Source organism: Tenrec ecaudatus, chromosome 4, assembly GCF_050624435.1.
Source record: "Tenrec ecaudatus isolate mTenEca1 chromosome 4, mTenEca1.hap1, whole genome shotgun sequence".
In the NCBI taxonomy this organism is placed as follows: Eukaryota; Metazoa; Chordata; class Mammalia; order Afrosoricida; family Tenrecidae; genus Tenrec; species Tenrec ecaudatus.
Genome location: NC_134533.1, coordinates 203,542,219 through 203,775,336, shown reverse-complemented (window position 1 = coordinate 203,775,336; position 233,118 = coordinate 203,542,219). Strand labels below are relative to the sequence as shown.

At 41.6% G+C, this 233,118-nt stretch overlaps 1 protein-coding gene, 1 long non-coding RNA gene, 2 other non-coding genes and 2 pseudogenes across 4 annotated transcripts in view; 3 read left to right on the top strand and 3 right to left on the bottom strand.

The window, feature by feature from the left end:
- DOCK3 (dedicator of cytokinesis 3) overlaps window positions 1-43,685 on the bottom strand; it is a 158,007-nt gene extending 114,322 nt beyond the window's left edge. The window contains exons 1-5 of the mRNA XM_075547434.1: window positions 43,649-43,685; window positions 42,988-43,142; window positions 17,112-17,193; window positions 6,079-6,139; window positions 4,650-4,797 (exon numbers count right to left, since the gene is read on the bottom strand). Coding sequence (XP_075403549.1) covers window positions 4,650-4,797; window positions 6,079-6,139; window positions 17,112-17,193; window positions 42,988-43,133 — 437 coding nt within the window. The 5' untranslated portion in view covers window positions 43,134-43,142; window positions 43,649-43,685. The remainder of the gene's footprint in view (window positions 1-4,649; window positions 4,798-6,078; window positions 6,140-17,111; window positions 17,194-42,987; window positions 43,143-43,648) is intronic.
- A 7,399-nt stretch (window positions 43,686-51,084) lies between these two features.
- LOC142446178 (farnesyl pyrophosphate synthase pseudogene) lies at window positions 51,085-61,015 on the bottom strand (annotated as a pseudogene).
- A 423-nt stretch (window positions 61,016-61,438) lies between these two features.
- Window positions 61,439-224,346, bottom strand: LOC142445523 (uncharacterized). Its single transcript, XR_012784031.1, has 5 exons — window positions 224,261-224,346; window positions 168,454-168,494; window positions 158,579-158,634; window positions 138,727-138,823; window positions 61,439-61,581 (listed from the first exon to the last, which is right to left on the bottom strand). It is a non-coding gene; the product is annotated as an uncharacterized LOC142445523 (long non-coding RNA).
- LOC142447521 (U6 spliceosomal RNA) lies at window positions 120,593-120,701 on the top strand. The gene has a single exon (XR_012784218.1). It is a non-coding gene; the product is annotated as a U6 spliceosomal RNA (small nuclear RNA).
- Window positions 156,784-156,974, top strand: LOC142447374 (U2 spliceosomal RNA). The gene has a single exon (XR_012784102.1). It is a non-coding gene; the product is annotated as a U2 spliceosomal RNA (small nuclear RNA).
- Window positions 224,347-226,106: 1,760 nt separating the features above from the next.
- LOC142446177 (zinc finger CCCH domain-containing protein 15 pseudogene) lies at window positions 226,107-227,368 on the top strand (annotated as a pseudogene).
- Window positions 227,369-233,118: the final 5,750 nt, after the last annotated feature.

Below are 233,118 nucleotides of genomic sequence, written 5' to 3'. Positions count from 1 at the left end.
ATAAACATATTTACATATGTACATGTCTGTATTTAGATCTCTATAAGTGCCCTTTGCCTCCTAGTTCTTTCCTCTGTTTCCTTTTACTTTCTTCTAGTTCCACTATCATGTTCAGCCTTCATTCGGGTTTCAGTAATTCCTCTCAGTTGCATTGCCCTTGATCATTCCCTACCAGGCCTCTTACACCCTCCTTACCACTGATTTTGGATCCCTTGTTGTTCCCTTGTCCCTGTGTTTGTTAACACCACTTCCTTTCCCCCCACCTCCCCCTCTCTCATGCCCCCTAGAACTGTCGATCCCATTGTTTTCTCCTCCAGATTGTTCATCCAGCCTATCCTATCTAGACAGACCTTAATACATGAACACTTTAATGATGCTGAAAAGGCGTATTGCAAAATCCATCACCTGTTCATGACAGTGACACGGAACAAATGAGTCATAGAAAGGGATAGTCTCAACATGGTACAAGACATTTAGGGGAAAACCTACAAATAACATCAAGCTCAATGAAGAGAGGCTGAAAATTCCCTCTCAAACTGGGACTAAGATAAGGAAGCCCACTTTCACCACTGTATTGGAGATTTAGAAAAAGAAATAAAAATGTATCCAAATTGGAAAAGAAGTGAAATTCTTCTTATTAATAGATGGCATGATCCTAAATGTAGATAGAAAACCCCAAAAATCCCCACAAGGAAGCTACTAGAACTAATGAAAAAAATCCTACAGTTGCAGGATGGAAGGTCAACTAAGAGAACTGTGAGTTTGCATGCATCAGTAATGAACTTCCTGAAAGGAAGTTAAAGAAACCATTCCACTTACAATAGCATCTGCAATAACAAAATATTTAGGAATAAATTTAGTCGGGGAGGTGAAAGTGTGGTACACTGAAAATTTTAAAACATCGCTGAAGGAAATCAAAGAAAATGTAAATAAATGGAAAGAAAATCCTATGTTATGGATTATATAAAACAGCACTACTGTTTAGGTATCAATAGAACCCAGTACAATCTGTATATTCTATGACTGCAGACCAAAATTCCAACAGTCATTTTTGTTGAAATGGAAAAGCTGATCCTTAAAATCATATGGAATTACAAGGGGCCCCACCACCCAAAGCCATAATGAAGAGATCTAGAGAGGAGACCTAACATCTCCTGATTTCTAAGCTTACTGCTGAGCTGCAGCAATCCAGACAGTGTGGGCTGCTGTAAGGACAACGGCTGACGACGGGTACGACTGGAAGTCGAGACATAAACCCACGTATCCATGATAAATTCCTGTTGAGGAGGGTGCCGAGCCCATTCCCAAGGGGGAAAGAACACACTCCATGGAATGGTGCTCAGACAGCTGGATTTCCCCGTGCAGGAGAGTGAAGCTAACTCCAAATGGGCTACATGGCCTAAATCTAAGAGCGGAAAGGAAACTCTGACAAGAAACATAAAAACAAATCCCCAGGTTTTGTACTTGACAATCAGTTTTTAGCTATGACACCAAAGGCATGAGGAACAAAAGAAAAAATTAAATAACTTTATCAATACTTAAAACTTTTATGCATCAAAGAATCTCCTCAATAAAGTGGAAAGACTACCTTTAGAAAGGGAAAAATCGGCAACTATTTATCTGTTCAGGGTACAATATTCAGAGTATATAAATGAGTATATATTCCAACAACTGAACAACCAAGGGACAAACGACCCAATCCAAACAGTGGGCAAGAGAGCAAGGACATAAAGAGATACTTGTCCACAATGTTCCCTGGAGCTTTCTGTACCATAGTCAATGTGAATGCACACAGAGAGCACCATGGGGTAGTCTTCACCATACAGAGAAATGAACTTCTGATATACACTACTACTTGGGTGAACTTTGAAAACATTTTGCTGGGTTAAGGAAATCAGACTCAAAAGGACAAATATTATATGATCCCACATATCTGAAACACTTACATAAGTGAATGTATAGAAACAGAGTAAACGATGAGAAAATGAACAAATAATGAGATCCCTTATCAATCATGAATTAAACTGTCTGAGATCTTTTTTTTTTAAACAATTTATTGGGGCTCATACAACTCTCATCACAGTTCATACATATACATACATCAATTGTATAAAGCACATCTGCACAGTCCCTGCCCTAATCATTTTTTTTCTCCTCTTTTCTTTTTTTACATTTTATTAGGGACTCACACAACTCTTATCACAATCCATACATATACATACATCAATTGTATAAAGCACATCCATACATTCCCCACCCCAATCATTCTCAAAGCATTTGCTCTCCACTTAAGCCCCTTGCATCAGGTCCTCTTTTTTTCCCCTCCCTCTTCACCCTCTCCCTCATGTGCCCTTGGTAATCTATACATCGTTATTTTGTCACATCTTGCCCCATCCGGAGTCTCCCCTCCCCCCCTTCTCTGCTGTCCCTCTCCCAGGGAAGAGGTCACATGTGGATCCCTGCAATCAGTTCCCCCCTTCCAACCCACTCACCCTCCACTCTCCCAGCATTGCCCCTCACACCCCTGGCCCCGAAGGTACCATCCACCCTGGATTCCCTGTACCTCCAGCCCTCATATGCACCAGTGTACAGCCTCTGCCCTATCCAGCCCTGCAAGGTAGAATTCGGATCATGGCAGTTGGGGGGAGGTCTGAGATCTTATTATTGCAAAATCCTGTCCTCAGCAAAGGCTAAAGTATTACCAGTTGCAATTAGTAAACTTCTAATTCCATTCACCACAAACACATCAAACATATCTCATGAGACTCCCTGGAAAATACTGCCATCTCCTGAGGGCTGAATTCACTTGGCTGATATAGATTTAAATTACTGATCCTGGAGGGATTCTGGACTGCATATAAAATCAACATCACAAAAATGCAATTGGAGGTCTGAAAGTCTCTTAATATTTTCAAGTGGAAAATTATAAGAACTCCAGAAATCCTTTAAAAGAAAAAAACCTACCTTTTCAATAAAAACCCATTTTAGAACGGATATATTAGACACAACCAGTAGGAAGAAGCTGTATTGAAATCTACTCCTGGGACAGTGACATGTTGGTGCTGGGAAATGTTGGTTTGGAAGCAATTAGGCCAAGGAAGCCTAGCAGCAAGGTCTCCAAGGACGATTCCATGCACACCCAGTTCTGCACTGAGCATGCGCAGTAAGGCGAGGCACACGCGGGCACGAGCCGAGAGGTGCCCACACTCCTTGGAAGAGGGGCAGTTGAACATGATGACTTTGGCTTTCTGTTTAGTGTTTTTAAAGGGAAGAAGGTATCCCTCAATGAAGATGTTTGGTACAGCCAGAGAAAGCCTATGGCTGTGGATGGAATGAACAGAAAACCCGCTAAAATCTTTGTAAGCGGCTGTTCCTGAGGAAGATCTTAGGGAGACACACTCTGAATAAAACAGAGCTTTAAGGCAAAATGGGTAACGTGAAGATCTAGGCTTCTATTCTGCATTTAATCAAATGAGAATGATTATGGAAAGGCCAAAATCAAGTGTAAATGTGAACTGCAATGACTTCCGGTCAGAGTGAGAGGATGGACAGCAGCACAGGAAGCTCCGTACAATACTCTAGCTACATTCACAGAGTGAGAGGCTCTTTTATGTGCTACTGGAAGAAAAACTAAAAGAGCTGCACAAAGACAGTGGTGTTTTAATTATCAGTTACAAACACATTTGATCTTAAAACTCACAAACTGAGCTCCCTCCCCACGCACTCCAGCACTATCTGTCTCAAGTTCCCAGAAACAGACACACTATCTATCTGGACTCCATGCTTATTTTATTTATTCGATTTGTTTTTCTATTGCTTAACAAGAGACAGGAGGTGATATATCACTTCTGAAAGGTAGACACCTCTCCCCGCCTTCCCCACCCCCCAACCCCCGGGCTTGGGCTGAGGGGCAGTAAAAATAATGCCATGCTTATCAGATGTGGCTTTCTGATTTTTGATAGCAGAAATAAAGAATGAGACCACAGCTCCTCAGATAACCTGACTTTTCTTAAAAACATAACAGGGAAATCTGATTTATGCCCCTTCTTTGCAGCAATCTCAGTCAGTTCTAAGAAGTGAAGGGAAATGATTCCCTCCATATAGAAGCCTCTCTCATACCTCAGACACACATGCCAATTACATGACTAGCTTGGCTGTAGCCATGTAAGGAGGCTGGCTAACCCTGAAGAGAAACTACAATGCTTCCTTGCAGAGTTTCATAGCGTGTCCCACCGCAGTGGGGCCCGACTCCTAAGGACAGAGTCCAACTGCCCCACAGGACTTCGAAGGTGGTGAGTCTTTACAGCGCCACTGTCAGTCTTTCTCCTGTGGAGCTGCTCGTGGTTCTGAAGTGTTGACCTACTGGGTTCTGTTCTGTCACCACGGAGCCACCTGGGCTCTGTAAGATAGAGGCCTTTTAATTTTTTTCTTTCAGAATTTTCTGTAAGCTTATTACAAATACTGCTGCCTAGACCTTAAGTCAGATCTTAGGGCTAAAGCTTGGTATTTAAAGAACAAAATAAAAGAACAAAACATCTTATCTTATGTCCTAGTGTTTCTGTAGGCCACACGGATTGACAACTGCTTTGGGGTCATGCTAGGATGTCTTGTGCTGTGAATGATAAGCATTCCCAATATCCATTACTCACGTGTACACCTTAAGCACAAAATCCTTCTCTTCCTTTACTTCTGTGAGGGACTGCAGAACGTCCAGGATGCTCAGCACCGCACAGCCATAGGGTCGCCGGTAATGCAGGTGCGCAGGCCCCTTCTTAGAGTCATTCAGGAGCATCCGGCCTGGGACACACAGAAACACCAGTCAGGTTCCTCTACAGCCTCACCTGGACTGTCACCTGAGAATGCTGCAGCAACAGGCAGCTGAGTCAGCCTTACACTGGAAGACCCAGGCAAGAAGAGTGACCTCCAAGGGTGCAAAGATATGTATGTGGGGGAACTCAAAACACTCAACCACTCTCATCACGGACTCCTGACCACGAGAGAATGAATCACGATGCTTCATGAATTTCTTAGAAAAACTAGTGTGCTAATAATTTCCCCGGCATAACAAGGACCTATAGTTTAGTATTCTGGTTGCCAGGTATAAGCTATGTGTGCACAGATAAGGAAGACCGTGTGTTGCTCTTCCAATCAAGTGCTGCTGCCAAGCTGCTGTGGGCCACTGGCAGTCAGAGCACCTCAGGAGGCAGATGGGAGTTTGAGTTTCCTGCCTACCAAAGGCTGTGCAAGCACAACAAATACTTTCTTAGGTAGAGCAAAACCGTTTGTCCTGTTGGCCAGGGATTAAAAAGTATTCATTGACAAAAATGTACAAAATATGCAAGAATCCAAGTCTATGAAGGAAAACTTGGCTATTCCTAACCCTCAAAAGTAGGTCCTAAACCAACCCCAGGACACTAATTTGCCTAAATCACTTTCTTCATCTTGGGTGGGGCAGAGGCGAAATGCCACCATGCACTGGAGTGATGGGAGTGATGGAGTAACTCTCATTTTGTAGAAAACAGCAGCGAGATGGACGCCTATCAAGAGCAAGGCCTATTTCCTCCCCACCCCTAGCCCTGGCAAGCTGCTAGACCAGCGGTTCTCTACCTTCCCAATGCTGCCTCCCTTTCATACAGTTGTGGTAACCGCCCAACCATAAAATTATTTTTGTTGCTACTTCATCACTGTAATTTTGCTACTGTTGTAAATCGGGCGACCCCTGTGAAAGGCTCATTCAACCTCTAAAGGGGTAGCAGCCCACAGGTTGAGAACCGCTGTGCTATACGCTCTCTGAGGGACAGGGTCGGTACAGGTGAAGAACAATGTGATGTGTTGGAGAGAATGTCAAAGCATTTAAATGAAAACTTTGGGTGCAAAACCAAGAAGGAGCTCAAGGTCTCAAGTGAAGGAAAATGGATCTATTTATATCAAAGTCAGCAACCACACAATTCAAGCCAGACTAATCCTCCAACCTGAAATAGCACTTAAGGCTGGGGGAGAGACACCGTTCATGAATGAGAGATACTTATTCCAAGTTGGGCTGGTCTTAATCATGTGAGTGGATAAGATGGGCAGTACCTATTCGGATCACATGGGCAACTATATATAAATCCCTCTTCATATCTTTGCTGCTCAGATCCTAAAAGAAGAGAAAATACAAGTAAATGAAGGCCATGGGTACACAGAAATCTATTAACATTTAATTTTGAACATCTTAAGAATTTGCTTTTGCTGCTTGAGCCCAGTATAAGTGAGGGAGGAGAGCTAAAGGTGTAGCAATTGAGTGTTTATGAGGCTCCTGTACTGAAAAGTTAGACATCATAAATAGTTTGGGAAGTTTTTTCTGAATATTCCTCTACCTCTTATTTAGGCCACCTGGGAAATCACGTATCTATAAGAGTGCTCACATTAGAAATCTTCGTGATATTACCTCATCTCATGCTTATTCATTAGCACATAAAACATTCTAATACAAAAAGGATAAATATTCAATACAGGAAAAAATAGAAGATCTCATTAGTGATTAAAATTATAAAAATTTATTCTATACTAATTTCACGTTTGTTTTTTAATTTTCACAAACCATTATTACACACTGGGACTACTCCCTTGAAGAGAAATTAATCTGATCCCGGTGAAATCTCAGCAATTTGATTTCCATTTCTAAATTTAGATATGTATAATTTACACTAAAATTAAAGTTGAAAATAATTTCATTTGGAGAATTTTAAGACTTTGCTTTTAACCCAATATCACTGAGTTGATTCCAACTCATAGTCAGAAACTTTCAAACACCATACATTAAATTCTTATATAGTAAACATTTCTGTATAGAACACATTTTGGGAAATTGTTTGCTGATGCATATGTATTTAAATATGTTAAAGGAATTATACTTGGAATGAAACCCTTCATTACATCTGCATTGTTTCAGACTTTTCACCATATTGTTAGTAAGTCCCCTCTGGAAGCCATTGTTGTGAATTAGTGACAGTTGATGGAGTGGCCTTTGTCTTAAATGGAAAACATTCCCATGATTCCCTTTTTTTTCTAGACAAGGCTGCTTAGTGCCATCCCTTCACACCTTTTCATCTTCTGATTGGCCCTGAATGCCTGTCTCTTTTCAGTAATGAGATCAAAAGGACAATCAAGAGGAGAATGGGCAGGGCTGGAGCAGGCGAGCACCTGTGCCGGGTGCTAAGTTTAAGGAGGCACCCCCTGACAGGGGCACGTGTCTCGCTTACCTCACCCTGCTCCCAGCCCGCCCTGCTACCGCTTTCTGAACACAGTCTTCCCAGGGGAGGGGGCATTAAAAAGTCTTATGTAAACAATGCTGCCAGAACACTGGTGCACAATACTGTTTCAATGCTTACTTTCAAGTCCTTTGGACACATGCCTGGTGTGAAGTCTAAGTCACATGATAGTCCCATTTTCAGTTTTCTGAGGGACTGCCACCCTGTTCTCCGCAATGGCTGTACCATTTTGCATTTCCACCAGTAAGAAAGAGATAAAGGGTCTCAAGAGTGCTTACTGAAACTCTATTCACCATAGCCAGAAGATGCGAACAACCTACCTGGCTATCAGCAGAGGAACAGATAAGCGGAAGGTAAAATAAAGAAGTCTTAATATGTGCTACAATTTAGATGGAGCTTCAAAACATCATGCTGAGTAAAATCAATCTTAAAAGGACAAGTATTTTGTGACATTACTTGCATAAAAAGACAAGACAAATATATAGAGAACAGTTTATTAGTGGTAGGAAGGAAGGAAGGAAGGAAGTTAATGGTAATAGAAAAACCACATTGATTAAGGGTAGGACCACACTGCCAATAATAATTGTAAAGTGTGGTTAGTATGTTGTACAGTTATAAAAAGTTAACTGACAACAGTTGTGTAAGTGATGTACTTTCAATGAGGACAACAAAATAGAGTAGTTTCTGAGACAGCTTATGTACAATCAAGACAGAAACCAAAAAGCCTCAGGATTTGTTCCTTGATCTGAATTTCAAGGCCATGATTCCACAGGACATCCTAGCTAACCGGCCTGAAAAATGTGCTTCCTCCAGTTCTATGTCCTAGTTCCTTCTGTGGTACCCTGGAGCCACTGGCGCAGCAGAGAGAGAGAGAGAGAGAGAGAGGAACAGGAGGAGGTGGAATGTGTGGCCCAGTCCCACCAGGAACATCTGCTTCTCTACTGTGAGACCAGGAGGACTAGATGGTGCCTGGCTCCTGTTACTGGACATTTTGATCAGAGATTCTATAGAACAATCCAGATAAAAAAAGGGGAAAGGCAGAATAGAATTTCAAATTCTCCTGATTTTCTGGCGCCATGGGGCCCAGATAACACCTTAAAACAATTGCCACGAGATAGCTAAGCCTTACACCAAAAGTATGCCCTAAAGTCTTATTAACATCAAACAATCGTTTAGTTAAACTAGTAAAGGATCTTCCTTGAGCATTGACTCTTTAAAGATCTCTCTCTATGGGGAGAATGACAACAGCAACTGGAAACATGAACCTCGGGGGGCAGTAAGTTTATGTCAGTGGGCTGGGGGGCAGGGAGACCCCAGAGAGGGAGGATGATAACGACTGCCCTCAGAGACACTGGATGGTCCATGCAGAAAGGGTGGATTGTGCCCACTCTGCTGTGCGTGCTCTCAACACGATGATAAAATAAAATCTGTTACATTAAAAGTGAAAAACCCCAATAAGTAAAAGCAGGTATGCTTTAAAAAGAAAGTAACATGTAATGGTGAGACTGAAGCTTGTAAGGCCTGGATGGTTTTATTATTCTTTCAAATTCTCAGTCCCAACCAAACCCAATGGCATCTAGTTGATTCCAGCTCACGGTGACTCCGTAGAGCAAAGCAGAATGGCCTCTCTGGACTTCTTAGGCATACATCTTCATGGGGGCAGAAAGCCTCTTTCAATAGATGACAAATAATAGAGTAATAAAACAGACATACTGAAATAGGTTACAAAATTATATAAATGGATTTCTCAGGACCCACAAAGACATATGTTCATAAGAGAGTTGTCTTTCTTGTAGTAATGGGAGAAAATGTTTTGGTCTCTATTTCACTAATTTCTCCAATTTCAAAATGGACTTGAAAAGGATTTCACAAAGGAGCACTGTATTTGGACACTTCGTAAAATGGCTACTGAATAAAAATGGAAGTTAAAAAGTCCACTTATGTACTTTTGGGAACTAAAACATGAATGTTACAGAAGACTATACAAGTAACCAACACATTTCAAGGTGGAATGTCTCCTTGTACATAGCTTGGATTACGTTAATCTAAACTATCAAATGACCAGGAGCATTATTAGCTCCAGTACACCTAAAGAATTAGAAACCCATCACCAAAGACAATCGGACAGAGCCAGATGGGCTTTATATAAAGCACTGGACTTTCCCCTCGGCTCTGGCTGAATAAAAGAAGGTATACCTGACCCAAGCCAGAGTATCTTCAATAGGCTCACTTGCATGTGGAAGCTGGACACTGAATAAGGAAGATCGAAGACAAACCGATGGATCTGAACTGTGGTGCGGAGGAAGAATCTTGACAGTACCACGGACTGCCAGAAGACCAACACACATGTCCTGGAAGAAGTACAGCCAGAATGCTCCTGAGAGGCAAGGATGGCGAGACCTCCTCTCAGGTACTTTGGACATCTTTTCAGGAGAGGCCAGTCCCTGGAAAAGGACATCATGCTGGTAAAGGGGAGGGGCAGTGAAAAAGGAGGAAGACCCTCGATGAGATGGACTGAGACAGTGGCTGCAAGAACAGGCTCCAACATAGGAATGGTTGTGAGGCCGGCACAGGACTGGGCAGGGTTCCACTCTGTTCTATGTAGGGTTGCTATGAGTAGGAACAGACGCACGGCCCCTCACAACAACAACATGGTATTTTGGAAGTAGCTAGGGAGGGATTCTTTCTGACCATGTTGTACATGGTACCCAAAACTCTCAGTTGGTATTCATTTGTTATCAATAATAATAATTAGTACAAGAATATATACATTTTTATTAATAATTTTATTGGGAGCTCTTACAGATATTATAACAATCCAGAATTCAATTAGATCAAGCATAATTGTCCAATTGCTGCCACCATCAGTTTCAACACATTTTCTTTCTTCATGAGCTCCATGATATCAGCTCCCCTTTATCCCCTTCCTCCCCCAAGCTACCCACCCAGAACCCTTAATATCATATATATATATATATATACATATATATACATATCTTACACCATCTAATGGGATGGTGCACCTACACTTCTGTTATTCATTCCCCTCCAGTGGAGTTAGGCAGTCATCCTTGCTGTCAGCTTCTCCTTCCACTCTCCCCCTTCCCATACCCTCAAGGAATCATTGCTCTCATCACTGTTTCTGAAGAGTTATCTATCTTGGCTTTCAAACGATCTTAATTATACAAATGAGCACATGCAGGTCTAACAAGACTAATGAGGTAAAACAAAGACCATAACAGTGAGGGGAGGAAATATTAAAGATCTAGAGGAGAGTCATGCATTTCATCTGTGCTATACTGCACCCTGGATGCATGATGACTTCCGTGTGCCACTACTGTGTGGGGCTGTCCAATTATCTTCCAGGTGGGTTTTGGGTCTCCACTTTGTCCACACTCCTTCATGCCAATTTGCTTGCTTGCTTTTGAACTTCTGATATCTATACCCATTGACACCTTATGATCACACAGGCTGGTGTGTTTCTTCCACATGGGTTTTGTTGTTTCCCTGCTTGATGGCTGCTTGTTTAACATCAAGTCTTTAAGACCCCAGATGCTGTCTCTTTTAATAGCTGGCCACCATCAGCTTTCTTTACCACATTTGCTTATGTACTCATTTTATCTTTAGCAATTGTGTCAGGAAGGTAAGTATTATACAGTGCCACATTACTAGAACAAACCGTTCTTGCACTGACGTGAGATTTACGTAGCGGCCCAAAGTCCACCTGTTTCATTGTATTTTTATAGATACATAATTTACATATATACACACATATCTTTACATATTCATATGATTATACACATGTATATTTATATCTATATATAATTTTTACTTTCTTATTGTTTCCTTTTTTTCTTTCCTCCTGTCCCACTATCATGCTGACCCATCATTCACCTCTCAGTAATTCCTCTTGGATACATTTCAATTGATCAAACATGATCAGAACGCTACAACCTACTGTCAGTTTTAGAGCCCTTGCTATATTCCCCTGTCCCTGTCACCCCCCCCCCAACCTCCTCCTTTTCCATGGGTCCCATCACTGTCTCCCTTAGGATTGCTTATCTTGCCTATCTTATAACAACAGAAAGAAAGACCATATAAATCGTTCCAAATCTCACTGTTACCCTGACCCAAAGTGGACGAGTTCCTCTCAGTCAGGTGGCAGGCAGGCCCTGTTATCATCCAGCCCCTTTCCTTTCAGGGCTCCGTGTCCTGGGACCTGCTTCCCTGACAGCACTTGTATCTTTTAGTCCTTGGTATTCTCATGACCAGGAGGTGAGCCTCCTACAAGTCCCCATTGTTCTCCCTGCAGTCAGGGATGGAGCAGTCTAGTACCACCCCCCACCCCGTTACACCTTTGGACTTTCAGGGTGGCCCTTTGTGAATAATCCCCATCCATTTCAGATAAGGTGCCAAACACTGCCCCCCACCCCATCCCCTGAGTCAGAAGTCTACAATCAGGGTTCCTCAGGGACTTGATGGCTTCGCTCCCATTGTTGGTCGGTTGCTCTCCCCTCTTGGTTTGTCCCCAGGTGGGCGGGTCAGACCGGCCACTCTCCCCAAACTGTATCTTCAGTGCTCTCCCCTGTAGCGCTGTCATCTAGGGAGGGGGCATCATGTCTCCGGCTGAGTCTGGACCTGCAGTCTTCTCTGTGAATGAGCTGCTCCAAGCAGGAACATCACCTTTAAGATTTGGCACACCACAATGAGGTCTACTCTCTCTCTCCCTTTCCTGTGGAGACATAAACAATACCCTTCCCTTGGGTAGATTAGTGCCCTGGTGCCCATTGCCATCTTTTTCTTCCCCCACCACATTGTGGGCCATAAAGGCATATGGGGGTGGGTGGGCTATGTCTTTCAGCAGGTGCTGTCTTTTCTTTCTTTCTCTCTCTCTCTCTTTGATGACATATGCATCATTGGGCTTGGTCTGGCTCTTGCATATCTTATCTGTGTATTTCCCATATGCCCATCCTGCTGTTCAAACTTACCTCAGTGGTCTCACGTTATACTTGCCCTTTTGCACTTTTCTAACTTTACTCAGCATAATATCCTCCAACTCCTTCCACGAGATGAGGTGCTTCATCTTTTCATCACCTTTTTAAAGGCTGTGTAATACTCCATTGTGTGTACACACTAGAGCTTTTTAATCCATTCATCTACTGATGGCAATTTAGGTTGTTTCCAATTCTTTGCGATCGTGAACTGTGCAGAGATGCACACTGGCGTGCAGACGTCTGGTTGTGGTCTGTTTCTTATTTCTCCTTGGTTTATATATGCCCAGTAGTGGAATTGCTGGGTCATAAGGTAACTCAATTTCCATCTGTTTTAGGAATTGCCAAATTGCTTTCCACAGTGGCTGTACAGATCTACAAGACCTTCAACAGTGGAATAGAGTTCCTACCTCACCACACCCACTCCAACATCTGTTACTTTTTGAACTGGGCTATCTTTGTGGGTGTTGGATGGTATCTCATACTTGTTTTAATTTGTATTTTCCAGATGGCTAATGATCAGGAACGTTTTCTCACGTGCTGATTGGCCATTTTTGGTCAGGTTTCCTTCCTTGTGAATCTTCTGTTCAGGTCTTTCACCCCTCCATCCTCAGTGGGCAGTTCATTTTTTTTCTTATTGTAAGCTTGCAGGATTTTGTAGATTTTAGTAATAAGCCTTTTGTCAGATGTGTCATTGCTAAATATCCTTTTCCAGTCTGTGGGCTCTTTTTGATGAAGTCTTTTGATGTACATAAGTGTTTTATCTTTACTATTTCCATGTCCTCTTGTCTATTTTATCTTTCTCTGAATATGTAGCCTTCATTATTTCTGATAGCCCATGTATTCCCTGCACTAAGGTTCTTCTTCACCCCAATTTTCTCATTGATGATCTTGAGAGTTTGGGGTTTTACCTTGAGGTCTGGGATCCACCTTGAATTTGTTCTTGTGTGTGGGGTGAAGTAAGGATCTCCTTTCATTCTTCTGCAGGTTGATAGCCAGCTTTTCCAGCACCATCTGTTAAACAGGGCATTTGCTTGACATTTTTTGGGCCCTTACCAAAGATCAATTGTCTCTATGCTGCTCTATTTATTTCTGGACTTTCTGTTCGTATCCATTGGTCCGAGTATCTCTGATTATACCAGTACCATCCTATTTGGACAACTGTGGCTGTATAACAAGTTTTATAATGAGGTAATGCAAGCTCTCCCACTTTATTCTTCTTCTTGAGGAGTTCTCTGCCAATTCTGGGCTTCTTCCCTTTCCATATGAAGTTGGTGGTCAGTTTTTCCATTTCTTTAAAAAGATGCTGGTATTTGTATTGGGATTACATTGAATTTATATGGTGTACAAGAATATTTTTAAGTAAAATTATTTGTTAGTTCCATATAATTTCTGATGTAAAAGTCAATGTCAGTGCCACCTTATTAAATTTAAGTATCTGGTTAATGCAGTTAACATGGTGTTATTAAAAATATGCTCTTCAGGGCTAAGTATCAAGTGTAGCCATCCATGTAAAAATAGGTACAAGCCCTATAAAACTGAAGTAGAGAGAGAGAGATGACCACCCCCACCTCCCCACACACACCCCAATCTTGTGAGCAGGTTTTAAATTCTGAGAGCATGACAGAATTGGGTTTACTCTGTGGACCAAATCCTCCATATGAAGAAAGATGGTCCTCATCTATGCAGCGGAGGCAACTGAGTCTGAATTTCAGGTTCTGTTTATTGATGGTCCATCTGACTCCAGGAAAAGACAACTTCTGTGTTACTGGTCTATTGTTTTTGTATATGAATAATAGGATTTACAAATACAAAATAAAGCCAACTTACTCAAATGTAAGCTGTCAAAATCAGGCAATACTGGGCACATGATGCTACTGTAATAATAATCAATTTCAATTCTTAATGCCAAGAAATTGGTAGCTCAAATCCTATGTTGGAATTTGAAATGCCATACATGTATATGGAAAATAAAACTCCAATGACTGCTAGTAAAACAGCACAGGTTCTTCAAGTTAGTCACTTAACTATAATAGCAAATAGCATTTATTCATTTATATAATGAAGGATTTCCGATATTAGTATTTTCTGGGCACTGTGTGAGGCTCTGGGGAATCTAGTAACAAACAAGATGCATGTAATGCCATCCACCACACACGCCTACACACCAAAAGCGAAACCAGACTCGCTGCTACTGAGTCAATGGTGACCCATATTGACCCCTTTGTGGAGTCCCAGGACTGTAACTGTTTATGGGAGTAGAAAGCCCAGTCTTTCTCCCGAGGAGCTTTGGTGGTTTTGAAGTGCCGACCATTGGGACCGCAGTCCAAGGCACAAACACTACACCACCAGGGCTCCTGTCACAACTGTACACAGTAGCTGTTTCCTACGAACGTCAACAAAAACTTCACTGTATTGAGACTCATGCAAGTATAAAACAATTTCTTCTTAGATATAATTCTTCACTCACAAATTAACAAAAACAAAACAGACGCACTGCCACAGAGACAATTCTGACTCATAGCAACCCTGCTAAAAACAAAACAAACAACTCTCTGCCATCGAGATGTTTTCAACTCAGGGTGACCCTGTAGGTCAGGGTAGAGCTGCGTCTCTGAGCTTCTGGGGTTGTCACTCTTTACAGGAGAAGAAAGCCTCATCTTCCTCCTGAGGAGAGGCTGCTGGTCTCCAGCTGTTGACCTTGTGGTTAGAGTCCAAGGAATAACCGCTGCTCCCCCAGGGATCCCTCTAACAAGCCTGTAGAGCAAGTGATATGTGTCGCTGCGGGTTTCCCAGGCTGGACATGGATACAGAGCAGAAAGCCTCCTGTCTCTGAAGGGCTGGACCGACCCGACTTGCAGTGAGCAGCCCCTCATGCAATCTGCTCGGGCACCTGGGGTCCTCGAGGAAGGGCTGACGTCTAACACGGCTGAAAGACAGGCTCTCAGACGTCTGTGGGTAAGAGTCCTACAAACTGCTGGGCCTGCACGGTCTCCATGTACAGAGTGAAAGTGAGCAGACATGTCGGCCTGGGCCACGGCTGTGGCTGCATCCTTCGGATTTACCTTGAGACTCTGTAACTCTTCAGCCAACCTGGGTAATGTCTGCAGCTGACAGAAGAAGCTCAAAGTTTTATGATTATAAAAAAAACCCAACAGATTTCACCAAAATTATCTTCTACAGCTCAAAGTAAAATAAGAAAAATCTGGCACTCGTTAAAATAGCTCTTGTGTTTTTGGAAAAATGCCTCAAATCATGTTGGGGCCCTCTGGACGCAGTCCAGGGCAGTCCTTGCTCAAAGAAAAAGGATGGAAGCGGGGTGCTCAGTAGCCCCGTACCGCCCCACAGGGCAGGACAAGAGCACAGAGTGAGTGGCATGTGCAGCTTGGGTTTATGAAATTGGGGCTACACTGACTTAAGCCTGGGGGGGGGTCCATAGAGGTAATTAGCATACTACTAACTGAAAGTTTTGATTCACTGTAAATTAAGTTCATTTTCATAGGGCCAGGGCTATGCTCATCCTAGTCCACAACAGCACATGCACACAACTCTGATGCCAACATGCCACAGAGCACGGCATCAACGATCTCTCTCTGCGTCACCAGATGATATCAGAGGCTCGGAACCGAGGGTCCCCTCCTGGGGTCACTGTGCTTGTTCGTCTTTCTGAGCAGATGCAAGTATCAGCTCTAACTGCAACAACAGGCAGTCCACTGGAAAGGAAGAGCCTTGCTCAGCTGCCTCTCAACCTGATTCACCCTCCTTTACTATTTCTCATGGTCAATGTCCCTCGCTGTCTTCTTGTGTCATCTCCGACACACACCAGCACCATCTTACTGAAGCTAGACTTACAAGTCAATCTTTCTGTATATCTGAGATGTTGTACTAAAGCCTAGCCCTGTGAAGGTAATTTCTCACTCTCCAGTTATATCCGTTGACATTTTGAAAGATAAAAGGTGGGGTATTAAGAATTGAAAAGCCAGGTGAACAAATACAGTCTTATCTTTTGGATAAGGTCACATATTAGATCCCCAGATAGATCCCAGTTCTATTACAGAGTCAGGCACACTGCCAGCTTCAAGGTATCCTGCTAGCAGCATCTGCCATGTGGCGCACACAGCGCCCTGCACTGAATGGGGAGGATGCAGCTCAGTGTCGCTGAAGCAGTCACGAAGTCAGGCACAAGAGTCAACACTGGTTTAGGATTGCACCACATTCTTGCTTCCTTCTTCAAAAAATACATTAATGCAAATCAATACAGTCAGATCATTTTCTAACTGGGTAAAAAAACCCGAGTCCACGTGAACTTGAAGACACAGCACGATGTTTCTTGTGAAGTTTAGAACTTTCCAATAAGCGAAACACCAAACCTCCTCTGAGAGCTACGATAAAACTCCAGTATCACAGACAGCAGCAGGGGAAGCCCTCCGTTTGTATTGGGAGAAGGACTATTTAGTTTGTCCCACTGTATCTGCACTAAACAAACTGCAAACCTCTACATTTGGCAGATGTTTTGAGAGAGACTATATTTACACATAAAAGAAATTCCCAGGGGCCTTGGGTTAAGAATAGTAAGAAACCTTTTTAGAGATTCTAAGTATCTACTGCGTGCAACAGCTTATAATATCAACATCAGCAAGGGGCACTTGATTGCATCTTTTTAATAAAAAGTTTAATTAGAACCCGCAGCTGATTTCAGTTTTCTTTAAATATTTCATTGAAACCCGAGAGGTACATAAATCAAGTCCTACTCTCTCCAGCATGTGGAGAAATAAGAATAAACAGTCATTTCCAGGGTGGTCCTACCCACATAGCAGGCCCTCGGTCAGAGTCAACAGCAGAGAAGGGAAAGAGAATTTGCACATACTGTAAAAAGGGCACACATTCGTTCTATCTTCTCTGGGTTCCTTGGCCCACCATTCTTGTTCAGTCTCACCAGAAACCGCTCACTGAAACGTAGGAGAGAGAGAGAGAGACAGAGAAATGTAAAGGACACACACTCCACCACCTATAAACAGGGCATCTGCAGAGAAGCCCTGAACACCTACAGAATGGCGTGCAGTGCCAGGAAGACCGAAGGCACACATTTGACGGGAAGCTCCTCTCTCTTCCTTGCTCAGTGACACCAAGTGGACACTCCTGGCTGGCTGACAGGTGCTGCTGGGCACTGGCTGGAGGGGCGTGCCTAATCTTCCAGAAGGCGTGCACTCCTGAGGGCAGCAACGAGGACTGCATCTGTATTTCTCTCCAATGCCCCCAAAGGGACACGCTTGTAACACACGTACACACGAGGGAGCTTCAAAAAGTTGATGGGAAAATGGAATGGAAAGGCAGTGGATTTTCCCGCTACCCCCCCCCACCGCCCCCACAAACTTTTTCAGCCTCCTCGTACATCCTTTGATGTGGACACTCAGGGGATTCTAAGATACGCATCAAACTGTAGATGAGGGAATCGGCATTACAAAATTCACGTCTTCTTGTTAAATGAACCACGTAAGGGCGAAGAAGAAAAATGTTATAAAAACTTGAGTGAACAAAGAGAAAAAAATACAATATTTCAAACATGAACTCCAAAGGTGGAATTCAGAGTCTGATAGAGCCTGAGAAGTATTTTGTCTCCCAAAATATAGATAACTCTTGAAGGAAACTAATGGACTAAACAAACAAACACAACGATAACAAAAATAGTTTGTCTTGTTGCTGTTGTTGTTTTCATAAAAACAGTTTATAGCATGTGGAGAAGGTTTTATTTGGACAAATGCCTCCATGCTCTCTCATGGCCTTCCTGCCCCTGCCCAGGATCTCAACCCTATTTTTTTCATCTCAAGCTTTTCTACCAAGTATAATTTTAAAAAGGAGCCCTGGAAGAAACAAAGTGTCCCCTGTGCCCTCAACAAAGTACTCACGTAATACCGGTACTTCTACTATTAAAACACTATATTTGAACAATAAGTTACGCTATAATAGCAACTACATAAGTTGAGTAATTTGTCCCAGCAGTAATTTGTTCAGTCATTCAAGAAATAGTTATTGAGCTCTGATTTTGTGCAAAACATGAGAAGGCAAATGTGAACAAGATACAGAAAGTATTTGTCTTCACAGAACTTAAGGCCTTGGTGGATAGTGACATATATAGAAAGAAAACTTGGAAAAGACTGGAGTTTGATATAATTTTGAGATTCTTCAGTCTGGGTAATAGATGGGAATAAGGAGAGAATGTACCTAGAATGAGAACAAAAAGGACTTTGGTCAAAATTCTGAGAGGTATCAATATTTAAGAAAAGGGCAAAAAGAATGAGCAAAGTAGATATACTGGGACAAACAGAAAGATCCCTGAGGGTGATGGGATACTGCATTAATGAAGAGAAGAGCGTGTCTGAAAGAGGAGAGTGAGATCAACAAGGTCCAGGGCTACTGAGACAGGGATGGAAGTGTCCACTGGATCTTGGAACATGGATTCTGGGAAAAGCTGTTTCAATGGAATGGTAGTTTAAAATGTACTGGATCGTGGACCTCAAACTTATGTGTCAGCTTGGCTGGCCGTGGCTCTCAGAGGTTTGGCAGTTCTGCGGTGAGGCAGTCATCTCCAATGAGGTGTTCACTGACAGTAAGAGGACTAGGAGGGACCACACCCTGATCTGACACAGGAAGCGTTTCCAAGAGATAAAGGCAAGAGACACGAGCAGAGAGGAGAAGGATCTCCTATCACCAAGAAAGAAGATTCAGGTGCGGAGCTAGTCTTCTGGACCCAGGGTACCTGTGCTGTGAGAATGATGAAAAGATCCTTCCTCTAGAGCTGACAGAGCCAGCACGCCCCCAAAGGCAGTGCTCTGAACTTGGACTTGGAATTGTCAGAGAAACAAGTGCACTTGTTGGCTAAAACCAGCCACTTGCAGTATTTCTGCTACAGAAGTACTGGATAACTAAGGGGTCAATGTGAGGAGCAAGAAATGAAGAAGCAGAAAATGTGAGTTTAAGCTACAATGTACTAAATGGCTGTGAAGAGGTGCAGGAGCATGGTTTTTATTAACTGGGATTTTAAGGTTTGGGTGCCTTTGTTTAAAAAATTGAGTACTCTAAACGTTTATAGTCACTGATATCAACAATGTTATCAAGGTAATCCAATGAAGAAGGCATAGTAATTTCAGTAAATGGTACTGAATAATCTCTTATGCAAAAAAGGCCTTGATGTTTATTTACAAAATAGTAACTTGAAAGAAAATGTTTTGGAAAGGATGATGGCAACATCTGTACAAATATACTTGATACAACTGATATATGGAATGTTATAAGAGCTTTAAGAGTCCCCAATAAAATGACTTTAAAAAAAAAGTAATTTGAATGGATCATAAACCTAACTTACAAACTAAAAAAAGAAAAAAAATTCAAAAGGAAAATACATGCTCACATTTATAATTCTATGTTTAGCATGCAGCTAAAATTTTTTTGTGTGACTTTGGATTATTAAGCAGATATCATGTACCAAAAAGTAGTAAGTTGAACTGTAACAAAATTTAAACCATCTATTTCTTGCAATGTAATGCTAAGAGGAGAGAAGTAAGTCCCAGATAAGGAGATGTTTACAAAACATTCCTCTAAGACAAAACTTATCTCCAGAATATATAAAGTACTTTCAGAACCCAACAATTAACAAAAGAGACAACTCAATTTGAAAATAGGTAAAATATTTTACAAGACCTCATCAAGGAATACACAAGGGGTACCCAAAAATAAAATAACAGATTTTCTTTAAAAAAATCATTTTATTGGGGGTTCTTATCACAATCCATACATGCTAGATACATACTAGATGTATAGATAGATAATCCATACATACTAGGTGTATTACAAACATCCATTGTGTCAAGCACATTTGTACAAATGTTGCCATCATTTTCAAAACATTTTTTTTCTACTGGAGCCCTTGGTATCAGCTCCTCATTTTCCCCCTCCCTTCCCCACCCACCCTCCCTCCCTCATGAACTCTTGATAGTTTATAAATTATTGTTATTTTTTCATGTCTTACACTGACTGATCTCTCCCTTCATCCAGTTTTCTGTTGTCTGTCCCCCTGGAGGGGGGTGGTTATATGTTGTTCATTGTGATCGGTTCCCCCTTTTGCCTCCCACTTCCACCTTCCCCTTCCCCTCCTGGTATGCTACTCTCATTGCTGGTCCTCAGGGGTTTCTCTGTCCTGGATTCCCTGTGTTGTGAGCTCTTGTCTGTACCAGTGTACAAGCTCTGATCTAGCCGGATTTGTAAGATAGAATTGGGGTCATGACAGTGCAGGGGGTGGGAGTAGGGAGGAAGCATTAAAGAACTAGAGGAAAGTTGTATGTTTCATTGTTGCTACACTGCACCCTGACTGGCTCATTTCTTCCTTGTATCCCTTCTGTAAGGGGATGTTCAATTGTCTACAGATGGGCTTTGGGTCTCCATTCCATACCCCCCCCTCATTTCACATCGACATGATTTTTTGTTCTGGGTCTTTGATGCTTTATACCTAATCCCTTCAACACCTCATGATCACACAGGCTGGTGTGCTTCTTCCATGTGGGCTTGGTTGCATCTCAGTTAGATGGCCACTTGTTTATCTTCAAGCCTTTAAGACCCCAGACACTATATCTTTTGATAGCTGGGCATCCTTATGCACCCATTTTGTCTTCAGCGATTGTGTCAGGGAAGATGAGCATCCCAGAATGCCGGGTTATTAAAACAAAGTGTTCTTTCCTTGAGGGAATATTTGAGTGGAGGCCCAACGTCCGTCTGCTTCCTTAACTCTTAACAAATAAATATATGTACATAAATCTGTTTCCCTTTCATTATATATAAATGTATTTACATATGTACATTCCTGTATTTAGACCTCTATAAATATCCTTTGCCTCCAAGTTTTTTGATCTATTTCCTTTTACTTTTCTTTTGTCCGACTATCATGTTTGGCCTTCATTTAGGTTTCAGTAATTCCTCTTGGCTACATTGCCCTTGATCAAGCCCTCCCAGGCACCCTATGCCCTCCTTGCCATTGATTTTAGATTCCTTGCTGTTCCCTTGTCCCTGGGTTTGTTGGGCCCCCTCCTACTTTCCCCCCACCTTCACCTCTCCCGTGTCCCACCCTGGAACCATCAGTCCTGTTGTTTTCTCCTCCAGATTATTTATCCTGCCTATCTTATCTAGATAGACATGAAGTGACAATAATGAGCACAAAAAAAACCAATACAAAACATAACAAAAGAAAACAAAACAGCTACAATAACAACAACAACAAACCAACAGCAAAGAAAGAAAAGCTTATAAATAGTTAGTTCCAGGGATGTCTGTTGACCTTTATGAGTGTGTTCCAGTCGAGTCTAAAGGGGTGCCATATCCTGGCCCTAAAGTCTATTTTTGGTATTCCTCAGGGACTTTTCACTTTGCTCCCCTTGCTGCTCTGTTGCCCACCTTTAGTGTTTTGCCCCGGTGTGGTGGGGTCAGATCGGGCACAATTCCCACCCAGTGTCTCCAGTATTGTTCCCCGTAGCGCTATGGGTCAGTGCAGAATATTTTTTTCAGAGCTACCGTATATACTCCAGTATAAGCCAATCCGAAAATCCACCGAGGCACCTAATTTTACCACAAAAACGGCATAAAAATGTGCTGAAAACTCAATTATACTAAAGTATATAGGCATGTATTTTAAATTATTTTTACAAAACAACCTTATCTCCTTCAAAGGACTCTCCATTACACTTAATACATTTGCCAAATTTGCTCTTCCAGTCTTGGAAACATTTTTCAAACTCCTCTGTTTGGATGGCTGACAGCACCTCCCTCGTTTTGCTCTTCACCTCCTTTTTCTCTGTTTATTGGTGCCCCCTCATATAAGGTTACACAGGAACACAAGAAGTTATTAATTACTACAGAAACACAAATTTAAAACACCTAAAAGATGTGGAACCTACTTGATACTTGCCCTTATGAAGAGACCACTGAAGATATATGGGTGCTATAGCAAAGTGTGGTGAAGAAATAAGGTGGTGGCTGATTATTAGAAAGAATAACATCTGGGGTCTCAAAGGCTTGTTTTAAAATTAGCAGACATCTTGGGGGTGGGGGTGGTCTGTCTCAGTGAGAGATGAACAATAATGCCAACAAACCGACGTGTGGCTGGAAAAAAAAAAGCAGACATCTAAGTGAGGTGTCAGCACAATCCACACAGAGAAGCATACTAACTTGTGTGATTCAGGGATTGCAAATAATAAAACCCAAGCCAGGAGGAGGGAAATGCTCCAGAGTACATGACCTCTTTAAAGTGTGGAAAAACAAGGACTTACTACTTTGAGGACTAAGGTGTGCATGACCCAAGCCAGGAAGTATTCAGTCACCTCATATGCACGTGAAAGTTGGACAATGACTAAGGAAGACCAAAGAGGAAACTGATGCCTTTGAATTGTGCTGCTGGCGAGGAGTATTGAGATGTACCCAAACTGCTACAAGGACAAGCATGTCTGTCTTGGGAGTAGTACAACCATAACGTTCCTTAGATGGAAGGATGGCAAGACTTGGTCTCACATACTTTGGACATGCCATCAGGAGAGGCCAGTCCCTGGAACAGGCTATCTTGCTTGGTTCAGTACAGGGGCAGCGAAAAAGAGGAACAAGATGGATCGACACAGTGGCTGCAAAAGTGAACTCAAAAACAAGAGCAAGTGTGAGAGCGGTGCAGGAGCAGGGGTCCTCTGAGTCACAGTAGATTTGATGGCACCTAACAACAACAACATCACCAACAACATTCATCACCTACTAGCCTGTGATCTTCCTGCATTCAGCATCATTGCTTGTGCTGTGTGAGTCTAAAGAGGAATTTATACACTAGTATCAGACATTTGGGCTAGCATTGGATTTATGGGCTTGATCTAGACTGGGCTGGGGTGTTTTCTCAATATACAACTAGTCTTTGATCTAAACCTCTTTCTTATACAATATGATTGTCTCTGGGTTTGTTTCTCTAGTCAAAATCCAGACTAACACACTGTACCAAAAAGAACTGTTCAATGTTCAACCATTTCAAATGGTAGCACGGGATCAAGAACCAATGGCACCGAAGGAAGACGTTCAAGGGGCAAGAAAGAAGGCACTGGCAAGAAAGAAGGTGCTAGGAATAGATAGAAGACCAATAGGAATGTGTCAGCAAACAGATACAGCGTTGAAAGTCCTCACCTGTCTATGCCAACGGAGACAGGTAGCTAGTTACCTGACTGACTGACTGACTGACTGACTGGGAGAGATCCATATTTATGTCCATCCCCCCAAAAAGGTGACCCAACAGAATGTAGAAATTATTTAACAGTATCATTAACATCACATTTGAATGAAATTTTGTTGAAATAAAAATTGGTTACACGAAGACAGGAAGCTGCCAGAAATTCAATCTGAATGCAGAAGAGAATATGAAATTAGGGTCATTAATACTGATGTCAGATGGATCTTGACTGAAAGCACACAGAATCAGAGTGATGTTTACTTGTGCTTTATGGATGATGCAAAGGCATTCAACTGTGTGAATCACAAACTGTGGATGGATAACATTGCAAAGAATGGAATTACAGAACACGGAATTGTGCTCATGTGCGAACTGCCCATAAACCAAGAAGCAGCTGATCAGATGGAACAAAGGGATTGATTTAGTTTATTGTGCTAATCTGGCTGATAAACAGATGTGGGATTAATTAAAGGGCAGAGGGATAAATGGCTTGGTGAGCCTCACCTTTCTAGTTCTTGGGTCTCTTGTTTTGTGATGGTCACACCAGGGCACAGCTGCCTTAGAAGTTCCCTGCTTCAGCTGGCAAGGCTGACTTCCTGTAGGACATCCCCAAGGAGAAGCCACATGGAACTACCCTGATGCAGCCCTGGGTGCTGGAGCAGCCCTGTGGAGACCCCTTCCAGCGCTGAGATGCTTACATGTTCACTGACTCGGTTTTCCTCCTGCAGTCGGCATCATTGCGTCCATTTTATGAGATGGAGGACTTTGTGGATTGGTGTTGGACATATGGGTTAATGTTGGACTTGTGGGTTTGGGCAGCACTGGGTTGGGATGTTTTCTTGATGTGCACTTAACCTTCATATAAAACTCTCTCTAATACATGAGTTTCTGTGGGTTGTTTCTCTAAAGTGCGCAGACTAGCACAGGGATCCTACATGGTTTCGTCAGGAAAAGCGTGCATCAGGATTGCACTCTGTCACCATACTGAATCAATTTGTATGCTAAACAAATCATCCAAGATGCAGAACAGGCTATCAAGACTGGAGGAAGGCTTATTAGCAGCCTGCAATATTTGGATGGCACAATCTTGTTTGGTGAGAGGGACAGGATTTGAAACACTTAATGATGAAAATAAAAGAATGCACCCTTCAGTACGAGTTAGAGCTCCATGTAAAGATAACAAAAATCGTCACCAAAAGATCAGTAAACAAGATCCTATATAAAAGGAGAAATGATTCAAATTGTTAAGGATTTCATTTTCCTTGGCTCCACAAGCGATGTGCATAGAAACAGCAGTCAAGAATTCACATAGTGTACTTACTGCACTGGGAAGGTCAGCTGTGAAAAGCTCATTAAGGTGTTAGAGAGCAGATGTCCCTTGGGGGAGTAAGGTGGGCCCAAACCAGGCCTAGGTATTTCTAATTGCCCCATATTTTTGTGAAATGTGCAACGAATAAGGAAGACTACAGAAGACAGTGATGCATTCGAATTACTGTGCTGGAGATGACTGACTATTCCTCGGACTTCCAAAAGAAAAACAAATCGATCTTGGAAGAAGTGCAGCCAGAATTCTCCTAAGAAGCAAGGGTCAGTGAGACTTTCTGTCTCCCATAATTTGGACGTGGTATCAGGAGGGACGAGTCCCTCGAGAAGGCTATCACGTTTGGAAAAGTAGAAGGACCACAAAAGTGAGGAGCACTCCCCACGAGACAGAATGACATAGTGGTGATGGGGAGGGTAGCCCAGCACTGGGCAAGGGCTCTCTTCTCTTGGACACAGGATCACTAGGAGTTGGGAAAATACGACGGTACTTAACAACAACAACAGGCCCAGCAATTGTACTTTTAAGTATCTATCTAAGAGAAAAGAAAGCATGCGTACCCACACACGCTTTTACATGAATGGAAATAGCAGTCTCACTCATGACAATCAAAGGTAATAACAACTCAAAGGTCATCAACTGATGGCCAAATAAAAGGTAGTGGACGTACCATGCAATGGAACACTAGGAAGCAATAAAAGGAACAGACTATTGAAACACGCTGTAATGTAGTGAATCTTGAAAACATTACGCTAAGTGAGAGAAGTCAGTCTGATAAGACCTAACATTGTATGAATCTAGGTATTTGAAGTGTCTGCAGTGGGCAAATCTGTCGAGAGAGTGCATTAGTAGTTGCCAAAGCTGGAGGTGTGTGGAAAATTCAGCGACCACTAAAGGAGATGTGGCGATAGGAACATTCTTAAATTGTCTGTAGTAATCATTGCCCAACACTGTTAATATTGTAAAGATGACCGAATTGTACACTTTAATTAGCAAATTTCATACTTGAATCGTATCTCAACAAAGCTGTTCTCAAAATTTTTTTTTAAAACAACCAAAACTTCCTTATGGCTTATTTTATTCTCAGATAAAATTTTATTTATTTTTAAAGATCCTTTTATTGAGGGCTTGTACAACTCTTATCACAAGCCATCCATCCATCCATTGTGTCAGCACATTTTGTACATTTGTTGCCCTCATCATTCTCAAAACATTTGCTTTCGACTTGAGCCCTTGATATCAACTCATTTTCCCTTCCCTCTCTCACCCATCCTCCCTCTTTATCTCCTGAAAATTTATAAATCATTATTTTTCATGTCTTACACTGACCAATGTCTCCTCTCACCCACTTTTCTGTTGACTATTTCCCAGGGAGGGGGTTATATGTAGATCCCTGTAATCAGTTCCCCCTTTTTACCCCACCTTCCCTCCACCCTCCAGGTATCGCCACTCTCACCACTGGTCCTAAAGGGTTCATCTGTCCTGGATCCCCTGTGTTTCCAGTCCCTATCTACACCAGTGTACATCCTCTGGTCTAGCCGGATTTGTAACGTAGAATTGGGATCATGATAGCGTGTGTGTGGGGGATGCATTTAAGAACTAGAGGAACGTTGTAGGTTTCATTGTTGCTATGCTTTACCCTGACTGGCTCATCTCCTCCCTGAGACCTTTCTGTAAGGGGATGTCCAGTTGCCCACAGATGGGCTTTGGGTCCCCAATCTGCACACCCCCTCATTCACAATGATATGATTTTTTGTTCTTTGATGCCGATACCTAATCCCTTTGACACCTCGTGATCACACAGGCTGGTGTGCTTTTTCCATGTGGGCTTTGCTGCTTCTCAGCTAGATGGTTGCTTGTTTATCTTCAATCCTTTAAGATTTCAGACGCTATATCTTTTGATAGCCGGGGACCATCAGCTTTCTCTACCACATTTGCTTATATACCCATTTGATATGATTTTTTTTCTTCTTTGATGAAACATTCTTCTTCTTAAGTTTTATTGACATGTAACTAACATATACAATTCAATGGTTCAATCCAAATGAATCCTTTTGTTTACTTACTTATTTGCTGTCTTTCTCTTGTACAAGAGAATGAATGCTCTAAGAGCAGAGACCTTTCTAGAGTGTCCAAGAGCCTTACCTATAATTGATGTGCAAAAATGTTGAGCAGATGAAACTGGAATATTCTGTGAAGCACAACTGTGTGGAAGTCTGCTGATGAAGTCACTCTAAAAGGGGTTGGTGGACCCACTGTCTTACCATGCAGAACATCCATGAGTTCACAGGGAGCAAACAAGATGGTTGGAGTAAACAAAGATGCTGAAGTGTTGGTGGTGAAAACTTGGAAGCATCGAGCCTGCTGTGGCAGTAAGAAACTCTCGACTGCTCTCAAGATCCATGCTCTGGGTTCCGTCTGAAAGCTCAGCTGGATCTGTGTGTCTACAGAACTGCATTCTAGACTACTTCACTGCCTTGGCACGAAAACCTCCTTCATCTGGTCCGTCATGGTCTTCCTCCCTCTCAGATGCTTGGTGTGGATGTCACCCCCCCAACCCCTTTGCCACCTTGGAGCCATGTGTCGTGGATGGAAGAATGCTCATCATCTGGGTCCCTGAGTGGGTGGGTGAATGCGGTCTTCCCTACGACAAATTCACCCATCTGGTGTCACTTGTGTAGACAAGACAAAAACTTCCATTGTGTTTGAACCACAATACAATTTTTCTATTTGTTACACTGACTGATCTCCCCTAGCTAATGCTATACAATTAACTGCTAACCTGATAACAATCATCATGGATATATAAATATGAAAGCAATTAGGGAGTGTGTGTCTTTTCAAGAATGCCTACCATTATTTTCCTATTCTTCTTTAAAGAAAGAGAGCCCATCGCTCTCGCCATCATGTGACTATTCTCTGTGAATCTCTGCTTTTGGGGTCTGCCAGATACCCACAAAGCAGGCTGCTGTTTAGAAGCATTATATCAGCCTCTTGTCCAAAGATGAAGGAGTAGCGGGGGTGGGCATTTGAGTTCTTAGGTGGGCAGGATATCTGATCCTATCAAACCCCAAGAATGTCTCTCTTTCTCGTCAGTTATGAGAGGAGGCTTGTCATGGTCAGTGTCAAGGAGCTTCACATTGCCTAGTCCTTCGAGCTTCTGTTCTTACCGGACCTTCTTCACAAATTGTAGCACCCAGGGTGATTCTTTTGCATTTAAAAGGGCTCTGGGTGTACATCTAAGTGTTTCCTTCAATGGCTGTGATAAAGAAACACTGCTTTTCTGACAAAATTCAAGCCATTTGAAGGCGATTCTCTATCTAATCCACGTTCCATGATTTAGCAGTCATTGCTCTGCCAAAGAACGGTGCAAACTATGTTGGTTTTCACCCAGTGCAACTTTTCAGAGCCTTTAACGTGTTGACTGGGGCCGGTTATACGTCACAGATCTCTTCGATTCCATAACCTGACATTGTGAAAGGTAATAATACATTCTGCACGAGCAGTTTGATACTGGCTGATCCAATGTATTTCCAACTCGTGTTCAGTGACTGCTTATATTCTCCAAAGGTCCCAAAGGATCTGTGGCCAAAAGAGTACTATTTATTCACCAGACTGTAGAAATACCCACACCTTCACATGAGAGCAATAGGTCAATTTTCCCTTTAAATCACCTGGGTAAGCAGTTCTTCTTCCTAATTGGCTGTAACGTGTCCTTCGAGAGAAGGAACCATACAGAGCACTTCAGTAGGCAATGGTACAGGGGACGGTCTACATTCGCTTGTTTTGAAAATGATGAGCTATGAATGAACAGTATGTGACGTTACATTAATTTCACACCATCGTGCAAAGTTCTCAAAAATGAATCCCATGCTTTGAATCTGTGAGCAATATAACAGTGTCTTAAGGTGAAGGTCATTTGATCTGAACTGAACCAGAATTCCTGGTCAATATTAACTATCCCATGCTGAGCCACAGATGAGAAGTCACACATCTTTTCAGAAAAGATGTGGTAGCTGTCAATGAACACTGGCCTGTTTCAGATTCGGAGGCAGAGAGAGAGTCTCTGATCCTCTGAGTATAAAATTCCTAACGACTGTCGTGGAAATAGCAGTATCCTCTTCAAGTAACTCAAAGAAATTCCCCCAGTGTTTTTGATTAATCTCTACAACTTTCACCTGGAACTCCATGACATGAATGCCAACCGTTTAGCCTCGCCCTCGTGATAACCTGCCTGATGCTGGAAACCAGGCAAAGAGTTCCCACACCAGACTTCCCTGTTGACACCAATCTCTCACAGGTCTCTTTACAGATTCACCTTACAAGTTACTGGTACATCCTTCAGCTGTATTGCTCAAGTTCTTCATGTTTTCCTCCTTGATTGAAGGCACAGAGAGCAAATATGCACACCGAGGTTCACAAAGATGAACTGGGACTACTGCTGAGGTCTCCAAATTTATTTTTTAAACCAGCTTTCCCTTCTTCCAACAAAACTTGACACTCTTCACCAGCGTGTCACTATGAGGCGCTGGAGGCAGGTCACCAGGCCTGGCTTCCTAAGCACCTCTGGGTGGGTGCAACCTACTCACCTTTCAGCCAGTGGCCACGCACTCAGCAAGGGCTGCTGCTGCGGCCCAGACCCCAGCCCAGAACCCCCCTGGTGCAATTCCACTCTGAATATAACACATGGGCGGCACTGGACATCAGAATCTGTTTCAATGCAATGTTTGTATTGCTTTTGTTTTTTACCGCTGTCCTTAGAAATCATGCTCTTCTCGTGAAAATTAACTGACCGCTACAACTGGGTTTCTAATGTAATGATTCCTGCATATGAAGAACAAAACCAGGGCTGCTGAGGTTGAGGCAAAGGAGGCTCAGGGGCCTTCTGCCTTAATGACCACTTTCCATAAGAACTGCAGTGCTGGCAGGCAGGCTCCCAAGTCTAACCATTACAACCATGCAACACTGAGAAGCACACGGGTGGATAAATGGGGGAAATGAGGTGAGGCCCTGCTGAGAGACAGGGCAGCACCGTGGTCAGTCACTCCAACTGTGCCATTCCCACTATTTGGGTCACAATGCTTCTGTGAAAGCATTTCCCTGTGTGTGGGAAGCTCGGAGGAAAAGAGGAGTTATCCCACAGTTTGAGACTCAGCTGAAGGCCAAACCTACTGAAGCACTGCAGAGATTCAATCATGCTGGCCTCAGAGACCAGACACAGTGGTGCGGGAACAGCAGTTCTTCCTCTGGATCGAGGGGCAGCTTTGTCATCAGGCACAGCTCTTTCGCTAGATATAGACAACGGAACCTTCCTAGCTGGGTCCTTTCCGACTTCCCACGAGTAGACCAGACCTAGCAGTGCTGAACGAAATGCTAAGCAAAGGAATGGGCCAATACATAGGTGAAGGCCGAAAAGCACAATTTAGCCGAGAACTTGTTCAACAAGGATACAGACTGTGGCCACACAATGTATCTGACGTAGGTAAGTACACAACTGAGGTTCAGTATATAGCTGAGCATTACGACAGGAAAATAAAATTGTCAGGGAGAAAAATCACAGATTACCCCACTGACTGCTTTCCAACTTACTCACTGTGCAAACTGGGAGAATGCTTCAACCAAGTGTGTCTGAGCTCTAAATTCTCATGTAACACCATTCTCTTAGCACGAATTAAAGTAATAATGTCTTTAATGAAATACCTTGATTTCATGCCCAAAGTCATCTAGCAATTAGAAAAAGATAAAACCCAGAGAACCCACTCTTGCACCAGTAGAAGTTGACGGCATGTGCAACAGACTGCAGGAAGAAACCATCTCGCTAGGAGCTCCGAGCCCAGGACATTCCGAGTCTTCCTGCTGAGGCACGGGACTTCAACAAGCAGACCGGGGACGAAGCTAATGCAACAGCCCTTGGATTAGGACACCGCAATCGCCGACGTGCACACGGCACCATCAGGACACTACCGTCTGCTAAGGAGGAGCGGCAAGGGTACTTGCCACGTGCTGCATCGAGCAGCATGTCTTCCAGGCCTGCTCCCCTCCCTTCACGACCCACAGCTGATCCTTTCGTTCCCTGTGTTCATTCTTTATTTGAATGTTAGCATCTTGCTTGTTCCACATCATCACTCACTACACAATTTCTTCCTTTTCATTGGGCATAAAACAAGGTAAGAGGAATATTTCTGAGAGAAGAATGAAAAATCACAGAATTGTTGCAGGTTCTTCCTCCGGTACCCCCCCCCCCCCACAACGAGCGCCTGCTATATACACACATGCACATTCCTATAGGCCCAGTTGTAAAACTAGCCCTCGGGCTAAAGCTGCTAGAATTTATATTATTTCTATTTGGTAACTTCCTGTCACTTCCTGCTGCTTGTGAAGGCACCGTCTTGCCGTTTACTCTGGTATGTATCTTACTTCAATCTGAGAGCATCCGAGGAGTGTATCAGAGCTTGTAGGAACAAAACAACACAGCCAACCACATTCAGAGGGAATAGAAAATTTTCTATTACCTCCTGAACGGAAAATTCACTCAACCTGAAAGCTAAATTAAGTCTTTAAATCTGTCAGACACTAGATTAAATATTGTCTATGCTTCTAAACTGTAGTCTGGGGAGCGGAGGAAGGATGAAGAGGAAACAACAGCACAGGAAGATTTCCTAAAGATCTTCCTATCATTGGCATGTGAGAATTTTAAAATGATGTTGAAAAATATTAACTTTAAAGTGACAGATGGGATCATTAGCTGGTGGGAATCTGGAGTCCGTGGTCTGAAGGGGGTGGGAGTACAGGACGGCCATCTCCTTGAACTGCCCTCCCTGCGGCGTTGGGCACCCAGCAGAGGGACAGACGAAGGAAAGAAGAGACGCTTTGAACTTGAGTTCAGCCGGAATCTAGACAAAGCCATTCTTGCAAGTATTGGCTTAAAAGTGGGATTCCATCTTAAGCACTTATAAAAAGTCTTTTATTCATTTGAAAATGTTGCCTGCTCATTGCAGGCTCTGTGACATTTTTGCACACACATATAATACTCTAAGGGAGAAATGAAGGCGAAATTAGTGTGTGAATATTATGACAATTTTCTAGCTTTCAACATAAGTTGAAAAACTTATTCAATTTTATTGCTAATTTAGTTATAAAGAGTTATCCACAAATTACCTGTTTTCTTCTCCAGTATCTATGATTTTGACCCCTGCCACCCAGCAATTTTCTAAGAAAGTCTGATTCATGTCGGTCGCTGCTTCATGGAGGCAACTCATTTCTTTTCAATGATATTTAAAATAATACTCAACACGAGCTTGGCTCTGACAGACCCCATGAACAGTACTTCAGAATGTGAGTAAAGCGAACCACAAACACACAAACAGCTCCACGAATATAGCCTGGAATTCCTCTTTAAGTTCCTGATTGACCTTTAGCTTTACCTCTTTGCATTATTTTACACATGCTTCATTTTTCAGCTAATAGATTCTAACTTCAGAAAAATGTTGCAACCTTGTATCTATAGACAAAATTACCTTCACACCATCTTCTAGGCCAGCGGTTCTCAACCTTCCTCATGCCGCGACCCTTTCACACAGCTCCTCATGTGGTGGTGACCCTCAACCATGACATTATTTTCGTTGCTACTTCATCACTGTACCTTTGATGCAGTTACGAATCGTCATGTAAACATCTGATATGCAGGATGTATTTTCATTGTTACAAACTGAACATACTCAAACATAATTAAAGGACAGTGATTTATCACGAAACAAAATGTAATTATATATTGTGAAATATTTATGTGTTTTCCTATGTTCTTAGGTGACTCCTGTGAAAGGGTCATTCAGATCCCCAAAGGGGTCGCGACCCACACGTTGAAGACCGCTGTTTTAGGCCAATTGTTCTATGCATTATATGCACTTACATCGTAACATCTTTAAGATAATATTTTACTTTATATAATCATATATATTTTTAGAAATTATGAGCACACCTAGCCCTTCATAGTTACCCCTTTGCCATTTCCAATTAATTCTGGAAGATCTCTCCTTTATTTCCCTCCAATATTCCTGAAGAGCTTCCTTTAGCATCTCTTGAAATGCTAATTCTTGAAAAGCAGCCTAAAATTCAAGCTCCCCCCCCTCCCGGATCTCTCTCATCTGGGTGACTACAAAGGTCTCCTCTGAGCAAGGATGGCAAGACTGCTTGTGATGTCATTTCTTGGCTCCACTTCAGTAGCCCAGAAGTCAGTCTGAGATCCAGGGATGAGAACAGGAGAAACTACGTATACCGATGGGAAGTAGTCCCACCATGGTCTGTCGTAAGATATACTCTGACTTCCTCATTTAACATTGTAAACTCCACAGATCAATAGTTAATTCTGCCTCAGACTGTACTTTTTCTATTCCCTACTACCCATCCCTTTGAATATCTGATGTAATCTATTTGTTCTATTTATTGACTGTCCCTCTACCACTGGAACGTAAGGTTCTGAGGGCACAAGTTTCCTGTGTTTTATTTGTTGCCATACCAAGGATGTAGAACAGGACACACACGCGTGGTTGCTATCAAGTGCTGTCCGTTGGTTCCCACTCACAGTGAATGACTTTGGGGACCACACAACGGAAACTGCCCACTCCCGCGTCAGCCTCCCGGCCCCAGCTTGCTGTGGCCTGTCTCTTGCTGCCGGTCTTCCTCATTTTCACTGGCCCTCTACTAAGCAGGATGCTCTTTTCTAGGGCCTTGCCTCTCCTGATGAGGGGAAACAAAGTCTCACTCTTGCCTCTAAGGAACAAGTGGGCTACACTTCTTTCAAACTGGCAGTTCATGGAGCTTCCAATACCTTCACCAACACCCCCACTCAAATGTACAGTCCTCCTCCTGCCTTCCTCGTGCCCTTGGAACTCTCACGTGCACACGAGGTGGGTGGTGGAAACACCAAGGCTTGCGCCAGTACACCTCACTCCTTAGGTCACTTCTTTCTCATTCACTCTTTAAGCCCTATTTGCACTCATTCTATCTACATAAAGATGAAAAAACTTACCAAGAAAACAGAACCGAACAAAACAAACAAAAACCCTACTGCAATTGAGTCCGTTTTGATTCAGCCACCCTACCTGGGCTTTTGGATACTATAAGTCTACAACTTTCTGAGACTATAAATCTCCATGGCAGAAAAAACAGCCTCATCTTTCTTTTGCAGAGCAACTGATGGGTTTGAACCACTGACCTTGCAGTTAGCAGCCTAATGCCCACCCTATAGCAGCAACAGCGGATCCTGAAAAGGGAAGAGGACTAGAAAAAGTTTCACTTAAATATCTAGTGCTTGGTTTCCTCATCACACAGACCACAGATCTCTGGCTTCCTTTGTGGGAGAGAGAACTAGCTGATTTTTAATCTCCTAAAATCCTTGTGATTTTCAAGGAGGATACATATGCTGGTAGTGACAGACAGAGAGCAGGGTATAAAAAGAAACTGTTATTGGCAGTCATCCTAACTAGGGTACCAGCCCCTCTCTCATTTCTTTCAATCTCACAGAAAATTTGGGCAGGTTGGGGAGGGGTGAGGGAGGCTTTTGACCAGTGGGTTGGAATCTACATGCCAGGTCAAGTATCAAGAAAGGCTAGATCCTACTCACAGGATCTTGGTCCAGATATCGTGACTGAATTGGATAACTATTATTGACTGCCTCAGGTTCTGTGGATAAGCTCCAGCTACATTGAGGATATGACCTCTTCTACAGGGAGAAACAAAATTGTATGTTAAACAAAGTGCCAACTTATCATTTTTAAAAGAGAATTTCTCTCAAGGGGCTCCTGAGATTTTCAAAGGCGCAGATGATCTCATCTGAATAGACTGACTGATTGACTGAGACCAAGCCCTTTATTGGCAATTGCAGAGTACGGATGAGTTCCACTCCCAAATCTGTCTGTAAATGCTATTTGTACATAGTTGGGACAGTGAGGTGTGTTTGCATCTAATGTTAGTCAAGTGTCTGTTTTAGTCTATAGCAGAGTGCATCTTTTTATGACTAAAAAGCACTAAAGAAACATTTCCAGGTACACTGAAACATAATTACCACATTTTTATATGTGTCGCCAAGTGGTACCCATTTGTTATAATAAACGATTGTAATAGACTTTACCAGGGTTGGTTTGTAACTACAGGTTATAGATGAGCCAGATGTTCGTATCTGGTGCTGCAATTTGAATTTCCAGATATGACTCTTTTTGCATTAAAACAAAAACCAAACTCATTGCCACCGAGTCAATGTCCACTCACAGTGACCCTACAGGGCAGGGTGGAACTGTCCCTGTGAGTTTCTGAGACTGAGACTCTCTACAGATGAGTAGAAAACCTCATCTTTCTCCCATGGAGCAGCTGATAGTTCCAAACTGCAGACCTTGTGGTTACCAGCCCAACTCCCATCCACTATGACACCAGGGCTTCTATGCACAGTCTCTGTAATTCCCACTAAATGACTGGATATAAATATGCAAATATTGTTTTTTGGACTCTGATGAGAGAATTGGCCTGTTTTCCCATCCCACTAGGTATAAAAGGAGTCACCTCACGATTAAAAAGAAGACTCATGAAAGAAACACATCTGAGATCCTTGTAAAAAGAACGAGGCAGCAGAACGAGCAGCGTGAAGACCATGAGGCTTCCCGGCCTACAGAACAAGTCAAGCTGTGTTGTGTGGTGGGCAGGAGGCTGGCAGAGTGGCATCCCTTTTGGGCATTATCAGCACTGAAGGAGCTTTGTAACACTTGTCAAGTAAGTCAGAGACCAAGGGGCTGCAAGGTTGAGGCTGAGGTTGAAAGCAAGGTGCCTTGAGGTACAGGTGGGAAGACGTGCTCCAGCTACACTGGGAGAACTGTATCTTTAACTTTTTGATCCTGACTTGTAACCTAACGTCACTGCACTGTCTGGATTTTGTGTGGCCACTGCAACAAGTTATCAAACCCACCAGAGAAGTAGGGTGCCCTAGGGAGAGGCAGTGGGTGTTAGAGTAGGATCAAACAGGTTAGAGCGTGGAGCCATGTCTGACCTCTACTTCCCATCACCCTTGGGTGGACGTGAAATTGGGTTCTCCTTTTCCCTACTGGTCAGAGGTGGTCAGATGTAGCTCCCAAGATATTTCCTTACCTACTGCCTATACTTTAATTATAGAAGTCGCTGATTTTCAAGAAAAATTTAATTCAACATAAGGATATTTTGAATGCTGACTAAACTCTAGGAGGGTAAGAAGGCAGGCCTTTTAGCTTGCTTTGCATAGTATCCATGCAAAAGTTGCTAACATTGGTGTTTTCACATGGTAATTAAAATAAGTAAGTTTTTTTAGGGCAATTTTATATTCCAAAGGCCTAGCAGAAGAGCCTGACATACAGAGGCTCTACAGAAAAAGCCGGCTAAGGGACAGAATCAATCGTTGGGGCCCTGAGGCTTCCTGGCACTCAGCTCAGTGTAGGGCCCAGTGAGAGAACCAGGCAACTAACTGGTACAGCAGCGCTCCAGAGGAGACAAAATGGGCACACAATACTAGTGCTCTTATAAGGAAATCCATGTAATAGTAAAGACAGGTGCTTTTGAGTCCAATCAAATAGAGGTCAATTGACAAACACTAGTCTAAAAGAGAATTTGTTTTACTCTTTGTGGGGAGGTGATTGAGAGGTAATTATGAATCAAATTTCAAAAATGGTTTAAAATCATAAAAATGTATATAATTTTTTTTCAATAAAAGCAATGAGTTTCATATAGAAGGAAGAGGACACAAAATCAGGGAAATAGAACGACTATTTTAAATTCTGACTACTCCTCTCCTACTTCTTTATCATTCCACTGTCTAGCTGGATGGATGAAGAAAGACAAGAGATATGAATTAAAATATATTTTGCTATAGTTTTCTGCACATAGAGAAAAGTCGATGTTTGTGATATTTTCATGTAGTTGTCTTTCCTTAAGATTCCTGCCAGTTACTTTAAATCACAAAGTATTACCCCAAACTTGAAAACTCGGGCAGTTCCAGGAGTCTTTAACTTTTGTAGCACTTGAACAGTGCCCGTTTTCCAACTGGATCCAAAATGAGCTCACAGTGGATCGAAGACCTGATGCACACCAGGGGCAATCTTAGGGGCCCAGTACACGGCCTGTGTATGTGATCAAACAGAACTAGAACTACAGATTACATGACTGGAGCCTCATAAAAACTTGGTGTTTATGCACATCACAAGAGTTCCCCAAGGGAGTCAAAAGGGGACCCACAGACTGGGGCAAGGAAACATTTGGGGCAATGACCAACCAAACAAAGGACACGTCTCTAAAACTTATAGAAAATGCTAACACCTGGACAGCATAAAGACAAACATTGCAACTTAAAAATTAGCAAAGGACACGAACACTTCACCAGAGAAGACACTCAGAGCCAACAAGGCCAGGAACCACGTGTGTGGCCATCGCCAGTAAACTCAAATCGACGAGACGGCAGCGAGGCTGATGGCTGATGGGCACAGGCATTTCTTTTCTTTTTTAAAGCATTTCTGCATGTGTTTGTTGGCCACCTAAGTGTCTTCTTTGGTGAAGTGTCTGTTGATATCCTTTGCTAATTTTTAAGTTGCCTTATTGTCTTTATGTTGTCTAGGAGTTAATAGTTTTCTATTAAAACTTTTTAATAGAAGTTTTATAAATTTTAAAGATCTGTGCAAATCAAAATAACAATGTAAAGTCATCGCACCCTGGCATTAATGACAAAATGTTTTAAAATTACAAAGAGCAAATAACAAATGTTGGTGAAGGTGTGGAGAGTGGCATGTTCCCACACTGCTGGCAGAACTGTAAAACGGTACAGCCACTGAGGAAAGCAGCATGGGACGGAAATAAAAACTGTGTGATCCAGCAATCTCAGTTCCTGGTCTATATCCTAGAGGAAGGTGAGCCATGGCAGGACAGCAATGTGCCAACTCTTGTTCGTCACAACACCCTTCACGTAGCAGAAAGATGAAAACAACTTACATGTGTAGCTACGAATGAATGAACAGAGAAATAAACTCTGGCACATACAATGAAGCACTGGAAATAATGAAGAATCTGTAAAACGCCGCATACACAGATGAACCTGGAGGCCTTTATGCTGAGTGGAATGAGTCAGTCGTAAGGAAATGAGTACTGTGTGAGGACCACTATTATAGTGAGCTAAGAAAAAGTTCCAACATAAAAAGAAACATTCTCTGAAGGTGATCAGGAGTGGGAGGTTGAATCACTAAATGGAGTACAGGCTCCCAAACTTACTTGGCCTACCAAGACCTTTTCAGAGAGACACTTATGCAGCACCCTGACAATGAAACACACATGTGCTGTAATCCCATCATCCAGGATAAAGTGTTGGCCCCTGCTTTTGCAGCCCTCCTGGGTCACTCCAAAGTCTCTCAGGGCACAGTGTTTGTTACCCACTTCGGGGCACACTGAACTACAAGGTACAAGAAACCAAATTCACTGCTACTGATTCCAACTCACACATTAACTAGGGCGAAGGGGAAAGCAATAAACAATAAAGGGGAGGGGTAGGGGTGGGGTCAGGAAAAAGGATCAAGGCAAAGGAAGCCACTAGGAAGACTCAGAAACAGAGGTAAATGCTATCTTCACCCAAGAAAACATTCAGGGCCAAGAAACATGAAGAAATGCTTGTGACTGTTTCACGATACGACAATAACAGTACTAACAATATCCAATGAGCCAGACAGGGGTGAAATGGAGAATGAGACTGTACCCTCAAATAAACACCAGTTTGACAGAGAATATTTCTACACATGTATTCATATATGTTGCAAATGTATCCTGAATAAGGTAGAGCACACAGGGAGCAAAGCTATAGAAACTTCTTAGCTATAAGCAAGCATCTGGAGGGAACAAGTCATACCTGTGGGCTGAGGACCAGAGTCTTGGGGCACAAAGTCGGTTGGCACAACATAGTCCACAGAGAAAGTGGTGTACATCTACGTGGGTGAGCAACAACTGGGGGAGTGAAAGCTTGTGAGCAATCCTCTAAGGCGGCCTCTATCCATTCAGAACAAAGAAGAGTGAAGACAATTACAAGCACAGGGTCCAATTGGTCCAGAGGACTATAAGCCGCAGGCCCCCCCCAACCCCCATGAACCTGAGACTAGAAGAACTAGATGATGCAGAGGCTGAGCTATTTCAGGGAGAAGCTTGCTGGGCAAGTAGGGTTCCTGTGGGCACATACTGGTAGAGCTGAAGAGCTTACTAAACTATTAAATGATCTTTTGTTGGTACAACACGGTTAATTGACACTTATGCGATAGCTACATCTATTTGTTCATAAGTTCAGTAAGTATTTATTGGATGCTAATGATATTCCAAATGCTGTACTGAGCACTGAAGAGAGACACTAGGAAGTCCCACCGCAGTGGGAGGAAGGTGCACACACAATCACACCATGATGTGCAGTGATGGGGTGCAGCTCGGGAAGGCTCACTACCACTGAGGTGACACGGACTCATCATCACCCTACAAACACAGTGGAATTGCTCCAAAGCTGGGTTTTTGCTTTGAGGGTGCACTGAGTTTATGTTAGTGGTGGTGGAATAATTTGGAAAAGGAGATCAATACTGGCTGTACAGCATGAAAAGTAAAATCAATGGCATTGAATTAGACTTGTAGAAGTTGTTGAATTGGAGAATGCTTTATTGTGTATATTTTTGTCACAATTTTAAAAATTACATGACTAATATTCAGTACAAAGAAGAAGAAAATGTTCTAAAATTGATTTTACAACTTTTCTCGAAATGATTGAATTACTGAAATGTGTGATGTGGATGAAGTGTCAATAAAACTGTTAATTTTTTTAAAAGAAAAAATTGCTCTGTAGGGCTTCTGAGATTGTAGATATTTATGAGGCTGCCTTTTCTTTCTCTCGTGGGGCAATGGATGAGACTGAATTTCCAGTCCTGGACTAGTGGCCCAATGCTTAATTCACAGCACTGGCAGGGATCCTTTAAAGCTAGGTCTAGGCTAGGTGGAGTCCTGGGAATGGAGGAAGCACGCACATATTGAGAACACTTTCAGAAAGCAGAGTTTTAAAAGGGTGGACGTGCTCCCGGAGTCCACAGAGCAGAGAGGCTTAAAGGAGCACTGGACGCCTCCAGAAAGCCGCGTAAGTCGTCAGGAGTGAAGGAAGATCCATCGCACACAATGGATTAGAGAGCCAGGCAGAATCCTGTCACACTGTGTCTTTCGGGCTACAAGCATCGTGGGGTTTTGGGGTCAGTAGCGGCTGACACGGACAGATGTCCGCTTTAAAAAGAGATGTGTGGTGAAAATGACTTAGGGCAGGAGACTGTGGGGTCAGAAAGCGTCCGCTCGAGGAGAAATGTGAGGGATCTGTGCAGGGAGCCCATGAGGATGGAGGGAGGGGTGGTATTGTTTGATCGATGTCCCCTCGGTAGAAGTTCACAGGACACTGTGATCAGTGAGAAGAAGCAGCCCGGGAGGGCCTGGATGGCTCAGCAACAATGATGTCTTTCAGCTGATTTAAAAGGACAGGCAGAGAGGAGGGAGCCATGTCAGACACGTGGAGGCAGAAGTGTCTGAGGGCACCCAAAGACTGACGCCCAGAGGAAGGGCATGAGGACTCAGAGGAGGCCTCGCTGCCAAGATTTAGACACCAGAGCTTCAGGCTGTTTTGAGCTGTGAAAAGTCACCAACGCTAGACAGAGCTACCGGGGATCGCCCAGCGGCTGCTCCTCAACCCCAGTACATCCCCCAGTGCTTAGCGATCGATGTATGCCAGGATGCACTCCGCGGCCAGGTGTGTCTGTGGACCAGGAGTGACGCCTGCAGTGAAGGAGTATCTGCTCCGTTCTTGACCGGCTTCCCCTGCCCCCCGGGTTAGCTGGCACGCACAGAGGGCTGTCATGGCAAAACCGAGCACCAGAGGAGGATCCTTTGATTGGAGACCAGATCACCAACACTGGACAGAAAAGACAGTCGCTCAAGGAGCTCCCCTGACGAAAAGCAATAATTCAGCCAATTGCTCTGGGTCAATACTCTCCCCCTGACGGGGCACACCAACCCATCAGGGACTTCTGAGAACTGCTGTGAGAAACAGAAGGCCAGTGTAGTAGCTAACCATAATAAAAGCTGGACTCTGGTCACAGGGGCTCAAGGCTCTACTTTTTTTTTCCCTTTCAGTTTATGCAGCTACACAAATCCTACTGGAAAGACCCCAAAAAATTACCAATTTTATATCTGTATCTAAAATTCTGCGGACTGTTACATAATGAGCAGCGTTTCAGCTCTAGCTCTTAACTGCGCAAACTGGGTGATATTTTCAACCAAGGACCCCAGAAAGGTGTTACAATTCTCCTACGTTCACGGATTGCTAAATGACTTTTTTGACAAACACTGGAGAATTTGGTCTTTAACTTTTCTTCTTATTTGTAAATTTTATTATTTTAAAACTATTTTATTAGAACATAATCCAGACATCATACAATTCAATAGTTTAGTCAGAAACCTTTCTTCTTTAAAAATGGTTTCTAGTATCTTAGGGCTAAATTATAAAGCATAAGCTGAGAGCTCTAACAATGGACGGTGGCAGAGGCCCCCTGTGGACCGTGACCCAAAAGCAGTAGGGTGGTTCTGATGGGCTTGGATCTTGTCAGTCAAACATGGCCTGGGCACAGGTGCGAGAGTTAGCAGCAGAGCAAGATGACGCAGTCCTTCAGATGGGAGGCTCTAGCTTTTCAACTACAACCCAGGGTCCCACAGGGTCCAAGTGGGCCTTCGAAGGGCCTGGTGAGAGCCCTGTGACCTCCTCTCCCATGTTAACAGTGGAGGAGTTCTGTTCTCCCTGTTTCATGATCCAGACTTTCTTAGAAAATTGAACTTAACAAAAGGATCCTACACATACACACAATAAATAGGTTCACCAATCATTGGTCTAATAGAAAAACAAGGGCAGTCAGAGCCTACACATCCACACAGCCCTGACCCGGAGCCTTGTCTGCATGCAGCTGCAGCTGCTGCCACCACCTCTGCTGCTTTCTCTACCACAGCTTCCAGGGACCACGCTGACAGCCCTGGATGGCAAGGTGGATGGGCCCTGACCAGCAGACTATCATTTTACCTCCATTCCAGTGTGAAGCATGGTGCTGTAACGGTTTCTCTGTTTCATTTTACCTGCAGGGTTTGTTTGTTTTGGGTCATGATCAGAGGCATTGTGGAGCACGCACTGGTTTTCTTTTGGACTCTGTTATACCTTCCCATCTTAATTTTCTCACATTTAACATACAAGTGTAAAAAGTGGAACCATGTTTCTCAAATTTGAAGTACAAGAAAAACAAACTTAAAACACCAACAAACCCAGGGAGAGCCGAAGCAACATAAAAACAACTCAAGATTTATTTTGCACCGCCCCACGGAGAAGACAACCCACGAGTAGTGGATGGACCCTCCACACTGCACCTTGGGTGTGAGGGCCATTTCATCCCCATCGAAGCTTGCTGGCCTTTACAGATAGGGAAGCTCAACTATATGCTGGGTTTCTAAATGCCAAGAGGGAGAGCAGTGCCCTAACTGCGGTTGCCCAGGGGCTCATCGCTCGACCGAGAGCCGTGATCTACGGCCCCCTTCCTTGGCCTCTGCTCCACCCCAAGAGCAAGGTCAGAGGCAGGTCAGTTTCCCCTCTGTGCAGAAGGTGTCAGTCCATCACGGGGATGGATTGGCCTTGAGTACCCATGCCCTCTGAGAGGAGGCGGGGCCATCTGTTGACTTCCCTGTGCAGCCTCTCTCCCCCATTGGCCCAGGGCTTCCTGTGCTCTGGGGCTGGCTCCTGACGCTGCATTTGCTTTTCTCTGCTTCTCATGTGCTTTTCCCCCTGGCACTGAATGCCAGCCCATCGTTTCTCCCTGATGGGGTACTTGCTAAGCCTTTGATTTTAGCTCCCATGTGGAAATGGGCATAGGAAAGAAATGAAGAAGTAGCCACCACCATCTGGTAGGGCTCTGAGGATTGCAGGCGACACCGGGAACTTGGTGCCCAACTGCTAGCTCATGAGAGGTGACTGTCTTGTTTTGACTCCTCTGGGCAGCGCTCTCCTTGGAGGACCAGGGCGCTATGACCCAGTCTGTACCATCCTAACACAGTCTTGACTGCACCAGGACCTGCAGCCACGCTTACCTGATCTGCTTGCCTTCTCTCATATCATACAAGGAAAAGAAGACGTCCGTGTCCTCCCCAATGGTGTTGTAGGTGAAGCTTTTCAGGCTCAGGAAGAAGTGATGCGGCACCGGCATCCGACAGGTTTCCCCATGACGTGGCCGCATTGTATCCACCTAATGAGGAAGGCAAAGAGCATCAGTGCCCTTTCAGGGAGTCAGGCCATCCACCATGAGGACGATGAAGGTGAAGCGACTCCTCCTCCTCATGCTGCCGACAGGCGTTGTGTTCTCTGCCAGGGGGTGCTGGACGGGGCGGGCTTGGGTCAAGGTGGACAAGCATGTGGCCGGAATCACAAGTGCCCCCACCGTCTCCAGGGAACCACTCTCAAAGGCATTTCCTGGAGGCGCTGTCATGACACTAATGCAATTGATTTATACCGCTAGATGAGCTATACTGCTACTGTCTCAAATAACAGTCTCCATTTCTCCTAGGTGGATTGATTTCCATCTCGGTCCACTCTCTTTTGACCGCGCTTATGTAAATTGGCACAGGGGCGTGCCGACTGGCCAGGCTCCTTAGATGAAAGGCACTATACCAGTGGTGCCTGTCATTTCCTGGAGCAGCCGCACACGGTGCGACTTCTTCAAAGGAGGGAAGGGCAGAGGGACAGGCTGCTTACCTGGGAGGTACTCTGCTGAACACTCTGCCGGCTAGATAGGTGCTATGGAAAGAAAAAAAAAACATTGTATGTCACATGGACATTATCTATCTGTCTCTCACTCAGTTGGGGAGAATATTAACACAGATTAAACATCTGTTATACTACCAGGCAGCTGCAGTCATTTCATTTAGAAGTCATTCACATTTTCTGGAGGCAACCAAGGCTTAGAGCAGCGGTTCTCAACCTGTGGTCCACCCGATTCATAACAGTAGCAAAATGACAGTTATAAAGTAGCAATGAAAATAGTTTTATGGTTGGGGGTTCACCACCACATGAGAACCTGAACTAAAGGATTGTGGCATTAGGAAGGTTGAGAACCACTGGTTTAGAATGGAATGGAGCGACCTGCTGAAAGTCACACAGAAGGAAAGGGGTGGGGTCAGAATTCCAGCCGAAGCTCCCCAGACCTGAGGATCAGCCAAGGCACAGGTGGTGCCTTATGCTACAGGATTCTTGTTCTGGCAGGCTTCCCGACTAGCTTCTTCAGGCTTTCGCTTCCAGAGGAAGCATAACCTTTAATGGAAAGAGACTCTCGCTCATGTCTCTCTCTCTCTCTCGGCGCTGTTCCTGCTGCTGGCAGAGAGTTTGAAGCAGACCCCTCCCAGCGACACCACTCCTGAGCTGTGAACCCGCAGACAAGTTGCTGAATCTCGCCAAGAGGGTTTTGAGATGAAAGTCTGCCTTCTATTTCTCGCACAGCTATGGTTGAGTTTCAAATTAAAATTGGGGAGCAGATTGACTTAATTGGTAGGGATGTGTGCACTGCAGTCAGGACACCTGGTTTTGAACTTGACTCAGACCTACCACCTGTGTGCCTCAGTTGCCTCACTTGTCAACTGGGCATTCAATACTGGACCTCTATTTCAACCTCACTGAGTTTTATTATAAGGTGTTGATACCTGTTCTTTTTAATTGGTGTTATTTACAGAAGGTTATTATAAGCCTGTCGTCACACTTAGAGAGGAAGCTCACCAGGAAGAATGGTGGGTGCACACACACACTGAGTCTCAGCACACAGAGCAATGAGAGGCCTCTCCTGTTTCCCATGGGGCTGATCTACCTCACGGGATTAGGAAGAATGGCTACTACAGGGAATAGTTCCATCCCTTTTCCAAATAAATATCTATCTTTAACCCCAAATACAACTGAAAGAAAATTAAACATTAAATGTGCACCAACGGTATTTGCAAATTATTCAATGTTTGTGTGCATCCTGGCCACATTATCTAATCATCTTAAGTTTAAACGCATATTTATGGGACTGTATGTTCCCAGGATACAAAGTAAACATAATAAAATCAAGTCTCCACTAACTGGGAGAATTCATCACATGAAAGATAGATGCACGAAAGAAAACTTTACATAAAACATATATTTTATATATCTAATAGGTAAAAATAAAACTTTAAAAAGCATCATACTTCCAAAGGAAAAAAAAACTCATATTTTCTGAGGTTTACTGACCCACACCCCAGTGGGAAGGCTACTGGCCTAAAATGGGCTTTACTTGTTTGTCTTGTTCTACTTTTATATCCAATAACTGCACTGAAAGTCATTCTTCTCAAGTAGAATTACTAACTCTTACAAATAACTACTGTTCTAAGTGCAACATTTTCAACTATGTACAGAGAGAGGAGTCCACAAAATACAGCCAATTTCAATTAAAAAACAACTCCAAATACATCAAATTTGGGGAAAACTTTTGAATTCAGCCTGAAAGCATACCACACAGGTGCCAGCAAAGGGAGCAGACCAGGCAGCGGAGGCCTCTTTCCAGCACCGTGCAGAAATGCCACCACGCTGGAAGCAGGCCGCACGCAGCGGCCCAGAGACCGAGCCACCATCACCTGTTTGAGGACTATAACGTAGCATGTTTCTCGGTCTGCTGCCTAACTCTTGACTTTGTGCTCTCAGGAAACAAATTGCCTGTCTTCTTCAACGTAATATCTCTGGCACCTAGCAAAAAGCTCCATTATTATGCATGGCCTACATTACTGCTTCTGCCTTTTTTTGTATGTGAGTGTGTTATTTTTATTCCCCAGTAGAGAAGTAGTTTTCAACCCTTTGAAGTCTCTAGTTCATTTAATTTGTAAAAGTCTAACAAGACGGGGGATGGGGGGATTATGCAGCTTTTGGCATGTTACTCAATTGAATTACAAAATTAATTTCCTGCTCTATAGTGACCCTAGAGGACAGGGTAAAACTGCTGCCCCCAACAGTTTCAAAGGCTGTATGTAATATTTATGGAAGCAGGCTGCCAGCTCTTTCTCCTTTGGAGTGGCTGGTGGGCATGAAACGCTGATCTGTCATTAGAAGATGCCCCCCCCCCACACACACACACTGGGATGACCTTCATAAGGTACTGTGGATTTTACAAAGGAAGTGCCAAACACATCTATTCAACATTAGCGGTGCAATGATGCTTGATTCTAATAAATGGTCTAATTAATTGATGTATTCAAGAAATAGAATTAAAACACGGAGCTGCTGGAAACATTAATCAGCACAATTACCTAGTTGGAGGAATTCCCCCCGATCATATTATATTACCTATCGTTCAGACCAACATCCACAGGTTTCTGAGACAGAGCTCTCACTACAAGGCCTGCTCCTTGGAGAACTGTCTCCATGGGCAGGGTGAGAGCAGCTATTGGCATCCCTCAAAGTGGAAGAATAGCAACGACGCAGGAGATGAGAACGTGGGCATTCTGTAAAACCTTGCACAATTTAGAAGTGCTCACATTATGTAATTTCTGAATTTTCTACATTTCAAAAGAAGATTCTGCTAATTAGCACAAATATTTTGCAGTTCCTTTTCAAATGCTTCTTATTGGGGGCAGTGCCAATGCTCTACTTCTAAAAGTGGGTTTAGTCATTATTATGCAGAAGCAAGAACTGAGGTCCACTAAAGCTTCCTTTAGTTTTAGGCATATAGAAGTCAAAAAATGCAATTGTTTACTTTAAGAGATCTTTTTCAGTGATCCTTGCCAAAATTTTAAATGCTGATAAAGTTCTCCATTATTTATTGATCTTTCTTTCTTGTGTTCCTCAGAGGAGCCCTGGTGGTGGAGTGGTTACATGTTGGACTGCAGTCTGCATGGTGGGCAGTTTGAAACCACCAGCAGCTATGCAGAACGAAGACTGGGCTTTCTAGTCTCCTAAACAGTTACCCTCTCAGCAACCCACTGGGCACACACTGAGTCAGCATCGACTCAGTGGCAGTGAGTCGTCATTATCATTCCACTCTGGCACAGGAGCTTAACTCTATGAAAAATACAATGTCCTTGGGCCTCCACTCAAGTACTCCCTCAATACAAAAACACTTTGTGCTATTAAACTGGCATTCCATGATGCTTCCCGACACATTCACCTAAGACAAAATGGGTGCATAAGGAAATGTGGTGAAGAAAACTGATGGTGCCCCGCTAGAAAAAGATACAGCGTCTGGGGTCTTAAAGGCTTGAAGATAAACAAGCGGCCACAAAGCTGAAAAGCAACAAAGCCCACACGGAAGAAGCACACCAGCCTGTGTGATCACGAGGTGTCGAAGGGACCAGGTATCAAGCATCAAAAAAAAAAATCATATCATTATGAATGAGGGGGAGCACAGAGTGGAGACCCAAAGCCCATCTGTAGGCAAGGACATCCTCTTACAAAAGGGTCGCAGGGAGATGAGCCAGTAAAGGTGCAGTGTAGCAACGATGAAACATACAACTTTCCTCTAGTTCTTTATGCTTCTTTCCCCACTATCATGATCCCAATTCTACCTTACAAATCCGGCTAGACCAGAGGATGTACACTGGTACAGATAGGAACTGGAAACACAGGGAGTCCAGGACAGATGATCCCTTCAGGACCAGTGGTGAAAGTGGTGATACCAGGAGGGTGACAGGAAGGTGGGGTAGAAAGGGGGAACCAATCACAGGATCTACATATAATACCCTCCCTAGGGGATGGCCAACAGAAAAGTGGGTAAATGGAGACATCGGACAGTGTGAGACAAGACAAAATAATAATTTATAAATTATCAAGGGTTCATGAGAGAGGGGCATGGGGAGGGAAGGGAAGGGAAGAATGAGGAGCTGACACCCAGGGCTCAAGCAGAAGGCAAGTGTTCTGAGAATGAGGATGGCAACAAATGTACTTGACACAATGGATGCATGCATGGATTGTGATAAGAACTGTATGAGTGCCCAATAAAATGATTTAGAAAATAAAAAAAGAAAAAGAACATGTTCAAAATGGACATTTAAATTCTTAAAAATGTTTGACAAGGAGTATATTAAAATTAGAAATTTTTATACTGAATTTATATGATAGTCAGTGACAGGCTTAAAAGTTAATTCAAAGACGTTCCAATGGTTATTTTGGGGGATTTTGTTGATAACATTAAGATTCAAATGAAACATTTACTGTAAGGAATTTAATGTAAAAATCCTAGGTGGTTTCCAATAAATCAATGAATTCTCAGAACTGCTTTTGTCCATCACCTTTAATTCTTTCCATTCAAAAGCAAATACGTGGGATTAAAAGGACAGAAGATGTAGCAGTAAAGGAAATAAAATAAAAACAACTTGACCTTCAGGAATTTTCCTAAGAATGTAAAAGCACTCAAAGTAAGACAATTGTCGAAGTTGGTTGTTACTGTTGGTTGCCACTGAGTTGACTTGTGGACACCAGAAACGCTGTCAGTCCTGTGCCAGGTTCACGATCGCCAGGGTGCTCTAACCATGTTCTAACCAGCGTCTTCTACATGCCTTCCATCAAAAGAGTTCATTTCTAGCACTACATCAGAGACGACTGAATCTGTTGTGATCCGTTGTGTTTTCATTGGCCTTCCTAGACTCTGTTACTCTAGAAATTCTACTAAAGCCTGTCCACTAAGTGCGACGCCTTGGTATTTAAAATCCCAGTGGCAGAGCATCCAGCCTCAAGCCACCAGAGTACACCAAGTCAGTCTCTGGTCACTGTTTCCCAAAGATAATGATGCTGAGTGATTGATGGTGTTTCTTCTATCCTCACTGCCATGAAGTCGAATTCTAACTCATAGTAACCCTATAGGACAGTGTGTTAGTCTGGGTAGACAGAGAAACAAATCCAGGAGACTCAGATGTGCAAATGAAAGAGCTTTATATACAACAACAATTGAATACTGAGACAACATCCCAGTCTAGCCCAGCCCAGATCAAGTCCATAAATCCGATATTAGCCCCTATGTTAGATACCAATCTATAAAGTCCTCTTCAGACTCATAAAACGCATGCAATAATGTTATATGCAGGAAGATCACACAGACCAGTGGGTGGGAAGTTTTGTGGATCCTGTGGCTTTGTAAGCATCTCAGTACTGGCAGGGGTCTCCACATGGCTCCTTCAACTCCAAGGCGCTGACTGCCATCAGCCTCTATGTGTTTTCTCTACAAGGATGTCTCACAGGAAGTGAGCCCAGAGAGAGAGGGTCTCCCACCTCCAAGGAGGAAATAATGGAGTTCCCAGAATCCTCAGGAGAAGGCCATGCCCACATGGAGGTCTCACTGGCCTGATTGACAGGCTAGACTCCATCCCTAAACTCTTAATCCTCAAATTGACATCAGATTATGTAACTCCACAGACAGGGTAGAATTGTCGCTGTGAGTTTCCAGGACTGTAAGTCTTTTCAGGAGCAGAAAACCCTATCTTTCTCTGGAAGAGTGGCTGGTGGTTTTCCAACTGCTGACCTCATAGATCACCATCTGTGTTAGTCCGGGTAGACTAGCGAAACAAATTCATGGACACTCATATGTGTGTAAGAGTTTTATATAAAAGAGTATATTAAGAAAGCATCTGAGCCCAGTCCAGTTCAAGTCCATAAGTCCATATGTCCAACACCAATCTATAAAGACCTCTCCAGACTCATGAAACACATGCAATGACACCGAATGCAGGAAGATCCCAGGCCAGTGGGTGGAAAGTCTTGTGGATCCAGTGTCGGTGGAAACATCTCAATGTTGGCAGGGGTCGTCTCCAAGTGGCTCCTCCAACTCCAGGGCTCTAGTGTAGCTCCATGTGTCTTGTCAGAAAGAATGTCTCACAGGGAGTGAGCATGTGTCTGGCCTCCAATGAGCTATGTATCTCCTTAGTACCTCCAAATGAAGTCATCCAGCTGCGACCTGATGGACAGGCTAGACTCCACCCCTGCGTTCTTAAGTTCCAAACTGACAACAGACTACGCGAGTACCACACCGTCCAATGCATCCACAATGCCACCGGGCTTGGTCAAGCATTCCTACATTGCATACTTACAGTTCTTTGCCTTTGCCTACACCTAGTATTACTGACTGATTTCTTATCATGCTTATACTGATTTCAGCTTTTGTTTATATCCCATCCCCTTCTTTTCATGTATCAATCCATCTTTCTAATAGATAAGGTTTTGGTCAGAACTACTGTTCATACTACTGTAACTTTTAAGTATTGTTACATTGCTGAGTCAAGTAGTATACTACAGTTAGATTTCCTTTCTGCTTTTTCACCTTGGAGCCACTTACTTTTAAATAATAGGGTTTCTTTCCATATACTTTAATAACTATAAAATACCTCTTAATAGTATTTTCCACTTGGTAACGCTGTCAGAAAGGACATGAAGCCCATCTTTTCTCCTAGAGCATCCCGCCTGGTGCACCTGGTCCTTGTGCTAGAATGTAAAAGGATGGCTCCCTAGGCCTGTCGCCCAGCTCTCATCCTGGGACTTCCTCTGAGTAACCCCGAGAACTCTTGGCGCCTATCACTGTATCACAGACCTTTCCCTGAACAGCATGTACTAATATTTTAGAAAATCATTTATTCTTCAGCAATTTCCTGAAAAGGGTTTCATGATAGAGATTTTATGTTTTAGACTCTGAGTAACCTGTTTTTGCTTTTTTTAGGCAACTCTCCCACTTGATTAATGAGGAGGCGGAACATATGTAGAATTCTAGGTGAAAATTTATTTTCCTTCAGGATTTTGAAAGCACTGCTCCATTGCTTGCTTGCTTGCTTGTTTCCACGGTTGTTGCCAGGAAGTAAATTACTATTCTTAAACGAAACTGTGGATGGGACCTGTTTTCCTTTCTGAAAGCTTTTAGTCTCCCTTCTCTATGAGGCTGAAATTTTACAAGTACTTGACAAATACTTGTGGGCCTTTTCAATTTCAATTCATGTTCTGGGGAGGATCTTACTGAATTTCTTCAACAATTTTCTTCTTTGGTTTTTCTGTTCTCTTCTGAACCCCCAGGCTCTGGTTGCTGCTCCCTCTCATTTGTGTAGCTTTCTTTCTCCTCTGGGTAATGCATTTTGTTTTGGCATCCTGCTGTCAGCTTGATTGTCGCTATTCAATCTTTTAACCTTTATTCCAGTTATCTCTTTTTTTTGGGAGGTTTAACAGTAATTTATTGATCCCTGTTCTCCTAGGAAGATGGAGGGCGGTCGTGGTGCGGCACACTGCTTGGTGAGGCTCACAGGCTGCAGCAGCTGGCTTCCTTGTACTGCCGGAACACGGCTGGCAGCTCCATCTCTTCATCCATGACCTTCACCCGTGCCACCTTCCCTGCCTCCTTCTGCCCATCATTCTCCTGCAGGACCTGGTGCTGCTCCGGGAGGCCCGCTGAAGGCATTGAACCACCAACCAGGTGCATTTGTTGTCCTGAATGTCAGTGCCAACCTTACCCATCATACAGAGGTCACCAAAGAGAGCCGGGTAATCATCCTGGATCTGAAAGTACTTGCCCATCTCCAGCAGAATCCACTTGGCATCGGTATGCTCCATCTCCTATCAATGCCTGCCATATACATGGCAGCAGCGATGGGGTGGCAAAAGGAGTAGAATGTAATCTTGTACTTGACAATGGATTTTTACCTCTTTGGAGCAAACCTGCTGAGATCCACGTTGCCCTGGGGGTTGGTGATGAGGTCCAGGGTCTGTCCCATCTCAGTCTGATAGGAACCCTCCGGGAAGAGCTCGAGCAGGTTCAGGTAACAGGACTGCCCTGGGCAGTGGACCTTCAACAGGTGGTAGACACTGGATTCCAGCAGCCTGGCATCATTGATGGCATCCAGACCTATGCCTGGCTTCTGGTACCAGCAGGGCTGCCCCCGGCAGGTGAGGGATGAATCCATTCTGTCATCCAGTGTCAGGAGGAAATCTTGGAGCAACTCGACATACCAGTCCACGGTCAGGGCCCGCTGCAGACTGTCAGCATCCTGCTTCCTGGGCTCCACCAGCTTCCAGAACACAGCCACCACCGTCAAAGCTTGGTGTACTTGCCTCCAAGGACATTGTACTCCAGGACCTTCCTGAGTTGGGCAACGGTGTGCCCCAGCTCATCCTCGGTCAGCACCCTGAGCACATGGGAGAAGTGCTGGATGGAATTCTCCTTTTCTTGGGCATGAGGGTCTGCTTTCTGGTCTCCAATCCTTCTGAGAGAGGAGCAGCGTGCTCTGTTCCAAGACGCTAGTTTTGATGTGGTCTGGTCCAGTTATTGCTCATGTGACCCCCAAGGCTCCTCTTGTTTCCTAGTTGCAGCTTCCTTTTTCTTGTATCACCATTTTCTTCTTTGGAGTTTCTGGCTTCTTTCACACTCTGCTCACAGGCTGTTTGTCTGGGTCTCTAGCTCTCATTTGAGTGGTTTCCTCAAGTTTCTCTCTATGTGTGGCTACTTGTTCCTATTTCAGAGCGACGCACGGAAAGTGTGCTAGGAGACGCTCACACTGTTTTCATTGTACAGAGGCTTGCTTGTGCAGAGGGTGGAGGTGTGAGGCCATTTCATCCAGTCCTATGGCTTTGAATTTATGTATGACTACTAATAGTTAACTCTAAAATTGTTGTCCTTGAACTTTACTGCTAAATTCAAAACTTTCCAACATCTCTATTCAAATATTTGAAATGTAAAGCCAGAACTATAGATCTCCCAAACCTGCCCCACCCACAATGTTCGGCATTCTACTTTTACCCAAGTGGGAAGGAAAAAAAAATACAGGACTGGAGTAATTTTTTCTGATCTCTCTCTTTCTTGCCTAAGTACAATTCAATCTATCAGTAATTTTGGATCTGACTTCGAGAAAATCCAGAAATTCATCACTATTCCCATTCTCATGTAAATTATTAAAATGAAGAGTTCTTGCTCAACGGATTGCTCCGGCTTCCATCGTTGCCCACCTCCAGATTTCCTCTACAGAGCAGCAGCTCACGGGATGCTTAAAGCATGCAAGACAGAGCATCTGGGCCCTGGTTCCATCTAAAGCCCCTCCCTACCCACCCCACCATTCTGACAGGGATTCTTAGCCTCAAACATTCTTTCTCCCTCCGCTTCCTACAAGTAATTAATTATCACAATTAATTTTACTTGAAACCTTCTAAAGTTCTTCATTGTATTTCTTGTCCATTTCCATCATTGCTTAGGCAGAGTACTGTTATCTCTTGTCAGAATCACTGCTGTGGTTCCCTTCCTCTTGGATTTTAATCTTTCTGCACGCTACAGTCTCTACGGACAGAGTGTGCAAACCTCATGTCTGGTCCTCTCACGCCGAAGGTTCTCCTAGACTGCTGTAAAGAATCTCATTTTTGGTATGTGAAGTTTTGTAATCTGTTCCGTCCCTCCTGCTGGTCTCATCTTCCACTCACACACACACATACCTATATGCCAAAATCACCATAGGGCATATAGTTTCCTGGAAATGTGACACTACTTTACACTACCACTGCCTTATGTTGTGGACAATTTTGAAATGTCTATTCTTTTTGTTTTTCTGTCTGGTGCCCCTGCTCACCCTTCAAGACTCACATTAAACATAGCTGCTTCTGGAAGCTTTTGCTAATTTTCCTACTCCACTACTTTTAATTGTGTCAGTATGTATCTTAAGTATGATATGCAGCACATACATGACAAGGATTTATTTGTGGCCTATTATTCCTCTGGAGATTCAAAATGTGGGTTTTTTCATGCATCAGCACCAGGAGCAACCATGCCCATCAGTTCCCTAAAATTGGTTGTGAAACATTATATGCAAAATCATAGTTGCTTTGTCCTGAGGTGGAAGAGGGGAGGGTTCGGAACCGTTACCCTTTATGGCCAGTCTTCAGGTGAGGGATAAATCTTGTTTAGCTGTAACCTCTATATGGCATATTTAAAGCAATTGTACACAAATTCTCATATATACTAGTAAGTATACACATGCAAACATACAGATGCAATTGATCATTTTTATATATCGTTAAGGCAATTTCCTAGGGCCCTCAACCATGCAACATCCTAGGTATCATCTATGATTCTTAAAATATATGAGGGGGTAACCCCCCAAAAAACCAACCAAACAAACAAATAGAAAAAAAGCTCTGCTTGGCAGGGCTTTCTTAGTATGCATTTTTTCCCGCTAGGCAAGCACTGAGCAACTTGCTCTGAGTTAGTACACCCAGTAGCATCACCTGGGAAGGTTCTCTCTGGTTACAGTACATTTTTTTGTAAAAGCCGTTTCACTGAAACCTCATTTTTTGTGATGGTCGATTTAAGAGAACAGCATGGGCTGTGAAACTTTGTTTCCTGCTTGGGAAAAATGCCACAGAAACTGTTGTGATGTTGAACATAGCTTACAAGGACAGCACTATGGGAAAAACTCAGGTGTACGAGTAGTTTTCTCATTTCCAAAAAGGTGAAATGTTGATTGATGATAAACCTTATTCTGGACGCCTGTCAATTTCCTGAACAGAAGAAAATGTCTACAAAATCTGTGCAATTTTGCTTGAAGACGGATAACAGACCATTGAAGAAAGGGGGAAGTTATCTGGACTCTTTTGGAGCTCATTTCAGAGAATTTTAATGGAAGATTTGGGAATGAGAAGGACGGCTGTGAAATCTGTGCTTTGGGATCTGACTGACCAGGAAAAAGAACTTCAAGTGGAAGGAAACATGCCGTGCTTCAAAAAGACAGCTCCAACGCGACCCAGCCTTTTCCCAAGGTCATTCCTGGTGATGAGACGTGGCGCTGTTCTTATGGCCCAAGACCAAACATCAGTCAAGCCACTGGAAGACACCATCGTCATCTCATGTAAAAAAGCTCGTCGTCGTCAAGTAAAATCAAAGATCAAGACTATGCTCATTTGTTGTTTTGATGTGAGGGCGCCAGTGCATTTGGAGTTTATTCCACCAGGCCAGACTTAATCAAGCTTTCTATTTAGAGGTTCTGAAAAGACTGTGTAACAGTGTGTGACAAAGAGGCCTGATTTGTGGCAGGTGGTGGACTGGCTTTGCCACAATGCACTTTCTCACACAGCCATCTCAGTGCACCAGTTTTGGCAAAACCAGCATGCCTCTTTGTCCCACACACCTTACTCACCTGACCTCTCTCTATGTGACTTCTTTTTGTTTCTCTGAATGAAAAGGGGCATGAAAGGACATCAATTTGATGACATAGAAGAGTTGAAGAAAAAAAACGAGGGAGATGCTGTCAGCTATCCAAAGAGATGAGTTTTAAATATATTTCCAAGAATGGAATTGCAGATTTGACAAATGTATTAAGTGTAGTGGAGTGTACTTTGAAGGTGATTAGGTTGTTTTGTAGAAAAATTTAAATACATAGCTTTGTGGGGGAGGGGTTCTGTTTTGGGGGGGTACCCCCTCGTATTCTCTAAAAATATTTTTTCTTAAAGGAATTATAAAAATTTCAATAATCAGAAATATATATTATTCAAATATACACACTCCCCAAAGAAGTTTTGTCTAGTCCTGTGGTCTAAGCTTAACAGTAACCATAAGTGTCTACTGTTAGTTGTTTTACTTTATGATTTTTACATCTTTCTTTTGCTTATTTCTCATCTATAAAATGTAATCCTGAAGCAATCAACACAATACACTTTAATAGTAACAAACAGACAGCTAACAATCTACCAGGCTCTGGCTCCCTAAAAAGACTGGTACCTAAAGTCTAAGGTCGATCACTAAATTAATCAATAATTGGCTCTCCAGTTTCAACTACCTTTTCTTCTTAAGAGGTAGGGAGAAAGAAGCATAACTTTAGTAACTGCTATAGGCGGAAAGAGCTCTGTTTTCCAGCAGAGTTCAGAGGGAAGTGACCCCTTTATAGGACATGCTAGGAACCTCAGCAGCCCCACAGAGCAACTGCATTGAAAAAGTAAATGTGGTGTGTGCGATCAAAACGTGTGCTCCATAAATACACTGGGACAAAGGCAGAGAACACTTTTCTATGCTGTTCCATATGTCATTAAGGAAATTAGACAGAGAAGAAAAAGTGAGGAACAAGCCACCTTCATGTTAGGTTTCTTACCATTTTATAGAGATCCGAGACACTAATCTGATCCGAATCCACTACTTCAAAGTCCTTTCGAGGTACCAGGTCCAGGCCCAAATGTCTAGTAAGGAGACAGACCACACTCAGAATGAAACAGCCTTTCTCTCTGTCCCTCTCCACATACACACACTTAGGAGTCTAGACCTACCTTGGTCTTGTGAAGAGAGGTCAACTGTGATGGCAAAAATGATCCAGCTAAAACCATGTTTAAAACAGACTGCTTTCATTCACTAAAGATGAGTTTTGCATAGATCATTAGAAAAAGAGTTATTTTTTGTTGTTTCCCCCCCTCCTACAAGTATGCTCAAGGTTTTAATTCCTTTAATTAGAATTGGAAACTATTCAGGGAGCAAGTTAATTTGTTGCTAAACAGTCATACAAATATAGAAAACCTCATGATATTAAACCAAAGAAAGGTATATTTTACTTGTGTTTTAACATAGTTAACACTGACATTGGGTCAAATTAAGACCTGGACACACACCAGCATCCGAATAAATTCTTGGTGGAAATTTAACAAAGGAGTAATGCAACAAAGAGAAAAGTCCCTTGGTGAGGAACGCGAACAAAGTGGGCAGAGAGGGGTGTGTCTGGGTCAGGATGTGTGAGAATCTGTGGGAAAAGGTACAGAGAGAGAGAGGGAAAGGGATAAACTGGGCAGAGGGGTGAAGAGAGGGAGAGAAAAAAAACGAAAACGACAGCTGAACTGCAGTAAACTAAGATTCCACAATAAGAAGATACCAACTGCTTCATTCAAGACTTTTAATCGATAGAAATATTCCAATTTAATAAAAACATAATAAACATCTCTATTCAAGCGCACAGCACCTAAGAAAGAACCACAGACATTCTATAACTGTAAGAATAAAGTATTTTTTACTTAGGAATGTTTGTGAGGCAGAGATCAACCGCAACCAAACCAAAGCCACTGCCATGGGGTTGTTTCCAATTAACGTTACAGCCCTGAGCTACGGAATTGGTTACTTGGTAATGCGGTGTGGAAAGAGCCTTGGTGCATGAGTAGCTTAAGCACTGGCCTGCTAATGGCAAGACTGGTGGTTTCATTGATGCAGGGAAGTGGAAGGGTGAGCCTGCTGATAATCAATGTAGTGTCCATGCAGCGGTTCTCAATCTTCCTCATGCTGTTCCTCATGTGGTGGGGACCCCCAACCATGACATGATTTTCGTTGCTACTTCATCACTGTCATTTTGCTACTGTGATGAATCATCATGTAAACATCTGATATGCAGCATGTAGTTTCATTGTTACAAATTGAATACAATGAAAGCATAATGACTCATCACAAAAACAATATGTTGTTATATATTGTGAAATATTTATTTCTAACGACAGATAAATGAAATGTTGTCTTGAAGCATGGTGTAGCATGGGTAACTGTCTTCACACTGATACTCATAAGCGAACGTATCTGCATGTGGGCAGACCCGCCTGGAGACAGAGGAGCGGTGTCTTGGTTCCTAAGACCACCGGAAATATGTTTTCCCACGGTTTTAGGCGACCCCTGTGAAAGGGTCGTTCAACCCCCAAAAGGGTCGCAACCATGGGTTGAGAACTGCTGGGCTATAAGGTCACTGACAGTCAGCATGGGCTCCATGACAGTGAGTTTGGGTTTGTTTGAAATCAATTCTGGAAATGTAACAGTGTGCTGCGATTCAGTTTGTTAAAAGGGACGCAGCATATAACATCCCCCTCCCCTCCCCGAGAGTAAATTCCTTTTAAACCTGTTAATTGTTCGCCTGTCCTGTTACCAAAAAAAACAAACAAACCTTGTTATTTTTTCAGGATGCTCCTAATTAAGGAAAGGAAAACAGGGCCATTTAAACGAGCATGGCAGCTAAAACCCTAGGGCAGCGGTTTTCAAACCTGTGAGTCATGACCCCTTTAGGGGTCAAACGAGCCTTTCACAGGGGTCACCTAAGACCATCAGAAAACATCTGATGGTTGAGGGTCAGCACAACATGAGGAACTGTATTAAAGGGTCCCGGCATTGGAAAGGTTGAGAACCACGGCCCCTGGAGTAATGAAGCTATCAAGTGATGGTCTGATGGTCCCTGGGGGAAATGTCAACTGTTTCCTGTCACCCTTGCTCCCTTTCTGAAACACCTGCAACACCTAATTCAAGTCACTTGTGAAGGTCTAGATTTTAAGTTATTACATACATACAACCAAACTGTCAAATTGAACTATTTCATTAAGTTATTAAATAACTTAATCTACAAGCACACATAAACTATTTAAAAGCCTGCACATAAAGAATTTCACTCGTCTGATAGTCTGCAGAACAACTGGAAGTATAAAACAGTTAATAATAATTTTATGAGCCATTGAGGGCCCATGTCCCTCCAGAGTCCAAATTATACAAAGGCTAAGCATGGTTGCAGTAAAACATATTTCCCTTAGTCATAGGTTTGTAAGTCTAAGAAGAGCAGCTAGACAGAATGCACCCTCACGGGCTTTTCTCCCAGACAGACAGTCTGGAACAATTCTAACTCACAGACGAGAGAACTCTCTCAGGCACAGTCACAGACAGTTGGGAAGGACGGCCAGACGGAATGCCAGAAACAACCGACCTCACTGATGTGAGAACACTCACCCACGGTTACAGATTTTGGAGCCCAACAGGGCAACCAAGACTACAGACTAGAGACGAGATCTCACAGACAGAGACAGCTGTCAATTTTAGAGACTTTGTGTTACAGGGTGCGCTTCATTGATATGGGCAAAGCAGATTTAGAAATTTTGAATCCAGAAGTAAAGGCAACAAGGAGCTTGGAGTGCTCAAAGGAAAGGACGTTTGGCGATTGCTAAGAGGTCTCCAGCCTTCTACTCATGGCCCCCAGTCCAGGCGATCCATCGGGGCTTGCAGAAAAGTTTCCCTAAACAAGGTTTCTCGGGTTACTGGCAGGTCTCCATAAGGTCCCAGTTCTTGGTCACTGTGGCAGGTGCCCTGAGCTGGAGAAGCCACGTGGAGACCCTTGCCAGCACTGCGATGTTTACAAAGCCAATGGATCCCCAAGACTTTCCGCGCTCTGGTCTGTGATCTTCCTGCATTTGGCGTCATTGTATGCGTTTCATGAGTCTGAAGAGGGCTTTATAGATTGGTGTTGGACACATGGGCTATTACTGGACTTATGGACTTGATCTGGACTGGGATGGGATGTTTTCTTAACGTACAATTACTCTTTATATAAAGCTCTTCTTATACACATCTGCATGCTTACGAATTTGTGTCTTGAGTCCACCTGGACAAACACAGTCGCCAAACTGCTGTTAGACAGCAAGGGGTTCAGGAGCCCAAATCAGAGACCAGGTTGATTCAAGAAATTCCAAGCTTGTTCCTACCAGTGTACCAGTGTTTACACAGGACACAGACAGGCTTCTCCTTCCAGACTGTTTCAAAAAACACAGTGAGAATCAAACAGGTTATATACCCCAAACTTTATGGCAGGCTGGGGAGGGGGAGACCATTAACAAGTTTTACAAAGATCAGAGAACTTTCAAGCAAAGATTCACAGGCTACAGTTGACATTTCCCCCAGGGACTACCAGCCCATTACTTGATATCTTCATTACTCCAGGGACCGTCCCTGGGCTGTTCTCCTAGGGTTTCAGCCTCCATGCTCATAGAAATGGCCCTGCATCCCCTTTCATGAATTGGGAGCATCCTAAATAATGAGCAGGTTTAAAAGGAATTTACTATAAGGGAGGGGGCTCTTATATCCTGGATCCCTTTCAACAAATGAAATCCCAACCAACTATGCTCCATTTCTCGTACTGATTTAAAACATAAAACACAAAACCCAGACTTGCTGTCATGGGTCCGTGTTGCTCCATAGCTACCCTATGTTGATTAACAACTGGCAAGCTCTTCCACTTCCTGGGGAGAACAATGACGTGGTCTGCTTCCAAAAAAGATTTAATTTTTAGGGGTGGTGGTGGAATGATGGGTTAAACTTTGGGCTAAGCTGCAAGGCTGGGAGTTCAAACCCACCAGCTGCTCTGCCGGAGGAAGATGTTGTACTTTGCTTCCATAAGGCAGGCAGCCTCAGGCACATGGAGTCCTAGTGCAGTGGTTCAGGGCTCAGTAACTAACCGAAAGGTCAGTGGTTGGAATCCAATAGCCACTTCATGGAGGGAAGATGTGGTCAGATGCTTCCATGCAGATTACAGCCTTGGGAACCCTGTAGGGCAGTTCTACACTGTCCTCTAGGGTCACTATGAGTAGAAATCACCTTGATCAGTGACATCAGTCATGTTTACTGTATTGTTAATATCAACAGAGTCCACTGTCTTAAGTCTCTTCCAACTCACAGTGGCCCTGTCAATCAGGGTAGAGCCACCCTTCAGGGTTTCCAAGGCAGCAGTACATCTTTCGGGAAGCAGACTGCCACATCTTTCTCCCCATGAAGCAGCTGGCAGGTTCAAAGTACTAGCAGCCACGCCCTTAACCACAGCATTGCCATGATTCCTCTCACTTCAACTAATCCTCACGAGGAAGAGAAACTGAAGTCACAGACTTCAAAAGACTTAAGATACGTGTGTATCTTAAATAGGAAGCTTCCTGTCGCTTCAAATTGCCAGAGTCTTGGTTTTAAGAAAATTAGACAAAAGCACTCGAGAATTATATATAAATAAATCATTAATATGGGAAGAAGTAAAATCTGATTATTATTAACTAATTTACATGGCTGTGCCAAAGTCTTAGATTTTTACTTGCTTGACAATAGCAATTGATAAAAGGACTACTTTTTGAATAACAATGTAGCGATGGAGACTGGTCCCATTTTTATTGTATTGCATCCATTGTGTGCCAGTTAAATGTGGAGGCCATCAACTTACAGCAGCCCTGTGTACACCAGAAAGAAAGGATGTCTGGCGCTGTGCCCTCATCACAGCCATGGCTGTACTGGAGCCTCTGCTGTGGGCCCACCCAGCTCTGTTCCTCTTTACTTTACAGGTGCTTCAGGTAGGGGTTGGCGAAGACCATGGCTGTCAGAAGAATGAGCACATCTGCCCGGGAAGGACTACAGCCAGGACGTCCACCCTTAGAAGCAGGGATGGGGAGACTGCTGTCTCATCTACTTTGGACACATACTGAAGTTGAGCGGTTCCTGCAGAAGGGCATCTTGTGTGCAAAGAAGAGTGGGGTGTCAGGAATCAAGGAGTTTGAGCAAGAAAATATCTCGAGCAGCATCTAGTCCAACTCTTCAACTTTCCAGAAGAGAGTTTCTGGGACTAGAATCCGTGTCCTTTGGTCACTGGAGGAAACCACTATTCCTAGTAAAAATGATCAGAGCTTAGTGGAGACCATGACACTGCCTTTTAATGGTTAAGATGAGATTCAGCTCCACGAATACTGAATTATCTTAGAACTGAGAGATGCCCACATAATACCCATACTTACTCATTACCCCAGTCTAGACGCACGGTGATATGTCTTTTAACTTCCCGCACCTGATCTTGAGTCAGGTGACCCGATAGTAGCTGCCTTCGCAGATCAATAAGCTCATTCATCACATGGCGCAGTTTGTAGAAAAGATCTACTTTGTGTTTCTGTAAAAAATGGTTTTGGAGTTGGGTAAAATAAAAAAGGAATATGGGAAGGGAATGAAAGAGAAAGAAAAAGAATTAAATTTGAAAAGTATTCATTTCTTCAAAACTCTAAAACAGGCCATGTAAAGAGGATCTTATTTTAAAATCGTAAAGTCCTAAGTTCCTACTGTCTAACGATCTCTGATTATGCCTAACAAGCAACATAATTGATTTGGATCCAGCAGAGTACCATTTGTTTATGCACGCTTCAATCCATTCTGGACGATTACACAGAAAGTTACATGGGAACCGAGAGCTGCCTATTCCAGCAGTGGTCACTAGGGGTGCAGCAACTGAGATGTCAGACACCTTGTGAGGGGCTCTGGCTTTCCAAGGAGAACTAGTCAAAGTAGGGGCGGAATGGGGGGAATCATCTGTTCCAATTTAGAGGAACGAACTGAGGTTTCAATATAAAGCTACATTCTTGGGAAAGATTCACTCCTGGTTTCCAGGCCCCCTTCAGCTTGCCAATTAGCTTTTCTAAATGATGTGTGTCTTTAGTGTCATAGAATTCTACCCTTTTCAGTTTAATAAAAGGTGCCACCTTTATAAAAATTAAATATAAACATAACGAACTTAATTATGGACAAAATAGTGGTTTTAGTCTTACAAGTATACAATGTAAATGCCACAAGAGACACTGCTTGAGCAAAATGATGTATTTGAAAGTACAGATTTAAAAAGCAAAGTCCTATCTGCTAAAAGGGAACTCCGGATGTCAAGCTCTTTCTGGCTCTATTTGTGCTACAGACAAGCATAATTTTGTATGGTAATTAAAATTCCTGGAATGTAGCCTATCTATAAAGGATGCTTTTAAAGACCAATCAGATCTGTACAGCAATTTTAGTACAATCTCTATATGGGATTTCCCTTTGAAAGATACTTATAAACTTGCTTCAAGTAGCTACAAATAAAATCATTTATAAAACAAATTAAAAGCCAGTAGAACCAGTTAATGTTTATAGATGGCAGTGATCTTATGATTAAATGTTAAGAACTTTTAATCGAAGTAGACTATCAGTTCCACTTAGAAATTTAAATCTAGTACTTCAAAACACTTTTGAAAAGACCATTTAAAAGGAAAATATGTGTATTTTAAACTGGAAAGCCTTACGATTTCATGTACTCAGATGATACCACTTTCAAATGGTTTGCTGTTATTTCTTTAGTCGATGAACAGATGAGGAGAGTTAAGACCGTGCTGACACAGAAACTGGTCCTGCCAGCTGAGGCGGAAGCAACACCAAAGGCGAGTGAGCTCCTGAGGACAGTCCACAGGGGCCAGTGGCATGTGCTCCCACTACCAGACACGGATTGGTTATGGGCAAAACAAGACCGGTGTCAAGTTTAAAGTAGAAAGTCACAGGTAATTATGATTTGCCTCACTGAGACACACACAGGAATTCCCCTGCGCGCGCGCGCACACACACACACACACACACACACACATACACACACACACACAAGCACCCCCTCAATTGACAAATGCTAGAGCAGACCTTTTCTCTGCTACGGTGCTTCTACTGTAGGTGGCATAGACAGCTTCCAAGCACATAGTAATGGTGTGAAACATCTAGGAAGAAAAATTGAATCACCGCAACGGAACAGTCAGTGGCCAAGAATGGGCTGGGGGGTGGGGCAGAAGGGTCTGGAAAAGGCTTTTTTGGAAGCCAAACTATGAAGACATGTGGGGAAATCGGGAAAGTTACCGAAAAGAAACACAAGTGTATGGATTGTGATGAGCTGTAGGAACCCCAACAGAATGATTAAAAAAAGAGAGACAGAAAGAAACACAGGTGTAAAGGCCTTGAGGTGGTAGTGGATCTGGCATGTTCAGGAAGACCAGGGAGGTGAGTGTACCAGAAGCAAAGGGGTGAACAGGACAATGCAGTCAGCGCGGTAGCAAGAACCTGGTTTCTGCAGAGCCTTTCTAGGTCGTGCTGAGGGCTCTGGCTTCTATTCTGAGCAAGACGGTAATCACTGGAGGGCTTGGAGCCAAGAATGACATGCTGTGACAGACCTTCAAGGCCCACTCTGGTGCTCTGTGAAGAATAAGTCGTGAATGGTACAGAGTAGTCCAGAACTGCTTCCAGGTGATGACTAGTGCCCAGTGCAGTGCAGGGACGCAGGGGCTTGGACAAGGCAGAGGATGGTGGAAGGAGGGCGCGCTTGGAGTCTTGACATGTGCGGTACATAGAGCTGCCGCCATCTGCTTGTGCATTATGTGTGAAGTAGGGACAAAGTCAAGTCACTAAGTTGCCCTTATTTTTCTAGCCTGAGGAGCAGGGCTGGAAGAGGAACGACTTTTGGAAATCCCCTGTTTGAGGCTAAGTCCCACCACGTGGAGGCAAGAAAGATGAGGAGAAAAACAACAGCAGAGCGCGCCATGAAGCAGAGGAGTGCGGTGTCATGAAGTCAGAGGGAAAGAGGTGTGCTGCGTGAGCACTTAGCTCACTGGGAACATGCAATGGGAGATTAAGGACACTATGGATAATGACAGAGTCCGGACTGGTTTTTCTTCAGACAGCTTTATTCCCAGCAAGGTCATTATGAAAGCAAGGTCATTAGCTGGGAGTGAAAGCGGTGGGAGGAGGCACTGAGAACTACAGCCCTGCCAACCTCCAATAGCAACCAAATGAGAAATCCTCAGTGAAAACCACCCAACTGACCCTCCTTTCTACAGAGAGGCGTGAAAGAGAAGAAATCCTTGTTTTCAGTCACCAAGTTTGGGGTTGGTTTGTTGCAGATAACTGAAACAATGGCACCGTCCTTTTCCCCACCGGAGAATGATGTACTGTTTCTAACTATATGTAATAGGAAATACTTCCTCTAGACACATAGTATAAGGCTGTACTAAGAATGAAATGGACCACAGATAAGAGCCACACAGTCTCACGATGGTTACCCCCATGTGGTGCCCATTCTCCTTCCAGGGCAACCTAAGGACTCTTAGACCAGAGCCCCTGGAACCCGGGCTCCACCCGCAACCCTAGGCAAGCCTGCTCTTGGGTTTGTTCACGGAGAGCAACACACACCACTCCATGTGAGCCATCTGGTCGACAGGCCCCAGACACATGTTTTATCTACAACTGTCTGATGCCAGGGGCTAGATGAATATCCCACTCAAGGGAATACATGACTTTCTATTGAGAGGTCTGCTCTTCAGTGGATTAAACTAACCATATAACTCTCTTGGTGCTGCAAATTCAACTTTCCGGTACCATCTTCCCTATTTCCTGCCATGGCTAAAATAAAAACATGAAAATTACAGGGGACAGAGAGAGAGAGAGAGATGAGAGGGAGGACAGGAAGGTGCAAGGGAGGCAGGCAGAGATCAGGAGGGAGGGAGATGGAGGCAAAGAAACCCATAGCCCATCTTGAAAACACACTCCGTCTGTCTCCCCATAGCTCTCAAGTCTTGGTCAAGAGCAGCCACAGACCATTTGGACAGCACACTGAAGACTCAGAAACAACCAACCATTAAAAAGTATTAAACCCCACACCAAATGCCAAGTAGAATTTGCCTCATCACTGTTAACGAATCAGAGTGTTTCTTCAGAAGGAACTCTGTAGAAGACATTTGAGACATGACCTACTAAGTGTGCGTGGCATGGAATAGACCCTACAGAACAAAGGCACCCAGCATGCGTGGTAATATGCACCCCATGTCCACTGCCCACTGGTGGGAGAATGGGTGACTAACAAATGGTCCATACACACAATGGGGTGCTCCACATCACTAAAGAACCATGGTGAGAAGTGGATTTGGAGGACAGTATGCTAAGTGAAGTCAGCTTATCACACGAGGGAAAATATTGTGTGAGAACACTGGTAGGAAAAAATGAGGAGAAGGTTTTCATGTCCAAGAAACAGACTTTAGTGGCTACCACGTGCGGGAGGGGAAGCGGGGAGGAGGAATCAATAAGCTAGAGAGGGTGAGCAGGTGTTAACTTGGATGACCAAAGCCAAAACTCATAGCCACTGAGAAGATTCCAACTCAGAGCAACTCTATAGGATAAAGGAAAGCTACTTCTCTGGGTTTCCAAGGCTGTAGGTCTTGGTGCAAGGAAAGATATTACCCTAAAAGAAGGAGGTGAAGGGGAGAGGAGGAGGTGGGGAGGAAGAGGACAAGCCATGGGAGGGTTGATAAGTTATTTTAATTGTTGTTGGAGGAAAAAATGATTATATGTAAAATCTCATCTAATTCACAATAAAACATTTTTAAAATTTGAGATGTAATGATTCTGATTGTAACTGTACATGGAAAGGTTGTGCTATCATGAGGACTATGAGTTACTAAAGGAATAAAGTGGTGGAGTATCCATTATAAAGTATGTTACCTTATTTTAGGGTGCAGATGCGTAAGGATTGATTCATATGGGCTAATACAATAAGGCCTGGTGGCACTGTTGGGTAAACACTGGGCCTCTAACCACCAGGTTGGCAGTTCAAATCCACCAGTCACTCTGTGAGGGGAATAGAAGGCCGTCTGCTCCCACAAAGATCCCGTTTCAGAAATCCTACAAAGTCAGAATCAATCAATGGCAGTGGGTTTGATTTTGTAGTGTCAAATGGAATTGAAAGAACATGGTATTACAAGGACTGCTCTTCTCAAAGAGGAAAAAAACCCGCCATGGACACGGAAAACTTTAGGTGAAGATCAATTTCAAGGAAGTTAAGCATTGCATCAGGACTCCCAGCTTTCTTCCATTTTCCCTCTTAATTTTAAACTTTCTCTTACTCATACATGGGCAGACAGTTTATTTTCACAGTGCATTTTTTCCTAATATGTCAACCGCTAACAATTTGAGCTTGTTCAAGCTTCTTTAGCGTTCTTTTTTATCGCCACTTATATCTAAGACTCTTGCCATGAAGTAACCGCTAAACCTATTTAAAATGTCTATGTTATACCCCACTGCCCCACAATCCTCCTAGGAGAGTCTAAAAATCTCTAAAGGAAAACAGCACTTGCAACTCTAATCATGAATTATGCCACAAACCCCTGTAAGCCCAAGAATGCAAAGTTTCATCTCAGATTCTTATATGGCATAGTTAGCAAGCCTTGAAATTGAGTACAAAAGCCCAGAGAGATATTTTTGTGAAACAAAATGATATCTAAATCCAAGTTATTTCATACAGATTTTTTTTTTGAATAGAACTCTGTGCTTTATAGGGATTTCAATGGCTGTGATCTTTTAGAAGAAGGCTAACAGGCATTTCTTCCAAGATGACTCTGAGTGGACTTGAACCTCCAACTTTTTGGTAACCATGTAAGCAAGATGTTGACCATGTGCACCATCACCATTTGCCACCATTAAGGGACAGCGAAGTCCACCTGGTGAGAGGATAGAATCCTGACGCACTCCTTTCCAGATTTTAAACCATGCAGTGTTCTCTGCTTCCATTTGCAGACCTGCCTCTTGATCCATACACAGGTCCCACATGAGCACAATCCTCTCATACAGAGTTTTAAGCAGCATTTACAGAGAAATGTAGAAGCTCATTTTCTGTTCTTACCATCTTTCCTTTGCAGACACACCCACCCTTCCACCGAGGCCTTTCTCACTCCATGTGTCCAACAGATCCGTTCTCAAAGGCCTGTGGATGGCCAAATATCACCATTCTAGCTTCAGCTATCTTTTTATAATACAGATCTTGGTATGTGAGACATGATTTTGAAACTTTTCCTGAAATTTATCATAAGACGCACTTTTCTGTGGGTGGTGGAGAGATGAGGCATTCTCAGACTCACAGTAGATACCACGACACAACAAATTCCTAACTAAAGAGAGTCCTTAATTGGTCTCTGACAGGTATTCGTTCTTAGAAAGATGTATAAGAAAACAGCTCCAGTTCTCCCCAGAAATGGAAACTGAGAGAACCTCAAACTAACTGTCCCCTCCTCAGTCAAAGCAAGCCCATTAGCTCTGCAGAAAGGATCAAGGTACTTCTAAGGGTGAGTATGGATTTGTGTGTGTGTGTGTGTGTGTGTGTGTGTGTGTGTGTGAGAGATGAGTCAGGAGGATGTCTGTGGGGAACTGAAGTGGGGGTGGGGCTCATTTTACATCTTTTTAAAGACAGCATGACCTTCAGATCACCCCCTCTACTTCTTCCTGCCAGGCAATTAGTTTTCTTCACCTGATTGAGGAACGAGGACTTAATTGACTCTCTGTACAGGTTAAAACAGAGAGTCTGATTGGGCCTCCACTCAAGTACTCCCTCAATGCAAGAACACTTTGTTCTATTAAACTGGCATTCCATGATGCTCACGTTCCAGACATGATTGTTGAAGACAAAGTGGGTACATAAGCAAATATGGTGAAGAAAGCTGATGGTGCCCAGCTATCAAAAGATATTGCATCTGGGGTCTTAAAGGCTTGAAGATTAACAAGCGGCCATCTAGTTGAGAAGCAACAATGCCCACATGGAAGAAGCACACCAGTCTGCGTGATCACGAGGTGCTGAAGGGATCAGTTATCAGGTATCAAAGAACAAAATATCATACCATTGTGTGCTCACCTCCCTGATATAATTGTTGAAGGCAAATGGGAGTACAAGCAAATGTGGTGAAGAAAGCTGATGGTGCCTGGCTATCAAAAGATATAGTGTCTGGTGTCTTAAAAGCTTGAAGGTAAACAAGTGGCCATCTAGCTCCGAAGCAACAAAGCCCACATGGAAGAAGCACACTAGCCTGTGTGATCACGAGGTGTAGAAGGGATCAGGTATGAGATATCATCAGAACAAAAAATCATATTATTATGAATGAGGGGGAATGCAGAGTGAGGACCCAAAGCCCATCTGTAAGCAACTGGACTGGACATCCCCTTATGGAAGGGTTGTGGGGAGGAGAAGAACCAGTCAGGGTGCAGTGTAGCAATGATGAAACATGCAACTTTCCTCTAGTTCCTAAATGGTTCCTGCCTGCCCCGCCCCCCTATCATGATCCCAATTCTACCTTGCAAGTCTGGCTAGACCAGAAGATATACACTGGTACAGACAGAAACTGGAAACACAGGGAATCCAGGACGGATGATCCCTTCAGGACCAGTGGTGAGAGTGGCAATACCGGGAGGGTGAGTAGGGTAGAGAGGGGGAACCTATTATAAGGATCTACATAAAACCTCCTCCCTGGGGGACGTACAACAGAAAAGTGGGTGAAGGGAGACGTCGGACAGTGTAAGATATGACAAAATAATAATAATGTATAAATTACCAAGGGTTTATGAGGGAGGGGGGAATGGAGAGGGAAGGGGTGAAAATGAGGAGCTGATGTCAGGGGCTTAGGTGGAGAGCAAATGTTTTGAGAATGATGAGCGTAATGAATGTACAAATGTGCTTTATACAATTGATGTATGTATGGATTATGATAAGAGTTGTATGAGCCTCCAATAAAATGATTAAAACAACAACAAACAAATGGAGAGTCTGTCAAAGGGCAACAACAGAAGGCCTGAGCACCATGATACCCACCAGGTCCATCCAGTCAAAAGCTATATAAGTAGAGTGGCATCCTGGGGCACTTCCCCTCCTGACGCCCTGAAACGTTGGTTGGCAGAGGATTCCACACTGGGAAAACTGAGCTTAGGCACAGTAAAATAAAACAAAACAAGACAGAAGTATTGCTCAGTGAAAAGCCAAGTCCTCTATAGCAATGTCCACATGTTAATAGAAGAGAGTTGCAAATGTCTGTGGGAAATTCCATTGCCTTTTAATTCTGTTTGTCACAAATTTGTTGAAGGCTCCTCATAGTCCCTGTCAACATCTTATTATCACCTTATTACTAAATATAAATAGATAAGGAATACCATGTAAGGAAGCAAACATCCAAGACGAGGACAGTGATCAAAGAAAGCAAAAAAAATGGAAATTCAAGGAAATCACTAATGTCGGGGACCGGCCCCAATCCCAACTACTAAGTGGACACCTGCCCCCAGAAGATTTAGTTCAAAGGATGGCATTGAATCTGCAGCTCTGGGAGAGGGGCATATCTGATCGGAGCACAGAGGAGCAGATGAAGAGGGAGGAGGAGAGAGTGGAGCACATCATGGCCCACCAGGCCTTGAGGACGATGACCCCAATTAGAGCAGCCAGTCCACAGAGAGGACCACATGGCGGCCCTACTATGAGACATGACGCCCCTCACTGACCCATAGTCCTACAGGGGACAACACCAGAGACACAGTGTGGGAATTGCAACTGGTCTAATTCCGCCTCACCAAGGCAAAACACTAAGGGGGTGCAACAGAACAGCAAGGGAATGGAGTGGCGAGGTCCCCAGGGAATGCTGAAGATGGACTTTAGGGCCAGGGCGTGGTGCCCCAACAGACTGGACTGGAAATCCTAAAAATCAACATGAGGGAGTGGGGGCTGGAGAGGGAGGGGAAAAAAAAAAAGAGGACCGGATGCAAAGGGCTTAAGTGGAGAGCAAATGCTTTGAAAATGATTAGGGCAAAGAATGTACAGATGTACTTTATACAGTTGATGTATGTATATGTATGGATTGTGATAAGAGTTGTATGAGCCCCTAATAAAATGTAAAAAAAACCAACCCTCCCCCCAAAATCAACAAACAATACTTGAACAAACTACAAGCTTTTCTTTCTTGTTGAGTTTTGTTTTTTTATTGCTGTTTTTTTGTCATTGGTTTGTTGTTGATGTTGTTTGTTATATATTGTTGCTTGGTTTTGCTCTGTCTTGTTTTTGTGCATGTTATTATCTCTACAGGTCTGTCTAAATAAGATAGGCTGGATGAACAATCTGGAGGAGAAAACAACGGGATGACAGTTCTGGGGGGACATAGGAGAGGAGGTGGGGGGAAAGGTAGTGGTGCTAACAAACTCAGGGACAAGGGAACAGCAAGTGATCCGGATCGGTGGTGAGCGGTGTGTGGAAGGCCTGGTGGGGCATGATCAAGGGTAATATAATCAAGAAGAACTGCTGAAACCTTGGTGGGGACTGAGCATGATGGTGGGACAGGAGGAGAGTCAAAGGAAATAGAGGAAAGAGCTGAGAGGAGAAGGGCATTTATGGAGGTCTAGATAGAGACATGTGTATCTGCGGATATGTTTATGTATGAGGATGGGGAAATAGATCTATGTACATATATTTATAGGTTTAGTATTAAGGTGGCAGAAGGACATTGGACCTACACTCAAGTACTCCCTCAATGCAAGAATACTTTCTTATATTAAATTGGCATTCTATGATGCTCACCTTCCTGACACAACCGCTGAAGACAAAGCAAGTGAACAACCAAATGTGGCGAAGAAAGCTGATGTTGCCCGGCTATCAAAAGGTATAGCATCTGGGGTCTTAAAGGCTTGAAGCTAAACAAGCGGCCATCTAGCTCAGAAGCAACAATGCCCACGTGGAAGAAGCACACCAGCCTGTGCGATCATGAGGTGTAGAAGGGATCAGGTATCAGGCATCATCAGAACAAAAAATCATATCATTGTGAATGAGCGGGAGGTGTGGAGTGGATATCCAAAGCTCATTTGTAGGCCACTGGACATCCACTTACAGAGGGGTCTTGGGGAGGAGACGAGCCAGTCAGGGTGTGATGTAGCAATGATGAAAAATACATCTTTCCTCTAGTTATCTCCCGCTCCCCTATCATGATCCCAATGGTACCTTGCAAGTCTGGCTAGATGAGAGGATATACACTGGTACAGATGGAAGCCGACTACAAGGATCTACATGTGACCTCCTCCCTGGGGGACAGACAGCAGTAGGTTGGGTGAAGGGAGACGCTGGATAGGGTAAGATATGACAAAAATAATAATTTATAAATTATCAAGGGTTCATGAGGGAGGTGGGGAGCGGGGAGGGAAGAGAAAAATGAGGACCTGATGCTGGGGGCTTAGGTGGAGAGCAAATGTTTTGAGAATGATGAGCTTAACAAATATACAAATGTGCTTTACACAACTGATGTATGTATGGATTGTGCTAAGAGTTGTATGACCCTTAAAAATGATTTAAAAAAAGAAATCACTAATGTCAGAGGTAAAATAAAACTTTAATGAGGCAAACCAAGACTTGAAGTGGCTGGCGTGAGAGCTCAAAGATGGTTTCAGACAGACACGAGGCAGAGAAGATTCTCAGGCCACAGGGGCACAGGGGAGGGTGCTTTACGTGTTTGGTGCCTGCTTAGGAGAAAAGAACCTAACAGATGAAGTACCTACAGTGCTTAAACCTACTCAAAGGAGACTTTGGTTTCTGCCAGCAGGTTTGGCCATAAAAAACAGAGGAAACAAAACACATGGTGGATAAAAATACTATAGGAGATAAGCAATCGTGATAAAGAATACACCCTGAGCTCATTATCTTGCTCAGATGGAAACGTAGTTACCTATGCATACCCAAAATAAAACCTCAAATTCACTGCTGTAGAGGCAGTCCTGACCCTCAGCGATCTCAAAGGTAGGGTAGAACTGCCTTTTGGGTTTCCAAAACTGTGCATCTTTATGGGAACAGAAAGCCTCATCTTTCTCCTGATGTTATAGCAGCCCAACTTGAAACCCCTATGAGGGACGCAACCAAGCCCACATGGAGGAAGTACACCAGCCTGTGTGATCACGAGGTGCCGAAGGCATCGGGTATCAGGCATCAGAAGACCCAAAACAAACAATCATATCGATGCAAACAAGGGGGCTCAGAGTGGTCACGCCATGCCAAGCCCATCTGTAGACATTTGGACATCCCCTCACAGAAGGGTCACTAGGAAGGGACCAAGAGTCAGCCAGAGTGGAGTATAGCACCGACAAAACACACAACATGCCTCTAGTTCTTTAATGCTTCCCCTTCTGCCCGTCCCCATCCCCCCTTACTATCATGTACACTGGTACAGATAAGAGCTCTTGACACAGAATGCAGGACAGATAAAACCCTCAGGAGCAGTAAATGGAAGTAGCAATACCATGAGGGTAGGGGGAAGATAGAAGAAAGGGGGAATCAATAACAATGATTGATGTATAACACACCCCCACTCACACAAGGGAGATGAACCACAGAAACGTGGGTGAACGGAGACAACGGATAGTGTAAGATATAATAATAATAATTCATAATTAAAAAACATTTTATTAGGGACTCATACAACTCCTATCACAATCCATACATACATCAATTGTATAAAGCACATCTGTACATTCTTTGCCCTCATCATTTTCAAAGCATTTGCTCTCTACTTAAGCCCTTTGCATCAAGTCCTCTTTTTTAAAATAATTCATAATTTATCAAGGGTTCATGAGGATGGGGGTGGGGTGGGAAAAAAAGAGTTGATACCAAGGGGTCAAGTAGAAAGAAAATGTTTTGAAAATGATGATGACAACATATGTACAAATGTGCTTGACACAACAGATGTTTGGATTGTTATAAGAGTTGTAAGAGCCCGCAGTAAAATGATTTATAAGGGAAAAAAAGAAAGAAAACACCTAAGCTACCAGTGATCCACTCATACAGTGTGACTAAAAAGCAATTTAACAAAATATAGTGATGCAGCTATCGTAGAAGTGCTCCAATCCTTTATTGTAAGATGTAAAAGAAACCAAATATAACAGCTTGACTAAAATACTTGCAGGGGGAAGGGGAGACACCACAGGGAAACCAGAGAGAGAGCATGCATCATTTCTGTAAAACCACAGCATGTGTTACTTAGACTTTTTAAAAGATTAAATTAAATAATCACGATCATGAGTCACAACTCAGTCTCAATCTAGCCTCCGCTGCTGTGGAAGACTTTAAAAGCTATGAAATGAAACCAGGCAGAGCTGCACGGGGACAATGAGCCCACACCAGAGTACACGCAAAAGCACTGGTACATCTCAGCCTCACATTCCACAGCAGATGAATGCCCAGGAGATGGCATGGATGTGCTTGACTACAGGGCAGCATCTGCCCTTCTACAGTTTCACCCTCTGGTGACACTACACACAAGGCAGAAATGTTAGCAGCCACCTGTAAGCTTTGGCATCTGCAGGAGGTGCATCGAGCACAAAAGCAGTCCTGAGGAGAACCAGGGGACAGCATGAAGAGCCCGAACACACGGGGTTGTCAATACAAGGGCATCCAGGAGTTTCCTATAGAAGGAGGCTGCTCGGTCACAGCTCACCTCTAGTCTGCTCTAATGATTCTGCCTTGTGTTCTTCACGGGAGAAATGGCTGAGAACTCTACGTGAAACCACACATAAGCTCACAGAAACATACACACTTACCCCTCACAGCCGTTCAATCTGTGAGATGGATCCATCCCATAGAAATCCTCACTCTGGAACTGCACAATTCCTTCATGTGTACAACGGTGACTGGCTCTGGGGTCAGAATGTTGAGCTTCTATCTCATCTCTGTTATTCAGGGGCCCCTGGGCAAATTTACCAATCGGTGTGCCTGTTTCTTCATCTTTTTAATGAGAAAAGTCAAAGCACCTCTCTAGGGTGATTACAGGGGTTAACTGAGCAGAGCATTCTAGAAGGTTCTCAGGAAGTATGGCTACTTACACGGTACATCCCTTCCCTCACTCCAACAGACACTACTCTGGACTCAGCTCCCAAACTTCTCCAAACGACCTCCTCAGACTCCTGCCAGGGCATGATGTCTGGCCGTTGCTCCAGGGCCTCATCAGTTCTACGTCCATAATGTCTTCCTTTACAACCTCCTTCAGGGTTTGATTTGTTACATGAATTGCCTTTTGTTTCTTTGATTCCCTATATATGTGTCCCTAAACAAGATGGTTTTGTCTGTTTTTAAACATTATGCGAGAACATAATCTTTTTGAAGAAATAAACCTTCACTCTAGAAGAATGTGCCTTTCCCCCATGCAATAGGAGGTGTCACTCTGAATAAGATAGATCGGAACTATTTAAATCTCCTGTTCTAGTAACAGAAGAGAAGAAAGTTAAGCATTATTGATACTAAGTCCTGGGGCTAATGACAATAGGCATCCTTCAGACTGCTGCATCAACAAATAGTAAACCAATAATTTAATAAAACTAGAGCACATTCAATCAAGTTATTTTAACTATGTAGTTATATGTAACCACATAATTTATAGTTTTATAATTCTCATATATCAATGATGATATTGTTAGTGACATTTATTGATCCAAATGTGAATTGTAAACAAAAATGGTATTTAATCTTTCTGATCTTGAAAATGTTATTGTGTGGATGTATGTATGGATTGTGATAAGAGTTCTACGAGCCCCCAATAAAATGATTTTAAAAAGAAAAAAATGTTATTGTGGGGGTTAATGGGGAGCTGATATCAAGGAGTTCAAGAAGAAAGAAAATGTTTTGAAACTAACTGGTAGCAATTGTACAATAGTGCTTGATGTGACTTAACTATGGAATGTTAGGATATCAGTAAGACCTCCCAATAAAATTATAAAGTAAATAAGCAAAATATTATTGTATATACATGCATATAATATAAATCACATATGAATACACACCAACATGCATATAATTTATAAATATGTATACATGTCTGTGTGTTACCAAAAAAAAAACTCCTTAAAGTTATGCTGCACAACTGAAAGAAAGTTTGAAGACCACTGCTCAGTCTAAACCAACTCGAATATATGCAGGTATTGTTCAATGCAGGGAAGCTGAACTCCCAGGATTTTTGTTTCTTTTAATTTCTTGGCAGGCAGTGAGGATAGATGGGTAATTTTATCTTCCCACATGAGCACATGTCCTTTTATGACTGGAGCGTGACTCGTATGAAGGAGTGCTGTGGGGGACGCTATCTGATGGACTAGGATGCTCCTGGCAGAAGATAATCATGTGGTAAATTGACTACTGCCCAGGGTCTGGCCCTTTAGAATTGGGGGTAAAAAAAAATACTGTTTTGACCATATGACAGAGCTAAATGAACTGCAGAATGATGACCCACTGTCCTGAAACCTCATGAGGAATGTATCTATAAAAGCAGAATTTAAGTAAATGTAAGAACAAATATGCTGTGAAAGCTATGGGCTGATAACTTTGAAAACAAATAAGAAGGATAGATTTATGGGGAAAACAAAGTGTTTAAACTGGCACAAATATAAAAAGAGAAATGGAATGAAATTCAGAGATTCCCTCCCTACTCATGACAAGATCAGAGTCCTACAAAAAATGCAACAGTTAATTACTGCTTCATCTGCTTTCCCAGAAGACAGAAAAATAAGAAGAGATGAACAAATTTTATAAAGGCAGTATAGCATTATAGTCAAAGATGACCTGATAGTTAAGAAGAATTCACATACGTATGTTCATGAACAGACACAAAACTTCAAAATATTAGCTAACAAAAAAATTAAATGAACTCGATAAATGTGTACACACACACACACACACACACACACACACACACACGACGGGGCTTCAAAAAGGACACGGGAAAACTCCATTACCTTCTAATTCCATTTTCCATGGACTTTTTGAAGCCATCTGGAATACGTGTATATAAACGGAACAAGCACGTACCTGTGTGCACACATGCATATGAAGGCATCACTGGAATGCAAGCATGGTTTAGGATGTTTTACAACTGTCAAATTAATTTACCACATAAGTAAGAGAAAATCATTTGATCATTTCAATGGTTATGAAAATTTTAAAAAGTACAGTACCTATTTGTAAGGGTAAAAGTCTTTCTGAAAACTAAAAATAAGAATGTATTTTCTTAATTTACTAAAAAAGTCTGTAAAAACCTTAGAGCAAACCTATCATTTAAAAGAGAAAGTTCTGCTGTCTTCCCCTCAGGATTAATGTGCAGGGTCCTGAAGACCACTGTCAGGTAGTGGGATTGGTTAGGAGGACTGACTCACAGTATTCAGCCAATATGCATTCTCTGGCTAAAATTTATTACAGAAAAAGGGTATCATGACAATTGGGATTTGTGTCAATTTGGCTGGGTGACAATCCTCACTGGCTTAGCAGATGATGCCTAGAAATGACCTAACATAATGTAACCAGCTCTATCATGGGATTGGCTTTGTGTCACCAAGTAGTTACAAGAAGATTAGGATGGAGTGTAACCCCCCTTACTCCGGTTACAGCCTGGATGCAACGTAGAGGCAGTTTCCTTAGGAGGATGACCTATTTCCTCTGCGACACTGTGAAAAAGCCTACTTGATTTTTCCTAGGTCTGGATCCGGCATCTGGCTCAAGGACCTTCGGCTCTTTGGATTTGAGTCAACCACCTTCCAAACTGCCTGTCTGGAGGCCCGAGCAATGAATGAGCAGTCTGCCTCTGTCCCATCGCCCTTGGGTTCCCTCAACTCTCTACTCAGAGCCTGCCCTGCAGACCTTGGAGCCCTCCGCCTCTGCAGCCTGCAGTGTTCTGACTGATCCTGGGCTCATCAATGGCGACATTTTGAGAGAGAGAAATCCCCGGCCTAACATCTGACCCACGGATTTGGGATCTGCTCAAATTTGGACTTCTAAAACCATGTAAGTCATTTTCTTGATACAAATTCCTTCATGTGTGTGTACACACACATATACACACATCACTGGTTTTTCTTCTCTACAGAATCCAGTTGAACACAGATAATTGCAAAATCATCAAAAGGAAAAGGGGGGGTGGGAAACCAGAGGAAATCAGACAGATGTGTAAGAGCCATCTCCCCATGGAGCCAGTATCTAATTGTTACAACATGTGACTCGGTGAACTGGGTACTGGCACCCTCTGCTCAGGATGGACCGGAATACCACGCTCCAAGAAAGAAAGCAGGTATTCAGCATAAGTCATATTTACTCTCAGTTAGGTGTGTGTGCCACTATCAACGAGGATAGGGTGGGAGGACTTTCAAAGCCAACTTCCCACATGCCAGGCTAGGGATCAACGTTAAAAGAAGTCCTTTCTTAGGGTAGCCTCAAGCTTGTGATGCTTCTTCCTGTACAATTACAAACAATACGTACACTCATAGCCACAGCTCAGTAAAATCCTAGCCAATAAAATTAAGAAAGACAAAGAAATCATGTATAAGGATTTGAAAGGAGAAAATGAAAGACAGTACAAAGTTGATGGATATAGGCTTATAAAAATAAATATAGTCATATGAATTGAAATTGGCTAGAAAATATACTTTAAAAGGCAAAACAAATAATAAAGCAAAGTTCCTTATGACAATAATAAAAAATAAACAAACAAACTAATTAGTTGCCCTAAAAAAAAGATACGAATAGACACTCCCCTAACAAAGATACAAAATTGGCAAAAAAAATATGAGGGGGAAAGTTCACCTTTATTACCCATGAGGGCAAGCAAATTAAAAATACAGTGAATCCCATCACATACTTATCTAAGTTGCTAAAATAAAATGTGCAAATATATAACCCAGTTATTGAATACAGGTGATTATCCCAGAGAAATTGCCATTTATGTTCACACAAAAATCTGTGCATAAATGCAAACATATGGAAACAACCCCGGTGTCATTTAAGGAGTGAATGAATGGTCAAATAAAGCCCAAGACATTTGTCCCACAGAAAGCTACACAGCCAAAAAACAAGCTGTAAATGCACACAACTAGATGAATCTCCCAGATTATGCTGAGAATGGAAATCCCAAAGAATTACATACTGTTTGGTGTTTTAAGAACACACACATATATTCTTGAAAAGATAAAAATTAGTGAATGAAGGGGGAAGTGCAGAGTGGAGACCCAAAGCCCATTTGTCGGCCACTGGAGACTCCCTCACAGAGGGGTCTAGGGGAGGAGATGAGTCAGTCAGGGTGCGATGCAGCATCGATGAAGAATACAGCTTTTCCCCAGATCCTGGATGCTTCCTCCCCCCCCAATTACCATGATCCGAATTATACCTTGCAAGTCTGGATAGAGCAGAGGTGTACACTGGTGCAGATAGGAGCTGGAGGCACAGGGAATCCAGGGTGGATGATACCTTCAGGACCAGGGGTGTGAGGGGCGATACTGGGAGAGTAGAGGGTGAGTGGGTTGGAAAGAGGGAACTGATTACAAGGATCTACATGTGACCTACTCCCTGGAGGATGGACAACAGAGAAGGGGATGAAGGGAGACGCCAAATAGGGAAAGATATGACAAAATAATAATCTATAAATTATCCAGGGCTCATGAGGGAGCGGGGAGTGGGGAGGGAGGGGGGAAAAAAAAGACCTGATGCAGAGGGCTTAAGTGGAGAGCAAATGCTTTGAAAATGATTAGGGCAAAGAATGTACAGATGTGCTTTACACAATTGATATATGTATATGTATGGATTATGATAAGAGTTGTATGAGCCCCTAATAAAATGTTTAAAAAAAATTTTTTTAATTAAAAAAAGAAAAGATAAAAATTAATAGAAATTGAGAACAAATAAGTGATACTGGGAGAGGCCTGCACGAAAGTGGGTGCAATTCTAGAAGAGCCACAGAGAGACTGTCTGTGGTGATGGGACTGTTCTGTACCTGGACTGTGGTGGAGGATGCATGACCACACACATGCTGACAATGGATCCAACTAAATTCACATGGACATATGAGTTCAAGTAAAAGTGGAGGAATCTGGACAAGATGGCTCGAGGTTATCATGGCAAATTTCCTGCTTATAACAGAGCAGCATGGTTTTGCAAGATTTTATCACTGAGGGAAACTGGTTGAAGAGTACATGAAGTCTCTCTGCACTAATTCATATTACTGCAACTTATAATTCTCCCCAAATACAAAGTTTAATTTACAAACAAGGAGACCCTAAAATAAAAAACCTGTGGCTCAAATAACTTGACATTGAAAAAAAATTAAACATTTTCAATTAATCTCTAAATCCGGTTTTATTCCACAATAAAATCAAGAATATATTTACAAATTGTATAAGCTCAAGTATAAAAAATACATTTATATAAATGAATTATGGTCTAAGGTTGTAAAACTTCTTAACATCTTTTTTTTTAAACGTTTTATTAGGGGCTCATACAACTCTTATCACAATCCATACTTAACATCTTTTAAATTTCATTTGTCTACAAATGGTTTGGAACCCCCATGTATCAACTTTAGAAAAAAAGATGATATAGAATCCGCCCTCCTAAATATGATGACTTGCCGTATATGAAGACATACCACAAAGCCATTTTGACAAAAACTGGCATATTTCACACGGTATGGAGGAGAGCCCAGAAACAAGCTTCAGTATATATATAGTGTGTGTGTATGTGTGTCTACACACACACACACACACACACACACACACACACACACACAGTATCTGGGAGAGGTGGTCTGACAGATCAATGGGGAACAAGCAGGTTGATCAGTGAGTGAGATAGGCAAGCTGGCTTTGCCATATTAAAAAAAGAAAAGAAAAAAGTCTGGGGCCGCTCTGCATGGGCGCTATTCAGTGGCCTTGGGTTGGTTTGGGAGACCAGTGCCGGAGAAGGGCAGCATGCTCAGAAAAGCAGACTGCAGTGGAAAACAGGAGGACCTCAGCGGGATGGGCCCTCAACGAGACGGACTGGCATGAGATGGACGGGCGCGGCGGCTCCCACGGTGGCTCCGACATGGTAGCAGGAGACCCACAGGGGCCCAGAGCGCGGAGACAAAGCTCACTTGGGCACCAGCCTCCGTTTTACCACAGCTCACCAGGGCGCAGGCGGCTGTAATCCACACCCTCCGACCCGCGAGTCCACTGCGCCACGGTTACCGGACCACCTCGCTGTCGTGCTGCCTTACCCCGAGGCAGGCTCGGACGGGCGGGCCTGTGGGTACCGAGCCACGCTGGGACCCACAGAAGCCGTGAGGTCAGAAGCTCCACAAGCCCTAAGCCAGTGTGTTCAGGAGAGTGGTCCTCAACCTTCCTCATGCCGCCACCTTTTCATTCAGTTCCTCATGTGGTGGTGATCCCAACCATAAACTTATTTTCATTGCTACTTCTTCACTGTCATTTTGCTACCGTTATGCATCTCATATAAATATCTGATGTATTTGTTACAAATTGAACATAATTAAAGTGATTAATCATACACACAAAAAATTTCCATCTGGAGAGTTCAGGAATATAAAAAGTAAAACTACAGTGCTAATAAAATAAAAAGTTGTAGAAATATCTTTGAGATGGGAAAACCAAATACCCAAATCGACTGCTAGACAGTTGATCTAGAAGGGACCCTATTAAGAACACTGCAAGTTGACGCAGAGTGACCTATGAAACAAAGCAGAATGGCTCCGTAGGGTTTTCCCAATTACAAATCTCTAGAAAGCTGGCAGTTACATGTAGTGGCTGGTAGGCTTCAACAACCAAGTCCAGGGCTAGCAGCTCAGTGGTTCATCCATGGTGCCTCTAGGGTTCTTTTGAGATGGTAAAAGGGTTATTTATTTTTTAAAAACATTTTATTAGGGGCTCATAGAACTCTTATCACAATCCATACATATACATACATCAATTGTATAAAGCACATCTGTACATTCTTTGCCCTAATCATTTGCTTTTTTTTCTCTTTTCTTTTTTTACATTTTATTAGGGGCTCATACAACTCTTACCACAATTCATACCTATACATACATCAATTGTATAAAGCACATCTGCACATTCCCTGCCCCAATCATTCTCGTAGCATTTGCTCTCCACTTAAGCCCTTTGCATCAGGTCCTCTTTTTTTTCCCCCTCCCTCCCCACTCCCCCCTACCTCATGTGCCCTTGGTAATTTATTATTTTGTCATATCTTTCTCTATCCGGAGTCTCCCTTCCCCCCCTTCTCTGCCGTCCATCTCCCAGGGAGGAGGTCACATGTGGATCCTTGTAATCGGTTCCCCCTTTCCAACCCACTCACCCTCCACTCTCCCAGCATCGCCCCTCACACCCTTGGTCCTGAAGGTATCATCCACCCTGGATTCCCTGTGCCTCCAGGCCCCATATGCACCAGTGTACAACCTCTGCCCTATCCAGTCCTGCAAGGTAGAATTCGGATCATGGTAGTTGGGGGGAGGAAGCATCCAGGATCTGGGGGAAAGCTGTGTTCTTCATCGGTACTACCTCGCCCCCTAATTAACCCATCTCCTCTCCTAAACGCCTCTATGAGGGGATCTCCAGTGGCCGACACTTGGGCCTTGGGTCTCCACTCTGCACTTCCCCCTTCATTCAATATGGTATATATATGCACATATATACATACACATATATATATATATATATATATATTGCATGATGCCTTGTACCTGGTCCCTTTGGTACCTCGTGATCACACTGGCTGGTGTGCTTCATCTATGTGGGCGTTTTTGCTTCTGAGCTAGATGGCCGCTTGTTCACCTTCAAGCCTTTAAGACCCCAGACACTATCTCTTTTGATAGCCGGGCACCATCAGCTTTGTTCACATTTGCTTATGCACCCATTTGTCTTCAGCGATCCTATCATGGAGGTGTGCAGTCAATGATATGATTTTTTGTTCTTTGATGCCTGATAACTGATCCCTTCGGGACCACTTGATCACCCAGGCTGGTGTGTTCTTCCATGTGGGCTTTGTTGCTTCTGAGCTAGATGGCCGCTTGTTTATCTTCAAGCCTTTAAGACCCCAGTCACTATCTCTTTTGATAGCCGGGCACCATCAGCTTCCTTCACCACAGTTACTTATTCACCCACTTTGGCTTCAGCAGTTGTTTCAGGAGAGTGAGCATCATAGATTTCCAATTTAATAAAAGAAAGTATTCATGCATTGAGGGAGTGCTTGAGTAGAGGCCCAAGGTCCTTCCACCCCCTTAATACTTAATCTATAAATATAGACACATAGATCTATTTCCCCATCCTCATATATATATATATATATATATATTTGCATGTACATGTCTTTGTCCAGACCTCCATAAATGTCCGGTAAAAGGGTTATTAAACGAGATTCTAAACCACAAGTCATAAGTCAGAAACTGAGGAGATTTAATTATATGATTATTTACAATTTTTGCACAATGGAGGAATCACATGAAAGACTGGGAGAATAGGGGTGAATATATACAACAGCCAAAATCAACAATAAGAGATCTCAAAACTACTGGGAATCAGTCAGTCACAGCCTTGACAGTGTGCCAGTCCATTTCCCATCTCCCTTTCTCGTGGATGCATATGCCAAATAAAGTTTTGTTTTCCTTCCATCCCCCTACACAAGAGAGATCTCAAAATTATAAAGAATTGCTATAAATAAACTATAAAACTCAAAATAGACACAGGATATGAATAAATTCATAAAACAGGAAATTTTAACAACAAATATATGAAATAATGGTCAACAATATACTAATAAGATCAACTCAAGGAGAGGACATAATATAACCACTCCTTACTCATCAGAATTATTACAATAACAAAAACAAAAACCTGGTAATAAGTTTTAGTAACATAGACCAGTCATCTGGTAAAATGAAATTAGTATACACGTGACACTCCATCCTCCAAGTTCACTCCCAGTGATATTCCAGAGAAAGTCATATAATTTCTTCAGGAAGCATCTATAACAGTAGTTCTCAACCTTCCTAATGTCATAACCCTTTCATACAGTTCCTCATGCTGTTGTGACCCCCAACAATAAAATTATTTTCATTTGTTACTTCAAAACTATAATTTTGCTACTGCTATGAACTGCAATGTAACTATCTGATGTGCAGGATATATTTTCATTGTTAAAAATTGCACATGGTAGACAACTGGGCAGGAGGTGGGGAAAGGAAAATAAAAGGAAGAAAAGGGGAGCGGGGGCATGGGGCACTAACCCACCCAAGGGGAGGTTATTGTTTATATCTCTGCAGGGTAAGAAGGACCAGACTTCAACCCAGTGCCGCAAGGTGTGAATGCAACATTCCAGCGTGGAGTAGGGAACCAGTGGAGAGGTCTGGGAGGCTGGCCCCAGTACCAAAAAATTAAGTGGATTCCAGCCCCTACCCCCAGAAGAATGTGTTACAAAGGATGACATTGATTCTGCAGCTCTGGGAGAGATACATATCTGATCAGAGCACAAGGGAGCAGATGAAGGGGGAGGAGAGAGTGGAGCACAACCTGGCCCACCAGGCCCTAAGGATGATGTTCCTGATTACAGCAGCCAGTCCACAGAGAGGACAACATGGCTGGCCGCACTATGAGGCACGATGCCCCTCACTGACCCACAGCGCTACAGGGGACAGCACCGGAAACACAGTGTGGGAATTGCACCTGACCTGATCTCACCACACCGAGGCAAAGCATTGGGGGAGTGCAGTGGAACAGCAAGGGAATGGAGCGGCAAGGTCCCCAGGGAATACTGAAAGTGAACTTTGGGGCCAGGGCGTGGTGTCCCAACAGACTGGACTGGAAAACACTCCTAATTAGAGCCAACAAATGATCCCTGAACTAACTACAAGCTTTTCTTTCTTGATGTGTTTTGTTTTTGTCAGTGGTTTGTTGTTGTTTTGTTGTATACTGTCGCTTTGTTTTCCTCTGTCTTGTTTTTGTGCATGTTATTATCTCCACAGGTCTGTCTAAATAAGATAAGCTGGATGAACTATCTGGAGGAAAAAACAACGGGACCGACAGGTCAGGAGGACTTGGGATGGGGGGGTGGGGGGTAAGGAAGTGGTGTTAACTAATCCAGGGACAAGGGAAAAACATGGGATCCAAATTGGTGGTGAGGGGGTTGTGGCAGGCCTGGTAGGGAATGATCAAGGGTAAGGTAACGTAAAGAAGAGGTATAGCTATAACCCAGGTGGGGACGGAGCATGGTAGTGGGGCAGGAGGAAAGTCAAGGGAAATAGAGGAAAGAGCTAGGAGGCAAAGGGCATTTATGGAGGTCTAGACAAAGACATGTACATGCAAATATATATATGAGGATGGGGAAATAGATCTATGTGTCTATATTTATAGGTTTAGTATTAAGGTGGGGAAGGACCTCGGGCCTCTACTCAAGCATCCCCTCAATGCATGAATACTTTCTTGTATTAAATTGGCATTCTCTGATGCTCACCTTCCCCACACAACTGCTGAAGCCAAAGCGGGTGAATAAGTAAATGTGGTGAAGAAAGCTGATGGTGCCCGGCTATCAAAAGAGATAGCATCTGGGGTCTTAAAGGCTTGAAGATAAACAAGCGGGCATCTATCTCAGAAGCAACAAAGCCCACATAGAAGAACACACCAGTCTGTGTGATCGAGTGGTCCCGAAGGGATCAGTTATCAGGCATCAAAGAACAAAAATTCATATGCATACCTCCATAATACGATCACCGAGGACAAACGGGTGCATACGCAAATGTGGCAAAGAAAACTGATGGTACCCGGCTATCAAAAGAGGTAGTGTCTGGGGTCTTAAAGGCTTGAAGGTGAACAAGCGGCCATCTAGCTCAGAAGCAACAAAGCCCACATGGAAGAAACACACTAGCCTGTGCGATCATGAGGTGTCAACGGGATCAGGTATAAGGCATCATAAAAACACACACACACACACACAAAAACACCTTATCATAGTGAATGAAAGGGGAAGTGCAGAGTGGAGACCCAAAGCCCATTTGTCAGCCACTGGAGATCCCCTCACAGAGGGGTCTAGGGGAGGAGATGAGTCAGTCAGGGTACAACGTAGCACCGAAGAAGAATACAGCTTTCCTCCAGTTCCTAAATGCTCCCCCCCTACCCTACTACCATGATCCGAATTATACCTTGCAAGTCTGGATAGAGCAGAGATTGTAAACTGGTGCATATAGGAGCTGGAGGCACAGGGAATCCAGGGTGGATGATACCTTCAGGACCAGGGGTGTGAGGGGCGATACTGGGAGAGTAGAGGGTGAGTGGGTTGTAAAGGGGGAACCGATTACAAGGATCTACATGTGACCTCCTCCCTGCGGGACAGACAACAGAAAAAGGGGTGAAGGGAGACTCCGAATAGGGCAAGAAATGACAAAATAATAATTTATAAATTATCCAGGGCTCATAAGGGAGGGGGGAGCGGGGAGGGAGGGGGAACAAAAGAGGACCTGATGCAAAGGGCTTAAGTGAAGAGCAAATGCTTCGAAAATGATTAGGGCAAAGAATGTACAGATGTGCTTTATACAATTGATGTATGTATATGTATGGATTGTGATAAGAATTGTATGAGCCCCTAATAAAAAATTTTTAAAAGATTAAAAATTGTACATAATTAAAGCATAGTGATTAATAAAAAATATATTGTGAAATATTTATTTAATTTAAAATAGACAAAATATTGTCTTGAAGTATGGTGTTGCATTGGTAACAGTCTTCACGCTGGGTACTCGTAGGTGAGTGTATCTGCATGTGGGTGGACCCGCCTGGAGACGGGTCTATCTTGGTTCCTACGACCATTGGAAATATGTGTTTTCCGATGGTCTTAGGCGACCCCTGTGAAAGGGTCGTTAGACACCCAAAGGAGTCGTGATCCACAGGTTGAGACCTGCTGCTGATCTACAGAGCTGTTGGTCACAGCACAGTTTATAGTAGGCAGGGTATTAGAAGTAAACTTGGAGTAGCAGTGAGAAAGCTATGTGCAGAGCAATACTATATTGCTTAAGGAAATAAGCATAAAAATGAAATGACTTTACATAATTAAATATATAAATAGGTCCTGGGGTAAGAATTACATATCCAGCATCAAACCTATCAAATTTATTAGAGTCCACAGAAATTGTGGTGGTGGGATTAGAAGGACAGGAAAAATATATACATAAATAAGCAAGATAAGCAAAGAGCTTTGAATGGGCTGCTAAGTGCAGGGTGCCATGATCCAGGGAGTCTGAATACCCTAACACGCACATGTCGTCCAAAAGAAAATAGGTGCATGAACAAGCCCACACCGTGAGAAAGAGTAGGAAAGTCTGTAGGAGTTGACACGTTGTTGACTGCAAAAGTGATTATCTGATTTGCAAACACCCCCAACCCCCTCCAACTCCCCCAAACTTTTTTTTTCTTTTTAAGCTGGATGTTGGCACTGTCCTGATCACCCTGTGCTGAGAAAGCCAGATCCTCAGAAGTTGCGCTCTGGGAGTGGACTCTCGCGCAGGGGACTGGGTACTTTTTTAGAGTGTCTATAGGAGTCTGAAGTCATACCTATGTCTCTCCACACATGAGGTAATGAAAAAACCTCTCTCCGTGTCATATACATGTTTGTACTTCTGTAGACTGGAGCTCAGGAAATCGACATTGGCTCTGCTGATTCTGAGTAACGGACTCCGACAGCAGTTTCTGGCTTTTACTTCTTTATGTCGTAACAGACCCAGTTCTCTCCTGCCTCTTCCTGGAAACCCACCTTGCTCACTGCCCAGTACCACGGACGTTTCCAGTTTACCAGGAAGATGTGCCCTCAAGTGGAAGTAAAGGTTAGCCTCATAGGGCTCTTTTCCTATTAACCTAACGCAGTACTAAGGGTAGACTCGTTTATTCTTTTTTGTTCTGTGTTTCGATTATTTTTAAATCACTCTTTTGGCTGGCAACCCCCTCCTCCCCCCATACACACACACACCACCTTTAGGCCAATTCAAACCAGTTCCTAAACAGTCTTGTAGGCTGCATTCTATTTTTAAGGTAATTGCAAGTATGCTGTGAACAATTATATATTGCTTTTGTAATTAACTTCCAATGTTATTTCCTTATTTTAAGAGTTCTTGGGAGTGGAACTTTGGTTTTGCCTCTTTTACGGCCCATGAGAAGATGAGACCTAGTAGCTAAATTAGACATGACTTTGAATTGCCTCTTACTGACATTCCCTGGAGTCAATGACTTACTTGGGGAAAGAATTTCTCGTTAGTCCAAGCCTTTTTGCTTAATCCCCAACACACATCTCTGATGGGGCCCCTGGCTTAAATCAGCATCGGTTCACCTTATGGCACTTCACGCCAAGTATCAAAGGGCAAGGGCCAAGCATCAGAACCTGCTTTTGCTGAAAGTGCAATAGCCCTTAGGAATAGGAATTTGGTAAGATGGAAAGCATTATATGACCTTGTAATTAATTACTGAAGGGGAAAAATTGTCGTATAGAAAGCACTATTGTTGGGCAAGAAGCAATGTAAGCAGTAATATAATGTGAATTATTATGAGCAACATTGGTCCTAATTTTAATGACAGAATCAATCTACTTGCATCTTAGAGAAAAGAAACTATGTTATGTTATGGTTTTTCATATAAAGTAACTTCAATTCATCAGCAGTGCCACTTCCAAATGCAAAGGGGAATAAACAATCATCTATTTTGGAATTATACCCAGTAAAGCTATTTCTAGGCTCAATTCCAAGGAAATGGCATATGAAAAGGAGTGGTACTGCAAACGCTCTTAATTTTCTGAAAGAGAAAATAGCCTTTCTTCCTGCATTAAGAGCTATTGTCAGAGACTAGCAGAACAGTGACTACTACCCAAACCTGTTATCAGTCTACTCTGTAATTAGCAATGAATCAACATAGGCCCAACTTCTCATCTCCCCTCAGCGATTTAGTACAAGAAACAAAAGTCCAAGAGCTCTGGCTAAGTGGCACTGGGATTCTCATGGTTGTTGCACTGAATTTATAGATTGCTTTAGGGAGTAGTGACAGCTTGACAATATCAAGTCTTCTGATTCCTTTTACTTATTTTCATCTTATTTTCTTTCAGTAATGTTTTATAGATTTTCCTGTATACGTCTTTCATGTCTCTATTTAAATTTATTTCATGGTATTTTATTCTTCAGAGGTAAATGGAATTGATTTCAAAATTCCCTTTGCATACTGCTTGTTGCTGGTGTATTCAAATGCTATTGATTTTTCTGTTTGGGTGTTTGTTTGTTTTTTGTATCCTATCATTTTATAGCCTAATTTAAAATCCCTAATAGCTTTTTTTTGTAGATTGAGACATTCTAAATAAGAGGGTAATTATATGCATGGGTTTAGGGCAAACAAAACATGTTTAAACATGACGATTGCCCAAAAATAGGCTTCTGACTTGGGGGGCAGGGCTTGGCACCTCATCAGACCTGATAGGAAAACATTCATAAGAGTCAGCAGACAGACTTGGAACTATTTATAGACTTTTATATTTCCTTCCCCAATGTCTGTCTATATAATATAGGCAGGGTTGTTTACAATCCTGGGGAGAAAACAATGGGACCAAGGGTTCTGGGTAAGACATGGGAAAGGAGGAGGTGGGAGAAAGGGAGGGGGAGCCAACAAACCTAGGGAGAAGGGAACAGCAAGTGATCTAAAAGCAATGGCGAGGAGGGTGTAGAATGCCTGGTGGGGTTTGATCAAGAGTAATGTAGCTGAGAGGAATTACTGATAGCCAAACAAAAGTTGAACACGATAATGGGACAGGAAGAAAGTAAAAGAAAATAGAGGAAAGAATTAGGAGGCAAAAGACATTTATAGAGGTATAAATATAGGTATGTATATAAGTAGATTAATATATAATGATAGGGACACAGGTCTATGTACATATATTTATATGTCAAGTATTAAGGTAACAGATGGATATTGGGCTTCTACTGAAGTCCTCCCTCAATATAAGAACACTTTGTTCGAATAACCTGGCATTCTGTGATGCTCACTTTCTCAACCCAATCACTGAAGGCAAAATGGGTACACCAGCCTGTGTGATCATAAGGTGTTGACAGGATCAAGTATCAGGCATCAGAAGACCCAAAACAATCATATAGATACAAACAAAGGGGTCAGAGTGGAGACCCAAACCCCATCTGTAGACAATTGGACATCCCCTCACAGAAGGGTCACAGGAAGGAGTAAGTCCTCCAGGGTGCAGTGTACACCACCTAAGCACACAACATTCCTATAGTTCTTTAATGCTTCCTCCCTCCCACTATCATGACCCCAGTTCTACTTTACAAATCTGACTAGACCAGAGCATGTTCACTCATACAGATAAGAGCTCTCAACACATGGAATATAGGACAGATAAACCCCCCCCCCACCAGGAACAGTACTGGGAGTTAAGATACCACGAGGATAGGGGAAAGGTGGGGGAGTAGGGGAAGCTGATTGCAAGGATAGACATATTTAACCCACCCCAGGGAGAAAAACAACATAAACATGGGTGAAGGGAAACAGTGGATGGTGTAAGATATGAAAATAATAATCATTTATCAAGGGCTCATGAGGGTGGGAGGGAAGGGAAGGAAGGGAAAAGAGAAGAGCTGATATTAAGGGCTCAAGTACAAAGATGACATGTTTTGAAAATGATGGTGGCAACGTATGTACAAATGTGCTTGATACAATTGATGTCTGTATTGCTATAAGAGCTGTAAGAGTCCCCAATAAAATGATTTACTTAAAAAAATAAACATGATGAACAGCTGACAGATGTAGACAAATTCTCTCAGCAATATATTTGTCTTAGTTTTACTAAGTGTAAAGAAATAATTTAAAAAACAACAGCACCAGACCACTCCATCCTTGACTGCAGGATAAGCAAAGGGGTTCTTCTCGTAGAAGGTGCTCCCCTCGGACACCAATACCATTAGGTAAGTGAGACCCCTGAAAGAAAAGGGGAGTGGACTGATGGATTGTAACAGGGCTGATTCACTATTGAACGGGGGATACTCATCTACTCTGGGTCAGTACCACAGACTTGGAACTCTCAAAGAGTTCAGAAAGAAAGACAATGTTTTGAACATGTTGATGGGAGCAATTGTATGATTATGCTTGATCTAACTGAACTATGTATTGTTATAATATCTGTAAGAGCGCCCGATAAAATGGGGGAAAAAACAAACCCAACTCATTGCAATCAAGTTGATTCCAACTCACAGTGACCAATAAACCAAAATCAAACAAGCTCACTACCACCAAGTCAATGATGACTCATAGAAACCACCTGAAACTCATCATGAGACGAACTGTTTGCAAGAGTAGAAAGCCCAGTCTTTCTTCCCCAGAGCAGCTGGTGGTTTTGAACTGCCAACCATGCACTCTCAACATCACCAAGGTTCCTAAGGATCACCACACCATCAATGCTCCTTAATGACCCTGTAGGACGGGTGGAACTGGCCGGGTGGGTTTCCAAGACTAACTCTCTGAAGTCTCGTCTTTCTCCCATGGACTGGCTAGTAGTTTTGAGCGGCTCACCTTGTGGTCCACAGCTCAATGCATAAAACTACGCTACAAAAGTCCTTAAACAAAAGTCCAGTCAAAGCAGAGTCTGAGGGACTCCCGTAGGCCAGGTACTTTCACGGCAGAGAGAAAGTGGGCAATCTCAGGTTCTGCTGTCCGGTGCTATGTAATCAGTCCTGACTCACAGGGACCCTACGCACACACAATAGTCACACAGCTGTGTGGGGGCCTGCGCCATGCTCACGCCCCTTGTTATGCATGAGTCCACTGTGGAAGCCCCTGTGTGTATCCATGCCCTTGACTGTCTTCCTCTTTTCCAAAAGCCCCTTTACTTCACTAAGCATTACGTTTGGGGTGCCCCAAAGCAGTAACCCTGAGAGATTTTCTCAGTATACAGCACAAGCTCAGGGGCTTGTGGAAAAGTTTTTAGGAAATTTAAAACTGCACAGGTGAGCTTCTCTACCTCACAGCCAAGACATTGCTTCTTCAGACTTTATTTTTGTTTCCCAACTCAAAGGACATTAAAAAGGGACACCATTTGAGCCCCCGAGGAGGAGAAGACTGCAATGTTGACATGGTACCAATCAGAGTGCAGAATTCTCTGAGCAGAGTTAGAGCCAGGGAGACACCACCTTCAGAAGGATGTAGATCTAGATGGAGGACAAGCCGAGAAATCACAGCTTCATGTTGTTTCTGCTTAATAAATGGCTGTATGACTTCTGTAGCAATAATTCTGACTTACATTGTGTATTTAAAACAATTAGAAATGCAAAGACAATAGAGCTCTATGCGTTGTTACTTTTCTTTCTGCATTAGAAGAATACTGCTTCTCTTAAGCATTCTTATGGCTTCCTTTTCACTCACTTAAACCAAGTCATTTTCTAAAAAGCATTTTATAAGGGGTCCATACAACTCTTATCACAATCCATACGTACATCGTGTAAAGCACATTTTTACATCCAATGCCCTCATCATTGCCAAAATATTTGCTCTCCACATAAACCCCTGGCATCAGCTCATTTTTCTCCCTCCCTCCCTCCCCACTCCCCCATCCTTCATGAACCCTTGATAATTTATAAATTATTGTTTTGTCATATCTTACACTGTCCAACATTTCCCTTCACCCACTTTTCTGTTGTCCGCCCCCCAGGGAGGAGGTTATATATAGATTCTTATAATCAGTTCCCCGTTTCACCCCACCTTCCCTTGACCCTCCCAATACTGCCACTCTCATTACTGGTCCTGAAGGGATCATCCACCCTGGATTCCCCGTGTTTCCAGGTCCTATCGCTATCAGTGTACATTCTCTGGTCTAGATTTGTAAGGTAGAATTGGGATTATGATTGGGAGGGGGGGGGGACGCATTTAGGAACTAGAGGAAAGTGGTATGTTTCATTGTTGCTACTCTGCACCCTGACTGGTTCGTCTCCTCCAAGTGACCCTTCTGTAAAGAATGTCCAGTTGCCCACAGATGTGTCTTGTGTCCCCACTCTGCACTCCCCCTTAATCACAATGATATGATTTTTTTGTTCTGATGATGCCTGATACTTGATCCCTTCGACACCTCATGATCGCAAAGGCTGGTGTGCTTCTTCCATGTGGGCTTTGTTGCTCTGAGCTAGATGACTGCTTGTTTACCTTCAAGCCTTTAAGACCCCAGACGCTGTATCTTTTGATAGCCGGGCACCATCAGCTTTCTTCACATTTGCTTATTCACCTGCTTTGTCTTCAGCAGTTGTGTTGGGAAGGTGAGCATCATAGAATGCCAATTTAATAGAAGAAAGTATTCTTGCATTGAGGGAGTACTTGAGTGGAGGCCTCATGTCCTTCTGCTACCTTAATACTAAACCTATAAATATATGCACATAGATCTACTTCCCCATCTTCATATATAAATATATTTGCATATGTACATGCCTTTATTTAGACTTCTATATATGCCCTTTGCCTCCTAGTTCTTTCGTCTATTTTCTTTGACTTTCCTCTTGTCCCACTATCATGCTAAGCCTTCATTTGGGTTTCAGTAATTCCTCTCGGTTACATTACTCTTGGTCACACTCTACCAGGCCTACTACACCCTCCTCACCACTGATTTGGATCACTTGTTGTTCCCTCGTCCCTGGATTTGTTAACACCACTTCTTTTCCCCCTACCTCCCCCTCACCCGTGTCCCCCTGGAAATGTCAGTCCTGTTGTTTTCTCCTCCAGATTGTTCATCCAGCCTATCTTATTTAGACAGACCTGCAGCGATAATAACATGTACAAAAATAAGACAGAACAAAACCAAGCAACAAAATAAAACAAAATAACAAGCCAATGACAACAAAACAAAACACAACACAACAAGAAGAAAGAAAAGCTTATAGTTAGTTCAAGCACTGTTTGTTGGCCTTTAGGAGTTTAAACCAAGTCTTACACCTATTCAATCTTGAGTCTTGTCGGTAGGTGCCGGCCATCAAGCTGACTGATGGACGGCAAGCCTGTGGACAGCAGAACAAAACACTGCGCAGTCCTGCCACTCTCACCAACATTCCTATGTTTGAGCCCACTGGTACACATACTATCAATCCAACTTGTCCAGTGCCTTCCTCTTTTGTGCTGTCCCGCTGCTTTCCCAAGCATGGTATCTTTCTCCAGGGACTGCTCTCTTCTGATACCATATCCAACAACCTGAGACTGAAAAGACCATGGCTTAGGTCAGGTGCACCTTAATTCTCAAAGTAACATCCTTGCTTGCCAACGCTCTCAAGAGGGCTTCTGCAGCAGGTGCACCCTATGCAATGCATCTTCCATGAGCACAGATGGCAGACCCAAACAAGAAGTCATTCTTGGAAGCTTGAGCCTTTTCTCCATTTATCATGATGTTACCTATCAGTCCAGTTAGGAAGGTTCTTGTTTTCTTTAGATGAGGTGTAATCCATGCTCATCATCAGCAAGTGCTTCACATCCTCACTTTCAGCAAGCAAAGTCATCTCATCTGCATATCGCAGGTTAATAAGACTGCCTCCAATCCTGATGCCACATTCTTCTTCATTTAATGCAGTTTCCTGCCTCACACCTTTCTCGATTTAAACTCTGCAGTATTCCCTTGATCTGTTCGTTCAAGGCCTCTTGATCCATGCCTGAGTGCCACATGGGCACAACGAAGTGCTCTAGGACTCCCATTCTTCTCAAGGCCATCCACAGTGTATCATGATCTGCACAGGTGAATGCCTTCGCATAGTCAATGAAACAAAAGTAAACATCGTTGGGAATGCTCTGCTTTCAGTCAAGATGTATCTTACACCAGCAATGCTATCTCTTACTCCACATCCTCTTCTGAATCTGCCTTGAACCTCTGGCAGCTCTTGGTCACTGTACTGCTGCGACTGTTGTCAGATAATTCCTAGCAAAAGTTTACTTGCACGTGACATTAATGATGTTTCTCTGTAATTTGAGCATTCTGTTGAATCACCTTTCCCCCCCACCCCTATGTTTGAAGCACAAAATGGACAGATGTGTGGAGACAATACTTGGTGTAATGGCTTATTGGGGATGGGGTGGTGGTGAGGTGGAACAAAATGGGGAGCAAATAAAGAATACAGGAGGAAGGAGGATTTTCTAGTACTGACTGTGGTGATGTACGTAGAACTCTTTAAATATGGCTGGTGTACAGAAGTGTATGATAGGAGTTATATATCTCAATAAAACTATTGAGGGGGGAAAGGAAAGGAGATTCACTGGAGCCTCCCCACCAGCTCCTGAGGAAAAGAGTAAATTCCACATGAATGGAACTTAAAGGAATTGTTTCCCAACAGTTTTATTAGCACATAATTTACATATCATACTTTCGAGTAGTTCAATCATATGAAGGGGAATTGTATAATCACATCTACCGCGCCCCCTGCCCATGGTTAAATTCTCTTCAATATGAGTTGTGCAGTCACGATCAGTTCTAGTGCTTCCATCCTGCTACTGTCCTTATGATCCACTCCCCAAATCCCCTTTCCATCCCTGGTGCCCACCCCGCACACTGCACTCCCCTACAACACAGTGTATCATTTATCATCATTACAAAGCCACTCCTCTGTGCTTCACTGCAAGGAAACCCAACAGCAAACAAATGAGAAACAAATCACAATGTTTGACCATTTCTTCATGCATTGCTCATTTATCGCATGAAACAAGAGGGCAAAGATTGGACCAAGGAAATTCCCTGATTATCTAGCAACCTCAAAAAAGAAAGATCAAAGAAGAATGATACATTTTAATTATGGTGCTGGCAAAGACTATCAAAGTGCTATTGACTGCCTAAAGACCAAATGTATCTTGGTAGAAGTACGGTCAGAAAGCCCCTTAGAAGTGAGGATGGCAAGATGTGGTCTTAGGACATGCTCTCAGGAGAGGCCAGTCTCTGGAAAAGGACATCGTCTTGGTAAAGTAGAGGGCAGTGAAAAGAAGACCCTAGATGGGATGGATTGACACAGTGGCTGCAGTGGGCTAGAGTGCACCCCCAACTGTGTGGGTGATGCCGTGTTCACTCACTCTGTTGTTCGCAGGGTCCTATGAGTCAGAGGAGACTCAGCTGCACCCAACAACAGCCCCATAATTGTACCAGCTATTTCCTTGAAGCAAATATATAAAGGTTTACATATGGTCCACTGGTTTTTCTTCTATAGATAACTCAGAATAAGACAACTACTTCAAATATTATAAAGCTATAAACAAAAACTATAATAATTACACATAAGCTCCAACTAATTGCCTGGCTTAACGAATTAGTCTACTTTTAAACTAAAAGTCCCAAGTTTGGGGGGCAGTCTTATACTGTCCTACCATTCAACAATAGAACATGTCTATTGAGAAACCAGCTTATAACAGGTATTCCTCTGTGTTTGGGGAGATATAGGAATGAATAAATCATTGAAAAACATATGTACTATACATTCAGCGGGGTAAGGGAGAATAAAGAAATAAAATTTAAATATCCCAAAGATAATTCTGTTGGGAAGAAATAAAAGTAGGAGTGAGGGACGTGGAGTGATGGAAATGGGGCATACTTGTAAGAAGGGGGATCTCTAAAGGCCTCCCTGCTGTATGGTCAGGGTGTGGGGAGTGAGAGCACCTGTGGGAAGAGCCAGTTCACTGCCTTTAAGTGAGAGTGCTGTGAAGTAAACTGTCCAGGAAGATCAAGGAGACCACCGGGTGGAAGTACAAGAGCTAAAAGAGAAAATAGGAGTTGAGCTCAGAGATGTCATCAGGAAATTTATCACCTAGGATTTGTGAGTATTGTTAAGGATTCTGGCTTCCCCTCTCAGTGAGACAAGAGGCCCTTCGTTGACTTTAAATAGAAATGACACAGTATTAGATCTGAAAAAGCTCACTCTGGCTGCTGCAGGAACCCAGTACTGCAGGAACCCAGGTGCATGGCGATGGTGAAGTCTGGATGTGTTCGGAAGGTAGAACTGACAGGATTTACTTGATGGACTGAGTGAGTGTAGGGGGTGAGAGGGAAAAGCGAAGAGAATTTCACGTTTGGGGCCTGAGCTACTCAAGAGGACTAACTGGCTTCCATTGAGACAATTCCGACTCGTGGTGGTCCTCTGGGACAGAGAACGGCTCCTGTGGGTTTCTGAGACTACAACTCTTCATGGGAGCTGAAAACCGCCTCTTTCTCCCACAGAGTGGCTTGGTTTTTGTGAAGAGAATTGGTGTTTACCAAGGTGGGGAAGATCAAGGCAGAGGGAGGGGCTAAAGTTCATTTGTAGATGTTGGGTTGAGATTTCTTATTGGATGCCCAAGTGAAGATGTTGGATAGATCATTGGCTATCTACGTCTAGAACAGCGGTTATCAACCTGGGGATTGTGACCCCTTTGGGGGTTGAATGACCCTTTCACAGGGGTTGCCCAATTCATCACAGTAGCAAAATGACAGTGATGAAGTAGCAACGAAAATAATGTTATGGTTGGTGGGGGGGGGGGGGGTCACCACCACATGAGGAACTGTATGAGAGGGTCGTGGCAGTCGGAAGGTTGAGAACCACTGCTCTAGAGTATCTGAAAGCTCTGGCCGGAGATGCATGAGTCACCAGCCCGAGATGGCATTTAAATCCACGAAATTCTGTAACATGCAGAAAGTAAGGAGAAGCCTGAGGGCTGAGCTTGGAGTACTTCTGATTTTAGAAGTCAGGGGTGTCTTCTGCATGGTACTTTAACTGGGTTCGTATGTAGAGAAATCCCTAATATAAGTACTTGACTGAGGGCAAAAACCTGGTGCTGCCTCCATTAGATGTTCACCATACCCAGTCAACATGTCTAGCCCAGGAGTGAGTGAATAAGGAAATTGTGATGGAAAACCACCATAGATCTCAACTTCCATAGCTGTGTCACAAACAGAAGATTCCCTGACTCCTACTGGAAAATTGCAAATCTAGCTGAAAAGCTGACAGTGAACTGACCAAAATGGTTATTTGGACTTACATTTGAACAAGACTGGGCACAGATTTTGCTTTCTGGTTGTCATTTTTCTGCTAAATATGAGTTGAGTGCATGACCTCTACAGGGTTTTTGCTTTAGCAGAAAATTGCTTTCAACATATTTGCTCAACTGATAGCAATACTTGCTATGTTACAATAAGCTGTAATTTTAATTTCTATTTTTAATTCGTACAGAAAGCATGTTGTTGTTATAGTTGCTGTTCAATGGGCCCCTGACTCATAGCACACAGCACCATGGAACAAACATTGCTTGTCCTGTGCCATCTCATAATCAGTTGTAGGTTGGACCACTGTAATTGATAAGATTTTCACTGGTTGATTTTCAGACATACAAAAGCCTTTCGGCCTAATCTACAATAGACACATATTAGATCCAACAGATAGGATGAAAGTGAAATTGTGGGAAAGATATATTTTCTGCAAATAATAACCACAGAGAGAGTGAACTGGGATGGCTGTACTGACAGCAGATGGAATAAATCTCAAGTCAAATCTGTTATAAGCAATAAAGAAGGGCATCATACAATAAGGAAAACATCAGTTCATCAAGAAGATACAACTATTATAAATGGATTGCACATAACATCAGAGTCTCCTAACTGCTGAGAGACAAGTCTAAACTCTTAAAATTTCCTCAGTCACTGAGGTGGCTTGGTTGTGTATAGGCCTCTACACCACATATGAGAGTTTCTGTTGCTGAAGTCACTCTGAAGTAGGGGCTGTCAGTGGCTGGGCTGGCCAGCCTAACTCATGGAGTAATAGCACTGGCCTCCCGGTGGGGACACATGAGTCAACCTCGTCACCCTTTTCAATGAGGCCCCAGTAACAGTTCTGTATGGAGCGCTCCATGGAGAAAGATATTTATGCCCAGGGTAGGATACCACATTCCTCTTTAGAAATGGAAGCACTGCCCCTGGAATCCTCCCTGACTTCAGATGAAACTGTACCATTGAGTTCTAGGAGTCACTCCAGTGAACCATTAAACCCAAAGGAGCCCTGGTGCTGTAGTGGTTATGTCTTGGACTGCTAACTGCAAGGTCAGCAGTTCCAAACCACCAGTCTCTCTGAGGGAGAGAGATGAAGATTTCTACTCCTGCAGAGAGTTGGTCTCAGAAGCCCACAGGAGCAGTTCTACCCTGTCCTGCAGGGTCGCTGTGAGTCAGGACAGGTCAGAGTGAGTGGGTGGGTGAGTGGGTGGGTGAGTGAGTGAGTGAGTGAGTGAGTGAGTGAGTGAGTGAGTGGAAGCAGTATCGGTGGCCAACAGGACAGAAATGTGTGATTGGTTAGGATTGTGAGGGGGAGAGGGAACACTAAATTTGTAATTTGTCTGATATAAGGGACCCTGGCAACATCCAAGCTTATGGCTGGTGCCAAGAGGGTACTGGGAGACGGAAATTTTATCCAATGAGCCAGAAGTGAGGGTGTTGTGAGAACTCCCTATCTTGCAGCTGGCATAATTATTAATGTATTCAAATACATTTAAACATATTAACTATATATTATATATTAGGTACTTTAAAATTTATTAAAATAAGTTAAACTTTGGAAGGTCAGATGTTAACTTCTAGAATGTATTTTTTATTTTTAGCAATAGAATCTCTATTTTTCCTCTATTATATCATGAAAGGTTATGTAACTTTTTATAATAAATGAATGCAGCTAAATTCAGAATGGAGAATCCCTAATTATTAGTCAATGTGAAAGGAAACACTTGTTTTGGTTCAACATATCAATCCCACCAATATATTTCTCAAGAGCACAAAATTCCTAATTGTAAGAGATGATGGCACTGGGAGAGCAGGGCTCTAATCCACCCCTGGGGAGGGTTATTGTTTATATCTCCCCAGGAAAGAGAGGGAGAGACCAGACCTCATTCTGGTGTGCCAAGTCTTGAGAGCAACATACTTGCACAGAGCAGCTCATTAACAGAGAGAACTGTCGGGCTGGCCCCAATCCAAGCTATGTGGACCTCCCCCCTTCCCCTAGAAGAGGGTGCTACAGAGGACAACACTGAAGATGTAGACTGAGGAGAGTGACAGGTCTGTCCTGTCCATATGAGAACATACCAAGAGGGAAACAGAGAGAGAGAGAGGACCTCATCTTGGTCCACCAATCCTCAAGGGTGATGCTCCTTCTCGGAGCAGCCAATGCACAGAGAGGACCGTAAGGCCGGCCCCGGTCCTGGACTTGTCATTCCCTCACTGGCCCACAGTGCGACAGAGGACAACACGAGAGGCATAGTGTGGGAAATGTGTCTGGTCTGATCCCCTACAGTGGGATGAATCACACATGGACCATAACAGATCAGCAATGGGAGCAAAATCACGCAGTCCCTGAGGAATCCTGAAAACAGATTTCTGACTCAGGAGGCAGTACTTGGCAGCTCACCTGACCTGGTTGGGGGACAATCATAAAGGTCAGCAGATAGACCTGGAACTATGTACAGGTTTTTAAAAAAAATCATAGGCCTATCTGTATAAGATAGGCCGGAAAAACAATTCTGAGGAGAAAACAACAGGACTGAACATTCCAGGAGGTCGGGGGTGGGGGTGGGGGCATGGGAGAGGAGGAGGCAGGAGGGATCGGTAAGCCAACAAATTCAGGGACAGGGGAACATCGAGTGATCTAAAATCAAAGGCGAGGAGGGTGTAGAATGCCTGGTGGTGTTTGATTAATTGTAATGTAGCCAAGAGGAAGTACCGAGAGTTGAATGAAGGGTGAACAACTGATGGAGCAGGAGAAAAGTAAAAGAAAATAGAGGAAAGAACTAGGAGGTAAAAGCTATATAGAGAGGTATAAATATAGACATGTATCTATGTAAATATATTAATATATGAAAATAGGGGTATTGGGTTATGTATATATATTTATAGGGTAAAGCACTAAAGTAGCAGACGGACTTTGGGCAACACAAGAACACTTTGCTCTAATAATGTGGCACTATGTGATGCTCACCTTCCTGACATAATTGCTGAGGACAAAATGAGTGCATAAGCAAATGTGGTGAAGAAAGCTAATGATGGCTGGCTATCAAAACATATAGCATCTGGGGTCTTAAAGGCTTGAAGTTAAACAAGCGGTCATCTAGCTCAGAAGCAACAATGCCCATGTGGAAGAGGCACACCAGCCTATGTGATCATGAGGTGTCAAAGGGATCAGGTTATCAGAAGATCAAAAACAAATATCAGAAGATCAAAAACATATAATTGTGAAGGATAGGGGTCAGAGTGGAGACCCAAAGCCCATCTGTTGACAATCAGAAATTTTCTCACAGAAGAAAGATTCATCCAGGGCGCAGTACACATTCCTCTAGTTCTTTAATGCTAACCCCCCCCTCAACACCCCCCCCCACACTATCATGGTCCCAGTTTGACCACACAAATCCTGCTAGACTGGTGTATGGACATTAGTACAGATAAGAGCTTTCAACATGTGGAATCCAGGATAGATAAACCCCTCAGAAACAGTAATGGAAGTAATGATTCCATGTCGGTATGGAAATCGGGGGAAGGGAAGAAAAGGGGAACTGATAGCAATGATGGATGTAAAACCTCCCTTGGGGGGGGTGAATAACAGAACTGTGGGTGAAGGGATACATTGGATGGTGTCAGATATTATATATATATAATTGATTAAGGGTTCATGAGGGTGGTAGAGTAGGATGAGAGGGAATAAAGAGGAGCTGATATCAAAGGGCTTAAGTAGAAAGAAAATGTTTTGAAAATGATGAGGGCAGCATCTGTACAAGTTCACCTGATGTAACTGATTTATGGACTGTTATGAAATCTTTAAGAGCTCCCAATAAAGGGATCAATAAAAAAATTCTAATCATCATGACCCCAATCCTACCTTGCCTTGCGGACCTGGTTATACCAGAGGATGTACAGTGGTGCAGTGGGGATCTGGAGGCACAAGGAATCTAGGACAGACGAACCCCTCAACACCAGCGGTGGGAGTGGCGACACCAGGAGGGAAGGGCGTGTAGAAAGGGAGAACCGATCTCGGAGATCTATGTGTAACCTCCTCTCTGGGAGATTGGCAAGGGGGAGGTGGGTGAGGGGAGACGCCGGGGAGTGTAAGATAAGATATAATAATTATTTATAAACTATCAAGGGACCAGGGGTGGGATCGGGGAGGGAGGGGGATGGGGGGAAAAAAAGGGAAACCGAGCTGATTCCAGGAACCCAAGTGGAAGGTGAATTATGAGAGTGATGAGTGCAACGAATGTATAAGGGTGCTTTGCTCAATTGATGTATGTACAGATTGTGATAAGAGCCTTATGAGCCCCAATAAAAAGATTTTTAAAAATTCTAATTGTGATAAAGAGAGAATAAAACAAAACTAATTAAAAATATCCACAACTCTTATCATCTTGCCCTTACAGGAGATAAGCACAAGATAAGAAATAATCCTTACTAAAAATATTAAAACTTCTATGGTTTAAAAAGATGAAATATCAAGAAAATACAGAGAATGGACTGGAAATGTTGCCCCCCAAATGGACAGAGGCTTGATGTGGTTGCTTAATAATGGGTTTCCAAGCTGCAGGCCCTTAGGATCAGAGCAGTGTACAGCTCCCATAAATTGTACTTTCCTCCCAAATCAAAGCTCTATGCTTGGATAACCTCAGGATCCTTTTATACAACGTTTTCCTCGTAAGTTAGAAGCTTGAGAGTTTAGACTGATGAAGCATGAAGTTTTCTGCATTTCATTTTAACCTACTTTTCATAAGTATTGATACACTAAACAAATGTAAATATATATAAGAAATATGCAGGTTGTAAGAAAGAACAGAACTACAGTATCATCAAGAAAGAAAAATGGAAAGCATATGATTATTCAAAACATTTGGCAAGGTGATGCAAACTGTAATAAGGCTTACTTTGAAATATCAGAAGATATTCCAGTAAGGATAGGAACCAGTCAGAGGTTATACCAAAATCACATTATCGTGCAATTAGTTGGAGATAGTGTAATATGTACATTTATGTGTAATATCTGTGCACGAGACAAAATATTTACGGTGGCCAAACTCCTCTGCATAGCTGAGGATATGACCATCACTGGGATTGTCCTTCTTGGAGACATATGTCGTAGAAGAACGCAGACAAATTTAAAATATAGCACAGAAGTGTGCGAAGCACTAATACATATATTATACAGTTCTAAATACATTAAGGAGGCAGGAATGGGAAAAATAGGTTTGATTTTAACTTTAAATTATAATTCCAATCATGTATTATTTTTTAAATCAGTTTATTCCTGTGTCTCTTCTACCACTCTTTAAATTTTCCAGGATCAGGTTCATATGTCAATTATCATTCCCAGGTCCTAATGTTGGGAGAGCTTGTGCAGATAGTAGGTTCTTGGTAAATGTTGATTGAACATGATAGCAACTGAGTAAGTTATTGGAGGTAGTTAAGCAAAGGATAATAGTTTAAATACCTGGGCGCTAGGAAATGGCAACCTGTAGATAGATATTTCATAAAGGTAAATACCTGACAGCCTGCACAAGGAACAAAATCACACTATACTGGCAGAAAACAAACAAGACAGCATTAAGGAAAGACTGGCCAAACAACATCAGAGGTGAGCCACGTGGGTATGCTATGGGGACAATACAATCCTGGCTTTCCAAATGAATTCAACTTTAAAATATTGTTGTCAGAAGATATGCTGACTTCAGGTATGATAGAGGTTTCTTAATGAAGTAATCTGCCTGGATAATCATTTCTACATGTTCTGGAACCCAAACGCATTGCCTGGCACATCACGTTGAGTAGGTGCTCGGACAGTTTCTATTACCATGACTCCAAATCCACTCATCTTTGCTTCTGCCATCTACTGCTAGTCCTAGCTAGTGTAGATTTCATTCCAGATGTTGTAGCTTTCATCTCCAGACATTCAATTTGGGCACTTAAAATTCCCCCCCCCCCATCTTTAATGTTCTTAACGTATGGAAGACAGTTGTAACAACCAATTTAATGCCTTGGATAATTCTACTATCTGTGCCAGTTTATGGTCATCACTTTGATTTATTATTCTCCTATGGATCATGTTGGAGTGGTCTTTCTACATTTCTACTAATATTCTTGGACTTCTAATCCAAGAATAGTGGCTCAAATCCACCACCCGCTCCATAGGAGACAGATGAGGCTGTCTCCTCTTGTACAGATTTATAACTTCCCAAATCCTACAAAGGATTGCTTGAGTTGGAATTGACTTGATGGTAATGGGTCTTCGGGTTTGAAACAAATATTCTCGAGTTTCATCTGAATTTCAGCTCAGCTATTTTCAAACAGTTTGACACTCTTCAGTCTTGAGTTTATAATTTGCAATGGTGAACTTCAGGATAATAATTCCTCACTATGGATGCAAGATTTTTTCTCAGTAATATACCTAATGCCCTGTAAGTTGTAAGGTATTTTTATTCTCAGTGTGGTTGATGGGAGTGTATTATTGCTAGCCCCAGGTAAGTTCCAGACATTATATTAAAGATCTTTCTAATACTCTCCCCGCCCTTGGTCTTGGGCAGTTTCATCACACAGGTGCACTGGTCAGTACTCTGTTGAATACTGATAGAACCCTCTGCAAACCTCTATTCAGTCTTCTCCTCTTTGGTACGCTGTCCTGTCAACATCAGTTACCTCTTCTTGCCAGGATTTAAGTTCTCTCTCCTCAATTTACAGAGCTTACTGACATTCACTCGGATTCCACCTACCTGTGATGAGCTCGGGAAGGGAACCAACAGAACCAGAAGGCTCCTTTCATTTGTCTACCTACCATCTCTCAGGGATCACGATCCTTTTTGGGGCCTGATGTTTATTTTCCTAGAAACTATTGTTTGTTTCTAGTTTGCTGTTTTGTTCCATACAGGATACACACTGTCCTAGTTACTCAACTTGTGCAGAAACATACACTGATTTTTAAGTATTAAACCAACTTTGGATTCTTGGTGCAATGGGTACTTGGTCATGATGAGTTATTCTTTTTCTATAAATAGGTTCAATTTGCTAGTATTTTGTATTATGTCTAAGTTCATGAAACAAAATGGATATAAATGCCGACCACAAGGGTAGGAATGAGGAACACTGCCACCCCACCACAGTCAGTGTTCGTAATCAGAATCCAGGACGCTCAGAGACAATCATAGAAGTACAGAGTTCAAGCAAAACTTAAGATTGACTTTGAGGGGTTGTACACTGGTACATATGAGGGCTGGAGGCACAGGGAATGCAGGGTGGATTATACCTTCAGGACCAAGGGTGTGAGGGGTAATGCTGGGAGCGTGGAGGGTGAGTGGGTTGGAAAGGGAGAACTGATTACAAGGATCCACATGTGACCTCCTCCCTGGGAGAGAGACGGCAGAGAAGCGGGGGGAGGAGGGAGACTCCGGATAGGGCAAGATATGACAAAATAACGATGTATAAATTACCAAGGGCACATGAGGGAGGGTGGAGCGGGGAGGGAGGGGAAAAAAAAGAGGACCTGATGCAAAGGGCTTAAGTGGAGAGCAAATGCTTTGAGAATGATTGGGGCAGCGAATGTATGGATGTGCTTTATACAATTGATGTATGTATATGTATGGATTATGATAAGAGTTGTATGAGTCCCTAATAAAATGTAAAAAAAGAAAAGAGGAGAAAAAAATAAGAAAATGATTAGGGCAAAGAATGTACAGATGTGCTTTATACAATTGATGTATGTATATGTATGGACTGTGATAAGAGTTGTATGAGCCCCTAATAAATTGTTTAAAAAAAAAGAATTTGGGATGAGAGGACATTTAAAGACCCTAGTTTCTTACTATTAAAATTTCACACACTCCATACTGATCTGTGCAGTGGGGTCATGAGATCCAAGGATGAACTCAAAGGAGTAAGCACATAATACTTTCACTGTCTTTGGAAGAAAAGAACTGTATTCTCCACATATAAAGACTTGGTGAATTCCATTTACCTTCAGAAGAAATAAGATACTTATGGTCTAGTTAGAGAAACTCTTATTTCATTCACCATTCTCTGCTGTCATTTCCCTCAACCACACACATTATGATCTCATCTTTGCTCCTGGAAAAGTTCAATGTGCTCTTAACTTGAAGCCATTGAAGCAGTTCTTCCTCTGCCTTGGTCACTCCCCAAATATCACCATGGTTCAGTTCTTCATGTTCTCTGTTCAACTGGCACCTGATCTATCAGGAAGGCCTTCCGAGATGACCTTATGTAGAGCAGGGCATGCAGCATCAAATCTTGGACTTCTTATTCCTCTCACTGCATTCTTTAGCTCCTTAACGTGCATCTTCACTTGCTTTGTCACCAGTTTCTCTGAATCTCTTTCATTCAGGGTAAGTAGCATCATTATTGTGAGTGTATACCTTTATCTCATGCTGTACATAAAAGTTGGGACACTAAAAGTATGATCCATAAAATTTGATAAATTAGACTTCATCTATTAAAAATGTTTTCACCTCAAAAGAGAAATTAATAAAGCAAAAAGAGAAACCATTCCTTGGAAGAAAGTATTTGCAGATTATATATATATATACTTAACTATGTAACCATATATAGTAAAATTATATATATATATATAATTTTTTCAGTTAAGCACAAAGACAAATAGTCCAATACAAAATGGATAAAAGACTTGAATAGACATTTCACCAAAGACAGATGAATGACCAAGAAACAATGGGAAAAGTGTTTTGACATCATGCGACATAAAGAAAATGCAAATTAAGACCACAATGAAATGCAATTCACACTCACTGAAACAGTTATACTGAAAAAGGCAGTAACAGTGTTAAGGAGGATTTGGAGTAAACAGAACCCTTGTGCATTTCCTGGTAGGAATAGGAAATGGTAGAACCAAAACCAAAAAGCAGTAAATAGTTCTTTTTAAATGTTAAATGTAAATTTATCATTAAAAAACCCCAACTGCCATTTAGCTGATCCTGGCCCATCGTGAACTTGTAGAGTGGGTTTCTGAGGCTTGGTACGTCTTTACGGCCGGCATCCATCTCCTGTGCAGTTGCTGGTGGGTTCAAATGGTATCGACCCACCAAAATGAAAGCATTTGCCTCATGTCCACCAAAAACTTGCATATAAATTCATAATAATAAAAAACTGGGAATAATCCAATTGCCCATTAACCATGAGTCAATAAAATATACATCTACAGAATGAAATATAGTTTAGTAATAAAAAGGAACAAACTACTGATGGAAACTACAGCACAGATAATCCTCCAAAACCTTATGCTAACTAAAAGAAGTCAGATGGAAGAGACTACACACAGTACAATTCTAATTAAATGAAATGCCCAGGAAAGGTAAATCTAGAGAGACTGAGAACAGACTCATGGTTGCCTGGGAGAGAGCGCAAAGCAAAGCAGACTGCGAATGGGCACAAAAGATCTTTTGCCGGGGAGAATGTAGTGTTCTAAAACTTGATGTGATGATGTTTACACTACATGGTACGTTTACTAAGATCATTTAACTGTCTACTTAAAATGGATGATCGGTAAGGTATGTTAATTATAAAGCTGGTTTATAAAGTTGCTTCTCGATTTCTGACCTAAGATCAGAGAGCTGAAATGTTTTTCTTATTTGTTGATTATCTGAGTCCCCTGCAGTTGGATGTGAGCTCCTATGTGGGCTGAGGCATTCTCTGCTCTGCTTACTGCTATATCCCCAGTGGTGCTGCAAGGAGCCTCGCAGTGCACTGATCACTGAAAGACCCCTATTTGGCGAATGCATGATTGAATGAATGGGTAAGTCCCTGTCTAACTCTGATGAGAATATAAGTTTGTCTCGTTTCATGCTCAGTACTACATACCGTTAGGCATACATGTGCCCACTTGTACGCCCTAGGTAATGATCATGCACGACTCGCATTTATGTTTTGACAGTTGATCTTCACTGGATTCCAGTGGCAGGAATAAGAGGAGAGAGCACCAGGCTGGAATGTACATGTTGGCTGTGAGCTCCGTGTGGTGAATCCTGGCAGAAATGAAAAACAGGCCACTCTGCAGTGGGAGATAGGGGGTTCAATTTGAAATTTGGCTCATCACACTTTATGAATCATTATTCTTATGAAACCATGAGGTTAAATAAGTGCACGAAGGCAGTAAATACAAAATAAATGAGATGTAGCGACATATTCCTACAGAATATAGTCAAGTCAAAGGTGGTTATGTGAACAGAAAAATATCATTAAGAAAAACTGATATGAATGGAATTGGAGAAATGGAAAAGAAATCTAAACCGTATCAGAGGAAATAGATTTATAGATGACAGCAGAGGGAAGGGACTCTGAAGAACATTTCAAAGGAGAATTACCTAGGGATGAGAAAACACACAATGCCTGAAAAGAAGGGGGGGGGCGTGGGAGGGTCACGAAAAGAGGAACCCACAAAGGGAACCCAGCTGAGAGGCAGTATACCAAAAAGAGAAGGAAAAGAGGCACAAAGAATTACAAATAACCTTTCAGATAGATGGAAACAGAATAAAATGCGAAGTTACGGAGTGGAAAAGGTAATTTGCATGTAGGTAATTTAAGTCACTTAGTAAACCCTGTTTCTAAATTAACCTGCTGAAGTCAATGAGCAAATGAAGAGAACCAGAATTATTGCAATGCTTGTTGTTCAGCTGGATGTTTTAATACAAATATTGGAAACTGAATATGACATTTAGAGAATAATACAATCTGTCATGTACTTGTTTCTGGATGAAACTCAGTCTGGTGCATTCTGGCTGGTGATCAACAATGAAAGCATTCCTTAAAATATTTACTTAAGTATCACAGACTTTGGAAGCTGAAATGTTATTTTTCTGGAATAAAAACCCAAACCAAAACACTATCCCTTCCTGAGAGGTCTGGTTGGTTCTACTTTCCATCACTGTGCTGAGTGCTGAGGACGAGGAGACAAAAAGCTAATACTTTATGGATCTGGTAGGAATACCCAATGGAAAACTCTCCCAGTGTGGGGTCTTGATACATGAGTAGAATAATTTTCAGAGCAAAACAGACCTAAGAACATCTAAGATTTGGAATGGCAATTGGGTAATTCTATATTAAGGAGGCCACGGGGGTAATTATAAATAAACTTGAATGCTTACTGAATGTCAGTGTTTAAAAGCAAGCCATTTTCAGGGAGTCCACCTTAAATATCAGTTAGAAAACAAACTAACATCAATATCAACAGTTAGCTGTAAATGTTTCCCTTTTGATCGGTAAAAAGGTTTTGTTTTGTTGTTTTTCAATCGTAACTATTTATTTGCAATATTATGGAACAAAATTTTAAGTAAAATTTTAAATGTTTCAAACATGTATATATGCTTGTTACCAAATATTTAAGCTGTAATTTATCATGTACCACAGCAAAATCCAGATAATCAATAAAAAATTAATATAAAATACTAATCAACATTATCATTTTACAATATTTATAATCAGTGCTTAATGAGCACTGTGAATTTGTTTACTTATTTTGGTGAAAATACATTAATCAAAACAAGAACACAGGTTCCCAATTTCTATGCATATTGTTCAGTGACATTGGTTATGTTATTTACATTTTAACAGCATTCTTGTTGTTGCTTGTTTGAAATGATCTTGTTACTAAAGACTCTTACTCTACTTCAGTGTTACTTTTATGCTCTTGTATTTGTTTTAGTTGCTTCTCTTCCATTAATTGAGACTCACTGCCCACTCAACTTCTCATCGAGGCTTTACAGGTACTGGGGCCCCTTTGGCCATGCTTAGAATTTTTTAAGGGAGCGCCACACTTAACAGCAAAATAATTTACTTTTGAAATCAACTGTTTCTTTGTGCAAACATGACTTTCATTTCAAGGTTTGAAGGGCAATAGTCCAAAGAACTCTGCAGCCTTAATGGATCCAGTAAATCTGGATTCTTTGGGAAACCGAAGTTCTGGTCCACAGCTTTCCCTTTTGTGTCACCGACTGAACCGCGGGATAATAGTTGGGGGGGACCATGGAGGTCTTGTGGTCTCATGGCAGGAGAAGCAGTGGTCTGCGGGTCTATCCTAATCGTATGTCCTGTTGTTTAACTGCCTCCCTGCTCTTCCATCTCCTCCCTCTGTGGCTCTAGGGTAACAGAGATCAATTGTCTTGGATGGCTGTTCACAAACTTTTAAGACCCTAGATACTATTCACCTAGCAGGAGGCAGACAGAATCTGTAAAAACACCGTTGTGTGAATCAACTGGATTATACCATGGAAATATTAGCTTCATCCTTTAAAGCAAGAAAACGTGTTCTGTAAGGTGTTCGGTTATGTCCAAGTAGGTTGTTGTCGTTGTTCCAAAGTTACATATAACATATTACATTAGCCACGCTGTGTGATCTTCATCTACACTTGGTACCCCCACCATTCCCATCATCATAATCACTCCCCCCTAGAGAATGACTCCTGGCTTCCTTTAATGAACACTGATCTCTGTTTCTTGACCTATTCTCGACATTTCATGAAAGTGAAGTCCTAATATTTGTCTCTTGTGATTGACTTATTTCACTCAGCATAATACTATCAAGGTTAATGCGTGTTGTGGGGTATCCATCAGACCTCTTTTTTTCCCTTTACATGCAGGAATAGGACTGCTTGGTCATACGGTAGCTCTAGTTTTAATCTTTCAAGAATCGCCACATTGCTTTCCACCACACTTGTACTTGTTTTCGTCACCACCAGCAATGAGTACGAGACCCACCTCACCAACTTTGCTTTTTAAAAATCACCGCCATTCTGGAAAGGGGTGAAGTACTCACTCATTGTGAATTTTTCCACTTTATTTGGGGGCCTAAATTTCTCTGAAGGGACAGCATGGCGTCAAAAAAAGGACATTTAGAATTCAATTCCATTTTATCTACGAGCAGTCTCCTTCAGCATGGCCATCATACTTGAATTCTTTGTAACTGTGTTACGTGCAAACCAAGCAGGAAAGAACAGAAATATTCCCTGCTCACTTTATTTTCCCAGGATGCCTCATTGCTGATTCAGTTCCAGCTCACGGCAATGGTGGATGACAGAACAGAGCTGCCCCCCACCTTTCCAAAGCTGTAACTCTTCAGGGAAGCAGACTGTTCCATCTTTCTCCCTTTGAGTGGCTAGTGGGTTTGGACAGCCGACCGGTCAGCTGGCAGCCAAATGATTAATCATGGCACCATCGGGGCTCCTGTTTGACAATGTGCTGGTGATCAAATAGAAGAACAGATCAAGCAGCAACACACCAACCACATACTTAGTGACGTAAACATGACTAAAACTCAATGTGTCTTTTACAAAGTTACATATTAGACTGCTTACTTTTGTTCAATCTTTTATTATAAATGACCAAAATGAATTAAGCCCAACTCTGTGACTCACACAGACAAGACAAAGAGCTTAATTATATAAGAAGTTGCAGTTTCACAATCTAAAGTTCTTAAGTATTTGTCTCACCAATTCAATCTTCTAACATGTAGTCCATGGGTACTTACTTTCTACCAGAGCTGCTTTCCAATTGTGGACTTTTCCTTATTCTCTCAGACTTCCCAGGAACATCTTTTATAAGAAGTAATTTGACATTCAGATATATTTGGCATAGCATCAGAATACTAAGAAGTCAGTTTAAATTATCCAATTTTGAACTGAATGCAAATGAATAGTAGGCCAATGGGTTGACTAACTTAAAACTCTGCATAGGGAACAAGAAGCCGCTAACCACAGTAAAACTTAGAATCTAGTCAAGGTGAATGATGGAAAAGTGACAAAAATACCTAAACACAGATTTGAAATGATAAACTGGAGCACAAGAGTCAACGTTCTCAGAGGACATGGTGAAACTAACAGGAGAAACCCACAGGAGCCGCCATTTAAAGTAGATGGCAGTATTAAAAACTGTAGCATAGTCATAACACACACACACACACACACACAATCTACATCTCCACAAAGCCTACCCAATAAAAAACGGTCAATTCGAAGCAATGTGCTACAATCACCACCCAAATCCCAATGTCATTCTCTATACTAAGAAGGTATGGACAACTTAGAATAGCCACCCATTTGAGAACATAGGGCAGGGTTTATCCAAGGACAAGCTGAAAAGGTGTGGTAGTTACATCATTTCATGTCAACTTGATAAATAAGTATAGGGGTGGAATCTAGCCTGTCCATCAGGTCACAGCCTGATGATGCCTCCTTGTGGGTGTGGCTTTCTCGTAAGAATTCTAGCAACTTTCTCTCTTTCTCCATGGAGGTGTACCACTCTCTCTCTCTCTTTCTCTCTCTCTCTCTGTTTCACCTTCTTGTTCACAAGCCAGGTGGAGTTACACTGAGACCTGAGCAAGTCATACGGTGGAGACCTGTACCAGCCCTGTGATTCTTGATCCACCACCACTTTTCACCCACTGACTTGTGATCTTCCTGCATTCTGCATCATTGCATGCGGCTGTATGAGTCTGAGGAGAGATTGATGGACTAATATCAGACTTATGGGCTAATATCAGACTTATGGACTTGATCTAGACTGAGCTGGGACGTTTTCTCAATATAAAATTGCTCTTTGACATACAGCTCTTTCTGACACACGTGTGTCCCTGGATTTGTTTCTCTAGTCCACCCTGCCTAACACATAAGGGCGAGGAAGGAAGGGAGCATGGGAAGAGGAAACAGGGAGGAGGGGGATAAGCGGTGCCACATCAAAGGGGTTGCAATGAATAAGATGAAGCAAAATGTGTATGAGTCTTTGTGTGAGGTTAGAGTCTGTATCTATTCTATTCTCTACCTCCCCTAAACACAGCACAGAATAACATTCACTAAATGATCAACTATTTATTATAATTCTATTATAATCAATTCTGAGAAATCAAGCTGTTAGCAGGCATGTTTAATCAGTGACTGCGTTTAGCCAATGACTATAGAAGAGTATGATTAATCATAACACAGTCATTACAACATTTTGCAAGCATAATGGGTGGATCTGAGTTTTATTCAGATCAAAGGCCACTGGCAGTCACATGCTGTCTGGTACTATTTATACTATCAGAATTACTTACCTGGTATGCCCAAACAAGTGGTGCAATTGTACACAGGAAAATTAGCAAGCTTGAGTTATATTTTCTAAACTCTCTACACGTTTCCTAACTACTCATCAGTAAAAATATCTCTCTATATATAAATGCTCCATAAGGAGACAATGTGGCAACTAGGATGATGTCAACTGGATGGGTCCCAGCCTGTTGACACCTACTTAATGTCAGAGCCTTTTGGATAAGAGTGAGAGATAAGAAGAACTTCCTTCTCTCTCTCTCTCTGCCCCTCTGCCTTTCTTCCTGCTGAGACCCTGCCCACCTTGAGGGGCAACCCTCATGTGGGCCACCAGACCCTGAGAGCTGTCAGTGCCTAGCCATGTTTGCACCATGCTTGGATCTAGGATCTCTGCACCCCAGGCCTGTGATCTCATTGAATTCTGCATCATCTTTCTGCGTCCCCAGCCTGCAGCTACGTGAGCCTGAAGAGAACCCTGGCTTCCACTGGACTGTGTGCTCGAGTGGGGCTGGGCTGGGCTGGCTTCTTGATGTCAAGTCTGTCTAATACATACATGAGTATCACTAGATTTGATGCTTAGACAACTCAGCCTACCACAGATGAGAATAATTTTTTTAACTATGCAAAAACTTGGTCTCATTGATTGAAGGTAAGTTACTTCTGCACTAAATTCAACCATAAAAATCTATAAATAAAATAGTTTACATAGTAACATTTACTCTTGTGGAGCTATATAAAAGAATGGTTTGGAACTTGTTCATGCTAGGAGAATTTCAGAATTCAGGTCATAGGGATTAAATATTCTCTAGAGACAGATCTAGGTATTGCATTAGAATACAACAAGCATCTCGAAAATGCAGGCAGGCTGGTCTTTATCGTACACGATGAGTCATAAAATAAAATTATATTTCTACCTCTGCAAATGACCACGGACAACTAATTTTACTTCTCAGCATGTCAGCTCCCTTGCCACTATGATAGAAATTGGTCACCTCTCTTAGGGGAAGTGTGAGGAATTAATGAATTCATTCCTACAAAGTCAGCTTCCTTAAAGAATGAACAAGAAATATTGACCCTAATAAAGATCATTTACATGTACACACATTTACAGCTATGTGACCTTTCTCATAAGGCAGTGACATGAGTTTTGAGGTAACCAAAATCAATAAATAAGATTTTTCTTTCAAATCAATAGACTATCGAACATATATAGGCAACCTACAAAAATAGAAAACACTTGAAACAAAAATTAGAACTAAAACCACAACTAATTTCCATTAAAATATTTTGCTTAATATATATATATATATATATCTTTCTCAGAGGTTTACATTAACATTTTCTTCCATTTATAATGCAAATTCCTCTCTGTTAGTTTCACTGCTCCATGCCAGTGTAATGGCGTCAAGTCTTGGTGTTCTGGGATGGGGTCTGGTCCCTCTCTCCCTTTCCTGGCTGAATGATGACCCCCTCAGCAGAAGAAGACAATACAGAGGCCAACACTGAAGATATATCCCAGGGAGAGAGGCAGGTCTGTCCAGACCACACAGGAGCAAACCAAGAAGAAGAAGAAGAAGAAGAAGAAGAGAGAGAGAGAGAGAGAGAGAGAGAGAGAGAGAGAGAGAGAGAGAGAGAGAGAGAGAGAGAGAGAGAGAGAGAGAGAGGAGATAAAGATGAGAGAGAGAGAGAACCTCATCATGGCCCACCAAGTCCCAGGGATAACATCCCTGCTCAGAACAGCCAATGTACAGAGAAGACATAGGCCCAGCCCCACAACAAGACATGACATTCCCTCACTGAACCATAGTTCTACAGGGACAGCACTGGAGACACTCTGAAGAAAATGTGCCCAGTCTGCCCTAGGCACAGCAGGGTGAAATGCAAAGGGAGTGCAACAGGGCAGCAAGGGGAGCAACATAACTAAGTCCCCAAGGGATCCTGAAAATAGACTTCTGACTCAGGGAACAAGGCATGGCACCTCATCAGACTTGATTGGAAAACATACATAAGGGTCAGTAGACAGACCTAGAAATATCTATTGGTTTTTTTTCTTGTTTTGTTTTTGTGTTGTTGTTGTTTGTTTGGTTTTTTTTGCCCTATGTCTACCTATAGAAGATAGACAGGATGAACAATCCCAAGGAGAAAACTGGTGGTTCTAGGGGGACATGGGAGCAGGTAGGGGCAGTGGGAAGCCAACAAACCCAGGGATAAGGGAACAAGAAGAGAGCTAAAACTGATGGTGAGGAAGGCATATAATGCCTGGTGGGGTTTAATCAAGAGAAATGTACCCGAGAGGAATTACTGAGAGTAAATGGAGGGTGAGCATGCTAGTGGGACAGGAGGAAGGTGAAAGGAACTAGAGGAAAGAACTAGGAGGCAAAACCTATTTACAGAGGTATAGTTATAGGCATGTATATATGTAAATATACTAATTTATAATGAAAGGGATAGAGGCTAATGTACAGCTATCAAAAGATATAGTGTCTGGAGTCTTAAGGCTTCAATTTAAACAAGAGGCCATCTTGCAAGGAAGCAAATAAGCCCACATGGAAGAAGCACACCAGCCTGTGTGATCATGAGGTGTCCATGGGATCAGGTATCAGGTATCAAAAAATCCAAAACAAACAGTTATATTGATGCAAATGAGTAGAGACCCGAAGCCCATTGGCAATTAGATATCCCCCCACAGAAGGGTGATAAGGAAGGGATGATTCAAGCACTGTAGTCAGTGTCGCACTGACAAAACACACATCATTCTCTAGTTCCTAAATGCTTCCTCCCTCCGCCCTACCCCCCTACTACCATGACCCACCTCTACCTTAAAAAATCTGGCTAGACCAGAGAACACACATTGGTATAGATAAGAGCTCTTGACACATGGAATTCAGGAAATATAAATCGCTCAGGAACAGTTATGGGAATAGCGATATCCTGAGGGTAGGTGGATGGTCAAGGAGGGGAAGGAGGAGAAAGGGGGAACCCATCACAAGGTTGGATATAAAGCCTCTCCCCAGCCCCCAAAGGGGATGAATAGCAGAAATGTGGGTGAAGGGAGGCAAAGGACAGTGTAAGGTATGAAATAATACTAACAAAATATAATTGATCAGGGATTCACAGGGTGGGAGGGAAGAGGAGGGAGGCGATAAAAGGGAGCTTATACCGAGGGCTCAAGCAGAAAATGTTTTGGAAATTATGATGGCAATATATGTATAAATATGCTTGATACAATGGATGTATGGAATGTTATAAGAGCGGTAAGAGCCCCAATAAAGTTATTTTAAACATAGATAAATAAAAACAAAAACCTTGATCCAGCTACAAATAAATAAAAAGATAGATAAATAAATAAATAGATAGAGAGATGCTAATTCCTGAAGGACAGGGGGGAAAAGGCCAATTAAAAGCCCCACGAACATTGACTCAATTTCAGATCAAGGCAACTCACATGAGACATGGCAAAACTGCTCCACAGGGTTTTCTTGGATGTGATCCTCACAGATCACTAGACCTTTCGGCCACAGAACTCCTGCGTGGGTTTGAACCACCAGCCTTTAGGTTAGCGATCCGGAGAAAGCCATTTGCACTGCCCAAGGACAGGAGCTTTATCATAAACTTTGGTGCACCATTCCACTTTCCATGAAAAATTCAAGGCTACCTAAGGAAGGGAATTTCACTTTCAGTGATATGTAAAAATATTCTCATACGGTTTTATGAAATATACATTAAGCCATGTGTAGCAGGTTCTTATTTGTTAAACTTGCAGTTCTGATAAGAACAACACAGTAAGAATGGATAATATTCTATATTCTAGTATTAACTCTTAATAAGCATCTGCGAAGCCTCTCTTCCTGTTGGTGGGGTACAAAATGAAACGGCTACAAATTAGAGCACGTGATCTCTCTGGCCACACCTTTAAACTTTAGTTTGGAGTCAGGAAAGAATGTGTTTGCGCAATCCTGCATGTAGAAACAGGAGAGAAAAGGGAGTTGTGGTTGGCAGAATTCTACAGATGTCCCCACAGGATTCCCTGGTTATTCAATCAAGCACGGCTACGAAGGCACTTTGCAGATGTAATTAAAGTTACTAATCAGCTAATCTTAAAATAGGGAAATGATCCTGGATTATTCAGGTGGGCCCAATGTCATCACATAAGCCTTTACAATCAAAAGGGCACATCAGAAGAGTCAGCCAGAGAGAGCTGATGAAAAGCAAGAGCAGAGAGGAGTGAGCCATGGAAGTCAGAGATAATACGAAACACAAGCAGAACTCTACCCAATGTTGCTGGATCCTTGAGGTGCAATGGTATTAAAGCTTGGCTGCTAACCAAAAGGTAAGTGTTTCAAACCCACCAGCTGCTCCATGGGAAAAAGATATGCCAGTTGGCTTCCACAGAAATAAAAACCATTGCCATCTAGAGATGCCCACAGGTGGTAATCTTTACTGAGGCAGGGCGTCTTATCTTTCTCCTGTGGAGTGGCTGGTGAGTCTGAACCACAGACCTTTTGGTGAGCACAACAAGACTCCTCCAGAAAGCTGCAGCCTAGCTAATGCTACAGGTAGTGCCACTTCATTTATGTGGCCAGTATGAGTCAAAACTGGCTCAACAACAATGAGTTTGGGGTAAGGTTCTTTGGTATCATGAAAAAGTTAACATGCACATCTGCTAACCAAAAGGTTGCAACAATCAAAAGTTAGGAAATAAAAAGAGAAACTTTCAGCATTTCTCAAGGAAAAGGAACCCTCAAGCCTCAAGTTTCATTGTTGACGGATTCTCTGGAGAAAATAATGAATGCAGTAGGAAGAATCAAAAGAAGGTAAAGGAATACACAGAGTCACTGTACTCAAAAGTGTGTTGGTGTAGAAGTATTTCAGGAAATAGCATTTGGTCAAGAACCAGTGGTATAAAAAGAAGAAGGCAAGGCAGCACTGAAGGCAATGGCAAAAAATAAAGCTCTAGAAACCAATGGGGTATCAACTGAAATCCCTCTGGACTGTGGGCATGTGAAAGTAAAGAGTCGTCTCTAGAGAAGGGCATCACGCTTGACAAAGTCGAGGATCAGTGAAAAAGAGGAAGGCCCTCAGCGAGGTGGACGACACCGCGGCTGCAACCACCGGCTCCAACAGGAACAACAGTGCAGATGGCGCAGGGCCGGGCGGCAACCTGCGCTCTTACCCACAGGGTTACTGTGAGTTTGAACTATCTCCATAGCACCTAACAAGGGAACCACCACGTGTCCACAAAATGAGGTTGTTTCTACACAATGGGGGGTGCTTAAAAAGTTTATGAAAAAAATGGGACTCAAAGATCACAAACATTTTCCATGAACTTGATGGGAAATGATAGCAACTTAAAAAAATAAAGGGTAATTAAGATCACAAACCCGTCAAGAATGAAGGTTTAAATCACTCCACCAAGTAAAGAACCCTTAGCAGCTCAGGATCTGAGGCAGGACCAGAGGAATGCAGATCAGATAGTGCAAGATAGAAGTAATAGAGACGATGGTGTCAGGATTATTTATAGAAATGAGGGCTACGGCAGGTTTGCACATTTCCCATTTAGTTGTCATACATGCCTATAAGTGTAACCTGTTTTCTTTTCCCCTTCTCATATAAGCTACTGAAAGTTAACTGTACAATTTAGTCTTTAATTAACAGAATATTCAGTAGGCTGTATTCTGAACTTGAGGAATCGGGACAGTCAGCCATGGATGAAACAGCTCTCAGTGCTGCCCATCAGTTTCTAGGAGGGGCTCCTCCCTTGTAAGAAACATGGTTGTCTGCATGGTCTGGGAGCACCAACAATGTAAGCTGCTGTCGCTGTCAGGTGCCTAGCAGGCCCTGACTCACTGCAGCTCTGTGTACAACAGAATGAAACAAATGTGTACAGCAAGGTGCATAGAAAAGTGTAGAGTGAGGTGTGCTAATTACAAATTTTCTGTCTCTCAGCTCCAAATTCACTATTTTTGCCTGCACTGAAAATGAAATTTGGTCCTGTGTTTCCTTTCCCACCTGGATGATGTTACTGACATTTCTCAGTAGTGGGCACTAAAGAGAGATGTTTTAGGAAGAAAAGTTTTGTTGGGGTGGTGGTGTTTCCACTGTGCTTACTTAGCAAATTCCTGCAGACTGTCTACCTCAGGAGATTCCTGAAGTTCACACAGCTTCTCCATCAACCAGCACCTGAGCATGCAGTGGCCCAGAGCACTTTGTAGCGAGCAGCTATCTCTGGCAGGGCACTCTATGGCCCCACCCAAGAGGCTTTTTACTAGAAATCCTACCACAAAGAATTTCCTTATGAACAGCTTTTCCAGGGACCCTAGAGCAAGGATTGGGGAACTTCTTCAAAGGCTGTTGTTGTTGCTGTTAGGTAACAGTGCCTGTTCTGGGCCATCTTCACAATGGTTCCTATGTGTGAGCCCACTGATGCAGTCACTGTGTCCCTCCATCTCCTTGTGGGCCTTCCTCTTTTTCTCTGCTCTTCTACTTTACCAAACAGTCCTTCCTCCAGGGACTGGTCTCTTCTGACAACGTGTTCAAAGTATATGCAAGAAAGTCTCACCATCCTAGTCTCTAAGGAACCTTCTGGTTGTACTTCTTCCAAGACTGATCGATTGTCCTTTCAGCAGTCCATGGTACTTTCAATAGTTTTTTCCAGCACCATAATTCATTTGCATTGATTTTCCTTTTGTCTTCTTTATTCAGTGTCCATGTTTAATATGCGTATGAGATAATTTAAAATGTAAGTTCTACAGCTTGGGTCAAGTGCACCTTAACCCTCAAAGTAACACCTTGCTCTTCAATACTCTACAAAGATCTTGTGTAGCTGGTCTACCTAATGCCATGAGTCTTTGGCTCTCTTGACTGCTGCTTCCATAACCATTTATTTGGTGTGGATTCAAGCAAGATGAAATCCTTGACAACTTAAAGGTCTAGATCGTAAATATTTAAGGTTTGTGGGGAAAGATGGAGCTATCTAAGCCCGTAAAGATTTACAGTCTCAGGAACACACAGGGGCAGTTCTACCCTGTCCTATAGCATTAATATGCGATGGCAGTGAGTTATGGTTTGTCAAGACTACTCAACTCTGGGAGTCATTATAGGGAGAAAATATTTGTGATCCGTTCATAAACAATTGGGTGTGGCTGTGTTCCAACAAACCTTTATTTACAAAAACAGGTGGCCAGCCATGAGTTATAGTTTTCTCTGGAATAGATTCCAGTCAAATTCCCAAGGGCAAACGTCCTGCAAGTCCAGTCAGCTCAGCCCACAGTAACCTCTCTGCCATCCAGTGAACCATGGTGGCCATGCCCTCTATATACGGTCTGGGCCTCTGCCCCAGAGGGGTCCTCTTCCTTGGACTTTCTATCTCAGACATGGGGTAGTAGTTGATCACCTATCAATTACTGTTATATTCTTTAGAGAACATAACACTACTCCAATCCTGTTTTAGTTAACATTTCTTTATATAACACTTTGTTTCAATTATTTGTAGGTTCTCTGTCCTGATTGGAATCTGTCTGATACCCAGGCACAATGTTAAGTGGCGAGTATTAAGATTAAACAAGTCATCAAAAGACCCAGCGTCTGGGGGTCTTAAAGGCTTGAAGGTAAACAAGCGGCCATCTAGCTCAGAAGCAATAAAGCCCACATGGAAGAAATACACCACCTGTGTGGTCACGAGGTGCCAAAGGGATCAGGTATATCAGGCATCAATGAAAAAAAACAACATATCGTTGTGAATGAGGGGGAGTGAAGATTGGGGACCCAAAGCCCATCTGTGGACAACTAGACATCCCCTTACAGAAGGGTTACCAAAAGGAGATGAGCCAGTCAGGGTGTAGCATAACAACGATGAAATATACAATTTTCTTTTAGTTCTTAAATGCTTCCCGCCCCTGCTCCCCACCCCTACTATCCTGATCCCAATTGTACCTTACAAGTCAAGCTAGACCAGAGGATGTACACTGGTACAGACAGGAACTGGAAATACAGGGAATCCAGGACAGATAAAAAAGGGGAGAGTGGTGATACCGGGAGGGTGTAGCAAAGGTGGAGTAGAAAGGGGGAACCGTTTACAAGGATCTACATATAACCCCCTCCCTGGGGGATGGACAACAGAAAAGTGGGGGAAGGGAGACGTTGGACAGTGTAAGACATGGCAAAATAATAATAATTTATAAATGATTAAGGGTTAATAAGGGAGGGAGGCGGGGAGGAAGGGGAAAAATGAGGAACTAATACCAAGGGCTCTAATAGAAAGAAAATGTTTTGAGAATAATGATGGCAACAAATGTGCACATTTGCTGGACACAATGGATGTATGTATGAATTATGAGAAGTGTTGTACGAGCCTCCAATAAAATTATTTTTAAAAAAAGATTAAACAAGTCAATCTCAGTTCCCTTACTTCAATGAACCTGAAAGACTATGGAAAGGTAGAAAATAAAAAAACAAATGTTGTTCACTTTGGCAGCAGGTGTACTAAATAATAAAATTGTAACAATACAAAGATTAGCATGGCCCATGCACAAGGATGATATGCAAATTCATGAGGCATTCCATATTTAAAAAAATAAACATATAATGGCATAGTGTGGTAAATGCTAACAGGAATAAACAAAGGAGAAGTCAAGGGTATTTTTCAGAGTATTCAAAGCAAGCTTCTTTACAGAGGTAAAATTTAAGCTAACATCAAAAAATGAAGACAGCCAAATGAACTTTAGCACATTATCTCTTTCATTCTCCCTAAAGTATTGTAGGAAAAATCCTATCTATATATGTGCTTATATATTTATGTTTACTATATTTCTTTAAGAAACATATACTTCACCTGGGAGTTTCTCTCATATACTTTGCATTAAATGTACTATATTTTTCAGAGGTTTCCAGTCATTCAAGAAATTATCTTTGAAAAAGCACTTAACAACACTTATATGTAACCCAAGAGGAGAATATGCTTGAAATTATTATCCTAACTGGGCACATTAGAACTAGTTTCTATTGCGCCCCTGGCACCCCAGGCCATGTGCTACAGACTAATGGGACTTTAGGCCCTGTGCTTTCCAGGTGCGCAACATCCTCCACACCAGAAGGACTTCATGTGGAAAGCCCACTAGTGAATTGGGCTGTACCTCAAACTCACCTGTCGCCCTCGGACTTAGGGCTGAAACTACACGGAATGAGAAGAAACAGAATATAGCTATACCAAGAGTAAAAAGCTGTCAGTTGTTGGACTACCATGTAAGTAGTATATTACCATAACACCAAATATTATCATAATTAATAAGTATTAATATGGTAAGTCTGGTTCTGCCACTGTTAATGAATATTATTTAAAGTTTTGCTTTACTGCCAAACCCCGTTGTTTATGTAGTGTCCAGTCACTTAAGGATTTAATGCTTCAGTTTTCTCACTTATTTGGAAAACAATTTTGCTGGAAATATGATTCCTGGTTGGCAATTCTTTGAGGATTTTAAACATCTCATTCCATTGCCTTCTTGCCTTCATAGTTTCTGCTGCAAAATCATTTGTGTGAGCTGCTCTAAATACTTTGTCTTTGCTTTGGAAAGTTTGTGTTTTAGTGAGTTTCTTTTGAGAGTCTCTCCTATACAGGGTTTAATAAACTTTTTGGATGAAACCTCTCTTGTCTTCCATGATATTTGGATGAAACCCCTCTTGTCTTCATGATATTTAAGAAGTTATCTGTCAACATGTTTCAAAGATTTTCTTTGTACTTTTCCCCCTGTTCCTCATGTATAATTCCTGTTACATGTCAATTATTCATATTGATGATGTCCCATATAAAGCTTAAACTTTCATAATTTCTCCTCCTTTTTTCTGGTTGTTCTTAAAATATATTAGCATACAAGAATCTGCCTGCTGTTTCATCAAGTCTTTATTCTATTGATTCAATTATATTTTCAAGTCCTTCCATTGAATTATTAACTTCTTATATTTTATTATTGCTTTAAAATGCTTTTTAAATTATTGTGTTCATCATTTTGAATTATTCTAGGATTTGTATCTGTGTTTTTCTTGATCCCTTTGAGAAATCGATATGTTACTCTTTTAAATTCCTAATCTGGTAGTTATCTTTCTTCCTCAGAAGTGTTTTCTGTCCTTTTATTTTGCTCATTAGTTTGAGCCAAATTCTCTTGAGTTTTCATATGATTTGTTATTGTGTTGCCTCCAAAGTATTAATAATTTATTTATACATTCCTTTATTGAGTGTATGTTTATTGAATCCTGGTTGTTCCCTCTTGATATATTAGGAGCTTAATTTATTCTGTTTGAGATGTCTTTCCTCCTTTGTATTATTCCGGTTGTTGTTTTGTGGTTCTGGTCCATGTAGGACTTTGGTAGTGTCAGTTGCTAGGATGCAATATTCTCTCATTAGTGGACAAGGTGGCACAATGGTTACATGTTAGGCTGCTACCTACAAGGTCAGCGGTTTGAAATCACTAGCTGCTCTGTGGGTGAAAGACAACACCTCCTCTATAGACACCTACTTCTCAGACACCCACAGAAGCAGTCCTACCCTGTCCTACTGGGCTGCTACAAGTTGGAATTGACTTGATGGCATTGAGTGGGCTGGTTGCAGCGGGGACGGTGAGCCACATTCACACGACAGTCCTCTGTGGTGAGGGTCAACTGACTTTCCTCACCGAACTGAGTGGATGTAGGAGAGCAGGTGATTTCCTTCATAGTGGATGTCAAGTACTGCATGGTCAGGGTTCCTTCACAAGTCTTGTGGACTGTGGAGTTATCCTGGATTAGTACCACCAGTGAGTGTATCCTCTAGAAGTCAAGGCAGGATGTCCTAATAGTGAGTTAGTTAAAGTTTATTGCACCAACCTGGCTGATAACCACATGTGGGGTTAATTGAAGGGCCAAGAAATAAATGGCGCAGTGATCCTCGCCTTTTTAAGGTCTCGGGTCTCTTGCTTTCTGATGGTCGGACCAGGGTGCAGCTGCCTTAGCCAGTTACCTGCTTCAGCGGGCAAGGCTCACTTCCTGCAAGACATCCCTGAGGAGAAGCCGCATGGACCTACCCCGATGCAGCCCTGGGTGCTGGAGCAGTTGTGTGGAGACCCCTGCCAGCGCTGAGATGCATACACGCTAACTGATTCGGCTTTCCTCCTGTGGTCGATGTCATTGTGTGTGTTTTGTGAGATGGAGGACTTTGTGGATTGGTGTTGGACATATGTCATTGTGTGTGTTTTGTGAGATGGAGGACTTTGTGGATTGGTGTTGGACATATGGGCTGATGCTGAACTTGTGGGCTTGGGCAGCTCTGGGTTGGGATGCTTTCTTGATGTGCACTTAACCTTTATATAAAATTCTCTCTTATACATGGCTTTCTGGGGATTTGTTTCTCTAAAGTACCCAGACTACACAGCAGACATTGATAAAGTGCGACCCAAATGAACAGAAGAGGCTCCATATACATAGCTGAACTGCTACCTTAGTAGGTGGTGAGGGATCAAAGAGCTGCAGCACTTGTACAGTCGGAGTGTATGGCACAGCAGCAGGGAAGACAGTGCAGGGAAGAGCAAAGGTGCAGATGGCACTTGTAGGGATGTAAGAGACATTGCTGATGAGGTGACGCGCCTGTCCAGCAGGTCACTAAGCATGAGTTCATGGAGAATTCCCACCAATTCCTGGATGATGAGCACTATGCTTATCACCAGATGTCAGGTGGTCGTGGCAGGGGTGCATGGATCACTTGTCTCCAGGGCTCAGGCCAGTGCCACCAGAGGAGCAGCACAGCAGTGGGCAGAAATGCACTGCCAATCACAAGTGTTTATATATATTTTGGAGGCATAGGGTGGTGGGTGATGCACATGTGCTATCAGTCTTTGGTGTAGTGGCATGGGTATATGCACCACTGGGAAAGCAGTAACAAGAGCAGGGATGGGTAGGTAGAATGGGCATGCAGCACAGATTTATGAGAACAGTGACACAATGCATCACAAGTGGGCATGTATTACTGAACACTGGCAGGGTGGATTGTGCTGCCAGTCACTGGATGGGTGAGGCAAAGGTCACTGAGAGGGAAAGGGAGAACATGTCCTTCTGGTCATCAGCATAGGCACCAGGCACTCCTTAGTGAGAACACTCTGTTGATCAAGACTCAGTCCCAACCAAATGTGAGGGGCTGTCTGGAGCCTGGTATCTCCAGGTCCCACTCTGCAGATCCTTCTTTTGTAGGTATCATCAGTGAAAAACAACCCAAGACTGGTTCTGATAAGGAGCTCTTTCCATTTTCTGGTTCCCTTCCTATTCTGTAGTTGCTTGGATTCCTGGAGTTCTCATCCACCTTCCTGCACGTTCCCTCCTTAGATCTGGTTCATGTTCTGCTTACCTTTCGTCACTCTGCATTCTGTCTCCTACTGGGAACTGAATGAAGGTGGCTTTCTTGTTCCTCAATTGGAAATGTTGCTTGCTTTGTATCAAGATGACCATGATGTGCAAGGTCAGTTGGCAGGGTACCTATAATCTGTAAATGGTCTTGTTTACTGCTTTCATCCAGATTCTCATCACAGTCAGTGTTCAATCTAATTCTTCATCCTTCTGTTTTTGCTGCTTAGGGTTCCAAGACTGTCAGCTGAACTTGTTTCACTTGTTTTTTCATGTTTTTGCTGATGGAGGGTAGTATAGGAGCCATCGCAACTATCTCCCACCACCCACCGCCCACCCCCACTCCCATCTAGCCCCGTCACTAGAGGGCTTCCCATGCTGTCATCTATACAGGAGCAGAGTGGCAGGTCTTTCCCCCCATGAAGGTGCCGCATGGGCCCCAGCCACCAGCCTTTCTGCCAGTAGTCAAGCATTTGACCATTGGGTCACAAGGGCTCCACTATCACATGCAATTGCATTGTGATTGGACCTGAGGATTAGGGCTGCCATGGAACCCAAAGAGGTTGTCTCTCCTCCATGGAGGTTGTAACTTGGGAGTATAAGGACACTGGTCATTTTGGACAGCAAGTCCTTTGCATACAAATAAATTCATAAGGAGAATGAAGTGAAGCCTTATTAAGAAAATACACACTGTTTCTAAAAAGAAAATAAATATTTAAGAGAATTTTGAGGAAATCAGAAATCTATTTTTATGGAAACCTATTTTCTTCAAAAAAGAAAAGGAAAGGGAAGATAATAGCATTTCTTAGCTCCTGGTTTGGTCTTTTGAGGAAGAAACAGAAATATTTACACCTTTTGAAACGATAAACACTGCTGTGTTGCTGCATGCCTTTGATCCATAGCCTTAGAACATTTCATACCTGAAACTGCCACTTTCAGTTCCTGTTAGGGAAATGCATTTCACAAGAACTAGAAAAGTAAGCTAAAAGCTTTCAAGCTAGCTAAATATTCTGCTGCCGTAACTCAGAAAGCAAGCCTCAGAGCCGGGTATGCCTCTCTGAAAGAATGTCCTTGAGTATAATTTGATATCCCAACTGCTCTTCACAAAAACTTCAGAGGACTTGCAACTCTACTTGGACTACCTCTGAGAGACCTCGAGCTCCCATGCTAACCCATTACTGTCTTCATAAAAGAGCAAGTGAATTTTTATTGAAAATATGCTTACAATAAGTCTAATAACTCGACTCAAAATATATAAACAGAAAGATGCTCTTTCTCACTGCTACTTCTTTGTTACAGGATGTTGAAAATGAACACTGAATATGCTTGTCACTGGTGACAGTGATATGAAAGGATCGATAAGGTGGATGGTAATGTGTTATAGTGTCATGGTGATATTGAGGCTTTTAGTGTCATTTGCTCAGTCATATTTTAGCAATGTATAATTTCCTCCTTTAGATTTCAGGAAGAGTGTACTCAAGATTGTTTAAAACCAGGAAAATAAGCTAAAACACACTTTCTAAATTACGGACAATGACTAGAGAACTATGACACACCTCAAAACAGTGTAGTCTTAAAATCCCTAAATCAAAGTAGGAGACTCATTATCCTTAAATGATCTTTTATGTCCACTGTCCTATTGATGAAGGTTATGGCCAGATGCTTGCCAATGGACAATGACTTTGATTTTTATAATGATAGTGCCTGTAAATGAATTTAACAAAAACCCACATTATAATCCATATATAGTTCATTAGAGAAGATACTTGTTTCTGATTTGTAAACTCATAAGAAGGTAAATATGATTAAGTTAGAAGTATTACTCAACTGAGCAATATATACATATATATTCTGGGTTTTTGTTGGAAAAGGGTTTTCAGGCAAAAAGAACAGATAATTGGAAATCTAAGCCAGAGCTATTAGAGAACAAAAATAAATCAATGGCATCTAAGTCAGCAAAAAAGATGTAAAATTCCATTTGCCAATGGTATGGCTCTATACACAGAAAATCCCCAAGACTCAACAAGGAAACTGTTGAAAATAATTGAAAGATTCGGTAATGTGGCATGGTATAAGATCAACATACAAAAATCAACTAGATTCCTATATACTAAGGAAGAGATTCCTAAAAAGGAAATCAAGAAAACAATTACATTAACAATAACTACCCAGAAGATGTAATCAAAACCCAAACCAAACTTGCTGCCATCACGTTGAGTCATGCACAGAACCCTAGATGAAAGAGTAGACTCCCCTGTGGGTTTCCAAGACTATAAATCTTTACAAGTGTAGACAGCCTCATCTTTTCCTGTGGAGTGACCTGTGGATTCAAACTGCCGACCTTGTGTTAGCAGTCCAACTCGTAGCCCACTATAAACCTAAACAGAGAAACAAAAGACTTGGGGAAAAAAAACTGCAAAAACACTACTTTATAAGAAACCAAGAGACCTACATACATGGAAGAATGTTCCATGCTCATAGATAGGAAGACATACATTGTGAAAATGTTAATCTCACACAACCAAAAAAAAAAAAAAAAAACAAAGCAAAATCATGCCATCAAGACAATTCTGACTTTTAGTGAGTCGAAAGTACATTTCTCCTGTGGAGCTGCTGGTGGATTTGGACTGTTGACCTTGTGGTTAGCAGCCCAACACAAAATACACTATGCCACCAGGGCTCCTTCAATACTACCCAAAGTTATCTATCTGTGTATCTATCTATCTATCTACTCACTCGTATAATGCGATTCCAATTCCAGCACCAGTCTTTAAAGAGAGCCAAAAACTAATCACTAATTTTATATGGAAAGGAAAAAAAAACTAGGATAAGCAAAATACTACTAAAGAAGAACACAGCAAGAGGCCTCTCACTTTCCAGCCTCAAAATCGACTACACAGCCACAGTATGTGGCTTGGTCCTGGTAGAAGTATATATATATCGAACAATGGAACAGAATGGAAGAGCCAGAAATAAATCTTTCCACCCACAGACAATTGATTTTTGACAAAGGGTTAAAATAAATAAAATGAGGGAGTCTCTTCAAAAATGGCATTGGCAAAATTAGATGTCTATTTATAGAAGAATGAAGCAGGACACATGCCTCACTCCAAATATGAAAACCAACTCCCAGTGTATTAAAGGCAGTATGGCACTTCCTCAAATAACAGAAAATGGAAATAGGACATGACCCAGAGATCTCATACTTGGTATGTACTCTAAAGAAACAAGAACAAAGAACCTGCACATCACATCCATGTTCATCATAACATTATCCACAACAGTAAAAAGATAAAAAACAACCTAAGTACCTTTCAGTGGAGGAATGGATGTCAACTCTGGTTTATAAACACAATGGAATACTATTCATTGCTAAAAGAATATTGATGAAACTGTGAAGCGCCTCATGAGACGGATGGAGTTGGAAGACACTGTATTGAGTGAACTTAGTCCAAAAAAAGATAAATTGTATGAGACCACTGTTATAAAAAAAAGATAAAGGTCATCATACTAAAAGAAATCGGCTTTGATGGGTGACAGGGATGGGAAGAGAAGGGAGGGCAGAAGGTAAATTGGTGCTAACCTGGGGAAGGGGAAGATAACATGCAATAAAGGAGACAGAAAAGGGGAGAGGGCAGGATGAGATCATGGAATGGGGGGTTGTTACATTGTTACAGTTGTAGGATATAAAAATGGTGATCTGATATGTAAACCCCTGTCTAATTCACAATAAAAGCTTTTAAAACAGAATAGCGGATTGATTTATCCATTAGCTTCTATTCCTTAAGATTCGGTCTAGGGGAGAGGTAGAAAGGAGGTACTCAGTCACCTTAGTCACGTCCGAACTATAGCATTCACTAGATTTGTAGTAAAGATGCCAATATTTATCTCCAAAGGCTGTTGTGAGAATATAAAGGTTTATAAATTGCTGATCCTATAAAGTACCATAAATATACAAGGACCACTTATTTATGGAGAAAAACGGCCTCTTGAAAAGAGATGCTTTTTTAAACATTTTTATTAGGGGTTCATACAACTCTTATCACAATCCATATATAAATCAATTGTGTAAAGCACATCTGTACATTCATTGCCCTCATCATTTTCAAAGCATTTGCTCTGCACTTAAGCCCTTGGCATCAGGTCCTCTTTTTTCCCCCCTCCCTCCCCGCTCCCCCCTCCCTCCTCCTTCATGAGCCCTTGATAATTAATAAATTATTTTGTCATATCTTGCCCTGTCCGATGTCTCCCTTCTCCCCCTTTTCTGTTGTCCGTCCCCAGGGAGGAGGTCACATATAGATCCTTATAATCGGTTCCCTCTTTCCAACCCCTCCCAGTATCGTCACTCACACCACTGGACCTGGAGGTATCATTCACCCTGGATTCCCTGTGCCTCCAGCTCCTATATGCACCAGTGTACATCCTCTGGTCTAGCCAAACTTGCAAGGTAGAATTCGGATCATGATAGTGGGGGGTAGGAGGAGCATTTAGGAACTAGAGGAAAGCTGTATTCATCATCGGTGCTACATCGCACCCTGACTGACTCATTTCCTCCCCTAGACCCCTCTGCAAGGGGATCTCCAGTGGCCGACAAATGGGCTTTGGGTCTCCACTGTGCACTCCCCCCCTCATTCACTATGGTAAGATTTTGTGTTCTGATGCTGCCTGATACCTGATCCCTTCAACACCTCGTGATCACACAGGCTGGTGTGCTTCCTCCATGTGGGCTTTGTTGCTTCTGAGCTAGATGACTGCTTAAGACCCCAGATGCTATACCTTTTGATAGCTGGGAACCATCAGCTTTCTTGGCCACATTTGTTTATGCACCCATTTGTCCTCAGCGATCGTATCATGGAAGTGTGCACCCAATGATATGATTTTTTGTTCTTTGATGCCTGATAACTGATCCCTTCAGAATCTTGTGATCACACAGGCTGGTGTGTTCTTCCATGTGGGTTTTGTTGCTTCTCAGCTAGATGGCTGCTTGTTTACCTTCAAGCCTTTAAGACCCCAAACACTCTATCTTTGATAGCCAGGCACCATCAGCTTTCTTCACCACATTTGCTTATTCACCTGCTTTGTCTTCAGCGGTTGTGTCGGGAGGGTGAGCATCATAGAATGCCAATTTAATAGAAGAAAGTTTTCTTGCACTGAAGGAGTACTTGAGTGGAGGACCAATGTCCTTCTGCTACCTTAATACTAAACCTATAAATATAGGCACATAGGTCTATTTCCCCATCCTCATATATATATTTGCATATGTTCATGTCTTTGTCTAGCCCTCTATAAATTCCCTTTGTCTCCCAACTGAAAAGAGATGCTTTTAAAAGGAAGTGCACTTTCAAGAGCCCATAACACTTATTCTAAATTGAGGGATATTACAGAGAAGTTTGGAAGAGAAACGCCTACAGATAAAATACACCTGTAAATTCTGAATAGCATCAAAACAAAAACATATTATTTAATAATCTTAGTTAATATATGGCCAAGTAGGTAGGAAAGGAAGGCCAGAATTGCAATAAGGAGAAGTAATCAGGTATGCTTCTGCACTTGCCCTGTGGACAACTGACAACACCTGAATTGTAACAAAACAAACTAAGAGGTCAAGTCTTAGGCTACATTGGGAGGGAGGGAGGATCAAAGGCTAAAGGATTAAGATTCCTGACCGCATAGATCTTCTTTGGATGAATTTAATAATAATAACAATAATTTTAAACATCCCATTAAGAGAGAGAAATTCAGAATAGGTATTTGATCTTTCAGTTATCAACCTAACACTTAACCAATGAGCCATCAGAGATGCTTTTAAAGAAAGAATATCAGTATTAAGGTAGCAAATGGACAATGCAAGAATACTTTGTTCTATTAAACTGGCATTCCATGATACTCACATTCCTGACATGATTGCTGAAGACAAAGTGTGTGCATAAGCAAATGTGGTGAAGAAAGCTGATAGTGCCCAGCTATCAAAAGATATAGAGTCTGGGGTCTTAAAGACTTGAAGGTAAGCAAGTAGCCATCTAGCTCAGAAGCAACAAAGCCCACATGGAAGAAGCACACCAGCCTGCGTGATCACAAGGCACCAAAGGGATCAATTATCAGGCATCAAAGAACAAAAAAATCATATCACTGTGAATGAGGGGGAGTGCGGGGTGGGGACCCAAAGCCCATCTGTAGGCAACTGGACATCCCCTTACAGAAGGGTTGTGGCGAGGAGACAAGTCAGTCGGGGTGCAGTGTAGCAACAATGAAACATATAACTTTCCTCTAGTTCCTAAATGCTTCCTCCCCATCCACTATCATGGTCCCAATTCTACCTTACAAATCTGGCTGGACCGGAGGGTATACACTGGTACAGATAGGAACTGGAAACACAGGGAATCCAGGGCAGATGAACCCTTCAGGACCAGTGGTGAAAGTGGCGATCCCGGGAGGGTGGAGGAAGAGTGGGGTAGAGAGGGGGAACCTATTGTAAACATCTACATATAACCTCCCTGGGGAACAAACAACAGAAAAGTGGGTAAGGGACATGTCAGAAGATAAATTATCAAGGGTTCATGAGGGAGGGTATAGGGGGTAGGGAGAGGATAAATGAGGAGCTGATGCCAGGGGCTTATGTGGAAAGCAAATGTTTTGAGAGCGATGAGGATAACAACTGTACAAATGTGCTTTATACAATTGATATATGTATGGATTGTGACAAGAGTTGTATGAGCCCCCAATAAAATGATTAAAAAATAATAAATAAAATCAAGAAAAAAAATAATACCAAAAAAAAATCAAATCATGGAATCAAGTCTGGCTCATAATAACCCTATAGGACGGAGTAGAACTCCTCTTTTAAGGTTTGCATGACTGTAAATCTTTACAAGAGCAGACAGCCTTGCTTTTCTCCTGCAGAGCAACTGGTGGGTTGGAACTGTGGCCCTTGCTGTTAGGAGCCCAATGCTTAGCCTACTATGTCACTAGGGCTCCTATATCAAGAAATAACGCATGGTAATTAATGAAAAATTCAGAAGTTATTAACTCTACAGGGACAAAGAAAAGATGTGACAGATCATAAACCACATAGCAAACACATGGCCATGTGATCCAGTTCCAACTCACAGGGATCCCATAGGACAGAGTAAATTTCCCCATGAAGTTTCCAGGGATGTGCATCTGTATGGGAGCTGACTACAGGAGGGCTGGAACCAACACTGGTCTTTCAGTTGTCAGCAGAGGGCTTAACCCCTTACATCCACCACAGGGGCTCCTTGAGATGTGATGAAAGCCAAACCACTCACTGCAATCAAATTGATTGCTACACACAGAGACCCATTAGGACAGTTAAACTGCCCCACGGGGTTTCCAAGGCTGTAAGTCTTCACAAAAGCAGATGGACACATCTTTCTTTCTTTTTATAAAAATATTCATTTGTTGATATTTTATTAAATATGACATCTAATCATGATTCTACAATTTCTTCATACATTGAAATAAAATAATTATTTTTTTGTTTTTTTAATCCTTTTATTAGGGGCTCATACACCTCTTATCACAATCCATACATACATCAATTGTATAAAGCACATTTGTACATTCATTGCCCTCATCATTTTTAAAACGTTTGCTCTCCACTTAAGCCCCTGGCATCAGCTCCTCATTATTTTCCCTCCCTCCCCGCTCCCCCCTCCCTCATGAACCCTTGATAATATATAAATTATTATTTTGTCATATCTTTCCCTGTCCAATGTCTCCCTTCACCCACTTTTCTGTTGTCTGCCCCCAGGGAAGAGATCACATGTAGATCCTTGTAATCGGTTCCCCATTTCCAACCTACCCTCCCAGTATCGCCACTCACACCACTGGTCCTGAGGATTTAATCTGTCCCGAATTCCCTGTGTTTCCAGTTCCTATCTGTACCAGTGTACATCCTCTGGTCTAGCCCGACTTGAAGGTAGAATTGGAATCATGATAGTTTGGGGGAGGAGGGGAGCACTTAGGAACTAGAACAAAGTTCTATTTTTCATCATTGCTACATTGCAGCCTGATCGGCTCATCTCCTCCCGGAGACCCTTCTGTAAGGGGATGTCCAGTGGCTTAAAAATGGGCTTTGGGTCTCCACTCCGCACTCCCTTCCCATTCACTATGGTAAGATTTTGTGTTCTGACGCTGCCTGATACCTGATCCCTTTGACACCTCGTGATCACACAGGCTGGTGTGCTTCTTCCATGTGGGCTGTGTTGTTTCTGAGCTAGATGGCTGCTTGTTTACCTTCAAGTTTTTAATACCCCAGATACTATATCTTTTGATAGCCGGGCACCACATTTGCTTATTCACCCGCTTTGTCTTTAGCGGTTGGGACACATCTTTCTTGACTCCTGCTGCTGACCTCAACAGCCATGCACTGTAACCACTGCAGCATCACGGCTCCCTTGACAAGGTCACCGAGGAGAGCAGTGTAAGCGACTTGAAAGATTTGAGCTGATTCTGTTCTTGAAGGTGAGTAGGTTCATTGTATTATGGTTCTCTCTATGAGCTGGAATGGACTCGCTGGAAGTAGCCATGGTATAGACTGTGTGTGTACATGTATGCTGAATTACGAATGTAAAACAACAGAACAGATGTTCACTCAATGAAAGACACCAATAGGTTCCTGCTTTTGACCCTTATAGGTAATATGACTCATGAAATAGAGATAATAGGATTAATTCCCAAAATTTCTAACAGTAAAAGGAGTATTTAACATTTGCGGTATGATAAGTACATTTATCACAAAGAAAAAGGTTCCTTAGCCCAAACTGTATTGAGCTGTATCCTACCAGATAATGTTATCATAATTAAGTTGAGATGTTACTTAGGAGAGCCAACCAACTCAAATATCTATGGTTTTAGCTTGAACATTGTATTTCGCATAATGCCCAAACAGGCCAACTGCCATCAAGTCAATTCCACCTGCGAGCAATTCTATGTGCAGTTTCCAAGGCTGTCGGTCTTTAGAGGTGCTGTCTAGCCTCGTGGCTAGTGAGTTTGAACTACTGATCTTGCATTCAGTGAGCCAACACTTACCTGAGAGCACCACAAGGAAATAGAAATTTCTTGTAATAAACTATTTTCGATGGGAAATAATGCTCTTTTCTATTTACACTGAAAATTGACCTCAATTACCTAGGTAAAAGAGGACACTTTCTGAATGTGATTCTAATGTGCTGTCACCCTTCCAAGCTGGAACGTGCGTGTGGTGGAAGCCTGGGGGCAAAAGAAAACCCAAATCTTCCTAATGGGTAGAGACAGAAACGGGGTGAGACCCCCTCTTCTCAAAGGGGGAAAGTAGTGAAGCATGGGACCAATAGGCCCTCAGGCTCACAGATTTTACCACAGCATGTGAAGCTTAAAAATAGATTTAAAGTTTGACATGTGTGGGGATTTTTTTTTTACAGGAATGCATAGTAACATCACTATTTTCTACAATTATGGTTCTTAGATAACGTATTTCATATCAAAGAACTACTAAATGGGGAGATTATGGTTTTAACAGTCTCAGAGGGGTGGTGCTGTTTTGTATTTGGTCTCACATGCATGCATGTACACTTTTGCTCAAATATCCCATTATACAAATGAAACTCATTCCATTGTGCTCACTAATCTCTATATATAGACAGAGAAGCTTCTTATGTGGTGAAGCCGCTACCACTCTAGATATCTGTACTTCATATAACTCATATGCCAAAGTAGAATAATGTATATAACATTTATTAAGTGGCTTATAATCGTTGAGAGCATAAGAAACTAAAGCACAATAACAAGTCTAACCTAGAAAATGGTAGAGCCAGATATAAGTCCAGGTCCATAGCCCCTTTCCCACAGAACCACTTTTAGAATTGAATAAATAACTACTCATGCTCTTAAAAAAAAACCAAACAGCCAATTAAGCAGTCAAAATCTCATTTACATATCTTAATGATTTAGTATTATTTGTTATTATTTCACAGAACTGTTTGTTTTTAAAAAGTTTTTTCTGCTATCAATTAAAACAGTAGATATTCACAAAAAATTTAAAAGCTTCAGAAAAAAAAACATAACATGTTAGGCCCTCAATTCTGATGAATATTTTAGTGTTATTTTCATCTCTTTTTAAATATGCTTTCAGAATGCAGCATTCTGAATACTTTACATATAATTTATACAGATTTTCACTTTAATAATATAATATGCTTTTGAATTTCTTCTAATGGTTCTTTAAACACAAGAACTAATTTATTTTATTTTAATTAAGCCATAATTAGAATACATAGGAAAGAAAAATTATATTTATTTTTGTTATTGCAAATAATGCTTCTATGGATATATCTGTGAAATAGAAATTCACCCCACCCATATTCAAAACTATCATAAAATAAATACCCAGAGGTAGAATTACTAGAGTCTAAAATAATTTTAAAGCTTTCCTACATTATTTTTTTCCTAAATTATTTTTTAAAGGTTTTATGTCTACCAGCAAAATATGGAGCTATCCATTTTAGTGGAAACTCAAAGAATAATTTCTACTTTCTTATTTAATTTGAAAGAAAAATTTATATCACTGGTTCAATTTTCGTCTCCTTGATTTTTAGTAAGACTGAACATTTTCCTTCATGCGTTGTCTTGTACAGGGTTTGTTCCTATATTCTGTCAATTACCAATGGGGTCATAGCTAGTTTGATTCAGTTTTAGGCACTCCTTGTGTAAGAAGACCTGCATCTTCATAGTTAGATATCTGTTAATATTTGTTTTCCAGTTTACTGTTTGTCTTTTACTTAAGTTGTTTTCCGCTTGTTTTCTAAATCAGATGAATTATTCTTTAGAAACTGTCATCTGGACTCATCCTGGTGCTAAAATGCACTTCTTCTCAGAGGACGGCCAGGTAACTAAGTGCCTGCTAGTAGCGTGAGGCAGGAGGAGAAGGGTGACATCTAGGATGAAGTAGGAACAACAAAGGAGTCAATGTTTCTCTGACAGCAGAAATAGAAGAGATTTTTGTTCTTTCTCAATAGAATGAGTACTTCAGAGGTTGCTTGTATTCATTCAAATCACGTCTTACACTAGATTTGTCTGTTTAAACTGTGCCTACGTGACCATTTGGGGGTATTCCACCCATTTAAGTTTTCCTTAATACACTAAAAAATATTTGCTTACAGTTCACTTTTAAATGTAACTCAACAGAAAAATGTCTATATTTTGTGTTCTGGATTTAACTGGCTGCATTTCTGATTTCACCCATGCACAACAGAATACTCATCATTTGCTACTTGCCATCATCAGTAGGTCATGAAGAATCAACCAGAAATGCTGTTGTTAAAATAACAAAGGAAGGCGACATAATTCTGTTCATCCAAAGGAGAATCTAAAAGCACAATAGCATTTTCAAACTTCAGGAAGATGGTATAAAAATGACTATTTGCAATAGTACTCTTTTCAATATAGCCAGTCACTTGTAATTTTTCACTTTTTCTTCTATCGATTTTTCACAAGTGGCTATGTCTAAGAACCCTTCACCTAACTCTAAGTATGTTCTCCTCCATCTCTTCTAAAATGTCTATCGTTTTAAATTTCACATTTAGATATGGAGTCTATTTTAATTTTTTATATTATAAAGTGATATTCAGGTCGTTTTCATTTTATTTTCAGCTGTTCCAACACTATTTGTTAAAAATATTTTTAACCCAGTGAATTGCTTTTGCCCCTTTGTCTAAGAACAGTTGCCTGCATTGTGTGGATCCAGTCCACCAATCAACCCCACTCTGTCATCATTACTGCAGCTACGTGTTGTTGTCAGGTGTCGTTGGGCCAGTCCCACCTCATGGCAACCTTGTGTAGAACAGAACCACAGTGCCTGCCCAGTTCTGCACATCCATCCACGCAATTGTAATGTTTGAACCCGTGGTTGCAGTCCATCTCATCAAAGGGCATCTTCTTTCCACTGTCCTACTTTACCAAGCAGGCTGTCCTTTTCTGGGGATGAGTCTCTCTTCAAAACATGTCCAAGGTAAATAAGACAAAGTTTCACCATCCCTGCTTCTAAGGAGCATTCTGACTGTACTTCTTCCAAGACAGATTTGTTCAACCTTCGGCAGTCGATGGTATTTTCACTATTCTTTGCCAGCACCATAATCAAATGTATTGACTTTTTCTTCAGTCTTCCTTATTCAATGTCTAACCTTCATATGCAGATGAGGTCATTGAAAATACCATGGCTTGGATCAGGCATGCCTTAGTTCCCAAAGAAATGTCTCTGCTCTGCAATGTTTAATGAGGTCCTGTACAGCAGATTTTCCGAACACAATGTATCATTTGATCTCTTGACTACTGCTTCCATGAGGTGAGCTGACTTTTATCCATTTGTTTTTATTATTCAGACTGGATAATCTCTGTTGATCTATCTTCAAGTTCACTAATGCTTTGTCATTTCCATTCTAATGAACCCATCCAGTGACTTTTAAATTTTTACTTACTATATTTTCCAATTTAAAATTTTTCATTTGATTCTATGTCTTATACCTCTTGGTTGAGATTTTCGATGCTTCATTCATTCCATGAGTATTTGTGAATACTTGATGGAACATTTTTACAACAGTTGTTTCAAATCTGTGATCATCCCAACATCTATGTCATATTTCAGTGCCTGCAACTGTTAAGATTGCCTTTTCTTATTAAAGTTGAGACTTTACTGAATTTGCATACGACAAGTGATTTGGAGTTCTATCTTGAATCGTTTACATACTATATGAAAGGGCTTGCAAAACTCATGGGAAACTTCCATTATCTTATAATTCAGTGTTTCCATGAATTTTTTGGAAGTCCCTCTCATACTATGAGGCTGTGGTCACACTGAAACACTTCAGGAGGTGGTCGGCCTTTCTGATCTTAGTCCCAGGCTCATTTTACAAGTTGTGGTTGACAAGTCCATTAATTTATAAAACCTCTGCAGTAACTTTCTGGTTTTCCCAACTTGTATGCGAGCTAGATGAGAGAACCCTGCCAGCTCCTCAGAAAAGGTCTTAAAATGAGAAGTCCTTGCTAGATTTAGAAGATATTGTTTTATCCACAAGCTTTACCTGGGAGGGGCAATGGCTCATGAATGCAGGAGAAGGAAGTCAGAATCGTAGCTGGGGAGAGTCCCATGCTGTCAGTTGAAGTAATTAGCGGAAGGCAAAGTTTTGCCCACAAAACTCTTCGTGGTAAGGTTGTTGCCTTGTTAATGTTGGGTGGTTGTGAAAAACAGTCTTATCTACAGATTCGGTTGGAAAGTGGGGCCATCTTTCAGTGGTGGTCAGAGTACCACTTACAGGCTCCACTTGAGAGTGACATCTCTTTGTTACTGAGGAATGAAGGGATAAAAGACATAGCTCTCGCCATGAACCCCACTGATGTACTGCCCACTTCTTGTGGTGTTCACCTCAAGAACAGAACATTACTGCTAAAAGATTTCTGCCCTGGTGGGCCATGTTCCAGCTTTCTGGGGGCTATTTGTTCCTCTGAACTCATAGGCATTTTCAGGTTTCAGGCAAGCATCCAAACCAGGATACATGGAAGGACAGAAAAAAAAAAACTCCAAGGAACGCCTCCTATAGGTCAGTCCCTAAGTCTCAAGGTCACGAGTCATTCCATCTCCTTGTCTGCGTCTTTCAGAGTTTTCTGGTGGGTGATTGTGTATTTTGTCCAGGACTTGTTGTTGTTGTGGTTGGTGGAGAGTAAACTGGAATAAGCTCACTCCGTCTTATTTGGAACTAAAATCCTGACACTTGTTTTTAGTCCACACATTAGAATTATTTGTGTGCCTTTTTGTGCTCTACTAAATTCCCCGACAAGAGTAGTTTTTACGAAGCTTTCTACTAATTGTTGTTCTAGCAAAAGGCCATATCTTAATACATTAAGTCATTCTCAGGTTTGTTCATTCACCGGTGAATAGATATTTGGCAAAAGTATCTGGGAAGGCAGCAATAAGGAGGGCCATGAAGATCTTGGATGTCACAGAACTGAGGACAATGGGGAAGCTGCAAACACATGAACAGTGTATTTTCTTTAGTCAGACAAAACTCGGGCTTTCATAGTTCAGTTAACATTAGAACTATACCTTTGATAAATACACATATTTAGAAACTTTAAGTATAGACTTGGCCGGAATAGGCTGTAGAATAGGATATGGAATAAAGTGTTCTTCACTTGGGACGATGAAACTTTAATGACTCAGTAAGTGCATCACCCTACTTACCACGTACAGTTGTTTCCACAGACTGGACCATTCTTGGAGAGTAGCTGTAACTTCAGTCACAATAGAATCTTCCAGTGGAACCACAGTTTCATATTGCCTACAACCAAACACAATAGACAATCATGTTATTTTTGATAAAATCTCGGAATACTCTGCTGTCTTTGTCAATGTATTTAAAATTTTTGATTTGCACAAATGTAAAGAAAGGCACATTTCAGTGACTGAAGAGCCCGATGGTACAGTGGTTATGCATTGGGCTGCTCATCGCAGCCACCAGCTGTTCCTCAGGAGAAGGACGGGGCTTTCTGTAAAGAGTCAGCATCTTGGATACCCACAGGAGCAAGTCTACCCTGTCCTACAGGTTTGCTATGAGTCAGAATTGATGCTACGGTTTGTTTTGCGCTATTACAATTTAACTTTTAGAAATATCACCTTGGACCTTTTTGCTTTAAGGAAAGACCATAATACTGTCTAGTTCTTGCTTAGATTAACTGAGAAAACATATTTTTAAAGTCAAGACCTCAGCCCATATACTTGGTATGAAAATTGTGGTCGAATCAGAAAAAGAAAAGAAAAGTTTCCTAAAGCCTTCTTTAGATTGGTGTTCCACTGACTTAGAAAGTGGCCTCGCACAGGCACTCAGCCTGGTGGAGGCATCCAGAACCTGGGGCAGAATGGGTTCTCTTAGCCCGCCTCAGGAGCAGCATCCATAACTTGTGCTACCAAAGATTGATCAGAAAACAGAAATGAACAGGGAACTTATCTTCAAGGAGTGCGGGTTCTGCACAGGGTATCAGATTGACAATCCCAACAAAAAGATACAGTGTAACTCTAAGAAGAGTAGGGAAGGTTGCCACGAGGGATGTTAGCTGAGGGACATGATGTCAGAGAGAATCCGGGAAGATTTCTCTGAACAGGGAACCCTGAAACAAACACTGAAAAGGAGCAAAAGTAACACGATGGAAAAAATGTAAGGGGCAGGAGAGAATCAGTGATCACCTTACAGAGGAAACTATCCCAGCAGTCACGGAGATGACAATGAACTGAAAGAAGGGCTGGGCCAGGTCTTAGAGAGCCTAGATAGTAATGATTCTGGATCTTAACATGCATACAAGAAATTAGGAAGTTGTTCAAAGGTTGTTGCTTCAAAGTAAAGGTGTGAGTTGATAATATTTTTTATACTTTATACCAATTTTGAGAGGTAATGACATATTTCCTGGGCTAAAGGGTTTTTTTATATTGATATGCTAAGGTATCTAAAATCCATATTCTATTTTTTTTTTTACATTTTGGATTTTCTCTTTATTTCTGCCTTCAAGGTTTAGATTACATTTCCCCTTTACTGTATGAACTGTAATGACTTCATGAATATTATTGAAAAAGGTAGGGGATATTTTAAGAGCATAACTTAAAAATATTACAATCCCACCATGTAAAGAAAGCTTTTATATAAATTGAGCATTTTTTTAAACAATTTATTGGGGCTCATACAACTCTTATCACAGTTCATACATTTACATACATCAATTGTATAAAGCACATCTGCACAGTCCCTGCCCTAATCATTTTTTTTCTCCTTTTCTTTTTTTTACATTTTATTAGGGGCTCATACAACTCTTATCACAATCCATACATATACATACATCAATTGTATAAAGCACATCCACACATTCCCTGCCCCAATCATTCTCAAAGCATTTGCTCTCCACTTAAGCCCTTTGCATCAGGTCCTCTTTTTTCCCCTCCCTCCCCTTTCCCCCTCCCTCATGTGCCCTTGGTAATTTATACATCGTTATAAAATCCATATTCTAAACTGTGGTTTTTGTTTTTTAGTAAAAGAGAACATCACCCACTTGGAAATAGGAAAATATATTTCACAAGATTAGCATTAAGCATCATTTCTTTCCATAGGAAAATAGCTGACAGTGTGCCACTATATTCAAGATGACTCAGCCATTAATAATGAATACTAACAAATATACAAGTTATATGATTACATTTTGTGATTTTATTATATTTTATTCTCACTCTTCTATCCGATTTTTTGTTAGAGTATTACCCAAATTCATTAAATCTACAGTAGATTAGAATAAAATATTAAAACTAAAACAGGAAGCATTTCTTCCTTGTGTCATCAATATCACAAGTCATGATTCTAAGATTCAATGCTACCAATCATTTCAAACATTATTATAATAGCTTTGAAAAAATACAGTTGAATTTCAAGTTTTGAAATTAGTAAATCATATTGAACTTTTTCTGAGATGCAAAAGAGCAAGCTAATGATAAATGCTAGCTCTCAGGAAAAAGGAGGCAATAAATGATTTATTATATAAAACTAGATTAAATGAGAAGACACCTTTTATTTCTTCATGATATAGGGCATAAGCAACAATTTCTGAAGTTATTACTATATAGGATGTTTTAAGAGTGCTGCAGAAACAATTTTTTTTATTTTAAATCATTTTATTGGGGGCTCGTACAACTCATCACAATCCATACATACATCCATGTATGTCGAGCACATTTGTACATTTGTTGCCCTCATCATTCTCAAAACATTTGCTTTCTATTTAAGCCCTTGGTATCAGCTCCTCATTTCCCCCCAGAAACAATTTTATTTATAGAAATAATCAAGTAGATTATAATCTTAATAACAATATATCAATATAAAGAACAATTAACTGCTTAGTAAAATTAACTATAAACTCTAGTGTTCTCTGACCCATAGCCCTACAGGGGACAATACCAGAGACACAGTGTGGGAATTGCACTGAATCTGATCCCGCCACACTGAGGCAAAACACTAAGGGGGTGCAACAGAAAAGCAAGGGAATGGAGCGGCGAGGTTCCTAGGGAATGCTGAAGGTGGACTTTGGGGCCAGGGTGTGGTGTCCCAACAGACTCAACTGGAAAACACTCCTAAAGGCCAACAAATTGTAACTGTTACAGGAGTAGAAAGTCCGTCTTTCTCTTGCGGAACTGCTGGTGGTTTTGAACTGCTGACCATGTGGCTCACAGCCAAACACATAATTACTACACCATCAGTGCACCCCATATGAAACCCTAGCCTAGAGAAATACTAATTTCTCCATACAGTCAAATATAATGAAATTCCCTAAAATTAAGGAATACTATTATTTACAAGCATATTGTTTCATAGTAAAAGCAGAGTCAGAACATGAAAATAGCCAAGTAAAATAGATTAATAAATTCATTTCCAAAAGACTCTTGGGTTCATATATGGGAAAGAGTTTTTATAAGGCACATTTGGCATAGAGGTGAGGGAACCTTTCAAATCAATAAATATTGTACGACAATATATCTAAGAGCTAGTATTACAGGATAAAATTCCTAGTTGGACTCAATTCCTAGTTCCTCTACTTTCTAGTCACACTATTTTGGTAAAGGATCTTGAACTCTCACAGATTTGCCTTCTTCGTCTGAAAATTGGATAATTCCACCTACCAATCTGAGGTTCCAAAGTATTAAGTGTAAAATACAATTCTTATAATAAACAAACCTGTTGCCATTGAGTTGATTCTGACTCTTGTGACCTATACTACAAATAAAACCAACCCCACCACCATCAAGTCAATTCTGACTCATAGGCCCCTCTATATAAGGTTTCTAAGGCTGTAAACCTTTATGGAAGCAGACTACTGGCTACTGGGTTGGCTGCTCTGATCTTGCAGTTAGTAGCCCAACACCTACAGTCATAAGCTGACGGAGGCCCAAGGTGTGCCTTACCCACGGCATGGTAGTTTCAAATGTCTCCTATGCATGTGAGAGTTGGACAATAAATAAGAAAGAACAGGGAAGAACTGATGCATGGTGAATCATGGTGTTGGTGAAGAACACTGAAAGTACCATAACTATCAAAACAAAAATTTCTCTTCTTGGAAGGAGTGCAGCGAGAATACTCTGTAGAAGCAAGGGTGGCCTCGGAAATCCTGTGTGGGATCGCTGAGAGTCAGAATCAACTCAAGAGCAATGGATTGAGTTTTTGACACACTAGCAATGTGGCATAGGAGTTACCCATTGGACCGCGATCCTGCTCCATGGGAGAAAGATAGGGTTTTCTACTCCTATAAAACAGTTCCAGTCTTAGAAACTCACAGGGCCAGTTCTACCCTGGACTCCAGGGTTGCCGTGAGTCGGCATTAACTTGATGGTGGTGATTGGATTTTATTTTGTTTGAAGAAGAATGCTTTGGTGGTGCTTTTGGTGGAAAGTGGGTTCCATGTGGGGCTACTAACCACAGGGCCAGCAGTTCAGAACCACCAACCCCTCTGAGGGAGAAAGGTGAGGCTTTCTACTCCCATAATGATTTGCAGTCTCAGAAATCCATATCTATATGTTCCAATCAATCTAATGGCAGCAAGAAAAGAGAAAAAAAGCTAAAAGTCTGGTGAAGTGCTTTACATGTAAGGCCCAGTTTATTGTGATGTTCAGGTACACTTACTGAACGAATCCAAAACCTTCCAGGCCTTTTTCCTTTTTTTCCCCAACTGGAAAGAGAAGACGTTCCACAAAATCACACAAGTAGTTAATATCTGGTCCTGATGGCCCAGCAGATCCAATATTCTACAGTGTTTAGCAGATTAGGGCACCGTTTAGGGTAGGAAACATTAACGAGAAAGAGGAGATCCCTATTTCTTGGGAACGAAGTCATGTTCTTTCCAACTATTCTTCTTTGACAACTAGCTCCTGAAACATGCCTGAGTCTTAGTAGGCAATGAATACTAACCAGAGTTCACCAGGTAATCATGCAAACTCAACCACTTGTCACATGTCACGAAATAGATGTTATCGAATCCATCATCTGTGAAGTTAGGGATACTCAGCAGCACTCCACCTTAGACACGGTCTGTGGAAGTGGGGGGGAAGCAAGTCTTGAAAGTACACGGAAGTCTTACAGAAAGTGGTGCTTTCTCCAAGCTTTCTGAGCCCTTTCAAACTGCCTCAACCATCTCAACTCATGCCTATGAGGAAGTTTCTGATGAAAACGACTAGGGAAGGACTTGTTGGAGCTGGTTTACAGATGGCCCTGCACAATAAGCTGGCACCAGCCAGAAAAGTGCTGTGAAAATAAAGGTGACTCTGAAGGGCAGTGGCAAAGAACCAATCTCCTGCAGGGGCTGGGAATGGTATTTTGCAGAAATTTGAACTACACATCTCATTTTCTATTTTGTGAATTTCTATGGCATTCAAAATTTTTTAACTCTAAAATATGCCTGGACAATGGAAATTATCTATTGAGAAAGAAGAAGAAACAACAGCAACCTTAATTTAGACGCCAACATGCATCCAGTGCCTACAATAATACTGTTATAAATTAAAACAAGAGCCTTGAAGCAAGTGATAATAAATGGCTTTGCCAACTGTGATTACTCCCTATAACCAGAGAAGATGCTATAAGCTGTGTAGGGTAGCGGGGTGCAAGTAGTGTGATCTGTAGCTGCGTACAAGGCTGTACATATTGAGATGCTACAGAATCTATTTGTTTACAAAAGCATCACTTTTAACTAGTGATTGTCATCTGTCAGGCTCAATAGCACTTTAAAATATAATATTTGACAATACCACTTTTACTTTATTGCAATAGAATTAACAGATAATAGGTCCTATTTAGAATCCCTGGTAATGACCACAAAGTCAGCAGTTTGAACCTACCTAGTTGCTCCATGGGAGAAAGCTGAGGCTTTCTACTCCTGTAAAAATTTACAGCATCAGAAACCCACGGGGTAGTTCTACCCTGTCCAATAAGGCAGCTATGAATCATGATCGACTTGATGGCAGTGAGTTTGTTTTCTGAGGGATTCTGTTGTTGCTATATACCCTATTTAAATACTGGAAATTTCAGTTTTGTGATTCAAAATTCAAGAACTAGCTTATAACTTCTAAATCAGTAAATAATTTCTCAGGTTTAGCAGATTAATCTCCTTAAGAGATTCAATAATTCTTTGTATTAATATGTTCTAAAGCTTGATTCATCAGAGATATAAACCATCACCTGCTTAAGGAATAATTTTATTCATCAAAAACTTTCCAGGTTAGCTTTTTTATGATATGGTTATTACTTATTTGTCTTCATATAACTCAAAGGCTAAGAAACTTCTTTAGATGCTCTAGAATGCCCTTAAAATAAAGAATTAATTTAACAATAAAAAAACTTTTTCTGAAACAGAAGCATCGGTCTAAGACTATAGATAGACATGAGGCTATTGACAAGAAGCCAGGAGAGCTGGGGTGGCTGCAACAAGTCAAAGAAAACAGATGGGGCTCAAAAGACACAGCTAACACCAGGCAGTAGTTAGGCTGTAAAATCCTACCATGGTCAGACATGGAAATATGTGCAAAAATAACCTTCAGGCAGGTCAGTTGTGATAGACAGGCTTATTGTGCCAACTAGGCCAATTGGAACATGTGGGCAGACTTTGACCAGGTCACAGCTTGATTGGCGGGCGGCCAAGTTAAATGAAGACGGCCGGCACCCCAAAGCTCTTTCTTGATCCCAGGTGATCAGACCAGCATGCTGCTGCTTCAGCTAGTTCTCTGCCTCAACCTGTGTGCTGCACCACCTGTGGGCCAAGACAATCCGTGGACCCTGTTGCTAGAGCTTGAGCCTCCTTCGAGACCCGCTTTGCCATTCTGTTGGTGCGTACATTGTTTGAGCTTGAGATTGGTGAATCCTGTCTCTGTGCTTGAATTCAAGATCACCTAGTGCTTTGTTTTGCTAAGCAGCCAAGCTACTGACTGTTGCTGACCCACCTGCTGTCTGCTGCCTTCGGCCAGACTCTGCCTGCCTTGTCTGAGGAAGGATTCCCACTGTTTGCTTCCTTGACTTTGGACTCCCCGCAGCCCACATGAGTTGAAGGACTTCCAGAATATTAATTGTCCCATGAAGGTGAGTTGAATTGAGCCCTCTGTACTGCTTTACAGAGGTTGTAATGGGCTAATTAGCTGCTATATGCCTTCGTGCTGTATAAAACTATCCATATACAATCATGTGTCCTGGTTTTGTTTCTCTCGAGAACCCTAACACACCAGTTAATTGAAAATAGTCAAAGATGCCTTCAAAGCCAGGAAATACTGAATTATAAGTAGGGAGGATTATAAAGGATAAACTAAACACAGGTATACTATCCTACACTGTTGTGTTGCATGTCATTTTATCACAATCCGCAGCTGCTACGTTCTTTACAAACCCTAGGCTTGCAGCAGCCCTGCATCTAGCAAGCTTGCTGTTGACATTTTTGCTACAGCATGTGCTCACTTCAACGTCTGTGTGTCACAATTTGGCAATTCTCACATTGTTTTAAATTTTTTCATAGTTTTTCATAAAGATTGGAATATGGTGTCAAAAGAAGTTTTCTATATTCTGAGAAACCAAAAACTTCACGTGACTTGAACTGTCTGGTGGCGGGAAGCGACCAGTGCTATCACTGAGACATACCTCTGTACAAGTGAACACTATACGGCTGTAGAATTCTGAACCAAAGTTGTAACCAGTCCCCTGAAGCCACACATAATCTCCACAGCAATCAGAGTACAAGTCAGCACGTGGCAATGACTACCAGTTTCCCTATCTCTGGCCAAAACTTCTAACTCAAAACCAACTAGGGAAAGCCAAATACGTTCTCCGAACCAATCACCTTAGATTCTCCACTTGAACATAAATCGACAGCAGCATCTCTAAGTCACCCATCTCTGGTCAGCATGTATCAGAAAGCCCATCATCATTTAAAGCTTTCCACCCTCTACCTTCCTTTGACTCTGACAAACATAAGTGATAGCAGGTGATTCCTTTGCTATTGTAAAACTCAAAATCCAAATTCATTGTCATCGAGTTGCCTCCAACCCACAGAGACCCTGTAGGACAGGCTAGAGCGCGCCTTCTGAGTTCCGAGACTTTAGCTCTTTACGGGAGTAGAAAGCTCCTTCTTCCTCCAGAGGAGTGGCTGCTGGTGGTTTTGAGCTGATGTCTAGATGGTTAGCAGCCCCATGAGTAGCCACTGCACCACTAGGGCTCCTATCAGACATTGACAATAAATGACTGGTGGCACTATACGGCATGCACTGGACTCCAAACCCCAAGGACAGCAGTTCACATGAACCAGTCACTCCATGGGAAAGAAATGAGGCGGTCTATTCTTGTAAAGATCTGCTGTCTCAGAAGCCCCGGGGAGCAGCTTTATTCTGGCCTGCATGGTCATTTTGGGTCTGAATCAATTTGATGGCAGTCGGGTTTGGACTGGGTGATGCAGCAGTTAAGCACCTGGCTGCTAGCAGAGGGACCCACGAGCAGCTCCATGGGAGGAAGGTGCGGCAATCTGCTCCCATACAGCTGTGAGGTCTCAGAATCCTGCAGGGCAGGCTCTACTCCACTCTGCAGGGTTGCCATGAGTTGGAACAGAATCTCCTGCAGTGGATGTGGTTCTGTTTCCCTCCAGGAGAACAGAATCTGAGAATAGCTCTGACAGTCATAAGGAATCTATTCGTGGCCACTACTTTGGCAGCACTTACATAACCTTTAGAGAGGAGCCCTGGTGGAGTAGTGGGTTACACACTGGGCTACTAACCACAAGGTCAGCAGTTGAAAACCACGAGCCACTCTAAGAAAGAAAGATGAGGATTTCTGTTCCTGTAAGGAGCTACAGCTTCGGAAACCAACAGGGGCAATTCCACTCTGTCCAATGGGGTTACCGTGAGTTGGCAGTGAGTTTGTGTTTTGAAAATCACTTTTGCTTGGCTAATTTTATTCATGGCTCAAGAGCAATGTGAGCATCCTTCTAGCTGGAAAACTTGCAAGAGAATAGAGCATGACAGTATCATCCTACACTTGCTCACAGAATATTTTTAAGGCAAAAAAAAAAGTCAGTGTTTTTAATCTGCTCTGCATCTATGCCCACATTATAGGCTTTGTTTTAGAATCAGAACTCTCACCCATCATTAACATTTTGAATTTAAATTGTACTATCTATATTAGCTCCTCTCCTCTCTAATTTGGGGTTAGAATTAATAGAATTAAAGAGACAGCCTTCTGTGTCTTTTTAAAAATTCAGCTTGGGCATGGCTAAGAATCACAATCCTCCTATGTCTTATCCATCATAAATCTCCTCTATTTATCCAAACAATTAAAGATAGACCCAGCTATCATAAGCTTTCTGAGTACCCCCTATGTGTCAGGCTTTACACTAAAGATAAGACTCATACAGGACAGAAGTATTGACACAAAGGAAGAAGTGACAAACATCCTGATAGACAATCTATCAACTATAAATACACTTGACCTCATTAGCATTTGTCTATATATCCATGTGGACATGTAATGAGACACTTTGTCATATGCTCTTCGGACCCAAGACAGCACTACATCTACTGCGTCTATCTGAAATGCGGGTTGGCATAACTTGGTAATGGTGAATGCATGCTGATTTTTATCAAGTATCCCATCTGCTCTTTCCTAGATGTTCAAATTGAAGCACTTTTCAAATATTAAGCTAACTTTGATCCTCCTAAATCAGTGTTTCTCAACTGCAGGTCGTGACCCCTTTGGGGGTCAAACAACCCTTTCACAGGGGTTACCGATTTATAACAGTAGCAAAGTTACAGTTATGAAGTAGCAATGAAAATAATTTTATGGTTGGGGGTCACCACCACATCAGGAACTGTATTTAAGGGTTGCGGCACTAGGAAGGTTGAGAAGCACTGTCCTAAATCATTTTTAAGGTGATATGCTATAGAACACAATGCACTAAGATAGAGAATTAATTTGGTTATCTTAAACAAAGGGAATGTAAAATTTAATTGAAATGTTAATAGAGTACTACCTTTTAATCTGTAATACCGTGTTGAATCTTGACTCGAAGTGACCCTATAGAGCAGGTAGCACTACCCCTGTGCATCTTTACAGTAGAAAGCCTTGCCTTTCTCTCAGAGAGGCTGGTAGGTTTCAACTGCTAACTTTGTGATAAGCAGCCCAACACACAGTCCACCACGCCACAGGGCTCCTGGTGACCTGACCATTGTTGTTAGGTGCCATCAAGTCAGCTCCGACCCACGGTGACCCCACCCACAGCGGAATGAGGCAGTGTGTGGTCCTGAACCACCTTTACAGTTGTCCCAACGCCCGAGCCCATTCTTGCAGCCACGGTGTTAGCCCAGTCCCTTGAGGGTCCTCCTCTTTGGTCGCTGCCCCTCCTCTTGACCAAGCAAGAGGTCCTTCTCCAGGGACTGGTCTCTCCTGACAATATGCCCAAAGTGCATACAATGAAGTCTCCCCATCCATCCTTGCCTCCAAGGAGCACTCGGCCATACTTCTTCTAAGACAGATCAGTTTGTCCTTTCAGCAGCCCATGGTATTTTCAACATTCTTCTCCAGCACCAAACTTCAACTTGACTAGAGGTCAGTCAAAAGGACAACTCTTGAATCTATAAAAATTAGTTATTCCTAATCAAATCCTATCATTCAAACAAACAAACAAACAAACTAATTGCTATCGTGTTGATGCTGACTCATAGCTAACCTTTTGGATTGCAGCCTAACTTGTAATCACTACATCACCAGGACTCCTTAGTTTCCTACCAATTAAAATGACATACTTTGTCTCATCATGCAATACCCTCCCACCCCCACCCCAATTTTTTTTCAAAGGTATGCATTTATTTTTTTTAACAAAACAACTTTATCACCTTCAAAGTCCTATCCTTTACACTTAATATGTTTGTCAAATCTGTGATTCCATTCTCAGAAACAAATTTCCAGACTCATCTGTTTGGATGGCTGAAAGCACCTCCCTCATTTTTTCTTCAACTCTTTTACTTTGTCAAATCGCTGTCCTTTCATGTCCCTCTTCATTTCAGGAAACAAAAAGAAGTCACATGGAGAGAGATCAGGTGAGGCAGGTGCCATGAGGCAAGAGAGGCATGCTGTTTTTTTGGCAAAAACTGGTGCACTGAGATGGTTGTGTGCGCAGGTGCATTGTCGTGGTGGCAAAACCAGACCCTGTCTGCCACAAATCAGACGTTTTTTGTTGTACACTGTTACACAATCTTTTGGGCACTTCTAAATAGAAAGCTTGATTAACAGTCTGACATGATGGAATGAACTCCAAATTTACTATACCCCTCACATTAAAAACACAAATGAGAGTTGTCTTGATCTTTGATTTCACTTGACGAACATTTTGGGGGGCAAGATGATGATGGCGTCTTCCACTGGCTTGATTGACGCTTGCTTTTGAGTCATAAGAATAGCAGCACCATATCTCATCATCAGCAATGACCTTGGGGGGAAAAGTCTGGGTAGCTTCAGAGTTGTGCTTTCAAAGCACGGCATGTTTCCACTTGCCAGTCTTTTTCCTGGTCAGTCAGAATCCGAGGCACAAATTTCGCAGAGGTCCTTCTCATTCCGAAATTTTCCATTAAAATTTGCTGAAGTGAGTTCCAAGATAGTCCAGATAACTTCCTCAACTCCTCAGTGGTTCATTGTTGGTCATCAACCATAATTGCACCAATTTTGTCAACATTTTCCTCTGTTCGTCCAGGACATCCAGAATGAGGTTTGTCATCAATCAACATTTCACCTTTTTTGAAACAAGAAAACTATTAGTACACTTGAGTTATTCCCATAGTGTTGTCCTTTAAGCTGTATTCAACATCACAATAGTTTCTGTGGCATTTTTCCTGAGCAGGAAACAAAATTTTATAACCACATGCTTTTCTTTTAAATCAGTCATCACAAAAAGTGAGGTTCAAGCAAAACTGGTTTCATGAAAAAATTCAATGTGACCAGAGAGAACCTTCCCAGATGATGCCACTGGGTGCACTAACTCAGAGCAAGTTGACTAATGCTTGCCTAGCAGGAAAAATGTGTACTACAAAAGCTCTGCCCAATGGAACTTGTTTCTTTTTTTGGGGGGTTGAGGGGGAGGAATATGTTCTCGTATATAATTTCCTCACTAGAACCATACTAAAAGTAGAAACTAAAATCATTTCAGAAGTGATAAAATCAGACACCAAGACATACTTTAACAAGTAATTGAAAGTATGACAATAAATTTCCCACAGGAAAACATCGGCATATATAATCTACTTGAGCAATTTTACACCCTGACAACCAAAACCAAAACAACAAACTACAAGCATTTCCACACACATGGTGATCTACCCTAAGGGACGATGAGTACTCAGGGTCAAGTTCTTTCCCAGGGTGACCGGATGTCACCAGGAAGGAACAAGACAGAAGCACAATAAACCATCTTGAACTGGGAGGTCCTCGCTCTTGGCCGGAAGCTGCTGAAGTAGAGTCCCAAGTTCTGCTGCTCGAATCAAAGTGAAAAGCCATCCAGGAGAAACATGGCCATTTTAACCCAGAGCACCCCCATTCAGTATCCCTGCTCAAAATTCTGAACTTGAATTCAATCATGAGAAATCTATTAGACAGATACAGATTCTGACCCCTGTCTGTTACAAAACTGGGCCAACAATGTCAATGTCGTCAAAAGACCCAAAAGAAAAGGCTGTGGAACTGTTGTAAAAATTTTAAAGGATTATAAATTGTATAACTAACAAATAACATAATTTTTTATTAGTTCCTGAATCTTCCTTTAAAAAAAGGCTACAAAAAACGTTCTTAAGACAATTAAGCATATTTGAATATGAACTGTGATAAATTTGTGCTGTAAGCCCAAAGCCCTATACCTGGCATGACAGAGTCCTGCAGGTGCTGCAGGACAAGCTGGGGCTGCTCACTGCAAGGACAGCTGTGGAAACCCACAACCACAATTCCTCAGGAGAAAGATGAGCTGTCTGCTCCATGAAGATGCCTAGTCTGGGACACCGTGAGGTCCTGCTCTATCCTACACCCATGGCCATCCACATCCCTAATGAACATCAAAGTAAAAATCCACAACAAAATACTGACCAATCTGTGGAGGAGCGGACGAACCAACTCTGGAAACACAATATTACTCAGCTGTCAAACACTTCATGATAGAGGCAAAGTTAAGAGGGCAGTATGCTTGGCAAAGTTACTCAATCTCACAAAGATACATATTTCATGACACCATTTAGTACACCTCTAGTAACCATCAAAATCTGTGTGTTTGGGTATGAAAGTCTTGTCTTGATTTTTTTTAAAACAATGGTCTCATAAAATACCCAACCTTTTGTATTTGACTAACTTCACTTAATATAATGTCTTTGAAATCCATTCATGTCATGAGATGTATTACGGTTTTACCATTTTTCATTAAGGATGCATGGTACTCTATTGTTTGAACATACCAAAATTTATCCATTCTTCCACTGATGGGCAATGATGGCCTCTTGCTATTGTAAACAGTGCTGCGATGAACAAGGGTGTGGATATTTTTGCTTTTATTGTGCTCTTTATTTCTGGAAGGTATTGCTGGACCACTATATTAATTTTTTTAACAAAAGAGACTAATTTTGCTCATCTTGGGAACTTAATGAAATTATCCTTTATGTGCTCCTTCAGGTCTAATTTCTTATATTCTTTGTAGTTACCACAAGGATTGCATTTAACATCTTACATTTATAACAACTGGTCTTAAGATTGATAAAAACTTAATTTCAGTAACATATAAAAACTCTGTGCCTATAACACTTCCTCTGTTTATGTAATAGTTGTAATCAATTACTTTATACTGCATATACCCTGTAACATAAATTTATACTTATGTTTATGCCTTTGTTATTATAAAGCAAGGATAAAATTGTGTGTAACCACCAAAATTACCTTAAATATGGTCATTATACTTCCCCAAGTCACCTTTAATGTTTGTTTTTTTTCTATGCATAATATCAAGTCAATGTCTAGTGTACTCTTTGCCATCTGAAAAATTCCCTTTAACATTTCTTGTAGGGAAGGTATAATGGTAACAGTCCATCAATTTTTGTTTGAGACTTTCTTAATTTTACTTTTTCATAGAAAGTAATTTTGCAGGATGTAGTAGTCTGTTGACAGTTTTTTTTCTTTTACCATCTTAAAAACATGTTGTACCACTGACTTCTTGTCTCCACCCTCTATCATAAACAAAATGGAATTAAGTCTTATTGAATATGTGTGTATGTGAAGATTTCTCTCTTCCTGCTTTAAAAATGATCTGAATCTATGATTTTCAAGAGTGATTATAATGTGCCCCAATGTCTCTTTCTTTGGGTTTATCCTATTTGGAGGTCATGGAGTACCCATGGTACTGAATGTGCAGATTCACATATTTCATAAGATTTGAAAAGTTGTCCATAATTTTCCTCCAAATATTCTTGCTGGGCCTTTTTTCTCTGTCTTCTCTGTGCAATACTCGCTTGGTGGTGTCCCACGGATTAATTAGGTTCAGTTCACTATTACTAATTCTTTTCTCTTTGTCCTCCTCAGAATCAATGATCTCAAAATGGCAAGATGGAGACATTGATCTTCATCTAATTTAATAAGTGGGAAATATTTATTATCTGCATCAACATCCCAGTTAATTCCTTCACGCATAAGTCACATGCACCTCCACCTTCCAACCTTTCCCCTAATTCTGACAACTGTCCCTCCCATGGGTCTCTCGACTTCTAGTAGCAAAACTCTATCGGGTGGATGATGAGAGTCACAGGCTACAATTCAGGTCCAGAAATCATTGGTTCTTCATTCAGGGCAGCCTTGTCTCACTTGCCTTAAAGGCAGGTCCCTCTCTGACTCTCAGCCTCTTGGCTTGGCTTCTGCCATGCTTATGTAGGTGTTAAAAGTAGCTCTTTTACTTCTGCCAATAACTGTCCAAAGTACCTCACTCACCAGTAAGCCTTGGTCAGAAATACTAATCTCTAGTTCTGTGACCGGACAAGCCTAACTCCATCAAATGCCCAGAGACAACCTACTTCTCCAGCAGGCCTCTTGCCTGGAGGCACCCAATTAGTTAGTTCTCTTGCTCCATGGATGGGGAAGCCCGCCATGCTGCTTCTTGCTTCTCTCCTGCCACTCTCTTGGTTCTGCAACTGCAACTTCTATGTTGCTGCTTCTCAACATCTTTTGTCATCCCTTGTGGCTGCTACATCATCTGTTGTCAATTTGAGAGGATTCAGAGTGAAGGGGTGAAGTTTTGCCTGTCAATCAGGTCTCCGCTTGATGAACTCATTGGGAGGTGCTATGGAGAAGAATAGCTTGCTGGAGGCGGAACACATGCTCAGTACCAGCGAGACATTCTTGTTGACAAGCAACATGGAGACAGGCTGATGGCAGTCTGAGCCTTGGAGTTGGAGAAGCCACGTAGAAACCCTGTCTGCACTGAGATACTTACACTGCCACTGGATCCACAAGACTTTCCACCCACTGGCCTGTGATTGTCCTGTATTCAGAGTTACTGCATGTGTTTTGTGAGTCTGAAGAAGACTTTATAAATTGGTATTGGACATATAAGCTAATACCAGACTTATGGATTTGATCTGGACTGGGCTGGGATTTTTTTCAATATTCAATTACTCTTGTATATAAAATTCTTTCTTACACATATATGTGTCTCTCTGGATTTGTTTCTCTAGTCAACCCAGACTAACAGATCCCTGGTATTATCGCTTTCTCTTTCTTTCTCCTAAGTCAAACAGGTTCTCAGCACTGGGCCCAGGGTCCAAACGATGGAGTCCACTATCATCTTTTCTCCCTGGTGGTCATGAAATCTGTTCGATGATTTTATGTAAACTTGGGTGGAGTCCAACGTGTCTAGCCTAAAGGCACTTCCTTGGGCGGGGGGGTGGCCTTCTTATAAGCAGTGAACCTGTGATCTTCTTTTCTCTGGGACTTTGCCTTCCTGCTGTCTAGGACTCTGCCACTGACCCTAAGATCTGTTGGTGCCCTGCCATGTTTCCACTCAGTGGATCCATGAAACTCTGTACCCCAAGCCTGTGATCTTTCTACATTCTGCATCAACTTTCTGCATCATCAACTTGCAGCTACGTGAGTCTGGACAGAACCTTGGCTTGCATCGCACTTGCGGACTTGAGTTGGGCTGGGCTGGGATGCCTTCTTGATATAAAGTTGCACGAGTGTCCCTGGATTTGCTCCTCTTGACAACCAGCCTAACACAACCTGGCCTCCAATCTCATTTTAAGTCTAGCAGGATAGACAACTGCTCTTGTTAGAGTTCCATACACCTTATTTGCATAGTCCCATCCCACTAAGAGTGTCATGTCCTTATTTATATTATTATCAAGCTACCCAGCCCCCTTGGTGGGTCATGAATACTTCACTTGCAAATCAGTCCTCAGTCCTTCCGTGAGAGGTGCAAAGACTACGGCTATAAGTGCTGTTACTCATTCATTGAGCCACAACTGACTTTTTTCCTTTGGCTACTTCAATCTGCTATAGAACCTCTCCAGTTCTTTCAAAAAAGTTCCGTCATGTTATTTTCAGCTCTGTACTTCTGTTCAGTTATTTTTAAATTTCTATCATTTTATTGAAATTCTTGTCTTCTCTTAGACCAGTGGTTCTCAACCTTCCTAATGCCGTGACCCTTTAATACAGTTCCTCATATTGTGGTGACCCCCCCAACCATAAAATCATTTTCGTTGTCTTCATCACTGTAATTTTGTTACTGTTATGAATCATCATGTAAATATCTGATATGCAGGATGTATTAGGTGACCCCTGTGAAAGGGTCATTTGGGCCCCCAAAGGGGTCGTGACCCACAGGTTGAGAACTGCTGCCTTAGACTATTTCACTCATTTTCTTGATTTCTTTGTCTGTGCTTTCCTTTAGCTCAGTCTTTTTTTTTTTTTTCCTTTAGCTCAGTCTTAACGCCCACTCAGAGGACAATGGAACAATCTTAGGGGGAGGCCATCGCTGAAAAAGCAGGTACTTAGACTTTATTCTGAATTATAGTGTATAGTATGATGTTTTTAATTGCAAGGGGAAGTGATCAATATTTTTCTTTCATATTTTTGAAAGGAAGGTGGTAAGCCAAGTACGTGCAAACCTACACTTTAGCTCTTTGAGTATCTTTAGTACTGCTGCTTTAAAGTCTCTGTTCTTCAGTGATTGTTCCTGTCATTTTACTTTTATCTGTGTATGGGCCATGGGCCATCTTTCCAGTTTCTTCATATGCCCTTCTACATTTGGTTGAAGATATTTTGGTATGAAATGGAAATTAGCTTTATCCCTTTCCCTAGAAGTTGCTCTTCTTCTTTATTGCTGTTGTTAAAAATTATTGGAGGTGGATATGCTGCCCTGGAACACCCAACTCCCATCTTGTTGATCTGCTGTGGCTGCTTTACCATTGGCCTCACTGCGTGGGGGTGCTGGCTGCTACTATTTCATTCTAGGCTCCCTGAGCAAAGGTGCTGGTTGTGTGTTCCAGGGCCAGACTCTGCCTCAGGTGCTGGCTGTGATACTCCAACAACAGACTCCCTGCCCAGGATACCTGCTCTCACCAACCACCACCCTGACTCTCACCTGGGGGCAGTGGCTTTCGCAGAGTGCCAGGAGAATCCCACACGAGCACATCAGCTGTGCTGTTCCAGCACCAAACACTTCACCTGGGCACACTGGCTGTGGGATCCTGAACCGGGTTTTTTTTCTCTGGGGAGCAAAACCTGCCACAGATGCATCCTAAGACTCCCTGTGTGGGAGTGCCAGCTTTGGATCTTGAGCACCTTTAACAACAGCTGTCTCAGACTTACCATGGGGCTTCTAGCCAGGAAGCCTGCATTACGGAGCTCCAGGCCCGGACTGCCTATCTGGGAGCCACAGCAATTGTAGACTTAACATGAAACTCCCAACCCAGGAGTCCAGTTGTGGAATCCAATCCCAGGTTCCCCAGCTGTAAGCTTACAGTACAACAGACTCACTTCCAGCCTCCCTGCCTGGCAACACCAGCTATGGCTATCTCACTAACAGCTGGGCTAACAGGGTGCACTGGTCATGATGTTTCTATGAACAATTTCCCACTCATGGGAACTGGTTCCAGTTTCTGACTTTTTGGCATTCCTAGAAATAGCATTACTGCTTTTTCCTGTATATACCAACAGCAACTATACAAGGGGGTACCCTCATCGCTTCTCGGCCTTTTGGCTAAGATCAAGTGTAGTATCTGTTCTTATCAGTTTAATATCTGATACGTCCTCTATCCGAGGACAATATATTAAATGGATTTTTGGAGCAGGGAGTTGGAATAGGAGCTTGCTCCGTCCACTCCACGCATCGACCTGGTATTGCAGTACTTCCGGGAACGGTGCACCAGAAAAAAAAAAAAAAAAAACAAGGGGGTACCCTCAAAAATCCAAAACCCCCCTCAGCTATATATTTAATTTGTTTTTACAAAACACATTTATCACCTTCAAAGTCCTCTCCATTACACTTAATACATTTGTCAGATCTGTGATTCCATTCTTGGAAACATTTTTCAAACTCATCTCTTTAGATAGCTGACAGCACCTCCCTCATTTTTTTCTTCAACTCCTCTATGTCATCAAATTGATGTCCTTTCATGTCCCTCTTCATTAAGGGAAACAAAAAAAAAGTCACATGGAGAGAGGTCAGGTGAGTAAGGTGTGTGGGGCAAGAGAGGCATGCTGATATTTGCTAAAAACTGGCACACTGACATGGCTGTGTGAGCAGGTGCATTGTCGTGGTGGCAAAACCAGTCCCCCATCTGCCACAAATCAGGCCTTTTTTTGTTGCACACTGTTATGCAAGCTTTTCAGAACCTCTAAATTGAAAGCTTGATTAACAGTCTGACCTGGTGGAATGAACTCCAAATGCACTATCGCCCTCACATCAAAACAACAAATGGGAGTCGTTATTTTGGGGTACCCCCTCAAACACTATCCTCTCTGCAGATATTTGAGCTCCAGTGTCTCAAACCCACCCTCCAAGTTCCTTGGTTCTGATATCCCAGATTCATATCTTTTGCATTCCGAGTCATAAGACAACAGCTTTTTGTGTTTATTGTCTCTGGGTTATACCAGTATTTCCTCTTTCTCTCCTCAAGCATGTGTAAACAATTCCTTGAGTCAAATTCCATTTCTTAAAATGACCCATGTGATTTCTGTGTTGACTAAATCCTGAGGGATCAAAAAATTATGCTGATTCTTATTCATCTCCAGTCAAAACATCATCTCAGATACAAAAAAGCTATTTCATTTGAAAATTATAGACATTATACCTTATGTTTAAATTAATGAATTATAAAATGATTTTAAAATAAGAAAATGTTCTAAAATTGAAAAAAATTAATGAATAATATGAAATCATCTTTAATATGTTTTTATTATTTTTCAAAACAGGATAAAAACAAAGCATAAAAAGCATTCACATTATCAACATACAAAGACAGTGTTCACATTTTTATATATTTACCTTAGTCTCTTTCTATTTAAAGATCTTATATATTTTTCATATTTGTGAGCATATAACCCATCCCCTTTACACACTATATTTTATCATTAAAGTTTGACTTTTTTCTCTTTTAAAAAATTTTTTTAGTTTGACTATTTTCTAATGTCTACTTGTCAAAAAAGATTTACAAAGTGCTTATTATTTTGACATGCAGAAGCAAAATGATAGATGCATCTCTTATCGTTATGTCTTCTCCTGTCAGATTATTCTCAAAATGGTGTATTTGGGGAGGAAGAAAACATAAAAATTCATACCAACTCAGGTTATTTCTCTAGTACATATAAAAACAGATTAAAGTTAGCATTATTTTAAGAACTATACATAAAAGTATTTTTACCAGAAAATAATGTTAATAGCATATTTTGCAATATCAACCCCCAAAATTTTAAAGTCTTCCTTAGCAACCTATAAAAAAATTGCAAACCAATTTAGAAAGGTCAACTACTCACCCTCTGTTACTGACAATCGCCTTTTTCAAGTGAACATAATTTGCAGGAAAGATCCCCTGAAAAAGAAACAAGATATTCCATTAGGAACAAGAAACAGCCTCTCACACACACTGCCATCAATCCCTGGCCATGCTCGATCATCGCATGGCTCTTCGTGCAGCTGCCACTCTATATATATATTTCAGGTGAAGTGCAGAATGCCTCCAATATGCCAGGTAGAAAGTACATGGTCACGTGCAATCAGAGACTATTCTCAGGAGGAAACTACAACCTTCGAGCTGCAAAAAAAAAAAAAAAAGGAAATACTCTCTGGGGCTATGCCAGGAGCTCAGGACACAGGACCAGTACAGAGCTGGGTGGGCATCTCCCTCACCAACACATCGCCTCGCCAACAACTTACAGATATCCACTGCTGTGAGGAAGCCACAACTCTCAGACACCAACAAGCACTGGGGTCACAAGAATGAATCCATGTGGGAGCTCCTACATGGATTTCTGCTTTGAGATCTCCCAACTCCCTCTGCGTTGGTGTTTACTTTACTTTGGTTTCAAGTCCAAAAGCACACAAAGCACATTCCTTTTTAACAGCTATTTCCATTTCTCAAACATTTCCACACCTTACCCTAATAATGCATATGTTTCTCTTTCAATAAAACACAAATATGTGAAGAAAGCTAATGGTACCCGGCTATCAAAAGATATAGTGTCCGGGGTCTTAATGGCTTGAAGGTAAACAAGCGGCCATCTAGCTCAGAAGCAACAAAGCCCACATGGAAGAAGCACACCAGCCTGTGCAATCACAAGGTGTCGAAGAGATAAGGTATAAGGCACCATCAGAACAAAAAAAAACTTACCATAGTGAATGAGGCGGGTAGTGCCGAGTGGAGACCCAAAGTCCATTTGTAGTCCACTGGACACCCCCTTACAGAAGGGTCTCAAGGAGGAGATGAGCCAGTCATGGTGTGATGTAGCAACAATGAACAATAAAACTTTCCTCTAGTTCCCAAATGCTTCCTCCCCGCCACCCCCCAACACACATACACACACACACACACACACACACACACTATCATGATCCCAATTCTACCCTGCAAGTCTGGCTAGACCAGACGATGTACACTGGTACATCTAGGAACTGGAAACACAGGGAATTCAGGGGAGATGATCCCTTCAGGACCAGTGGTGTGACTGGCGATACTGGGAGAGTAGAGGGAGGATGGGTTGGAAAGGGAGAACTGATGACAAGGATCTACATGTCACCTCCTCCCTGGGGGACGGACAGCAGAAGGGTGGGTGAAGGGAGACGTCGGACAGTGCAAGATATGACAAAATTATAATTTATAAATTATCAAAGGCTCATGAGGAAGGGGGGAGCAGGGAGGGAGGGGGAAAAAAGGAGGACCTGATGCCAGGGGCTTAAGTGGAGAGCAAATGTTTTGAGAATGATGAGGGCAATGAATGTACAAATGTGTTTTACACAATTGATGTATGTATGGACTGTGTTGTATGAGCCTCTAATAAAAAAAGAAAAGAAAAAAGTCTCATTTGACTAGAAAGACAGTTAAAAAAACACACAAATGTATGTGTATTTCTTTTCCTGAAAGGTTATGAGAGGAAGGCAGTTCAGTTAGGGGCCCTGAAATACAACTTCAGAGTGGCTGTGAACTCCTTGAATTTTCTTTTCAACAGTGACTATCACTTGAAAAACAAGAACTGTCTCCCTCTTATAATTGCCATGTTCTCATAGTGACCTTATGAATGAAAGTCTTTTCCTTAATGGAAAACGACAGTCTAGGGGAGCAATTGCTGAGCTTGGCTCCTCAGTGTGGTCAACTTAATACTCATGGAATAGAGCATTTTGATGGATGATGGAGGAATACACATCTGTAATTAGATTGGAAAATAAAAATTCTTCGATGTTTTCTATACCTTTATTTCTAGCTGTTCTTCCCTCTATCTGCTATTAGATTTGCACTCTTAAAAGCTGTGGCTTGAAATGAGGAGCTGATACCAAGGGCTCAAGTGTAAAGCAAATGTTTTGAGAATTATGATGGCAACAAATGTACAAATGTGTTTGACACAATGGAGTATGCACGGATTGTGGTAAGAGTAGTATGCGCCCCCAATAAAATGATCTAAAAAACAGACAAACTATGGTTTTATGGGGTTGGTGGTGGAAGGATGTTCTAAAATTGATTGTACAATTCTTCTTGATATAACTGAATGATTTAACTATTGAATTACATGCTACATGGATTAGGTGCCAATACAAATGTTTAAAAAAATGAAAATAAACAAACGGTGTTTTAGCTGGTTGCTCCTCTGTAGAAAGCCCAAAGAGGTAACACATGACATGCTCAGCATGTAACAAAATTAATGCTGCACAAAAGGTAAATAATGAAAATCTTTCTCCTTTTTATATCTGACTCCCAATTACCAGTTATCAAGAGGCCACAACTGTTACCAATTTCTTGTTAACCTTGCCACAACATGCCTACGCCGCACACTGTCTCATCTACAAAGGGTTTGCAAGAGGATTAAATTAATTAACATTTATAACAGCACTTACAATGGCACAAGATACATGTTATGTATTTTGTAAGTGCTTACTTTTATCATTATGCAAATAGCATGAAATTGTATGCCAATGTTGTCTAAAAGTATTAGTATATACATATCTAATAGTATATTTTCTAGTAGCTACTTAAAATAATTTTAAAAGGTAAAAATAATTATAATCATATAGTTTATATATAGTTCAACATGAAATCAATAAACAAGCATTGAAATGAGAAAAAATGGAGAAATGAAGACTTTTCCAGATATTTAAAGGCCAAGGAAGTTCACTACCAGTGAATCTACCCCACATGAACTGCTACTAGAAGCCTGCCAAGCTGTGATTAAAGGACACTAGATAGTAATTCAGAACCACTAATAAACAGGATAAAAAAGCACTCGTAATGGTAGCTTCATAGACAAATATGAAATCCAGTAATGTACTTGTGGTTTAGTTTCTAAAGGTAAACAAGGCACCATTTAGTTGAGGAGCAAGAAAGCCCACACGGAAGAAGCACACCAGCCTGTGTGGTCACAAGGTGTCTAAGGGATCAGGTACCAGGAATCAAGGAACAAAAGATCGTATCATTGTGAATGAGGGGAGTGCAGATTGGGGACCCAAAGTCCATCTGTAGGCAACTGGACATCCCCTTACAGAAGGGTTGTGGGAGGAGATGAGCCAGTCAGGGTGCAGTGTAGCAACAATGAAACATACAACTTTCCTCTAGTTCCTAAATGCTTCCTCCCCACCTACTATCATTATCCCAATTCTACCTTACAAATCTGGCTAGACCAGAACATGTACACTGGTACAGATAGGAACTGGAAACACAGGGAATACAGGATGGATGGTCCCTTCAGGATCAGTGGTGAGAATGGTGATACCGGGAGGGTGAAGGGGGGTGGGATAGAAAGGGGGAACTGATTACAAGGAACTACATATAACCTCCTCCCTGGGGAACAGACAACAGAAAAGTGGGTGAAGGGAGATGTCACACAGTGTAAGATGTAACAAAATGAAAATAATTTATAAATTATGAAGGATTCATGAGGGAGAGAGGAGTGAGGAGGGAGGGGAAAAATGAGGAGCTGATACTAAGGGCTCAAGTAGAAAGCAAATGTTTTGAGAATGACGATGGCAACAAATGTACAAATGTTCTTGACACATTGATGTATGTATGGATTGTGATATGACTTGTATGAGCCCCAAATAAAATGATTTAAGAAAAAAAACTGGAAACCCCTGAAAAAGTAGTGATAGAGGTATTGACAGAAAGAATATCTATGATACACCTGAAACAAGTACAAATAGACCAAAATCTATTAAAAAGCAGAGAATAGAAGAATGGACAAAACCCAGACTTCACCTATATGCTGTCTATAAGACAGTGACTTTAGGTATAAAGACACCAAGAAGTTAGAAGTAAAAGGATGGTAAATTATGTAAATAGCAATCAAAGGAGAACTGGGATGGTTATATTATTGTCTGACAAAATAGACTGAAAGTCAAGGTCACAAGAATCAAATATGTAAGTTGTATATTCACAAAGGTTTAAATAAAGCAAGAAAACATGAAAATTATAACATAAATGACCTTCAGAACTGAGCCTTAACATAAGAGAGAAAGCTAGTTCTATTATACTATACAGTAAGAGACTCGGATTATCCTATTTCAATAATGGATAGAACAGTTCAAACAAAAGTAAAATTTAATAACATTAAAACTTGAATAACATTAAATAGTTGTAAAAGACATATATAGAACACACTATCCAATGAAAGTAGAGCATACATTCATTTCAAGTGCATTTCAGAATCAGGCATATGCTAGCTTTTAACTTTTTGTCCATAAAACAGCTTTGAATAAAAATTTAAGACTTTTGAAAGGATAAAAGCCTATTTTCATATCACAGTGGAATAAAACACTAATCAGTAACAATTTTTAAAATCCACAAAAATACATTTAAATATATTTTTAAAGACTACATATATTTTAAAAGAAGATCGAGCTCAATAACTTAATGATACACATTACAAATGTAGAAAAATAAGAACAAAGAGCTAGTAAATATACAAAAATAATAAAGATTAGAGAGAAGATATGTAAGTGAAATCAAAAGTTGGTTCTTAAAAAATAGTCAATAAAATAGGCAAACTTTCGGGGGGAAAGGGACAGAAGACTCGAATCAGGCAAGTCAGAAATGAAAGTGGAGGTATCACTGATATGAGAGCAAGTAAAACAATTATAAGAGAATACTATGAACAATCTTAAACCAACAAATTAGGATGCCAAGACAGAATTAACAAATGCCTAGAAACACACAATCTAACTAGCAAACTCAAGAAATGAAAACTCGGAGTAGATCTATCAAAAAGAGATTGCATCTGTCACTAAAAATATCCCGAGAGAAAAGTCCTGAAACAGATGGCTTCCCCCAGTGAACTCTGTCTTACATTTGAAGAATCAACACAATACTGTTCAAACCTCTCCAAAAATTTGAACAGAAAGTACTTGCAATGTATTCAATGAAAGCAGTGGTAATCTGCTACCACAGCTCCACAAGAAAACTCTGAAACACACACAGGAGCAACAGGTACGATGGCAGCACAGTCAGATGCACCCTTTGAACAAACCTAGAGGGGCCAAAATAGGTAAATCAATGGTGTCATGATCCTGCAAGACAGTCAAATAATTAGTCATCTAATTGAATAATGAAGCCAGAAACACAGCCCTTCCAGACGGTATAACAACGTTTCTTTTTACTGTAGAGGAGTTTCCCTATCCCCTTCCACAGTAGAGGGACCTGTGGCAGTGTTGGCAACACTGAAGGTGAGCCACACACTGGGCTGTTAGAGAGGAGGCAAAGCCTGCCCCTGCTGTGGGACGATACTGAGTGTCTCTTCACATCTGCTCGAGGATAAACTGAGTGTACAAGACCACCTGGGAACGGTTTGTCTTTATGGTGTTAGTGATGCACGACTGCTATACTGTGTCTGGAGTCAATCTCTTTTGAAATAATGAGGCAAGTGCTAATAGGGTTCCAGGACACAGTGCACGGGCTCATTGCAAGCAGAGAGTGAATAAATCTGTCTCTGTGATCACTGAACACCGACAAGGTCTCTCACTAATACACTAGTCTTAGTCTCATTACATTCCATCAGGAGAGTGGGGGGGACTGCTGGACAGCTGCAGTTTAAGAAAGAGAGGTCAATTCAGCAGGCTGGGTGACTTTCTAAAATTCCAAAATGGGGCATCTTGATAAACTTTCTCACACGACACAAGATGATCATAGGGGTTTATTATGAAGCAGCTTTAAGAAAACTGAAAACTGCATTGGTCAAGAAAAATTTACACAGAGAAGATTTTTCCATCGTGACAACGTCCCTGCTCATTCTTCGAGAGTAGCAAAGGCCTAGCAGACAAGAATTTCCTGGGCAAACCTTATCCATCAACCCTACCAGCCCTGTTCTTATCCCTTGAAGCTTCTTTTTATTCCCCCAATATAAGAAGTCCCTGGAGGATCCCAGACTGCCATTTGATGTGGCACTGAACAAAGGGCACAGAATTCTTCTGGGAAGGTTAGAGCAAGGGTTCTCAACCTTTCACAGTGGTCTCCCAATTCATAAGAGTAGCAAACTTACAGTTATGAAGTAGTAACAAAAATAATGTTATGGTTGGGGGTAACCAACACATGAGGACCTGTATTAAAGGGTCGCAGCATTAGGAAGGTTGAGAACCACTGGGTTAGAGAGATGGAAACATCACCTTCAGAGGTGTACAGTGAGGGTCAGAAATAATATCTTCACATTCTGATATTGATTTGTATATTTAAAAATCCATTTCTATGATTTTTTGTAGCTGTATTTGAACTTACTCTGATTTGAAAGAGATTAAACAAAAAAGAGAAGCAAATATGGGTAAGGTAGATGTCAAGATACATGGGGATTTCCAAGAAACCAGGAATCAGAAGCTGAAGATATAAGGACCTTCCTGCAAAGCCTACAGCGACAGAACACCTTCCCCTGAAGTCAGCACCCTGACTTCTAGCCTCATAAACTGTTAGAAAACAAATCTATTTGTAAGTCATCCACTTGTGATATTTCTTTTGGAACAGTACTGGATAAATAAGACAATGGCAAAGCCTTGTATGGTATCCTAATGAGACCAAGACAAGGGTATGCCTGAGAGAACTTGTCTGCAGGCACTCACTGATTGTGGAGACATATTTAAACACTGTTTGAATAAACTGTGCATGTAAAAACTGAAACCTTAGTGAGTTCCCCTTGTATATATTACTAAAAAGCTATTTTATATCACATTGGTCTTTGCAAAAAAGACATCTATCTACCTGCTCAGCTGCCTGGAAGAGATCTATATTTATGCCCATTCAAAAGAAAGGTGACCTAACAGAATTTGGAGATTGTCAAACAATATTACTAATATCCCATGCAAGTAAAATTTTACTGAAGATAAATATAAAAAGGATAGGAGCCATACATGGACAGGGAGCTGCCAGAAATTCAGGCAAGATTCAGGGGATGGAATAAGGGAAATCACTGCTGATATCAGATGGATCCTGGCTGAAAGTAAGATGATGTTTACTTGTGTTGTATTGGCTGTGCAAAGGCATTTGACTGTGGATCATAAACTGTTGAGAAGAATGGGAATTACAGAACACATAATTGTGTTCATGCAGAATCTGTGTATAAGACCAGGAGGTAGCCATCGGAACAGAACAAGGGGATCATGAGAGAAAGTCTACATCCCCTGCAGAGCAACTCAGCCCCTGCCAGAAGGACTCTCCGGAATGCACGCATGACAAGGAGGAAGGAGAAAACGTTTAAGGCTTGGGCTTCATGAGAGAAGAGTGTTACCAGAAGAGACGATGACACAAGAACAGCTGAAGGATGTGGTTACTGGTGGGAAACAGTGTGTAGGGGGAGGGGGTGTGATAAATCATTGGTTCTCAAAGTGTCCACCCAAGACCAGTAGCATCTGCTTCCCTGGAACTCATTAGAAATGCAAATTCTCAGACTCCACCTTACATTTACTGGATCAGACACTCTAGGGATTGGATCCAGTCATGTCATTTAACATGTCCTTCAAGTGATTCTAATTCTTACTAAAATTTGAGAACTTTTTGTATTATTTCAACATTGAGTGAGAATTGGAGATAGTAAGTGTGAATTCATCTGAGGTGAATCTAATTTTTCTTTAGCCATGTTCATGGAGTATCTTAATTTCTCAAGTCCCTTTTAGTGTCTCGTTTGATGCTCAAAAATCAAGCAATTGCCACAGTCAACTGTCCCATACAAGGGTGCTTTCCACTGAACATGCCCTATCTAGTCAGTTCTGGCATATCTGGAACCCAAAACCATTGCCATCAAGTCAATCTGACTCATGGCACCTCCAGAATAAGGTCTGTGCTTCAGAGGGTTTGGGTTGCTGATCTTTTGGAATTAGGTGGCCAGGATGTCCTTCCAAGGTGCCTCGGTTGCACTAGAACCTCTGATCTCCATTAGTAGCTGAGCTCATTAATCGTTTGAGCCACGCAGGACTTCTCTCAGATTAAACAAACACATAAATAGGCTATCATTACATGAGAGGGGTTTGTAAACCTTTTCGTTTTTGTTTAATACAAGCAACACACAAGTGATAAAATAATGAGAAGGTGTGCGTTAGATTGGTATCCTGTGATGTCAAGCAAACAACCCAAGAAGTTGAACCATATGGAGACATGCAGCTCCAGGGCTGGAGGAAGGTTCAATAGTCGTCTGCCACATGCAGATGGCAAAACCTGGCTTGTTTCCTAAAAGCCAAGAGGGTTTAAACCATTTACTGAAGAAGGGCAAGAATCCAGCTTTCAGGATGGGTTCTAAGGAGCTCTGTTAACATACAGCATGGTGCACTGGGCTGCTAGCTGCACAGTTGGTGATTCAAATCCAGCTGCTATATAAGAAAAATGAGAAGTTCTGCTCCATAAAGCTTTACAGACTTGAAAAAAGAGGGGAAAAAAAGATTTACAGCCTCCTACCCACAGGGGCAGCTCCCCTCTGTCCTACCGGGTCACTACGAGTCAGAATCCACTCAGTAACAGTGAATTTAGTTTTAGTTTTTTGGTTTATGTATTACAACTCAATGTAAAGAAGAAAAAATCCTCAGACTAGACCAATAGACATTATCATGAGAAATGGCGAAAGGTGGAGGGATTCCATTTTGCTTAGAAACACAATCGATAATCATGGAAGCAGCAGTAAAAAAAAAATTGTCGAACAGCATATTACTTTGGGCAAATCTGCTCACAAGACCTCTTTCCAGTGTTGCCAAAGATGTCACTTTGAGGACTAAGATGTACCAAGGGCCTCATATGCATATGAGAGCTAAACGGCAAGTAAAAAGATTGAGGAAGAGCGATGTCTTGCAGTGGTGAGGAGACTACTGAAAGTGTCATAGGCTTCTAGAAGAACCAATACCTCTGTCTTGGAGGAAATACAACCAGAATGCTCCTGAGAAGCAAGATGAGAAGGCTTCGTGTCACGTACTTTGGACATATTATCCGGTGAGACCAATCCCTGGAGAGGGACATGAAGCTTGGTAAAGTGGGGGGTCAATGAAAATGAGAAGACTCTTAATGAAATGGAGTGACACAGCTGCTACAACAATGGGCTAAAACTTAACAACTATGAGGACCAAATGGTGTCTCATTCTGCTGTAAGTCGGGTTCTGTCAGGCAGAACCAACCTGATGGCACCAAACAAGTTTTTCCTTATAAATGATCTTTCTTACCCAAAACAATTATACAAAGAAAAAGAGATTAAGATTTGAGAGCTTTTATAAAACTGTTTATGAAAGAAATCTTTTGTTATTTACTCTTAATGCTACAGCTGTTATCTAGATAGTCTCTAAATGTCTCTCGGTGCATCTTAAATGCTAAAGGGAATATATTTTAATTAAAACAATTCTGACTAGTAACCAAACATGTTTTTTCCCTATTTCACAGTTGATATAAACTCACCTAACTTATCATGTGATTCCACAGAACTAGGCTTATAAATACGTCCATTTACTTTTATCAAACTATTTGATTTCCTAAACAGGCATTTTCAATCTGGGCTTTGAAACTGTGATCACGTTGGTACACACCATCCCTTAGGAGAATGCTGAGTCTGTGAGGACTCTGACCCAGCATCCCAGGAAACCGGACTATGTCATTCTACATACTGAAAGGAAGTCCAATAAGAATTGTCTGTGTATCAAACAAATCCATAGGGCAACTCCTCCCCTACTTCAGAAAAGATAATAATAAACTTTTCATTACCTTTACATTTGGCTTCTTTGTTGACACACCTCTGTACCAACCTAAAACAAAGCATACAAAGGGAATTAAAATTATTAAAAAGGACATAAAGTCATTTTCTTGAGACATAATATAAGCATTTTAACAAAAAAACAGGTGAATACAAACCTTACCTTACAACACCATTATAAAGCCCAAGGGTCGTTCTGGTAGTTTGCTATCAAAGGAGCAGACTTGCAGTGACACAAGATTCCTGAATTTCATCTTAAGTCAAAAAGTCCTTTTCAATGAAACAAGACTAGAAAAGCCCTTAGAGGATACATAAATACCCAGATACAGATGCTGACGGCAGAGGAGGGCCACACGCACAGCGCTGTTTGTGATGCCAGAGAGGGGAGAGCGCCCAGATCTCCCTGATCTCGCTTAATCTCTCCTGCACGCTACTATACTACTTACATAAAGTGCATATTCTGCCCATATAGATTTCCCACTTTATTTACAAGCATACCTTGGAGACATTGTGGATTAACTTCGAGATCACCACAATAAAGCAAATATCACAAGAAAGTGAGTCACCTGATTTGTTGCTGTTGTTTTCCAAGACATGAAAATCATCGTGAAGGGATGACATTAAGACCTCATGTCCATGGCCTCCCTCATCCAGATGATATATCTGTGTCTTTGTGTTTATCTCTTTTACGACTTAATAAATGTCTTCCTTAAATGATAATTGAGATGAGGTCTCTTATGGACCCTAAAACAGGTGGTGTAGCTAGAAAACTGGATTCCAAATTGTCTTTCCTGGTGGGATGCCTGGAAGGTCTAGGACACTTGGTGGCAGGAAGAAATGGTACTCCTTCACATTTCCATGGACCCATGTAAGTCAAACAAGATTTTTTTCCTAACTCAGAATCTTCTGACAACTGGCATTCGACTCCAGCTTCTGATAGAAGTTTGCCTACTCTGGGTCTCATGTACCAAAAAGCATACAAAATATAGACAAAACACAAACAAAAAGCCCAACAACAAAGACAGAATGAAACAGAGAAAATCCTCAATCGAAAATAAAGCAGAAAATATTTTCCAAACTGGAACAATGATGCACTGGATCAAGAGGGAGATCAATGACAAGGTGTCACATTTTGACCTAAACACAACTACAGTGATACACTCTACAAGGCACTCTGTCTAAGAACAAGGTCCAGAGTCGGAGGGGATTCACCAGTGGCTTAATCCACAGAGCGGATCGTGCAAATGGGTTTTGGGTACAGCCTGTGAGAGTGGAGACTTTGGGGTCTTCATTTGCTGATGGGGCATGACTCAAGATAAAGAGAAACAGAGGCAAGAATATTCTAAGGACTGGAATTTGGAATGTGAGCAGTATGAATCTAGGAAAATTAGAAGTCATAAAAAATTAGATGGAATACATGAAGATCAATATCCTAGGCATTACTGAGTTGAAATGAACTGGTATTGGCCATTTTGAGTCAGAAAATTATGAGTTAATCTGCTGGGAATAAAGCAACCAAGAGGAATGGTGTGGCATTCACTGTCAGAGACGCTCTTACTGAACCCATCATTAAGTACAACGCTATCTGTGATTGCATTGTATCTATCTGCCTGAAAGGAAATCCACTCACAACAACTATAATTTAACTTTGGGCACTAACCACACAAGATAGTGATGAACAACTTGAAGAATTCTACCCCGGAGTAGGGAACCAGTGGAGAGGTCTAGGGGGCTGGCCCCAAACCCAACTACTATGTGGACACCTGCTCCTCCTTGCAGAAGAATTTATTTCAAAGGATGGCATTCAATCTGCAGCTCTGGGAGAGGGACATATGTAGTAGGAGCACGTGGGAGCAGATGAAGAGGGAGGAGGAGAGAGTGGAGCACATCCTGGCCCACCAGGATAATGTTCCAATTAGAGCAGCCAGTCCACAGAGAGGACCACATGGCCAGCCCCACTATGAGACATGACGTCCCTCACTGACCCATAGCCCTACAGGGGTCACTACCAGAGACACAGTGTGGGAAATGCGCCCAATCTGATCCCACCACACTGAAGCAAAACACTAAGGGGGTGCAACAGAACAGCAAGGGGATGGAGCAACAAGGTCCCCAGGGAATGCTGAAGGTGGCCTTTGGGGCCAGGGTGTAGTGCCCCAACAGAATGGACTGGAAAACACTCCTAAAGGACAACAAACAGCCCTTGAACTAATTACAAGTTTTTCTTTCTTGTTGTGTTTTGTTTTGTTTTCTGTCATTGGTTTGTTGTTTATTGTTGCTTGGTTTTGCTCTGTCTTGTTTTTGTGTGTGTCATTATCTTCGCAGGTCTGTCTAAATAAAATAGGCTGGATGAACAATCTGGAGGAGAAAACAACGCGACCGACAGTTCTGGGGGGACATGGGAGGGGAGGACGTGGGGGAAAAGGGAGTGATGTTAACAAGCCCAGGGACAAGGGAACAAGTGATCCAAATTGGTGGTGAGGAGAGGGTGAGAGGTCTGGTAGGGCATGATCAAGGGTAATGTAACCAAGAGGAACTGCTGAAACCCTGGTGGGGACTGAACATGATAGTAGTACGGAAGCAAAGCCAAAGGAAATAGAGGATAGAGCTGGGAGGCAAAGGGTGTTTATAGAGGTCTAGATAAAGGCATGTACATATGCAAATATATTTATATATGAGGATGGGGAAATGGGTCTATGTGCATATATTTATAGGCTTAGTATTAAGGTAGCAGAAGGACATTGAGTCTCCACTCAAGTACTCCCTCAATGCAAGAACACTTTCTTCTATTAAATTGGCATTCTATGATGCTCACCTTCCTGACACAACCTCTGAAGACAAAGCGGCTGAATAAGCAAATGTGGTGCCTGGCTATGAAAAGATAGAGTGTTTGGGGTCTTAAAGGCTTGAAAGTAAACAAGTGGCCATCTAGCTCAAAAGCGACACAGCCCACATGGAATAAGCACATCAATCTGTGTGATCACAAGGTGCCGAAGGGATTAGTTATCAGGCATCAAAGGACAAAAAAATCATATCATTTCGTGCTCACTTCCCTGATACAATCACTGAAGACAAATGGGTGCATAAGCAAATGTGGCGAAGAAAGCTGATGGTGCCCGGCTACCAAAAGATATAGCATCTGGGATCTTAAAGGTTTGAAGGTAAACAAGCGGCCATTTAGCTCAAAAGCAACAAAGCCCACATAGAAGAAGCACACCAGCCTGTGCGATCACGAGGTGTCAAAAGGATCAGGTATTAGGCATCTTCAGAACACAAAATCTTATCATAGTGAATGAGGGGGGTAGTGCACGATGAAGACCCAAAACCCATTTGTAGACCACTGGACATCCCCTTACAGAAGGGTCTTGGGGAGGAGACCAGCCAATCAGGGTGAGATGAAGCACCGATGCAACATACAACTTTCCTCTAGTTCCTAAATGTTTTTCCCCCGCCCCTGAACACTATCATGACCCCAAGTCTACCTTGCAAGTCTGGCTAGACCAGAGGATGTACAATGGTACAGATAGGAACTGGAAACACAGGGAATTCACGGCAGATAATCCCTTCAGGACCAGTGGTGTGAGTGGTGATACTGGGAGGGTAGAAGGAGGGTGGGTTGCAAAGGGAGAACTGATGACAAGGATCTACATGTGACCTCCTCCATGGGGGACGGACAGCAGAAGGGTGGGTGAAGGGAGACGTCGGACAGAGAAAGTTATGACAAAAATTTTTATAAATTATCAAGGGCTCATGATGGAGCAAGGAGTGGGTAGAGAAGGGAAAAAATGAAGAGCTGATGCCAGGGGCTTAGGTGGAGAGCAAATGTTTTGAGAATGATGAGGGTAATGAATGCACACATGTGCTTTACACAATTGATGTATGTATGGATTGTGATAAGAGTTTTATGAGCCCCTAATAAAATGATTTTTAAAAAAAGAGTTCTACCAACAACTTCAGTCGGAAACTGATCAAGCATGTAGTCAAGATGCATTGATAGTTATTGGTGATTGGAATGAAAAAGTTGGAAACAAAGAGGGAGGAACAGTAGTTGGAAAAATACGGACATGGTGATAGAAATGAACTGGAGATAGCATGATATACTTTGTAGCACCAATGACTTGTTCATAGCAAATACCTTTTTTTTAACAACACAATAGGTGACTATACACATGGACTTTCCAGATGAAATACACAAAAATCAGAATGACTACATCTGTGGGAAAATATGATGGAGAAGCTCAATATCAGCAGCTAAAATCAGATCAGGGGCCTCCTGTGAAACAGACTATCAATTGCTCTTTGGTACATTCAAGATAAACTTGAAGAAAATTAAAACAAATCTACAAGAGTCAAAATACATCCTTCAGTCTAATCCAGTGGTTTTCAACTTTTCTAATGCTGCGACCCTTTAATATAGTTCCTCATGTTGTGGTGACCCCTAACCATAAAATCATTTTCGTTGTTACTTCCTAAGTATAATTTTGCTACTGTTATGAATTGGGCAACCCCATGAAAGGGTCGTTCGACCGCCAAACGGGTCACCACCCACAAGTTGAGAACCACTGATCTAATCTCACCTCAATTTTGAGAACGTCTCGAACACTAGTGACAGAAGATCTGATGAGCTGTGGGAGGACATCAAGACCATCATTCATGAAGAAATCAAAAGGCCATTAAAAAGACAGGAAAGAAAATGGATATTAGAAGGTCCCAAATAGAATGTGGGGAAAATGTGGTACAGAACTCAAAATCAAAATCATAAATGAGACTAGGTTTGTTGGTTGGATAATGATTGGTGGGAGAACCACTGCTCTCCAGGAATACTATCTTTTCCTTCACCCAAATCAACAACTTTTAACCCTCTCACAGCCAGTCTAGCCTATAGCTTCAGCTCCCCTCTCTTGCCTTCCTTGCATTGGTAGCCATCAAAGTCTGTTTTTCTTTTGGTATGAAAATCTTTATCTTAATTTTATTACAGTAGTCTCATACAATATTTATCATTTTGTGTTTGGCCAATTTCACCCAAAATAATGTTCTCCAAGTCTATCCATGTCATGAGGTGCTTCATAGTTTCATCATTGTTTTTCAACAGTATAATATTCCAGTGTGTGTGTGTGTGTGTGTGTGTGTGTGTATGTGTGTGTCTGTGTGTGTGTATGTGTACACTAAAGTTTCTTTATCTATTGTACACTAAAGTTTCTTTATCTATTCAGAAGATGAACTTAGATGGAAAAAAATAGAACAGAAGAAAAGAAAGAAAGAAAGAAAAAGAAGATGAACTTTTTGGAAGACTTTATGCCTGAGACCAGGAACAAGACATGGATGCCCACTTTCACCACTATTATTCAGCATTGAAGTGGAAGTTGTAGGCATAGCATTTTGGCAAAAAAAAAAGGAGGAAAGAAAATAAGTTAAAAAATCCATACTGGGGGAAAAATAATAGGTAAACTTTTCTATTTGAAGATGGAATATAATCATATATTTTAAAAATCCATCTTAAAAATCCAAAAGAGCAAAAGAATGAAGAGTTAATCAATAAATTCAACAAAAGCACAACGTACACACAGTTATATTTTTATACATAGCTAAAACATTCTGAAATTTTAAAAAGAAATTCCATTTACAACAGCTTCCAAAAGAATAAAATAATGAAGAATAATGTCAACAAAAGAGGTAAAATACTTGTACACTGGAAAACTACAGAATGTTGCTTTCAGAAAATTTCAAAGACCTAAGAAAATGGAAATAAGTGAAAAGGCACTCCACATTTGTGAATTGGAAGAGTTAATATTTTCTAAGACGGTAATATTCCCCAAAGTGTATACATACTCAATGCAATGTCTACAAAAATTACTACTGTCTCTCTTACACAAATAAAATGATAAGAAACTCCAAATATCCCAAACAATTTTGAAAAAGAACAACATTGGAGGACTGACACCTACTGATTTCAAAACTTACAAACCTACACTAATCAAAGCAGTGTAATATTGGCATAAGGATAGGTATGTACACCAAGGGAATACAATGGACAGTCCAGAAGTAAGTCCACATAACTATGAACAGTTGATTTTTTATCAGAAAGTCAAGCTAGTCAATAAAGAAAGAATAGTTTCTCCCAACAAAATGATAGAACTATAGGTGAATGGAACAGAACTAAATTCAATGCTTACCTCAACATACAGAAAAATCAAATAAAAATAGATCAATAATCTAAATATAAGAGCTCGAAACAGTTATTTCTCTTCTGCAGACTGTGTAGAGGCATTCAAAATGGTTCAGGGTCTGATCTACCAGCAGAGGCTGTCCCACAACATAGCCGCTTATAAAACAAGGCTGTCCCAAACCCCTGGTAATAGAATTGTTTACCTCTATACAAAGAAGGCTGGTAACGCACCGAAATCTGCATGTGGCATATAATATGCCCAGGCCAACTTCAACTTCTTATGAGCTTGTCCAAAACAAGAAAACATGTCAGCAGGGCCTATGGTGGTTCCATGTGTGCTAAATGTGTCTAGGACAGGTTCGAGCGTGCTTTCCTTACTGAGGAGCAGAAAATCATTGTGGAAATGTGGAAGGCACAAGGGACAAAGTCAGAAAGCTAAAAAATATCCAAATGAAGCTTTTTTAAATAAAAAAACAAATCAAATGAAAAAGAATAAGAGCTAAAGCCATAAAGTTCTTACAAGAAAGCACTGGAGTAAGTGTTCAGGACCTCAGACATGACAGTGGATTCTTAAAGCACCACAAGCAGGAGAGGGTGGGGGGAGGGGTACAGGGCGGGGAGAGGGGAACAAAACAAAACACCAACACTATCAAAAAAGTGAAGTAACATTCAACTATGGAAGAAAATATTGGTAATTCATATAGATGATAAGAGTTTAGAATCCAGAATAGGTATAAATCTCTTACCACTCAGCAACCGAAAACAAGCAACCAAGTTAAAAACTGGGAATAGGACTTAAACAGACCTTGCCCCAAAAGACACATACTGCCCTCCAGCAAACACCAAAGTAGAACTGCCCCCTAGGATTTTCTAAGGTGCAGATGCTTACAAAAGCTAACAGCCACATCTCTCTCCTTACGTAATAGCTGGTTAATTCGAAACAATGATCTTTTGGTTAGCAGCAGGGCATTCTCCCCACTGTGACACCAGGCTCCCTTTATGAGAGATACATAAAGCCGATTAGCACATGAAAAGATGCTTATCCATCTTGCAAAAAGGACTAAACTCAAGGCCATACAGTCCATGCTGACTCACAGTGACCCTCTGTGGGTTTCTGAGATGTAACTGTGTACAGTAGAAAGCCCAGCCTTTCTCTGGAAGCTGCTAGTAGTTTCAGATCACAGCCTAACCACTGCTCTACCAAGGCTACTTTATCCATCTTAGCAATCAAGAAATGAAAATTTCAAGTTATAGTTTCCCTGTAGGACAGAATAGAACTTCTCCCTAGGGTTTCTGAGACCTTAAATCTTTATAGGAGCAGACAGCCTCACCACTCTCCCATGGAGCGGTTAGTGGATTTGAACCACCAACCTTGCAGTTAGCAGCCAGTATTTAACTCATTTTATACACTAGGATGGCGATCATCAAAAATAAAATGAACTATAGTTGGCAGGGATGTTGAAGACCTAGAACCCTTATCAACTGCTGGGAATGTAAAAATGGTGCAGTCACTTTGGAAAAGACTGGCAACTCCTCAAAAGGTTAAACAAACCTAAGGATGTAAGCCAGCAATTCCATCCCTAGATGCAGATCTGAGAGAGAGGAAGACATACACTTACGCAAAAATCTGGACACAAATGTTCACTCCTATCAGCTTGATTCATATTAGACAAAAAGCGGGCAATCTAAATGTCCAGCAACTGATGAATGACTGAATAATCCATGGCATAGCCATACAAGGAAAGATTATTCAGTAACAAAAGAACATCAGCTCAGATGTGATCTGGTAAGACAGCTGAGCCCTCAGCATACCATGTGGTACTGAAGTTAGTCATGACAACTAAATATAGCATGATATCATTTGTATGATCGATCTAAAACTGGCAAATCTATACCACATTTTTACACAAAGAATGCATACACTTTATAGTTTTCATTTTTTCCTAACCAGACAACCTCCTCAAAGATTTTATTTCCTATGCATATTTTATAAGTGTGCATATTACTTGAGTTTATTATTTGCAAAAATACAGTACAAACAAAAATAGATTAGCAGCTGCCCAAGCCTGAAGAATGGGTGGTTATGATGGCTAAGAACATAAGAGCTCATTTTCGGGTCAGAAGTATGTTCTAATATTGGTTGTTGTGATGACTCTACGACTCTGTGACTAAACATACTAAAAGAATTCAATTTAATTTAATTGTACAGTTAAAGTGGTGGAACTGCATGTTATATGAATTACATCTCAATAAACCTGAAGAATGAGCCACCCATTCCTCATTTATTGACATTGTTAGGTTTCAAAGACCAGGTCATTATGCAAAAATTGGCATTAATTTACAATGGAGGATGGCTGCGTCAGAGCACAACATAGAGGAAATAATGACATCATGACATGCCCATAAGGTAGGTGCACACTAGTCAGAGAGTTATCAAATCACTCTTTGACTTCAGCGAGCAAAGTTGAATCATCTCTATATTGCAGATAGTTAATGAGCCTTCCTCTAATCCTAACTTATTGTTCTAATCCATATAGTCCAGCTTCCAAATTACTTGATCAGCATAGATTGAATACAGATGATTGAAACATCTTTTCTTACTTTAACCACACAATAATCTGTTCCTGTTGGGTTATGCACACATTACAAGTGAGCACAATTAAGTGCTTTGTAATTCCCATTCTTTGCAATGTCATCTATAAATGATATAATCCACTCGGTTAAGTTTCTTTGAATAGTCAATAAAACATAGGTAAACATCTTTCTGCTATTCTCAGCTTTTAGCCATCTGACATCAGCAATATCATTGCTGATTATTAATATGGTAACTATTGGTAGGCATATAACTGCTGATATAACTACTGATTATCAATATATCACTTTATACTTGGTTCTATTCTAAATATGTTGGTTGATATAAGTATATAACTAATACTGTCTGTAAAATAGTATTAATCAGTGCTCATGGAAGCAGAAGTCAAGAGATCAAAAGACATGTAGTATTGGGTGAATGTGCTGCACAAGATCTCTTAAGAGTATTGAAAACCAAGGTTGTTACTTTAAAGACTAAGGTGCACCTCATATGCATGTGAAAGTTGGACACTGAATAAGGAAAACTGAAGTAGTACTGGTATGTTTAAATTGTGGTGCTGTTGAAACATATTGAAAGTACCACAGACTGCAAAAAGGGCCCACAAATCTGTACTGGAAGTATGGCCTGAGTTCTCTTTACAGGCAAGAATGGTGAACAAAAGAATGGTGAGTTTCTGTCTAACATACTTTGGACATGTTGTCAGGAGAGACCAGTCCCTGGAGAAGGACATGCTGGGTAAAGTCCTGGGGCAGTGAAAAGAGGAAGGCCATCCATGAGATGGATGGACACAGTGGCTGCAACAATGGATTCAGGCACAGAAACAATTACGAGGATGGTGCAGGACTGAGCAGTGCTTTGTTCTGCTGTGCAATGGGTCGCTAAGGGTTAGAATTGACCTGACGGTACTTAACAATAACATAGTGTTTATAATATAGAAATAAAGTTATAATTAATTCAATTATATAATTAACTGTCCTATGAGGGAGATCAATTACTTGTCCCATTTGATAAGTGAGAAAACAAGCACAGAAAGGTTAAATGACTGCCCAAGATGGCATATTTCTCTTCCCTGGTTAGTTATGAATTGAACAAGAAATCTGTTATTAAGTCCATATTCTTAAGCACAATCTTAATTCTGTCTCTCATGATCATTTCCATGTTGAAAGCAGGTGATCTATGTTTATCCATATACATAATTGAGAAACACTGAGCGCAGAGTGGGCTCTGCCTTGAAATGCTAATCATAGGTCAGTGCTTTGAACTCACTCATTGCTGTCTGCTCCTATAAAGATCGAAAGCCTCAGAAATCCAAAGGGGCAGTTCTACTTTAGCCCACAGAGTTGCTGTAGTCGGAATGACTCAGTGACAGTAAGTTACTGTATATAATTATTAAAAAGAAAAATATATGAACTCAACACATGTTGATCAAGTGTCACTATGCATCTGAACCAGTCTAAGCACCAAGGATATAGTGACGAATGAAACAAAGTCCCAGCCTTAATGAGCCTCCCAAGCTGAAATTCCAGTGTTCAGAGTAAAAACATTAATAATTTAATGTGATTTAAAAGTGAGTAGTAAGAAATAATAGATATAGATACACACCGATAGCTATAAGAATTGAAAAGGAGTTAGCAAATATTTATTTTGAAGAGCCCAATAGTAAGTAACTTAGGCTTTGCAAGCTAACAGAAAAATCAAGGCTATAATATTTTTTTAATTCCACACTTTTTATTGACAAGATTAAAATATCATAGTAAGAGTATAGTCAATTTTTATAATGGGGTCTATTAATGAGACCTAGACTTCTCTTTGGAAGGGGTTACATTTCACTTGATTGGTATTCAATGGCAGTGTTTCTTAGCACCAAAATCAACTGCAAATATACGTCTGTTGGAGTTGATCTGTAATTATACTTCACATATTTCATCACTGAAAGTTATCTTTTCACAAAATGCTGTCAACTCAGTTCCAACTCAAGGAAAACCTATGTGTGTCACAGTAGAAGGGTGCTCCTAAGATTTTTAAGAGCTGGTTTTTTAGAAGAAGATCAGGAAACCTCTCTTCTAAGGTGCCTATAAGTGAGTTTGAACTTCTAGTCTTCCCACTAGCATCTGTGCAAGTTAATTTTTCACACAATCAAGGGAGATTCCTTCACAAAGATAGGTGCTGCTAAAGACTGATACCAACCCTGGAGCATATTATTTTAACTGTTCTTATTCACCACATGAAAAGCGCTTCTAGAATTCAATTCAAAATTTCACTTGATATTTGTTATTTAGCATGTCTTTCCATTGCAGATCAAGCATTTACGATAAGATTATTTGAAAGTGTCTCAACTCCAGATCTAAATGGAATGGGAAATATGGAAATTTCCCTTACACATGCCACAAGATAAAAAAACAAAAACCCTGCTGGAACTTTAGCCTGAGCTAGGAAAATACAGTCACTACAAATTTGCATGGGGAGAGAGATGGCCGAAAATTTTAAGAACCTAGACAGTACCCAAACCCTGAGGACAATAATCCCGCTCAGAGCATCCAAAGCACAGGGAGGACCACAGGCCGGAACCATTTCAAGACTCTATGTCCCTCACTGACCCACTGCCCTACAGGGGTCAACACTAGAGAAACAATGTGGGAATTGTGCCTGATCCGACCCCAGAACACAAGGAAAAAACGCTAAGGGTATGCAACAGAGGAGCAGAGCAATGAAGTGCCCAGGCAATACCAAAAATAGACTGTGAGGCCAGGGTGTGGCACCCCCATCAGACTCGACTGGAAAACACCCCTAAAGTCAACAAACAGGCCTTGAACTATTTACAAGCTTTTCTTTTTTGTGTTCTTGGTTTTGTTGTTGTTGTTTTGTTTTCTTTTGTTGCTTTGTTTTGCTGTCTTGTTTTTTGTGCATATTATTATCTCTGCAGGTCTATCTAGATAAGATATGTGGGATAAACATTCTGGAAGAGAAAACAATGGGACCAATGGTTCTGGGGGGACATGGGAAAGGAGGGGAGTGAAGATAAGTGGGTGTTAACAAACCCAGGGACAAGGGCACAAGTGATCTAAAATCAATGGCAAGGAGAGTGTAGGAGACTTGGTAGGGCTTGATCAAGAGCAATGTAACTTAGAGGAATTACTGAAACCAAATGAAGGCTGAACATGATAGTGGAATAAGAGGAAAGTAAAGAAAATAGAGGAAAGATCTATGAGGCAAAGGGCATTTATAGAGTTCTAAATACAGGCATGTGCATATGTAAATATATTTATATATGATAATGGGGAAATATGTCTATGTGCATATATTTATAGGTTTAGTATTAAGGTAGCAGATGGACATTAGGCTTCTACTCAAGTACTCTCTCAATGCAAGAACACTTTGTTCTATTAAACTGGCATTCCATGATGTTCACCTTCTCCACATGATAGTTGAAGACAAAGCAGGTGCATAAGCAAATGTGGTGAAGAAAGCTGATGGTCCTTGACTGTCAAAAGATATGGTGTCTGGGGTCTTAAAGGCTGGAAGATAAACAAGCGGCCACCTAGCTAAGAAGCAACAAGCCCACATGGAAGAAGCACACCAGCCTGTGTGATCATGAGGTGTCGAAAAGATCAGGTATTAGGCATCAAAGAACAAAAAAAAATCATATCATTGTAAATGAGGGAGAGTGGGGAGTGGGGACCCAAAGCCCAACCCTTACAGGAGGATCTCAGGAAGGCAATGAGCCAGCCTGGGTGCAGTGTAGCACGATGAAACATACAACTTTCCTCCAGTTCTTTAATGCTTCCACTCCCCCGACCCACTATCAAGACCCCAATTCTACCTTACAAATATGGCTAGACCACAGGATGTACACTGGTACAGATAGGAACTGGAAACACAGGGAATCCAGGACAGATGAACCCCCTCAGGACCAGTGGTGAGAGAGGCGATAAGGGAGGGTGGAGGGAAATTGGGGTAGAAAGGGGGTACCAATCACAATGATCTACCTCAGGGGTATTCAATACATGGATTGCGATCTACTAGTCAACCGCAAATGCAGTGTAGCAAGGCATTAAAAAAAATACGTAAGCCTATCACCAATCCTGTCACTTAATTGATACACAGTGCAGCCAATCAGATGCAATCTTAGCTGTCAAACTCATGTGCAAGCAACTGCGCAAAGTGCAGCAAAACTGACAAGGTAAGTTATCACCAATTTTTTTCAATCATTTTATTGGGGGCTCATACAACTCTTATCACAATCTATATATACATCCATGTATCAAGTACATTTGTACATTTGTTGCCATCATTCTCAAAACATTTACTTTCAACTTGAGCCCTTGATATCAGCTCATTTTTTAAAAAAATCATTTTATTAGGGGTTCATACAACTCCTATCACAATCCATACATACATCAATTGTGTAAAGCACATTTGTACATTCGTTGCCCTCATCATTCTCAAAACTTTTCCTCTCCACCCAAGCCCCTGGCATCAGGTCCTCATTTTCCCCTCCCTCCCCCTTCCCCCTCCCTCATGAACCCTTGATAATTTATAAATTATTATTTTGTCATATCTTGCTCTGTCCCCCATCTCCCTTCCCCCCCTTTTCAGTTGTATGTCCCCCAGGGAGGCGGTCACATGTAGATCCTTGAAATAGGTTCCCCCTTTCCAACCCACCCTGCCTATGCCCTCCCAGTATCGCCATTCACACCACTGGTCCTGAGAGGACCATCCGCCCTGGCTTCCCTGTGTTTCCAATTCCCATCTGTACCAGCGTACATCCTCTGGTCTAGTCAGACTTGCAAGGTAGAGGTCTGGGGGGTCGGCCTCAACCCCAACTACTAAGGGGACATCTGCCCCTCCCCTCAGAAAAATTTATTTCAAAGGACGGCACTGAATCTACAGTTCCGGAAGAGAGACATATCTGATCGGAGCACACAGGAACAGAAGAAGGGGGAGGAGGAGAGAATGGAGCACATCATGGCCCGCCAGGCCAGGAGGTCGATGTTCCCAATTAGAACAGCCAGTCAACAGAGAGGACCACATGGCCGGCCCCACTATGAGACATGACATCCCTCACTGACCCATAACCCGACAGGCAACAACACCGGAGACAAAGTGAGGGAATTGCACCTGATCAGATCCCACCATACTGAGGCAAAACATTATGGGGGTGCAACAGAACAGCAAGGGAATGGAGTGGTGAGGTCCCCAGGGAAAGCTGAAGGTGGACTTTGGGATCAGGGCGTGGTGCCCCAACAGACTGGACTGGAAAACACTCCTAAAGGCCAACAAACAATCCTGGAAATAACTACAAGCTTTTCTTTCATTTTGTGTTTTGTTTTGTTTTGTTTCTGTCATTGGTTTGTTGTATATTATTGCTTGGTTGTGCTCTGTCTTGTTTTTGTGCATGTTATTATCTCTGCAGTTCTAACTAAATAAGATAGGCTGGATGAACAATTGGAGGAGAAAACAATGGGAACGACAGTTCCGTGGGGACATGGGAGATGGGGAGGTAGGGAGAAAGGTAGTGGTGTTAATAAACCCAGGGACAAGGGAACAACAAGTGATCCAAATCGGTGATGAGGAGGGTGTGGGAGGCCTGGTTGGGCATGATCAAGGGTAATGCAACTAAGAGGAATTGCTGAAACCCTGGTGGGGACTGAGCATGATAGTGGGACAGGAGGGCATGGGGAAACTGTGGCTGACTACAAGGAGCACAAGGTTACTTTTCCAAGTGTTGAGAAAGTTCTATATCTAAGCCAGGGTAATGTTTGCAAGATGATGTATTTGTCAGATTCACAGAGTCCAAAGAACTATACCTCCCCCCCAAAGTGACTTGTTCTGTATATAAATTACACTTCAATAATCTGACTAAAGTGTACACACACAAGACTGCTTCACATGTAACAGATTGGTTAGAGTTTTTATTTAAATTCTAAGTGTCAGGTGTTGACAAGATGATGTAGAAGAACCAGATACTGCACTGCTGGTGAAAGTGACAATAAACACTCGCCCCTTTCACAAACAATCCTGCATTACCACATACCTTGAAACAATGACATTTTACCCCCATGCTCAATCTACAGAGACTCAATTTCCAGAAGAATCAAACACTGCCCAGGCCTGTGCCATCCTTGCAGTTCTTATGTTTGAGCCCACTAGTGTGGTCACTATGCCAGTCCATCTGTAACCCCTTAAACAGTAACTCTGAATGGGGATATTGCTGCCATCGGGGGGAATTCTGTAAATCTACAGAGCAGTTTGAGATGACAAAGTTGACCTCACGGGAAAAAAATTTTTTTAAAGCAAGAATTCCTGGAACAAAACATCAGCTTAAATCTTCATGATCTTAAGCTAGTCGCAAGGACCCCATGCTGTCTAATCCCACTAATATAAAAAGGAGCCCTGGTGGAGCTATGGGTTAGACATTGGATTGGTTGCTAGTCCTGGTGACACTAGACAAATAACCAGGTTAGCATTCCAATTCCTCAGCCACTCTGTATAAGAGAGATGAGGTTCTCTGCTCCCATAATGATTTACATTTTTTCAGAAATCCTATATATGGTCACTATGAGTCAGAATTGTTTTTACTTCAGTGGGTTTAGACATTTATTAAAAAGGCTTAAAATAGGTAAATCCTTAAGGAAAGAAAGTTTATTAGTGGTTGCAAGAGGATATAGTGAAGAGGGGAATAGAAAGAGATTACTAATGGGTACAGGGTTTCTTACGGGGTGAGGGAAATGCTCTAAAATCAGATCATACTGATGGATACACAATAAAAACCACTAGATGTACACCAACTTAAAAGTTTGAATCATATCCCAATAAAACGTTCTTTAAGAAAATGTAGGGGAGTATTGGGATCTTCAGATTGCTGTCTTACAAAAATGCCCTGCACATGTGCACTAGAACATTTCCAAGAATGCTAACAGCAGTTTTGCTCATAATTGACAAAAATATGGCTACAAGCCATATGTTCATGAATTTCAGAATGGATAAATTAAGGAATATTCTTTTTATTGAATGCTATGTAGCAGTGAAAAATTAATTACAAATTCACAGTAACAAATCATAGAAACATAATATTTAAAAACAAATCACAAAGATTCTATGATCTCACTTTTATGAAATATCAAGAATAAGGTAAAGATCTAAAACAAACTCGGTGCCGACGAGTTGATTCCAACGCATAGAAATCCTGTACATGGGAAAGAAGAGTGGGTTTCCAAGACTGTCCCTCTTTACAGAAATAGAAAGCCTCTTCTTTCTCCAAGGAGCAGCTGGTGGTTTCAAACTGCTGATCTTGCAGTTAGTCTGATACATAACCACTATCCCACCAGGGTTTATCCCGGGTTACCAAGGATGGTGGGGGAGTATACTCTAGGAGGCAAACATTTGTATATGGTGATGGGAAAGGTGTTGTTGAATGGGGGTGAAATCTGCAACACCTGATTAATGGGAATGGCATTTCTAAGGTGCCCATAAGAAAAAGGATAATATCCAAATGTTATGCTATATAAAAACAAAAACAGGGTGTGTGTGTGTGTGTGTGTGTGTAGGGGCACTACACCTGTTAATACTATTTAGATATAACCAAATATCTGAGGGGGTAGCTTCCTCTGCTTGAAGTATTAGGGTCATCATCTCAGGGGACAATCTAGTAAACTGGCCATCATCCTGTTTTTTTTTCTTTTTTACATTTTATTAGGGGCTCATACAACTCTTATCACAATCATACATATACATACATCAATTGTATAAAGCACATCTGCACATTCCCTGCCCTAATCATTCTCAAAGCATCTGCTCTCCACTTAAGCCCCTTGCATCAGGTCCTCTTTTTTTTCCCCCTCCCTCCCCACTCCCTGCTCCCTCATGTGCCCTTGGTAATATATACATTGTTATTTTGTCATATCTTGCCCTATCCGGAGTCTCCCTTCTCCCCCTTCTCTGCCGTCCATCTCCCAGGGAGGAGGTCACATGTGGACCCTTGTAATCAGTTCCCCCTTTCCAACCCACTCACCCTCCACTCTCCCAGCATCATCCCTCACTCCCTTGGTCCTGAAGGTATCGTCCACCCTGGATTCCCTGTGCCTCCAGCCCCCATATGTACCAGTGTACAACCTCTGCCCTATCCAGCCCTGCAAGGTAGAATTCGGATCATGGTAGTTGGGGGGAGGAAGCATCCAGGATCTGGGGGAAAGCTGTGTTCTTCATCAGTACTACCTCGCACCCTGACTGCTGACCCATCTCCTCTCCTAAACCCCTCTATGAGGGGATCTCCAGTGGCCAACACTTCATCATCCTGTTTTTAAAGGACCTGGTCTGCCTCTCAGTTTGGTGAGTGGCATTCACAGGTGTCAGTTTAACCAACAAAGAAATTGACGCAAATATTCTCATTGCTGCTGGGTGTCATTCAGTCAGCTCAGACTCACAGCAACTTTATGAAGAACAGAACAAAGCACTGCCTGGTCCTGTGCCATCTTCAAAATAAGTGCTCTGTGAGTCCACTGTTTGGGTCACTGTGTCAATCTAACTCACCAAGGGCCACCACTCCCTGCCCCTTTCCTTGACCAACCCTCCATTTTACCAATAGGAGTCCAAAGCAAGCAAGCCAAGAATCTTGCTATCCCACTTCTAAGGATTGCGCTTGCAATTTTCCTAAGAACAATATGTGTGATCCTCTGGTAGTTCCTGGCCTACATTCAATATCCTTGACCAACATCCAGTTAGAAACACATCAATTCTTCTACTAGCTCCCTTGGTCATTCTCCAGCTTGCACATACACACTGTTCTGTCTTATGGTCACCGTTTTATGGTTTTATAAAATGACCGTGGCGCGCGCGTCCGTCCAGGAAACGGGGCGCGGCCAGAAAGGCGGCCGCCCCCTCGCCCGTCACGCACCTCACGTTCGTCGGGAGCCTGGTGCTAAACCATTCGTAGACGACCTGCGATCTATTGAAAGTCAGCCCTCGACACAAGGGTTTGTAAAAAAAATATATATATACAGAAAAAAAAAATGACCGTGGGAGAGTCAGTAGGATGCAAACAGACAAACTGAGCTAGTGGTTCTCAACCTTCCTCATGCCGCCACCCTTTAACACAGGTCCTCCTCAACCATAACATTATTTTCGTTACTACTTCATAACTGTAATTTTGCTATTGTTATGAATCATCATGTAAATATCTGACAGGCAGGATGTATTTTCACTGTTACAAATTGAACATAATTAAAGCATAGTGATTAATCACAAAAACAATATATAATTACATATTGTGAAATATTTATTTCTAATGATAAATAAATGAAATTTTGTCTTGAAGCATGGGTAACAGTCTTAATATAACAACAGTAAACTACATTGCTACATTTTTCAACAGTATGCATAAAAAGCCAAGGTCGGTGCAACAGTTGGGATAGTTTCTTTCTCACTAGATCAGCTTATCTGCATGTGGGCGGAACCAGCTGGAGACCAATAGAGAAGCTGTGTCTCGGTTCTTATGACCATCCGAAATAAGTGTTTTCAATGGTCTTAGGTGACCCCTGTGAAAGGGTTGTTCAACTCCCAAAGGCGTTGCAACTCACAGGTTGAGAAACACTGTTCTAATCTATTCAAATGCATCGATTCTTCTTCAGTCTTCCTTATTCAATGTTCAACTTTCACATGCATAGGAGGTGATTGAAAATACCATGATGTGGGACAGGTGGACCTTAGTCCTCAAAGTAACATGCATGCTCTTCAACCCTGAAGTGGTCTTGTGCAGCAGATTTACCCAATATAACACCTCGCTTGATCTCCTGACTGCTGCTGCCTTGAGCACTGAATGTGGATCTAATCAAAACAAAATCTGGGGCAACTTCAGTCTTCATCACGATGCTACCTATTGGTCTGCTTGTGAGGATTGTGGTCTTTGCATTGATTGGTTATCCTTACAAAAGGTTAGGATCCTTGATCTTCATCAGCAAGTGCTTCAAGTTCTCACTTTCAGCGAGCAAGGTGATGTCATCTGCCTATCTCAGGCTGTCAAGAAATATTAGGAACACAAATATGTACTCTTAAATAGCTACCTAAAAGTTGTCATTTTTTAAGTTGGGGTATAAATGCAAAACAAAGGATTAAATTCATGGATGCATTCACTTCTATGTCTTCCTTTCTCATCTGTGAAACTTTGTAAAAACATGTTTACAGCCCCCAATAAAATGATTTATTAAAAAAAATAAAACATTCTTATGGAAGATTTACTATTGCAATAAAAGTCCAACCATCTGCCCCACAATGAAGAGTCTCCAGACTCAAGGGGAATACGCACCTCTTTCAGCATTAAATATTAATGCTTTCACTTACAATGTATATATGATGAGTAATCACTGATCACACCTGACCTGTTTGCATAAAAATCATAATTTTCTTCACACACTCTCCTGACTTCTTATGCTTATTCTTAAACCCCTGCTCCAGCAGACTTGTTCCTTGTCTTATTTTAAACAATATGCTACACAGAACTACCCTTTCTACTACAGTGTTCTTGCTATTGACGGCCCCATAGACCCCAATCAACTGAATGCAGAAAGTAAATTAGGAAGATGAGAGGCAAAATACACACATTTTTTTCGCTTTGGTTTAGTGTCCTAAAGCAGAGATTGGTCTGAGGAAACATGCTTTTTTCTTAGTCTATATAGTTTAGTTAAGTAGTTACTCATTTAAAAATGATAATAACTAGGCTCCCTTTTAAACTTACAAAAATCCTTCATAACAAAAAACTCACAAGATATAGTAGAGTCACTACTGAAAAAAGTTCTAAGATGAGAAGAACCAGAAAAAGAACCAGTTTCAAGTAAGAAAAATAGGCACAGGTTGTAATCCCACTTAAATGGCAAATCAAATCGAAATCTCACCTGAAAAATTAACCAATTTAAACAAAAGTTCCATATAAAATGAAAAATGACCAAACAATAAAAAGTGGGAGGAAAAGTTAAATCCAGGTCCTAAATACTAACTGAATGATGAAAAACTAATTTTGATGTTTGTAACCTAATGAGAGCTGTATCACAGCTGTGGCAGAGGCTGGATCAAAGCTATCAAATAAAATGGTTGCATATAGAACTGTAATCTTCTGATCTTGTTCTGACTTGATAGTAATCTCTATATTCTATATAAACTCCTGAAAAACAGATAAGTTTGTATCTCATCACATTAAACATTATTACTTATATTTACTAAAAATGGCAAATTCACATGAAGTAATAGTTTAAAGTATATAGTAATAAAGATAGAAAATTCAGTGATGTGCTACAGCTAAAAAGAATTAAAGTATCATAAATCTCAAGTCTAAAAATGTCATTTATTACTAAAATGTGACTAAAAATTGAGAAAATAAATTAAATTAAAGCTCTAATTGAGATGTGACTTTTTAGTACTATTCTTTGCTAAAACCATTGGGGATATTACTATTTAAGAGCTATTCAAAGTAAATTCTATTTAAGTAATTAGTCTATAAAGGAAATTAGGAAAAGTTATAAATAAAATATAACCACATTAGGCTCAAGAACAAAAAGGAAATTGTACATTTTAGAAAAGCAGGTATTCACTATATTTTCAAAGATAATAAAACTCGGAGATATTATATGCTGTTTCAAGATAAGTTGAGTCCAAAAAGGATAGGAAAAACTACAAACACTAGATGAGTAATTATCACCGAAGTAAGACGACAGCAGACTTACCATCACTGTGTAAGGGCTTATGTTGGCCAATAGAGCTTTGCGTTGTGCCTCTCATGATTATTCATGCCAAGTGTACCATGTAGAAATCAAAGAGATTTCTTCCAAACAGATTTTTTTAAATTCCTCTTAGTTTGTATTTCCCATTTTATTGACTTACTTTTCCAACTTGATAGAGTGAAACTGTTTTAAACCATCTGAAGATATTTTAAGAAATGTTTATTCCCATAAGCTTGGAAAGACAAGAAAGTGCACACTACAAGGAAAAGCTATTTGGAAAACTATTCTAAGTCTTGGTAATAAATACCTATCTGAAACCAAGGTCACGGCCATCACGCCCACTCCAACTGCTAGTGACCCATCAATACACACAGTAAGATTCGTGGATCTGACAGATACATTATTTAAGTAAGTGCACAAATTGTGCCATACACTGTGCTAGGTATTTCACATCAATAATCTACCACTTTCTTAAATATGCAATCTTGCCAGTCACCCAGCACAAGTGAGGCAATAAGATCTGAAAGAGCCAACAGTACCACTACAATTGCCGCTGACAGAGAGGCTACCAGACAGTGTTGGCAGTGTTAACCTCAAAGAATGAAGCCTCTATCTGGCCCAGCCATGTGACTATCAACAATCAGCACCACATTACAAAGATGCTGGGTAAAAAACGAATCAAACCAGATGAAAAGCATCAAAATGAAGCTCCATACAAAGTACCTTTTAATTAGAAGTTTCAGGTTTTTTATTTCAAAGGTGTAATTGATTTTTCACTTTTTTGTTAAATTTACCCTTCCGATCTCTGAGCTAAGAACTGCACAGAGGGAAGATAAGGGTAAAATACAAGCTCAATTTCTTTTCTATGCCTTATCATGATTAAGAACAATTTAATTAAAAACCATGGTTCAATATGACAGACTGACCCACTTTAAAGATCATTTACGTAAAGAATTGTGAATTTAAGGGCAAAAACAAAGGCCTCTAGCCTTAAAAAAAACTGAGATTCCTTCCTTTGGTATATTAATAAAAATATGCATAGCTCATCTGATCATTATTCCTTTTCTAATTACATAACTAATGACTGGCAGAAAGAAAGTGAAACCACTTGTGAAAAAAGAAAACTAAAAAAATCTAACAATAAATGGGGGAACATAAATGCTCAAAGGCTCTATATTCAAAATACTTTTCCATTATGTCACTGAAAACCTTTAAAGAATAATCCTGTGTGTTGAGTTTTATAAATTAATGCTGTATTAAGTACTCATTTAAGATCTACAAGTACAAAAAAATTATAATTACCAATAAATTTACATTTAAAAGTTGAGAACTTTTACTTCCAAAATAATTCTCACTCCCTTACAATTAGTCATGCTTGATAGCCATAAATAAATTTTAATAATATTATCACTAATCAAGATATCTTTCAACTCTTTTATAATTCAAATATATTTGGGAGTACCTCCAAAAAACACAGAATTGTGCTGTGGAGAGCAGAGTTTTCGTAGAACACATTTTTCCCACTAGGTGAGCATCAAGCAACTTGCTCCCAGTGCACCCAGTGTCATCGTCTGGGAAGGTTCTCTCTGGTCAGTGAATTTTTTTCTAACAGCAGTGATCGTGTTTGATCTCTCCCTTGTGGTAGTTTTTTTCTTCGCCTAGCCAAAGGTCAGATAAAGCCACACTGTTTACTCAGTTGTTTTCTGGGGAAAGTATGGGAAATATGAAAACAGAGAGCTCTAAGCCCACTTGCTTTCAGCCATTAAAATTTGGTCTTTAGATGGGTTTAGGCCATGCCTGTAAAGAAAGCTTTGAAAATATATGCCCCACCCAGTGCTTTGGAGTACTCAGGAACCAATGGTCTTTGTCAGAAGCTGGAAAAAATCTGGGACCATGAAGAAAACTCCTCTCTGGGACTGATCACTAAAGGGAGCCTGTAGACAGGCTGAGATGCTTGCTAGGTGATCACCTGGATCTACTTGTTGAGTGAAAGTGGGAGAAATGCAGCAATAAAGAGACAGGTTGAGTTTGGCCACTGACACCTGTGGACTGGTTTACAGGGGAAAAAAGGAAATGAGAGCGGGTTGCCTGGTCTAAAGTTCATGACCTAGCACGAGGGGGCTAGGATTGTTGAGTATTGGTGAGAGTCCATGGTCTAAAGGCAGGGCGACCAATGGGCATCCTGTGGAGGCTGAGTGAGGCAGCCCACACTGAGTTGACCAGAACCCGACCAGATGAAGATATTTTTGAGCCTGTGAACTGGTGCATATTGCTGCTGACTTCACGGATGGCCTATCCAGATTTGACTTTGCTTATGGTTGCAGACTTCACAAGGTTCCAACTGGAACGAAGATTCTTCATGTCAGAAAATTATTGTCTCCTCAGAGCATAGAGTTGATGTAAACAGGTAGTATATAAATTGGATACCCAAAATTGGGAGGGGGGGGAGGCATGAAGTGGTTGGCTTACAAACTTCCATAGGTGGGGGGACAAATTCACAGGATTATAGGATTAAGGCATAGGTATTACTTAATTGCAATTGTGAGGCTAAAGAATTATGTACAGGTGCCAAGTTGGCAAGGGGTGGATTGATATAGTTAAAGTTTATTGTGCCAACCTGGCCGATAAACACATGTGGGGTTAATTGAAGGGCGGAGGGATAAATGGCTCAGTGAGTCTTACCTTTCTAGTTCTTGGGTTTCTTGCTTTGTGATGGTGGGACCAAGGTGAAGCTGCCTTAGCCAGTTCCCTGCTTCAGCTGGCAAGGCTCACTTCTTGCAAGACATCCCAAGGAGAAGCCGCATGGACCTACCCCGATGCAGCCCTGGGTGCTGGAGCAGCCATGTGGAGATCCCTGCCAGTGCTGAGATGCTTACACATTCACTGATTCGGCTTTCCTCCTGCAGTTCGCATCACAGTGTGTGTTTTGTGAGATGGAGGAGGACTTTGTGGATTGGTGTCGAATGTATGGACTAATGTTGGACTTGTGGGCTTGGGCAGCACTGGGTTGGGATGTTTCTTGATGCACACATAACCTTTATATAAAACTCGCTCTTATACATATGAGTTTCTGTGGATTTGTTTCTCTAAAGTATCCAGACTAGCACAAGCAGTTTCACTCAAAGCTCGTTTTTTTGTGAATGATTGATAGAAGAGCATGCAACTGTAACATTTTGTTTCGTGATTGGGAAAATGCTACACAAACTGTTGTGATGTTGACACAGCTTACAAGGACAGTGCTATGGGAAATACTCAAGCGTACAAGTAGTTTTCTTGTTTCAAAAAAAAGTGAAATGATTGATGACCAAACTCGTTCTGGACATTCATCAACTTCCCAAACAAAACAGTAAAAAAATGTAAATACATAGCATGAGGGGGGGAGAGAAGCAGATTCAGGGTTTTGGGGGGTACCCCCTCATATATGTCTTGACTACCTTCTATATTTCATAAACCAAATCAAACCCTCTGCCAGAAAGTCTATTTCAACTCACAGTGACCCTATAGGGTTTCCAAGCCTGTGAATCTTCACAAGAGCAGGTAAGTCTCGTCTTTCACCCACGAAGTGGCTGGTGGACCACAGACTTCATGTTTAGCAACTTAATGCCTAACCCACAGTGCCATCAAAGCTCTTCTATATCTGATAGTTTTTATTCTGCTATTGTCCTTTACATTCATCCAAGGAATTCCTTTCCAGATGTCCTCTGTACTACATTCCCCTGTTGATTGTATTCCAGGTCTTCCTCTTCCTTGATTTACTGCCTTGAACTGAAGAAACATACTTCCTAATAGATTCTTGAGGAAAATGTGTGGGAAAATATCTACAATGCACTTTTCTACTCAATACATAGTTTGGTTATGAAATTCTAGTTTGGAAATACTTTTACCTTATCATTTTAAAGACAAGATTCTGTGTGGTTAAAACCCAAGGTCATTCTGATTCCTGACTCATAAAGACATGCTACACCCCCCTTTTGAGCCATTTTTAAAAATAAATCATTTTATTGAGAGGTCTTTAACAGCTCATATAACAATTCATACATCAGTTGTATCAGACACATTTATACATGTGTTGCCAAACATCATTTTCAAAACATTTTCTTTCCACTTGAGTCGTTGGTATTGGCTCCTCCTTTTTTCCCTCTCCCTTCCCCACCCTCCCACCCTTGTGAACCCTTGATAAATTATAAATTATTATTTTCTTAACCTACACCATCCACTGTCTCCCTTCACCCATGTTTCTGTCGTTCATCCCACAGGGGGTGGGGAGCAGAACCTGTTTTCCCTATCTTTGAATACCCACTGAATCTTCTTGGTCTCCAAATTCTAAAATTTCATTATGGGATGATTTTCATTCATTTCTACCATGTGTCCCTGAAAGTAAGGCATCCCCCGAAAATAAGACCCCCCTGAACATAAGGCCTCCCCATTAATAAGGCCCCCTGAAGCTACTGTAAGTCTGGACTCTGGACTGTAGCGGCAGGCGCTGCGCAGCTCACTATTGGCCACACTGCAGCTGGAGCATACAGGAAGTGCGAGTAAATGTACCATGGATTGTTGTACATGGAAATAATGGTAGTAACAAGAAATTCTTGATACTGTAGGATTCACAGTTTGTCTGGTTATGCTGGTTTGTGATGACAACTACTACCGTACCTTATACAAGTAATAAATTTCCTTTTTTTGTTGCTGAACAATAAATGTGCACCATATTCTTCAGGGAAAAATAAGGTATCCCCTGAAAATAAAACCTAGCACATCTTTGGGAGCAAAAATTAATATAAGACACTGTCTTATTTTCGGGGAAACAGGGTATTAGATCTCTCACGGGCGAGTTATGAAACCCCATTTTCTATTCAGAGAAAATTTCCCGAATATTTTGGTTGATCTTTACCCTGTACTCTCATCTATGCTTCTGAATCTCCACCAAACGATGCTGTTCTCTTGAACCAATCTTTAATTTTCTTCTCTTTTGGATCTCGTTTTCTCTGACTTTGTCTCTTTGACCTACTTTCTAGGAGTGACTTACTCAAGTTCATCTTTCAACCCTTCTCTGAAGATTTTTCTTTCCTTGTCACTTTTCTGACATGCTGGGCTGTGCAACTACATCTGGTATGGTTTTCTTTGTATGTATCATGCTCCACAAATAATAATACAATAAATAAATTTAAAATAACTTTCTTAAGAAATGGGTCACAACCTTAAAAACCCTCATTTCCTTAGCCATCAGATCTAAACACTGGTCTGTTTTTGTTGTTATTAGGTGCCATCAATTCAGTTACAACCCATGGATGGAAGGAGGAAAGGGCTGTGCATAACCGTGTTCAGCACAACAGAATTAACCACTGCAAAGTCCTCACAACTGTTGCTGTGCCTGAGCCCACTACTGCAGCCAAGGTGTCAATCCCCCTCTTTGAGGCCCTTTCTCATTTTCTCTACCCTCCACTATACCAGACATGATGTCCTTCTCCCAGTACTCTCTGTCCTGATAACACGTCCAAAATAGCTAAGTCGTGCCGCCTTTGCCTCTAAGAAGCACTCTGGTGGTACTTCTTCCAAGACAGATTGGTTTGTTTTAGTGTCCCATGTACTTTCAACATTCTTCTCCAGCACCACAATTCAAATGCAACAATTCTTCTTCAGTCTTCCTTATTCAATGTCCAACTTTCACATGCACACAAGGCAACTAAAAATATCTTGGCTTGGGTCAGGCACACTTTAGTCCTCCAGGTAAAATCTTTTGCTTTCTAATGCTCCAAAGAGGCCCTTTGTAGCAGATTTACCCAATGCAACATGTTTTTTGATCTCTTGACCGCTGCTTCCATGAGCACTGATTGTAGATCTAAGCAAGACAAAACTCTTAACATCTTCAACCTTTTCTCTATACATCCTGATGTTACTTATTGGTCCACTTGTGAGGATTTGAGTCTTCTTTTCACTGAATCATGGCCTATACTGAAGACTGAAATCCTTGCTCTTCATCAGCCAGTGCTTCAAGTCATCCTCACTTTGAGCATGCAAAGTTGCATAATCTACATAGCATAGGTTGCCAATAAGCCTTCCTCCAATTCTGATGTCACATTCTTCTTCATATAAGCCAGTTTCTCTGATTATTTGCCTAGCATACAAACTGAAGTAAGGTGAGAGGATACAATCTTGACACACACCTTTTCTGCTTTTAAACCATGCAGTATTCCTTGTTCTACTCACAAGACTGCCCCTTGACCCATGTACAAGTTCTAAACATGCACAGTCAAATATTCTGGAATTACCATTCTTCTCAAGGTTATCCATAGTTTATTATGGTCCATATAGTCAATTGCCTTGGCATAGTCAATAGAACACAAGTAAATATCTTTCTGGTATCCTCTGCTTGAGCCAAGATCTATCTGACATCAGAAATGATATCTCTTGATATTCCCCATCCATTTCTGAATCTGGCCTGAACCTCTGGCAGCTTCCTGAAATTGTTGTTGGATGATCTTCAGCAAAATTTTACTTACACACTATATTGATGATATTATTCTACAGTAGGCACATTCTGTTGGATGGCCTTTCTTTGGAATAGGTAGACATAAATATGTATCTCTTCCAATCAGTTGACCAAGTAGCTGTCTTACAAATTTCCTGGCAAAGATGAGTGAGTGCTTCCAGTGCTTCATCAGTTTGCGGAAACATTTCACTGGGTATTTTATCACTCCTGGAGTCCTGTTTTTGACTAATGTATGAAGTGCCGCTAGAACATCTTCCTTCAGCACCACTGGTTCCTGCTCATGCGCTACCTCCTGCTATGGTGGACTGGCGACTAGTTCTTTTGAGTGCAGTGCATTCTATCCATCTTTCTTGATGCTTCTTGCATGATCCAAGAATCTTTCAAGATTACAACTCAAGGCTTGAATTTTTTTTTCTTGAGTTCTTTCCGTTTAAGATATGCTAAGCATGTTCTTCCCTTTTTTGTTTTCTAATTCTATGTCTTTACACATTTTGTTATAATATTTGGCTTTGTCTCCTCAAGGTGTCCTTTGAAATTTTCTGCTCAGCTCTCTGACTTTACCATTTCTTCCATTTGTTGTCCAATGATTTATTTTTTACAGCATCCTGTTCATCTCATGGATGCAAGACCTTCTTCCTTCATCCCTCAGGAGATAGGAGTGATAGGTTGGTTTGTTTTGTGTTGAGTTTTCTTCACCCTATGTAGTCTGCTCCCAAAAGTTGCTTGTTCCTCTCTCTCCATCCTTTCCTCAGTAGCTGTCTTGTTAGAGCATCTGCAAGTATCTTGTATTTTTGGCTGTCTGCTTACTTAAGAGAGGAAATTAAAAATTCAGGAGAAGCTCTAAAAGCATGAATGAAGCTAACTGGGCTGACATCTGAGTGTAATATCCTTGGAGAAATTCTGCTATAAATGTATCGATTGTGATCTAGTCAGGAGAAGAATCTACATCAACCTATTTGAACAGGGTAAAGTAACACAGCAAATGATTAAGTAAAAATGGGTAAACAACTGAGAAGGTGAAAGAACTCCAGGATATAACAGAGGTAGCAAGTGCACCAATCAATTGTTACATTTAAAGTTGACAGAAAAGTAAACAAGGGAGAACTGAGCAATTTAGGAAGCCTATGATGTAAATGTCTTAGGAAACAGTAGGCTCCTGCAGAAATGTTACTACCACTGTGGTGAGGAACAATGTTGCCCGAGGAGCACTCCTTTGAACAAAGACTCAGAGTCAGTCCCACTTAGAGAGCAGTGCTACTTAAGTCCCACCCTGGGGAGAATACAAGAACCAAGCCCCTTCCCTCTTCTAACAGTCTCGGTGATACAGTCCAGTTACTGGCAGCTCCTGACACATGTAGATTAGGCCTACAAAGAAGCGTGGCTTGCAAAGATTAGCTCCAGCATCTTAAGAAATGGCTAAGAAGGTAATTTAGAGACAATCAATCAATAACTGGCAGAGTCAGTTCCTTGAGGTCCTTTCTCTTGTCCTGGCCAGATTGCCCACAAGAGAATCTTCTTTTTCTGCATGGAAGGATTTGAAGGATCTGGCTAAAGGGCAAAGGCTAGAGGTTTGGGGCACTGGATATTCAGTAAACATGCTGTCCCAGAATCCTCCAGTTTCCAATATGCAGTGTTGTGGATTGTATTGTGTCCCTCCCACCCCCCAGACACACACTTAAAATCTGTGTTGTGGAGCCTAAGCCATACACAGTCTTCCCTCGCTTTTCAAAAATTGGCTTCATGTCGCTTTGCTTCTACAAAAGGTCTACATTACTATTTATTTTCACTAACCCAGAGAAAGCCCCCAAAGAATCTTCACTTTATGAAAAAAAAGGCAAATGTGAAATAATGCAGCGGTTTTCTGGGGTTTTTTTGTTTGGTTGGTTGGTTTTTAGGTGTCAGCAAGCTAACTTTGTTCTACAGGCAATGGGGACTCCATTCAAGTTTTTAAAATCACTTTTTTTTCCCCTCTTCAAGATTTTTTGTGCAATATAAAAAGCTGAAAAGCAAAGAGAAAAAAGCAAAGAACACAAAAGGCATCCAGAATCGTTTGGAAGATTTGATAGTTAGTTTGACATATCTTTCTATAGCCTATGTATGTATATAAATAACTGAGCAGACAATTTTAGGTGGTTGAGGTCACACAGTATGGATTCATGCTTTTTTTTTGCACACATCATGAATATTTACCGATTCAAAGTGCCACAGCCACATGTATTTTGACAAGGAAAAATACAATATGCTGACTCAATCAGAAAAAGAAACAAAAAATTCCCCCTGGGGAGGAGGGAAAAAAATCATAGACAAAAATGGTAACAGGTCTCTAGATAAGGGTTGAGTATGGTTACAATTAAAACACTATATTCCCACATTCTGGCGTGGAGTATGGAACCAGTGGAGAGGTCTGGGGGGCTGGCCCCAAACCCAACTACTACGTAGACACCTGTCCCTCCCCCCAAAAGAATTTATTTCAAAGGATGGTATTGAATCTGCAGCTCCGGGAGATGGACATATCTGATCAGAGCACACGGGAGTAGATGAAGGGAGAGGAGGAGAGAGTGGAGCACATCATGGCCCACCAAGCCGTGAGGATGATGTTCCAAATTAGAGCATCCAGTCCACAGAGAGGACCATATGGCCAGCCCCATTATGAGACATGACGACTGCACTGACCCATAGCTCTACAGAGGACAACACCGGAGACACAGTGTGGGAATTGCACCCAATCTGATACTGCGACACCAAGGCAAAACACTAAGGGGGTGCAACAGAACAGCAAGGGAGTGGAGCAACAAGGTCCCTCAGGGAATGCTGAAGGTGGACTTTGGGCTCAGAGTGTGGTGCCCCAACAGAATGGACTGTAAAACACCCCTAAAGTCCAACAAACAATCCTTGAACTAACTACAAGCTTTTCTTTCTTGTTGTGTTCTGCTTTGGTTTTTTGTCATTGGTTTGTTGTTGTTTTATTGTATAGTGTGGCTTGGTTTTGCTCTGTCTTGTTTTTGTGCATGTTATTGTCTCTGCAGGCCTGTATAAATAAGATAGGCTGGATGAACAATCTGGAGGAGAAAACAATGGGACCAACAGTTCTGGGGGAACCTGGGAGAGGGGGATGTGTGGGGAAAGGTAATAGTGTTACTAAACCCAGGGACAAGAGAACAACAAGTGATGCAAATCAGTGGTGATGAGGGTGTGTAAGGCCTGGTAGGGCATTATCAAGGGTAATGTAACCAAGAGGAATTGCTGAAACCCTGGTGGGGACTGAGCATAATAGTGGGACAGGAGGAAAGTCAAAGGAAATAGAGGAAAGAGCCAGGAGGCAAAGGGCATTTACAGACATCTAGATAAAGACATGAACATATGCAAATATATATATGAGGATGGGGAAGTAGAACTATGTGCCTATATTTATAGGTTTAGTATTAAGGTAGTAGAAGGACATTGGGCCTCTACTCAAGTACTCCCTCAATGTAAGAATACTTTCTTATATTAAATTGGCATTCTATGATGCTCACCTTCCTGATGCAACCACTGAAGATAAAGCGGGTGAATAAGCAAATGTGGTGAAGAAAGCTGATGGTGTCCGGCTATCAAAAGATATAGCATCTAGGGTCTTAAAGGCTTGAAGGTAAACAAGCAGCCATCTAGCTCGGAAGCAACAAAGCCCACACGGAAGAAGCACACCAGCCTGTGTGATCACGAGGTGCCGAAGGGATTAATTATCAGGCATCAAAGGACAAAAATCCTATCATTGGGTGCTCACCTCCATGATAAGATCGCTAAAGACAAATAGGTGCATAAGCAAATGTGACAAAGAAAGCTGATGTTACCGGGCTATCAAAAGATATAGCATCTGGGATCTTAAAAGCTTGAAGGTAAACAAGCAGCCATCTAGCTCAGAAGCACACCAGCCTGTGTGATCACGAGGTGTCGAACAGATCAGGTATGAGGCATCATAAGAACAAAAAATCTTATCATAGTGAATGAAGGGGAAAGTGCAGGGTGGAGACCCAAACCCCATTTGTAAGCCACTGGACATCCCCTAACAGAAGGGTCTTGAGGAGAAGATGAGCCAGTCAGGGTGCGATGTAGCAAAGATGAAAAATACAACTTTCCTCTAGTTCCTAAATGCTTCCTCCACCCCCACCCTCCACTATCATGATCCCAATTCTACCTTGCAAGTCTGGCTAGAACAGAGGATGTACACTAGTACAGATAGGAACTGGAAACACAGGGAATCCAGGGTGGATGATCTCCCCTTCAGGACCAGTGGTGTGAGTGGCTATACTGGGAGGATAGAGGGCAGGTGGGAAGGTGGGTTGGAAAAGGGGAACCAATGACAAGGATCTACATATGACCTCCTCCCTAGGGGACAGACAACAGAAAAGTGGGTAAAGGGAGACGTCAGACATGGCAAGATATGACAAAGTAATAATTTCTTAATTATCAAGGGTTCATGAGGAAGAGGGGTGCGAGGAGGGAGGGGGAAAAATGAGGACCTGATGCCAAGGGCTTAAGTGGAGAGCAAATGTTTTGAGAATGATGAGGGCAATGAATGTACAAATGTTTTACATAACTGATTGTGATAAGAGTTGTATGATCCCCTAATAAAACAGTTAAAAACAAACAAAAAACACTGCATTCCCTAAATGCTCAATTTAAAATGAAACATAACAAGATGGTACTAAGTATAATGCTTCTAAGAAAATTATCAGAGTTTAAACTACTAAAACATTAAGGTGTTCTCTGGATTTTATGAATTTCTACAATACAGCCAAGAGATGCTCACATACATCAACCAGAAAGCCTTTCTGTGGAGCCAGCTCCCTGATCTGAGACGTCAGGCCTCATAAACTGTGGTGACAAAAACTCTGTTATTTGTGGCCTTTCTGTTACAGCAGCAGTGGAGAACTATGACAGAATTTGTTATTTCAACATGCGTGAAGTCTCCCATTCTCTACGGGAAATAAACCTCAAGACTACTAAGAGGAAAAGAAAGGCGCATGCAGCAGGTGAGACGCTGGACGGAGAAGCCCTCCATACCCAACTGCTGCTTCTCACACAGCCAGCTTCCAGCCACCCTCCCCACCCCTGCTTTAGCCTCTGCCTTCATCTTCACTTCCAGAGGGTTTGGTGCTTTAATGTCTTCTGCTGTCTAAAGCGGGTTGGTCCTCAGCTATTCCCATTGCCAATTTGAGAGTCAGCCATCTCCGGTTTACTAAGTCAATTTCCTACTCTTCTAAGTCCTAGCCAAATTTCCCTCTCATTTATTATTTATTTTATTACATTTGTTAAGTCCTTGTCTTTGCACTCTTAAGGTCTTTCAGAAATAAGAAAACCCAGGTGCAGGTATATATAATATGCTATCTTTTTAAAAAAATGCTATCTTATTCCAAGAGGCCCTGGGTGGTGCAAAACCCTTAATGCATCACACCTACTCACCCAAAGGCTAGAGGGTCAAGTCCACCAAGAGGGGCCTCAGTAATGGGGCCTGGTGATCTCCTAAAGAAGTCTTCCTGGGGCATATACCCAGAAGAGGCAAGGAACAAACCAAGACCAGACATCTGTGCTCCAATGTTCATTGCGGCACAGTTCCCAATTGCAAGGAGTTGGAAGCAACCCAAATTTCCATCAACTGACGATTGGATTAAAAAACTGTGGTATATACATACAATGGAGTACTACGCATCACTAAAAAGCAGTGATGAACGTATGAGGCACATAGCGGCATGGGAAGAACTGGAGGAAATCATGCTAAGCGAAGTAAGTCAGGCACAAAAGGACAAGCACAACATGAGCCCGCTGAGGTAAGTATTAAAAAAATTTTGAATTAAAAAAAAATTTTTTTAATGCAAAAGTGGCATAGGGGATAAAGCTACTGTATACAAACATTTCTGGTGTGAAGACTGTGTAGTATGGCAGAGACCAGATCAAAACCAGGGATGCACATGGTAGACAACAGTGGAGGAGGTGGGGAAAGGAAAATAAAAGGATGAATATAAGGAAGAAAAGGGAAGTGGGGGCATGGGGCACTAATCCACCCAAGGGGAGGGTATTGTTTATATCTCCACAGGGAAAGTGGGACCAGACTTCAACCCAGTGCCGCAAGGTGTGAATGCAATATCCCGGTGTGGAGTAGGGCCCAGCACCAAAAATTAAGTGGATTCCTGCCCCTCCCCCGAAAAGAATTTGTTTCAAAGGATGACATTGATTCTGCAGCTCCGGGAGATGGACATATCTGATCAGAGCACACGGGAGCAGATGAAGGGGCAGGAGGAGACAGTGGAACAAAGCCTGGCCCACGAGGCCGTGAGGATGATGTTCCTGAGTAGAGCAGCCAGTCCACAGAGAGAACAACATGGCTGGCCCTACTATGAGACATGATGCCCCTCAGTGACTAAGGGCGATACAGGGGACAGCACCGGAGACACAGTGTGGGAATTGCACCTGACCTGATCCCACCACACTGAGGCAAAGCACTGGGGGAGTGCAGTGGAACAGCAAGGGAATGGAGTGGCAAGGTCCCCAGGGAATGCTGAAAGTGGACTTTGGGGCCAGGGCGTGGTGCCCCAACAGACTGGACTGGAAAACGCTCCTAAGGGCCAGCAAACGATCCTTGAACGAACTACAAGCCTTTCTTTTGTGAAGTGTTTTGTTTTGTTCTTTGTCAGTGGTTTGTTTTTGTTGTTTTATTGTCTGGTTGTATACTGTTGCTTTGTTTTCTTCTGTCTTGTTTTTGTGCATGTTAGTGTCTCCACAGGTCTGTCTGAATAGGACAGGCTGGATGAACTATCTGGAGGAAAAACAATAGGACAGACAGATCCGGGTGGGGGAAGGACCTTGGGCCTCTACTTAAGCACTCCCTCAATGCATGAATACTTTCTTTTATTAAATTGGTACTCTATGATGCTCACTCTCCCGACACAACTGCTGAAGCCAAAGTGGGTGAACAAGTAAATGTGGTGAAGAAAGCTGATGGTGCCCGGCTATCAAGAGAGATAGTGACTGGGGTCTTAAAGGCTTGAAGATAAACAAGCGGCCATCTAGCTCAGAAGCAACAAAGCCCACATGGAAGAACACACCAGCCTAAGTGAGCGAGTGATCCCAAAGGGATCAGTTATCAGGCATCAAAGAACAAAAAAATCATCATATCATTGGCTGCACACCTCCATGATAGGATCGCTGAAGACAAATGGGTGCATAAGCAAATGTGGTGAAGAAAGCTGATGGTGCCTGGCTATCAAAAGAGATAGTGTCTGGGGTCTTAAAGGCTTGAAGATAAACAAGCGGCCATCTAGCTCAGAAGCAAAAAAGCCCACATGGAAGAAGCACACCAGCCAGTGCGATCACGAGGTGCCAAAGGGACCAGGTATAAGGCATCATGCAAAAAAAAAGAATATGTGTGTGTGTGCGTATGTGTATGTATGTGTGTGTGTGTGTATATATATATATATATATATATACACCACATTGAATGAAGGGGGAAGTGCAGAGTGGAGACCCAAGGCCCAAGTGTCGGCCACTGGAGATCCCCTCATATAGGGGTTTAGGAGAGGAGATGGGTCAGTCAGGGTGCAAGGTAGTACCAACGAAGAGCACAGCTTTCCCCCAGATCCTGGATGCTTCCTCCCACCAACTACCATGATCCGAATTCTACCTTGCAGGGCTGGATAGGGCAGAGGTTGTACACTGGTACATATGAGGGCTGGAGGCACAGGGAATCCAGGGTGGATGATACCTTCAGGACCAAGGGTGTGAGGGGCGATGCTGGGAGAGTATGGAGTGAGTGGGTTGGAAAGGGGGAACTGATTACAGGGATCCACATGTGACCTCCTCTCTGGGAGAGGGACGGCAAAGAAAGGGGGGAAGGGAGACTCCTGATAGAGCAAGATATGACAAAATAACGATGTATAAATTACAAAGGGCACATGAGGTAGGGGGGAGCGGGGAGGGAGGGGGAAAAAAAAGAGGACCTGATGCAAAGGGCTTAAGTGGAGAGCAAATGCTTTGAGAATGATTGGGCGGGGAATGTATGGATGTGCTTTATACAATTGATGTATGTATATATATGGCTTGTGATAAGAGTTGTATGAGTCCCTAATAAAATGTAAAAAAAGAAAAGGGGAAAAAAAGAAAGAAAAGAAAATGATTAGGGCAAAGAATGTACAGATGTGCTTTATACAATTGATGTATGTATATGTATGGACTGTGATAAGAGTTGTATGAGCCCCTAATAAAACGTTTAAAACAAACACACACAAAAACAAAACCAAAAAAAAAGAAATAACCAAAAACGGGGAGTTAAAAAATAACGGATCTGAAAAAAAATAACGGCATTAAATTTGCAAAACATTCCAATCTACTAGGCTCTCAGAAAATAAAGAACGAAAGGTTTTTTTCCCAAAAAAAAAAGAAAAAAAAAGTCTTCCTGAGTAGCCTGTCAAGCACAGTTCTACGGTGGCCCACAAGGGGCCACCAGGAGTGGGAACCAATTCAAATTCAACAGAATTGGTATTTAGTCTCTCCTTAACCTGAAAGCTCTCTCACAGCCTTTTGAATGATTGATAGGAATGTTTCTAATAGGAAGTCTAATAATTTTCTGAAAAGAGCCTAATATTACTATAATAACCATTTGATCTGTTCAGGTGACTAATCTGAGGACAATAATCTAGATGTACATGCTATAATGTTCCTTTTTACATTGTCTTCTAACTTATGATCACATTTAATGTTAAAAGTGAAGAAGGATAAAGATCTGACACAAAGTCATATTCTCTCTCCCTCCCTCCCTCCCTCTCTTGTAACAGAGAACCTCAGGCGAGTACCATCCAGTAAGCTGCCATGGAAACCTTGGGAGGGGCCCCATTCACGGCATATCTTGAATGTACACTATATCTTCTGACTAAAAGCTCCAAAGACATTAGGTCTTTTTTGTACCTAGAATTTCCATGGGGAAAAGGATTCAGCTCTTCTTATAATGCACATACATATCACTGTCATAAATCATTCACAGCAAAACTAAAATAGAACCCTGGGCTTCCATGTTACAGTCCATTATCCGCTCCACAAAACCAGTGCTCTATGAAATGGAAGTTATACTAAGAAATGCTAAGGCTTGAAAACACAAAGAGAAACAATTTACATTTTTGATGTGCCTAGAACTGTTTGTGAAATTTAAGATTAGCTGCATGATTCTAAACCAGTCATACATTTGACTTCAAACATGTATAAAAAACTACAAAGCAAAGCACAGGACATCTCAAAGATTCGGGAAGGAAAGGCTATGCACGCAGATCTATGAAACCTCAACCCCTCCTGAAAATTTGTTGTTGTTCTTTTCTATTATATAGTGAAATGTGTACATGCATATTTTTCTCTGTTAAAATCTTAAACTGTAAGATGACTCTGATATTTTAGATCTGGTAGCCAAAATTCTGGAAGTTGGTATGTTTAAGTATGCAAAACCAGAGAACTTAAAAGAAATGAAGGGAAAATTAATTTTGTGCCCATGTGGAACTGACAATATAAATCTAAAGACTTGAGTTTGGTAGCTAAGAAAAAAAGCCAAGCCCTAATGGAAAATGTGAAAATGTTCTGCTTTGAGGATCTCAATGATCCTTGCAGAAGTGTTAAATGTTTTAATTAAAGTAACAGGTATAGTACCTCTGTGAGATCAGATGTCAGCGAATTTCTGAGCATCGCTGCTGTTAGCTGCAGACGAGTCGGCCCAACTCCTGGCAAACCCACGTGGAAAGGGATGATGGATTGGGTATCACGCTTTGGATCCAATGGGTTTTCACTGGCTGATTTGTGAAGTACATCGATAGATCGTTCTTCCTGGTCCATATTAATCTAGGAATTCCACTAAAACCTGTTCAGCACCACTACAACCTTTAAGGCTCCCCTGACAGATGTGTGAACTATCAGTGGTCTTTCCAATGTTAGTCTCTAATTGAATTCCAGGAAGCAACTCAATGCAAAATGAACCCGAGCTCAGTCACATACCAACTATTTTCCTTTTATCTAAACTTTCTTCTGCTAAAAACAAAGGTAGAAATGTTCCACAAGGCTACTGTTGAGGAATAGCTAAGATAATTAGTGTCTATCTACAACTATTCCCTAGAATATGGTAGGTACTTAATAAACATTAATAAATATTAAGTTGTTAGAGTAACAGAAAATCTGTCAAAGTTGTTTATAATGAACAGTGCTGTGTTTAGAACCACCTTGCACAAGTGAACACTGAGTACTGTGATTTCAGATTCTGTATGATTTTCTTGCATGTGATAAGTCCTGTCCTAGGACGAACAGGAATAAAGTTTCTATAGTGACAAGGAGCCTTTCCTGTTATCAGAAAAATGTGAACTTTCGTTATCCACAGAATCACATTCAAACTTAAAATTTCATGAGATACCACATATTAGTAGACAGTTGCAAGGAACCCTGGAGGCCTAGTGGATTACACATTGGGTTTTTAACCACAAAGTTACTGGTTTGAAACCACCAGCCACTCCACAGGAGAACAACGAGGCTTTCTACCCCAGTACAGTGTTGCAGTTGTAGGAAACCACAGGGGCGGATGTACTCTGTCCTGTTGAATCAACTTGATGGCAGTTAGTTTGTGGTTTGTTTGCTTTTAAGGGGTAACTATAAGTGCTTATCCTACAGAGTTAAACAGACAAATAAAAAATGCATCTTAAATTTATTGTTAACAGACAGCAAGGGGAGCAGAGCAATGAAGTTCCCAGGTAACACCAAAAATAGACTGTGGGGCCAGGGCATGGCGTCCCATCAGGCTTGACTGGAAAATACTTGTAAAGGTCAACAAATAAACCCTGAACTATTTATAGGATTTTCTTTTCTTTTTTTTTTTTTTTTTGGTCATCGTTGACTTTTTTGTTGTTGTTGTGTTGTTGTTGGAGTTGCTTTATTTTCTATTGTTGATTTGTTTTGTTCAGTCTTGTGTTACTATCTCTGCATGTCTATCTACATAAAATAGGTGGGATAAACAAGCCAGAGGAGAAAACAACATCATGACAGTTCCGGGGAGACGTGGAAGAGAGAGGGGCAGCGAAAGGAAGTGGTGTTAACAAACCCAGGGACAAGGGAACAAGTGACCAAAAATCGATGTCGAGGAGGGTGTAGAAGGCCTGGTAGGGCTTGATCAAAGGCAATGTAACAGATATGAATTACTGAAACCCAAATGAAGGCTGAGCATGGGAGTGGGACAAGAAGAGAGTTAAAGGAAATAGAGGAAAGAATTAGGAGGCAAAGGGCATTTATAGAGATCTAAATACAAGCATGTACATATTTAAATATATTTGTATATGGTGATGGGGAAATAGATCTATGTGCATACATTTAAAGGTTTAGTATTTTTTGTCTTATTTATTTATTTTAAAAATCATTTTATTGAGGCTCATACAACTCTTATCACAATTCATACATACATCAATTGTGTAAAGCGCACTTATACATTCGTTGCCCTCATCATTCTCAAAATTCGCTTTCCGCTTGGGTTCCTGGAATCAGCTCATTTTCCTTTTTTTCCCTCCCCCCCCATGAACCCTTAATAATTTATAAATTATTATTTTATCTTGTCTTACATTGCCTGGCATCTCCCTTCACCCACTTTTCTGTTGTCCGTCCCCCAGGTAGGAGGTCACATGTAGATCCTTGAAATCAGTTCCCTCTTTCCAACCCACTCTCCCTCTACTCTCCCAGTTTCGCCACTCACACCACTGGTCCTAAAGGGATCATCCACCCTAGATTCCCTGTGTTTCCATTTCCTATCTGTTCCAGTGTACATCCTCTGGTCTAGTCAGACTTTCTGGTAGAATTTGGATCATGATAGTGGGGGGTCAGGGGGAGGAAGCATTTAGGAACTAGAAGAAAGTTGTATTTTTCATCGTTGCTACATCGCACCTTGACTGGCTCATCTCCTCCCCTAGACCTCTCTGCAAGGGGATCTCCAGTGGCCAACAAATGGGCTTTGGGTCTCCATTCTGCACTCCCCGCCTCATTCACTATGGTAATATATTTTTGTTCTGATGATGCCTTATACCTGCTCCCTTCCAAACCTCATGATCGCACAGGCTGGTGTGCTTCTTCCAGTTGGGCTTTGTTGCTTCCGAGCTAGATGGCTGCTTGTTTACCCTCAAGCTTTTAAGACCCCAGATGCTATATCTTTTGATAGCCCGGTACCATCAGCTTTCTTCACCACATTTGCTTATTCATCCACTTCATCTTCAGTGGTTGTGTCGGGAAGGAAGGTAAGCATCATAGAATGCCAATTTAATATAAGAAAGTATTCTTGCATTGAGGGAGTACTTGAGTGGAGGCCCAATGTCCTTCTACTACTTTAATACTAAACTTATAAATATAGGCACATAGATCTATTTCCCCATCCTCATATATAAATATATTTGCATATGTACATGTCTATTTAGATGTCTATAAATTTCTCTTGCCTCCTGGCTCTTTCCTCTATTTCCCTTGACTTTCCTCCTGTCTAAAGGTTTAGTATTAAGGAAGCAGATGGACATTGGGCCTCGATTCAAGTACCCCCTCAACATAAGAACACTTTGTCCTAACAATCTGGCATTGTGAGATGCTCACAATTCCCCACATAATTGCTGAAGGCAAAGCAGGTGCATAAGCAAATGTGGTGAAGAAAGCTGATGGTGCCCAACTATCAAAAGATATACTGTCTGGGGTCTTAAAGGCTTGAAGATAAACAAGCAGCCATCTGACTGAGAAGCAACAAAGCCCACATGGAAGCACACCAGCCTCTGTGATCATGAGGTGTTGACAGGATCAGGTATCAAAGACCCAGAACAAAAAATCATGTCAATGTGAAAGGTGTGTGTGTGTGTGTGTGTGTGTGTGTGCGTGCGTGCGTGCGTGTGTGTGTGATGGAGGCCCAAAGCCAATCTGTAGGCAATTGGACATCCCTTACAAAAGGCTCACTGGGAGAAGACAGGCCAGTCAGGTTGCAGTATAGCACTGATGAAACATATACCTTTCCTCTTGTTCTTTAATGCTTCCTCACCCCCACTATTATGACCCTACTTCTACCTTACAAATCTGGCTAGACCAGAGCATGTACATGGGTACAGATAAGAGCTGGAAACACAGGGATTCCAGGACAGATAAACCCCTCAGGACCAATACTGAGAGTAGCCATATGGGGAAGGGAAAGGGGTAGGGGGGAAAAGGAGGAACCAATTACAGTGACCTGCTATAACCCCTTTCCAGGGGAATGGACAACAGATAAAGGGAGAATCGGACACTGAAAGACATGGAAAATTAATAATAATTTATAAATTATCAAGGGTTCATGAGGGAGGAAGGGGGAAGGAGAAGGGATATGACGAGCTGATACCAAGGGCTCAAGTAGTAAGAAAATGTTATTAAAATGATTATGGCGCATATGGCAGGAAGCTATAAGGGAGATGGCCACAGCTGCCCTGGACCTGAAGAGTCATCACTGTTTAGCCGGAAACATTTCCTTTGTCTGCTGTCCTGAAGATCCCGTTCTCAGGTGTTTTCATCCCTAGTTCCTGAATTGTAAGCTTATCTTCACTAGATGATCAGGGGGAGTTGGTTTCTGTGCACTATTTTTGGTAGTAGTCTCTATTAAGACCAAATGGATGTTTCATTAAAGATAAAACCATCCTTCCTCATTCAGCTTGTCTTCCTAAAAAGAACTAGGTTGGCCAGACCAGAAAATTGGGAGGTAAGGAGAAGGAAACGGAGGTGGAGTCCTGAAATTAGAATTAGGGTACTAATGTCTCTCCTGAACCCCCGCTTTTGTGATTTCCACTCACAAAGCGAACTAAGAACTGTTCTAAATTGCTCTAGGTTCGGCAAACTGGGCTTGCGTACTCCAGTTGTAAAGCTAGTCCCACTCTTTCACTGGGAGTAGCGATTTCTCCAGGGTGATGCCCTAAAGGGGACATAATCCCAGACACAAGGAGTACCACAAACCAGAGCTCTCTGTGCTGTTGGCTGCCTTGAGGTCATAGCCTGGGAAATGGGGAGGTGGGGGGTGGGTAGCCATCATTTGAAGTAGAAAGAAAGAGCAGAATTTTACCTGAGGTAGATCATGGTGTGGAAGAAAATAGGCTGATAGAGTCCAGGGGGTGAATTCAGTTCAAATTGCCTGATAAGGAAATAACCCCCCTGATAAGCTGGGTCTCTCCCTCCGGGGGTTAGTGTGACAGCCCCCAAATAAGAGCACCTCACAAACACAATATAAAAAAGAGAGAAAATATATATTATTGGTTAAAAAAAAACCAACAACAAATCCCAGCCTTGTTGCTCAGCTCCAAGGATCACATAGAAGGGGTCACTTAACATAAATCAGCATAAGAAGAAGCCCACACTAAGGAATGCCAAAACTTCACTACAGGGCCTGGAGGCTTTTTGCATAACAAAGACCTGCTGAAGCAAGTCTAAGCTTCTAACAGAGCACAGAGCTAAGGAGACAATTTAATTAGATTCTATTATAGCTGGCCAGGGGAGAGAAAAAACAAAACCCTCTGATCTAGTAGAGCACCAGCAGTCTAGAATGGACAATAAGCCCAGCTTCCTTCTTAGTGATTCTACGCATAGCTAGGGGAGGTCCTGCCTGTCCTGGGACCCTGTGTGGGGCTGTGGGAACACCCTGCCCCCTGCCCCTGCTCTAGTGCTACATTACAGCACAAAGTAGGTATACCAGTGAACTCCAGTATTCAATACTGCAGTGAGAACTGATGCCTGGCTGCGGGTGCGACCTTGCCTTTAAGAGTATTCCCACCCTGCATCTGTGGAATCCTATATCAAGCAGGTACACCACCCCGTTACCTTGAGGAAGAGTTGGAACTCCTCCAGCCCCATGGACAGGTGACCAAGTCTCAGTTATCTCCTTACTTACCATTCTATTCTTTCTTTATTAGCTCGCCCTTCTATCTTTCCTACTGCAGTCGGTCTCAACGGGCTCATGTTTGTTTTGTTTTGTTTCTTTCTTTCTTCTTTCCCCCCTTCTCTCCCTCTTTCCTATAATAAGCCACTACTGGTTTCCAGGCCACTACCCTCCACCTAGGGCAAATCAACCAAAATAACAGGGGGAACTGCAGCCCTCCCTCTGTCACAAGGCAGCTGTGACAGTCATCTACAGAGCACTGTGCTGCTAAGAAAACCTCTGTCAGACCACTAAGGTAATCTTGCCAACTAGGCAATTCCACCCAGCACCACTGGGTGCCTGCATTAAAAGGGTACACTAACCTGCCATAGTGGGGCAGGGTTTAAACCCCTCTGGCCCCATAGTCAGGCAATCAGGAATGAGCTATCTCTTTAATCTTTATTTTTTCCTTCTCTCTTTCTCCCCTCTTTATCATCATAGTCAATCTTACCACAGTTGAGTTTTTCCCCTTCTTTATCTTTTTAAAATTCTTTTTCTTTGTTCTCTTCTCCCCTCTCTGTTTTTATGATTCTTGCCTCTCCCTCTCTTCTCTTCGAGATGCCACTGCTGGTTTCCAGACCCCTACCCTCTGCCTAGGGCAACTCTGCCCACCCAGTGGGCAGAACTACAGACTGCCCCCTAAGACAATGCTGCACGCAGCACAAGACAGTGCTACACATAGCATGGCATGGGGTTCAGCTATCTCTTTATCTATTTTTTTAATTCTTTCTCCTTGGCTTCCTTTTATTCTTCTTTTTCTTTCACCTTTTCATCTTTTCTCCTCTTCTTCTATCTCTTTCCTTCCACAGCCTCAGGAGATTCAGTTCTCATTTTTTGTTGTTGATTTTACTGTTTTAACTTTCATTTAGGCTGTGTATTTTGTGTGTGTGTGTGTGTGTGAGAGAGAGAGAGTGGATGTTAGTTTGCTTGGCATTGTTGCTCCAGTTTTCATTTTCTTCTTTCTCTTTTTTCTTCTCCTCTCCCTATCTTTCCTTTCACAAGCCACGAGCAACCTCCAGACAACTGCCCTCTCCTAGGGCAACTCTGAAGGCCCAACTCAAGGAGTTCCACTCACATTTGTTGGCTTTACACGCAGCTAAGGAAATCACACCAGTCCTCTTCCATACACCAAACAGCAGGGGTTATCCCCTTCAAATAGTGGGGAGAACTCCAGCCTAAATCCCGAGGCCCTACAAGTGACAGGGGGAAACTCCATGCTGCTGCAGGAACATCCACCCAACCTCCAAGTCGATCTCTCTGACTAGGGTAATTCCCCCTGAAAGCTATGGTGCTCTACAACAAGGTGGGTACACCCACACGCCCTCCTCAGCACTACAGTTGCAGAGGGAAATACCACATGCTATCCAAGGAGCTCCAAGAACCATGAGGCTTACTTAGAGATCAGCCACTGAAACAACACCCTCGTGGGCCTGATCAGCGTCACGAGAGGACCATCCAACTCATATACCAAATAACAGAATACAGGTCTGCTAGGGTAGGAGCGAAACCACAGGAAAATATAGTGGTAGCCTGATCCCTCAGTACAGCTACTAGAAAAGGAGTTCATAGAAGCACTCATACGAGTCCCCCAAATGAGAGCTCAGTGCTCTTCAACTCTGGAAGATGGCTCCAGGCTCCTCTAAAACAACACATAAACAGCAACCAGAACTAACAACCTCAATGAAAAACCAAGAGAAACAAAAGCCAATACCGGAAGAAGTCATAAACCTAACGATGTGCATAGAAGAAGCAGATATTGACCTGCCACAGAAAGAAATTTTCAGAATACTGCTTGGAGTTACACAGGATATGATAGAAGCAATACAGGAAAAGGATGAAATCATAGAGGAGATAAAGGCAATGCACCAAAGGGAAATATAAGACGCGAGAAATAATAAAATCCAGTGACAAATTGACACACTTTGCCAACAGACTTGAGGAGGCAGAGAATCGTACCAGTGACCTAGAGGACAACCAAGCAGACTTCAGCAAACAGGAAAAGCAGTCAAATAAGACAATCAAAGAAGCTGAAGAAAACTTGAGGGCCATGTCTGATGGTATCAAGAGGAACAATAATATAATAATTTGACTACCAGAACATGACACAACAAGGAGTTAACAGCGAAAATAGTGAGGGAATTCTTAGTGGAAAACTCCCCCAGCTTAATAAATGAAAATCAGGCAACCATTCAGGATGCTGAAAGAACACCAGCCAGACTAAATCCCAAGACTAAATCATCAAGACACCTAATAGTGAAATTATCCAACTATGAGGAAAAGAAAAATATCATGAAAGCAGCTAGGGAAAAGCAAATAATCACGTATGAAGATACCCCAGTAAGAATATACTCAAACCTGACAGTGGACACAATGAATAAGAGGAGGGAATGGAATAACATATTTCAAAAATTGAAGAACAACGCAAACCCAAGAATATTTTACCCAGCCAAATTATCTATTGAGATAGATGGAGAAGTAAGAGTCTTCGCATAAAAAGCAACCCAGCCCTACAAAAGATCCATGCCGATCCAGTATGGGCAGAGATCAACACTCACCAAGGGCAAATAAGAGACAATCACATAGAACAACTCCACCCACATGGCAACAAAGAGAAAATAGCCCTCAGGATAGCAATGGCTCAATAGTGAAAATAAGGCAAACATAAACCACACACACAACACAAGTGGATAAGATAGTTAGTTAGGAAAATACCCAACACAAAAGGTACAAGAGGACATGACAGAGACCACAGATGGATGTAATAACACTGAATATCAATGGCCTGAACTCAGGCATTAAAAGACAGATGCTAAAAGACTGGCTCAGAAAACATAACCCTTCAATCTGCTGCCTACAGGAGACACATCTCAAGCTTGCACACAAAAACAGGTTGAGAATTAAAGGCTGGAGCAAAATATGCCATGCAAATGGCAATGCAAAAAAAGCAGCTGTAGTGATCTTAACATCTGACAAAGTGATCTAAAGATACAGGCCATAACAAGAGACAAGCAGGGGCACTATATAATGATCAAGGGAACAGTAAACCAAGAACTAGTGAGCATAATAAATATTTACGCCCCCAATGAGAGACTCACGAAATTTGTAAGTCAAATACTCCAAACGATGAAAAAAGAAATCACAGGCTCAACAATTATAGTTGGTAACTTTAACACACCACTCTGAAAAAGACAGATCACTGGGAAAGAAACTCAACAAGGAGGCTACAAATCTAAACAGCACAATTGGACGACTTGACTTGATAGATATTTTGAAAGCTTTCCACCAAATGCAAAAAAATCACATTATTTTCAACCCAACATGGCACACATTCGAAAATAGACCACATAGTGGGACACAAGTAGAACTTGAGTAAATTCAAGCACAGAGAGATTATGCAAACGTCTCTCTCCGATCACTGTGCCAGAAGGCTGGAAATTAACAGGACAGTGAAGAAAACAAGGGCAAACAATTGGAGGATGAACAATTCTCTATTGCAAAAGGAGTAGGTATTGACCCAAATCAGAGATGAAATCAGAAAGTTTCTAGAAACTAATGAGAACGAAAAGATGGCATACCGAAACCTTTCAGATACAGCTAAGTCATTTATCAGAGGAAGGCTGATGGCAATAAATGCATACGTTAAAAAAGAAGAGAGACTCATGGATGATATCTGGCACAAAACTTACATAAATTAGAGCAGAGCCAACAGAACAATCCTACTAATAGCTAGAGGATAGATATAACAAAAAATCAGAGAGAGAGAAAACAAGAAAACTATGGAAAAAATTAATGCAGCTAAAAGTTGGTTCTTTGAAAGAATTAACAGAATTGATAGACCACTGGCAAACCTAACCAAAGAAAGGAAGGAACAAAACACAACTGCAAGGATGAGGACTCAAACATGGGACATTACAACAGACCCTAATGAAATTAAAAGGACAACTACACAGTACTATGAAGGCCTATACTCTTAACGAATTCAACAACTTGGAAGACATGGACAAATATTTGGAAATATAATCCCTCCCTAGATTATCCCAGATGGATGTCAAGAACCTCAACAGACCCATAGCAATAGAAGAATTAGACAAGTTTATTATGGGATTACCGATCAAAAAATCCCCTGGGCCAGATGGTTTCACAGGAGAATTCTACCAAGCATTTAGGGAAGACTGACACCAATATTACACAAACTCTTCCAGAACATAGAAAAAGACGGAAAACCCCCAAATTCTTTCTATGAAGTTAGTATAACTCTGATACCTAAAGCAGGCAAAGTTCCCACAAGAATTGAGAACTACTCACCAATATTCCTAAGAATATCGATGCAAAAATCCTAAACAAAACACTGGCCAATAGAATACAAAAGGATATAAAAAATAATTCAGGTAGTACAGCAGGGGCCAGACAAAATTGAGGGGTACATATGGTAGCCAACTAAAAAGGAGGGTGGGAGAGTAAAGGAAAAAAACCAGATAGAGATGTGTGGTGGGGGAATAGGGTAGTGAGCCACCCAAGGGGAGGGTATTGTTTGTGTCTCTACAGGGAAAGAGGGACCAGACTTAAATTCGGTGTTCCAGAATGCGAATGCAGCATGCGGACATGGAGAAAGGAGCAAATGAGGGGGCCTGAGGGCTTGGCCCCAATCCTAACTACATGGACAAATGCCCCTCCCCCAGAAGAATTTACTTTAGAGATGGCACTGAATAGAGGGACATATCTGACCAGAGCACACAGGAGCAAATGAATGGGGAGGAAGAGAGAGCAAAGCACATGCTGGCCCACCAGACCTGGAGGACGATATCTCAGCTCTGAAAAGCCAATGCACAGAGTGGACCATATGGCTGATCCCACTATGAGACAAGACGTACCTCGCTGTCCCATGGTTCTACGTAGGACAACACCAGAGACTCAGTGTCGGGATTGGTCCGGTCTGACCCCATCACACCAAGGGAAAACACTAAGGGCGTGCGGCAGAGCAATGGGGGTAGCAGATCAGGGAGTTCCCAAGGGACTGCAAAGAACAGACTTTGGGGCCAGAGCGAGGCATCTCGTCATACCCGACTGGTGGACATGCCTAGAGGTCAAAAATCAGACCTTGATCTATTTACAGGTTTTTCTTTCTTTTTTTAATTAATTTATTCTTTTCTTGGTCATTGGTTTTCCTTGTTGTTGTCATCACTGTGTTCTCTTTTGTCGCCTTGTCTTGCTATGCATTGTTTTCTGGTGCATATTATTATCTCTGCAGATCTATCTAGATAAGATAGGCTGCATGAACTGTCTGGAAGAGAACACAATGGGACCGATGGGTCCAGGGGGACATGGGAGAGAAAGAAGAGGGGGAAAAGAGGTGGTGTTGACCAACCCAGGAACAAGGGAGAAACAAGTGATCCAAAATTAGTGGCAAGAAGGGTGTAAGAGGCCTGGCAGGGATTGGGTAAGGGCACTATAACTTAGAGAAATTACTGAAACACAAATGAAGGCTGAGCATGACAGTAGGACAAGAGGAAAGAAAAAGGAAATAGAGGAAAGAACTAAGAGCAATGGGTATTTATAGAGGTCTAAAAACAGGCATGTACATATGTAAATATATTTATATAGGATGATGGGGAAACAGAGCTACGTGCATATATTTATAGGCTTATTATTAAGGCAGCAGATGGACATTGGACCTCTACTTAAGTACTTACTCAATGCAAGAACACTTTGTTCTATTAAATTGGCATTTATGATGCACACCTTCCGGACACTATAGCCGAGGTCAAATGGGTGCATAAGCAAATGTGGTGAAGAAAGCTGTTGGTGCCCAGCTAGCAAAAGATATAGCATCTGAGGTCTTAAAGGCTTAACATAAACAAGTGGCCATCTAGCAAGGAAGCAACAAAGCCCACACGGAAGAAGCACACCAGCCTGTGTTACTATGAGATGTCAAAGGGATCAGGTATCAGGCATCAAAGAAAAAAAATCAAATCATTGTAAATGAGGGGGACTGAAGAATGGAGACCCAAAACCCATCTGTAGGCAACTGGATATCCCCTTACAGAAGGGTCACGGGGAAGAGACAAGCCAGTCAGGGTGCAGGGTAGCAACGATGAAGCACACAACTTTCCTCCAGTTCCTAAATGCTTCCTCCCCTCCACTATCATGATCCCAATTATACCTTATAAATCTAGCTAGACCAGAGGATGTACACTGGTACAGATAGGAATTGGAAACAGGGAATCCACAGATGATCCCCCTTCAGGCCCAATGGTGAGAGTGGCGATACCGGGAGGGTGGAGGGAAAGGGGGAACCGATTACAAGGATCTACATATAATCTCCCTGGGGGACGGACAACAAAAAAGTAGGTGAAGGGAGACATCGGACAGTGTAAGACATGACAAAATAATCATTTATAAATTATCAAGGGTTCATGATGGAGGGAAGAACAGGAAGGGAGGAGGAAAATGAGAAGCTGATATCAAGGACTCAAGTAGAAAGCAAATGTTTTGAGAATGATGATGGCAACAAATGTACAAATGTCCTTGATACAATGGACGGATGTATGGATTGTGATAAGAGTTGTATGAGCCCCGAATAAAATATTTTAAAATAAATCATGAAAAAAGTGATAATGGCAAAAAATATGCCAATGTGCTCGACACGAAAAAATGAGGAGCTTATGCAAGGGGCTTAGGTGGAGAGCAAATGTTTTGAGAACGATGAGGGCAATTAATGTACAAATGTGCTTTACACAATTGATGTATGTATGGATTGTGATAAGAGTTGTATGAGCCCCCAATAAAATGATTAAAATTTTTTTCATTGTCATATATATTTATATTGTACCTTAAATTTATTGTTATACATACATTTATTGTTATATATATAAAACTATACCTTAAATTTCTTGTTACATGTATTTTAAAATAACATTAATGACAATACCTTCTTTCATCTCTGCATGTAAATCATAAAGTAAACACTGTTGGCAGATGCTGATTCTTGATCTGATTATTACCATTAAGGAAAGATTTTAAAAATTAAAGAAAGTCAAATTTAAATAGATGCAAAACAGGCACAAATTGTCTTTCTGAGTGGAATATGCATGAATAAAAAATGAGAAAAGAAATCAAGAGATGTCTAGATGACTAAACCCTGACTGACCTTGTCTATTCCCTGACGGGCTCACCTTGAACAACAGGAGAGGCATTCATGATCTGCAGGTAAAACCCTTATGACAATATCTGAACTGACTCTGCTTCCAAGAGGCTCAAAGAACCAATTGGTATTTACCCTGCATAGATCCATCCAAATAAAAAATTGCTACTTTTTAAACTTCAGTTAATTTTAGGGACAGTTTGTTTTAAATGTCACTTTTTAATAATTTTATTGGGACTTATACAACTCTTATCACAATCCACACATACACCAATTGTGTATAGCACACTTATACATTCGTTGCCCTCATCATTCTCAAAACTCTCACTTTTAAATGCCACTTTGAAAGAGAATTCTTGTTATTAAATGCGTGTGAAACCACATCTATGAGCAGGCTTCAAAAACTTCATGGGAAAAATGGAATGAAAACATAATATAACCTCTCTGTAAACTTGCTGAAGCTGTCTCTATAATTCAGGTAAAAATCAGATTTACACTCTCCAGCTTGATGGCAGAAGTGTTGTTGCAACAGTGCCATGTTAGGGCTGTAGGTAGCAGAAAAGTGGACAACTGACTCTAATCAGATGTAGAGAATGGGAATGTAGAGAGAAGCTAGAGTCAAGTGAGAAATTTAGGCAGAAGCTCATGCATGACCCAACATCTAGGAATCAAGCATCTAGATGTCAAAGTAAGGCATCAGGTGGCTTGAGAAAGATATGCAGATAGAAAATCAACAAAGACAGATATCCTGGGCAACTGGCATGAGTCTTCTACCACAAAGTATATTCCATGAGTAACTGCATCTTAATATTAAAGCCAGAAATTTTGTACACACTTCTTATTGAGAAACTTCCTGTCTTAGAGGTTGAGTTAGTTCAAATTTATTGTGCCGACCTGGCACGTGGGGTTAATTTACAGGACTGAGAGATAAATGGCTTGGTGAGTCTTGCCTTTTTAGTTCTCGGGTCTTTTGCTTTGTGATGGTCAGACCAGGGGGCAAGCTGACTTAGCAAGTTCCCTGCTCCAGCTGGCAAGGCTCACTTCCTGCAAGACATCCCCAAGAAGCCGCATGGACCTACTCCAATGCAGCCCTGGGTACTGGAGCAGCTGTGTGGAGACCCCTGCCAGGGCTGAGATGTTTACACTTTTACTGATTAAGCTTTCCTCCTGCAGTCAGCATCATTGCGTCTGTTTTGTGAGTTAGAGGAGGACTTTGTGGATTGGTGTTGGACATATGGGTTAATGTTGGACTTGTAGGCTTGGGCAGCACTGGGTTGGGATGTTTTCTTGATGCGCACTTAACCTTTATATAAAACTCTCTCTTGTACATGAGTTTCTGTGGATTTGTTTCTCTAAAGTACCCAGACTAACACAGAGGTACCCTGGACTGGCTATAGATAGTGTTTGATTTTGACATACTCATAACAGGATAAATGACACCAACTAGGCAACCAGTCTCAAGCAGCCATTGGAAGAGCCCTTACTGCTGCCACAAACGATTTTTGAATACTTTAAACACCCATCCACCTGGCAGGCCTGGTAAACTCCTCCTCTCTGAAGGCAGCTCAGGCCCAAATGGTGTAGAGGAACTCTCCTGCTCCTTGAGGGTTGGTGGTGTTGTGGCTTAAGGTCAGCAGGTCAAACCCAACAGCTGCTCTGCAGTAGAAAGCCACTCTGTGGTCTTTCCCAGTTACTAATTATAATCCCTCCTCCAAAAGATAACCAGTACTCTGACAAATCCTACCATCAGTTAGTTTTACTTGGTTCTGAATGTTAAGAAAATGGCAGTATAACCACACAAATGCTTCTATCTGGTTTCTTTCGTCAAGACTATGTCTGTGATACTCATTTTTGTGTGTGTCACTCCCTAACTTCCTGTGTGCATTGCATCCTATTCTATAAACACATCACCATCTATTCCTCCACTGGTTCATGCCCTGGGGGCTTGTGTCTTGCTGTGATGCCAGAAGCTATGCCCTGGAGATTTCAAACACCAGCAGGGTCACCCAGAGTGAACAGTGTTCAGTGATCTTCCAGACTAAGGACAGACTACCAAGAAAGAATAGGCTGTCCACTTCAGAGTAATTCGTTATTGCAAACACTGTGGAAAACATCAAAACACTGTCAGTTATTAAAAACCTAATGAGCATTCTCAGAGGAAGTACCCATTCTACTGCTGATAAAAAAATTTAATTGTTTCCAGTTTGGGGCAGATATGAATTATTTTATTATTAATTATTATAAGTTTAAAATTATTATATGTTTATACATATATCTTGGTACATTATGAGCATGAGGTTCAAAAAATTCATGGAAAAACTACATTACCTTTTCATTTCACTTTCCACAAGCTTCCCCTCCCCCCCCTTCTTAAATTTATTTTCCTTACCTTTATTGGGGGCTCTTATATCTCTTATCACAATCCATACATTCATACAGTGTGTCAAGCACATTTGCACATATGCCGCCATCATCATTTTCAAAGCATTCTCTTTCCACTTGAGCCCAACATCAGCTCCCCATTTCACTTTAGTGGTTGCATGGATGTACTTCTCTGTGGCTTTAACCTGAATTTTCCTATTGACCAAGATTAGGTTCTTATGCAAGCTTAAGAACATTATCTATTTTGTGAATTATTTATTTAGGGGGATTATCTATATTGCAAGGAGCCTATCCAAACCTTTTCCTGTGTATTTTTCTATTGAATGTCCTTTACTCATTTTTAAGTTCATTTTCTTGTACTGTTTTTGCAACTTTTGAGAACATACACAGCAAAACACATGAATCAGTTTCTACATGTACATTGAGACTGATTAATTTTGCAAGTTGCTGATGTCAATTTGATCCCATGCAGGTCTTTAAGGGCTTAATGCTCAAGACAGAGACTTTCAATTAGTCAAAGCTGTTTGGCTTTTTACAGATTTTAGGGCACTAGTTTTCAGGGTTATCCAGCCTTCATGGCTCCAGAAAATGTGGAGTCTGAGAATTTGAAATTCTGTTCTGTGTTTTCCCTCTTTGGATGAGAATTTTTCTAAAGGATCTTTTATTACAATGCCAGTACTGGAAGCTGAACATCATCCAGTTCTTCTGGTCTCCTGGCAAAAGAGACTGATGTTCATGGGGGTGATTTGCTATGCACTAATTCTTTCTCCAATGCCGGACATTCCTTCTTCCTCTGTTGCTCCAGGTGAACAGACACCATTTTTCTGTGACTTGGATGTTTGTTTGCCAGCTTTCAAGATGCAAGGAGCTAAGCAACAAACTAGGAATGCAGAAAAAACGCTAAACACATTAGGCCAGCGGTTCTTAACCTGTCAGTTGTAACCCCTTTAGGGGTCAAAAGACCCTTACACAGGGGTTGCCCGATTCATAACAGTAGCAAAATGACAGTGATGAAGTAGCAAAGAACATAACTTTATGGTTGGGGGTCGCCACAACATGAGGAACTGTATGAAAGGGTCGCAGCATTAGGAAGGTTGAGAATCACTGCATTAGGTCAATAATTTGAGATTATCTCGTGGAATCATGACCTTGAACCTCTAAACCAAGGAACCAAATCCCAAGAGATTTTTTTTTGTATGAAAGATGCCTCAGCAGCTACTTTTTAAGTGTATGTTTCTGTCATTGTCTAAACACATGTATCACGCTTTTGCTAATCAACTCGTGACAGGTGTACATCTAGTGACAACACTTAAAATGATTGTCTGTGCATACTTACCCTTAATCAGTGTGATTTTTCATTTTTCATTTATTTTTTAATCATTTTATTGGCAGTTCGTACAATTCTTATCACAATCCATACATACATACACTGTGTCAAGCACATATGTACATTTGTTGCCATCATCATTCTCGAAACATTTGCCTTCTACTTGAGCCCTTAATATTGGCTCCTCGTTTTTTCCCCCTCCCTCCCCCCTCCCTCATGAATCCTTCAAAATTCATAAATTATTATTCTTTTGTCATATATTACACTGTCCGACGTCTCCCCCTGCCCTCTCCTCTGCTATCCATCCCCCAGGGAGGAGGCTATACATAGATTCTTGTAATCGGTTCCCCCTTTCTACCCCACATTCTCTCCTCCCTCCAGGCATCACCACTCTCACCACTGGTCCTGGAGGGGTCATCTTTCCTGAATTCCCTGCATTTCTAGTTGCTATCTGTACCAATGTACATCCTCTGGTCTAGCCAGATTTGCAAGGGAGAATTGGGATCATGATAGTGGGGGGGGGGGCATTTAAGAACTAGAGGAAAGCTCTGTTTCATCATTGCTACCCTGCACCCTGACTGGCTCATCTCCTCCCTAAAACCCTTCAGTAAGGGGGTGTCCAGTTGCCTACAGATGGGCTTTGAGTCTCCACTCTGCACTCACCATCATTTACAATGATATGATTTCTTTTTCTCTGATGCCTGATACCTGATCCCTTCTACAGCTCGTGTTCACACAGACTGGTGTGCTTCTTCCCTGTGGGCTTTGTTGCTTGTGAGTAAATTTATTCTTTTTATGGAAGCTTTGGTAGCACAAGGGTAAGGTGTTTATGTGCCCACGAGAAGGTGAACAGTTCAAACCCATCAGAAAAAGCCTAGTGATCAGCTCCTATAAAGATTACAGCACAGGAAACCTCTTAAGTAGCTCTTTTCTATCATGTAGGTTCACTATGAATCAAAATCAACCCAAGAGCACACAAAGGCTGTCCTTGTGTTACTCTAAATACCATTTCTTTGTGGGCTCTAGCTCTCACTCTGCATTTTCTTTTACATTCTCCTTAATCATGTCTCTTGAACCACAGGTGTCCTCAATTTAATAATACACAGTTATACATTTTGTTCTATATGGTTAGTGCAAAAGGATGCCTTGTTTTACACTTCATATTTAGATCACCAGAATCAGCAATTGAGTGTGGGGACTATTCTGTGAGGCATTCTATCAAGATGCATTATATTCAATACACTGACCCAGTGTCACTATTTAGGTATCATTTCAAATATAAATTGGCCCAAAATATATAGAATTGGACATCATTTCCTCTATTGTACTGCAATTATCACTCTTCTTGTAAATTAGTGAATAATATGTGATGACCTGTTTCTGAACTCTGTTTTGTTTCAATACTCCGTATTTGCACAAAAAAACCACATCATCTCAATTTATCATAAGTTTTGGTATCTGGTAATATAAATCCTTCTACTTTCAAGTTTGACCTCAGTTTTTCCAAACCTTCAGCATGTTCTCATAACTCTTAGAATTAGCGCTCAATTTCTATAAAAAAAAAACCACCAAACATATGGGTCAATTGGGGGAAAACTAACATCTTTATTATATTGAGTCACTCAATCCACAAACACGGTACTCTATTTACTTAGACAGTCTCTGTTTGCCAATCATATCTGTGTTCCCTTTGATATAGATGTTGTTTATTCCTTTCATTGTGTGCATTCTGAGTTTTGATGTGTTCAATGCTATTATAGGTGGCATTGTTCCTTTAATTAATTTTCTAATTCTTTATTGCAAGCACAATAGAAACGATGCATCTTTAAGATATTTATTGCTAGAGTCAAACTTGATAAATTCATTTATGTATTCACATATTTTCTATTGATTCTATTGAATCTTTCTTTTAGATTTGCTTCCCCATTCTTGCACACTTTTTCCTGTAGCTGACTCTTGTTATTCTACTGCAGTAGTATATCTAACACGATAGACGTGATGACAGTAAATACCCTTGTGTCATTTTCAACAACACTGGTGCTAGCAGGTATTCTTATTTCAATTTGAAATCTCAGTTGGCAAGTTTTCAATATTTCACAATCAAATATGTTTGCTGTACAGGTTTCAGTAGATACCCTTTAACTAAGGAATCTCCCTGCTACACTTACTATGATTTTTTTTATCATGAGGGAGTGCTGATTTATACTTTTGTCAGAAAAAAATACAAATTTAAAAAATATTTTAAATGAATGCTGCAAGTAGAGGACCCTTTCTAGAGAAGTGCATGCCCCAAATGTATATGGATCTTGGGTTATAAGAAGTTATATATATCTTACCAGTAGCCCCACCAGATCAGAGTTCCACTTCTATATACATTGCCTCTGAGGCAACACTGCAACACTTTCATTCTGTTATATCCTATGCGATGGCTTCTAGCCATGCGGACCTACTAGCCTAGGCTGCCTCAGTTATCGCCCAAAATACAAAGCTTGTGTGTGCTAATGTTCTAATTCTACAAGAAGCTGTCCTAATTGTATTGTCCCCATAAATCCTGTTGGTTGTTGTACATAGTTTTGAAGAACATGATATTTTTCAGGAATGCATACTCCTTATAGAATAAATATAAGTAAATGTCATAGAAAAAAGTAGTCATCAGCCAAATTTTAAGCATTTAAGCATATTTACTGATTGTTTCATTATAACTGAGCCCATCTAGCCAATCAGATAAAAACACACAAATGATTACAAAGTTATAGTTCGTTATTGAAATCCTACTCAAATGCAGCTAAATGAGACTCAAAGATGATATGTTTGATATAAAAGACATCATGGGTAAAATCATGCTCTGACAGCAAGCAACCATTTAATGAATTATTCATGTTTGCCTAATCTAGGGCATAAAAAGAAAGCTACCTTTATGCACAATATAGAAGAGGGAAAGTCTTATAATGATATTTGATAATGTGATGAATTATGGCTTCTAAATGATTGCTTAAAACCAATTAGAAGAAAGTACACTGCAGCCAGAAATGATCACTATTTGGGTACTGTATAGGTTAATACTCACCTTCACACTTCTCAAGAATCTGGACCGTTTCTCCGATTTCTAGGACCAACCCTTGAGGGACAGATCCTCGAAAGCTGCATATCACTAGAAAAGCAAAAACAAACACATACAGTAATTGGCATTTTTTAATACTGAGACAGGATAAGAGTTGCTAAAATTAAGCACTAAGCTTTCTTAACGATAACCATTCCTTGCTTGGTTAATTCTGAAGACAACCCTGGAAGTAATCTCTAGTGAAAACCCTATGCAGCTGGGAATATGGCAGACCAGGTACAGGTCCTCCGCCACCATGACACGGAGACCAGATGAGACAGATACAGATGATCCTCCTGAAACCATGAGCTTCAGGGGAAAGGACAGAGAAGTGGACAGAATGCCCACTAAGTCTCAGTGAACTGCTGAGAATCCATGTATTTTGCCTAATTTTGTTCATTGGCTTCGTCATTTTGTCAGAATTTATAATTAATTTGTCTTTGTTGTTTGCCTGTAGAAGAGATTAAGGCAATGTTTAGCAAAATTAATTAAGTAAAAGGAAATATTAAATATATTTATAGCAGAACAGGAAAAGAGCTGGTTAAACATTTTCATTTTAGTATGATTTGTTTTACTTTATTATTTGTTTTAGTTTCCTCGGCAATAAGAATTAAAACAAGTGATCAGTTTGTAATTTGAGATTAGAGGTCAGGAATGTTCTTGAAAGAGCAATTAGACTGAAGCTTGATCTTTTGAGTCACAGGAAAAAAGCAAGCTTAATTGTTCCATTGCACCAACATCACTCAAAGCATAAACATAATGACCACCAACCACCAGAGCAGAAAGCATCAGAAAGAAGGCATGATGTTTATTAATTGATGGTTCATAACTTAGTTATAAGATTATTAATGTCCCTTTCCCAATTTAGTTCTGTGATTATTAATGCTCCTTTTCTAAACGTCTCACTTTTCCCGATCCACATCCCCCTCCTTTTTCTAACATTTAAAAATCCTCTCCTTTTCTGTTCAAGGGGGCAGTTTTCTTGTTGGACTGAATCCTGTCTCCTTGAATATTGATATTCAGTAAAACTCTCGCTTCTGTAGTCATTTTCCCCCCACATAATCTGGTGTCAATCTGAGACTATTAAGATTGAAGGCGTGGAGTTTAGCCTGTCAATCAGGTCACAGCTTGATGACCTCATTTGGAGGTGCTACAGACACAGACGCTCTGCTTTGTCTTCCTGCTGAAAAGATACATGGAGACACACTGATGGAGCTAGAACCCTGGATCTGGAGAAGCCATGTGGAGACCCACAGCAATGCTGAGATGCTTGCACTGCCACTGGATCCATAAGACTTTCAACCCACTGACCTGTGATCTTCCTGCATTCAACATCATTGCATGTGTTGCGTGAGTCTGAAGAGGAATTTACAGACTGGTCTCGGACATATGGGCTAACATCAAACTTATACACTTGATCTGGACTGGGCTGGGATGTTTTCTTAATATATAATTGTTCTTTGATATAAAGCTCTTTCTTAAACACATATGATTGCCCCTTGGTTTTTTTTTCTTTAGTCAACCCAGACTAACACTTCCCTACTATGCTCCTAGGTAATAATCCAGTTATAACCTCTATTGATTTACCTATCCAGGATTTCATATACAGCTAATCATATGAAACACAAACAATAAGAAAATGTTCTGAAATTGTGGTGATGATTGTCCAACTCTTAATGTGATTGAATGATATGTGACGTGTATGCCAATAAAACAATAAATAAGAAGTCTTCCTACTACTCATGCAGCAGGGTTGGAGGCCTTGATGGTGTCCAGCTGTGCTTAACTCTGGACGGTGCCACATACCTCCGCAATGTCCCCAAAAAAACAGGCTAAGGCCGGAGGCAGCAAAACAGCAGCACAGGAGAAGAAAGAAAAGATTGTCAAAGACAAAACTTTTGGTCTAAAGAATAAGAAAGGAGCAAAGCAACAGAAGTTGATCAAGACTGTGACTCATCAAGTTAAACATGGTCAACATTAAGCTGAAAAGAAATTGAAGATGACAAGAAAGAATGAATTACAGGAGCCAAATGAACTATTCAAACCTGTAGTTGCTGCTCAAAAAATAAGTAAAGGCGCAGATCCCAAATCTGTGGTATGTGCATTCTTCAAACAAGCACAGTGCACTAAAGGGGATAAGTGTAGGTTTTCTCATGACTTGACTCTGGAGAGAAAATATGAAATGCCAAGTGTTTACATTGATGCAAGAGATTAAGAACTAGAAAAAGATACCATGAATAATTGTGATGGGAATAAACTGGAAGAAGTAGTGAACAGAAGCATGGTGAGGCGGAAAAGAAAAAAAAAACCTCAAATGGTGTGCAAGCATTTCCTTGAAGCTATTGAAAACAACAAGCATGGCTGGTTTGGAGTGTGCCCTGGAGGGGGTGATATGTGTATGTATCGTCGTCCCTCCCCCTGGATTTGTGTTGAAAAAAGATAAAAAGAAAGAAGAGAAAGAAGATGAAATTTCATTAGAAGATTTCATTGAAAGAGAGCATTCTGCTCTAGGTCTACATGTTACCAAAATCACCCGAGAATCTTATCTTGCATGGAAAAAAAGGAAAAGGCAAGAAAAGATTGATGAACTTGAGTAAGATCTGAAAAGAAGAAAAGCAGACTTCAAAGCAGGGAAAGCACTAGTGATCAGTGGTCGTGAGATGTTGGAATTTTGTCCTTAACTTGATGATGATGATGAAACAGATGATATCCGTGACACCCAGGGAATAGGCGGTGAGGAGGCTGATGATTCTGTGAACGTAAATGACGTAGATGTAAGCCTGTACATTCCAAGAGATGGAGATGAAACCGGTATTAGTGTAGCCAGTCTTGAAAGATTCAGCACATACACTTCAGAAAAGGGTGACAACAAATTAATTGAAGCTTCTGGAGTTAGGGCAGAAAATGGGGGAAAGAAGTGACTTGGAAGAGGGTAACAAAGGAGAGGCACAGGAAAATGGAGCTACTGATGCTGTTCCTGTTGATGAAAATCTTTTCACTAAGGAAGATTTGGATGAACTAGAAGAAGAATTAAACACACTTGATTTAGATGTATGGCACCAAACAAGTTCATGAACAAATGAAATCAGCTCAGCATGATTTCAAATTGACTACATTAATTCTTCCACCTAGAATTCTTCAACAGAATGTTTCTTTACCATGTGGGTTGTGGAGGGCTAACCCTCTCCAAAAAAAGGAATGGTCTCCTTACATCTCTCCTGACTTTGACTCCATCTCATAGTAAGTTCAGAGTAGTTCGTGATAAATTGAAATATAATGGTCATTTCAGAAAATGACTGATGGTTACAACTGTCCACTGAAGTAGGAAGTGTAACTGTTTTTCCAGCTTTTGTTTTTCATTGGGTATGCATTACCAGGAACAAGAGAAATCTAAATATAAAACATCTTTCCTTTAGTGCCGTTGTTGAGCTGATTTCATTTCATTTACTTTATATTTATATTTTATAAAAGATGCTACCTAAAATATGATCACTATACTTCATAAAGGGAATTGAATATTCAGAATCAGTGTTGTGTCCTCTATGGACAATTAGATGAACATTTGAGGTGGACCCTTGATCTGATAAGATCAGTTGTGGTATCTTATGTCAAACTGTTACATTTGTTCCTCTTTTTGCCAATAAAGTTGTAAAAAATAAATAAATAAATGGCGGCAGGGCTCTTACTCTCCGTCCTGTACCTGTCTTGTAAATTACCTTACTCAAGGCAGGAAGCCCAAATCACCAGTCCTGCACCATCTCCAGGAGGAGAAGCTGACGGAAGCATCAAGGGTGGAGAATTGCTGCCTGGCCTGATGTGGCATAGCCACGCTGAACTTTTAGAGGCAGCATTTATTCAAGACAGTGGCCTACCGTACCAGCAACTGGTAATGAAAAAATGGGATAATTCCTTGCTCCTCACACCTCACTGGTGACCAGAAGCGTGGCCAGCGACAACTCCTCATCCACCCAGGGGCGAGTGTCACTCACACACAGCCCTTGCTCTGCGTGAGGGTGAAGTTGAGTCTCCGTGGGTCAAAGACCACGTGTATCATCCCCACAACTGGAACTCCATCTCAGTAGACCAGTGGACCATGCAAGGACAGGTCCCTGGTCAGCCCTGGAGAGCTGAGAACTTCCACAACCAGTTGTCCAGCTCCCAGTTGTCCTCTGGGCCCAAAAGAGTGCCTTCCGCCAACAAGCATCCTGATCTCAGCTCTCATCGGAGCCACATCAGGTGCCCTGACCCAAGACAACACTAAGGCAGGCAGGAACACCATCTAGAACTGAGCATCTCACCCAATGGCTGGCAGAGGATGCCATGCTGGGTGCCCTGTCCTCCTACAATTTTGCCTATCTTTGAGGGTTTGTTGTTGTTCCTTTTCTTTCCCTCCCTTGTTTCCTATCCTTTATCTGTGTTCCTTTTTCTTTCTCCTTACTGCTTCTCTTGCCCCTTCCCTTATTTCTTTTTGTTTTTTTACTGTTCTCTCTTTTCTTCCTCCCTCCCTAGTTTGGGTTATCCCCTTTTCCTACCTTTTCTTCCATTTTCTCTTTCTTCCCCCTTCTTCCTATATTCTTTTTCCTCTTTTTTTCTGGCTAATTCTTCTTTTCTTTATTGCTGCTATTCACCTGCTTTCTCATGGGGTTCCCCCCATATTATTTTTTCTACTCCCCCCCCCCCACCTCTTTATTCTTTTGGTTTCACCCGACAGGAGACAACAGCCATGCTGGCATCACCTAGCCGTGTCTGTACCACCTAGTAAGTGAGGACCATTACCTGTTCCCATCCTGCCTGAGCATCTACAGGCCATGGGCAATACCAACCAAATGCAACCACAACTGTGCTACAAGAACAGAGAACTGTGCACATATTCACATTCTCCATCACATCCACGAGGAGACAGTTGGTGACTGCCTTAGTGCACACCAACACATAACCATCAATCAAGTACAAATTCAACATCACGACATGTTCAAAACCAGTTCAGTTCACACTAAAATTAAGAAAAAGACAAAAGCGGTACAAACAATCATTGTGAATGATGGGAGAGTACAGATTGGGGACCCAAGACCAATCTGTAAGCAACTGGACATCCCTTACAGAAGGGTCATAGGGAAGAGATGAGCCAGTCAGGGTGCAGGGTACCAACGATGAAACATACACCTTTTCACTAGTTCTTAAATGCTTTCTCTCCGTGCCCCTCCCCCACCACTATGAATATCACAATTCCACCTTACAAATCTGGCTAGACCAGAGGATATACACTGGTACATATTGGAACTGGAAACAGGAAATCCAGATAGAGGATCCCTTCAGGACCAGTGGTGAGAGTGGTGATACCGGGAGGGTGAAGGGAGGGTGGGATGGAAAGGGCGAACCGATTACAAGGATCTAAATATAACCTCCTCCCTGGGGAATGAACAACAGAAAAGTAGGTGAAGGGAGATGTCAGATAGAGTAAGATCTGACAAAATAATAATAACATAACTTATCATGGATTGATGAGGGAAGGGGGAGCAAGGGGGAAAATGAGGAGCTGATACCAAGGGCTCAAGTAGAAAGCAAATTTTTTGAAAATGATGATGGTTGTGCTTGGCACAAGGGATGTATATATGGATTGTGATAAGAACTGTATGAGCTCCCAATAAAATGATTTTAAAGAAATGATGGCAACAGATATACAAATGTGCTTGACACAATGGATGTATGTATAAATTGTGATAAGAGTTGTATGAGTCCCTAATAAAATGTTTTAAAAAAAAGAAGTACCTATTAACATAATATGGCAGGGACCAGATCAAATACAGGGATACACTTGGTAGACAACTAAAAAGAAGGTGGGGAAAGGGGGGGAAAAATAAAGAAATGGGTAGTGGGGACACAGGGTACTAACCCACCCAAGGGGAGGGTATGGTTTATATATCCACAGGGAAAGACGGACCAGACTTCAACCCAGTGCTTCAAGATGTGTATGCAACATGGCGGCGTGGAGTAGGGAACCAGTGGAGTGGTCTGGGGGGCCAGCCCCAATCCGTACTACTAAGCAGATACCTGTCCCTGCCCCAAAATAATTTATTTCAAAAGATGGCATTGAATCTTCAGCTCCTGGAGAGGGACATATCTGATCGGAGCACATGGGTGCTGATGAAGGGGGAGGAGGAGAGAGTGGAGCACATCCTGGCCCACCAGCCCTTGAGGACGATGACCCCAATTAGAGCAGCCAGTCCACAGAGAAGACCAAATGGCCAGCCCTACTATGAGACATGACAACCCTCACTAACCCATAGCTCTAAAAAGGACAACACCGGAGACACAGTGTGGGAATTGCACCCGATCTGATCCCGCCACACCGAGGCAAAACACTAAGGGAGTACAACAGAACAGCAAGGGAATGGAGCGGCGAGGTCCCCAGGGAATGCTGAAGGTAGACTTTGGGCTCAGGGCGTGGTACCCCAACAGACTGGACTGGAAAACACTCCTAAAGGCCAACAAACGATCCTTAAACCAACTACAAGCTTTTCTTTTTTGTGTTTTGTTTTGCCATTGGTTTCTAGTTGTTTTATTGCATATTGTGGCTTGGTATTTCTCTGTCTTACTTTTGTGCATGTTATTATCTCTTCGGGTCTGTCTAAATAAGATAGGCTGGATGAACAATCTGGAGGAGAAAATAACAGGACCGACAGTTCTGGGGGGACATGGGAGATGGGGAGGTGGGGGGAAAGGAAGTGGTATTAACAAACCAAGGGACAAGGGACCAACAAGTGATCCAAATTGGTGGTGAGGAGGGTGTGATAGGCCTGGTAGAGCGTGATCAAGGGCAATATAACCAAGAGGAATTGCAGAAACCCTGGTGGGGACTAAGCATGATAGTGGGACAGGAGCGAAGTCAAGGGAAATAAAGTGCCAGGAGGCAAAGGGCATTTATAGAGGTCTAGATAAAGATACATACACAGGCAAATATATTTATATATGAGGATGGGGAAATAGATCTATGTGAATATATTTATAGGCTTAGGATTAAGGTAGCAGAAGGACATTGGGCCTCGACTCAAGTACTCCCTAAATGCAAGAATACTTTGTTCTATTAAAATGGCATTCTATGATGCTCAGAGCCTTCCCGACACAACCATTGAAGACAAAGCAAGTGAATAAGCAAATGTGGTGAAGAAAGCTGATGGTGCTCAGCTATCAAAAGATATAGCATCTGGGGTCTTAAAAGCTTGAAGGTAAACAAGCGGCCATCTAGCTCAGAAGCAACAAAGCCCACACGGAAGAAGCACACCAGCCTGTGTGATCACGAGGTGCTGAAGGGATCAGTTATCAGGCATCAAAGAACAAAAAATCATATCATTGGGTGCTCACCTCCATGATACAATCACTGAAGACAAACAGGTGCATAAGCAAATGTGGTAAAGAAAGCTGATGGTGCCCGGCTATCGAAAGATATAGCATCCGGGGTCTTAAAGTCTTGAAGATAAACAACCATCTAGCTCAGAAGCAACAAAGCCCACATGAAAGCACATCAGTCTGTGTAATCACGAGGTATTGAAGGGATCAAGTATAAGGCAGCATCAGAACAAAAAATCTTACCATTGTGAATGAGGGAGGGGAAGAGTGTGGAGTGGAGACCCAAAGCCCATTTGTAGGCCACTGAGATCCCCTTGGAGAGGGGCCTCAGGGAGGAGATGAGCCAGACAAGGTGGGATATAGCAATGATGAAAAATACAACTTTCCTCTTCCTCTAGTTCCTAAATGCCCCCCATCATGATCCGAATTCTACCTTGCAAGTCTGACTAGAACAGAGGATATACACTGATACAGATAGAAACTGGAAACATAGGGAATCTAGGCAGATGATCCCTTAAGGATCAGTGGTGTGAGTGGCGATACTGGGAGGGTAGAGGAAGGGTGAGTTGGAAAGGGGGAACTGATTACAAGGATCTACATGTGACTCTTCCCTGGGGGACAGAAAGTAGAAAAGTGGGTGAAGGGAGACGTAGGACAGGGAAAGATATGACAAAATAATAATTTATAAATTATCAAGGGTTCATGAGGGAGGGGGAACGGGCAGGGAGGGGGGGAAATGAGGACCTGATGCCAGGGACTTAAGTGGAGAGCAAATGCATTAAGAATGATGAGGGCAATGAATGTACAAATGTGCTTTACACAATTGATGTATGTATAGATTGTGATAAAAGGTGTATGAGCCCCTAATAAAACAATTAAAAAAAGAGAAGTACCTATTAAGGAGTCAAAAGAATGATAGTTAGGTACTTTCACTGGAGTTATGAGAAGGATCAAGGAAGCTGCAAGCAAAATCAAGAAAATACAGAGAAAAAACTAGAAGAATTCAGGAAAATATTGTATCAGCAAATTGCCAAAAGAAGTGAAAAATTAGAAACCATACAGGAACAGCACATAGAAATCCAAAAGATTACTATTAGGTTTCTGAAATAGAGAATGCCTTGAAATGGGAAAGGAATAGAACTGATTCAGTGGAAGGCTGAACTAGTGAGCTTGGAAACAAATTTCTTAATACTAAAGTACTAGAAGATCAGAACAAAGAATGAAGAAGATCCCCAAAGAAAATCTTCCCCACAAAACCTTAATCTACTCTTTTCCTGTTCCACAATGAATATGTTTAATTATTCTCTTAAATCATCTCAGCAAAATTTTCATTCTAACAAAATTAAAAAGCCAAGTTTGCATCAAGAGGAATTATTTACCATGACTGCAATTCCATAACAGGAGGACAAATGCACACACACACCAAAAAAATGTTGGAAAAAAACTTCACATACTATGGTGCTATATGGGGGGGGGGG